We start from the raw sequence: 241,066 nt of genomic DNA, 5'->3' as shown, positions 1-241,066 counted from the left end.
AATTTAGAGTACTTCGAAAACGAAACTATTTAAATCTGTATAAAGGAAAGACAAAATAAACCACAACAAGAAAAAATCTGTATTTTTCTTGTAATCAAGAACATTTCTTTTGACAAAATTACCTAATTAATGCAGAATGATGTTTGACAGGGAACGCATCTCCACCGCATAGCCGCATATAATCGCTGTGTCAGTCGCATGTTGGGTCTAGCGCCGGCCCTGACTGAGAGGCAGAGGCGCTGGCGCCCTCCTAGCAATGGCGCTGGTCGCGCTAGCATCCTGGGGTGGCAGAGACAAATATATGTGCTTGGTGATGTAGGTCTCGGCTCTCTTCATCTCCTGGTTGCAGCGATGACTCCGAGACTGTACGTGCGCGTTTAAGGTACCTAAACAACGACTGTTGCAACAGGGCCAAGGGCTGGGTTGGAAAATATGTGACTTCATTATGTTTTTTAATTTAATCAATGTTGATTATGAAAGTAAGCATGCAGTGAGCATGCAGCATGAGAAAGATATGATACATCATGAGATGTGCAATATGTCTGGAGACATGGGTAAAACATTTTGACCACTTCATTAAGTTTTGTTTTGTAGTCTCTTTTTTAAAAGATTTTCGTTTTGTATAAATTGTATCTTAATTTTGATGTTTTATCAACCAATTGCCTGTGTTTAATAAATAACAAGCAAATATATAGCAGACAATGTAATAAGGCGCCGACACGATCAGTTGCATTGCGTGTGAACTGGAGGGCGCCGAAACTCAGCTTGTGCCTCACAGATTTGAGAAATATAGGCTATCTATTATAGAAAGTTTGAAATGTCTACTTTTAAACGAAAATATTCGAAACTAAAATAAATAGGCTAGCCTTCTCTCTGAATATGTAATCATATGAAATGTGCATTTCTCTCTGGCGTTCATGGCGAGACCACATCGTCAACTTCATCTTTGCTGCGACACAGAAAACACCAGTTTATTAATAAATAATTAAATGTCTCCTTGTGGTCTGCGATTGAGCGCGGCTGTATTACGTAAACGCTCTCATCTATCGGGTAGGCTATATAGCCTAAGTAATGAAATTAATATAAAGGGGCGATTTGTCCACGAATGGCTTAAATGAACAACTAGTTGACTTTAGTCGGAGGCAGCCCTTATTCCACATATTTGCAGGCCATTCTGGGTTGAGCCAGCGACCCTGAGTGGAATGAGCAAGCGGAATATTCAGAAATGCGCTCTCCGCTCACATGCTCTGATCGGAACAAAGACGAACCACTGTCTGCTGAACTTGCGCAGAAACAAAGACAGGTTAGACATAACCAGCTTTTTAAAACTAATTTTTTAAAACTAATATTTAGGCTATTTTAACACAAATTATGAGCTTGCTGCCTATTTTTTTAATAATTCTTGACAAAATTAGAATATATTAAAAAAAATAATTTTTGGATGGGCCTGTTAAAAAGTGGGTGGGCCAAGGTGGGGGTGGGGGGGCTCACACATAGATCAGCCTAGGGGCCCCTGACAACCTTAATCCGCCCCTGGTCTCCATCTATCCGACTTTGGATTTGTGGAGTCCAAACAACTCTTTTTCTGGAGTCCTCAGAGATCTCCTTTGTTCGTGCCATGATACACTTCCAGACTTTGATAGATCTGTTCTTTAAATAAAACCGGGCACGCACTGACACCTGATAAGCCATCCCATTGATTGAAAACACCCCTGAACAGATGGACTCTCTAATTTCACCTTCAAATTAACTGCAAATCCTAGAGACTCACATACATTTACCACTCACAGATATGTAATATTGTATTATTGTCCAGAAAAAAAATTACAAAGTATATATTTTTGGTCTCAATTGTTTGAGCTCTTTGTCAACTTGTGAAAATATTTCTGCATAAATCATATTTCTTCAGAAATATAGACAATTCTAAAGTGTTTTAAACTTTCAAGCAGCACTGTATTTATAACTCGAAATTGCAATGATTGAGGCTAGAGAACCCTAACTAATTTTCTGGAACTGGGCCTGTAAGAAACGCACACACACAAAAAAAGAAAATGGATTTTTCTACCAGCAGCAGTGAGGATGAGTTTGTTGTTTTATTAAAAAGGAACATAATATTTTTCTTCAGTGTTTACGCTGGTTTTCAAAACTGCATTCTGTGCTATAGTGCCACCAATCTCATCCTTTTGTGCAACAGCAGTGTCGTGCAAGTGATCTAAACTCAAATTTAATTGGACGGCTCACTTAATCACAGGGGGACAGGGGAAAAAATGGACACACAATCTCACTTTGTTGCACCCGGTGTGAATAGCTCCATAGGGAACTATTGTTTTGATTCAAAAGCGTCATCGTGTCATACATTCACATTGCATAATCACGCTCAGAGTGAAAATCTCTTTAGGGGTTAGTAAACTACCATCTACCAAACACTTAGAACATGCTAACAACCTGCTATCATCACTTTAGCAACCGCCCAGACCACCTTAGCAACCACGCCATGCAGCATATTGCAACATTATGCAGACATTTGACTTGAAATTACTTTCTGATGATATTGATGGTTGACAGGTGGAAGAGGCAGACGACTGGCTCCGCTATGGTAACCCATGGGAGAAAGCACGCCCAGAATATATGCGTCCTGTGCACTTTTACGGTAGAACAGAACATCACCCAGATGGAGTGAAATGGGTGGATACTCAGGTACAGCAGCGTCATTTATAAAGCTCTATGTTTGGGTGTTAATACTATATTCACATGCCTATTTCATATTATTTCCACAGGTTGTCTTAGCTCTGCCTTATGACACCCCTGTACCCGGATACAGAAACAACTATGTAAACACCATGAGGCTGTGGTCTGCCAAGGCCCCTTGCGAGTTCAGCCTGAAAGACTGTGAGTACCAGCAACAGTTACCATACATGCTTAGAAGACCAGGCTAGACTATACTAAAGGTGCGGTCACAGTTACTGTTGTCAAGTGAATTTCTGTACGAATTCCAGCCGATCTAATGAGAATCTATGGAAGCTTGTTTCTGGCACTGAATAAAAAATGTGATGTAACCCTTGACCACAAAACCAGTCTTAAGTAGCATGGGTAATATTTAAACCTCAGACCCACGTTTACCAAGCGGAAACAGTCCGATTGCCATCGGTTTCGACTCAGGTGTAGGGGAAGACAAGAATGTCTCCGATTAAGCGATTGGGGTGTTCTGTTGTTGGATGTAATAATGCACATCGCAGTTGTCATTTACTCCCGACATCTGAGCCACTGAAGACGCAGAGGATTAGCGTTACTTTTGTTTTTGAAAGGAAAGCGCAGATCCCGATCTACATATGGGTCTATGTTCATGCGAATCCCACAGCAGAAGTCAGTTTAAGGGGTTTTTATGCATTTTTGCAAATTTTTGCAGCTAAACGTGGCTAAAGTAAACATTACGGCTCGTCATCTCACTGCAGAGAGGGGCGGGGCGAGCAGAGCTCATTAGCATTTAAAGGAACATGAAACAGAATAGCTCGCTCTAAAAAGGGCTGATTTTGACAAGGTAAAAAGAGTGTTTTTTACACTACCATTGAGACATTTTAACCAAAGTATGTTAGAGATTTATCATGAAGACCCTAAAGAATCATATCAACTTGAGGAAAATGGGCATCCGATGACCCCTTTAAGTAAAGATCATGCTCCATGAAGATATTTATATACATTTCCTACAGTAAATATATCAAAACTTAATTTTTGATTAGTAATATGCATTGCTAAGAACTTAATTTGGAAAACTTTAAAGGTGATTTTCTCCATATTTAGTTTTTTTTTTTTTCAACCCTCAGATTCAAAATTTTCAAATAGTTGTATCTCTCCCAAATATTGATGGATATGACAAGCCATACACAAATGGAAAGCTTATTTATTCAGCTTTCAGATGATGTATAAAAATCAATTAAAAAAAAGACCCTTATGACTGGTTTTGTGGTGCAGGGTCACAAATAAAAAAGTTATTTGACTCTTTGCAGGGAGCTTGATTGACAGGCAATCTGACCAATTATATCACAGAATCTGCCATTTTGTCTGTCAAACATGTCAGACAGGAGAATAGATTAACTTCGGTGGACTTAAACTTGAATAATGGTGGATTGACGTCTTTCTACGTTTGAAATAAAATACATTCCAATGTCATTCATGTTTAATTCATGCTTTAACTATATGAAAAGATGATCAGTTCACGTGCCACTAGAACTGGGGCACTACAGTGATCTGTCACGACACATTAAAGAGCCACAAAATGGTATTTATTGTTTGAATGTTTTTAAAAAATGTCAAAATTTGAAGGCTGAGACTTTGTTTTATACCAGAAGTACCCTGCTCTGTCTTGTCTGTTGGTACGTTGTTAGTTTCATCTTTGTTCTGTGATGTATTTTTCACTGCAATGAGAGCGATATGGCTTGTTGGACTTAGCCATTGTTGGGAGTTGCTTTTAAATGTAATGCATTACAATATTGTGTTAATAAATGGGAAAACAAAGTAACTGGCATTACTTATTAGAAAAAGTAACTCAGATATTATTTAGTAAATTAAAAAGTAATGTGTTACTTTACTAGCTACTTGAAAAAGTAATCTGATTATGTAACTCGCATTACTTGTAATGCGTTACCCCCAACAGTAGATTTAGCAATAGTAACTAAGTCTTTGCGAAGGGTCAATTGTGTTTTTTTATCGCAGAATTCTGACTTTTTTCTTAGAATTGTGTAAATCAAGAAATCAAGTCAGAAGTCGCAATTTTTACATCTCACAATTTACCTTTTTTTCTCTGAATTTTAATATATAAATTCACAAGTGCAGGTTTTAAAGTCACTTGCAATTTATTCTTCACAAAGACCCACCACCCTAGCAGTTACTGCTGCTACGTCCGACAAGTCAAGGTGCTTTCACGCCACACATCATGCTCTCACGTAGTGAAAAATTCTTCTCTTTCACGTAGTGAAAAATACTTCTAACAACAGGCCAACAAGAAAGAGTAGGTTACTTTTGGTATAAAAAAGTGTCCGCTTTCATTTTTGTAATTTAAGAAATTAAAACAATAAATACCATATTGTGGCATTTTAATGTGTTGTGACAGATCGTTGTATCGCCTCCATTCAAGAGGTGTGTGAAACGATCATCTCTTCCTCTTTACTTGCTATAGCATGAAATAAACATGAATGAACAACAGAAGGTATCTTGTTTTTACTGCAGAAAGATGTCAATAATACACACCATTTTTCAAGTCCAGGTCTACTGACATTAATCTACCTTTCTGTCTGGTTTGTTTGTGGGACAAAATGGCAGATTTGGTATTATGATTGGTTGGATCACCTGTCAATCAAGCTTCCGGCAAAGGGTCAATTGCAAGTTATTAAGTCTTCAGGAAATCTTAGGAAAAAAGACTATTTTCTTACAATTGCGAGTTTATATCTCACAATTCTGACTTTGAAATTGTGTTATAAAGACAGAATTGCGAGATGTAAACTCATAATTCTAAGAATTTTTTTTTATATCTCATCATTCTGAATTCATAACACACAATTGAGACTAAATATCATGCGATTCTGAGAAAAAGGTCAAAATTGACAAACTGAAAAGAAGTCTTTTTATTCAGTGGCTGAAACAAGCTACCACAGGAATCTGGGTGTGAAATTGATCATTTTTATTTTGGTCACATAAATTTGCCACACTGACTTCTGTGTAAGCTGTGCTTCATACATCCCTTCATACATTTTTGCCTGCAAAATTTAACCATTCAAGCTGGTGTCTGACTCACATGTTCTCCTATTGTCCTCAGTTAATGTCGGTGGCTACATTCAGGCCGTCCTGGACAGGAACCTGGCAGAGAACATCTCTCGTGTGCTCTACCCCAATGACAACGTCAGTAAACACACAACCGATCCTTAATTTAAATGAATTAAAAATGCTCAAACACTCACTGATACTCCAGACAGAAAAAACCAGGGGGTGAAAACTTTTAAACAGAATGGAGATGTGTACCGTTTTCTTATTTTGCCTAAATATCACATTTTTTCATTTAGTACTGCCCTTTAGAGGCTACAGAAGATAGTTATGTGTTTCCCAGAAGACAAATTAAGTCAAATTGACCCTGATCTTCAAATTCAAAAGTTTTCACCCCCGGCTCTTAATGCATGTTTTTTTCTTCTGGAGCATCAGTGAGCGTTTGAACCTTCTGTAATAGTTGCATATGAGTCCCTCAATTGTCCTCAGTGTGAAAAGATGGATCTCAAAATCATATAGTCATTGTGGGAAAGGGTTCAAATACACAAAAATGCTGTAAAACCAAAGGTTTTGTGGGACCTTAAGGATTTTTCTGAAGAACAGCAGGCAGTTTACCTGTTCCTAGCAAACAAGGGACTCATGAACAACCATCACTAAACACAGCTGTGGATCATTCAGGTAACAACACAGTATTAAGACTTTTGAACGGGGTCATTTTTATATCTCTTGTGGACTATAAGTAAACATATTTTATGTCAAATATCTTATTCAGGTCAGTGCTAAATAAATAATAACATGCATTTCGTATAATCCCTCTTATTTTGGTAAAATAATTAACATTTTGCAGATTCTGAAAGGGGGATGTAAACGTATGACCTTGACTATACTTACCCTCATGTCATGAGTGGGAAATTTTGAGGAAATCCTAGCAAACCCCTATCTTTGCCTACCAACAACACAGAGCCCCTTAGAAACATCAGAACATCTTCACTCTATCAACCACCTATCATCACTCTAGCAACCACTCAGGACACCCTAGAAACCATCTATCATCGTTCTATCAACCACACAGCATAAATTAGTTGCTGGCTGCTCTTAGAGTGTATGAAAACTGAGGCCTTCAAGCTCTAAAAAAGGACACATCATGAAAGAATACCATTCAAAAAATCTCTGGGTCAACTATTCCTTTAAGGACAGCCATAGTTTCATCACATGGTTTGTACATACCTGCCTTAAGCTTTCCGTTCCTGTCGTCTTGTAGTTTTTTGAGGGTAAGGAGCTCAGATTGAAGCAGGAGTACTTTGTAGTGGCTGCGACTCTCCAAGACATCATCCGCCGCTTCAAGGCCTCCAAGTTCGGCTCCAGGGATATTGTGCGCACGGACTTCAGCTCGCTGCCTGACAAGGTCGGCATATCTAAATATCTTCTAAAGTCTCACTAAAAGATGCTTAAAAAGATGTAGGTGTCACAGCTCTGCTCTTTGACATCAGGTTTCTTGATCTCTTTTTTTTTTTTTTTTTTGTTTGGCTGCTCTCAGGTGGCCATTCAGCTGAATGACACTCACCCCGCCTTGGCCATCCCTGAGCTGATGAGAGTGTTGGTTGATGAAGAGAAACTTCCATGGGAGAAGGTTTGAGATTTTTACAGTGAACATTATAAATGAATCACTCCTTTGTTTAGTTTTATACAGTACTGAATGGCCACAGACTTGTAACACTAGAGGGCGACAGAGTATAGAGAAGCTCAGTCTTAAAAAAAGTTAAAAAACATAAATTGGTCTAAATATAAATTAAGTGTAATGGATTAGTTGTAAGCCAAACTGTGTTGATTCTCTTACTCTCTGCAGGCATGGGACATCTGCACTAAGACCTGCGCCTACACCAATCACACTGTGCTGCCTGAGGCTCTGGAACGCTGGCCTATCGACCTCTTCCAGACCCTGCTGCCACGGCACCTCGAGATCATCTACGAAATCAATCGCCGCCACATGGAGGTCTGATTTTAACACAACACAACACATTTTACATTGTTCCCAAAGCAACCATGGTTGCAAGACATTACCAATAGAGTTCAATAGTACTTATAAGCATAGTTAGCCAGCAATGCTTTTGGGAAACATTTATGATGCAGACAAAAGCATGTTTCTTCACTGACAGCCATTCAAAAGTATCCACTACCATTTAAAAGTTGCAGGTCATTAAGATTTTTTTAAATTTTTAAATCAATACTTTACACCATGAGGGTGTATTTGGGTCATTCCTGGGATTCAGCAATATTTCAATCCCCCAGAGTTTTTCACATTCATATTTTTGGAAAAATATTGGTTAGACAATTAAGAATTAAAGAATGTATTGCTGATTAGAACATGTTAAGAACTAAAACAATAAAACTGTGGTTTTCTAAATGAAAAATATTTTTACCATAGACGCAATTTGTTTATTTTTAGCTTCAGTCCTGTAAAAATGTGAAAAATATGATGAATATTAAATGTGAGCCTGGACCACAAAACCAGTCTTAAATAGCACAGATATATTTGTAGCAATAGCTAAAAATAAATTGTATGGGTCAAAATTTTCGACTTTTATGCTAAAATCTTTAGGATATTAGGTAAAGATGATGTTCCATGAAGATATTTTGTAAATTTCCTACAGTAAATATATCAAAACTTAATTTTTGATTAGTAATATACATTGCTAAGTACTTAATTTTTACAACTTTAAAGGCGATTTTCTTAATATTTAGATTTTTTTGCACTTTCAGATTTCAGATATTCAAATAGTTATATCTCACCCAGATATTGTCCTATCATAGGCTTATTTATTCAGCTTTCAGATGGATGTTAATCTTAATTTCGAAAAAATTGACAATTATGACTGTTTTTGTGGTCCAGGGTCACAAATTTGTTATCATTAAATTATCACTGACCCATGATCAGTAGGTAGATTTTTGTTTTATAACAAGTTCTATGTGAAATCCTTTTTTTAAACCAATCCCATCTAAAAAAAAAAAAATAAAAGTATTAAAAGGTCATGAAAGGTGGGGAAATTAGATTTTTTTTTGGAGGTTTAACATGTGCCTAATTATGTGGGTTTATTTAGAAAATGAATCATATGTAGTTGACAAAAAATTATTATATCCCAAGTTGAAACGTTACAGAATCTTAGAAATGACCCATTTATCAAAACTGACATTACAGACTTTTATAGTGTTTAAAAAAGTATTTCAAATAAATGCTGTTCTTTTGATCTTTCAATTATTGAAAGAATCCTGAAAAGTATATCAGTTTCCACAAAAACATTAAGAATTCAGCATTGACATTAAGAAATGTTTTTAAGTGTCAAATCAGCTTTTTACAGTGATATCTGAAGGCTCATATGATGGCTACTGAAAATTCAGCTTTATCATCACATGAATAAATTACATTTTAAAATATATTGAAATAGAAAATAGTTATTTTAAATTGTAATAATATTTAAAGCGCTAGTTCACCCAAAAATACAAATTATATCATTAGTTACTCACCCTCATGTCGTTCCGAACCCGAAAGAACACAAATGAAGATATTTTTGATGAAATCCGAGAGCTAACTAACCCTGCGTGGACAGCAACACAAGTACCATGTTTAGTGCGTCATGGTACTCTCGGTACAGACTGATACGAAAGAGAAGAAATTGTTGAATGAAGTAATTATTTTTGTTTTCTTTGTGCATAAAAAGTATTTTCTTAGCATCATACAATTACAGTTGAACAGTTGAACTATTTTAACGATATCCTTTCTGAGCACTGAGCGTGTCAGTTGTGTTGCTGTCTATGTCGGATAGCTCTCAGATTTCATCAAAAATATCTTCATTTGTGTTCTGAAGATAAACAAAGGTCTTGCAGGTTTAGAACCACATGAGGGTGAGTAATGAATGACAGAATTTTCATTTTTCAATAAACTATCTCTTTAATAATATCTTTTTACCATAAAAACATAAAACCTTTCCAACCAAAAGGTTTCGAATGATAGCAAATAAATCACAAAAAGGCTAAAAGATGCCATAACAGCAAAAAGTGTGTTTTGTGAGTGTGTTGTTTACAAAACCCAGTCTGTTTGTTGTTGTAGCGTGTGTCCTCTCTTTACCCCGGTGATATGGACCGCATGCGCCGCATGTCTCTCATTGAGGAGAGCGGACAGAAAAGAGTCAACATGGCTCATATGTGCATCGTCGGCTCTCATGCAGTCAACGGTGTGGCAAGAATCCACTCGGACATCCTTAAAGCAACCGTGTACGTATTCAAAGCACACATACAGAGACACCATGTTAACCAGAGATCTTTACATTCAGTTCCTTTACAGACTGAAATTGAAGTCATCAGATTTTGATCATTAAGTTGAATTAACAGTACGATTTGTTACTGAATTGTTCCTGCTGAATTAATCACCCGGTCACAGTCGTTCTTGGTAAATAATTTACTTAAAGGAGTAGTTCACTTTCAAACCAAAAATGTACAGATAATGTACTCACCCCCATGTCATCCAAGATGTTCATGTCTTTCTTTCTTCAGTTGTAAAGAAATGGTGTTTTTTGAGGAAAACATTTCAGGATTTCTCTCCATTTGTTCTCTCCATGAGTTTGAACTTCCAAAATGCAGCTTCAAAGGGCTCTAAATGACCCCAGACGAGGAAGAAGGGTCTTATCTAGAGAAACGATCGGTTATTTTCTAAAAACATTTACAACTTATATACTTTTTAATCTCAAACGCTTGTCTTGCCGAGCTAGACAAAACAAGCATTTGAGGTTAAAAGTATATAAATTGTAATTGTTTTTTTAGAAAATAGCCCATCGTTTTGCTAGATAAGACCCTTCTTTCCTCTGCTGTGATCGTTTAGAGGCATTTGAAGCTGCGTTTTGGAAGTTCAAACTCAGGGGCACCATACAAGTCCATTATATGGAGAGAAATCCTGAAATATTTTACTCAAAAAACATAGTTTCCTTACGACTGAAGAAAGAAAGATATAAACATCTTGGATGACAAGGGGGTGAGTACAGTATCTGCAATTTTTTGTTCTGAAAGTGAACTACTCCTTTAATTTCTAGTGGTTTTGAATGACATGAGTAGAGTTAATAATGACTACTATTTATTTACTAAATAGATTCAAAGACTTTTACGAGATGGACCCACACAAGTTCCAGAACAAAACCAATGGAATCACCCCTCGCCGTTGGTTGGTGATGTGCAACCCTGGTCTGGCTGAGGTCATTGCAGAGGTTGGTGCAGTCGTTCATAACTTCATTTGTTGCTTGTTAACATATCTGACGTTAAAGGAGTAAATCACTTTCAGAACAAAAAATGTACAGATAATCTACTCACCCGCTTGTCATCCAAGATGTTCATGCCTTTCATGCCTGTTTTTTGAGTAAAACATTTCAGGATTTCTCTCCATCTAATGGACTTCTATGGTGCCCCCGAGTTTGAACTTCCAAAATGCAGTAAAGAAGGGTTTTATCTAGCAAAACAATGGGTTATTTGCTAAAAAAGAAATTACAATTTATATACTTTTTAACCTCAAATGCTCATCTAGCTCGGCAAGACAAGCGTTTGAGATTAAAAAGTATATAAGTTGTAAATGTTTTTTTAGAAAATAACCGATCGTTTCGCTAGATAAGACCCTTCTTCCTCGGCTGGGATCATTTAGAGGTCTTTGAAGCTGCATTTAAACTGCATTTTAGAAGTTCAAACTCGGGGGCACCATAGAAGTCCATTATATGGAGAGAAATCCTGAAATGTTTTCCTCAAAAAACAGCATTTCTTTACGACTGAAGAAAGAAAGACATAAACATCTTGGATAGGGTTGGGCATCGTTTGAATTTTATCGATTCCGATTCCACTTATCGATTCCGATTCTTTTCGATTCCCAGTTTCGATTCCAGTTTAGTAAAACAACAACAACAACAACCACAAAAGTCAAACATTAATATACCACACATGTTTATTTTCAGTGCTTGCTTGCAACATATTATTTTATTACAGGGGTTCTCAAACTTTTATATACCAGGGCCCCCCCCCCCCCCCCCCCCCCCCCTCCCCCTTCTTTTCGGGTAAATTTTGCAAGGCCCCCCTATGCCTGACATTTCCTCTAAAGGTGTTTATTTTTTAAACTTTTTTATTAACCAAAACATTTGTTTTGCCTTTTTATTTTTCTCCTGCATGTTATTAAAAAAAAAATCAAACAAACTTTAAATTAAAGCTATACTTTTGAATTTAAAAGAAAACCCTCTGCTCTAACTTTTTAACATGTATATACATACACAGATTTAAAGCACTTAAATTATTTAATTCAGACATTCTTCACAACTTCAGAGTACTCTTTCTTAAGTGACTGAATATCTACTGTTTGTATTTATTATAAAATAAACATATAAATGAAAAATACAGTACATTCTAAATTTGTTTCTGCTGGTGCTCATGTGTGCATAAACACCACTGACCCTTACAAGATCCACTTCTATGGGTAAGCATTCATTATAAAACACTCACAGGACATTCATTTTGAAAACTATGCAAATATTTTGAAACTTCACGCAAAAATACGATGGATCAGAGCCCCGAAAGCATAGTTTGTGAATCAACAGCGGACTTATGCGTGCCTAATGCACGTCTCCGATATACAAGAATGAATACATTAGGCGCGTGCGAGTTCGTTACTATTACTCCGATCATCTTTGCCTTTACATTAGCGGGAGGGTTTGTTTCATGCAGCCAAGAGATGAAGTAGATACCTGTCTTCCCGCGGGGGTATAAGTTACTTTTATGTGGGCATTTGCGGGATGAAATAGCATATATTCCTTCTGGAGCGGGCGGGCGCAGGACTAAAACACCCGTCCCTTGCAGATCTCTAAGATGAAGTTTGCGTGCAGCGGTAGCTTTGTCTTCGGTTTTTACAAAGCGTAGCCACACTTTTAAACACTTACCGCATTCCAGAAGGTCCTGGCAGATTACTAGATGAAATAATGCACCCAGGAATCGAAACGAGGAATCGAAATTTTTAATTTTATAACAAGTATCCGATTCTTTATCTTAAGTATCCGATTCCAGGAATTGATTTTCGATTCCCAACCCTAATCTTGGATGACTAGGGGGTGAGTACATGATCTGTAAATTTTTGTTCTGAAAGTGAACTACTCCTTTAACATAACTATAGAAGTTTGTGTGGACTAATTGAAGTTTTATATAAGGTTAAGATTTATTCCTGCTCTGACTTTCTTTTATTAGAAAATTGGAGAGGACTTCATCCGCGACCTGGATCAGCTGCAAAAGCTTCGTGATTTTGTCAATGATGAGGGCTTCATTCGAGATATTGCCAAAGTTAAACAGGTTAGAAAGAAAGGATATGTCGCACATAACATTGGCCCAGAATTTGGAATTGAAAATTGATTATTGCTCTCTCCTCTTCTAGGAGAACAAGATGAAGTTCGCTGTGCACCTGGAAGAGCACTACAAAGTAAAGATCAACCCTAACTCAATGTTTGACATTCAAGTAAAGAGAATCCATGAGTATAAGAGGCAGCTGCTCAACTGTCTGCACATTATCACTTTCTACAACCGTGAGTCTTTTAACATTTTTAAACATTTTTCTTCAACTATAGCATAAAATAATAATACACTACCAGTCAAAAGTTTTTGAACAGTAAATTTTTTTTTAAGAAGTTCCTTCTGCTCTCCAAGTCTGCATTTATTTAATCTGAAGTATAGCAAAAACTGTAAAATTCTGATATATTTTAATTATTTAAAACAACTGTTTTCTATTTGAAAATATTGTAAAATGTAATAATTTCTGTTATTTCAAAAGCTGAATTTTTAGCATCAGTACTCCAGTTACATGATCCTTCGAAAATCATTCTAATATTCTGATTTGCTGCTCAAAAAAGATTGTTGAAAACAGCTGAGTAGATTTTTTTCAGGTTTCTATGATGAACAGAAGTTCAGAAGAACAGCATTTATCTGAAATAGAAATCTTTTGTAACATTATAAATGACTTTATCATCACTTTTAATCAATTTAAATCATCCTTGCTAAATAAAAGTATTATTTCTTTTCCAAAAAATATATATATATACTGGCTTTTGAATGGTATGGTACATAATGTTACAAAAGCTTTTTATTTGAGATAAATGCTGACCTTTGGAGCTTTCTATTCATCAAAGAATCCTGAAAAAGTACTCAACTGTTTTAAATACTGATAATAATAATAATAAAAATTTAAATAGCAAATCAGTGTTTTAGAATGATTTCATATCACGTGACACTAAAGACCAGAGTAATGATGCTGAAAATTTAGCTTTGATCACAGGAATAAATTACATTTAAAAAAATATATAAATCGAAAGCAGTTACTTTAAATAGTAAAACTATTTCAAAATTTTACTGTTGTTGCTGTACTTTGGGTCAAATAAATGCAGGATTTGTGAGCAGAAGAGAAAACATAAAAAAAAAACTTTAGAACTTAAGGTTTAGAAGTAGGTATTATGACATTTTTGGGTGTTACTTCTTGTTTGCAGGCATCAGGAAAGAGCCTAACAAGCAGTGGACCCCGAGAACAATTATGATTGGAGGAAAGGTCTGATCGATCGATCTTAACATTTCATATGACTTCAATGCCAGATTTTAATTTAATTCTTTGGTTGTATTTGAATTCTAAGTGTACGTTAATTATGTTCTGCTCAATACTTTCCAGGCTGCTCCAGGCTATCACACAGCTAAAATGATCATTCGTCTCATCACAGCTATTGGTGAGGTGGTCAACCACGACCCTGTGGTGGGCGACCGCCTCAAAGTCATTTTCCTGGAGAACTACAGAGTCACCCTTGCTGAAAAAGGTGACAAATTACAACATATGCAAACCACACATGCAACTAATGTTAAATGTTTAAGTCATTTGCTTTATATTTAATTAAATCTTAATATTTTAAAACGATAATTTAAGTTTTGATAATTACTGCGAAAGCCAACATGTTTGGTTAGTTATACCTGCTTGAGCCCTGTTGCAAATTTTACTATGTTGCCGCTTTATTAAATAACATAAGTTGATTAAAAATTGTGACTTGCCATCAGTTTGAGCAAGTAACTTTTATTACTCTGGAACTTTCATGGATTTACAGGCTGAATTGTTTGGGGTGTTATAGAAAAATAACTTAACTAGTAGTGTAACTAATTAATGTTGGCTGAGAGTAATAAGTAAAGTAATAATATTACTTTTGAAAGGAGTAACTAGTAATTAGTAATATATTACTTCTTTTGAGTAATGAGTAACACTAATAGTAACATCACTACTATCCATGTTCAGTTCCCCGCTTTAAAACCCTAAAAACATTTTAAATAAATCCACTTATACCCCTTATTTTTATCTGAAATATATGTGATCATAAAGATTATGCCTTTCAATGTTTTTTTTTTTTTTTCTTCTGTCTATCAGCGGTCCCTGCGGCTGACCTGTCCGAGCAGATCTCCACAGCCGGCACAGAAGCTTCTGGAACAGGCAACATGAAGTTCATGCTGAATGGAGCTCTGACCATTGGCACCATGGACGGAGCCAATGTGGAGATGGCAGAGGAAGCAGGAGAAGACAACATCTTCATCTTCGGCATGAGAGTAGAGGATGTTGAAGCCATGGATGCTAAAGGGTAGAATTAAAAGGATAGTTCACCCAAAAATACAAATTCTGTTATTAATTACTTGCGCTCATGTTGTTCCAAAATACTGTAAGACCTTTGTTCATCTTCGGAACACAAATGAAGATATTTTTGATGAAATCCGAGAGCTTTCTGACCCTGCATAGACTGCAACGCAACTGACATGTTCGAGGCCTAGAAAGGTAGTAAGGATATCATTAAAATAGTCCATGCAACATCAGTAGTTATGAAGTTACGAGAATACTTTTTGTGTCCTTACTACCTTTCTGGATCTTGAACGTGTCGGTTGCATTGCTCTCTATGCAGGGTCAGAAAGCTCTCAGGTTTCATCTAAAATTTTAATTTGTGCTCCAAAAATGAACGAAGGGCTTATGGGTTTGGAACAACAAGAGGATAAGTAATTATTTACTGAATTAGGTGAACTATCTCTTTAAATAAAAGTAAACACTCATGTAATATACGTACTATATTTGACATGACCTCCTTCCATTTGGCAGATACAATGCATCAGAGTACTACAACCGTATTCCAGAGCTGAAACAGGCCATTGATCAGATCGCAGGAGGCTTCTTTAGCCCAAAACAGCCAGACCTCTTCAAGGATATTGTCAATATGCTGATGCACCATGATAGGTAAAAAAACCCCAAAAGAACAAGAAACATTACCACAAACAATGATAGACAATAACAGACACCATTGTGTTTCCTGTTGTACAAAAAAAACATACAATGACCACAAATTGGAAATATTTTTATAGTAAGATCATACCAAATTTTACATTTAGTACTGATCTGAATAAGATATTTCACATAAAATAGATTTAGATAGAGTCGCTAAGATAAAACAATAGTTGAATTTATAAAAATGACCCTATTCAAAAGTTTACATACACTTGATTCCTAATACTGTGTTTTTTTTTTTTTAGTTTGGTGATAGTTGTTCATGAGTCCCTTGTTTGTCCTGAACAGTTAAACTGCCTGCTGTTCTTCAGAAAAATTCTTTAGGTCCCACAAATTCTTTGGTTTTTCAACATTTTTGTGTATTTGAACCCTTTCCAACAATGACTGAATAAGAGCAAATAAGAAAAATGTACACATCTTCATTCTGTTCAAAAGTTTTCACCCCTCTGCATCGTTTTTCCTTTTGGAGCAGGGGTCCCCAAACTAAGGCCCGCGGGCCGAATGCGGCCTGCCCCCACATTTGGGCCGGCCCTCTGAACAATGCGAGACATATTTTGTAAATGTAATTTTAAATATATGTTTTACTTATATCATGTCAGTATTTGACTAAAACTAAAAACCCTTAGTTATTAAGGCTGCGGTTCTCTCGGTTGGTTGTGCATTTTTCCTTCCACACTTTTTCCTTCCACTTAACTTTCTGTTAACATGCTTGGATGCAGCACTCTGAACAGCCAGCTTCTTTGGCAAAGAATGTTTGTGGCTTACCCTCCTTGTGAAGGCTCAGGAAACCTTTGCAGGTGTTTTGAGTTGATCAGCTGATTGGCATGTCACCATATTCTAATTTGTTGAGATAGTGAATTGGTGGGTTTTTGTTAAATGTGAGCCAAATCATCACAATTAAAAGAACCAAAGACTTAAACTACTTCAGTCTGTGTGCATTAAATTTATTTTAATACACAAGTTTCACAATTTGAGTTGAAGTACTGAAATAAATGAACTTTCCATTTTTTTGACATAATTTATTGAGATGCACCTGTATATCTTTTGAAAAGAAATGATCATTTATCTGTATGGTGCATAACAAAATAATAACTATTCTAGCATTAAAAGGTATAATAAATACAGGTAAAATCAAAATAAAATAATAATACTAGTAGTCAGTCTGGCCAACGGCATTTTCTTTTATAAACCGACCCGCCCCCCATTAAAGAAAAGAAAATTATGTGGCCCTCTCAGAAAAAAGTTTGGGGACCCCTGTTCTGGAGCGTCAGTGAGCGTTTGAACCTTCTGTAATAGTTGGATATGAGTCCCTCAGTTGTCCTCAGTGTGTAAATATGGATCTCAAAATCAAACAGTCATCACTGAAAGGGTTCAAAAACACAAAAATGCTGAAAAACCAAAGAATTTGTGGGACCTGAAGGATTTTTTTTAGAAGAACGGTGGGCAGTTTCAAATGTACAAGACAAACATTCTTTATTTTCCAAATACTAACTAATTATATAACCTATCTAGGTCTTTAAATTCATTAATAATATAAATAATATTCTACTTTAGAACAGATTTTAATCACATTCGTATATGAATCATTTATGTTTCTTGCTGCACAGGTTCAAGGTGTTTGCTGACTATGAAGACTACATCAAATGCCAAGAGAAAGTCAGCGCTTTGTATAAGGTGAGTGCGAACAGTTTGTTATATTGCCAAAAAAAAAGAAAAAATGAATAAGTATGATTATTATTTGGCGATTATCATTCCCTTTCCGTTTACAGAAACCTAAGGAATGGACCAAGAAGGTGATCCTCAACATTGCCGGTTCAGGCAAGTTCTCCAGCGACCGCACCATCTCCCAGTACGCCCGTGAGATCTGGGGTGTAGAGCCCACTTTGGAGAAGCTTGCTGCACCTGACGACCCTAAATAAACCTCCACCTGCCCATCGAGCAACCTGTATGATCGAGCATCACTAGATGATCCATCTTAAAAAATCCAGCTATGGCTTGCTCAGTGGCAACCAAAACGCAATCTGTCAATCTTCAATCTTTTAAAGCTCTGCCTCATTTACCTCACAATCAATCAATAACTTCAACAAACTTAATCAATGTTCAACAGGTAGCATCTGTATCAGCATTATTCAGCACAGGGCTGTTTCCTAAAAACATCAAAAGTCTAAGTAGACTGCCACCAATGGTCTCTATAGGGTCACTATGATTTTAGGAAACGCTCTGGAGCGTATAATCAGAATAAGAAGAGGAAACATCACATCCCAGAAGGTTCTTGATGTTATATTTGGGTTTTGACATTCAATAGAGTGTTTTTGCTCATCTGAACTGTTCAAGCATTACATATTTGGAAAATAAAAAATCCAATTAAATCCAATCGTAAATTCTGCATTTGGCTGCTAGTTCTTAAAGGATTAGGAACATGCTTAAAATGACAAGATTGTCAGTAATGTGTGCAAAACGGTTGATGTAGGGGGGGGTCACGGTTGCTTTTAAAGCGAGACAGTAAGCATTGCTCATATGTACGTGTGAATTTGTGTTTGCTGTTCTGAAACGTTTTTGGACTCTAATGTTAAAATCATGCACTTAAAAGTCTCATGAGCTGTTATTCAATATCCCAACCAGTTATCCCAGGCCTTTTTCCAATAGTTTTTGTTAAAGGACAACAAAATTATGTAATAAACTACAAATAAACCACTGCGTTTTGTCATTTCTCACCAGTTTGCGAAGAATGAGAAGAAGTGTTATGTAAGCACACACTCGATGACCCATTCATGCTTGACACTTGAGCACTTCAGTATTTACCCACGTGTGAGCAACATCTCACTCACTCTCTGAGACACACGAAAACTGTTTTAAAACGGGTCTGTTGGCTTTACGTTGCCAATATACAGCATACATGACATACACTATTATATAATGGCCAACCAGCAATGTCTAGAGCTTGGTTACTCTGACATGATTACGTGAGGAATGCTAAATCAATCCTGTTTGTACCTTCAACCTTGAGGTCATCTCACAAACTGGCAGGGGGATGCAAGAAACTGGCTCAATCTGTCACACTGTGTTTTGTGAGACAGTCTACGCTCTGTAATTTGCTCTGGCAGCTGGTGTTGCTCTTCACTGGAGCGATTTGGAGATAAACGGGTCTTGACTTTCCGTTCACACTGCAGAACGGGGGCATTGGATTATCGCAGTTGTCTGTTGCATCAGTTTAACAACATTCTGTGCCAAACTTATATGGCTAGAATGATTGTATAATCAAGTTAGTACAGGTGGAGCTTGTCACATCAACAGTGTATAATTTCTGTAAATTCAATCAATGTTCAACCGGTAGATTTTATGTCAGCCTTATTCAGCAGAAACTGTGATGATACAGGTTTCAGCATACATTCATTCACATTCTCTGTGGTGCTGTCCACATTATGGAACATATTCTTTTACATAAGGGGTTCTTAAACTGGGCATCCTAGCAGGAAAATGTACATATCTGTTTAAGATTATTTGTATTTATTTATTTTTTTTAATTTTCTCCCTTGCCACCTTTAGCTTTCTCACTAGTTACGGCATTATTGTATGCTGCTTTGGAGCAATATTTAAGTGCAAAATATGCAAAAAAAATTTTTGAAAAAACCCCAACATTTTTAATGTTTTTTCTAAAGAAGTATCTGCTCCCCAAGCTTGCATTTATTTGATCCAAAGTACAGCAAAAACAGTACAATTTTGAAATATTTTTATTATTTAAAATAACTGTTTTCTATTTGGATGTGTTTAAAATGTAATTTATTCCTGTGATTTTAAAACAGAAATTTTAGCATCATTACTCAAGTCACATGATCCTTCAGAAATCATTCTAATATTCTGATTTGCAGCTCAAAAAACTTTTATTATTATTATTATTATTAAGTTGAAAACAGCTGAGTAGAATTGTTTCTGGTTTCTCTGATGAATAGAAAGTTCAAAAGAATAAAGTTCATTTATCTGAAATAGAAAACTTGATAAATATCTTTATCTTTTATATCTTATATCTTTTATAAATGTCTTTATCATCACTTTTGATCAATTTGAAGCATCCCTGCTAAATAAAAGTATTAATTTTACTTAATATAGATCCCCCCCCCCAAAAAAAAAAAAAATAATAATGTACTGACTCAATCTTAAATCGTATTTTAAATGGTATAGTGTATAATGTTACATAAGCTTTTTTATTTCAGATAAATGCTTATCTTTGGATCTTTATATTCATCATAGAATCCTGAAAAAGAGAATTACTCAACTGTTTTAAATATTGATAATAATACAAATGTTTCTTGAACAGCAAATCAGCATATCAGAATAATTTCTGAAGGATCTTGTGACACTGAAGAACGAAGCTGAAAATTTAGCTTTGATCACTGGAATAATTTACATTTTAAAATATATAGAAAGCAGTTATTTTTAATAGTAAAAATATTTCAAAATATTACTGCTTTTGCTGTATTTTGGATCAAATAAATTCAGGCTTCTTTAAATAACATATTACTGTTCAAAAACTTTAGACTGGTAGTGTATACTTGTATAATAATTACTCCTAATAATTATTAAACATTACTGCTATTACTGTTCAAAACTTCATGGTTGTGTGTGTGTGTGTGTGTGTGTGTGTGTGTGTGTGTATGTGTGTACCTGGTATTCATCACGTTGTGGGGACCAAATGTCCCCACAAGGATAGTAATACCAGTAGATTTTGACCTTGTGGGGACATTTCTCAGGTCCCCATGAGGAAACAGGCTTATAAATCATGCACAATGAGTTTTTTTGAGGAAGTAAAAGTTTGCACAATCTCCTGTGAGGGCTAGGTTTAGGTGTAGGGTAGGTGTAGGGCGATAGAAAGTACGGTATGTACAGTATAAAAACCATTACGCCTATGGAATGTCCCCATAAAACATGTAAACCCAACATGTGTGTGTGTGTGTGTGTGTGTGTGTGTGTGTGTGTGTGTGTGTGTGTGTGTGTGTGTGTGTGTGTGTGTGTGTGTGTGTGTGTGTGTGTGTGTGTGTGTGTGTGTGTGTGAAATATATTTATATACATAAATGAAAATAATATAAAATGTACATTTTTATAATTACTCCTAATAATTATTAAATATTACTATTATTACTCTTCAAAGTTTGGGTTCAGTGGGAGTTCTTTATGGGGGTTTTTTCATAGTCTCTTACTAAGTCTGCATTTATTTGATTAAAAAACAGCAATAATTGTAATATTGTAAATAATTGCTTCGATTTGAAGCTCAAGTAACATTTCTTATAATTTATCTCTACAAAGTTCATAAGAACAGCTTTAAAAAAAGGAATCATTTGTAACATTATAAATGTCTTAAATGTCATTTTGATCACTTTAATGCAACCTTGTTGAATAAAAGTATTTCTTTCAAAAAAAAAAAAAAAAAAAAAAAAAAACTGACCCTAAACTTTTTAACAACACTGTATAAAATAAACATTTTTTAAATTATATAATTAATGATATAAATGTAAATATAAATACAAAAATGAATATTTCAAAAACATATTTAGTATGATTTGGCTTTTAGTATTTAGTATTTATGAAATAAATCTTATTTTGCATAGACGATGTCTTATCAAAATGGGTCTGAATAGATGAAAATATACTTTCGAGAGGTTAATCACAAGGGGGTCATAAAAGTTCATAAAAAGTGAAAGCATTAAAAGGTTTTTTTTTTTTTTGCATATGTGATTTACTCTTTCAAATCAGTCAAGTTTATAACCTTACAGTAGATTGAACATGTATAACCTGTGTATGTGTTTATGAGGTAAAAGGTTGAACTTTGCTTGTCAAAAGACATACAAGAACCCGTCTAGGGCTAAACATCTTTAGTTACTCTTCTACTTTGTGTTATCTGTTCTGCCCCCCTCATTATCGCTCAAGTACACAAAACGTTCTGCCTTTGCCCCACTCAACAACTTTGTCCCGCTCTATAATGCCTTTAAAATCATTAATTTACCCATAATCCCCTCCCCTTTTCACATCCATGAGACATAAACTCCCGCACACTAATCTACCCTGAGTTGAGCTCTGTTCCTCACAGTAACACCCCACCGGCCTGGACATTGGACCGGCTTCAGGACACAGCATGTACGAGCACAGAGGTTAGCCAAAGGATTCCAGACGGAGCACAACAACTTGAGTCAAACTGAGACATATTTTCTTGACTTCAAGGAAAAGTCTGTTTGTGCCACAAGAGGTTTAAATGTGGACCTTTTAATCCAGTGTGGATCTGAGGTTCATTTCCACCCAAAAGCCTGAGGAATTTCAGAGCTGATTATACAACAGTTTCTCTGCTTCTCCTATTGAAAATCACCTTCTAGTTTAATCTGATTTCTAGAGAGAAAACTCAGGACATCCTGCAAGCTAAAACAGGTGCGTGTGCTTATATGTGAATGTTTTTTATTTAGTTTTTGCTAGCATTTTCTAATTAATTACAAAGAAATTTTAAAGCAGAAACACTGAAATAGTACTTTGTTTTTCAAAACATATTCCAATAATCTGTATCATTTTTTACAGTGATTGCAAAGCATAATATTTTGCATCTGTATAATACCCTCTACACTTGTGCTATGCTATATTGTGCTCATTATGTTATATTGAAATTGATTGCAATGTAAATCCATTTTAATAACTGCACTGCATGACCTGGTTTTAGCATGGTTTTTCACTAACATACCTTATCTTTATGTTCCTATAGATACATTTTACAACCGACTTGCTCCTTAAGGCAGAACATTGGGTTATAAACTCTTCTTTATCACGTGAATTCTGATACCTGTGATATTCCCTGTTGTTGTTGGCATCTGAGCCATGGCTTTTTCTGACCTGCTGGAGCAGGTTGGCAGCACAGGACGCTTCCAGGTCCTGCATGTCACCCTGTTGAGTATGCCCATCCTGATGATGGCCAGCCATAACCTGCTGCAGAATTTTGTGGCCGCTGTGCCGCCGCACCACTGCATCCCCCACGCCAACCTCTCAATGTCCTCCATGGGTGCTGAGGACGTCCTGCGGGTCACTGTGCCCCTGGGCCAAAATGGCAAACCGGAACGCTGCAGACGCTACACACATCCTCAGTGGCAGCTTCTGAGCAGCAATATTTCAGAAAGCCTATGGAAAGAGGATGTGGAAGAAATAGAGACACAGAGTTGTGAGGATGGATGGTACTACAACATTACAGAGATGAGCTCAACTATCATTACTGAGGTAAATGGTTAATGTCTATGAAAAAGTATAGCATAATTTGTGCAATAGTTTAATGAAAATAATATATTTTTAGATGCAACTTGTGAATGAAAGAATTTGGGGTCATAGCAGAGTTTTGGCTCCAAACCTAATTAGACACAACTTCCAGGAGGGTGTGTTGAGGCAAGTTGGAGCTAAACTTTGCAGGACACCGGCCCTCCTGGACTGAGTTTAGGCACCTCTGCCTTAGAAGAACCATTTTTGGTTTCACAGAGAAATTTTCAGTGATTGATATTTGTGTCTATGCTGAAGAAAGTATCTGAAACCAGCCTAAGCTGGCTGGCTAGTCTTCCAGTCTGGTCTTTTTTTTTTTAATCTAAACAAGCTTTTTCTATTATAAAACATGGAAATGCCTTAAAACAGGGGTGCCCAAACTCAGTCCTGGAGGGCTGCTGTCCTGCAAAGTTTAGCTCCACAAAGGTTCCACGAAGCAATTTTCAGTGAGAAACCAGCCTAAGCTGCCTGGCTGGTCTTCCAGTGTGGTAATAGCTGGTTTAGCAAGATAGTTTTAGAGGGTTTTTGACCAATTTTTTAGCTAGTCAGACTGGGAGACCAACCAGCTAATACCAGCTGAACACCAGTTTAGTTGGGCTGGGAGACCAGCTTGACCAGCTTAAACCAGCTAAAACCATAAACTGGTTTTGGCTTTCTGTTTTCACATTTTAATAATCTAAAAAAAATGACACCCAACAAAGAATGTTTTATGCAATGCACTTTTTTATAAATAATGTTTTTTTTAGTAATATCCCTGCTGGAAAAAAGGTCCAGCCTGATCTTAGCTGGTAACTAGCCAGACTGGGAGACCAGCTTGAACAACTAGAAAAAAACAGCTTGACCAGCCTAGCCAGACTGGGAGTTTTTCTTAGTGTGAAGACCATTTTAATAATCTAAAGAAGCTATTTTCATTTTAAAACAAAATTTCTCCAATGGAAAGGTTAGATGGATGTTAAAAGTTCTTCATGAAACTATTAATGCCAAAGAAGAATTTTTATTTTTTAAGGGATAATTTATATGTTAACTGAAACCTGTAAGACCTTCGTTCATTTTCAGAACACAATTAAGATTTTTTTTAATGAAATCCGAGAGCTTGACCTGACACGTTCAAGGCCCAGAAAGGTAGTAAGATAATCATTAAAATAGTCCATGTGACATCAGTGGTTCAACCTTAATTTTATAAAGCTACAAGAATACTTTTTGTGCGCAAAGAAAACAAAAATAATGCCTATAGTTGCATTGCTATCTATGAAGGGTAAGAAATATAGTATTTCACCAAAAAATAATTTGTGTTTTGAAGATGAACAAATGTCTTACAGGTTTGGAACAACGTGAGGGTGAGTAATTAATGACAGAATTTTCATTTTGGGGGCAATATCCCTTAAAGAGTGTTTATCCTGTGTGTTCTTAACTGAATGTTTATTCTCTTTTAGTGGGATTTGGTTTGTGACCAGCGTGCACTGAAACAAATGGGTCAAACTACTTATATGGGAGGCGTCCTTGTTGGAGCAGTCATTTTTGGGGGACTTTCTGACAGGTTGCGCCAGGTTTTACTATTAACTACAACAGCAACAACAATAATATACTCTTGAACTTTATGCTATCACCCAGAAATGCAGTAGCACACTACTTAGATTTCCGTCTTCTGATGCAGGTTTGGTCGTCGTATATTACTGCTGATCTCTAACCTGATGATGGCAGTTGGAGGAACATGTGCCGCCTTCTCCACCTCCTTCACAATGTTTTGCATTTTCCGCGTTTGCTGCGGCATGGCCCTGTCTGGTCTGGTGCTCAACTCCTTCTCTCTAAGTGAGTACAGTGAATAGCACAGCTGTAAATGAGAGGTTGGCACAGTGTTGCCAGATTGGAAATGTTCAACTATCGTACCAGAAGCACAAAACTATCGTATTTTGAAGAAAATTATCGTACACGAGTCAAACATACAGAATACAGCTATTTATCTAGACCAACAATATTGACACGACCTGCAATTAACCACAATAAATAAATAAATAGCCGTACCTTAGTGTGAAGGTTCAAACTCCACCTCTGAGTCACTGTCATCGGAAGCCTGCGTGACGCCAGGGGGGTGTTCCATAAAACAAGTTTACCAAATAAGTCAGGCTTATTTCAGTTAGTCTGACTTATTTTGAGCCATATCAAGTGACAATAAGTTAGACTAACTGAAATAAGCCTGGCTTATTTGGTAAACTTGTTTTATGGAACACCCCCCAGATGTTGAGGAGGTCCTTTTGCGGTACATATTTGATGCCGTCATGGACCGCAACATAGTTCTTGTTGGCTTAAAAGCAGGGCACCCTCCCGCATTCTTAACACACTCTGAGGTGTGCATGAGCCCATTTAGAGTGTCTGTAATGAGCCGATTTCGTGGCTTTGTTTTGATGAGGTTGACTTTGGAAAAAACACGTTCACATGATGCATTTGAATGGGGAAATTCTTCACGGATCACAATGATTGGCAGAGAGGACTAACGTTACGTGAGCATACGTAATAGCACGTTAATCACAATCATGATGGCACGGCAGACGAAGGATCCACATAGCTAGATCAAAATTATGGTACAAATACGATAATTATCGTACGCCTGGCAACACTGGGTTGGCACCTATTCAACATGTATAGAAAAAACATTGCATTCGATTGACATTGTATTTGGCGACATATTGTGGCTTGAAGTGTCATTGTTGCTTCTCCTCAGTTGTTGAATGGATCCCCACACGTGTGCGGACAGTGGTGGGCACAGGAACCGGCTACTGCTACACCACAGGCCAGCTGATCCTGGCAGCCCTCGCTTACTGCATCAGAGACTGGCGCTGGCTCACACTGGCCGTCTCTCTGCCTTTCTATGTGTCCTTCCTCTACTCATGGTGCGTCTTTTTCTTACGAATGTTTCTATTAAAGAAAATCCACTTTTAAAACATGTTAAGTACATTACAAGTACTATCATTATAGCGAGTGGTCAGTCACCCGGATGCGCGGCCATATTGGCGATACTCGGATGTAAACATGTACTACTGAATATGTTCTGCTAATTTATTCTGTCTAAACCACGAATAAAAAGTGTGAAAGCTGCTAAAGCATATAGAGAATGACTTAGTAAGCAGCAAAGGGCGCAATATTTTGACAAACTAAAGTTAATAGGTGGTAAAGATATGCACAAGCAAATTTTAATTAAGATATCAGCCTAATATTTCACCTATGAATGTTGTCAAGATTCTTGCCCTGGAAATCCTGGTTCAGTTTGGCCAACCACAAATGCCTTTTGTTCCTCAGACGTTTTTTTGCACTCTTCTTCTTTATTTGTTTTAACTTTTGGCAGTCTATAGTACTCCAAATGTATTTCCCATTCCGACCAATTAGTACAGGCCAAAACATGACAATAGTTTACCATTTTCAACAGTAATAATCAGCAAAATATGCATGTTTTGTTTAGTTCAGTGGCATTGTGTCATGAAAACCCTATTTACCACTTCTTTGAAATAGGTTTGAGTCACTAATTAATGTTTTCTGTCTTAATTTTGTCTACGATACAGTAAAATAGTAGTATTTTGAAATATTATAAACTTTTTTTCCTGTATTGGCGAAGCTGAATTTTCAGCAGCCAATACTCCAGTCTTCAGTGTGACAGGATGCTTCAGAAATCATTCAAATATGCTTATTTTGTGCTCAAGAAACATTAATTGTTATTATTATTATCAGTGTTGAAAATGAATGTGTTGCTTAATATTTTTGTGGAAACAGTGATACTTTTTTTTTCTTCCAAAAGTCAAATTTTAATAATGTGTAAGTCTTTACTGACACTTTGGATCAATTTCATGTGTCCTTTCTGAATAATATATTAATTTCTTAAAAAAAAAAAAAAAAACTGTAAAAAAAAAAATGTATTAACTCCAAACATTTGAACGGTAATGTATATTAGCATTTAATCTTTTAAATAGTCAATAATATTAAGTACTAAATAATTTAAATAGTAATTAATTTAAATAATTATTGTAAATTATTCCCAATAAGTTAACTGAGCTACAAAGAAATCCTCAACAAATTACACCAAAAAAAATGGCTATTAAAAATTCTTTGGAAGAAGTAATTTACTAAAATGTCTGATATTGAAGATTCCAGTCATGTTATCATTTTCTGCAGGTGGTTCTTAGAGTCTGCTCGTTGGTTGGTCCTGACCAAGAAATCAGAGCAGGCAGTAAAAAACCTCAAAACGGTGGCTCGCTTAAATGGACGACACGCAGAAGCTGACAAAATCAACCTTGAGGTAGGATGTTATATGTTATGACGTATAAATTCAGCATTGTGCGGGTCATTCAGAATGCTTATTCTGTTGTGGTTGTGCATGCAGATGTTGCAAGAGTCCATGAAGAAGGAGATGGCCTGTTCAAAGGGGTCTTACAGCGCTCTAGACCTCGTACGCACACCCACAATGAGAACCATCACCGTGTGCCTCTGCGCAGTCTGGTCAGTCACTCAATCCTAGCATTTTATTCAGTACCAACCAGCATTTGAAAACTACCACAGTTGTGACCTTTGAACTGTACCATCTCAGGTTCTCAACCAGCTTCGCCTACTATGGTCTCTCCATGGATCTGCAGAAATTTGGGGTCAGCATTTACCTTATCCAGATCATCTTTGGAGCAGTGGATATACCAGCCAAAATTTTGGTTACGATATCCATGAGCATGTTAGGACGAAGGCCATCTCAGTGCGGAGCTCTTGTACTGGCTGGCGTAATGATACTCATTAATCTTCTGGTGCCTTATGGTGAGAATTTGAGCCTGGTTGGCAGTCGAGCACAGTAATAATAAAACTGCAGTCTCACTGTCACGTGGGGTCATTAGTTTTCAATAGCTGTAATTCCAGTGAGATCTGAAGGTTCGTCTGTACTTCAGTATCACAGAAATCGAGACCCTGGCATTTCAAGTTTGACATTCACATGGTTGATCGTGTGTACCTGTGTATACTGACTCTTGTTTTTGTACATGTGCAGACCTGCAAATGCTACGTACTAGTCTGGCAGTGATAGGGAAGGGCTGCCTTGCTGCATCCTTCAACTGCTGTTACCTGTACTCTGGAGAGCTGTATCCCACGGTCATCCGGTAATTAACCAGTGTTAGCGTCATCTAAAACAAAAAAAATAAAAATAACAATGATTCACAGTTCAATTGCACTTGTCTGCAAGGCCAAAACCATGTCTTGAGCATTGGGGGTAAGGGGAAGAAATAGTTTTTTAAAGACTTAAATAATTAATACATTTAAAGGTTGTATCAGCGATTTCTAGCCTAAAACATAAAGTGTCAATTTCAGCTGACCTTTCTTCACGATCCGCTCGCTGCCTGCCCCATAAATTGTCTGTGAAAAAACCGCATCCTGACGCTGATTGGTTGGAACACTGTTTGTTTATCTGTGGAATAGTTGATAGCGCCGATTGTTTTTTTGGCATATGTCGGACACTAGGCTGACCAGAGAGACGCGGTTTTTTCACAGACAATTTATGGGGCAGGCAGCGAGCGGATCGTGAAGAAAGGTCAGCTGAAATTGACACTTTATGTTTTAGGCTAGAAATTGCTGATACAACCTTTAAATGCATTTAAGAGGATAAAGTAATCAATTTGAACTATTGTAATATTTTTATTATACACATTCATACGTAAGAGTGATAGTGTGCAATTTTTTAAATAAAAATATTGCAAAATTCTTTGTAAAATGTTCAGATTGATTACTGTACCCTTCTTTATTTAACACCAATAAAAAACAACCATGTGTATTGTAATTGTCTTTTTAAATTAATTAAATAAAGGAGTTAAATGAAAAAGAAAGAAGAACAGTAAAAGAACAAGAATAATATTTTTAATGAGAATTGAAAGTTTGAAATTAAAGTTGTGACTTTTTATCTCACAGTTCTGACTTTTTTCTCACAATTGTGATATAAACTTACACTAATATAAAGTCACAATTCTGAGAAATAAAGTCAGAATTGCAAAATATAAATTACAATTGTGACTTTTTTTTATTTAGAATTGCAAGTTTATACCTTGTAATTCTGACTTTGCTATTAAGTTATCAAGTTAAGTCAGAATTTGTAACGATGGAGAACAACGGGATGAGGATCCAAACGCAGCTTTATGAAGTTCAATAATCAAAGTTGTACAGTCCAGGTCAATCGACAGTATACAGGGCAATACAGACAATCCAGAATCATGGTCAGAGTCCAGGCAGAAAGTCAGGGCGGGTGGCAGGCAAAACAGAGTAAATCCACAAAACAAGCGATGGGTCCCACCAGGGCGGAGCAGACGGGGCAGGAGCCCAACAGGGTTGCGTAGACAGAGCAGGAGGCCTCCAAGGCAGAGCAGAAGACCGCCAGACAGGAGCAGATGGGACTAGAGACCTCCAAGGCAGAGCAGAAGACCACCAGGCTGAAGCAGACAGGATAGGAGGCCTCCATGGCGGAGCAGGATACCACCAGGCCAGATCCGATGGGCCTGGAACACAGAACAGACAGAGACCTTGTGGCCCCAGGGGAAATATATATATAATAAGGTTCTAGAAGACCAATTTATGATTGGACGAGGCTCTGGTCAGTCAGCGGTATCGGGAATAAACCCTGGGCGCTCAGACAAGATGTAGCTTGGCTCTGGGCGTTCGGGCGAGACGTAACTTGGCTCTGGGCGCTCAGGCAAGACGTGACTTGGTTCTGGACGCTCGGGCGAGACGTGACTTGGTTGTGGACGCTCGGGCGAGACGTGACTTGGCTCTGGATGCTCGGGCGGAACGTGACTTGGCTCAGGACGCTCGGGTGAGACGTGACTTGGCTCTGGACGCTCGGGCGGAACGTGACTTGGCTCAGGACGCTCGGGCGAGACGTGACTTGGCTCTGGACGCTCGGGCGGGACGTGACTTGGCTCTGGACGCTCGGGCGAGACGTGACTTGGCTCTGGACGCTCGGGTGAGACGTGACTTGGCTCTGGACGCTCGGGCGGGACGTGACTTGGCTCTGGACGCTCGGGCGAGACGTGACTTGGCTCTGGACGCTCGGGTGAGACGTGACTTGGCCTTGAGGGGACTGCTGAGACTTGACTTCGACTTTGACTTGGTTTTGAGGGAACATCTGCAACTTGACTTGACTTGACTTTGAGCTGTGGCTTAATTTGGTTTTGCTGGAACAGCTGTGACTTGATTTGCTGGAGCATCTGTGGCTTGACTTGACCTCCCTGGAACAGCTGTGACTTGACTTGACTTGACTCGACTTTGCTGGAACAGCTGCGACTTGGCTTGACTTTGCTGGAGTAGCTGCGACCTGGCTTGACCTTTCTGGAGCTGCTGCGACTTGATGTGATTCAGGAGGTGCTGTTTGACTTGACTCTGGAAGTGCAGCTGTGTCTTGACTTGCCTCAGGAAATGCCACTGTGTCTTGGCTTGATTCTAGAGAAACAGCTGTGACTTGACTCAACTTGGAAGGAACAGCTGCTACTTGACTTGAAATTTGACTCAGGAGCCACAGCTTTGATGATACTTGACTCAGGAACTGCAGCTGTGACGAGGCCTGACTTTGCACGAAAAGCAGCTGTAGCATGACTTGACCTCGCAGGAACAGCAGCTGTAGCATGACTTGACTTTGCAGGAACAGCAGCTTTAGCGTGACTTGACTTTGCAGGAACAGCTGCTATTATGTGCCTTGACTTTGCAGGAACAGCAGCTGGAAGGGCAGCCATGACAGGTGCAGACGCAGGATCAGCAGACAAGACATGAGCAGGCTGTGACTTGGCTGACGTGACGCTAGCGGGCGCTGGTTAGGCTGATGTCATGCTAGCGGGCGCTGGTCTGGCAGACGTGTGTTTAGGGAGACCAGCTGCTCAAGCAGACAGCAGCGGTGGGTCCTCCACGCTAGACACCAACCCCATGAAACGGAGATGACTTGATAAAGTGCAGATGTAGCAGTCATTTTGTGTACATGGTCCAGTGCGCCCGCTATTTTGTTCATGCGCTCTGGCGTGGTGGCCATTTTGGTTGCAGACTCTGGCATGGCAACCATCTTGTGCAGTGGCTCTGGGTCGGCGGCTATTTTGTGAGCTAGTAACGGGTCGGCGTCCATTTTGTAATGTGGCTCTGGGCTGGGGGTTACTATGAAAAAAAAACGCTTGTTCTCGTCTGTGATTTCCACAGTAAAAGCCACTCATTTGCAATACAATGTCTATGTAGTATTGTAAAGTCCAATTTGGCTCATGGGGTGGCATTAAAGAGCTGAATGGCTCAGAAAGTCCGCCACGAAAAATATCATTAAGCATATATCGTCCAGAGAAGTTAAATTTGACAGTTCAATAAAGTCTGCAATGTAATCCTCAATAGGACGCTCACCTTGACGGAGATGCATGATCTGAACTATTGAATCCATGCTGGGACCGGGTAACTCCAATAGAGGCTGCTGGATCCGGCTATGGCGGAGTCTTATGTAACGATGGAGGACAACGGAATGAGGATCCAAATGAAGCTTTATTAAGTTCAGTAATCAAAGTTGTACAGTCCAGGTCAATCGACAGCATACAGGGCAATAGTCTTTTCCCCTTCAGAATTGCACTTTATAACTCGCAGAGTTTATCTCACAATTCTGAGAAAAAAAAATCAGAATTGTGAGTTTATATCCCGCAACTGTGAAACATTTTTTAAAATGGCAAGATAGGAGAATAAAGTCAGAATTTGTAGTTTATGTCTTGCATTTCAGACTTTATAATTCACAACTGCAAGTTTATATTTCACAATTCTGAGAAAAAGAGTCATAACTGAGAAAAGTCAGAATTTGAAATGTATACTTCACAATTCTGAGAAAAACACATAATTGCTAATTAATTTATCAGAATTGTGTTCATATCTCACAATTCTGAGAAAAAAATCATAATTGAGACTTTATTTCTCATAATTGCGAGTTTATATAGTATCTCACAATTCTGAGGAAAGAAGTCATAATTTGGAGTTTATATCTCGCAATTCTGACTTTATAATTCCCAATTGACTTTTAGACTTTTAGACTGCCTGTAAAAAAAGTTACTTTTTCAACCTTTTGTCATTCTAAAAACAAATAGAGCATTATCAAGTATATCAAATATTGGGAGAAATTATTTGCCCATTTTTAATTAGTGGGAGTGACTTGTCCCCTTAAATATCTATGGTTTTGGACCTGCATTGTCCATAATTTTGTTTCCTTATGACAAGCAATAAGAAGATCTGCAGAATCCCGTACTATTTTTCAGGGCAAAACTTTTCAATTGTTCAAATTGAAAATTTTTCACATTTTGCAATTTTTTGTTCTTTATCTTCTCAGTCAAAACGGAATGGGATGGGTGTCCATGATGGCTCGCTTTGGAGCGATGGTGGCCCCCATGGTGCTTCTTCTTGGAGAGGATTACCCATGGCTACCTGGTTTTATCTATGGAGGGGCTCCAATTCTCAGTGGGATCTTCGCCTTCTTTCTCCCAGAGACCCTTTCACAACCTTTGCCTGATACTCTGCAGGATGTGGATGACAGGTCAGACTGTGGTGGCCTGGTTCACATTAATGTTTTATGCTAGTTGGATCTGATTCACAAGACATGATACAATAGATGTCTCAAGAGAATGGTGTGTCAAAAGTTAAAGTGTAAATGACATGAGCAAAATGTCATGTGTAAATGGGTAACCATAACATGTTTTTTGACTCTTTCAAATAATTACAGAGGCTTCGGATGGAAAAAAAACAAAAGATTACCTGAAAAAGTGGATTTGGCAACGAAGGATCCCAGCTGTGAACACCTGAAAGAGTCTGTCTGAGATGGCTGCTTTACTTCATCTGAAGACAGTTCTGGAAGACACAAATAAAGATGATCACTAACATACAGAAGAGAACTTTAGTATTAATATGATGGAAACAACCAAAAGTTATGAAGGATAAATGGTGTGGTATATCTTCTTATTTTTCTGATTGTAATTGTAACTTATTATTTAAGCGAGAAATAGTGCCTTGAATTGAGCTTTCAGTTCTTTAGAAATCTTTTACTGTTTTATATGTATATACAGTGAGGTCAATAAGTATTTGATCACCATGTGATTTTGCAAGTTCTCTTACTTAGAAATCATGGAGGGGTCTACAATTTTCAGCATAGGTGCATTTCCACTGTGAGAGACAGAATCTAAAAATAAAAATCCGGAAATCACATTGTATGATTTTTTAACAGACCCCTCCATGATTTCTAAGTAAGAAAACTTGTAAAATCACAGGTAGGGTTGGGAATCGAAAATCAATTCCGATTCTGGAATCGGATACTTAAGATAAAGAATCGGATACTTGTTATAAAATTAAAATTTCGATTCCTCGTTTCGATTCCTGGGTGCATTATTTCATCTAGTAATCTGCCAGGACCTTCCGGAATGCGGTAAGTGTTTAAAAGTGTGGCTACGCTTTGTAAAAACCGAAGACAAAGCTACCGCTGCACGCAAACTTCATCTTAGAGATCTGCAAGGGACGGGTGTTTTAGTCCTGCGCCCGCCCGCTCCAGAAGGAATATATGCTATTTCATCCCGCAAATGCCCACATAAAAGTAACTTATACCCCCGCGGGAAGACAGGTATCTACTTCATCTCTTGGCTGCATGAAACAAACCCTCCCGCTAATGTAAAGGCAAAGATGATCGGAGTAATAGTAACGAACTCGCACGCGCCTAATGTATTCATTCTTGTATATCGGAGACGTGCATTAGGCACGCATAAGTCCGCTGTTGATTCACAAACTATGCTTTCGGGGCTCTGATCCATAGTATTTTTGCGTGAAGTTTCAAAATATTTGCATAGTTTTCAAAATGAATGTCCTGTGAGTGTTTTATAATGAATGCTTACCCATAGAGGTGGATCTTGTAAGGGTCAGTGGTGTTTATGCACACATGAGCACCGGCATAAACAAATTTAGAATGTATTTACTGTATTTTTCATTTATATGTTTATTTTATAATAAATACAAACAGTAGATATTCAGTCACTTAAGAAAGAGTACTCTGAAGTTGTGAAGAATGTCTGAATTAAATAATTTAAGTGCTTTAAATCTGTGTATGTATATACATGTTAAAAAGTTAGAGCAGAGGGTTTTCTTTTAAATTCAAAAGTATAGCTTTAATTTAAAGTTTGTTTGATTTTTTTAATAACATGCAGGAGAAAAATAAAAAGGCAAAACAAATGTTTTGGTTAATAAAAAAGGTTCAAAAATAAACACCTTTAGAGGAAATGTCAGGCATAGGGGGGCCTTGCAAAATTTACCCGAAAAGAAGGGGGGGGGGGGTGGGGGGGTATGCTGGTTTCAGGAGTTCAGAAAATTTTTAATAAGGACTAAATTTAATTAAAATAGGACCATAAATTCTATCCTTCAAACAAATATTCCAATGTAGAGCCTTGTCACAGACTATGATTGTCACGTTTCTGGTCTATCCTTTCATCATGAACTCTTGCACCACACTTCATGGACTTCATTCCCCACAAGCCACTGCACTAATCACTGCATTCACCTGCTCTCACTTTACTGATTACCGCTCACAGCTGCACCTCATCACACTGACTGCATTTAAGCCACTCACACACACAGCCACCTTGCGAAGTCTTATTGTTCCGTATGGTCTGTATTTCCGAGCGTTTCTTCCCGAGTTTGTTTTCCCTGTGTTTTGATTCCTGGACTCCCTCCCGTGTTTGATTCTTGCTGCCAGCCCCGACCTTCTGCCTGTGTTTGACTACTCTCTGGATTATCCTCGTTGTTATTGTTTGCTGGTGTTTGACCCTGTCTGCTTGACCACGTCTTCAAATAAATGCTGCAAATGGATCCGCACGTCTCTGACCCCTCTTTGTTACAATGATGATGCAGTTATTACCAATTTACCATTGTTATCTACCAAAGTTTTCATTAAAAACTATACATTTATAACACTATATTTTGTGTTAATTTAAGTACAATGGCATTAAATCGCAAAAAAATAAAATTGTAAAACTCTGCTGCAAAATTATATTTCTGTATTTCTACATTGGCTGAGGTAGAGATTATAAATTTGACTCTGTTTTTTGCCTCTGAAGTCACTGAAACACTATTGTGGATTATTTTTTCCTGTAGTCTGCCATTTACTACTATAGATATTTATCCATCTACAGTTGAGGTCAAAAGTTTACAACCCCTTTTAGAATCTGCAATATGTTTTTTTTTTTTTTTACCAAAATAAGAGGGATCATACAAAATGCATGTTTTTGTTTATTTAGTACTGACCTTATGTGAAAGATATTTCATAAAAGATGTTTACATATAGTCCAGAAGAGAAAATAATAGTTGAATACATAAAAATGACCCCGTTGAAAAGTTTACACACACTTGATTCTTAATACTGTGTTGTTACCTCAATGATCCACAGCTGTGTTTTTTTGTTTGGTGATAGTTGTTCACGAGTACCTTATTTGTCCTGAACAGTTAAACGGCCTGCTGTTCTTCAGAAAAACCCTTCATGTCCCACAAATTATTTAGTTTTTCAGCATTTATGTGTATATGAACCCTTTCCATGATGATTTTGAGATCCTTTTTTACACTGAGGACAACTCAGGCACTCATATTACAGAAGGTTCAAACGCTCACTAATGCTCTAGAAGGAAAAACTAAGCATAAGAGTTGGGGTTGAAAACTTTTGAACAGAATGGAGATGTGTACGTTTTTCTTATTTTGCCTAAATATCTTTTATTTTTTCATTAAGTACTGCCCTTCAGAGTCTACAAAAGATAGTTATATATTTCCCAGAACACAAAATAAGTTACCCTGATCTTCAAACTCAAAAAGTTTTTACCCTCCGGCTCTTAATGCATGTTTTTTTTCCCCTTCTGGAGCATCAGTAAGTGTTTCAACTTCTGTAATAGTTGCATATGAGTCCCTCAGTTGTCCTCAGTGTGAAAAGATGGATCTCAAAACCACACAGTGATTGTTGGAAAGGGTTCAAATACACAAAAATGCTGGAAAACCAAAGAATGTGTGGGACCTGAATGATTTTTCTGAAGAACAACAGGCAGTTTACCTGTTCAGGACAAACAAGGGACTCATGAACAACTATCACTAAACAAAAAACCACAGCTGTGGATCATTCAGATAAGAACATAGTATTAAGAATCGTATTCAGGTCAGTACTAAATAAACAATAACATGCATTTCGTATGAGCCCTCTTATTTTGGTAAAATAATTAACATTTTGAAGATTCCGAAAGGGGCGCGTAAACATTTGACCTCAACTGTATGACGACTGCAGCTGTGAAAAAGGGCCTACTTACAGATTTATAAAAGCCTTTGTCTTTTTTGAGTAAAGAAGGGCACACAATAAACACTTTCAGAACAAAAATTTACAGATAATGTACTCAGCCCCTTGTCATCCAAGATGCTCATGTCTTTCTTTCTTCAGTTGTAAGGAAATTATGTTTTTTGAGGAAAACATTTCAGGATTTCTCTCCATATAATAGACTTCTATGGTGCCCCCGACTCAGAGTTCGAACTTCCAAAATGCAGCTTCAAATGGCTTTAAACAATCACAGCTGAGGAAAGAAGGGTCTTATCTGGCAAAACGATTGGTTATTTAAAAAAAAATACAATTTATATACTTTTTAACCTCAAATTCTTGTCTTGTCTAGCTCTGTGTGTACTCTGTGTAGAGATGAAAAAGTATATAAATTGTATATGTTTTTAGAAAATAACCGATCATTTCACTAGATAAGACCCTTCTTCCTCGGATGGGATCATTTAGAGCCCTTTGAAGCTGCATTTAAACTGCATTTTGGAAGTTCAAACTCGGGGGCACCATAGAAGTCCATTATATGGAGAGAAATCCTGAAATGTTTTCCTCAAAAAAATCATTTCTTTACGACTTTAGAAAGAAAGACATGAACACCTTGGATGACAAGGGGATGAGTAAATTATCTGTAAATTGTTGTTCTGAAAGTGAATTACTCCTTTAAGAGATGTACTAAGAGTGCTAGTTTAACAGTAAATATCTTCTTATAGTATGCAGACAAGAAACTGAATGAATTGCTCTTTCAGGTCAGCTGGCACATGTTTTAAAAGACTCACCAGGTTTGATAAAGCCAGACGGTTTTGAAAGAAGTAAAAAAAAATATTGTTAAGTGACCATTTAACTTTGTAATGACAAAGAGACAGTGTCACTGTTACATAATAACAACAACACGAATGTAATTAACGTTAGTGGTCATAGTAATGTATAACTGGTGTGGTGTCGGTACAAGTTTATTTTTAACAGTTTAGTTTTGTGCAAAAAAACTACAAATCCCACACGCTTGCGGATGTTCACATTACCCATGAGCGCTTGCTGCAATCTTACCACACATTCCGGTGTCCTTTACCTCTTCCTGGTCATTACACACTCGACTTCAGAGCATAAAGATGTCTGGACTTCTGCGGGGAATCGCTCGTATGCGCACCGCTCCGGCTCTGCGGGGATCAACCATCACCCAGCGAGCCAACATCGCCACACGACCCGCCAAGGATAGCGTTGGGCCCGCTGTGAGTATCTGTAGAGAGCTGGGTTGTTTCCTCTGCAGCATTGTGAAGGGCAGGCCGTGATCTCCTTGGCATTCACCTTTAGAATCACTGTGACGATCGGAAACATACATAGTCATAAAATTCAGTTTAGTTTGAGTTTAACTCAAATCCAGGTCTGAATTATAAATAGGCCATATCTGTACTTCCGCATTTATTTTGAACTGATGTGATTTGGGGACGGGGTTGAAACAGTAATGTTAACGTTACCTAGAATCATCTTGGCGACCGCGGTTATACAGAAGGTCGTGGTGCTGATAGGCGATAGATTGTGAACTGAATCTACATTTTTAACTCATTTTCTTTTAAATAGAAACTAAAATGTAATGCATGCTCGTTTTATGAAACGGCATCACAGAAGGAAAACAGTCCATTAACGTAGTCTGTCAATAATGCTGCCTTCATGTGCTATCGTAATTATGGTAAATACCAAAATCCGACATCGAAATTGCACATGAACACCCACTCACGTTGTAATTTCCACTGGAAAGCTCGAAATTTTGATGATACCTGAGCTGCCGAGATGGGATAAACTTTGACCTTTCAACATGGCGGACAGCAACGAAACTATACTGAATGGTAGCATTGCATGATGTTAAAAGTTCTCTGCTGTTTAGTTGGTTAGTTAGTTGGTTAGTTTGTAGCCCCCATAATGCTGGGGCATAAATAATTTTAATAACGTCGCTATTTAAACGTAGTGTTGTCTTTAAAAATACCGTTAAGAGAAGATGCTAGCTCGTCGGGGCTCGACTCCAGTAGGGTGCAGTGCAATTCTGAAGGAGGTAATTTTCTCATGTTATTTTATTCGGTCTGTTTTACCAAAGTATCATGTGAGGACAAATTCCGAGTCCGCCATGTTTCTCTTCACTACGACAACAAAAGCACCTGAACACGACACACTGGTATTTTCCACTTCACAAGTGGAAAGCCTCATCTTTCCCATATCACATGAAGGCAGCATAAGACAATACGTTTCTCCAACTGCAACTGTTTATGCACAACATGTTAAAATTAATACCGAAGATCTCCAGGGTCATTTTTATTACAGTTTGTAGTCTCAGTAACCTGTTTGAGTCGTAAGATGGCACAAATTAGCTTCAAATGACAGACTGCAGTGATAGCAGATATATTAAAGGATAACTATTGCCAAAAATGCAACCTGGGCTGTCTTTTTACTGTAAACGAGACAAACATATATCTAAAAGCATAATTACGACAAACGATCCATTTTTGAGATTGACCGTGATGTCGTTTTGTGGTCAATGGCCAGTGAATGGGAGTACTAGGGGCCTAAATTTGAGCGCATCAAAATCAATATTTTTTCAACACTAAGAAGGCTCGACACACCATGAAACTTTGCTCGAAGTATCGCCTGGGTCTCTACACATGAACTCGAGCATTGAGAACATTGTTTGTGTACACAGAGTTTACTAAAAAGAAAGTTTTTGAACAACTCACTTTCACTGTTGGAGTTTCCGCTCGTGGCCGTCTTGCCAGTCAAGAGGTGTCGATCTCCGAATGTGAGGATGGATAGCTCCTAAAGCATATTTCCATATAAATGCACGGCTAATTTGTTGTTTTGTCATAAGTGAAAAACAATATTAACCTTCTAGTTGTAAAAAGAGCCTCATATAAGCCTAATATTTCGTCCTATGGAGTCCATTCATTCGCAATCCGAGATCGACACTTCTTGACTGACATGATGGCTGCGAGCGGAAACCAAAACAGTGTAAGTGAGTTGTTCAAAACCTTTCTTTTTAGTAAACTCTGTGTACGCAAACAATGTTCTCAATGCTCGAGTTCATGTGTAGAGACCCAGGCGATACTTCGAGCAAAGTTTCATGGTGTGTCGAGCCTTCTTAGTGTTGTAAAAATATTGATTTTTATGCACTCAAAGTTATGCCCCTAGTATTCCCATTCACTGTCCATTGAAAACAAAATGAAATCACGGTCAATCTCAAAAACGGCTCGTTTGTCGTAATTATGCTTTTAGATATATTTTTGTCTCGTTTACAGTATGTATATATATATATATAAAAAAAAACAGCCCAGGTTGCATTTTGGCAATAGTTATCCTTTAAAGGAATCGTTTACCAAAATAAAATTAAAATTCTGTCATTAATTACTCATCCTCTTGTTGTTTCAAACCTGTAAGACCTTCATTAATCTTCAGAACACAAGGATATTTTTGGTGAAATCCGAGAGCTTTCTGACCTGACATGGACTATTTTAACAATGTCCTTACTACCTTTCTGGGCCTTGAATGTGGTGGTTGCGTTACCGTCTATACAGGCTCAGAAGCTCTCAGATTTCATCAAAACTATCTTTATTTGTGTTCCAAAGATGAACAAAGGTCTTAAGAGTTTGGAAGGACATGAGGGTGTGTAATTAATGACAGAATTTTAATTTTTGGGTGAACTATCCCTTTAAAGTAGTAGCTGTATGCTGCCATGAACTGTAAATAAACTGGTCACAACAGTTTAACTCTAACAGCTGTTTGGTTCTTGTGTATGTTTTTACAGGAGACCGTAATTGGACTGGCCGTTTTCTCTCTCACCATCCTGGGACCGTCTGGGTGGGTTCTGGCCAACCTGGAAAGCTACAAAAATAAGAATGGTGCTCAGTCTGAGTGATCCACTTCTCATGGACTGAAAGCAGTTGTTCTGGTTTTATTGCTTTTAACACATTGGGACCACCATCTGACAGACCTCCAACCTTCCTAAACAACGGAACAGTTCCACTCATTTGAGCCACCCTACTACCTCTCCATGCGTTTACTTTCCTTCAAACACTCCTGTCTTTGTCACACTGAGCTGTTTGCTCCCTGTTACCAACTATGTAATCATGGGTGATTCAATTCTCCTTAACTGGAGCTGTTACATTTTAAATAAACAGTTATTTAAATCTTAAATTCTGCATGTCTATTATTTTCCATTACTTTTTCTGACAACACTGAAAAGATATATTGCTTCAGTAGCTTATGAGGCAAGGCAACAGTAACAAACTTTCATAGAAGATTAATTTTGTGATTAAGTGTCATCTTAAAACAAAATTATAATATCAAACAAAAATAAATACATTATACCATGAAATCATATTTAATATTTCTTAAGGCTAAATGGACCCTTTCACAAGACTGATGTGTTTCAATAGTCATCAGCATCATAATTCCTTCGTTTATATATATAAAAAATATAAAAAAACGGAGGGTGTTTCCAATGCCACGTCTATGGGAGGGATGATAAATTGACATCGTTCTCTTTTTTGACTACAGATATCAGTCTCAATTTTTTTCCTTTGATAGAAAATTGTGAAAACACTATAGTGGAGTTTTCCTTTTGCTATCTGAACAAATGGGAACGCAAAAATATATTTGTGGTACTCTCCCATTCACTGCTCTTGGATTTTACCCAACTGTGATGACTTCAGCTGCTGAAAAAACACAGAAATGTGAGAAAACTCCATAGTTGTGTGTGTGTGTGTGTGTGTGTGTTAGGCTATATAATAGGATTGGCATTTAAAATATTATATATTAACAATTCAATTAATTGAATTCACTCAATTACTCTGAAAGGCTTGTACATCAAATATAAGAATATAATTTGCATTTACCAAATACTTAAAATGTTGGATATGAATACACTAGTGTCAAAAGTTTTTGAAAATGATCTTCTGCTCACCAAGCCTGCATTTATTTGATCCAAAATGCAGCGAAAGCAGTAATATTGTGAAATATTTTTTACAATTAAAAATAACTGCTTTCTATTTCAATATATTTAGAAATGTAATTTATTCCTGTGGTTTTTTCATCTTCAGTGTCACATGATTCTTCAGAAATTATAATATGCTGATTTGCTGTTCAAGAAATATTTATTATTATCATCATCAATATTTATCACAGTTGAATATATATATTTTTCAGGATTATTTGATGAATAGAAAGATCCAAAGAAATTATAGAAATGTCTTCCCTATAGCAAAGATGCTTTAAATTGATTGAAAGTAATGATGAAGACAGTAATGTTACAAAAGATTTCTATTTCAGAAAAAATGCTGTTCTTCTGAACTTTCCATTCAGCAAAGAAACCAAAAAAAATTCTACTCTGCTGTTTACAACATAATAATAATAGTAAATCTGAATATTAGAATGATTTCTGAAGGGTCATGTGACTGGAGTAATGATGCTAAAAATTCAGCTTGAAGCACATGAATAAATTACATTTTAAAAATTTTCAAATAGAAAGAAGTTTCTTTACATAGTAAAAATATTTCAGAATGTTACAGTTTTTGTTGTATTTTAAATCAAATAAATGCAGGCTTGGTGAGCAGAAGACACTTCTTAAAAAAACAAAAATATTACTGTTCAAAAACTTTTGACTGGTAGTGTAGGTCTCAAAATAAGGTAACAAACATGAATTTTCAGTCACAAAAATATTTCAAATATTCAAAAAATATTAATTTTGCGGATGTTTGCAGTCCTGTGTCTAAAATCATTTTAATTATCTCCTTTTTTAACACACCTGATTCAGATCATTAACTCGTTTGGAGAAAAACCCAACTGAACTGAGTGTCACACACCATCATTATATAATTAACATTTTATTAAAAAAAGTATTATTCTGCACATACACATGCAAATATAACTAGCCTTTATTTCAGAAATATTTAACATAATGGCATGGTGTATTTATTTTAGTTTTATATATTACTTAATTTTACTATGATGCTTAAAATTAATTATCTATAAGAGTTTGTCACTGGTGCCTTGCCTAGTTCTTAATTGTTAGTAATTATGTCAAAATGTATACTTACCACCAGAAAACGGAGTAAACTGAACACAATGCAAAACATACACGTTCAGAAAGTATCATTTTTCACACCGATGTAGTCAGGTTAAAATCTCAACCGGAAGTGGGTTCATCTCCAGCGGTTCCAATCAATCAGGTGACCGGAAATGACTCTTCAGCAGGAACATGGCGGAGGAGCAACAGCAAGAGATCTCTCAAAAAGAGGCTGATGGTGAGAATTACTTTACCACAGTTGAGCCAGGACCAACTCCTGTCTGTATCAGTTTCCACATACCGACGTTACTTTGAGCTGTTTGATGCACAAGAGCTGAAGCGATCAGCAGCTAGCGCTTTGCTAACCTGCTAACAACAATAGCTGAGAGTTAATTGTTTATGTTTCAAAGCACTTGTTTCAGTGTCCAGATCTTTATAAAATGCCATATACGATCATTAGCGTTATATAAACATTCAATAAACGAAAATGTTGTGAAGTGTGACACACACGCGGTAAAAAAAACGCTTTGTGAAACGAGCACACTCGTGGTAACAGCAATAATAATGTTTATGACTGATTATGAGTTTTGCTAGTTTTTAAGTAATAGTCAAAATTGTCAGTGTTTTACATTTAATTGTGTTTGTTTTTTGAAAGGGCTGAATTGTCTTGCATATGATGAAGCCATTATTGCACAGCAAGATCAGATTCAACATGAGGTAATTGTTGAGTCATTCTCTCAATAGTTTGTATTTTCAAACAATCTATGTATGTTATGCTTTATACACACATTGGTTCTTAAATAAAAGGTCTTTCTACTAAATACTTTAAAAAATATTAATAAAACTAGTATATTAGTGATACTAAAATGTATTGAGGAACTAGGATTAACTTTTAAACAAATATCCACATTTACTATTTCTGGTATTTTAGCCTTGTATATCAGTCTTTAACCTATTCTGAATATCATTGTAGATAGCGACCAATATTTCATTGGTGTCAGAAAGACAGGATCTGTCGGTTCTTAAGCGGGAGTATGCTGACGATGACGCCATTTACCAGCAGAAGATAAAAGTAAGTGAATTGTTTCAATAATTAATGTTTATGGAATGTTATGCATATGTTATTATTATGCACTCATCTTTTATCTTAGTTATCCAGTCACACACCCTAGAGCGAAGAAAGCAATTAATGTTTATTTACACACAAATATATTCAAACAAAGAAATCCCCATCTCTGACTGTTATTGTTGTTTTAGCGAATAAAATTGTTTTGTCAACAGGACTTGCAGAAGAAGTACTCATCTATACGCAAAACACGGCCAGATGGGAACTGTTTCTACAGAGCTTTTGGTTTCTCACATCTGGAGTCCTTACTTGAAGACAGCAAAGAATTACATAGGTAACCACCTGCCAGTCTCCATTCAGCTGAAGTCAGTGAACGTTGTTTATTCAACATCGCACAGTGTTTTCATTTTCAGTGTGGAGAGATAATCTACTTGTTGTGTCATGCCTGTTAAGATCATTTACGTGAAAGTGTGAGGAGAAGATAATTGTCTGAGCTTCTGTAACCTTTAGTACATTACTCTAAGACTCTGTTGATTTGTTTTCCCTTGGCAGGTTTAAGGCTATTGCTGCCAAGAGTAAACTTGATCTGGTGAGCCAAGGTTTTACAGAATTCACCATTGAAGATTTTCATAACACAGTAAGTCTTTACATGAGTATGATGAACTAATACACCACCAGTCAAAATATTTTTTTTTTGTTTTTGTCTTGTTTTATAAAGAATCATCTTCTGCTCACCAACCCTGTTTGATTTAAAATACAGCAAAAGCAATAACATTGTGAAACATTTTTACAAGTTTTCTATTTGAATATATTTTAAATTGCTATTTATTCCTGTGGTCACAGCTAAATTTTCAGTATTCTCAAGGTTCATTGGGCTTAAACTCTGAAATACTGGTTCAGTGAGCTTGAAGAATAATTTTTACACATGAATTGTTCATCATTGAGTCTTAACCCCATTGAAAGTCTTTGGGCTGTGATGGAGTCAGCTTTAAAGAAGGGTTGACTCTCCCCATGTCAAAACAAGATCTCAGTTAAAAATTAATGCAACTCTTGATGGAAATAAAAGTTGTAATGTTGCATAATGTTTTCGAAACAATGCCACAATGAAAGCACAAGTGGTGTAAAGTACTTAAGCACATCCCAAAGACTTTAAATGGGGTTAAGCACTCTGTGGCAGCCAATCTTTCACAATAGATGGGTTTCCATCCAAAGTTGTGAATTTAACTTGTTGCGCAGAATTGGAAAATCGCATAAAACATTTGCGAATAAGCACTGCATCATAAAACTGGCACTAAATATCACTAGGAAGTAGGAGAAGCCACTGAATATCATAATTTTCATACATGTGACCCTGGACCACAAAATCAGTAATAAGGGTAATTTTTTTATATAAATTGAGATGTATACATCATCTGAAAGCTGAATAAATAAGCTTTGCATTGATATTAGGATAGGACAATATTTGGCTGAGAAACAGCTATTTTAAAATCTAGAATCTGAGAGTACAAAAAATCTAAATATTGAGAAAATCGCCTTTAAATTTGTCCAAATGAAGTTCTTAGCAGTGCATATTACTAATCAGAAATTAATTTTGATGTATTTACAGTAGGAAATTTAAAAAATATCATGGAACATGATCTTTACTTAATATCCTAATGACTTTTTGGCATAAAAGAAAAATTGATCATTTTGACCAATACAGTTTGTTGTTGGCTATTCCTACAAATATATAGGTGCTACTTACGACTGGTTTTGTGGTTCAGGGTCAGATATAAGAAATTGCTTGCGCCTCAAAGCTAACAGATGAATTACAATAAATGCTGTCGTTTTGGAGGTGGATGGGAATGCAGTCGTGTAAGATTCTGTTCTGGTTCTGTGAGGCAATTATACAGAAATACTTTGGCGACAGACTTTTCTGTGACATTTAAGAATGCCGATAACATTTTATTCAGCAATTGTGTTCATCTTCTTTTATTTGCGTTACCGTTATCCGCACAAGTCGAAAACCACCTCAAGTGAGCGTAAGATGTTTTTTTTTTGTTTTTTTCATCTCTCATTTCTGATTCATTCGCTACTTCAAAATGCGCTTAAAAACAGGATGATAGAAAAATAGCTAATTTGAGCCTCGTGAATCTTGGCATTGTCATCTTGAAATTTGTACATAGGTACATCTTCAAACATTGTTGTTTAGAAATAAAAAGCTATGAACTGCGAATTTGCTTAATTGAATCCAGACAACGACTTATTGCATTATTTGAAGTCATTTTGGTTAGATTGTTATTTTTTAAAATGCATATATATTTGTATATATACACTTGTATGTTACAATGATGAGGGTGAAAACGTAGAAGATCAGGGTAAATTTCACTTATTTTGTCTTCTGGGAAACATGTAGGTAACTTCTGAAAGCCAGCACTAAATGAAAAAATATGATATTTAGGCAAAATAAGAAAAATGTACACATCTTCATTCTGTTCAAAAGTTTACACCCCTGGCTCGTAATGCATCGTTTTTCCTTCTGGAGCATCAGCGAGCATTTGAACCTTCTGTAATAGTTCCATATGAGTCCCTCAGTTGTCCTCAGTGTGAAAAGATTTCAAAATCACAGCCATTGTTGGAAAGGGTTCAAATACTCAAAAATGCTTGAAAACTAAAGAATTTGTGGGACCTGAAGGATTGTAACCCGGGTCATTTTTATAAATCCATCTCTTTTTTTTTTTTCTCTTGTGGACTATATGTAAACATCTTTTATGTGAAATATCTTATTTAGGTCAGTACTAAATAAAAAATAACATGCATTTTCTATGATCCCCCTTATTTTGGTATAATAATAAACATTCTGTAAGGTGTATGTAAACTTTTGACTTCAACTGTACATTTATATGCCAAGGCAACATTGTCTAAAGAGACAGGCACATCACACTTTTCATTCCATTAAAAAAAATAAAAAATAAAAAAAAATTGAAGTCTGACCTGCGAATTTGTATTATGTACGATGTGTGGGCAACAGAAGATCAATACCTCTTAGCTCAATTAAAAGAACTTTAAAGCTGAAGGTTTCAAGCATATTTAGCAGTATTTAACTTAACTCAATTTTAATAGTTTTAGCTAACAATAACAAAACTGGAAATTAAATCATCCCTGCTTCTTTGTGGTGCCGTTGCAATTATGTACAAATATGAGTGCCACATCTGAGATCTCAAAACTCCTGTTTGCCCTTTTCTTTCTTTCCGGTCAGTAATACTCTTAAATAAGTTTCATGTATAATGAACTTCCCCCTGTCTTGTTCTCTACAGTTCATGGACCTGATTGAGGCTTGCGATAAGCAAACGTCTGTAGGTGAGCTGCTCGGCTCCTTTAATGAGCAGAGCGTGTCGGATTATCTTGTTGTCTATCTGCGCCTGGTGACCTCTGGGTACCTGCAGAGAGAGGAAGACTTCTTCCAGCACTTCATAGAGGGCGGCCGCACCGTTCGAGAATTCTGCCAACAGGTGACACTGAACAACACATTATTCTTTGTTGATTAATCATATTCTTTATGATTATTTTTCATTCAGTTTTGTAGAATAACCTGCTCTTCAATGACTTTGCAACATTTTAAACCAGCATGTCATTCTGTTTTGGCCAGGAGGTGGAGCCCATGTCCAAAGAGAGTGACCACATTCACATTATAGCTTTGGCTCAGGCTTTAAACGTGTGCATCCAGGTGGAGTACATGGATCGAGGAGAGGGGGGAACAGTTAATCACCACGTCTTCCCTGAAGATGGAGAACCCAGGATTTTCCTGCTCTACCGACCGGGCCACTACGACATCCTGTACAAATAACAGATCTGCATCTGTTGCTGCTAAGGCCTCGTCTGTTTCTGTGCTGTGGGTTTGACTCGACTCGAAAACCTGTGAAATGTGAACACGAGAGCCCAGCACTCAACGTTGCAATTTCCTGTCAAAACCCGCTAAAGACTCTTGGAGAATTCTCTGGAGATTCTGTTATAACAGGCACTGGACATTGTACAGTTTTCTTTGAATAACCTGCATTTTTTCAGTTGTATATACAGTATATGGTTATTTCATTCAGTTGTGTGTTTTTTTTTTGTTTTTTGTTTTTTGTTTGTTTCTTGTAGTTACAGACTGCCTGTCATTCATGATAGGAATGGAATTGCTTTACCAAGTTTGACTGTATTTGACTTTCATGAGAATAAAAAGAACTTGCAGTAGTCAGTTTGGATAGCCACATTATTGTTTAATGTGTGTAGGTTTGAAAAAACCCAAATGGTTCATTGAAATCAAAAATGATTGTCCATGCTGCAATTTTAGATGGACATGCACTGACATAAACCCACGTGGTTCCTCTCACAGAAGATCGATGAAGGATTTTGCCTCAACACCTTCTTTGGCTGGCAGCACTTCCACAGAATCGCAGAATGACGGAGGGATGAAGACTTCTGGGTTCTCGATTCCCTCCACTAGATCAAAGAAGCTATGGAAAAAAGAAATGGGTTAAATCATGCTTTACATGTTGGTCTTTAGATCCATTTGAACTTAGGATTTGCTTTAAGATGGTACTTTATTGATCCATAAGGGTGACCAAGGTGTTAAATATAAAATACATGGACAGGAACATTTGCGTGGTAGTAGGGCTGGGCGATATGGCCAAAAAAATCATATCAATTCGAGCAACAGACGGGGCAAGCCATTTTAGACACATTAGCTATTTTATGAGATATTTTAAAGCCCTTAATATAAACTTGTCACATGTTTAGGACAAATTGATTTATGCACTTTATACGCATTGGTTCACCATCTGCTGCTGTTTTACAGATGCATTCGTATCAAACAACTGGTAATAATAATAATAAAAAAAAATCTAAAATGGTGAGGAAAGAGTTCCAATGGGGTCTTTAGCTATTTGTCATTATACAGTTGAAGTCAAAAGTTTACATACACCTTGCAGAATCTGCAAAATGTTAAATATTTTACTAAAATAAGAGGGATCACACAATATGCATGTTATTTTTTTTTATTTAGTACGGCCTTAATGTTATATTTGACATAAAATATGTTTACATGTAGTCCACAAGAGAAAATAATAGTTGAATTTATAAAAATAACCCTTTTCAAAAGTTTACATACACTTAATTCTTAATACTGTGTTCTTAATAATCATCCACAGCTCTTTTTTTTTGGTTTAGTGATAGTTGTTAATAAGTCCCTTGTTTGTCCTGAACAGTTAAACTGCCTGCATGTTCAGAAAAGTCCTTCAGGTCCCCCAGATTCTTTGGTTTTTCAGCATTTTTGTGTATTTGAACCCTTTCCAACAATGACTGTATGATTTTGAGATCCATCTTTCCACACTAAGGACAACTGAGGGACGCATATGCAACTATTGCAGAAGGTTCAAACGCTCACTGATGATTCAGAAGGAAAAACAATCCATTGAGATCCAGCGTTGTAAACTTTTGAACGGAATGAGGATGTGTACACTTATTTTGCCTAAATATCGATTTTTTTTCCAGTTAGTACTGCCCTTCAAAAGCTACAGAAGATACTTACATGTTTCCCAGAAGACGAAATAAGTTTACCCTGATCTTCAAGTTTCAAAAGTTTTCATCCCCATCTCTTAATGGATTGTTTTTCCTTCTGGAGCATCAGTGAGCATTTGAACCTTTTGTAATAGTTGCATATGAGTCCCTCAGTTGTCCTCAATGTGAAAAGGGTTCAAATACACAAAAATGCTGAAAAACCAAAGAATCTGTGGGACCTGAAGGACTTTTCTGAAGAACAGCAGGCAGTTTAACTGTTCAGGACAAACAAGGCACTTGTGAACAACTATCACTAAACAAAAACAAACAAACAAACAAACAAAAAAAAAAACAGCTGTGGATCATTCAGGTAACAACACGGTATTAAGAATCTAGTGTATGTAAACTTTTGAACAGGGTCATTTTTATAAATTCAACTATTATTTTCCTATGTGGACTATGTGCAAACATCTATCTTATTCAGGTCAGAACTAAATAAAAAATAACATGCAATTTGTATGATCCCTCTTATTTAGTAAAATAATTAACATTTTGCAGATTCTGCAAGGTGTATGGTAACTTTTGACTTCAACTGTATATACACACTGAGAACCATTCAGCGTCCTACATTTGTCATTGTCACTGTTAACAAAATCAGTTGTTGTTGTTTTTTTCATGCTTGAGGAAATCTTGTCCAGAGCATTCATGGAGCACGCATTTTGTTTTATTTATGTGCATGCCTTGATCAGAGGAAGAGGAAAGGCAATGTAAACACATGTAATTGGTTAAGAAGGTCACTGTTAATAATTTCCTGTTGTTCTTCATCAGTATACTACAAATGTGGTCAGGTTAAGGACAAGATTGCAGACTTGATTACAGAAGTATTATCTATGGGTTTTAATGAAAAGCAGAGTTAAACACGGTTACAGTTTCTGTATGGGACAGTCTAGCATACTTTGTCTATCCAGTTTATTCGACTAACCTTGTCATGACGTCTAATTCTCCTTGCTCTGTGAATTCGAGGGTATAGAGAGGCACACAGCCAAACGCAGTGAAGGTCAGCAGGTAGGGTTCTGCGGAGAAATACAGAGAACATAAACCTACTAGTAAGAGACGTTAGAAAGCAAATTTTATATTGGTTTACTCAACCTAAAATGATAAGCAAGTTATGTAGTTGACCCAAAAATGAAAATTATGTCATTTATTACTCACCCTCATGTTGTTTCAAATCCATAAGACCTTTGTTCATCTTAGAAAGACAAATTAAGATATGCTTATTAAGATAGTCCTGACCCTGTGTAGACAGCAATGCAACTGACATGTTCAAGACCTAGAAAGGTTGCTCACAGAAAGCTCTAAACCACTGATGTTACATGGAGTTTTTTTTTACTATCTTGAACATGGTAGTTGTGTTGCTGTCTATGCAGGAAAGCTCAGAAAGCTCTTAGATTTCATCAAAAATTTCTTAATTTGTGTTTAGAAGATGAGCGAAGGTACAGTGCTTTGCAAAATTATTCATACCCCTTCATTTTTTTTCACATTTTGTTATGTTGCTGCCTTATGTTAAACTACTTTAAATTACTTTTTTCCCCCACATCAATCTACACTCCCTACTCCATAATGGCAAAGCAAAAAATAGTTTTTTAACATTTGTGCAAATTTATAAAAAATAAAAAACTGAAAATATCCCGTTGCATAAGTATTCATACCCTTTTCTGGGACACTCGAAATTTAACTCAGGAGCACTCATATTGCTTCTAGATGTGGCAAATTCATTTGAATGAGTATGATTTAGAAAGGCACACACCTCTCAGAAAAGGTCTAACAGAAAATGCATATCAGAGCAAAAACCAAGTCCTGAGGTCAAGATAACTGCCTGTAGAGCTCAGTGACAGACTTGCGTTAAGGCAATGATCTAGGGAAGAGTTCAGAAAAAAATCTGCTGCATTGAAGGTTCACAGAAGCATGTAGCCTCCATTATCCATAATGGAAGACGATTAAAACAACTAGGACTCTAGAAAATGTCTGGCAGCCCCCATCCAAGCTGACAGAGCTTGAGAGGTGAAAAGGTGAGGCAAAGAATGGCAGATAATTGCCAAATGCAGATTGTGCAAAGCTTGTCACATCATACCCAAAAAGACTTGAGGCTGTAAAGGTGCTTCAACTATGTACTGAGTTAAGGGTATGAATACTTATGCAATGTACTTATTTCAGTGTTTTATTTTTAATAAATTTGTAAAGTTTGCAAATCTGGGTTTTGCTTTGTCATTATTATGGTGTATGGAGTGTACATTGATGTGGGGAAAAACAGTTTAAAGCAGTTTAACCTAATGCTGCAACAAAACAAAATGTGAAAAAAACTAAGGGGTATGAATACTTTTCCAAGGCACTGTATTACAGGTTTGGAACAACATGAGGTTAAGGGTAATTAATGACAGATTTTTATTTTTTCTGTGGAAAAGTTGCCTTTTTAAGTTGAAAACAAGTGTTTAGAAAGTTCAAAAAGTGCTACGTTTTTATACACTTGTTTTATAGCAAGTGCTGAGTGTTAAAAACCTGACTGAGAACCATCATGCAGGCTAACGACGCACATTACCTTTTGTTTCCTGTGCTGTTCCATTCCAGTTATTGACCAGCAGTCCTTGTCCTTCTATAGAGCTGCTACCCAAGACAAATTGATGGAGGAAATGGGCATCATGGGGAACCCCAAGATGTCTGAAACTGTCCTTTAATGCTGTCTTAACACAAGTGCGGTTGTGATAATGGATCTCATAGTTGACTCCCTGTTGAGAGGACAGCAAACTAGCAAGTGTCAGCAACAAAAAGCCCAGTGATGAAGTTTATGTTTGCTATTTATCCTTAAACTGTGGTACTTCACCTCTCTAAAGAGCAGAAGCCTGTCAACAAAGAAAGTCGTGTTGCCTTCCTTTCCAGCTGCTAGAACTCGGATATTCTGTCCATAAGCATCATAGGAGAATTTCTCAAAAACACGCAAGTGGTGTCCAGGGATGAACTGTGTTGGAGAGAAAACGAGAGAACACTTTCACATAATTCACAGTTGGCATTTGCGTGAGGTAGTTTTCTGTAGAGATAAGCCAACTAGTAAAGGAAGTTAGAGAGGGAGTTTGATATGGTTCATTCAGACGAAAATAACAAGTTCCTCTGATAAGAAGTTTTTTAGTTTTCTTGGAGCTTAATATTCTCATCAAGACAGCCTACTTACCACGGTCAGTGCCCCTTCAAGCAAAGGTGGAGACTCTGGAAGTCAAAAGAGAGTGAAAAGGTTTATTTAGTCTTCTCAAATGATACAAAACAAGCATATATTCATTTTTCGTTCTTTTGACTTCTAAAGCTTTAAGTTTACACTATTGGCAAGCAAAAGACAAAAGGTCAGGAGGTCTTACTGCAAGGTTCAGGCTTCTGTGCATAGCTGCTGAGAATCAGGCTTAGGCAAACTGGGATCACAAACAGGATCTTCATTGTTACTGTGGAGTGTAATGCTAGCAAGCAAGAGTCAAAGCGACTAGCAGAAGTGTTTCCAAGTCCGGCCCTTCTTATATCGTCAGCTCCGGATCAGCGCTCCATGTTTTCAGTCTCACCCACACTGGGCCTTCTTGATATCTAGTTAGGGTTTCAGTTCAACAGAAAATGGTAAAACAACTTAATTGTATGTAATACTTAGTATATAAATCTTAATGTAAGTAATAGAATGAGGATTGGATATTTTTGAAGTTCCAATCATAGAAAATACATACAATGTCAAGTGTCTCAGGAGAATATGGGTGACAGGTAAAACCTGAACTGGAGTAAAATTCCACAGTCACATGATGAACACTCAGCATATTATATGATCTGATGTTTAGTTGACACAGGTCAATGTTCAAGTGCAGGTGCTATATAATAATTTACTGAGAAAAACAAGGTCATCTGATGAGAATAAACACTAAAACAAGTTGTTGCACTCTGCAAAAACTGGCACAGACTGATGAACTTTCCAAAAAGGATATACTTGGCTAAAAAACATCTTAACAGTTAAATATTCTTATATTTATTTAAAACCTGGTAAGGCGAGACACTGCAAGTGAATAGAGTAAAAAAATTAACTACCACCAAGAGGTAACATTTAAGTCTGTGAAAGTGATTTTGTGCCTCTTTGGGATGGCACAATAATGCGCTGTTCACTTGCAGAACGCAAGCTTCTAGAGGGCACATAAGTCTGAAGTATTGAATTAAGGTAAAGGAGTGCAGAGCCAGTGGTGGTTTTGTAAGCAAACATTAATGCCTTGAAATTGATGCGAGCAGCTATTGGTAGCCAGTGCAAATTGATGAAGAGAGGTGTGACGTGCATTCTTTTCGGCTAGTTAATAGTTAATAATAACTACTACTAATAATAACTAATAGTTAATTAGTTAATAGTTATCGCCTTGCTTACCCAGTTGATTACATTGATAATTGCAAACGTTTTTTTGTTTTCTAAAATGTTTAAAAAATGTCAAAAATGTTCTAAAAGGTGTAAATAATGCAATAAAGGCATTAATTAAATATTCACTAATTTACATACATTTCTAGCCTGGGTTTTCCCATGCTGCCTTGCGCACAGCGCAATTTTATTCACGCTGCTAGGCAGCCTGGAGTCCATGGACCAAATTTTCACCTCAGATAGGGAACCAATCAGAGAACGGGGAGGGAGCAGCAAGACGATGACACCTTCTATGCGACTCCCCGAAGCAGTTTGTTTATAACTATGGATCCAGCATGGCAGCAGACGCGAAGTTATCTTTCGATGCAGCCTTAGATAGTGTTCTAAGTAGTTTAGAACGCAAGTTTATTTTGAAAAAAGAGCAACTTTTGGCGTTAAACCATTTAATAACCAAGAAGGATGTTTTTGCCCTGCTACCAACAGGCTTTGGCAAAAGCCTCATATATCAACTAGCCCCGTTAGTGGCTAAGGCAATGGGGCTTAGCGAGACCCCAGTCGTTACGGTTATCTCGCCATTAATCGTCCTAATGGAGGACCAGGTACGTCATCCGGTATAATTGAAATGATTGGCTATGAGCTACGTTCAGGCGCATTTGATAGACATTCGTAGCGCCCAATAAACGGCACTGGGCATTCGTAAACCACACCTCAAATACGAGAAAATGAACATGTGGTTCCCAGACCACGAATCATGACGTGGTTTGGCGTTAGCCAGGCTAATACATTTCTTTAATCTGAACCCTAATCTAAAACCTTAAGGATATAAACAGGAATACAAATGTAAAGTTTGGTGTGCTTGAGTGCTAATAAAGTGGAAATTTATGGCTCAATGTAGGAGAAAGAACTCATTTTGAGAAAAGAGGATTTAAAAAATATGAATTGTAATGGAATTCAATTGACACAAATAGATAAAGTGCTATAAAAGAAACACTTAACAGTGACTTTTGGATGTTTACTTTCCGCTAGTCTGAAAAAACACTTTATGAAAAACCAAAAAGTCCAAAATCTCAAATTTGACAGATGCCTGAAAAAACAGTGTATTTTCAGTGTTCCCTTAAAGGGATAGTTCACCCAAAAATGAAAATTCTGTCATTAATTAATAAGTTTCATGTCGTTCCAAACCCATAAGACCTTTGTTAATCTTCAGAACACAAATTAAAATATTTTAATCCGAGAGCTTTCAGACCCTTTATAAACAGCAATGTAACTGAAATGTTCCCAGGCCCAGAAACACAGTAAGAACATCGGTAAAATAGTCTATATGTCATCAATGGTTCAACCGTAATTTTACAAAGGTACGAGAATACTTTTTGTGTGCAAAGAAAACAAAAATAGTGACTTTATTCAACATCCCAGATAGCACACATACGTCTGCAAGATGTCTGTTAAAGATCTCTTGATCTGGAAAGCATCTGCTGCATACAAACATCTGACAGATGTCTGTAAGATGTCAGTTTTACATTCTAAACCATAAACATCTTAAAGACGTCTTTTGGACATCTGATAGGAGATTAGCAACCACTCTAAAAAATACGTCTTGCAGAAGTAAATGCAGACGTCAAATAGAAGTCTCCGAGATGTACATGTGCTATCAGGGATCTCTTATCCTCCAAGTCAGCATCTGCCACCTATTATCGAGAGTGGATTTCTTCAGAAATATCTTAATTTGTGTTCTGAAGATATACAAAGGTCTTACAGGTTGTAACGACATTGAAGGTGAGTAATTAATGACAGAATTTTAATTTTTAGGTAAACTATGCCTTTAACAGTTTTATTTACCCACTTAATTTTGATGGGTCAATCACAGAATCCAGCCATCTGATATTTCCTAATATTCACTGCTATACAAAGAAACCAAAAGTAGTAAAGAAAACAAAAAAGCAACACTTCTTACATCCATGGCTTTCCATCTGAAGTTTACTAGGGTAAGTAAGGGTCAATCAAGCCTCAGCATGTTGAACACATTTTAGCGACTGTACAAGACACATCAAAGAAAACACTTAAGGGTTAAGTGCTTCTTTTACAGAGTTCTCGTGTTCTCATGCACACACCTTTCCCTTTGACATACAGATTTATACAGTCTGGATTTACTGTTTTGATTGCTTCTTTACTGCAGTCAAAGTACGACAAACACAGCTCGTCTGTCAGGAGATCCATGCAACTCATATGACCGACATTCGATGTGGCTTCTTTGATCACAAAAGCTGTAGACGGTTACTTATTGTTGGGTTCGAGAATAAACACGTAGTAAGTTGAACTTAGTTTAGTGTGATATTTTCTTTCATTCAATCTTTTGCATTAAATGGCCTGTAATTACAGTTTATCTGAATTCTTGGCAGGATCAAAGCATTATATTCAGGGTTTTGAGGCCAAACTGGTGATTTAGCACAGATGAATCCCACACATTTTATTTCACTGTTTTGTTATCGTGGACCTTTGAAGTTGCAATAAACACTGTTGACCCGTCAGTGCACTATTGTGCACTCAGTGAGTGAGATCATTGGCAGAGCGTCCACTTAGGAGTCATTAGTACGATCTGGACTTGTCCTCTTCGTGCTGATTCTTTTGATATTAAACATTTTGATTAGAAAAAGAAGCAGACAAGGAGGTTGTAAGTACAAATAAGAAGTTTGCATTGTTTTAAAGGGTAAATTCAACAATCTTCAACTAGTTTTCAATCACTGTACTGTTTAACCCTCTGGGCCTCTTCGGTCATTTTTGACCGAAAAATTTTATGTTTTGAATTTTTAAAAATCGTAGCTTCATCAGAATGAGATGACACTTGGTGACTTTTGTTGCATTAGCTATGTGAGTACAAAAAAAAATCAGTGACATGATTCGGATATGTTAAAGGGTCAAAAAAAAAATAGTCACACTTGGCTCCTTCGCGGTCAAAAATGACCGACATAGGAAATGAATGGGAAATACGAAAAAATGTGATAATTCAGATAATCTTTTGGTAATACAAGCTACAAATGAGCAACTGTGCTGAAAAGAAGTGTTCAGCAAGCAAGGACTGACACTCTAAAATAACAAAAGTACAGAACTGACACACACACGCACACACACGCGCACACACACACACACAGACACACACACAGACATAAAGAAATAAGCAGAAAAACGCAAAACCTGATATTTATCCAATCAAAAAAATATCTAAACCTTGCCAAAATGTATCTTTTAGAATGTCTGAATATATTTCTAAATGCAAAGCCTAATAAAATGAAGAAACAGTAAAAAGAAAAAAACAACAGGAATCCCAAAGCCCCTGTATATATGTATATAGGGAGATACAGGAGTTTACATGGCATTACACAAGTTTTTATTTTTTATGCCACTAGATGGTGCAATTTTCACTTTAAAAAAATGGATTTTAAATGCTTTTACTCTATTTTAATGTGAAATGTTGTATTTATTGAAAAATAATAAATACATAATTAATTAAAAAATACAATATAAAATATAATTCTACTGGGAAAAAATTGCTCATTAAAACTGTATAAATATTGTATAGATTCACAAAAAATGCTCAAAATTCTAAATAATAATTACAAAATATTATTGAACAAAAATGTATTTAATTGATTTTCCTGAAGAAAAAAAAAGTAACTTTTTAAGGCTTCGGTCACTTTTGACCGCGAGGGAGCCAAGTGTGACCCCTTAATGAGGAGGCCCAGAGGGTTAAATGTCGGTAGTGTAAGTAAATGCTTACATGATCTCATGTCCAAAACTCTCTCTGCAGACTGCCTGATGTTGTTGTTTAGAATTTTAAAGTATTGCTCCTTTTTCATGGTGCTGTTTACTGTGATTAGGTTCCCTGGTCCACCGGCTGAAAAACACCCCCAAAACATTAGGTGCCCGCCACTATGTTTGTCAGTGGGGATGGTGTTCTTAGAGTTGAAGGCTTCTCCTTTTTTACGCCAAATGAAGGCTGCATCATTGTGGCCAAACAATTCAATTTTTGTTTCATCTGACCAAAACAGAAGACCAGAAGTCTTCTTCTTTGTCCAGATGAGCATTTGCAAAGGCCAAGCGGGTGCCCTATTTTGTGTGCCCTATCTGGAGAAGTGGTGTCCTCCTTGGTCTACGTCCGTGGAACCCAGCGGTGTGCAGTGTCCGTTGGACGGTCTGCCTTGAGATGTTGCCACTAGGAGAGCCCAGATTCATCAGGATGGCCTTGGTGGTGATCCTTGGATTCTTTTTTTACCTCTCTCACTATCCTCCTGGCCAGCACAGGTGTCACTTTTGGCTTCTGACCAAGTCCTCTGAGATTTTTCACAGTGCAGAATGTCTTGTATTTTTTAATAATACGGCACTGTAGCCACTGGAACTTCAAAACATTTAGATATGGTCTTATAGCCCTTTCCTGACTTGTGAGCAGCCACAATGCACAGCCGCAGGTCCTCAGTGAGCTCCTTTGTCTTAGCCATGACTGTCCACAAACCAACAGCAGAGAGCTTCTGTTTTTCACCTGCTGAGTTGATTAAAACAGCTGTTCCCAATGAATCAGGGTAATTAGGATGCTTTAGAACAGCTCAGAGTATTTGTAATGGTATAGAACTTTGGATTTTCCCATAGACTGTGACAGTTTGCAAAGGGTATGATTAATTTTGGACATGCCACTTTTTGTTCAAATGTAAATAAAAGCAGAGAAATATTTTTTTTCCACAATGATGCCTCTTGTACATCATCCTATTATCTTTTGGGAGAAGCCTGTGTCATTTCAGGTAAAAAAAAAAAAAATAAAAAAATAAAAAAAAACTTGCTGGTTGAATAAAAGTAACTTTAAGTCAGAATTTGCCAGGGGTATGAATAATTTCGGGCTTGACTGTACGCACATCTATTCCGGGGAAAAAACTGAACACACTTTTAGCGCCACTCAGTGGTTGTAGCTAGAAGGTATACAGCTCTGACCGGAAACTAACAATGAAATTAATTTTCTACCTATTGTATGTATTTTATTAACGTCTACACCTACCCAGAGCTGTATCTCTTCTACTCTAAACCCCACTTAGTGGACATTTCACATAGAATATGTCACGAAACTTACATGGTGCTGCCTATATTTCACATCTTGCGAAAACGTTCCCACAGGTACGTTTTCATCATAAGCTCAGGTTGGTAAATAAATGTGTATTATTTTTTTCTGTATTGCCTGCAACAAAAGTTATGTTTACTTGTCAGTAAGATTCTGCCAGATGGCATACAATTTGTTATCTGGCAGACTTTTGACAGCTCCAAGCTTTTGTGAAAACTACAGATCGTATTTCTGCATTTTTGTATCCCCACTCACAGTGTAATTGAGCCCAGTGCATCGTTTTGTAATAGCCATTTTTCTATTTTCTCATGTCATGAGCTCCAGTTTAAAAAGTAAACAAATGAGTCTCTACATGGATAGCCAACTTTTATTAAAGGGACAGTTCATCCAAAAATGAAAATGACCCCATGAATTACTCACCCTCAAGCCATCCTAGGTGTATATGACTTTCTTCTTTTCAGACGAATACACTCAGAATTATATTAAACATTTTCTGGCTCTGCCAGGCTTTACAATGTTAGTAAATGGTTGTTGAGACTTAATACTCCAATAAAGTGCATCCATCCAGCTCCGGGAGGTTAATAAATGCCTACTAAAGTGAACTGAAGAAAAACATCCATATTAAAAACTTTATAAACCATAATCTTGTAATCTCAAGCATAAACTCCGGTGAGAATATGCTAGTCTTGTGAGAACCAAGTTTTGTTTACAGCAAAGGAAAACCAGTCTCCTCTTGGCTTTTATTGAAATCATCCAACATTTTTCTTTATAAATCCTTGTTTTGTACTTCTAATTCATGACCAGTGTTTTGTTTTGATCTCTCATCTGTGCTTCCGCATTCGTCACTTCTCACCAGAGCTTATGCTATGTCTACATCCTACGTCATTCCCTGGAACGTCACTCTCTTGTGAACACAAGTACGACAGTTAACGGAAGCTAGAGATTATGGTTTATACAGTTTTAAATATGGATATTTTACAAATACAAATGCATCGATTTACTTCAGAAGGCCTTTATTAATCCTCTGGAGCAATGTGGAGTACTTTTTATGATGGATAGATGCACTTTATTGGACTTCAAAATCTCAGCACCCATTCACTGCCATTATAAGACTTGAATAACTCTAATTGTATTCGTCTGAAAGAAGAAAGTCATATACATAGGATATATATAAGATGGCTTGTGGATGAGTAAATGAGATTTTTTTTTTTTTTTGGGTGAGCTATACCTTTAAAACCCCATTTTGAATTATCAAATGACTTTAAATGACTATAAGACTATAATATAAGTCAATGGTCATATGCTCAATTGTCAAAATTGTTTGGTTAACAACATTCTTCAATATATATAAAATATATTCTTTTGTGTTCCAGGGAAGAGAGGTTTGGAACCACGTGAGGTAAGTTATGACAGAAGTTTCATTTTTAGGTGAACTATCCCTTTAAAAGAGTTCTTTGGTAAAATGGCTATAAAACTGTCTAAATGGTTCTTTTGACGTACGACTCCTTTACAAGGTGGAGGATCGTAATTCCAGTTCGTGGAATGTGCAAAACGCAGCTCCATGTAAACGGAAAAGAGGTCTGTAATACCTGAATTAAGCTGCACTGCTATTTAATGGCTGTCAGTGAAAAAAAAGTCCACAAAATGTTGTTATGACATCAACCAGCAGGTAAAAAGTGATTTACAGATATTTATATATCACTTCCTGTCATCCTCCATAGAAATTCTAATGGAGTGAGTTTGAGGAGAGACTCAAATTTTTTCAGACCAATGGGTTATAAAGTGAGTTGTCAGGAAAACACCAATTATTACTGATGGTACAAAAATTACATGCTTCACCTATAAATAACCCAGCATATTCAGTATGCAGGATGATCCATTTGTGATTTGTGAACAGTTGTGTTGGATTTGACTTGGCCACCAGGCTTTTTGCTCATGTGTTGAAATAACCTGTTTATTGAGTGATTGATGTGTGCATTGCTTCATCACAGAGACATATGTGAACCATCAGATGCTGCACATCACATTTTCACATGCACCCTCCGCCACACTCCATCAGAGATCGCAGAACATTCATCATGTGCTGCTATGAATCAATAGAACACAATGGAGAAATGTTGACTTGTTGATCGTGCAGATCGTGTGAAGCTCAGGCTAACAATCCTGAAGATCAGTAGCAAAGATCATACCCCGCAACTACACAGAACAAAAAACATTTTTACTTTCATATGCAGCATCTGTGTTCTGTTTGGGGTGTAGACTCTATTCAGCCTTTGTGTCGTGATAAAGAGCAGCACAGGCAATTAAACATGTAGAGATAGTAAACCTCCTCTCACGTGTCGTCGTTCGCTAATGACCATTAGGGTTTTTTGAGTGAAAACATGCATCATCCTGTCATGTTTTCTTTGCCTTGCAATCAGAGAGCGTGATTATGACAGTTCATGTGTGGGAAAGAGTACGGTGTGTAATTAACACGCACATCTTGAAGTTGGTGGGAAAGCAGTGTTTTTAGAACGCTGGAAGTTTCCAGCTGTCTGAGCAGAAGATTGATCTGAGAGACACACCTGCTTCTCAGGATCTGATGGTCTTAGAAGTTAATGACTAATAAGAGTGTCCATGACAAAGAAAGGGAAAAGCTTTTGGAAACACATCTATGAGTTTTTAGTAATGTAATCGCTGTATTCAGGTTGGTATGGAAGCCCTTTTCTGCCACTGAATGAAAAATACAAAAAGGTAATTGCGATTTTTCATCCCACGACTTTTTTTCTTGGAACGTATAAACCTCAGAAATAAAACTCAGAAATGTGAGATTTAAACACACACATCTGAAAAATTTGCAATTCTGAGAAATAAAGTCAGAATTGTGAGATAATGGGCCTCATTTGTAAAGCATGCATACAAAAAAGTCAGAATTTTGAGTTTATATCTCGCAATTCTAACTTTATAACTTGCAATTGAGATTTTATATCTCACAATTCTAAAAAAAAAAAGTCAGAGTTGCAAGAAATAAAGTCAGAATAGTAAGATACAAATTTGCTTTTACAAGAAAAAAGTCAGAATTTCAAGTTTATATCTCGCAATTCTGACTAAATAACTAGCAATTGAGAGTTTATATCTCACAATTCTAAAAAAAAAAGTCAGAGTTGCAAGTCATAAAGTCAGAATTGCAACATACAAACTCGCTTTTGCAAGAAAAAAAGTCAGAATTTTAGTTTATATCTCACAATTCTGACTTTATAACTTGCAATTGTAGGTTAATATCTCACAATTCTGGCTTTATAACACAATTCTGAGAAAAAAGTCAGAGTTGCAAGAAATAAAGTCAGAATAGCAAGATACAAACTCTCTTTTGCAAGAAAAAAGTCAGAATTGTGAGTTTATATCTCATATAACTTGAAATTGCAAGTTTATATCTCACAATTCTAAGAAAAAAAAATTAAGAATTGCAAGAAAAAAGTCAGAATTGCGAGTTTATATCTCACAATTCTGAGAAAAAAGTCAGAGTTGCAAGAAATAAAGTCAGAATTGCAAGATACAAACTCGCTATGCAAGAAAAAAGTCAGAATTTTCAGTTTATATCTCATATAACTTGAAATTGCAAGTTTATATCTCACAATTCTAAGAAAAAAAATTAAGAATTGCAAGAAAAAGTCAGAATTGAAAGATACAAACTTGCATTTGTGAGAAAAGGAAGTCAGGATTGAGAGATAAAAGCTTGCATTAGCGAGTTTTTATCTTGCATTTCTGAGAAAAAAGTCAGAGTCGCAATAAATAAAGTCAGAATTGCAAATTACAAACTTGCTTTTGCAAGAAAAAAGTCAGAATTTGAGTTTATATCTTGCAATTCTGACTTTATAACTTGTAATTGCGAGTTTATATCTTACAATTCTGGCGTTATAACTCACAACTGCAAGTTTATATCTCACAATTCTGGGAAAAAAGTCAGAATTGCAAGAAATAAAGTCAGAATTGCAAGAAACAAACTCGCTTTTGCAAGAAAAAAAGTCAGAATTTTGAGTTTATATCTCGCAATTCTGACTAAATAACTTGCAATTGTGAGTTAGTATCTCACAATTCTAAAAAAAAGTCAGAGTTGCAAGAAATAAAGTCAGAATTGCAAGATGCAAACTCGCTTTCGTGAGAAAAAAGTCAGAATTTGAGTTTATATCTCGCAACTCTGACTTTATAACTTGTAATTCCGAGTTTATATCACACAATTAAAAAAAAAGTCAGAGATGCAAGAAATAAAGTCAGAATTGCAAGAAACAAACTCGCTTTTGCAAGAAAAAAAGTCAGAATTTTGAGTTTATATCTCGCAATTCTGACTAAATAACTTGCAATTGTGTGTTTATATCTCACAATTAAAAAAAAAAGTCAGAGTTGCAAGAAATAAAGTCAGAATTGCAAGATACAAACTTGCTTTCGTGAGAAAAAAGTCAGAATTTGAGTTTATATCTCGCAACTCTGACTTTATAACTTGTAATTCCGAGTTTATATCACACAATTCTGGCTTTATAACTCACAACTGCAAGTTTATATCTCACAATTCTGGGAAAAAAGTCAGAGTTGCAAGAAATAAAGTCAGAATTGCAAGAAACAAACTCGCTTTTGCAAGAAAAAAGTCAGAATTTTGAGTTTATATCTCGCAATTTTGACTAAATAACTTGCAATTGTGAGTTTATATCTCACAATTCTAAAAAAAAGTTAGAGTTGCAAGAAATAAAGTCAGAATTGCAAGATACAAACTCGCTTTTGCAAGAAAAAAGTCAGAATCTTGAGTTCATATCTCATATAACTTGAAATTGCAAGTTTATATCTTACAATTCTAAGAAAAAAATTAAGAATGGCAAGAAAAAAGTCAGAACCGCGAGTATTTATGTTGCAATTCTGACTTCATAACTCACAACTGCAAGTTTATATCTTACAATTCTGAGAATAAATCAGAATTGCAGGAAAAAAGTCAGAATTGCAAGATACAAACTTGCATTTGTGAGAAAAAAGTCAGAATCACAAGATTTGATCTTTTAGCTTGCAATTCTGACTTTATAACTTGCAATTGTGAGAACACAGTCAGAATTGTGAGAAAAAAGTCAGAATTGCAAGATACAAACTTGCATTTGCGAGAAAAAGAAGTCAGAATTGTGAGATAAAAGCTTGCATTAGTTAGAAAAAAGTCAAAATTCCGAGTTTTTAAATCACAGTTTATCTTGTGAACTTACAATTGCAATTGCAATCTTGCAATTTTAACTTTATAACTTGCAACCGTGAGAAAAAAAGTCAGAATTGCAAGCTTATATCTCACAATTCTGAGAAAAAAAGTCATAATTGCAAGTTTTTATCTCCCAATTCATCTTGTGAGTTTATATATTGCAATTCTGACTTTATAACTCACAATTGCAGGTTTATATCTCACAATTCTGAAAAAAAAGTCAGAACTGCGAGAAAAGTCTCTTTAATATGGTTTTGAAAAACACATCCTAATTATTATGTTCAAAAACGTTTCAAAATATTCTTTTGAAAGTAAAAAAGTTCTTAATATGAGTATCTTGAACTCTTAAATATCATTATAATTGGACATGGACTTCATTTTACAACCTGAACTTACTTACCTGGCCTCATAAAAGTCAATGTATCTGACATATTTTGTATTAAAATATTATTCCTAAACTATTTAACACAGTTTTATTTGAGACTTTCTTATTTTCAATATTTGAAGTTTTCATAGAAAACAAGCATCACCCAGATCCTGGTGTTCTTAAGAGAACCAACAAACTCAGTGTCAGCCCAGAGGAGTGGACAGGAGCACAGAATGTGTGTGGTCTTTGTGTTAAACTTTGCGAGCGATACCTAACTCTTCACATGCACTGAGGTGTGACTTGCTATTATTCTGAGTTCGGGTTAGAAAGAAGTTGGCAAGTCCGGTTCACAGACTTTGTTGACCTCAGTCTGTTTTGGAGGCATCATGCCTGTGCATGTTGCAACATTAACACGTTTAGATACCTTGTCAGATGATGGAATATTTATTTTCTTGTAGACTATTTCCTCATTTTATGTAATTGGATGTTATCTTCATCTCTTTTTCCATGTCAAGTCTAGTCACGTTAACTTCGTATTTCCAGTTCTGGATCGATACTATCAAGCTGTCAGGTTGAGAAAGCCTTGTCGAACTCATGGAAATATTTTCACACCTACGTAGTATCGATGCAAATTACATGCATGTATAACAGGATCTTGCATTCACAAGAAAAACTGGTCTTATCTAGTTAGGGTGGTCTAGTTAATGGCTTTTGAAGGTTTCTGGCCATGGATTATGCTGTTATTTATGTTATAGCAGATGAATGTTTGTGTATGCTTATTTAACAAGTCACCCGCAAGGAGCTCGCAATAACAGAATAGTTTGATTGTTTTAGTTATGTTGTTTGATTTAATTTTAGATTTCATTTAATTTCATAGTCTCTTACAACCTGATACATATTCTGCTAAACTACTGTGACACTGTAGTGTTGATTCAGTTTGTTCTTGTTATAAAGTCATGAATGAAATCTAAACACATTCCTCAACTCTACATCGCTTGCCATATTGTGAAGTAAATTTGCCAATTAATGTGTTTGAAATGTTTTGGTGCTGTATCCGAAATTAATGAGATCATGCTTTGGCTATCCGGCATTTGGCAATCAGTGGACGGGAGCAGACAATGATGCCAAATCCTCTGGGAAATGATTAGCACATTTTAAAGGTGAAGCAACATTTGGAAAGTTTGAGACTCGAACGCCTTTCCTATCAGGTTATCATCTGGAGACTAATATTCCCTTTTCCACACCTTAATCTTAAAATCAGAGCTCACCAGAGAGGAGAAAACCACAGCAGTGTCGTTCCAAACATGCACATGCTGTTCTTCCACTCCTTTGAATGATTAGACATCATATGAAACTTCTCTCTACTCGCTCCCTTAAATAAAACTCAGAGGCAATCCGTTTATCACTATGATTTATGCTTTTTCCCCTGACGTGAACGACTAAAGAATGGAGCTCATGCCAACACAGTCTCAGTGTTGCCGCTTCCATGACGGAGGAAAGACAGATATGTATAAAATTTGATAACTGCCTTTGGCTCTAAAAACAAGGTGATATATTTCCTCTAGTCAATATACATCATTCTGTTTTTCCGATGTTCACCTACCCAGAATGCACTAAAACCAAAGACTCTCATGACAATTCATGAACAGTATGCTACGCTGGTGGCTAAAATACGTTTTTGTATGATCTGCTTACATTCAGACCATATGAATTCCAAATCGCCGACACATACACTTTGCAGAATCTGCAAAATGTTACTTATTTTACCTAAATAAGAGGGATCATACAAAATACATGGTATTTTTTATTTAGTACTGACCTGAATAAGATATTTAACATAAAAGATGCTAACATATAGTCCACAAGAGAAAATAATAGTTGAATTTATAAAAATGGCCCCTTTCAAAAGTTTACATGCACTTGAAACAACCCGCTGTTCTTCATAAAAATCATTCAGGTTCCACAAATTCTTTGTTTGTTTGTTTTTTTAGCATTTTTGTGTATTTGAATCCTTTCCAACGATGACTGTATGATTTTGAGCTCCATCTTTTCACACTGAGGACAACTGAGGGACTCATATACAACTATTACAGAAGGTTCAAACGCTCACTGATGCTCCAGAAGGGAAAAACGATGCATTAAGAGCAGGGGTTGAAAACTTTTGAACCGAATAAAGATATGTACATTTTTCTTATTTTATTTTAGTACTGCCCTTCAGAAGCTACAGAAGACACATACATGTTTCCCAGAATACAAAATATGTTAAATTTACCCTGATCTTTGAAATCAAAAAGTTTTCACCCCCTGGCTCTTAATGCATTGTGCTTCCTTCTGAAGCATCAGTGAGCATTTGAACCTTCTGTAATAGTTGCAAAGTGCACAAAAATGCTGAAAAACCAAAGAATTTCTGAGACCTGAATGATTTTTCTGAAGAACAGCAGGTTTAAATGTTCAGAACAAACAAGAGACTCAACTATCACTAAAAAAAAAAAAAAACACAGCTGTGGAATATTCATGTAAAAACAGTATTAGGAATGAAGCGTATGTAAACTATTGAACAGGGTCATTTTTTTATATCATGGACTATATGTAAATGTATTTTATGTGAAATATCTTATTCAGGTCAGTAGCATGCATTTTGTAAGATCCCTTTTATTTGGCAAAATAATTAACATTTTGCCGATTCTGCAATGTGTATATAAACTTTTGACCTCAACTGTATACCTATAAATTCTTATGATGTCAGGTTTTACATCAACTAAAACGCCAGCCTGACCACTTCAGCCAGACTTGGAAACCACTGAACACCTTAAAAGTCAATGATCAATGTATATGATCAGATCAATCCTAAAAAAAGTGTCAGATTGTTTTAGTTTAAGGTCAAGTTATTGTTTTATATAACAGCACTGGCTCTGGGCATATAACTACAACCAAAAACTTACTGGTTGGCCAGTTTTCTTTCCAATACAACGGGAAAGAGTTTGAACCCTTCTCCATAAAAAATAGACGTCACATTGACGTCATAGAAAAATTTTAATTATATGCACTAACTAACTAAAATTTGTGAGGCCTTAAGGCTGGTTTAAGATGTTTTTTTAAAGCAGGGTCACCAGAAATGCTCAGGAACTACAGACATCATGTGCCAAATTCATTCAAACTGCGCAAAAATCCCTTGCAAGTTATCTGTAACATATCACTTTCTTGATACCTGCCAAATACTTGATGCACTGAGCTTTTAAATTCAGCACTTCGCAACAGAAAAGACGTGTCTGAGGCAAAATCTAGATTACAGTGCTTTTTTACCCTACAGTCTCAAGACATTAGCACTTTTATGAGTAACTGAGAATTCCCAGCTACAGAGGGGATCTCCACATACATGACGGTTAGAGATAACATACTCAGCCTATTTTACTGCATTTGCCGTGTAGAATCAAGCAAGTAATTACCTCTTAAAGTTGTAAGCGTGAAACTTAAAACAGGTAGGCTACAATTAAGTTACCATGGAATGGTGCGTTCAAGTTTACTTGGCAGCTCCTCAGCAATATAGTGAGGCATATGCTTCATGTTTAGGCATGTCAGGATTGACCAAAGAGTGCAGAAACACATAAAACTGAGAGCTGATCAGGGTCATCGGGTGGAAAGCGAAGTGTTGGCGATGATGGGCCCCAGATGAACGTCTTGGAAATGTCTCACAAGACACATAGAATCACCTCTTCCACACTAAAGCTCAGATGTGTGCAGCTGGAGGCACGAGCTGTTGTGAGAGAACCATTCTGACCTTGTTCCTCAGCCTCCTCCGCCTGTCCGTGCCGAAATGTCACATAGACGAGGTTATAATAATTTGAAAAGACATCATTTTCTAAGGTGAACATACATAAAATGTATCCTCTATGGACTTTGCTTTCTCCTGAAAGCCCACGAAAGCTGTAACTTTACACATAAATGCTAAACATGGCTGAATGCCTTTATCTGGCTATTATTTTTTCAACTCTTCTGTGAATATGCAAGCCTTTCCATTCATCAGCTGCATATGTAGCCTACATAAGAATAGCAAAGTGCAGTAAACGGTTAAAGTATTTGCTCAAACAAACTAGTTTACAACTACTAAGTTAAAATAAGATGAAAACAAACACCAGTCTGTAACTTTAGTATAACGAACTATTTTATAACCACTAACATACCTTGAAGCAGCTGACTGACACCGGAAGCCGCGTTCATTCATTCACGGTAAAAATAGCCGCGCCCACTTTTACGTTTTAAATAATAACCGATTTGTAAAAGCGTAGGAAACTTACATATTCTTTAAAATGAAACATTCGTGGAAGCACTAGAGGTCTACATGAGCACGTTAAACTTGTGCATGCTCACACTGCTGTAAATTACGGTTTTAAAACATATATAAACATTCCGCTCCTTCTTGTTACATTTAAATAGACTATTTAGTAGATAGTAAATACATAGTAAATAATATTTGTCAAATTGGGCAATATAGTGTGTTTTACCCATTTAGAAAAAAATAATTGACTAATAAACAAGTGTATCCAAACAATAGATAGGCTATCAGGCATCAGCTCACAAAGAATGGATCTGTTCCCAGCATTTTTGATTCTGTATCAGTTGGGAAGAGAGAAAAAAAAAAAAAAAAAAAAAACCTTTTGCCATTGAATTGTTCACTGAGCTAGCCACACAGACGAGACAGACAACAGGTCAGATATGGGCATGTGTCAAAATGATACCAAGAAAGATTTATTTTCTCATATGAACAGGTGTTTTCATTTTATTTTTACAATCTATGACAGTCGTGTGTGTTTGTCTCACTTTTTTAAATCCTCTAGCATTTTCCAGAAATGGACATGGTGGGGGAAAAGATTCCTTTTTTATTGCTGAATGTTAAAAAAAAATACACTTTCACTGACTTGAGGGGAAAAAAAATAATCTGCTGCTTGTACCATGCACCCATCTAACCTTGACCACAAGGACATGCAGAGGTGAGGTGTTTAGACGTTTCAAGCGGGGGAAATGAAATAGAAATAAACTGTCAGGACATAACCGTTGTTTAGCGATATCACATTTAAACTAACTAGAGCACTGTCTTTTTGGCATTTCTCAAACATACAAATAAGACCCAAAATGTTAGGAAGAAAGGTAGGGGGTTGAAAGAATCTCTGCTCAAACTTCAAACAAAACATCTCTTCATTTAAAATAAAAAACGATATTCCTTTGTGCTGTCATAACACAGCATTACACCCCTTTTTATCAGGACTTGTACATTGGTTATTCACCAAAATAACTCTCATCTCTTTTTTTTTTTTCCTTTATGGAAGAAGTGCATGAAAACATTTATCACATATCTTTCTAGTTCTAATCTTATTTGGTGTTGATTTTCTGTGCCAGAACCCTGGACTTCACCTCCCTCAATATATTATTCTTTACATCTTCACAACAAGGAGGCAAGCTGATGCTGACCGTGGACGCTCTTTGTAGAAGGTGAAGAGTTAAAACAGCTGATTTTAGTACACTTCATCTCAGGCTTATCCATACTGACTTTAGGAGTATTTTCATCCAAACAGAATCAGCCAGTGCAGCTGTTTCTGGTTTGGTTTGGGCCCAGTGAGTGCTTCAAAATGGACATGGAGTCACATATATATATATAAAAAAGATAAACTAATGGTATAGCATTCATTATAAAATAATAATAATGACCTGCACTATTTGGTGTCTTAGATTAACTGCGAATATATTAAATAATTATGAAATATGTGGACCTAATGAACAACATTGACTTGAAGTTAAACAACAAATAGTCTCAACATTACACACAGAAAAAAATGAAATGCATTGGAACACAAGTAGAATATAAAGTTTGCATATTTTGGTATTTTAATGACCCCTAATCATTTTCACAGCTATTTGTCTTGTCATTTGAGACTGTGTTTGTGTGTATGTGATTGCATGTTCAGGACCGTTCACACAGGGCATATTCGAACATTAAAACAGCTAAATACTGCACAGAATTGAAAAGAGTATCATAACCCAACCCATAAATTGCTGTTAAATATAAACATGCGTATCACACAGTCATATCCATTTGATTAGTCCATTATTTTTGGACTGATACTGAACCACTGGACTGCATGTCAGAACTGAACTTGACATGGCATCTGAAAATGTGACATTCATGGCACAAACAAAGAAATATATTGTAAATAATAGAATAAATAATATAACTACATATATTATGTGTGTACGTATATATGAACAATGCTATTTGTTTCTTTATACACCATATTCCAAAGGGTTGGGCCTTTATGATCACAAAATAACAATATCTCACTTTCGGCATTGAATGCATCAAGGAAAGCATCGATTAAAAGAACATGTCCTGTGTGAACGGCTCTTTCACTCTTTCTGTCCCAAAGTACCAGGACCAATTGGTGGAGCGGACACATCCATCAGCCTGATGTCAGTCTCTCTTCAGTCCTGCGCTAGAGGAAGATGTGCAGTGGAGTGAGGTCCTGAGACGCTGTGAGGCCTTCCATCCCTCTCGTCTATCTCTCCACTGGCCGCTCTAACCGGATGGATGTGCTGATAATGAGGGCGATTCGACTGAGTGACGGGAAAGTGGGTTGAGTGGGAGAGACTATATGTTCTTTATTTCTTTGTTATCTGTCAAAAGCTATTAGCACTGACAGCCCGGCCCACGGCCCCCTCACATTTAACCCACAATCCCCCTTTGGAAAGAGAAGGCTTCCGTGTGACAAACCCTAAGGTGCGGTCACATTAGCGAAAATTTGAGGGCAAAAAAAGTCCATTGTCAGTATGAAGTACCGCTCACTTCAATCCAAGCTTGAACCCTTTGGATGGGGAAATCTTTCATCCTCACTTGCAATTCACAATCGTGTGAATTGCGATTGAAATGACTGGATTTCGCCCACGAATATTCACCGAACAATGGTAAATGTGACCGCACCTTTACCCTGTAGGGATGCAAAGCAAGTCAAGGCGGTGCATCTGTAAGACGACATCAAGTGCCCACATGCGTAACTCTACACAACAGCAGCATATTTCTCAGAGCCACAGTCATTTCGAGGCCTCTCGCGTTTGGTCGTTCACACTCACACACGCACACTCGTACTTTTTTTTTTCCGAACCCCCCGATTGCATTTGTCATCGATTTCCTGTTGGCAAAGCAACATGATCATAAAACATCTCTGTGGATCAAATTCATGTAAACATACACCTTATGTTAGAGTGGTTTATATTGCATGACGGTGGGAAGGGGGGGATGTCACAGTTCAAATGGGGGTCAGCTCCCAAAAGAACACAGCCTGGAAAGTAAAGTAAGGAAAAAAGGCCAAAAAGAGACAACAAAAGAGTAAACGAGTATAAAAAATGAGGCGTCCGTATAAGAAAGGCTACAAAAAACTCCACTGGCCCTCTGGCCCTCAGCATACAGCAAAAGGCACCACAATATTACTCTATTTTTTTTTTTTTTTTTTTTTTTTAAGTTGTGAAAAAATTGGCACATCTTTTTTATGCTGTAAATCAAAATGTACATATAAATAGAGTTTTCCCTATAAAAAAAGTCTTTGCTGTTAACTAGTAGACAACTTTTGCTAAAATGAAAATAAATATTTCATTTGTTTATAATATCTGTCAGTTATATAAAATAAAAATATTTCTTATAGGTGCATGTCTATAGTAGATCGGTTTTTGTGGATAGGTGGCGGTCTCTCTAGTGGGGTGCATTGTCCAGTTTGGAGCGCGAGTGCGTCAGTCTGGTCTGTGTGTTGGCGCGAGGCCCGTGCCGCCCGCTCTGGGCGTGAGAAGTCTGCGTGTCGGGCACGGGCCTGTAGAGGGTGACGGGCTCGGCGGCGTTCATGTTCTGCATACTGAGGAAGGGCGTGCTCTCACCTTCCTCCACCTCCGAGTCACTGTCCGACAGGCAGCTGCGCGAGCCCAAGTCCCGGGAGGGCTGGTAGCCGCGCGGCGCCACGTGGCCGTTGAGTCTGGACCTGCGCCAGTGCCGACTGCTTCTCTTTGGTTGCTCCATTGAGGAGAGGTACTCCTGGGTGCTTTCGTACTCTTCCTCCTGAGCCAGCCGGTAGGGGCTGGAGGGAAGGCTGCCAGTGCTGTCTCGCAGGTAGCTGCCGCGCTGCTGCTGCCGGTAGGGCTCGTGGCCCCGCGCCTCGTGCAGGGGCACCTGGTAGCGCCGCAGCAGCGGCTGGTCCTCCTCCGGCGGGTAGGGGGCGTGGGCGGCGGGGGGCAGAGACATGGCGTGGCTGGCATTGGGAGACGTGATCTGGAAGGTAGGCACCTGCGGGGGCAGTGAGTAATGGAAGTCCACGGGAGACAGGCGAGCCGGAGTGGTCAGCGCCGACACGTACCTGTGCCGAGAGAAGGGCAGGGAGAGAGAGACAGCGGAGAGAGGAAGAAGAGCGAGCGAGAGCGGGAGAGAAGAAGGTTGTGTGGAACAGATACGCACGTCAGTCAAACGTTTAAAGTAAAATGGTGTAAAAAGGGAAGGGACCCACCACCGAAATAGAAGTCACATTCAGGGGTTCTCAACCTTTTTTGGTCACCCACATAAGAGAATTAAGACCTTCGAATCTGTAAGACCTTCATTCATCTTCAGAGCCCAAATTTTTGATTTGATTTTAAATAAATCTAAGAGCTTTCTGACTAAACAGCATGAACAGCAACAGAACTGACACGTTCAAGGTCCAGAAAGCTAGTAAGGACATTGTTAAAATAGTCCATGTGACATCAGTGGTTCAACCTTAATTTTATGATGCTACGAGAATACTTTTGTGCACAAAACCCCCCAAAATAACGACTTTATTCAACAATTTCATCGATGCACATTCATGAGAGGATCACAATGCATACGTATGGTTTTGCTGACACTGGTACTCTTGTGGACAAGTGGCGGAGACTGACAAATTGTTGAATAAAATAATTATTTTTGTTGTCTTTGCACTAGGGGTGGGCATAGATTAATTTTTTTAATCTAGATTAATCATTCAGAATATGTGTGCTACCCAAATAATGACTAAAAGTAAGTCTTCGAGAACGGGCCAGGTGGCGCATTAGATCAGGCGCTCATCTCCTGTTTCCAAAATGCATCACAAACTGCTTGACAATTGCATTTACAACATAATTACCTATACAAACTTGTGTAACCAAGTACTTCTGCGCAAAAGGCTGTGCGACGTGCGCGTTGCCGTTAAATACACAGACGCGCACGGGCATGGATTTCTGCGTGCATAGTCTTCCATTAAACTGCGTTGCTTTTAGAAGCGTCAATTCAGTTGTTGCATATAGTTTAATGTCTTTATTTCGGGATTATCAAAGTAAATTATAACTCACGTGCCCCAGTAAAAAGGGTCTAGCAACGCACCTGCCCCGAAGCGGCTTCATAACTGCATCCATGTTTGCACGTCTCATTTGATGTGGTAATTTCACAGAAGTTGAAGACTCGTTCTCGCCCCCTACAGTGCAATTCGACTAGGTATACGTCATCCGTGCTAAAATATCAACGTGAAAGTCATCATATCTTGCGTAGTTTAGACCCAGCTCCCAACCCAACTTTGAGAATAGATTAACGGCGATATTTTTTTTATCGCCCGATAAGAGTCTCACGTTAACGCAGCACGTTAACGCCGATAACGGCCCACCACTACTTTGCACACAAAAAGTATTTTCATAGCTTCATAAAATTATGGTTAAACCTCTGATGTCACATGAACTATTTTAATGATGTCTTTACTACCTTTCTGGGCCTTGAACATGTCGGTTGCATTGCTGTTGATGCAGGGTTAGAAAGCTTTTGGATTTCATCAAAAATATTTTAATTTGTGATCCAAAGATGAACAAAGGTCTTACTAGTGAGGTGAGTAATTAATGACAGAATTTTCATTTTTAGGTGAACTCACCCTTTGAGACTAACAGCACATTTGACTTTTCATTTGCATATATCTTTGTAGTATAAAAGCATTAATTTATTATTATTTAAGCACAAAATCAGCTGTTTTAAATATATAGGTCTGATGACTGATGACTATTAAACTTACACTAAAAAAAACTATCATAAATAAAAACAGTACAGTCCATCTACTTCTTCTGACCTTGGGAGACCATAGATGGGTTGAGAACCTCTACCTCAAGTTCCCCTATTCATGGAGAACCTGACATTTTAAAACTGTGATTTTTAAACCTGAAAAAGTCATGAAATTTATTTAGTCTTTAAAAAGTTTCTGTTGAGAAGATATATTTTTCCAGTTACACTCAACTGCTGACTTGGATGTTCTTCGAGTCTCTAAAATGATGTTAAAGGAGTAGTTCACTTCCAGAACAAAAATTTAAAGATAATGTACTCACCCCATTGTCATCCAAGATGTTCATGTCTTTCCTTATTTCAGTTGTAAAGAAATTATGTTTTTTTGGTCCATATAGTGGACTTCTATGGTGCCCGTGAGTTTCAGTGCAGTTTCAAAAGGTTCTAAATGATCCCAGTCATGAAATAAGGGTCTCATCTAGCGAAACGATCTGTCATTTTCTAAATATATATATATATATATATATATATATATATATATATATATATACTTTTTGATATACTTTTTAACCTCTAATGCTCGTCTTGTCTAGCTCTCCATGTGCTCTGTGCATTCCAATTCAAAAACTCCCATCTCATTTTCTTCTCCAACTTCAAAATCGTCCTACATTGCTGCAGAAGTACCGACCCAGTGTTTACAAAGTGAATGTGCAAACGTCAAACGCACTTTATAAAAAAAGGTAAAACAGCAATGTTTTTTGACATAACCTGTCTTGAACCGGAGTGCACAGAGTTTGCATGCGCATGGCAGAGCTAGACAAGACAAGCATTTGAGGTTTAAAGGTATATAATTATTTTTTTTTCACTAGATAAGACCTTCTTCCTTGGCTGGGGATCGTTTAAAGCCCTTTGAAAGTGCATTGAAACTGCATTTTGGAAGTTCAAACTCGTGGGCACCATAGAAGCCCACTATATGGGGATAATTCCTAAAAATGTTTTCCTCAAAAAACATATATATTTTTTTACGACTGAAGAAAGAAATACATGGACATCTTGGATGACAACAGGGTGAGTACATTATCTGTACATTTTTGCTCTGGAAGTGAACTACACCACAGTGAAAATCCACTAGTCTAAAGGTGTGGGATCCCTATTCTGTGTTTGCTTCCCATATGCAGTGTTCCTGCCTTGTACTTTTGCAGTACTGTATCAATTCATGCCCACCTTGCTATGGCCCTAGAAAAATGATAGTATGCACACTAAGACATGGCGGCTGAAAGCTCAATAGCAAACGACAGCAGACGTACACACTACAGGAACAAATGAGGCCACGTCAAACCTCCCAGTCTAGGCTTAGCATTGTTACTGCAGCACGCCACCAGATGGATGACAACGCTTGCCTTACGAGTTCCCTTCCATTAGCGTGCATCGTGCTATACTTAATCATGTACGCGGGTAATTTTCCTTGATGCCTTTGACAGAAAAAAAAAAAAAAATCCCTATCTGCGCTTGTTCCTTTGGCCTGTGCTGTGTGAGTTAATGTGAGCGTGCCCTGGGAGAGGAGGCCACAGTCAAACTGGAGCAGATAAATTAACACTGGCTGTTCTGTCACAGATTTGCAGAGCCTGAGGGCAGATAGCCGTATGCACAACAGCTCAGTCAGCTGCAGAGCAGGAGAGAAGGTAGAGAGGGAAATAGTGCAGAGCAGAACACCAGAGACCTGTTTCACCCCTGAGATAACGTGTTGTTCGGCTCTTGTTGACTTAATGAACCCCTCAAGGTATAAATTCTCCTGTTTTGGCCCTTGCATGGTGGCGTGGGTGTTTCGCAGGCGAGAGATAACTGTAAATACAGCTGGCCGTGGGCTAGATTTTCTCTCTGCCTTGATACAAATACTGCGTATCTGGAGCAGGGAAGCTTTGCTTGACCCTGACTCCCTCTCTGACACTCTCAGCTGGGCCAGAGCATCTGCATGATTTGCGCAATGAATTTTACTGCTATATTCTTCACGGTACGCAGTGTGCAATTTATACAAAGACTTTTGAGGGGTCAGCTTTCTTATTTCTTATGCTTGTGGCTGATGCAGCACATGTAACAAAATCTTAAATTGTAGTCCATTACTGATTACAAATTTCATGACAGATATTATTGTTGTATAATAATCCAACCTGGTCTCATGAAGTAAACGTACCTCTGTAAACTTTTTGTGAAATACGTATCGCCATGTACGTTTCGTGACATATACGATGGAAAATGTCCACTGGGTGGTGCTAAAAGAGAGTTCTTTTTTTCCCTGGAACAGATGAATGTATGTGTCGCCGCAGTGACTTCAAATGTACGTTGAGTGACGTTATAAATCTAATGCTCTATGTCGTTTTAAAATAAAGTACCATCTGCACTACACCTATACCTAACCGATAGTATAAATAAAAAGCAAGTGTGATGTAAAAACGCAATCGTAAGTATGCTGTTTTAGCTTGTTTTTTGATCTCTCATCTTTTAGCTCTTTCATAGTGAGTCTTTTTTTTTTTTGACGAGATTTGTACCCAAGGATTCTGCATCCTAAATCCAGTTCCATGCCATCTAGAGCTACCAAGCAAGCTTGTTACGTTTAGAAAGCAAAACATATGGAGTTGTAATCATAACTTTGTATGAAAACGATTACAAGTGCTGTTTTACTGCCTCTAGTGTTCATTTCTGTTGGAAACTGCAGTGATATGTGCTTATTGGTACACTGTAAAAAATTTGCTGTAGTTCTGCAGCTGGTTGCCAGTAACTTATGGAGATTTTTAATTTATGTTATTTACTGGCAACAGTTTGTTCAAAGTTAAATGAACATTAAACATTAACAAGTCTTTGTCTTTACAGAATAAAACTATAAAATAACAACCTACTGCAAAGCATTCTGGGAACCAGAAACCTTCATCAACCTTTTTCTGTTTTTTTCCTTCAGATTTTGGTTCCCAGAATGCTTTGCATGAGGCTGTTATTTTAGTTTTATTCTGTAAAGATAAAGACTTGTTAATGTTAATGTTCAATTAACTTTGAACAAACTGTTGCCAGTAAATAGCATCAATTTAAATCTACAGTAAGTTACTGGCAACCAGCTGCCAGTAATACTGTAATTTCTACAGATTTTGTTTACAGTGTATGTATTTCGCGTCTTGCGAAAAAGTTTCCAGAGGTACGTTTTTGTCATGGGACTAGGTAGGAATAATCTATTGGATTACACATTGACTACTTTTTGATTACTTTTACTTTTTTTTTTTTTTTTTAAACTTAAAATGCATTCAATTCTTTGTTATCAAATATTACATTATACCAGGGTTTCCCTAACTGGGGTTTGTGAATTTATGAAAAGCTGGAAGAGTTTCCAAATGTGTAAAAACAGTAGAACTTTATAAAGGAAAATTTAAGAGAGAGAAAAAAAGAGGAATTAGGGCAATAAATAATTTACTACCATATGTGAATAATTTAAATAATTGAAAACCACTGTGTGAACAATATGTAATCATGTAATCTATAAAAAGTAATGTGAAAAAGTAATCTGATTATGGGCATTTTAAAATGTAATCCAATTACAAGTATTTTTTTTTAAATCTGATTACGTAATACTGATTATGTAATCAGTTACTACTCAGCACTTATGTGTGCATATGTGTATTTATACAACAGTTCTTTCTGTTCCTTTCATCTGATTGGCTGAGAGGAGTGTGATATTCTAGTATTATCGGAACTCTAAACGATTCATTATTTGTATTACTCCGCTTCTGGTATTTGTCACACAGTATGTAGTTTTAAGAGTGTTTAGGCGAGAATTTACTTGTTTAGACTTTAAATATGCGGTTTGTTAATAGAGATATACTCAAATAATACTGCAGTGTATATAATACTTATAAAACGGTAAACTAATTTTATTTAGTGGCATGGGCTGTTGAACTGTGGGGTTTAGGTTTCAATTAGGAGGGTCGGACCAACTCCAACCCCCCCCTTTAATTTGCATCCTGATGGCACGTGCTGTAAATATTTGCTATTAAATCTTTCACGCCACACATGCCAGTCCCCAGGGGTAAAGGAGACTGCGCACTGAAATGTAGAGGAGTCTTAGTGCACACACTAAAACGGTTCTCAGTGCCATGGCTGCAGAGAGGGGGCGCTCCTGCGCACCTGTCGCTATGCGGAGAGTCCCCAAGGGAGTCGAAAGAGTCGCCGTACTGCAGGGCCGGCCGGTGGGGCTCAGTAAAGCCACAGTGTGCGGCACGCCTGGCCCGCGCCTCCATGCACGCAGGACTGTTGCATTTACTGGTCCCCACTGAGGACGACATCATGCCGGAAGGACAGTCGGAGAGGACGCTGTCTGTTCGCTCCAGACTCCACGTTCTCCCTTCATGTCTGAGAAGAACAGAAAGAAAGAAAGAAAGAAAGAAAGAAGGAGAATGAAAGAAAAGGGAAGAAAGCAGGATAGAAAAAGTGCACAAGATGCTTAACCCAGTGGTTCTCAAAGTGTCAGGAGGCTTCCCAAGTTCTTAGATTTCTTTTATTTCCTTTGAATTCACAAGAGTATGGTTTCACAAGAATATAGAGCATATGGAGTCATATGTACTACTTTTATGGTAGGGTTCGACGGGGCTAAAGGTGCCTTTGATATTATTTTCCTCTAAACCACTAGATGGCAGAAAAATTTGCTGTAGCACAACCAAAACGTCCGCTTTTCAAGATACACATGCTATTTTGTCTGATCCTTGAAACGATCGTGGGCAGCAGTGCAAAGTTGATTCTGTGCTGACCTGATCTAATATTTGATGTTTTTAAAAATGTTATAGATTTAAGTAGCAAAAGAGAATCGCTAAAATTGTTGAATATATCTTGAGACAAAGGTCTTCTTAATGATTTTCAGGTTTGTTTAAGATAATTAAAGCAACAGTTTTTAAATAACGAAAGAATATGTAAAAATATGGTATTTGGGATAAAAGGCACAAATATTAACATTTCTATTTCTATCTAGGCTGATTTTCTATTTGTTGACATGATATGGTTAGAGTCAGATGGTAAATATCATATATTATATGTGACCCTGGACCACAAAACCAGTCTTAAGTCGCTGGGGGTATATTTGTAGCAATAGCCAAAAATACATTGTATGGGTCAAAATTATAGATTTTTCTTTTATGCCAAAAATCATTAGGAAATTAAGTAAAGATCATGTTCCATTAAGATTTTTTGTAAAATGCCTACTATAAATATATCAAAATGTAATTTTTGATTAGTAATATGCATTGTTAAGAACTTAATTGGGACAACTTTAAAGGTGATTTTCTCAGTATTTAGATTTTTTTTGCACCCTCAGATTCCAGATTTTCAAATAGATGTATCTCAGCCAAATATTGTCCTATCCTAACAAACCATACATCAATAGAAAGCTTATTTATTGAGCTTTCATATGTTGTATACATCTCAGTTTTGTAAAATTTTACCTTATGACTGGTCTTGTGGTCCAGGGTCACATATGTTGGGTGTCCATCTTAAAGATAATCACCATGTTTAAAATGAAACCATATTTTAAAACATTCTATTAATCATATCGTATAATAAAATATCAATTGTTGTTACTATTGTAAATCTATATTAAATTACTATGGGATCTCCTTTAAGAATCTTTACATTTTAAAATGATTTTGAGTTTCTGTATTTTAAAGTATATGTTTTATTTTAACATATTTTAATGACAGTATATTTGTTGAACAGAAAATAATTATTTTATTTATCAAAATATGAAGAAAATAGTACAAACTTTGCTGAAGTGATTGTTTTGAACAAGTATTAACTCAGACATAGCTATAGTATTTGTATCAATACTGTGTGCCTTTTACCCTGTGTGTGAGGTAAAAGGCCCCCATTGCCACCTCATACATTTATAAGATTTTTAAACAAAATAACTTGTGATTTATTCAACTATCAACTATGATTTATTTTCACACAAAATCTGTTGCTCCATCAATGTTCAATACTCAATTTTTCTTCAATCATACACTTTGGGCACAGTGAAAAGCACAAATTTTTTTCTAAGGGTGTGCCTTTAGCCCCATTGTACCCTAATCCATCACTGAGACATGACATGAGGCTGAGTGTTAGTATTATTTCTTTATTTTCTTTCTTTATTTTTATAATTGCATTCAACAAGTACATGTGCTAACAAAATTCGCCAACAGTGCGGTTTGTTGATTACAGTGTAAGTGTTGAGGGTGTACCAACGTTGTTCCTGTTACAACGGAGTCATGACAGAACAAACTGAGAACCACTGGTTTAACCTCATATGTGTGTAAGAATCAGTTTGAGTGAAAAGCGTGAAGTCTTAACCCTGTGAGGTGATCATGGTGTATAACCTCTGAGTTTCTCTACACTCACTCACTCACTCACACCTGTGGCTTGATTCTTAAAGGAATGAATAATGGCCGTCTGACTCGGATTCCAGTGGGATAGTGAAAGGGGAAAGAATGCTGAATGAGATGAAAACAGACGTATGACTCGGGTAGGGGTCAACTAGAGCACGACCCCTGGTTCCTAATGAGTCCACACACAAATCCTCTACTCATTTGTGGCCAAACATGCCATGCAGTCTGGAATGTACCTGTGAGTGGAGGAATGAGCCCGGGTGGAGGAGTTGTGGGATCTGGAAGACTGCCGGCTGCCAGGAAAAGGTGCCTCTGCTCCATGTCTAATGACTCTTTCAGTTGCCGGTACATTTTTGGAGATATACTACAATTGAGAAAGAAAAGAAAGAGCCATTCGGTTACTGACAGAAGATATTACATCACAACCAATTCTAATTATTAAGAGGAGTGACGTACATCTACCATGGGTATCTCTTCAGGACCAGGTCCTGGGTGATTGGGTCCGTTGGCCAGGTTGCGGTTGGGGTGATCCACATAAATATTCTGCCTCAGATGATTGTGCATCTTCTTCCTTTGTTTCCTGGGGGGGAGGCTACAGTGAGGCAGTGTCACTCTCTCAGACACCGGCCAAGAGTCACAATCATGTCACATTAAAAAAAAAAAAAAAAAAACTTTCTACCTCTCTAAACTGCTGCTAACTCATTTTTCAACATTTAATTTTCTCTAAAAAAGCATTTCTGAAAAATATAGAGACTCTTGAAGGGATAGTTTACCCAAAAATGATAAAAAAGATATGATTTTCTTCTTTCAGATGAGTACATTTAGAGTTACAGTAGAGTTATCCTGGTTTGTCCAAGCTTTATAATGGCAGTGAATGGCTGTTAAGATTTTGATGTCCAATAAAGTGCATCCATCCATCATAAAAAGTGCTCCTCACCAGGCTTGTGCACAATTCAGAATTGAATTGAGAATGACTCCTAAATTCCAATTCAATTCTTGAATATGAATTGAATTTGAATTGATGTCAAAAACATGATCTAGAATTACAATTCGAATTTGAATTAAAGGAAGCAGAATTGCAATTCGATACAAATTCAAAGAAATTCATATACATAAGTGAAGTGTTTAACAATGAAGCTTTACAATATATGTCAGATATGATTTCATTACATATTCTATAAATGATATTAGTTTGAACTACTTGTACAGATTACATTGTGTTATTTGATTACTTTGAAATGAAAATAACATTTTGAACAAAACTAATCAAACATTGAGGGAGTAATTTATTTCAAGAATTTGATCATGATCTATATGTTGGAACAAAATGTATGCAGGGTTGAGGAGTGACTAGTTATGTGTAATGAAATTATGCTATTAAATTACAAAATTAGTGTAATTGTATGTTAGATTCAACACATTCTTTCTGTTGTATGACTGTGTGGAATGTCTTTGAATTGCCATGAAATTCAAATTCCAACTCATGAATTGAATGGCTGCCAATTCTGAAATTCTGAATTGTGCACAAGCCTGCTCCTCACAGCTCCAAGGGGTTAATAAAGGCCTTTTGAAGTGAATCAATCCACGTCATCTGCTGGAACGCCACTCTCTCATGAACCTCGCATACAACAGTTAGCGGAATCTGGAGATTATGGTTTATAAAGTTTTAAATATGGATATTTTTCTTCCAAAAATCCATCTATTTGCTTCAGAAAACCTTTATTAACTTTTTAGGAGCCACGTGGTGTACTTTTTATTATAGATGGACGCACTTTTATTGAACTTCAAATTCTCAACACCCATTCACTGTCATTATAAAGCTTGGAAGAGCCAGGACATTTTTAAATATAACTCTGATTGTATTCGTCTGAAAGAAAAAAGTCATATACACCTAGAATGGCTTGAGGGTGATTAAATCATTTTCATTTTTGGGTGAACTATCCCTTTAAGCCACACTTAAAAATGTAATTAGTGGCATCTGAAAACACAGATGTTTAAAAAGTGCTTTCTATGAAATATATACCACTTGGATTGATGTTTTATGTAATGTAAATCCACACTGTAAAACGTTTTCACCAGTTTCAACTTAAAACTTAAGTTTAGCAGCTGGCTTAATATTTTAAGTTAAATCAACTTAAGTCATTTCAACTCACAAGTTAAATCAACTAATTTTTATTGTAATATATTAAAATGACTTGTAGATTTAAGCTGATTTAACTTAAAATTTTAAGGCAGCTGCTGAATTTTTTAAGTTGAATCTGGTGAAAAGTTTTACAGTGCATGTATATATTACTTTAATCTGTAAGAGTTCCAATATACCCAAAAAACTTTCCAAAAGTAATAATATATAATAATAATAATAAAAAGGTTCAAAATACATGTACTTAATTCCAAATTAAGCAAACGCAAATGTAGCTTTACAATTGACCAAACTATATTGTTTAAAACATAATTTTGTTTTAATATACTATTGTTCAAAAGTTTGAAGTCAATAAGATTTAAATAATAATACTTTTGTTTAGCTAACTTTTATGCATTATGATGTTCTTTTGAAATTTCTATTTATCATAGAATCATAAAAACAAAATAGTGGTTTCTTCAATAATATTAGGTAGAATGACTGCTTTCAACACTGATAATAAGAAATCACATCAGCATATTAGAAGTATAATGTGACACTGAAGACTATAGTAATGGCTGCTTAAATTTGAGCTTTGCCATTATAGGAATTAATTATATTTTAATATATATTTAAATAGTTTTGAATTTTACTGATTTAGTAATAACATTTCACAATATTACTTTATAAATGCAGCCTTGTTGAGATCAAGAACCTAAATTTTGAACAGTAGTGTACTTTTAAAAGCTCATACTCGTATTTAATTTCATAATATGTCATTTCAGTTGTTATAATTTGTCATACAATTGAGGCTAGTTGACAAAAATGACTTAGGGCACCATTAAAGGGGATAGTTTACACAAGAATGAAAATTCTGTCGTTAATTACCCACCCTCGTGTCATTCCAAACCTGTAAGACCTTCGTTCATCTTCAAAACACAAATTAAGATATTTTTGATGAAATTTTTGATGTCTTATTGATGTTTTTGTACACAAAAAGTATTATTAAGTTACGGTTGAACCACTGATGTTACATGGACTATTTTAACAATGTCATTACTACCTTTCTGGGCCTTGAACATGTCAGTTGCGTTGATGTCGGGCTCAGAAAGCTCGGTTTTCGTCGAAAATATTTTCATTTGTGTTCCGAAGATGAATGATGGTCTTACAGTTTTGGAACGACATGAGGGTGAGTAACAGAATTTTCATTTTTGGGTGAACTATCCCTTTAAGAATTACTGCTTAGAATTCTAAGTAGTTTCACTGCCGATGTGCTTTATACTTACTTGGTTTTGCAGTAGGCCACCACACAGACTATGCCCACCACCAAAAGAGCCACACAGATGCCGGTGATTGTCAGGACTCTCTTCTGATAGAGCTCCTCTGCCTCTGCACATGACCACACAACAATTATCAGACTCATCTGCAACTAAAACTGGTTGTAAACTCACGTAAACAGTTCCCAATGCTGCGCCGATCCTCCTTCATGTCATCTCACAATGAAATCTGAGATATGAACATGTTCTTCCAAACGGGCATGACTCAGATCCCATAAGCTCTCATTAACAGCATGGATATGAGGATTCATCGTGGGATGGGAACAAGGCTCAGGCCTTAACAAGGGCCCGAATGGACCAGCTCAGCAGTGGAAACTGCTTGCGTGAGGAATAATGTGTATTATTATCGTGGACTTGAGGGAATCGGTCTATCCCGAAGGGCACTGATGATTTCTGTGAGTCCATGGATGCCTTCTTCCACTGGGGGGCGTCGCAATTCAGCTCAATTTACAAGATATTGAGGTACAACAGGATATTAAGATACAACAGGATATTAAGAGGACAAGTGAAATGTGGATGAATGTTTGGGACAAATTGGTTTAAGAAGTGATTACATGGAGGCACAGAAATAATCATCAGGGTCTTTGTTTGGCTTGGTCAGTTATAGTTTATTTACCACCAGTCAAAAGATTTGTAATGTTTTCAAAGAAGTCTCTTCTGCTCAACAAGTCTGCATTTATTTGATCCAAAGTACAGCAATTTTAAAAAGATTTTTACTATTTAAAATAATTGTTTTCTATTTGATTATATTTTGAAATGGAATTTATTCCTGTGGTTAAATCTAGATTTCAGTCTTCAGTGTCACATGATCCTTCAGAAATCATTCCAATATGCTTATTTGCTGTTCAACAAACATTATTATTCTCATCAATATTTAACACAGTTGAGTACATTGGATTTTCATCCAAAGATAAACATTTATCTGAAATAAAAAGCTTTTGTAAGAGTATAACAGGAGTCAGTAAAATGTAAAAATGTATAGAAATTTTTACTTTTATTTAGCAAGGATGTTTTAAATTGATCAAAAGTGATGATAAAGACATTTGTAATGTTACAAAAGATTTCTATTCCAGATAAATGCTGTTCTTCTGATCTTTCTATTCATCAAAGAAACCTGAAAAAATTATACTCAGCTCTTTTCAACATAATAATAATAATAATAATAAATGTTTTTTAAACAGCAAATCAGAATATTAGAATGATTTCTGAAGGATCATGTGACTGGAGTATTGATGCTAAAAATTCAGTTTTGAAATCACAGGAATAAATTACATTTTAAAATATATAATAATAATAAAAAATGTTTTTTAAACAGCAAATCAGAATATTAGAATGATTTCTGAATGATTCTGTTTTGATGGATTTTAGATCAAATAAATGCAGGCTTGGTGAGCAGAAGACACTTCTTTAAAAAAAAACATGAAAAATCTTACTGTTCAAAAACTTTTGACTGATAGTGTACGTATTCATATGCAATCAAATGGATGCATAACAATCTTTCAAGGAATATTCTGGATCCAGTTGATCAAACTAAGCTCATTTGACAGCATTTGTGGTATTGATTAGCACAAAAACAAAACAAAATAAAATAAAATAAAATAAAATAAAATAAAATAAAATAAAATAAAATAAAATAAAATAAAATAAAATAAAATAAAATAAAATAAAATAAAATAAAATAAAAAAGACATTTATTTATTTGGCTATACACTTGCCTTCTTGAAAAAACAAATAAAAAGCAAAAATTTAGATTAAAGTGAGGCTCTTACAATGGAAGTGAATGGGGCCAATTTGTAGATATTTAAATACTGTAAAAAAAAAACATACTAACCATTTCTTTGTAAAGTTTTATTATTTTTATTATTATTATTAATTTACTTTAAAACACCATTGCCAGAAACCGAAAACTGACTGTAAAAATCAGTTAATTTTAAAAAATTCTAAACTTCAAACTCAAAAAAGTTACCCTATTTACTTCCACAGTAAGTGCCTCGATTTAAAAAAACAAACAAACAAAAAAAAAAACATTATGCAACAAACTTTTTATTTTATTTTTATTTGTTGTGTATCAGGATTACGCCACTCATGCTGTAGATTGAGCCGAACTTGTCTGAACCCGGAACATCCCTTCAACACGCACACTGAATGTTGGGTACAATTCAAAAGGAAATGTTTTTTTTTTTTTTTAACTATCAAACCACAGAAACATCCAGCCTTCTGCCTTTTCCTTGGAAATGAGCCTTGGTTTGGTTTCACAGACCTTCCAAAAGGAAGAGAATGTGACTCTGCAAGGGTTAGGGGCTAGTTAGGGGAGAAATATTTCATAATCAATAATGAAATAATCCAGCTGTCGTTTGCTCAGTACTACAGAGCGAGTAGGAGAACATTATTTCTGAAGGGCCTCATCTGCGCTGCTAGGAACGGAGCTGAGTATGTGCTTTAAGCACACAACGTGACTTCATAGAAAGCCTAGTTTACATGTACCGTAAAATGGACCATTTTCAAGGGAAAACAGAGGCTGGTTTTGTAAGCAAAGAACAGACGATTGGGAGAGGTCATATAAACAACCTAATTATGGTACTAATGCAGTTTGGCATGCTAGGGCACTAGGATTCAGTTCGTTCAAGCCCAGTAAAATTAAGAACAGAAAACAAAAGAGAAACTGCGTTCAATTTAAACCATTATCAAATACAGCTGCAGAAATCACAGGGGTGAAGCAGAAGAATGGCAAAGTAGCGTGCAAAGATAGGGATGAAAAATAATGAGCGAAGAAACGGGAAAGCGGGGAGATGGAAGAAGGAGAAGAACTTAGTTTAGAATAAAGGGAGAAAATGAACTATTTTGTTTGAGGATAGAAAGGGGAACTCTTATCTGCAGCACTCATCCATTTTGCATTGAAAGTCAAAGCACCGTGATCAGCTGTACAATAAAAGACCATCTGGAAAAGGTACAGCTGGTCATGATCAGATTTTATGTAAACGTCCTGTGAACGCTTTGTACAGCTGTACAATCCCTGATGTCAAAAAATTATACGGCAGAAATAATTTATTGAGTATTTTTTTGTAAACATATATTTCAAATGCATAACATTTGACTAGTTTTAAGTTTTAACCCAACTAAATATTTTAAAAATACAAAACTGATAATTCTTTTTTTTTTTGGAGGGCAAAATCCTAAAAGTGCATGTGTAAGAGAACGAACACGTTGATCCAACGTGATCCGAGGCTTTCCAAGGTATAACATAATTAGATTGAATGTTAGTGCTTCTCCAGTATACATAAATTCACTTGAAGCTACACGCTTGTTATGTTTACCGTTCGGTAAATACCAGGTTGGTGTGTAAAACTGACGGAGGTTTACACAAATCACCCCCGCATAATGCTAACTCCTTGAGAGCCTGTGACTAGCTGCGTGCACTTGAAGAAATCTGTGTACATCTTCATGTTGATGACAAAAACCTGACTCATTTGCCGACTTTTTATGTCGTTCCAACCAATTCAACTAAATATATGGTTGTCAAAAGTCTTACGTAAAAGTCGAACTAACTACGCACGTTGTTAAATGCTCACAGTAAAACTGTTTCTGGCAACATTTCTGGGGCTGTGAGAAAATGTATGGATCATTTTAAAAAGGTAAAACATAGTGAGCTGACGGCAACTTTCTAGGGGTTGATGAAACTGCACGCAAATCCAATTTAGTTGTCAAAACTGATCTTTCGGACATTTTCAAGGGACACAATTTGATTTGTTTGTTCTGATAGTTAAGTGAATAAAAGGTGTATGTGCAAGCGTCGCTATAGACTATGCTGTAGGGATTTTGGGTAAAAGTAAAAGTCTGGTACATTAATGGCACAAAGGGGAGATTTTATACACCTTTTAAGGGTTGTTGGAATTGATTAATTTAATAAGAAATATATGAAATTCATACATATAATGACTTGACTAAAAGTCACTTTTTTATGTTAAGCCTCTTTTAATTTTTTCATAATAATATAATGAAATACAATGAGGAAAAAAAGTCATTTAAAACATAAAAAATAAACATTGTTTTTATTATTATTATTATTATTAAATACATTAATTAATATTAATAAATATATATTATTTTGATTTTTTCAAAGCTCCAGTGAATATTGTGCAATTTGTATGATATTACATAAAATCCATCTTACTGAATGACAGAAATAAATCAAATAAAATAAAACATTTGAAATGTCAAATTTCTGAATTAAAACTAATTTTGGTATTACCTTTAATAAAGTCAGAAATGTTCTGATTATGATATCATGGTATACTGTATAATGAGGAAAAAAGCCTAAACAAAAAAAATTAAACCTTATTTTTTAAAATATATTTTTATATAACTTTAATATATACTTTAATAAGCTCCAGTGAATATTGTGCAATTTGTAAGATGTTACATATGAGTCATGTTACTGAACACAGAAAAAATAAAATAAAAATAAAATAAGACATTTAAAAATTGATTTCTAATTTCTGAATTAAAAATAATTGTGACGTTGCCTTTATGTGAAATGTCCTGAAAATGATACAATAATATATATTAGGAAAAAAGCCTAAACAAAATAATAACATTTTTAAACTATTACTATGATTGTTTAAAAAAAAGTATATATATTTGAAATCTGATAAAATATATATATTACCTTTAATAAAGTCAGAAATATCCTGATTATGATATAATAATATATTGAGGGAAGAAACCTAAACAAAAGAACAAAATAAAAAAAAATCCAACCTTATTTTTTAAAATATATATGTAATGTTACTGGAATATTACTAAATGACAGAATAAAAAAAATAATAAATTTTTGAAATACAAATAAATAATTTAAATCTTTTAATAATTTCTAATTTCTAAACTGAAACTATTACATTTAATAAAGTCAGAAATGTTCTGATTATGATATAATGATATATAATGATGAAAAAGCCTTAATTAAAGATCATTTAAAAAATGAAACCTTATTTAAAAAATATATATTTTTAAATAACTTAAAATAAAATAAAATAAAATAAAATAAAACATTTGAAGTCTGATTTCTAATTCCTAAATTAAAACAAATTTTGATATTGTCTTTAATGAAGTCAGAAATGTCTTTATTATGGTATAATGATACATAATGATGGGAAAGCCTAAACAAAAGGACAACATTAAAAAAAAATAACCTTATTTAAAAAAAAAAAAATTATATATATTTTTTAATCTCCAGTAAATATTACATAATGACAGAAAAGTCATGTTACTGAATGACAGAAAAAATAAATAAAAAATAAATAAATAAAACATTTGAAATCTTATTTCTGAAATAAAACTAATTTTGATATTACCTAAAGTCAAAAAATGTCCTGAGAATGATATAATGATATATAATAAAGGAAAAAGCCTAAATGAAAGAACATTTGTAAAAAATAATTAAACCTAATTTTTTTCAATATATTTTTAAATAACCTAAAAATATATAGCATTTAGATTTTTTTTAGCTTCTGTCAATATTATGCAATTTGTATGATGTTACATTTGTGTCATGTTAACGAATGAAAAAAAATTGAAATTTGATTTCTAATTTCTGAATTAAAACTCATTTTTATATTACTTAATAAACTAAGAAATGTCCTGATAATGACATATAATATATATAATAATATATATATATATAATAAAATATACTTAAAAAAAAAAAAAAAAAAAAAAAATATATATATATATATATATATATATATATATATATATATATATATATATATATATATATGTATATTTTAAATTACATTTTAAATATATTTTATTTAGATTTTTTTTAAATGCTCCAATGAATTTTGTGCAATTTGTATGATGTTACATATGAGTCATGTTACAGGATGACAATTTTAACCTGATTTGATCATTCAGACTAAAACACATTCCATAAACAGATTTTAATCGGGTCTTTAGACCACATATGGATGTTTATAAACATCTGACTTCATGTTGTTTTTTTCCGAAACGAATTTGAGTTGGATCCGATTCTGTCTGCCTGTCTGAACAAAGCCTTAAAACCCCACTGTGCCGAGACGAGGGCTGCAGATAATGATTCCCATGCTGACTCTCAGAAAGAGGGGCTACCATACAGAGCTACGGCTGATTGACAGATTTATTTGTTAATCAATTGGTTCATTTGCTTTAGAGTCCATCAGAGAGAGGCTACGGAGGTGTGTCAAATGAAATGAGAGCTACACAGTTCAATCTGGAAATCGGAATGAAGGATCGGTCCATACCCATAAATTCAATCCCAAGAGACTCTGCCAGTGCAAAGAGTTGATAATGAAGAGCAAAACAAAAACAGAGAGAGAGAGAGAGAGAGAGAGAGAGAGAGAGAGAGAGGAAAACAAGATTTAAGAGACAGATATCCCACCATACACAGGAACACATTATGAAAGTCACATTGTGGACACGTCATGCAGATACTATATAATGTGAAAGAGAATACGTGGTTAGATCATGCAGGTTAAAGCATGTCTGAAATTCAGACAAACCTGGATTAATGGGTAAGAGATGATTATAATTGCGAGTGATAAAGAAGAATTATAATTAAAATCATCAAACTCGCATCTAACACCACACTAGTAGTTTATCTCGGTATTTATTGCATGGATTAGGATCTGAGATTTTAAAAACGAGCAGCTATGTTAGTAGATTTGATTTTATGAATTAATGCCATTGTGGGGCAAAGTTAATTCTATGGGAGTTATTTCAACTCTATCATTAATGTAATTATTGTTAAACTACAAACAAAACAGCAAGTATGCAAGAATGCAAGTCATTAAACTACACAGTTCAAATATCTCTGATGTGTCTTACCTGTGGGGCACACAGACAGCCGATATTATAATACATTTTGGTCCATTTTTATGTTAATTGTTAATGACAAGATGCTATTTACACTCTAGGGTGTGTATATTAGTATTAGTAAACATGCGCTATGTAACAAATATTATGGCTAGATGATGCAATTTAGGTATTGTTATATTTATATATGGTTTGAGTGTCCATTTGGATAAAACACGCAGTCTTTAAATGTGGAGCTGTGAGTGTCATAACTGGTGGTATGCTGTAGCTGATAATGCTATCAAAATATGTTCTTACATAAAGGGCCCTGGGATCAGGATAATTAGATTATTTGAATTAATGGATGAGCGACGAGCGCTTTTCTGGCCAGCTCACGTGCCTAATATTAGCTGGAGGAAATTCCCACTGTTGTCATGACAACGGAATTTCACAGGCCTGATAGAGGTGGAAGAGATGAGCAATCCTCAGGTAGAGATACTGCTTTTAAAAATACTTTAGTTCATTTGTTAAAGGGATAGTTCACCCAAAAATGAAAATGTTGTCAGAGGTTTGGTCAACCAAAATTTCATTAGTCGCTTAGGGTGTGTTCACACTTGTCATGTTTGGTTTGATTAAAGCAAACTCTGCTGCGATCCATCTTTTTAGAGGTCTTGTTCCGCTTGTTTGTTGCACACCAGGATTCGGATACCAGCGTTCACACTTCCAAACAAACTCTGGTGTGGTTCGAATGAAATATGAACACAACACGGACCAAATACTTCTAAACGAACCAAAAACAGGAAGTAATGACAAGGTGCGATGCTATGCGATATGATTTCACAAAGGGAACAAGCGGTGTATCCAAACCAAAATGAGCAGAGGGCAAACGTGGAGCAACGAGTAGGTAAAGTGCCTTTTATGAGCTTTTTGTGAGTTCACAGGTGGTGAAAATAAAATCATATACATGTAATAATAAGTGTGCTTAGTCCAGAAGACGGCATTTGGTGTATCTGACTTAAAATGGTGCTGAGCAGACCGATTATTGAATGGGTACTTTGATGTCATACACCCGCAGCACCACTTTAAGTCGAGCGCAACTTTTCAGTTTGTTTAGAGTGTTTGCTGAGTTCGGTCACGTAATATACGTCATTCAACCTCAGGTTGTGAACGTATCACTATGCCTTTAGATTTGGTATCTTTAGGGCAGACCAGGACCAAATGTATCATTTTCCTTTTTGGTCTGGACCAAATGAAGCAAACGAACCGAACTACACCCTTAGTCGCAGAAAAAAAAAATCCACAGGAAGTGGAACCATAACAGCTGGTCTATGTGGTAATATAGTACATCAGGCTCAGGCTCACCTATCATTCATCGACCTCAAATATTCCTTTTTTATCTGAAAGATGTATTTAGTGACAACTTTACTGTACAAGGCCATTCAATCTAATGGTAACCTAGAAAAATGTACGCTATTCAAGATTCTGTGCAGAGTGTGGAAGCTGAACAGTAGCGCGCTCACTGCATGACAGATGAAGGCGCCGATGTGGTCACTTGCTCTATTTTTCGTCATGAGGATAAGAGTAATACATATTTTAAATCTGTAAAGACTCTACGTTTATTTGTGTGCACTCAGAATAATAACGAAACGTTGCACAAAATTGTAAAATAATGAAAGCAATCAGGACGCGCTTTCTGCCCTCTCTGTCTCGTCTAGGAGCGTGAAACTTTAAAACTGTGTATACTTGCCATACAGACATGAAAAATATGTCTATAGAGAGTGAAATGTCTTATTTCAAATGAACCAATTCAAATAGAAAACAAATATTCTCAGATTATGTAAACACGCATATAGGCGCATCACTACTGCGGAGATGACGAGTCAGTGAAAAAAAGCACTTTTTTGATAAATTATTAAAACGTTAATACAGTCTCTTTGCTGTTTTTTTTTTTTTTTTTTTGCTGTTTTTGTGGCAAGCTTTTTTGCGTGCTCTTGAGTGGAATTAAAGGCTCATTATTGGTTTATTAATAAACATGCAAATAATAGTCGACTAATGCCTTAAAATGAACCAGAAAAATATTTAGTCGAGGACAGTCCTATTAATTACTCACCCACATGTTGTTCCAAACCCATAAGACCTTCATTCATCTTCAGAACACAAATGAAGATATTGTTTAAGAAAACCAAGAGCTTTCTGACCTTGCAACTGAAACGTTCAAGGCCCAGAAAGGTAGTAAGAACATTGTTAAAATAGTTCATGTGACATCAGCGGTTCAACCTCAATGTTATGAAGCTATCAGAATACTTTTAAGTGTGAAAAGAAAACAAAAATAGTGACTATCCTTTTAACAAAATGTCTTCAATGCATGTTCATGAAAATACCATGACGTATGCATGTGGCTTTGACATAGAGCGTCCATCTCTCTTAGTTCACCATCTGTATATTCTGGTTCAAAAGGCTGGGCAAAAAATTGCAAGTCATCCTCTCTGTCGAAATCTTCAGACATGTTTATGAAGACTGTTTTATGTACAGAGTACGTCTTCCTCTGCTTCAGTGTTGCCAAGTCTACGGTTTTCCAGTGGAATTGGGCTACCACGGTTTGTTTTTTATGTCCAGAGGTTGAAGCAACCCCAATAACAGATATTTAGCCCATGGAAAGGGAATTTTACTAGAACTACTTAGTAGTAACTGGGTGGGTTTTGTTGTAAAAACCTGGCAACCCTGTTCTGCAAGGTGCAGCGCATCCAGGTTCTACGTCGTGGTGCGTCATGGTACTTTCTTGAACGTGTGTCGAGGAGTGAAGAAATTGTTGAATAAAGGTTGTTTTTTTTTGCGCACAAATAGAATTCTTGGGGCTTCATAACATTACAGTTCAACCACTGATGTCACATGGACTATTTTAACAATGTCCTTACCACCGTTCTGGGTCTTGAACTTAGTAGTTGCGTTGCTGTCTATGCAGGGTCAGAAAGCTCTCGGATTTCATCAAAACTATCTTCATTTCTGTTCCGAAGATGAACAAAGGTCTTACGGGTTTGGAACGACATGACAGTGAATAATTAATAACAGAATTTTCATTTTTGGGTGAACTATCCCTTTAAAATAAATTAAACTTCTACAGCATTTAGTTATCTCAGTTAATGTTAATATCTACGATCTAAATGTTTTTAAGATCGAAAGTTGTATCTGTTAATGCACATTAATGCACTGTGAACTAACACGAATGTGAACATCATTAACTAACATCAACATCATTATTTTCGGAGCTCAGCTGCCAATGTCCAAATTCATGTTAGTATAGTAAAAAGCAGCTTTTTTCTTCAAAATTTCTCATTTTATGTTCAAAAGTACAATTTTTCCACAGTATCAGCACATTGAATTTATACAGATTTACAATAAAATAAGTAAATAAGATAAACGAATACATTTTTAAATAAATTTCTGTCAGTTTTTCTAGGGCCTGCAGTTTGAAAGCCCCTGGGCTGTTGCAGTTTTAGCTTTCTACTATGACTCTAATTGGTCGAGCGATTACAATTCTCTCAACAGCGAGTTGAACAGAAAGTGACAGAAAATCACTTTCTCTTGGAGACGACAGCTCTGAGGACACGTCTGTCCTCATGCGCAACCTGCACACTGGGAATTACAGCTGGGTTTTGCATGTAGAAATGACATCTCGTCAGATGTTCTTTGTTGCGTTGTAATATTCTAAAATGGGGGACACCTTCATTTCTCTCTTATTCACTCCAAAGCCATTTTTTCCTCAAGCTGCTTGTATCTACACGCACCTATTGTGCTACATTTCTAGTATTTACATTTCCTCAGGTCTAAAAGCCTCAGTACCTGCACTGTTTCAACGTCTTATGTTGACAGACACTTATTTCCAGACCTCCCAAAATGAACAGCGCTACAAATGCGGAAAGGAAGCCTGACTGTTGACAGTGGAAAAGCTAACAATCCACGCATGCAAAGACTTGATCCACTGTCCTGATATAGGTTCGGGTCGATAAATCATGACATAACATGACACAGGTTATAGCACATGTGTCGTATTATAATCTTTCTTGTTTTGCACCACTTTGAGTGTTTTTAAAAACACCTCATAAATTATTCCTTTTATACGGCGAGGAAATCTATTCCGGTCTACACGCAACCGAACGCGCCATTTCCGTCCACGGGTAGTTTTGTTAACATCAATCTTTCGTGTTCTACCTCCTGTCTTTTTATTAACTAATAAATATATGTTGAGATTAAGTCGATGGTAAAATGTAAACAGCAGCAGCATAGCAACGCTGTCTGGAGCACAAAGGCCTGATTATACGCACTATGCGGACACAAGCGGGAGCCAATAGCTCACAGGCATGAGCTGTCAGGTGTAGTGATCCCTGTGCCTCCCTCTAATCTAGGTGTTATTCTGCAGTTGATGGACATGTGCGCTGGAGACGCCGATCTGTAGCCTTATACGGTTAAAATGTGTCACCTCGGGGAAGTGGAGCTGTTTAATTTCACAGCATAATTAAGGGGTGGATTCTTGAACTGTGGGGTGTGCTGGGGATTTGCGAAAGGATTGTGCGAGGGAAACAATGGCTTGTTTTACACTGCACGCACTTGAGAAACTACAGAACAGTGCATTGTGTGTAAATTACTACAACTGATAAAACAAACAGGGTGAATATTTGGAAGCCCATTGCCGCCACTGAATAAAAAATAAAAAAGGTAATTGCGACTTTTTATCTCATAACAAAAACTGCGAGGTTAGATTTCAAAACTGACTTTTTTCCTCAGAATTGCATGATACATAATATTGAGTTTTTTTCTTACAATTGTGAGTTTATATCTCACAATTCTGACATTTGTCTGGCAGAACTGTAAGATATAAACTTGCAATTGCGAGTTATAAAGTCCAAATTGCATGATATAAACTTATAATTGTGACTTTTTTTTAATTGCATGATAGAAACTCGCAATTGTGAGTTATATAGTCAGAACTGCATAATATAAACTCATAATTGTCACTTTTTTTTAATTGCATGATAGAAACTCGCAATTGCGAGGTTAAATTTCACAACTGACTTTTTTCTCAGAATTGCGTGATACAAACTCATAATTTGTATCACAAAGAGTTTTTTTTTTCTCTTACAATTGTGAGATTATATCTCACAATTCTGACATTTTTTGCAGAACTGTAAGATATAAACTTGCAATTGGGAGTTATAAAGTCCGAATTGCATGATATAAACTTGTAATTCTGACTTTTTTTCAGAATTGCATGATAGAAACTTGCAATTACAAGTTATAAAATCAGAATTGCATGGTATAAACTTGCAATTGTGAGTTATAAAGTCCCAGTTTTGAGAAATTAAGTTAGAATTGCAAGATGTAAACTCACAATTGTGACTTTTTTTTTCTCAGAACTTCATAAGACGTAATTGCGATTTAATAAGTCAGAATTATGAAATATAAATTCGCAATTCTGAGAACATACTGGCCTTTCTTCCCCTCAAAATTGGACGTAATGGACAATTGCAAGATATAATTGTCAGAATTTTGAGGAAAAAGTCAGTATTGCACAATTTTATCTTGCAATTCTGACTTTATAACTCACAGTTGCGAGTTTATATTTGACAGTTCTGAGAAAAGAAAAGTACAAATTGTGAGATACAAACTCACATTTGTGAGAAAAAAGGCAGAATGGCAAGGTAAAAATCAGAATTGCTAGATACAAACTTGCATTTGCGAGAAAAAAGTCAGAATTTCAATTCTGTGATTTTTATCTCGCAATTCTGACTTTATAACTTGCAATTCTGAGTTTATATCTCACAAATCTGAGCAAAAAAGTCAAATTTTTGTGATACAAACTTGCATTTGCGAGAAAAAAAGTTAGAATCGCAATTCTGCAATTTTAACTCGCAATTGGGAGTTTATTTAAGAAATCGCAATAACCTTTTTTTTTACGTATTTGTGTATTTTATGATTTTTTTATGTATGTCGAACTCTTAATCAAATAGGCTGTAAAAGTTTGAAACTAATTACAAAATGACAGAAATCAGTCATTTGCATTACGTAGAAAATGATTTGAATATAGTTTGGTAGAAAAATGATTTACATAATTATTTGGAAGATGCTTTTATGCAAAGCAACTTTGCATTCAGGAATACAGTTTTACAGGTCATATACTTCCTGAAAAATCGAACCCAGGACCTTGGTGTTGCTATTGTTAAGCTCCACTGGTTGAACTAGCATGAATATTTAAAGTCAGGCTGATAACTATTTTTTACATTTTGGCTGATAACTGCAAAAAGCAACTTCATTTAGCATTTTCATGTATAAAGACTGATTTAAACAGTGATTTTTTATATATATATTATTATTATTCGTATTGTTTTTGGAGCTCAGCTGCCGATGTCCACATTCATGCTAATATGGTACAAAGCAGCTTGGACATTCCTCAAAATTTCTCATTTAAAGTAAGCGAACTATTCCACACAACAGCTTCAAAATCCAAAAATGACAAAAACATTGCAAATTACATTTAAAATAAAATAAGTAAATAAATAAACAAATAAATAGTTTTTAGTTTTGGACGATAACTATTGAAGCCAGTTTCCGCCACTGAATAAAAAAAAAAAAAAAGGTTATTCTGACTGATTCTGTACAGTTTTGACTTTTCATCTCGGAATTGCGAGTTTATATCTCACAATTCTGACATTATAACTCGCAATTATAACTCGATGTAATATAATATAATATAACTCGCAGTTGCGAGAAAAAAGAGATAACTGATAAATGGCTGACATTCAAATTCTAAAATACACTAAATGGACATTTTTTTGGACATTTGTAATAAAAATGAAAAATTAGTTCACATTTTGTGATCACTACTTGGCAGTTTTTATATTTTAATAATTATTAGTTCACCATTCACTTGTTTGTAGCATTATTTTCTAGTTCTATAGCATGTGTTTAATGTTAAATGTTAATAATATTTCTGTTGTATATGTTAAAGTACGATGCAGCATTGAATTAGGGTTTTTTACTGTCATTATGATTATAACTAAATTACGGTTAAATTTATTAAAGAACATGCATACATACTTGAAAACATGCATCACTGATCATGTTACGAAATAATGTAATGAATCGATCAACCAATGATGCAGGGAGTAAATAACACATTAGACCAAATAAAATTCATTAATTGTTAAAAAACTGATTTTGTTAGAACAATAAGTAGATTATTAACCATTCCACATCTTCAGTTTCAGCATGCAAACAAGACAGACAGACAGATAGACAGAAGAAGAAATGGACATACGGTAGAAACTGGCCATAACGTAGGTTTGACAGCGATCACCAGTAAAGTCATTTGGACACCTGATGGAAGGAGACAAAACCATAGAAAGAAGAGAGAGGGAGAGAGGAAGAGAGTGTCGAGCAGAGAGAAAAGATGCAAGAGAAAGAGAAGAGGGTGAAAGCAAAAGAGAGAGAGAGGGGAAAAAGAAAGCAGAGAGAACATTAGGACAACAGCACAATTATGTACAGCAGAAGCAGAGGATCCCACTGGAGGCACCACTGTGTCTATTTCAGGACAGACTTAAGCCAGCAAGCCTTGGGAGGTGGAAGGAGGTAAGGGAGAGACAACAGTGGTAACCCAGTGACAGACGGTCCTCTGTTTGCGGCTGTGCATTTCAAGTCAACATACTTTTATTAGGTTTGGGCATGTATAACTTCAGGGGCTCTGTCTGCAAGCACCGCTGGCCGAAGTATCCGTCCGGACATCTGGGGGAAGGAGAGGTGGAAAAGATGACAAACAGATAAACACCAAACACACACACACACACACACACACACACACACACACACACACACACACACACACACACACACACACACACACACACACACACACACACACACACACACACACACACACACACACACACACACACACACTCATCATACACAGAGGATATTATGCACAGCGAGCTCAGAAACACAGCCACACAATCATTCGAATGTCCATCCAATAGTCATATTGCTCCAGCCCCGTCCACGACTGCAGACGGACTGTCCCGTATTTGCATATTTCCACCCTCAGCCAGTTGTACACTGTCTGACATTTTCTCCACGCTCGAGCAACTGTAGCGACAACAATGTCTCGTAAGCAATGCTGGTGTTTTGTAGTTGGATGTAAAAGTGAACATGAGAGCCTTCATTTTCTCCCGACATCAGAGCCACTGAAGTTGATTAGTATTGTTTTTGATGGTAACATGCCACTAAATACACAAAAAAGCAGAGCTACATTTGACAATGTAAAAGTTTTGTTTTATACAACCATTGAGGGATTTGAAGTATCTTGCAGAGATTTAATGAAGATCCTAAAGAATCATACCAACTTGGAAAATGGCCATTTGATGTCACCTTTAAAACACTACTTTGATGTTGCCTTTAAACCGCTACTACCATAGTTTAGAGTCTCTCATTCTAACTGTCATTCAAAACTGCATTTATTTGATCAAAAATACAATAAAAACTAAAAATAAAAATATTGTTGCAATTAAAAAACGTTTTCTTTTTGAATATATTTTAAAATGTAAAGTATTCCTGTGATGGCAAAGCTGATTTTTTTATTTTTTAGAATTATTAGCAAAGTTAAAAACAGTTGCTTGAGTTTTTTTTAGGATTCTTTGACAAAATTTCTTGAACTGCCCACTGTTCTTCAGAAAAATCCTTCAGGTCCCAAAAAATTCTTTGGTTTTTCAGCATTTTTTTGTATTTGAACCTTTTCCAACAATGGCTGTATGATTTTGACATTCATCTTTTCACACTGAGGACAACTGAGGGACTCATATGCAACTATTACAGAAGGTTCAAACACGTACTAATGCTTCAAAAGGAAACAAGATGCATTAAGAGATGGGGGAGAAAACTTTTGAAAACTTTAGAATTTGAAGATCAGGGTAAATTTAACTTATTTTGTCTTCTGGGAAACATGTAAGTATCTTCTTTAGCTTCTGAAGAGCAGTACTAAATGAAAAAAAAAATATATATATATATATATATATATATATTTAGGCAAAATATGAAAAATTTAGGCTACACATCTCCATTCTGTTCAAAAGTTTTCACCCCCCATGCATCAGTGAGTGTTTAAACCTTCTGTAACAGTTGTATATGAGACCCGCAGTTGTCCCTTCGTGTAAAAAAATATCACTGTTGGAAAAAGTTCAAATACATAAATATAAAGATTTTTCTGAAGAACAGCAGGCAGTTTAACTTTTCAGGACAAACAAGGGATTCAAGCGTATGTAAACTTTTGAACAGGGTCATTTATTTTTATTTAACTATTATTTTCTCTTATGGACCATATGTAAATGTCTTTTATGTTAAATATCTTATTCAGGTCAGTATTAAATAAAAAAATAACATGCATTTTGCAGATTCTGCAAGGCTTATGCAAACTTTTGACTTCAACTGTGTGTGAAAACTGAAACTGAAAATTATTTTCCATTTAGTCCAGTGTACAGGCCAGAATGAACCAACCATATTTTCTGCAAACCCAAACAGCTGAAGCTGTATCTCAGCCTATAAGCAGCACATCTCTAATATGGTCGCCTGATTATGACATGGCTCTCATTCATGGATTTGATTGGCCAATTATGCTTATTCATGTTACTCCAGTAAACAAATTACGGCTCATCAGTGCGTAATGAGCGATACGGCGGTAATGTTTTCACAGCGTTAATTCCTCTAACTCGGTAACTGCTCTAGTCAGCTATCACTGATGAATGGCCACCTTCAATTTCCAGGACAAACAGAAAGCGTTATCTTCTGTCACCAGCTCATCTGCTGAACGCCATATTCCTGCGCTTCCCCGCCAGAGTTAGACAGCCAGAGTGAATCGTAGCTCAAATTTATTTCGTTTTCCAGTAAAAAGACCAATTACTTAATCAGCAAAACTGTGTATAAAACTTTGTTTTCAAAGACCACATCTAGCTTCAGTCTTGCTTCACAACATTTAGTGAGATTTATGTTTAAAGCAGTACATAGCGAATGCGCATGCATACAAGGCCCCTGTAAAAGTCTAAAAAAGCTCTTATGCTTGGCTTTTGAAGTAGGATGTGAGGCATTATGCATGACACAATACATGCAGCACACACACGAAGCCATCGCTGAGTTTATAGACTGTAAAATGAGCCAAGGTTCAGGCCGTAACCTCTTCACTGCACTGGCACATGGTAAAACACGCCAGTGTTAACTACACAGACCCTGGGAATTACAGAGAGACGGTGAGAGACCGCAAGCTGTTGTAGTCTTCAGGGGAACACAGGAGGGAGAAAAGCTGGGGTACGTTACCCCTGCACTGGAGCGCAGACATGCTTTAAGTAACATGTACGCCGCTGAGGGGGTCAGAGGTCATGGAAACAATGTTATCCTGCTGGAGAGCGCCAGAGGGATGGAGAGACGTGTGCGCACACGTGTGTCTCTCAAGTTAGGTCCTCTGGGATTTCAACTCCTTAACTTCATTCATTCCTTTCTCCAAATGAAGAACAGATCCTGTTATGTCTGTCTATGTTCATTGTTTGCCTAAAGCGTACAGTTTCAGACTTGTCCTTGTGTCTTTACCTTGAAGAAACGCACTGTGATGTAGTGATTTTTTCAGGTTGGTTGAAGTGTAGCTTCCCTAGTTAAAAAAAAACTATGCTATTATTTATTTAAAATACATTTATTTAATACTAGGTATACTTTAAATCCATAATTATATGTATTAACATATTACTTAAGACTTACTGATATACAATTATAATTTAACTTTATTTAGAGTATTTCAGCTTATCTGCCGTTTCAGCTTATTTTTCAATCTTTGAGCGCTTTCATTGTGAGTAATATTTTTCATGGGATTCGTACCCAAGCATTCCGCATCCTAAGTCCAATTCTGTGCCGGCTGAGCTAATGAGCAAGCTTGTTATGTCTGAAAGGCGAAACATATAGAGCAGTAATCATAACTTTGTACGTAAACACAGTGTTAATTTCTGTCCGAAACTGTAGTGATATGTACCTACTGGTACGTATTTTACATCTTGCAAAAGTTCCAACAGGTACGATTTTATCATGAGATCAGATAGGGTGGTGCAGTTCAAGTGCATTAATTATATATTAATATTTACAGTCATAGACACCTGCTCCGTTCTCCCAGATACTTTATTTCTCATGCATATTTGCATCATTCTCTTTTCTTCACATGCTGTCTGTTTCCTCCAGTCTTTCCCCTTTCCCAACCCCTGAGTGCATCCTCCTCAGCTCTGGACATGCATTTTTCATTCACTCTCTTTCCCTGTCTCTCTCTTTCTCTGTCTCTCTCACTGGCAGCAGAAGCCGATAGACTCTGTTTAATGAAAATCTACAAAGGCAGTGAGAGAGAAATAGAAAGAGCTCATTTTTGCCAGAACTGGGCTGTAGAAGTAAACCTGAAGAAGATAAACATCATGATATTCCAAACAAGCAAAGACGTCAGAAACACAGATACCAGTTCCAAGAATCCAGCTCCAGGTGGCCAAACCGTATATATATATCACACAACACAGCACAAGCACTGAAGCAGAACCATTACCACACTGGAAAGATTCAACATGGCAAAGAGCCACACAGTGCAGAAACGACCAGAAAATACATGGCTTTGTACATCTTTGTAGTTAAAAGACAGCAATGTATCATTATCATCATTATCAAAATACAAGATGAAATTACTTAAAGGAGTAGTTCACTTTCAGAACAAAAATTTACAGATAATTTACTCCTAACCCCTTGTCATCCAAGATGTTTTCTTTCTTCAGTCATAAAGAAATGCTGTTTTTTGAGGAAAACATTTCAGGATTTCTCTCCATATAATGAACTTCTATGGTGCCCCCGAGTTTGAACTTCCAAAATGCAGTTTAAATGCAGGACTCTAAACGATCCCACCTGAGGAAGAAGGGTCCTTTCTAGCGAAATGATCGGTTATTTTCTAAAAACATTTACAACTTATATACTCTTTTCATCTTGCCTAGCTCTGCGTGTATTCCAGTTCATAACAGTTAGGGTATGTCGAAAAAATCCAATCTTATTTTCTCCTCCAACTTCAAAATCACCCTACATCGCTGCAGAAGTACCAACTCAGTGTTTAAAAAAGGAAATGTGCAAATAAGATCAAACACCCTTTACCAAAAAAAAAAAAAAAACAGCGATGTAGGGCAATTTTGAAGTTGGAGGCATTTTTGAACCAGAATACATAGAGTACACACAGAGCTAGACAAGAACACCATTTGAGGTTAAAAAGTATATAAATTATAATATTTTTTAGAAAATAACCGACAGTTTTGCTAGACAAGTCCCTTCTTTCCTCGGCTGTGATTATTTAGAGCCCTTTGAAGCTGCATTTTGGAAGTTCAAATTCGGGGGCACCATAGAAGTCTATTATATGGAGAGAAATCCTAAAATGTTTTCCTCAAAAAACATAATTTCCTTACGACTGAAAAAAGAAAGACATGAACATCTTGGATGACAAGGGGGTGAGTACATTATCTGTAAAGTTTTGTTCAGAAAGTGAACTACTTCTTTAAGAAGCAAAATTGTGTAAAATGCTAGCGGATCTCATGACAAAAAAGTACCTGTGGGAACTTACGAAATACATACCAATAAGTATATATCACTCCAGTTTTGGAAACATTTGAGGTGGTAAAACAACGAGCACTTGTAATCGTTTTGAACACCCTTTTAGAGCCACTGTAGACATTTTACATCAAATATGTCACAAAACATACATGGCGCTACGTATTTCGCGTCTTGCAAAAAAGTTCCCACAGATACGTTTTCGCCATGAGATCAGGTTGGTAAAATAATATGATAATATATCTTGAATATCTTAGTTTAAAATTAAGAATAATGTCTTAGTTTTGCTTCTCAAGTACATTAATCTTGTTTTAAGCAACATTTTCATTGGGAAACCTTTTTTAAACAATGGTTCACACATTATATACAGTAAATGTTCTGTCTAATTTTTAAGACTAAGACTTGGTAGAAAAATCAAGTTAACAACAGCCATTTGCATTTACAACGCAACACACTGTGTATTAGATAGCATTGCAAATGCAAGCGCAAACTAAAAATAGCTCCCTCAGTCTGCTATTATAACATCTAATCCTGTTTAAAACACACATCAGTCTCTAACCAGCACCACTGGCAAATCATACACAAATATTAAACAGATCCTCAAACGGCTAAATCCATCTGTACTATATTTGCTGAACCTTCATGCTTTGTCATTCTGCTAATCTATTTCCTTTATTTAACAATTCAGCCAATTCTTTAAAGCTTTACCGTAAAGCTGTAGCTGACGTTTCACTGGGTAAAGCCATAAGTCAAGTGAAGGGCTTTGAGAAAGAAAAAGTGCAAGAAAACAAAACAGGGCTTTTCTTCCGCGCCCTGTTGCCCTCGATCAGGTCACTGTAACTCTGTAAAATGAGAGGCTGAAAGAGTCCATTCTGACCCAGAAGGCTTTGCATCACTTCTGTCCTGCCTGTGAATCTGTCCAAGTGAATCAAAGAATGTAGAATTCATCCAGCACACACACGTCATACCTAAATGACATTCTCATGGAAATAAAGTCCAATCGCTTGATCTTCATTGTGTTGCATAATGAAGGGTGCATCTGGTCTGAAGAAAAAGTACTGCCGTCATGAAAAAAAAGAGAACACTTTCGAAGCAGCTGTTTTACATGCACTAATATTTGGAAAGTTTAATGGTGCTTTCCACGAACGGAGTACACAAAAGTGCCTGAAGCTCTTAGAAATTGAAGTTTTGGGTTTTTCAACAAATGGTCAGTGAAAGGAGGCACTTCACTTGTTGATCGTCAACCTCAGGAGGTCAAACTAAACATTATATGAGCGGTTTTATTTTATGTTCATTTCATAAGAGATTTGGCATTTTTGCAGCTCCATGAGTAGAATACAGTTTAAAATCCAGATTTCTAGCAATTAATGTCCAAGATGTTTGTCTTTTATTCTTTAGGCGAAAAGAAATTACATTTTTTAAAGGGAAAACACTCAAGGATATATATTTTCTCCATATAGTGGACTTCAATGGGGATCAATGGGTTGAAGGTCCAAATTTCAATGCAGCTTCAAAGGACTCTACATGATCCCAGCCAAAACGAACGTGCAAAGAAAGTCAAACGCGGTTTACAAAAAAAGGGTCAAACAACAATGTTGGACATTATTTAGGTTGGAGAAGGAAATTTTTCGCCCAACCCTACCTTTCTGAACCAAAATACACAGATTAATAACTAACTGTGCATGACCTTTCTAATGTGATTAAGCAATATGCAAAATCATGGACTCACAGAGCTAGTGCAAGATGAGTATTTGTGGTTAAAAAATACAATCACTTTGCTAGATAAGACCGTTATTCCTCAGTTGGGATTGTGTAGAGAAACTTGAAACTGCATTAAAAACTGCAATTTGAACCTTCAACCCATTCATCCCCATTGAAGTTCACTATATGGACAAACATCCTGGAATGTTTTTCTCAAAAACCTTAATTTCTTTTCATTTGAAGAAAGACATGAACATCTTGGATGACACATGGGGTGAGTAAATTATCAGGAAGTTTTTATTCTCCAAGTGAACTAATCCTTTAAAAGTTGAGCTTGATGAATGCAAATAATTATGTTCTTAAAATTCACTTTCAGAACTAAAATTTACAGATAGTTTACTCATCCCCTTGTCATCCAAGATGTTCATGTCTTTCTTTCTTCAGTCGTAAAGAAACTATCTTTTTTTAAGAAAACATTTCAGGATTTCTCTGTATATAGTGGACTTCTATGGTGCCCCCGAGTTTGAACTTCCAAAATGCAGTTTAAATGCAGATTCAAAGGGCTCTAAAGAAATTCCAGCTGAGGAAAAGGGGTATTATTCAGCGAAAAAAAAAAAAAAGACAATTTATATACTTTTTAACCTCAAATACTCGTCTTGTCTAGCTCTGCGTCAACTCTGTGTATTCCGGTTCATGACAGTTAGGGTAGGTTGAAAAACCCCCATCTCATTTTCTTCTCTAACTTCAGAATTGTCCTGCATCGTTGTTTTACCTTGTTTTGTAAAGGCGTTTGATCTTCTTTGCATGTTTACTTTGTAAACACTGGGACGGTACTTCTGCAGCGATGTAGGACGATTTTGAAGTTGGAGAAGATAATGAGATAGGAGTATTTTGACTTACCCTAACTGTCTTGAACCGGAATACACAGAGTTGACGCAGAGCTAGACAAGATGAGTATTTGAGGTTAAAAAGTGGATAATTTTTTTTTAGAAAATAACCCATTGTTTCACTAAATAAGACCCTTCTTCCTCAGCTGGGATTTCTTTAGAGCCCTTTGAACCTCTTTAGAGCCCTTTGAGATGACACAGAGCTAGACAAGATAAGCATTTAAGGTTAAAAAGTATATAAATTGTCAGTTCTTTTAGAAAATAACCAATCGTTGCACTAGATAAGACCCTTCTTCCTCATCTGGGATCATTTAGAGCCCTCTGAAGCTGCATTTAAACTGCATTTTGGAAGTTCAAACTCGGGGACATCATAGAAGTCCATTGTATTGATAGAAATCCTGAAATGTTTCTCAAACATAATTACTGAAGAAAGAAAGATAAGAACATCTTGGATGATAAGGGGGTGAGTAAATTATCTGTAAATTTTTGTTCTGTAACTTTAATTAGGTTCAAAATAATGATTGTCCTAGGTTCCAAAAAGTTAAGGAATTATTCTTCAGATCAGAACTTGTCCTTGATGTTCAGCACAAGAAGGAGTCAGGGGCTGTGAAAAAGCAGTGTCGGATACCAGTCTGGGGCCCCCTCAGAGGCGGGCCATGAATCTCCTCTGGCATTTCTCTCTCCTCTTCAGTTTTGTCATCTGTCCCAGTCTTATGTAAACATGACAGGGGTGTCGATGTGGAGCTGCTGTAACTTGACAGGCTGTAAAATACCCCCCTCCACCATCATCCCAGCAAGAAAATAATTATGGCCTGGGTCATTTATTACCTCTTCCTTCACTCCATATGTGTGTGCGGAACTTTGTATTTCAAAGAAAAAGAGGCAGGCATAAATATGAGGTAGCTTGTACGGCTGGACTTGTTCAGCCGGTGAGTAATTCCTATGGAAGCCTATGGAAGCCTGGCCTATATTGAATGAGATAGCTTTGGGGCAACAATTCCCAGCGGGCCTTGACTGCATTATCTGACTTTTCTGGACCTGTGCCTTACCCATGAGTGAATTAGCTGCAGCAATTGAGTTATTGCTCCTTCCAATTTGTACACAACTTATTGAATGGCTGTTACAGCCATGTCCTGGCCGTTTGCTTGCTGAGCAGGATTCCAGGGGCGCACTCGCGCAGACACGCACACCGCGCAGCTGGGCTGAAACTACCAGCAGGTGCACTCATAACATGGCGCAACATGCGGTCTGAAATTGATTTAAAAAAAGAAGAGGAAAACCAGCACCTTATGGTTCATTGCTACAAGACCCCTTGCATAAAAATCTCCATTTATACACACAAACTCATTTCCATGTGCATCCTTGTTTGTTATCTCACCCTTCGCAGCTACTTAATCGCCCTGGTCTTGTTTTGATAATGCGGGCGAAAATATTTTTTCGGCCCATAACAAGACGTCCCGAGCATCCCTGATTTAAAAGCATCTGTGTAAATCGGTGTCCTTTTCCCCTTTGATTGAAATGTAAGCAAACTGACTTATTTACCTTGTGGGAGGCCTCTGACTCTCGTAAATATTTGTTCCAGCACTAAACCGGCATGACATGGCATTTCACAATGGTTTGATGCACACTGCTCCAGCACACTAAACGTGGGCCACCGGAGCAGGACGAGAGGCCTGTTTTTTTTTTTCAATTCCCCAAGCACATCACAGTCATATCACACTCATCAACATCTGCACCAGTGAGTCAACCCCGTGGTGCCCTCGACACAAGAGGGACTCGACCGAAAATGAAAAGATGGAAAAATGGAGAGAAAAAGAGAGAGAGAGAGTTTAAATAGAAAAGGATGGGTGACTTGATGGATACCATTTGGCCTTTGCTGTAAAGACACAAGGAACTCCACAAACTAGAGATTCTTACTTCACTTAGCGTGCAGTTCTTAATCTCTCACTTAGAAACATTATGAAGAACAGACAGAAGGCAAATTGTAGAAGAATGTCATTGAATGTATGGCTGTTTCTTTAATTATGGGCATCATTATGTCTCAGTGGGTTGATTTTTATTTAAAAAGAACAGATTTCAACATTTCTTTTTTTAAATATTGTGGTCATATGTGACCCTGGACCACAAAGCCAGTCTTATAGCAGGGGTATATTTGTAGCAATAGCCAAAAATTCATTGAATGGGTCAAAATTACAGATTTCTCTTTTATGCCAAAAATCATTAGGTTAGTAAATAAAAATCATGTTCCATGAAAATATTTAGTAAATTTGCACCCGTAAATATATTAAAACTTAATTTTTGATTGGTAAAATGCATTGTTAAGAACTTCATTTGGACAACTTTAAAGGCAATTTTCTTGCGATATTCAACAAACCATACATTAATAGAAAGCTTATTTATTCATGATGTATAAATGCCAATTTCCAAAAACTGACCATCATATATCAAAAAAAGAAGTGCATATATTATATAACTTCAATAATTTTTAAAAGTGTGATTTCAATAGTTTTAACTTTGACTTTCCATCTAATATGCAAATAGTCAACATGAAATATATATCATAAAGAAATAATAATATACAAAACTGAAATCTAAATGATACATAATGATATATATTTTTTAAATATGTCCCTTCATTGTGCTGCCATTTCCACCACAACCAAATTTAATTTTTTTTATTGTGTATCATTTCCAAGCTGTAATTTTGTTTAATTATGGAAGTATGATATGATTATTTCCCTGAGTTTATTTATGAAACATAAAATGCTGACTCTGAAAATAGCTAGATAAAGAAGTCAGCCTTTTAATTCCAAAATTTTATCAAAGATATAGTGCTATCAAATTGATTAATCACGATTAATTGTGATTAATCGTGATTAATCGCGATTAATCGTATCCAAAATCACATTTTTATGTAAACTCAAACATTTTGGATGTGATTGCGATTAATCGATTTGATGGCAGTACAATAGATAATTTCAACAGCGGTTATTTATTTTATTTATTTGTTTGTTTGTTTGTTGGTTTGACCCTGGACCACAAAACAAGTCTTAAAGGTCCCATATTGTCAAAATCGAAATTTCCTGGCTTTTTTCATGATAACTGAGGTCTAGGGGCTATGTAACTACCATTTGAGTTTCAAAACAGTCAATCTACAGTAAACTGCACACAGCCTGCTTAAAGTAGCTGTTCATTTTCACGAGCCGCTGTGACTTCCGTAACGATGTGACGTCTGATCTACTCAGTCACCGCCTTCAGTCACCACCCCAGCACCAACCACCGTCCCACCCTCCTTTTGTCAAACCCAGACAACAATGCGTCCATAACATTGCTAAGCAACAACAACATGGAAACTAATCTAGAAAACCCTGTTCAGTCTATAGATGTCGAAACTACATCATTGCACAGGCTCAGGGCCGGAGTGGGACTCCTTTTCAGCCCTGGAGTTTCAAGCCTTAAACCGGCCCACTTTAGTTCACGACTGACTATATTAAAATGACGTCATTTCCAATTCAGTGCAAATACAGTAGCCTAATTGTTGCTTCACAGTGAAGATTTATTTGAACAGTTAACACAATGTAATGTTTAACAGTATCAGTATCTATTTTCTGTTAGAATTAGTGCACATAAATATCCAAACCTTGAAATGAAAAAATATCAAATAAATACAAATATATATTAAGCTATATGTATAAAATAAAGATTAAAATAAAATGTATTAAACTTTCTAATGACACTATCATGTCTTTTTCAAGTAAACAGCTGCTTTATAAGTTCAAATATTTTTCATAAATGAGAACATTAAAGGGTAAATCTCCAACACTATTCTTTTAAACATCACAATGTCCTTCTCTGCAATATCTGAATATATATTCTGTGCAAAATTGTTCACATATCCAGTCCTTAAACACAAATAAAGAATAGAACAAGTATTGCACTGTCCTACCTGCCCATTCTAGTGTTTGGGTTCATGACTGGTGCTTGGTAACGTTACGGGGCCTGGCTCTTCACTGTTAGCAGCAAACTGGACTAGAGGCTGCTGCTGCTGAAGAGCAACCGTACAAGAAAAAGTTTGATACATAAACATGAACGATGATTTGCAGACATCGTTGTTTTGCACTGCTCCTAACTAGCTTGACGTTAACCAGGGGTGGACTGGGACAAAATTTCAGGCCGGGAAATCTCACACTTATCCAGGCCATCCCACACCAAATTTGAAATTTGAAACCCTGGACAACAATATTTTTCATCATCACATAAAGAAAAGTTGAAATCAACTGGGTAAAATAATTAAATCTCTTGAACTTCCAATTTGCCTTTTAATCTCTTTTAATCTCTCTGTCTCTCATGTGTGTTTACTTTTTAAACTAATTTTCTTGTATCTGTCACTTTTGTCATAAACACATCTCCACCTTTACAACCACCTATACAGTACAGATCTAAGGTTGGTCTTTTTTAAAGAAGACAATCAGCAGATTATTGCAGAAATACTGAGACCTTTTTAAAGACATGTTTTTGTCAAGATTGTAAAAAGTTGTGATTTTGTAAAATGACACTTGACATTGCTGCTAAGGGGGAGGAGACAGCCACCAGGATGGTTCTTGAGCTTCTAAGCTTTCAAAATTATATATAATTTATGATTAGTACTAAAACATTTGATAGAGAAAAGGGCAACAGAAAAAAGAGGGCCACTACATTAGGACCATGTGTTATTTATTGTCGTAATGTTAAAATTAAAACAACAAAAATTAGCTACATCTTGAATATATCTTTATTAAAAAATCTTAAAACTAAACTTGTTTTGCATTATCATGGGTCATGTTTGGCCCAAAGGAAAATTAACCATGATATTATTGAGCCTATGGTAAACATTGTAACCATGTTTTTTTTTTATTTTTTTTTTTAGGATTGATTCCCATTAGTATAATCACAATTTTATACCATGGTGAAACTATAGTGTAGCAAAACCATTGTATATTGTATAATTATTGTATAACTATAGTAAACATGTTTTGTAAAACCACAGTTAATTTTTAATAAGGGTAGCTCCCTAAACCTGTTTTAAAACGATATTTTTTATAGATTAACATTTGTTAGCAGTTCAATACTTAAGTAAACGAAGACAAAACTACAATAGTCTGTTTACAGATGTAACTGACCTGCACTTTAGGTCCTAAACAGGACAGATTTGTCTCTCTGCTCCACCTGGGCACTTCTACTTCAGTCTCGCGTCGTTTTGGCGGATGCGCGGAGCGCGCGCGAGATGAAACGCGTGCCAGTCAAGACTAACCGATTTATGATTTATTAGAGTTTTATTATTGAATGGCTAATTCTGAAATAACCACTTTAGTACATTAGGCCGGCAACAAAAACAATAACAACAACAATATTAAATAATAATAATAAAAATTGGAGGGTAGCGGGCCAAAAATTCTCCCGATGGACAGTCCGCCCCTGGCGACTGCTGTGAGTGCAGGCAGCTAGGGACACCGGCCCTCGCGGCCAAAAAAACGGACCGGCCCACCGGGAACTCTCCCGGTCCTCCCGATTAGCCAATCCGGGCCTGCACAGGCTTCAGAACAACGTGAATATAAGAGACCAGTGGCACGTCAACTTCAGCCTCTTTCACACAGCGATTCTGGTAAATACACGGATAATGTTTCCCATGATTTGTTCTGGAATTGTTTAATTTGGTTCATTCACAGTTGTTTTCCGGAATCTGTGCGTGCTTTACACACAACCCATAAAAACATGTGACGTTTAGATGTGAGATGTAATGCGACGCGTACGTTTCACCAAACTGAAACTAACCTGAACAAACTGTGCTTCAGCGCTGATAGTGAGGAGCTGGCTCTGCCCGATCGCCGTTTCGTTCCACTTTGCACGTATTTTTTTGTCGTGAAGAGTCGCAGGGTAACGTGCATCATCACTACAACACTGCCTTTATGGTTCTGGCTTTTGTTCACACAATGCTCGTTCCTGTAATTTTCCAGAATCAGCGCGCATTGTGAAAGGGGCTTTACTAAAGCAACAGTTATGTAGCTTACTGCATTCGGTGTTTGAAAAAGAAAAAAACATTAATGATCATTCTGAAATATCTTGTTGAGTATCAGCAGGCTAGGCTCTCTCTATGGCTCTGGGTTCAGCTACAACGATACATGACCGTATAGTTACCTATGAATTGGCCTGGCTGTGCGTCACTCAGAAAACAACAGGCCAATCAGAAGAGAGGCTCATGAATATTAATTAGATGGGCCAAAATCGACCTGTTTTTGACAGAGCTCCTAAAAAAGGAGCTGTAAAAATATATTGAGATGGATTTTGGCACTTATACCGCAAATATATATTCTTAAGGACATCAACAACTAAAATAAACCTCCAGAAATGTGTACAATATGGGACCTTTAAGTAGCACAGCTATATTTGTACCAATAACCAAAAAATACATTGTATGGGTCAAAATTATCGATTTTTATTTTATGCCAAAAATCATTAGGATATTAAGTAAAGATGATGTTCCATGAAGATATTTAGTAAATTTCCTCCCGTAAATATATCAATACTTAATACTTGATTAGTAATTGCTTTGCTAAGAACTTCATTTGGAAAACTTTTCTCACTATTTAGATTATTATTATTTTTTTGCACCCTCAGATTGCAGATTTTCAAATAGTTGTATCTCAGCCAAATATTCTCCTATCCTAACAAACCATACATCAATGGAAAGCTTATTTATTCAACTTCCATTGACACATATGACTGTGTTTTGTGGTCCATGGTCACTTTTATTTTTCCATGTGCACAGAACCTAAAGTGCCCATAGTTTAAGAAAGAGCAAATATGTAGAATCCCTTTAATCTGAATAAAGTTGGGATTTGTATAATTAACAACAGAGTGAACTGAGAGAAAGAAAGAAGGTGAAGAGCAATGTGATCCACCAGAAGAATAAACAGACTGACATAAGAGACACTCACTTGCAGGATAGCCGATTTATACCATGTATGTAGTAACAGTCGCCGCCATTCACGCAGTATGCCTTCTCTGACTCGTTGCATCTTCTGGCGTGGCCCGAACCCGGAGATAACGTTGTGGTTACTGCAGGAAACAAAGACACAAACATCTTAAGACATCAGCATGCCACCCAAAAAAAAAGACAGAGCTTTCAGTGAGTGTTTAGTAAACAATGAAGAGAACAACCACGTGGTTGCGCAAGAACCGACAACACACATGCCAGCTTCTCAGATAACATTCATTACATGTTACTGATAATTTATCACATTTCAGCTCATGTCCCATTTCCTACAATAAGTCATTCACTAGAACAATGACTCCTTGGTTTTCAGCGCAAATCTCTCTGTACATCTTTGCTGCTGCTTCGAGACGTTCGATAGGCAAAGATAAATATTTCAGTGAGTGCAGGATCCCCCCCACACCACCTGCTCTGTCTGATTCACAGGTCTGGAATGGATCCGTAATCCCGCCGTGTTATCGGAGCAACGTTCAACATGTTTCGGGAATACTGCACCTCATGGGTAGGCTACAAAAAAATGAGAGGTCTGGAGAAAACGGTACATGTGCGGCCATACTGACAGCAGTTTTTTTACATTTGGTACCAGTTCAAGGGGTGTAAACTAAGGCGCATGAATATGTTTATTGAATTTGTAATCAAAAGCAGAAACGTGAAGACTGACAGGGCAAACTGCTTCCCGCAGCCACATTATGCACATACCTATGCCGTTTCTCACCGCTCACTCACTGAACATGTCTACAAACACTCGTGTCATCACCATCCAATTGATGCTTTTTCAAACACGCAATAGTTTCTGTTTAGCACAGCACATTGGAGCATCTTTGTCATGCTGAAACAGTGTTCAAAGCAAATGTTTAGAAGGAACATGCTTATTTAATCTCCCTAATCACAACGAAAAAGACAAATGTGTCTCCTCTAGTTAAATTTACGGCATCTCTTTACCACATCAAGCCCGCCGTTATTTATGTAATTAAAGAAATATTGAAATATCCAAACTAATGTTAGTTTTGCCATGGCTCAGTTCGCCCCTGCTGTCAGATTCCGTTATTACACTATTAGGTAACAAAAAAGCTTTCTGCATTGACAGCTATTCAAAAGTAACTGTGTATTCTGGCTTTTTTGGTGTATTTAATGTTTTTTCAAGCAAGATATTATATATATATGATCAAAAAGTTCAATTTATGCTTCAAAACGTTTAAAGTTTGGGGTTAGTACTTTTCTATTTTTTCTATTCTTAAAAAATTATAACAAAAATATTAAGCAATTAATATTAATCAGCATATTAGACTGATTTCTGAAGGATCATGTGACACTGAAGACTGGAATAATTCAGCTTTGCCATCACAGGAATAAAATACTTTTTAAAATATATTGAAATGGAAAACAATCTTAAATTGTAATAATACTACACAATATTAATGTATTTTAACTGTATTTTTAAACAAATATATGCAGCCTCAGTGAGAACAAGAAACTTCTTTTAAAAAGAGAAATTTCTTCACGTACTGTAGACCGCATATGAGCCATTCTGATCTTACTCACTATTCCCTTTACAGTTATATTTACTGTATTTGTGTTTCCTATTCATTTATACACACTGAGGGACAAGTTGAAATTATGGTCTGAGGTAACTGACAGCATGCCACACATACGGTACATCAATCTAAGGTTGAAAACAACCAGGAATATTGGTTTTACTCAAGTCCGGATTCACGTTTGAGACCCTCCACTGCAGACCACCAACCAAAAGTTTATTCTTCGCGGAGATTACACGAACTTGAACTCATGAAGATGTCAGTTAACATGTACTGTATGTTGAATCAATTGGCTAAACATGAGGGTGGAGAACCTTAAACATTTCTTAATCCTGTTTTAACATAACATTTATTTGTGTAAAATGTCACATAATTCCAAAAACGTCCTTCTTTGGGTTGAAAGTAGATTGTGAAGGCCAGATTTTCAGTTCAACGTCAGACTTCTCAACATTCTAAATGATACAGAACAACAATGTACAGTAAGAAGAGCAGCTCATCGTAGGACCCCGGCAACCCCACACATACACGTGTTGAACCCCCGGCTGTAGTCAGGCCAAGAAAAGAGAAACGTTAGCAGATGTGGAAGTGCACCCTATGCGTATCGGGGCCCTCCCTAATATCAAACATGTTCTAGAGGTACTAATGTTACCACATCGAATCACATAAACGGAATCAGAACACCGTCAAGGTTTGAATTTCAGGGGCAGAGAGTTTCTGAACTTTCCTTTCAACTTTCATGTTCGTGAAGGTGCATGTCTCGTCAGGCTGTGTATTTATGTATAGGTAATAATCACATTGTGGGCTCTGGAACCCTAGACAGCTTACAGAACATCTCGTGCCAGTTTGTTGAAGTGAATACAGCAGGCGGTGAGGGAAAATCATAACATTTGGTTGTGGTGGTCTTGCATAAGAGTGTACGTCAGTTGTTTACTGAACTAAGTTTATTTACTTGTTTTTATTTATAGTTTTTTTTACTCAGAAACTTAAAGGGAACCCTGGGTATAAACAGTTGTATAGCTTAATAAAACTTAAATGATGTCTCTTACTGAAATATGTAGTAGAAGACCCATGAAGACCCTTTATTTAAAAAATCCACACCGTTTTATACATATTTTACATTATGGTGACGCCATTATGACGTGAAATGGTTGCACTTGGTAAACTACTGGCGCTACCTGTTGCTATTTTTTTCCGCAACACAACTTGGAAAATAAAGTACTGATACAGATCCATACATCCACAGATTCTCAATTGGATTTAAGTCAGGACTCTGGCTAGGACACTTCAAAACGTTAATGTTTTTGTCTGCTAACCATTTCTTCACCACTTTTGCTGTGTGTTTTGGGTCGTTGTCATGCTGAAGTGTCGACTGGTGCCCAAGGCCAAGTTTCTCTGCAGACTGCCTGATGTTGTTGTTGAGAATTTTGATGTATTGCTCCTTTTTATGGTGCCATTTACTGTGATTAGATTCCCTAGCCCACTGGTTGAAAAACACTCCCAAAACATTAGATTCCCACCACCATGTTTGACAGTGGGTATGGTGTTCTTAGGGTTGAAGGCTTCTCCTTTTTTACACCAAATGAAGGCTACATTATTGTGGCCAAACAATTAAATTTTTGTTTCATCTGACCATAAAACAGAAGACCAGAAGTCTTCTTCTTTGTTCAGATGAGCATTTGTAAAGGCCAAGCGGGCTTTTGTGTGCCTTATCTAGAGAAGTGGTGTCCTCCTTGGTCTGCGTCTGTGGTACCCAGCAGTGTGCAGTGTACAGCTTGGACTATTTGGAATGGTATAGAACTTTGGATTTTCCCATAGACTGTGACAGTTTGCAAAGGGTATGAATTTTTTGGACATGCCACTTTTTGTTCAAATGTAAATAAAAGCTAAGAAATATTTTTTTTCCACAATGATGCCTCTTGTACATTGTCTTATTATCTTTTAGGAGAAGCCTGTGTCATTTCCGGTCAAAAAAAAACCTTGCTGGTTGAATAAACGTAACTTTAAGTCAGAATTTGCCAGGGGTATGAATAATTTCGGGCTTGACTGTATGTGTGTATGTATATATATATATATATATATATATATATATATATATATATATATATATACACATATAAAAAATACAGACTATTTTTAAACAGGTTTCTGGAACAAATCTGCCATTATTCAGGCAAATAGACAGTCCCGCCCCCAAACACATGCCATTTTACAGAACATCTTGTGCAAGTTTGTTAAAGTAACAGCAGAGGTTTGCAAGTTTATCTACAAGTTTTTAATCATGGTTGTTTTTCACTGTGACTGTGCTCAAATGTTTGTTATAAAATACATGTTTTTTTCCACTTAACTTTATATATTCATTCATTATTTTTACATTTTGCCTTTAATAATGTGCAATTTCTTCACTACAAGCATCAATAAATAGAACTGTAACAACATTGACTGTTTCTAAACAGGTTTCAAGAACAAGTCTGTCACTGGCCGAACAAACAGACAGTCCTGACCCCAAACACAGGGGTTTTCCTTCTGTTTGGATAGCACAGATCTGAATACCACATCTCTAGGAAAACTCAGCCATCCTGCAACATTTTTAAATGTTTATACTTCGAAATCCACTCAGCCGTATGGCATTCAAGTGGAAAAGCGGAAACAACAGTAATATACAACTATAATAACACTCCTTTCAACAACATGGATACAGGCTGGCCGGGATCCAGCCGGTTGCTGGGAGGCGCACGTTCCATGCCACCCCCGTTCCGCCCCTCCATGCCCGCTGAGAATTTTAGCATGTCTCAGTGGCTGTTTACCCCACTACAGCAATAATGACACTGCACACTCAACAAGACTCAGATGAAGCCCGTAGACATTAAATCAGCGTTCCTGCCCTCAGAGTCACATAAAGACCACATCCAGAGGCTCGAACATCCAGCTCGGCCTTTAAAACATGTGCATACTCTCCTAGTTCCCTTCCGGAGGGAACTCTACGCTGCGTCCTGGCGGACACTTTGGGAACTGCCTCCAGCACGACCGGTTTTGAAGCAAGCTATAGAACAACGACAGTGAACTGACACTGGCCGGCGCTAGCCGATGACATCATCAACATACTAGTATAAAACAGGCGCCTGTGGATACATCAACCATCTTTTTGTCTTCAGAGTCTTTGTTCTAAGCGAGTAAGTACAAACGATGCCTAGAGAGAAACTGTTCAGGAAGTGTGCGGATCCGTGTCAGAGAAATCTGACACCTGATGACGCACACGACCTGTGTGTGTTTTGTTTGGGTGAAGAGCACGCGCGCTCCGCTTTTGAGGAAGCGGGGTGCGTGCATTGTGAGAGTTTCTCCATGAAGAAACTCCGTTCTCGTTTGTCCCTTTTCTCGAGGGAATTGGGACATTCATCTGCCCCACGTGGCTCTGGTCCCGCGGCGGCTGAGGCTGCCCGGGGATCGTGGGGATCGCAGGTGGAGCTGGCTGACGAGTTCGAGAGAGGTGTTAATCTCTCGCACTCGTCAGCTAGAAACGAGGACGCGCTGCTGGCGCTGATGTGCTTTCTCTCACATCGTCCGATCCAGCAGCGAGTGCTCTTTTGGCTTCAAGCCAGGGCGAGCAGGATGTGGTTGGGATGGAAGAAGATGAGCTCTCTGAGTCCGTCCAACCCGCCTGCCCCGCGTATGACGAGTTGATGTCTGTTATGGACCGTGCGGCTGCCCGACTGGACCTCCAGTGGAAGCGTGCAAGGGAAGAGGCCGCTCACGGTAGACTAGATGAGCGGTTTCTTCCTGGCCATAACAGACCAACTCCCGTGAGCCTCCCATTCCTTCCCGATCTACATAAAGAGATCGAGAAGGCATGGGACAGACCATTTTCGGCCCGCATTCACCGATATCAGCAGGTGAACTATGCTGATGTCGAGGGAATGCGCGAGCACGGATATGCGTCGATGCCTCCCATTGAGCAGATGTTCGTGAACTATCTCTCAGCGGGAGGCACATCGATGCTGAAGGCTCCGACCCTGCCATCCAAGCCGTTGAAAGAAACATCTCGGCTGAATGGCAGGGCATACGCGGCAGTGGGTCAGGCTGGTGCTGCTCTGCACACGGTGGCAGTGTTGCAGGCGTACCAGGCTGATCTACTGAAAGATCTGGACCGAGGTCTGGGGCTTTCCCCGGAGGAGGTGGCTGAGCTGCGCCACACCACAGATCTGTCTCTGAGGGCCACCAAACAGACAGCGACCGCTGTGGGCAGGTCCATGTCAGCTTTGGTGGCCACAGAGAGACATCTGTGGGTGAACCTGGCGGACATCGAGGAGCAAGAAAAGCGCTTTCTCCTCGATGCCCCGGTTTCACCTTCCGAACTGTTCGGCACATCCGTCGAGGCGGTGGTCGACAGATTCAGGGAGGCGAAGGCGCGCTCCGCGGCTTTCAGGTCATGTATACCTCGTCGGTCCACGCCCCCACCCGAACACAGGGGAAAGCCTGGCCCGTCCTGGTCTGCGGGCCAGAGACAGGTCCAGGTTACTAGCGTGGCCACTCGAGGCCCTCCCCCCGTGAGGAGTCGGTCTCAGAGGAGGCGTGATGCGTGGAATAGGAGGCAGGATCTAAGGGAAACGATCCAGCGCAGGCGTGGCGGCAGGCCTGGGTCGGGTACCTAAGGTCCCCTCCTGTTTTCCCCTCACGTTCGTTCGGCTGCCTACCCCTTTCCCCTCGCTAAGACTCTGGGGCTGGGCCGATGATGAGATTGATACTCAGTCTGATGGCGGTATGTGAACTATACATGTTTTTAATAAAACTTTGTGTATGTGTATGTACTGTTTGTCTACCAGCTCCACTTGGGTGAGACTTATTGCAGTATTTGAGCCCCTATTGGGCTCTACTGCCCCCAAGTGACGAGTGTAGCCAGGTCTCCCCTCGTGTTTATCCAGTGTGTCGAGACCTCCACTTGTATACTCCCATATGGGGTGAAGCGTTGTTAGGCTTCCTCGGTTTTCGAGTTTCCAGAAGCCTCCTCTGTGTTGAGCTCGGCTTAGACATTAGTTATACATAGGTTCTGTCTAGCCTCTGCTCCCCAGAGATACAGGCCGCATACAGCTAGTAGGCACTTCCATGCCTCGCTAATTAATTTAGTAGAGTGCTATCTACCACTCACCAAGACCAGGTGTTGTAGGCTCGTTTCCTTAGAAACAATTAAGAAGCCTCCACTGTACACAGCTCTGCTTCTAGCATGGAGCTTTCTGTGAGACTTGTCACTTTCAAGCGTGGGGTGTAGTTAGGTCTCCCTTCCTTATAGGGTATGAACGAGACCTCCACTCTAAGAGGTTTCTGTAGGATTGAGCGTCGTAGGCTTCCTCTCGCTCGAAAGAGCCTTTTTGCCGAAGCCTCTCCTCTCCAAAAAGCTCCGCTTTCAGGCCCTGCTACCGCCTAGAGATTGCAAGATGGTGATTTCCCTCGCTATGCCTGGGCACCTCCTCAAACCCACAAGAGTGGTGATTGCTCACGCATGTCTCTGAGCACTCTCTAAAATCCACATGAGTGGTAAGTGCACTACTTAGGCACTTTTCTGAAATCCATACTTATGGTAAAGGCCCCCCCTGTGTGCCGGGACCTTTTCTGAAATCCTATACGGTGTGGGTTACGCAGAGAAATCCTTCGTTCCCATCTTTTGAGTTGGTTCCAAAACCTCTAAGTTTTCCAACTCCAATCCAGGTAGCACTGCTAGCAGGATCGAGTGTAGTAGGCTCCCGCTTGCCTCCACTCTCCAGAGACTCCACTCAGGTAGTTTCTTTGGCTAGGCTTTTGAGCCTCACTGATTACCTCCAGTGTTGAGTGTAGCTAGGTCATGAGACCTCCACTCTTAGAGTCGTCCTCTGCTAAGCACAGAGTGTCGCCAGGCTCCCTCTCGTTTGAGAGTGTTCTTGCTAAAGCCTCCACTCTCCAGAAACGCCACTCAGGTAATCCTGTGGCATAGGATGCTGAGCCCCACTGATTACTTCCAGTGTTGAGTGTAGCTAGGTCATGAGACCTCCACTCTTAGAATTGTTTCCTGTTAGCACAGGGTGTTGTTAGGCTTCCTCTCGTCGAAGCCTCCACTCTCCATAGACTCCACTTAGGTAGTCTGTTGTATAGGCTATTCAGCCTCACTGATTACCCCAGTGTTCGAGTACAGTTAGGTCACAGACCTGCACTCTTAAACTTAATTTCCTGTAATGGCACAGAACGTTGTCAGGCTTCCTCTCGTTTCTAGAGTCTTTCTGCTGAAGCCTCCGTTCCTTCGAACTCCGCTTAGTATGAAGGTTTCTTTGTTAAACTACTCTACTGTAGCGTTGAGCGTAGCAGGTCTTCTCTCTAGGGCCTCCACTCTGAGAGTTCTGTGTTGGGGTAGCCGAGCTAGCTGTGACACCCTGAGCTGACCCACGAGGTCGAGCTCAGGCTCGGGCCCAAGCGAATTTCGCTTATGCAGGGGTGATGTTCCTTCTTGACTCTTCATTCAGTCAGCTGGTCACTCATCCCTCAGCATGGCAGCGTTGGTATAAACGTTCCCAAAGTGTCCGCCAGGACGCAGCGTAGAGTTCCCTCCGGAAGGGAACGTCTAGGTTACGTATGTAACCCCTGTTCCCTGAGGACAGGGAACGAGACACTGCGTCTCGTAGCCATGCCTCGGGCCCTGCTGATGTATTGGTTTGTATTCCTTACAGTTGACTGTTTATATCCCCTTGAGGGTAAACAGGGGTGCACTGCAAAGCTGGTTATATTAAGATGATATTCACTTCATAAACTTCGTTGCGCATGATGCAAAAGCAAGCAAGCAAGCATTCCGGCGCATACAAAACATGCTGAAATTGGACAGCTGCATGTTATTCATTTAAATTTCCTCCTTTGTTTTATGCATCACATAAATTTGGACTTTTCCAAGCTGAAAGTTTCCAAGCGCTCTCTGACAGTCAGATTAAAAAGAGAGCTACTCCGATGTTTCTTCCAAAGACTTGCGTGTCAGCAGCCAGTGGGGTAATTCTGCCAATGTCTGTCATGTTTATGCCTCTGGTCTAGTGATACACTTCAAAAATCTCCCTCCATCAGTAATTGAGCTCTGACAGCTACACGCCTGTACAATATTCCCTCATGTTTCTGAGGCTCCCATCAGCTGTCTGCTGGAGATCTGGGAAAACTCAACAAATACCTGCTGAGGCAGCATATGCCAGGAAACTGAGGTGGAGGGAGAACGTGTGAAGCAGAGAAAGCAAGAGAGAGAAAATAGGTGGGGGCTTGACCAGGAAGGTGGTTTGAGAAAATCACCTGGACAAAACTATACAGCTCTTTCTTCAATGCAAAAGTAAGCCTATGGGTAAGACTTGCGGTTCATTATCTGCTATACAGAAATAACGAGAAAAATAACAATGTGCAGTAAATGGTAAAACTGCAATACAAACCAGTGTGCTCGTAATTAAGAAAATACATTAAAATAATGGCAAGACACACCAATTTGCAATATCAAGCAGCAAAACGAGCTGTTTTGTACAGCTAAAAATAGCCGGATGCAGATTGAGACGAGAAGTAAGACCCTTAAAATTTACAAATGTCAGTTGGCTGGTAAAACTAAATATAACAATACAATGTAGTGAAAACAACAGCCAGTTTTTAAAGAGATTTGCTATTTAAGCAAATAAAATATTTTTTCTGCAAAAAAAATATTTTCTGAAGACAAGATCATTCTGTGGATAAAGCCTCTATTAATTGCATAAATGTAAATGACTAAATAGCTAATAATGCTGCTAAATACAAATGCTAATTAGCAAAACCTTGACCGCTTAGTATAAACCAAATGCACACACTACCCTACTGAAAAAACCCCAACTGAAACCAGACTAAGCTTGTTAACGATTTTGGCTGATCTTCACACCTGGTCATAGCTGGTTTACCAGTCAGATTTTAGAGAAGTTTTGACAGATTGCAAATAAACCCTTAAAAAATAAGTTAAAAAAGAGCTGCTGAATAAAAACAAGTCGGTTTCCTTGGAGTATTGTTGCTAAACTAAACCAGACTTGGGCTAGCCATGACACAGTTCACGCTAAATGATCAACAAAGCATTCCTAGCTAACAAGGTCGGTTTCACTACAGTCCTTGACAATTGCTGTTTATCCAATCTCACACTCACCATCTTTTTGTATTCAGCTACAATGCCAGGCCACTTTCCAAGCCTCATGCGCACTAGCCAGGTTACATTTCTATTCCTGATATGCTAAAGGCCTTAATGGCATGCACTAAGGAACTTTTACTACAGCTCCCATGAGAGGTCACTTTCTCCTGCCTGAAAACCCAAGGGTTTGGCCAGCGAGCTTAGCCCTGAGTTTGATTAATCCTTCATGGCCAAGGAACTGAAAAGAGGGCCTGGGTGGGGGCAAAACGGGGCCATCTGGAAGACTTCATAAACATGTCTATCTTTCTGCACTCTCCAAAGAGTTCTAGGAAAGTCATAAAAATGAAAGGAGAGGTCCCTTTGCTGAGAGTGTTCTATTTTTTCTGCTGGAGACACATTTACCAAGTCCAAAACAAGTAATTTCATAAGTGCAGGGACGTCCGACAGGTGACCGTGGCATCTTGTTGCCTTTCTATTAATTGGCCGGCTTAAGTCTTATGTTCTGTTTGGGGTCTCAGAGACTTAATAGTTTAATAATTAAAAAAAATATATATATACTTAGTAGTGGAATATCAGGTTGAGTTAATTCCAAAATTTATATTATTATTTTACACATAAATCACCGGGGTCTCTGGGACCCCAAGCATAAAACAACCAGGTCAACTCAACAGAACATGAGGGTTATTTGAGGGGTGCAAACAAATAATATCCGCTAGTCCAAATTCCATCCACATTCTTGTATGCCCTGTGGTAGCTTCAGAGCCAATAGAAAAGTTCAAAAAGCTCCAGCGGCTGACAAATGATGCTTGAGAGATCATGATAGTGAAGCCATGGTCAACCCCCTATGCCAGCACATTGTCTCACCCCCCTCTTGCTGGAGATGTCTCTTGTTACAGCTGGGAGCAGAATCCCACCACTGCACAAGAGGTCAATTTATACAGCATGCAATCTTACAGCTTTTGAGTGCTTTCCATTATGCGAAACCATTATGTGCATCCCTTTTGTTTAAAGGGGTTGCCAAAGCCTTTCAGAGAGGTCTTCTAACTTCACATTTACATGTGCACCGCTGCATTTATTAAAAGCCTCTAAACAAAATCATATGGCCCTGAGCAAGTACAGAAAAAACTGCTATCACACCACCAGTTCTGTAGCAACAGCTTTGGTGCACTGCAGGGCACAAGAGTTCAGATGTCAGTGGTGTTTTGATTGTGTCGCGGACTGGCGCTCAACTGTGGAACTGATGTTGTTTTATCTGCAGGCAAGTATGCATGCTTGTGTGCTCAAGAGCAAGAGTGCAAATTCACAAAAATAAAAATAAAAATAAATAAAATGCCAAACCCAGAGTTTCAGGGCAGCATAAAAGAGCTCTACATGATCCCAGCCAAGGAATAAGGGTCTTATCTAGTGAAACGATTGGTCATTTTCTAAAAAAAATAATAAAATTGATGTACTTTTTAACCACAAATGCACATCTTGCATTAGCTCAACGTCACACATTGCATATTTACGGAATGCAGAAGTACTGACCCAGTGTTTACAAAGTGAACATGCAAAGAAAGTCAAAAAAAGGTAAAACAACGATGTTGGATGATTCTGAAGTTAGAAGGGAAAATGAATTTTTATTTTTTGAAAAAATTACAGATTATTTAGCTAGATAAGACCCTTATTCCTTGGCTGGGATTGTGTGGAGCCCCTTGAAGCTGCATTGAAACTGCAATTTGGATTTGATCCTCATTGAAGTCCACTATATGGAGAAAAATCCTGGAAAGCTTTCCTCAAAAATCTCTTTTCGACTGAAGAAAGCAAGACATGAAAATCTTGCATGACATGGGGGTGAGTAAATTATCAGGATTTTTTTATTCCTGAAGTGAACTAATCCTTTAAGCAAATTGAACAAGTTAACCTGTAGGTACAGCCATTTCATATTAAGCTTCATACAAGCTAACATCCCTATAATAATCCCTATAGGTAACATATAATCCTATGTCCTCTTTTATGTAATTCCCTTTCAAGTGTGTTCTTGCAGAAATGTGTAGTAAAACAAATGCATATGTGCGGTGAATGTCGAATACAGCTGTGGTGTGGGTGCATTCTTCAGTGCTGTAAAGGCCTTGTGTAATCTATTATGTCTTTAAGACCTTTAGTGCAGACTTGAGACTCTTCATGTTTGCATTAACGACGACGCACACAAGCAACAAAAGACAAGCCTGTTAGGAAGCACAGCTTTCCCTGAAGCGTGATTGCAATAGTGATCTGCTATTTGGATGTTTACATTTGCATACTGTATTTGCATACAAGACAATTTGGAGTACACAGGGAGTTTACTGGAAGTATGAGTCACGTGTCAAAGTCTTTCCAGTCGCTGTTTAGGCAGGAGGCCAAATCTAAAATGCATTTCATTCAAAGAAATTCTATGAATCTAATTGTGATTCTCAAAAAACCTGTTTAAGAATCGTGAACCCTTTCAGAAAAAGTCATTGAGGGTATTCCTAAACCTCAGTCCACCATAAGACAAAAAAGAACGAATAAAAGCAAGAATAACAGAAGCCTAGAGTGAACTCTGTCCTGTATTTTTTCCTTTTCATTAACAGGTCTTTATTTTTCTCCTCTATTGCCTGCTTCCTGCTGCATAGCTGATGTGTCTGGTCTTGTCCTCCACAATCATTTCACAGACGACTCTGAGAAATCAAAGAGTGCTATTGCGCGCGATTGCACAACAGGACGCGTGTGTAAACAAGCAAGACTCGGGGCACTTACCCAGAGGGGGTGGGGCGCTGCTGGGCGACGTGAGGGCAAGGGTGCTCGTCGGGCTGGAGGTAGGCTCAGAGGAGGCCGTGCCCAGGGCAAGTGTGGGAAGAGACTCAGGGAACCATCGGAAGGAGGACACGGGAGTGCCGTTTGTCCACACAGCATCATCCGAGCCGAGCCCCTCCACCTTATCCTCTCCCCTGAGGACATCTAGCCAGTCTGGTTCCCGGCTGCGGCTGGCTCCTTGAATCAGAGCCCGGCGGAGAAGCAGCAAACATGCTCCAAGTCCCAGAAGCAGGAGCAGCAATGCAGGCACAAGAAGCAGGGCTCTTCCTCCGCATGCACCTCTGCAGCAAGGCCTCAGAGAGCGGCGTGTGGTTGTCTGCGTTGGAGGGAAACGCTCCACTCCGGCCCCAGACACAAGCCCAACACTCTGCCCCTGACAAAGAGACACCAGAAGGACCGGCAGCGGATAGACAGACACATCTGGGTCCATCGGAGTCTTGTCCAAATCCTGCTCGATATCTCCCGGCTTGCACTTACTTTGCAAGCGCTCATAGGGCTAACGTGTCCGGTGTGAAATCTTTATTACACACTTTTCAAACTACCCTGCGCACACACATTCCTCAAGGCCAGTTGTCAGTGGTCCTCGGACACTACCGGGCATGAAATTGCGGCATCGTGGTCCTTACGGCGAGCTGGCAGACAGAAAGCAAATTGCTAGATGTGGGGTTTCAGATCTGGGATGACCCCTCCCAGAAACAGCAGCACCAGCCTACTGCCCACAGCTCTGATGGTCACAGCCAGCTGCAGCAAATCCACCCCGCTGGAGCACACATTCACACACCCACATATATAGCAGCATCCGGTCTGATGGGGAAAACAGAGGGGCTCTCCACACCCAAACACACTTAATGAAGTAATGAATACTGTGGGCAAGACCACCAGCAACATGTGGCATGGGGGGAGTGGGAGGGACAGCTGCGGTGGATGACTACAAAGGGCAGCACCTTTTAAAGAAGCAAGCAGGAATGGGAAATATATGTATTCCTTATGTGACCAGAGAAAGTGCATCAAACACAGTGCATGGGCCTAAAGAATCTGACCCCTGAGTTAAAGGTCACACACGGCTCCTAATGGCCAATGCTTCATAATCCGAAACACGCTCCCTGGTGCACAAACTCACCTACAGTACACACATGGTCATTATGGCTGTACATCAAAGGGGATACATATGTCCTACTAATCAAATTAGGGGTTGTAGATTTACTCCCCAATCTTGGATATTTGATAACATACTTGCAGATGAATTCCACAAATAAATATATTCCAAACACACACACACACACACACACACACACACACACACACACACACACACACACACACACACACACACACACACACACACACACACACATATATATATATATGAATTAAATTACCTAGCCTTATAACCCTAACCCTAACTCTTATAAAGCCTAATTTAAGAATATAAACTGTTTGCATTATTTTCATAATTAAGACATTCAAATTAGATTTCTCCTAAATTCTGGTCATGCAATTATATGGTTCAGTTAAAGAAAAAGTTTAAAAATTTTTATTACACTTTATTTATTATGCCATTTGTTACAGTGTAATTACACAATGAATTACTGAGTAATATGAATTAACAACATTGTAGTTACTACAGGGTTAGATTTAGGATTAAGATTTGGTTTGTTATTACTATTGTAAGTGGATGCACTTTAAGGTGTAACAAGGAAGTTAGAATTAGGGTTTGGTTTAGGGTTAGCTGCTTATAATTATGCATAATTTATTGTTATCACTTTTGTAAGTGGATGTAACATGTAAAAGGTGGTTAGAGTCAGGATTATGGTTCGTTTTAGGGTTAGTTGCTTATAATTATGCATAATTTATTGTTACTACTATTGTTAGTAGATGTAACAAGGATGTTAGACTTAGAATTAGGGTTTGGTTTAGGGTTAGTTGCTTATAATTATGCACAATTTACTGTTACTACTATTGCTAGTAGATGTAATAAGGATGTTAGACTTAGAAGTAGGGTTTGGTTTAAGGTTAGTTGCTTATAATTATGCACAAGTTATTGTTACTACTATTGTTAGTAAATGTAACAAGGATGTTAGACTTAGAATTAGGGTTTAGTTTAGGGTTAGTTGTTTATAATTATGCATAATTTGTTATTATTGTAAGTTGATGTAACGTGTAACAAGGACATTCTGTCACGGTAAACACGAAGTCTGGGTCCAAAATGCAGGGGAAGATATATTTAATTAAATAAACACAAATAAACAGAACAAAACAAAACCAAAAGGCCAACACGGCACAACACAACTAGAACTGGGCAAGATACACAAAACAGGGAACACGATCAAGAGCAGGGATCCGGCACACAGAGACACACATACCAATACAGCATACAGGAAAACAATGCAGACTCAACAGGGTAGTGGGAGAGTGGAGATTATAAAGACAATGGTGATTGTGAACAGCTGTGGATGTGATGAGTGCTGATGACAAAGACAGGTGATAACAATTAGGAAGTGCAGTGCAGGGAACAGCGACCTCAGGTGGCTGAGGGAAAACCCCACAGCCCAGATCGTGACACATTAGAGTTAGAATTAGGGCTTGTTCTAGGGTTAGTTGCTTATAATTATGCACAATTTACTGTTACTACTATTGTTAGTAGATGTAACGATGTTAGACCTAGAATTAGGGTTTAGTTTAGGGTTAGTTGCTTATAATTATACATAATTTTTGTATTACTATTGTAAATAGATGTAATGTAACAAGGATGTTAGACTTAGAATTAGGGTTTGGTTTAGGGTTAGTTGCTTATAATTATGCACAATTTATTATTACTACTATTTTAAAATGTAACATGTAACAAGGATGTCAGAGTTAGGATTAAGGTTTGGTTTAGGAATTAGTTGCTTGTAAATATGCATACTTTTTTGTCATTACTATTCTAAACTGATGTAACGTAACAATTGTAACAATGGTTAGAATTAGGATTTGGTTTAGGGTTATAGTTGCTTATAATTATGCATAATCTATTGTTATTACTATTTTAAGGGCTAGGGTTAGTTATCCATAATTACAGTATACATAATCTATTGTTATTACTGTTGCAAGTAGAGGACTTTAGAGTTAGGATAAGTTGCTTATAATTATGCATAACTTATTGTATTTACTATTGTAAGTGGATGTAATGTGTAACACAGACATTAGAGTTTGGTTTAGGGTTTGTTGCTTATAATTATGCATGATTTATTGTTATTACTATTGTAAGTTGATGTGGCATGTAACAAGGATGTTAGACTTAGAATTAGGGTTTGTTTTAGGGTTAGTTTCTTATAGGTATGCATAATGTATTGCTATTACTATTGCAAGTGGATATAACATGTAAGGACACCGCAAAAAAGGGTTACGGAAATGTTATAATAAAGGGGAAATACTAAAGGGGTAGCTATATGCATAATTATCATAAAATAATATCAAAATGCAAAAATAAAAAAATGCAGTCAAATCAGGATATGCACAATATATTATGACCATGTTAACTAACGCATCTTGAAATAATGTTGCCTGAAAAAAGTCATAAATCAGTAATGAAAATAATGACCATCTTACTTTTACTGCCCAGAATTATTAATCAGTAAATCCCTAAGCAAAAAATGTTCTTATTTATTTCACATTTCAGATCAAATATAACCTGGACATATTCCTAAACAGGTTTCGTGTGATTTGTTCCCTCACACGCACACACGCACGCACGCACGCACGCACGCACGCACGCACGCACGCACGCACGCACGCAGGCACACACACACACACACACACACACACACACACACACACACACACACACACATGTTGGGTTTACATGTTTTATGGGGACATTCCATAGGCGTAATGGTTTTTATACTGTACAAACCATACTTTCTATCGCCCTACACCTACCCTACACCTAAACCTAGCCCTCACAGGAGATTGTGCACACTTTTACTTCCTCAAAAAAACTCATTGTGCATGATTTATAAGCCTGTTTCCTCATGGGGACCTGAGAAATGTCCCCACAAGGTCAAAATCTACTGGTATTCCTATCCTTGTGGGGACATTTGGTCCCCATAACGTGATGAATACCAGGTGCACACACACACACACACACACACACACACACACACACACACACACACACACACACACACACACACACACACACACACACACACACATGTTTGTTTTTGTGAATTGTGGGGACATTCCATAGACGTAATGGTTTTTATACTGTACAAACGATATTTGCTATCACCCTACACCTTCCCTACACCTAAACCTAGCCCTCACAGGAGACTGTGCATATCTTTACATTCTCAAAAAAACGTATTCTGTATGATTTATAAGCCTTTTGAAAAGTGGGGACATGGGCAATGTCCTCATAAGTCACCCTCTCCTTGTAATACCTATGTCATACCCATGTTATTACACAAATTTGTGTCCTGATATGTCACAAAAACAAACACACACACACACACACACACACACACAAACACACACACACACACACACACACACACACACACACACACACACACACACACACACACACACACACACACACACACACACACACACACACACACACACGTTGGGTTTACATGTTTTATGGGGACATTCCATAGGCGTAATGGTTTTTATACTGTACAAACCGTATTTTCTATGGCCCTACACCTACCCTACACCTAAACCTAGCCCTCACAGGAGATTGTGCAAACTTTTACTTCCTCAAAAAAACTCATTGTGCATGATTTATAAACCTGTTTCCTCATGGGGACCTGAGAAATGTCCCCACAAGGTCAAAATTTACTGGTATTCCTATCCTTGTGGGGACATTTGGTCCCCACAACGTGATGAATACCAGGTACACACACACACACACACACACACACACACACACACACACACACACACACACACACACACACACACACACCCTAACTCAGCTGCCTCCATAAAGATATATTGCAGAAATCAAAACAACAGGGCTATTTGGGCTCTTGGCAGTCTTTTGTTTGTTGATGTGTTATGTAAAGCTGCCCTATTTGTGCTGAATTAGGGCTGCTGTCACCAGTTGTTCTTGTTGGACTGTAAATACAGTTGGCTTGCCATGAATCTCCCTGACTGAGGGCCGACACCGATCGTACCGCTCACCCGCACCGATCAATGTCTTCAGTTCCCTTACAGGTACTTGACATTCTAGCGCAGTCACTGCCAATGCCCCAAAAAGATTTCTAGCATCCTTTAAGCCCAGTTAATCTCGTCGTTTGGGCTGTCTGAGAAAACGAATAGCCTGTTTTTTGCAACAGAAATAGAAAGAGACAAGGAGGAAAGAAAGAAATCTGAATCAGCGGGGTCAACATGGTTGACGTCGGCGTTTAGCCAATGCCTGGAGTTAATATCTTACATTAAAGATAAGCGATGGTTTATATTAGTCAAGTTAAGCAGAAATTGATTGGCTTTCATCACAGAGGCAGGTGTTGTGTGTATGAAGTTTTGTGAGGAGCTTCACAGTGGTTTGTGAGAGCAGGGAAAGCGGCTAAGAGAAAGGGAGAGAGAGATTGCTGCTGGTGGGCCCCAGCATGACTGATGAGTTTGGAACAATCGGCCGCCCAGCTGCGTTTTCCATCAAACACATTCCTCTCACCTCACGCTTTCCCTCTGTCCCACTCGTTCGCTCTGCAGCTGTAAGCAGCGCCCCCTAGGGACGTGAATTTTATGTGATGGACAGAAAGACTTGAGCCATCTGTGGCGGGAATATCCCCATATCTGTTCTACCACAGCCTGGATTTCGCATCATCCTATTTTTCCACTGAAAAAGATATCTTTGCTTCTGACAAGATTGAATGTGATCTGATTGTGTGCAATTGAATATCGCTCTGTTTTCATTTGATCCAATCGGAACCAAGGTCAACGTTGAAAATACGATCCATGTGTGCAACTGCCCCGAGGTATTATGCAAATAAAGTCCCAGTTGTGAACTTTTCTACAAATGTGACACACATGCAGCGTGTGTGTGCTGAAGCATGAAGACCGCACCAAACCCTCCTCAAATGGGCTGCAGCCTGAGAATTCCCGATCCGGCCGTCAGCACAGAGGAGATCTAAGGGAGGAATCACCTCGACTCGTCTCTGGCCTGGAGTTCTGGAATAACAGAGAATCCGATTTCAGAATATGTGATTCTGAAATCCTAAAGCACTTACAGCACTTTATGTTTAGGGTTTGTAGGGTTCGCAAGAGGGTTTTAAACCTGGTATAAATACAGTGTGATGACCAAAATCATTATGAACTTAAAACTTTCCTTTACATGGAAAAATGAATAAGTCAAAATGGATTCTAATATATTGCCTTTTTACATTTACATTGATTTATTTAGCGGCATTTTTTACAACAATATGATATCAATTATTTTTAATGCATATAGTAGGTTTTCGATAACGGATATGTCAAACTTATTTATTAAAATTGTTCTTGTATTACTGATTTTTGACAATATACAACAATAAAAATATAACAAGCATAATGGATATTAATAATGTTTTCATTATTTTATTCTTTGGATATACTATATATACGGGATATGACTATTTAATTAATAAGAATAAGAACTAATATATAATAAATGTTGTTATTGTTATTGCTGTAATACCTTGCAATTTTATGTATTTTAAAAGCAGTACCAGTAATTATTATTATTATTGTTGTTGTTAATAATAATAATAATAATAATAATAATAATAATATATTATTATTATTATTATTATTATTATTAATTCCAGTGAGTTACATAACGATAATATAATATTATTAATTGTATTATTATTGTATATATTATATTACTATTATTATTATTATTATTATTATTATTTATTAATTAAATTATTATCTTATTATTAATATTGATGAGTTATATAATGAGTTATATAACATACATAACATATATACCCATATATTATTATTTTTCTATTATTAATACCAGTGAGTTACATAACAATAATATAATATTACTAATAATACATATATTTTATTACTAATTCTTATTAATTATTAAATTATTATCTTATTATTAGTAGTAATGAGTTACATAATGAGTTATATAACATACATAAAATATATACACACATATATTATTATTATTATTATTGTTATTGCTGTTGTTGTTGTTGTTGTAATACCTTGCAATTTTATATATTTTAAAAGCAGTACCATGAATTATCATTAATAATAAATATTATTATTTATTAATATAATTTACTATAATACTATTATTAATTATTATCTAAATTATTTTTGTTTTATTATTAATCCGCAATTATTATTATTATTATTATTATTATTATTATTATTATTATTATTATACTATGCCATTTCATTTACATACAAATGAGAATAAGAAAAAATATTATTATTATTATTATTATTATTATTATTATTATTATTATTATTATTATTATTATTATTGTTGTTGTTGTTGTTGTTGTTGTTGTATCCCTTGTTGTGATGGTACATATTTTACATGTTAACATGTTAAACATAACATATACACATATATTATTATAATTATTATTACTACTATTATTATTGTTGTTGTTTTTGTTAATACCTTGCAATTTAACATATTTTAAAAGCAGTACCGGGAATTATCATTAATAATCAATATTATTATTTATTGATATCATTTACTATAATACTATTATTAACTATTAATTATTTTCAAAACATTTTTTATTATCCATTTTATAATCCATATTATGATATATCCATATATGATTAGTATTATTAATATTATAGCATGCCATTTTTATTTACATGCAAATAAGAATAAGAAATATTATTATTATTATTATTATTATTATTCAATTGAAATTATTATTATTGTTGTTGTTGTATCCCTTGTTGTGATTTCACAAGCAGTACCTCAAAACATTTTGTTAATAAATTATTATCATAGTATTAGTAGCAATGAGTTCTACAATGAGTTATATTATTATTATTATTATTATTATTATTATCATCATCATCATCATTATTGTTGTTGTTACTGTTGTAAAACCTTGCAATTTTACATATTTTAAAAGCAGTTCCAGGAATTATCATTATTATTAATAATTATTATTATTTCTTAATATAATGAACTATAATACTATTATTGATTATTCTTAATATTAATATAAATATTATAGCATGCCATTTACATACAAATACCACCCTGCATTTTTTCTCATTTGATATCCTGTTTTATTTCTAAAATGTATTAGATTATGCAAATAAAAGCCGTTTGAAGGTCAAACTGTTAGCGATTCTGCAAACGAAAAATAAAGCGGTTCATATGTTCACCTTATGAACATTAATCTACACGCTATTGTTAAATATGAGATAAAATAACAGTTGAGGACATGAGCATGTTTAGTCCGACAGCACATTTGTAACACTAATACTGCTGTCTGCATGGGCTGATTGTTTGCCCACTAAGTATTCCTCCACAACATAACCTCCTGACCTTTTCATGTCCCGCTTCACCCGACCGGTGACCTGTGACACCAGAATGCTTTGATAAACCAGAGCCACCTTCAACACGGACACGTACACAAACACACAGGAGCAGCAGGCAGTGAAGGGTGACAGCGCTGAGAGACGGCTATCACAGGCCTGCTGCGCAGACAGAAGAAGCAGTGTTTCGCAGGCAACCGCGCAGCCGAGCCACCCCCGGGGGAAAGGGGTGGACTCTAAAATAGTCTGTTGTTTGTCTTCATTAATTGTAGTCCCAAGGTCACAGGGTCTCTGGACACCCTCAGTTCACCTCCCCTGAACAGCCATAACTTCAAGCCTGATCAGCTATAATTAATGAGTCCAATTACTCAGCTCACTTATCTTGTTAAACGTCCTGCTGGAAGAGCCAAAATATGCATGTGTGTGTTTACTGGAGTTGTTTAAAAGGGAGGTGTGTGATGAAAAACAGCCTTTATGAAGAGAGAGATTAATTTCCTGTGTCATACCACCAGTGCAGTGACAAAAATCAGCCAGCGATCTGATTGGCCGCCGGGGTGAGAGGCAGCACGCGATTGGCCGAGTGCCTGGACCGAGCCGACGATCTACAACTGCATTACAAAATGGGTTTGAAAAAGCTGCCTCTGCAAAGCATCTGGCTCTCCTCCTCTTTATCGCTCTGTCTTCTGCTCTCCCTCCATCTTTCTCTCCCCCAACGCAATGCCTCTTTTCCCTATCGACCTCTACATCTCTCGTTCTTCTTCTCAAGCAGATTCACAGATAGCACTGGTGTGTACAGCTGCCGCAGGCCCCTAAAACAGCGTAGACTTTCTCAACAGTAGCCGCTCAACTGATGACCTCAGGAAGAAATCAATCTTGTCAGCGACTGGAATAAATTAAAAGCCTGTGTCCTCCTCAACACGAGCATCACGCAAGTATGAGCACTTCCCATGATTTGCACCATAGAAATTGCAAAAACTGATTTGGGCTATTTTCCAATCATTCTAGATAGAATGAAATAGCCAAAAATACTGATAAAAATCTGCCTCCAACTCACAATAAATTGTGGCTTTGAGATATTAAAGGGGTAAAATTATTTCACCCAAGCCTGTATGAGTTTTTTTTTCTCATGTTGAACATAAAAGAAGATATTTTGAAGAATACTGGTAATCAAACAGTCGATGGTCCCCATTGACTTCAACAGTATTTCTTTCTCTACTATGAAAGTCAATGGGGACCAACAACTGTTTGGTTCTTCAAAATTCTTCAAAATATCTTCTTTTGTGTTGAACATAAGAAAGGAATGTTTACAGGTTTGGGAGGACATGAGGGTGAGTAAATGATGACAACATTTTTATTGTTTTAACTATTACTTTAAGTCAGATACCTAAAAAGTCACGATGTGAGTCAGTCGTGACTTTGTTTCTCGTAATTGCAACATTAAATCTTACAATGTGACATCTTGCAATTGCAGCTTTGTTTCTTGTAATGGCGACTTTATTTCTTACAAAAATGGCTTTATGTTTTGCAAACCAGCTTTATATCTTACCATAAATTTTTTTCTTGCGATTGCAAGACTTGTTTCTTATAGCTTCAATCTCACAATGTAACCTCAAATCTCATAATTGCAACATTATATATTGCAACTGTGACTTTATATCTCAAAATGTAGATTTGTCTTGCAATTCAACGTTATGTCACACCTTCGGGCATTTGATGTTGAATTTGGGACACTGTTTCTCACTAACTGCAACTTTTTATCTCACAATGTGACTGTATATTTCATACTTATGTAGAACTTTACAGTAGATTTAAAAAATTAGATAACTATATTAGTTAACACGGACGATTGAAAATATATAATGCATTTATATTTATCTTGCTGATAATTTCAATGTTAAGTAATACATTATCAAATGTTTCTGTTAATATTACTAAATGGAAATGAGCTACACTCTTAAAAATAAAGGTTCCAAAAGGGTGTTTTTGTGCAGTGATGCCATAAAAGAATCATTTTTGATTCCCCAAAGAACCTTTAAGTGAACAGTTCCTAAAAGAACCATTTTTTAACTATAAAGAACCTTTTCTGCATTTGAAAGGTTCCATGGATGTTCAAGGTTCTTCATACCATTCTTCAACATTAATGCCAATAAAAAACCTTGACATGTACACATACTAACAATAAACAATAATCTGTTTTTATTAACTAATGTTAGCAAACATTAATCACCTTAACTTAAGGGTTGTAAGGTGTCACTCATAACAAATCTCACAACTGTATCACTCGTAATTGTGACTTTATATTTCACCATTGCAACTTTGCGTCTTATAACTGTAAATTTATTTCTCACAACCAGTGTTGGGGAATGTTACTTTTAAAAGTAATGCAACACAATATTGTGACATATTCAATGTAAAATGTCCACTGAGTGGCGCTAAAAGAGTGTTTGTTTGTTTTTTCCCCCCAGGAACAGATGAACTTACATATGGTACATTTTATGTGACCTTGGTTTTGTATGTGTCACCACAGTTCTGACTTGAAATGTCTGTGAGTGACGCTATAACTCTAATGCTTTGTGACGTTTTAAAATAACGTACCATCGGCACTACACCTAAATCTACCCGATAGTATGAATAAAAGTGAATGAGATGTAAAAACGCAATGCAAGCATGTCGTTTTAGCTTGTTTTTCAATCTCTCATCTTTCAGCTCTTTCATCGTGAGTCATGTTTTTCATAGGATTTGTACCCAAAGATTCTGCATCCTAAGTCCAATTCTGTGCCGGCTGAGCTACCGAGCAAGCTTGTTATATTCAGAAAGCAAAACATATGGAGCTGTAATCATAACTGTTTATGAAAACGATTACAAGTGCTTGCTGTTCATTTCTGTTGGAAACTGCAATATATTTCACCATTGCAACTTTGCTTCTCGTAATTGTATATCTCACAACCAGTGTTAGGACAAGCTACTTTTAAAAGTAACGCAATACAATATTGTGTTACACCATAAAAAGTAACTAATTACATTGCTTAGTTACTTTTTTATAAAAAGTAATGCAGTACGCTTCTTTTGCATTACTTTTTGTCACCTGAGCTTGGCTTGCTTATTTATTTTCAATAACCCAAATAACCCAAAAGTTATATTTTTGCCAACTGTAAAGGACCTTTCACACCAAAAATGAAATAAATAAGCCTGAGGCTGAAGGAAATGCCTCTGGTCTGCACTCCCAATTTCTCTCAACATTGAGATAGGAAAGATACCAGTGAATAAATAAGAAAATAAAGTGACTTGTGCAATTTGCAAAAATAACTAATATTATATAACTAATATTTTCTTGTAAATTTAAAAGTAATGCATTACTTTACCAGTTATTTGAAAAAAGTAATCTGAATACATAACTTGCAATACCCAAAACCCCAATTCAGCATTATATCTCACTATCAGGCTTTTTATTATACAGTTAACTGCAACTTAGGAGACTTTATATATACTTACTTACTTTTAACTTTATCTCACAATTAAAGTTTTACTGTTTACTCTAAGGCAGAGAAAGGGTTCAACAGCAAGAGTTGAACTTGTGACCTTTCAGACTTAAGCAAAAATATTCCTCTGAGTCACATTAGCTCCCGCTCAGGTGGGGCCTGATCCCCCTGAGACTGAAATCCTAGAATCGCCCTAGGATTTCTGCACCGTCAGAGGGTAGAAGGCTGGGAAAACAGCGTATCGTACAATCAGTTGAAGGTATTTCCTAAGCTGTTAGATTTATGTTTCTCCGCTGAGCTCCTGAGCGCTTCATTGCTGGTGGCCTCATTCAAGTTGTTGATCTACATTGCATGCTCTTTTTTTCCCCTTACTTCATGAGGACTGTATTGGGGGCGGGCCCCTCCCCGAGCCTGGGGCCACACCACCTCCGATGGGCTTGGTCTTGCCTCCACCTTCCTTGTACCTGTGTGTGTGTGTGTGTGTGTGTGTGTGTGTGTGTGTGTGTGTGTGTGTGTGTGTGTGTGTGTGTGTGTGTGTGTGTGTGTGTGTGTGTGTGTGTGTGTGTGTGTGTGTGTGTGTGTGTGCAAGTTGGCTGCCGTGACACTGTGAGACTTGTTCTGGGGCGCCTGACATGCCGACAAACAATCAGAGTGAAACATACACAAACACACATATGCACGCACCTCTCCCAACCCTCCTGCTGCTGCAAACCTCCACACGCAACTACAAAATGCACAACCTAACAGTCATTCCTTCTGGAAAATCCATCTCAATTGAGTTATGGAACTTACTCTTGAACGCCTTAGAATAGTTGGTTTTTGCCTATTAAATAAATAGATTAGACAAATCAGATACCAACTGTTTACACCAGTTTAAGAGGGTCAAGCTGGTTTTGAGAACATTGTGGGTGGTCAACCAGCTACAGATCAGCTAATAACCATTTTAGACTAGCTAGAAGCTAGCTTCCATTTTACAAAACCCAGGTACCAGCTTGAACTAGATTTTCTATCAGGGGTGAGATACCTGGAGTAATCTCAACTTGGAAGAGCAGCCAACTATGCACTTACAGATATGTGCAAAACCTTGACATAAACACACACACACTTGTTTTTGAGTATTCTGTCCATGTTGTGATCTTGTGCACGTCTTCATCTCTCACCACAATACATTATCAGCTATAAAGAATGTATATATTTGACTCTGAACCACAAAACCAGTTTTAAGTAGCATGGGTATATTTGCAGCAATAGTCAAAAATACATTGTATGGGTCAAAATGAATTTTTTTTTTAATGCCAAAAATCATTAGGATATTAAGATCAATTTCCTACCATAAATATATTAAAACTTAATTTTTGATTAGTAATTGAATTCATAGATTGCCAAGAACTTCATTTGGACAACTTTAAAGGCAATTTTCTCAAGATTTAGATTTTTTTGCACCCTCAGATTCAAGATTTTCAAATAGTTGTATCTCAGCCAAATATCGTCCTATCCTAACAAACCATACATCAATCAAAGCTTATTTATTCAGCTTTCAGATGATGTATAAATCTCAATTTCAAACAAAATGGACCCTTATGACTGGTTTTGTGGTCCAGGGTCACATATTTGGCATTCACCAAAAATGATCAGCAGCCAGCCATCAGCAAAGAAAGTTATACACCATGCTGAGCCATTACTTTAAAGAAAAGTTCTCACTTACTGCTTTGTACGTGCACTGTACTGGTGCCGTTGTCCTTCCCCAGAATATTCTCTGCCACACATGTGTAATTCCCAGAATCCTCCAGCTTTGCACTGCTTATCTGAACTTTGGAAGTTTTCCTTCAAGAAGAAGACAGACAGAAATAGGAGAAAGAGTCAAGGATTCCGCTATAAAAATGGAAGAGGGAGAAACTCTCCAGAGAAAACCTCTGCATAAATTCTATAAACAGAGATAGAACAGAGACATATGACACTCTGAGAATCCCAGTGTTCTGGTTTGCAATAAGTGAGCTTCACATTGCTGTAACCCTTCCACAAATGGTTCATTTTGGGGAAGAATCAGTTTGACAAAAATCCTCTTTACATTTAGATCATTTTTTCATGTAATTTTCGAGGCAAATTACTCTTTATTATTGTTCCATTTACGGAACTAACCATGGAAGCATAAAGAATCACAATCATAATTCTGTGACATATTTCATGTCTTCTGAAGTCACTTTGTGTTTGCGTTGAGGAACAGACCAAAATTGAAATCACTATTTATTGAAAATCGTTGTGTTCCCGAATACAACTTTGATGCATGTGTATACATATTTTGTGCCATTATCTAATTTTGCAACAACATAAGCTTAGGTAGTTAAATAATAATAATAATTTCTAGAGAATATTTGCACCCACAGGTTGGTAAACCAGCTTTCCCACCAGAAGTTAAACCGAGTGAGATCATTTTAAACTAATAATGCTGTTTTGAGTGAGTTTGCATTTTTGATGACCTATTTCTTTAATCGTGTCATTAACATCATAAAAGACATGCAAGCTGAAACACTTCACTTTAATTACAAGGGCACAGGCAGTCTTTAGCACACTGCCCACAGTCTGAAGCTCTTGACTTATGTGAAGGTCACAATCTACTCTTAGAACGTCTAGAACTGGAGGTTGGGTTCTGCTGGTGTGTGCTAGTGGAGATGCTGACTCACTTGCCGTTCCTGGAAATTTTGATCTCTTTGCTCTTCTTCAGTTCAGCGCCATCTTTGTACCACTTGTACTGCGGGGTGGGGTTGCCGGAGGCCTCACACCTCACAATCAGCCTGCTTCCTTCGTCCACCAGCACAGGATTTTTCATGCGCTTCAGTGAGGGAGCAGCAGCTGAACAACAGAAAGAAAGAAAGAATATTATATATGATGTTTTTAACACCAACATGTAGTAGGGTTGATGCAGTGATGGAGCATAAAAGAAGGGAGGGACGCAGAGAGAGAAAAATCCAGAAAAGTCTCTTAGCTGGCCAGATGATGTCACCAGAGACACTGGCAGTGTGAGGCAGTTCTCCTTTCCCTTCAGTCCAGCGCTGAGCTCTCTCCGCTCTCAGGGATCAATGCAGCACATTTACAACACTGAAAGACCTGCATTGTGTTGATCTTCACTTTCATGGATTTGATAACACATGAACATGCTAAAAAAAAAACCCCCACGATTCAAATCTGATTATCCGATTCAATTGAATCAGTTCAGGCTAAATGGCTCTCTCTCTTTGAAAGGAAGTGTTGGAGTGTTCAGTTTGTTTTAGTGAAGTAGTTCATACTAAGCTGTCCTTTCTGTCAAAGCATCTATATGTCTGATTCATTCAAGGGAATCAGTTTAAGCTAAATGTCTCTCTCACTGACATGAAGCATTCGAACGCCTGATTTATTTTAGTGAATTGGTTCATACTAAGTGGTTCTCTCTGTCAAAGTGTTGATAGGTCTGATTCAAATCTGATTCAAATGAATTAGTTCAGGCTAAACGACTCTCTCTCTTTCTCTCTCTCTTTGTAAGCACTGGAGTGTTTAGTTCATACTAAGCAGTCCTCTCTGTCGAAATCATTTATGTCTGATTCATTTGTGAATCAGTTTGCTCTAACCATCATTCTGACATAAAGCATTAGAATTTCTGATTCATTTTAGTGAATTGGTTAATACTAAGCGGTTCTCGCTGTCAAAGTATTGATATGTCTCATTCAAATCTGATAATCTGATTCAAATGAATCTCTTTCAGACTAAACGACTCTCTCTCTTTGGAAGCGTTGGAGTGTTTGCTTCGTTTTAGTGAATTGGTTCATACTAAGTGGACTTCTCTGTCAAATGATTGATCGAAATGAATAAGTTCAGGCTAAACGACTCTCTCTCTTTGGAAACGTTTGAGTGTTCAGTTCATTTCAGTGAATCAGTTCATACTAAGCAATCCTCTCTGTCAAATGTTTAATTCAAATGAATCAGTTCAGACCAAACATCTCTCTCACCTTTTTGCGTTGGAGTGTCATTGGTTTTAGTGAAACGGTTCAGACTAAGTAATTCTCTCTGTCAAAGTGTTGATATGTCTGATTCAAATCTGCTTCTCTGATTTAAATGAATCGGTTCAGACTAAACGACTCTCTCTTTTTGGAAGCGCTGGAGTGTTTAGTTCATTTTAGTGAATCAGTTCATACTAATTGGCCTTCTCTATCAAATGTTTGATTCAAATGAATCACTTGAGACTAAACAGCTCTCATTTTCTTTGATAGGAAGCTTTGGAGTGTTCAGTTCGTTTTAGTGAATTGCTTCATAATAAGTGGTTCTCTCTATGTCAAAGTGTTGACAAGTCTGATTCAAATCTGACTATCTGATTTAAATTAATCGGTTCAGGCTAAACGTCTCTCTCTCTTTGGAAGCATTGGAGTGTTTAGGTGGTTTTAGTGAATTCAAAAGTTCTTTTGTGAAATGGTTATCCGTCTGATATGAAGTGTTAGTACGTTGGATTCATTTTACTGAATCAGTTTGTGCTAAACGGCTTTCTCTCTGTACAGTATTGGAATGTCTGATTCATTTTTCTGAATTGGTTTGCTCATTTATATAAATTACTGCGTATTCCAGTTTATAGTTGTTTTGTTAGATTAGTCAAACATTGTTTTGTACCAAAAACACTGCTCTAATTAAACATCAATTAGTTATAAATGTAAAAAGATAATGACCCTTTTAGTAGCTTAAGCTAACTGCTTTGTTTCAAATTTGTCTTACTATTCAGTTCTTTTCTTGTATAATAAGAAGGAAACCCTGGAAATTCTAATTGTTATTATTAATGATTTGGTGACTTATATAATTTATTAATAAGCTGAACTTATTACAAAGAACGAAATTCATCCAATCAGAGACTTTAATCCCAGAATGAGATAATGTCCTTAAATAAATTTATTTTGAAAAAGCATGTTGTCAAAACACCAACGTTCGAGATAAAAGCAGACAGACTTAACACATATTTCAAAATTGTGCAAGAACAGGAACTGATGACAGTTCCTCTATAAATCCTAAAGAGACACTCAATCTCAGACAACAGTCAAAACACAACAAAATGGAGGACAACAGTGCTGAAAGGAGGTGAGGTTGCTACATGTGGGCTGCCACATGTCCAGACGCTGCCATGCATAGTCACTCAGGAAATGCATTATGGGATTAATGCAGACTCAGACAGCAATCACAAGGCTTCAAAGAGTTGCGGTTCCACAACCGAAGGGCAGAACTGGGCGATGGTGTTTGGCTGTACCCTACTGTCCTGGATGAGAGAAGGGCGCATGCTGCCCCAAGGCTGGGGCAGGAGTTGGTGTAGTTCTTTGGGCCTTCCCAAAGCAAATCCATGGAGGCAATTACACTTTTACAACGGCTGCCTCATCATTACTAGACAACACGCATGATCAATACCCAATTAAAAGCCTTTAGCTATTATCGCAAAGCATCAAAAAATAAACAGACGAGAATACAAAAGCATCAACATCAATTAAAATCTTAACAGAGGTTGCTAAAATAATCAGCAGCCATACTAATTTTGGAACTACTGTCCCACTTTCCAGTCCCAGTAAAGGCAGCTGTTTTATCCAAACGTCTGCTTTCATGGCTGAATGATGCAGTCTGTTCTGATGCTGCGTAGCTCAAAGTAACATGACAGTCTCTGGCACAATGTTTGAATTGTACTGTCAGTCGAATAACGTCTCATGGTTTCCCATGACAGCCTCTAGTGATGCGCATTCTCTCAGAAAACCGCCAAGTGTCCGATGTAGTTCTGCTCCACACCATTTAACGCTCACTGCTGCCATTACCCCTCAGAGGCCATTAGACTGATGGGATACAGTGCGCCAGCAACGCGATTCTTTATACAAATATTTAAAGACACTGTAATCTCCCTGTATATTTGTGCTGAATGAAACCGAGCTGATTTATCGCCCCCAAACCTCTTGAATAAAATAAGCACGGTTTTCTTTTAATTAAACTGGAAAGTTAAAGTCGTTTAATAAAGAAGCAAACATCAACACCGTCTGAGGAAAAATAAAAATCGCTGGAATTTGATTTCATGATACCCAACAGAAACTCTCACACTGTTGTCTGAGCCTTTATGAGAACCAAACCGATTTTATCATCTGTCTAGAAGCTGGATGAGTAAGCAAAGCCTTTTCCTTTTTTTTTGTCCACAATGTTAAATTGTAGCTTTTTCTCACCACAAACTCAGGGCACCTGCATCATTACTCAGCATGCCTTCAGTGTGACTGCATTGTGCAACACAGCTTATGATAAATTCAAGCGGAGTAACTGTGTGTTTCACATTACACGCTGCACAACGTCCGTTATGCCAACATTACTGAAGAACGTGTTAGTGGCAGACGTGTACTTGAGTATACTGCCTAAGCAAGGTTCACCAGGGCTGAATCGGTGGTCGAGAAGGTCGCGGTTTAGCACATGACGTGTATGTGAGGGTTCTGTGGAGAATGACTGACATGAGGCATCTTGTTTCGAGTTGCTTTTGTACATGCAGGGTGATACTTGCCCGTGTTCAGATAAGAAGGGTGGGGTGTCTGATTTGTACGCTTCATTTTTTCCCGACTCCAGAGTAATACTCTGAGCTTTATACAGTCATAGTCCATGACAGAGTCATTCTAGACTATTCAAACCCATAAAGAAGATCAAACAGAAGTATGTGGTTTATTAAACTAGGCGCTGAAAACTGTCAAATCACACTTAAATGGCAAGTCATAACTAATGCCACATGTACGTGATGTATCAGGCATTATCATGTCTCAATTTAAGAAAGAATAAAGCACTACACAGACTGAATAATAACCAGCAGAGATAGAAAACCATTATTCTTAGAGTTTATTGCTCATTTAATGGCAATGCGGCTTCTGCTACCATGGTGGGAATGTTTGTTTGCGCTTCCTGCGCATGTAGATTATTTCTCCATACCACCCCTCAGGTAGCGTATTTCATCAGAGCTTTAACTGTCACACTTTTATGAGACGCATGACACCGTCTCAGTGGCCCTGCCTGTAATTCAGAAATGGCTTGGAAATGCATAACCCGAGGGACAGTGCCAAAGCTCAGTTTAAGCTGGCGAAATCAGTCTGTGGTTAGAAGAAAAGGAAGGATTATGGAAAAATGTATAAACCGCACAATCTTCGCTATCAAGCCATGGCACAAAACGCAGTTCTTTCGCCTTCCCGCTGTTTCCAAGGAACCAAACGTTTATTTTCACTTTCGTGTTATGACACATATCTTGTTTGGATACATAGTTTCAGAAAATTCCTCACGCAATAGCTGTCAGAATAAGGTGCAGCGTTGTTAGGTTTATGTTTTACACACGGGAGTGTGGCATGTGTGTGTTCTTTAAGAATACATCTCAGGTTTTGTCTCTGGTTGGTGCGTTCACTGTGCTTGAATTCAATTCATTTTTGACAGTTAAATTACACTACATAATTTAATAGTGATTTAAAAAAAATCTACTAAAAAAATGTCCTTACTGCAAGTTGATTTAAGTTTTGTAAAATAACAATTCCTTTTCATTCATACTAATTATACTTAAGCCTAAATAACACAACTGAACATTGTAAGTTTTTTTTTTTGGCAAAGTGAGTGCATGAAACAATACCAAAACGGGTTTACGTAACATTACGAAACAGCATTTAAAGTAGCGATGCAACCTTAATTGCAATTGAGCAAGTATGTGCTTGGTATAAAATAGCCAGATAAATCCTAGTTCATCAAGAAATATTTCACAACCAAGAAAATATGCTTGTGCAATGGCATATGGCTGCTTATTCTTTTCTTTTCTTTTCTTTTCTTTTCTTTTCTTTTCTTTTCTTTTCTTTTCTTTTCTTTTCTTTTCATATGACAATGCAAAATTAATCACTAACATACTGTATAAATAATCTGGGGGAATTCACTAAGAAGGAACTGCTTGCAATGTCTATTGGTTAAGCACCTGGTTCACTCAAGGAATGCAAATATGTTATGCAAATGCAAAAAATTCTGTGGTAAACATATATTGCATGGCACAAGGTCTTTTCCGCTGTGGAGGATGCAGCACACCAGTGCAATTTGGCATAGTTTACCGGTAGTGTACCTGTGCATCCCTGCACAACTGTGATCCGCATATAGAAATATGTGCTTTGAAATGCAAACACCACAATCGTGTCTGTTCTCCATCATTTGATCATTATTTAAAAATCCTCTGCCAAAATCAACAAAGTAATAAAATTTTATTTTCCATCTGTTTTCTGTGGACAGTAATAGCGTGACATCACACTAAACAAATAGTTTAGAGCTTAATCGTACTATACACAGAATTTGGTGTGTAAGGATCAGTGTTGGGGAAAAGTTATTTTTAAAAGTGATGCATTACAAAGTTCAGTAAGTTACGTAAATGTAAGTTACGTAATCAGATTGCTTCTTTCAAGTAATGTAAAATAACACATTACTTTTTAATTTTCAAATAACTTTTTCAAATATGACCCTGGACCACAAAACCCAACAATAAGTAGCATGGGTATATTTGTAGCAATAGCAAACAATACATTGTATGGGACAAAGTTATCATTCTTTTTTTCTTTTATGCCAAAAATCATTAGGATATTAAGTAAAGTTTATGTTCCATGAAGATATTTTGCAAATTTCCTGTTAAACTGAATTTTTTAGTCATTTTTAGTAATCGGTATTGCTAAAAACTTTATTTGGACAACTTTTGGAAAACTTTTCTCAAGATTTTCAAATAGCTGTATCTTGGTCAAATATTGTCTTAAATAAATAATATCTTAACAAACCATACATCAATGGAAAGGTTATTAAGCAAGCCCTCTCCAGATTTTAAAAGTAATACAAAACTAATGCAAAAGTAGCACTACTGTAATTAGTTACTTTTTTAGGGAGTAACACAATATTGTAATGCATTACTTTTAAGTAACTGATTACAAATTTGCAACATTGCAACATTGCATTACATAGTTACTTTTTATGGCTTATATCACATTACATTACTTTCATATTACTTTTTCTCACCTGGGTTGAGCTTATGTACTATTTTTATGATAAAAAAAGGTTCTATTTTGCCAAATGTAAAAGTCCTTTCACACCAAAAGTGTATGAGTAAAGGACGCAGCTCAAACAAACTGTTACTTTAGCAATATTACAAATGTAATGTGAATTCAATTAATGTGATGTTTAACTAAAGTAATTTTTGCTTATTCGTATTGTTGAATTGGATCATCGAAGGTCAGCAGCAAAGACACGGGTTAATAAATTGAGATTAAATACTTTTAGAATATTTGTTTTATTTAACATCTAATTTTTGCAAGTTTGCATCATATTCTGAGCTACTGTTTTTGCAGAGGTGAAATTAGTAAATGCATGTTCACATTTAGTCTCATCATTTTTACATTGCGCACACAACACCTCTACAATACCTCCTGATTTCTCTCAACATGAGAACAGGAGAGTTGTCAGTCAATAAATTAAAAATCTGGTGTTACTTATTTAAAAAATATTTTTCAAATAAACACATTAAATGCTGTTTCCACTTAAACAGGCAACTGAATTAGTTGCTTTAAATACAATTTAACAATTAGATTTTATGTGGTTCTTAAATAAAATTGTATATCCACACAAAAAAGTGACAGAATCATGTAATGCTACTGAAACCTAATTCAAACCTAATTCAAAGAAGGTACTTTTATGCCAGAGACACTTTAATATCCACATCAATTCTAGAAGCAGAAACACTTCTGAATGCTAAAAGTGATACAAAAATAAATGTCCTGTCATTGGGATTCCTAACATGTTCACTATAGTGTCCACCTTTTGTACAATTAGGGTGTTTCAGCTCTCAACCACAACCACAAGATTCACACGTATGCATTGTTTCAGAAAGCAAAGCCTGTTTTTGAGGAACAGTAAATATCTATAGCCTGAGGAGATGCTGTGTTCTCTCTTGCGGCTTGACAAGATGTGTGATTCAACCGTCGCGAACAGCCATGGCCAACGTATGTTGCCAATCAGATAGGATTCACCACAGTTATAATAATATCCAAAATAAGTATCATATGTAAATATATGATTCATCACATAAAACCCCCTTGATAGTTTCCTCTTCCCTCTTTGAACAAGTAATATACACAAGACTTCAAAATTATCACTGAAAACTGAAAAGACTTTCAAAATCGGAGACGAAAATGTGAAACATGTTCAGGTCTCAGCGGTGCATATCTAGCCACAGTTATTCAAAAGACTAAATAAAACCAACTGCCATGTAGAGCAAATGATCACGAAAACCGAACAGGATATCTGTGTCGACATATCCAGAAACATTGAACAATTTCCAGATATAAACTAAAAGTGTGGTTTATCACTCAAAGAGAAACGATTCGGACACATTGACAGAAAGCTATATGCATGTGTGGTCTTGGCAATCAGTTTTGTTGCGCATACGCCAAATATAGCCGCATGTTAACACAATCAATCACTTCAAAAATGTGTATATAGTTTGAAATCCTTTTGGTTGTTTTGTTTTAAATAGATCACAGTCTAAAGCATGCCATGCTATTTTGTCTTCTCCGCGTCAGTAAGTGCTTTGTTAAGTCACTCATGATTCCTGCTTTTCTTTCATGTCATTTCAAAATCAGAACTAAAGAGCTAAATCAGGACCTGGTTAAATTTAGCAAGAAGGTGTAGTGTAAACTAAACTGAAGGGTTAACACAAATGTCTTCTCTCCCAGGAGACACTGTATAAAACTTCTCCTGGGCGCTTTTTTTTATTCACAGCTGTGCTTTGTTTCCGTAGACACAGCACAGGTGATTAGCATCGCTCTAAGAAACTGTTCTTCTCTACCACATCACACACACACTTTGACGTATATCTGCGACCACAGACGGGCAAGGAAACCACAGTCTTTACAATGTTATGTCTTACACAAGCGCAAGCACAATATATGTTAAATTACACCTGTGTTAGTAATGGGAGGTCAAGCGTGTTATACGACAGAAATGAGGACCACATAAAAGCTGGGGAACACAATACTCTCTCTTTCAGAGTCCCCCTCAAATCAAGCCTCGGGGAACACAGGGTATGAAACACCAACCTCAAGAGATCGGACACTGAAAGACTGAAAGAAATAGACATGTCTGTAAATGAATAAGAGGTGGGGGGGAAGGTATGAGAGATAGAAAGACAGAACAAAACTACGCCCTCTTGTCTTCAGCCGCTAATGTAATTGAAGCGTTTCATATCAGAGAGAATCTCACAAGCATTTAGATTAAAAAAACTTTTTAAACACTCAGCAGTTCTTGACATAAGTACACGATGTGCTAGTCTAGTGGTATAACTTTTGTTTAACATGCAAGGAGACACAGGTTTGAATCCCAATGTAATACACCATCTTTTTTTTAATGCAGCAGATTTGACAATTTCAAAATAGCTCCACTAGTTAACTCGCATTGGTGACTTCAGTCAACACTTTTTTACAATAATCACAAAACTTCAAAACGTTTTTGAATGGCATTCAATACATTTTACTCAAAACTTGATTAAGAATGAGTGCATGACGCTCCTGGGAACAGGGAAAGATGGGAGTCTTCTATGCAAAGTGTGAATCATCCCGCATAAACTAAAGTAGTGGGGTATGTGAGCAGCCTAAAAAGGGATTTGCCTCTTTCCCGCTATGTCTCCCTCCTTGACCTCAGGGTCAGACTGCAGTGACAAGCCGTGACTTGCAGCAGTGTCGAGTGAAAGAGTAAGAGCTTGTGCTCCTCAGCCCCCATTCAAGAAAATCTAAGCCATGACGTTTGAAAGGTTTCACAGCAACAACCGTCTCCCTGAAGTGCAATCCAGTGGAGAAACAGTGTGGCAGCCACTTGCAGAAGTGTACACCGGTGCAGAAACACGAACAAGTCCTTTAAAAGTACTTGAGGAATGAGAGCCTATGGGAGGCAGCCGACAATTTGGCTGAAGCTCGGCAACAATGCAACTCATTAGCTGACAATATGCAGAAATCAGGTGAGAGTGCTGGGGAAAAGCCGCTGCCTCTTGTGACATAAGAAACCGGAGTAGGAGTTTATCAAGGACTTTAGGTTGCACGCCAAACTGAATGAGGATCTGGCTTGCACGCAAAACACACATTAATGCAACAATTGTGTACCTACGTCACAAGGGCTAGATATGCTGCTACACGTTGACTGCTTTAGGAGGTCCACCTGTGTGACAAACATATGCAGCAAGCTTTGACAAGACGGGGAAAGAGATTCTTTCACATGTCTCACACCCCAGAACCCCCTCTTGCCACAGGCACACACACTACTCACACACACCTTGCGTATGTTTTCTATTTACCTTCTGTGGGATCTTTGCTCTCCTTGCGTCCTTTCTTGCCTCCTCTTTTTCTCCCATTCCGTTCCCTCTTCTTACCCTCTGACATTGTGTCAGTGCCAAAACAAGAGTGAAAAATGTAAATCCACAATGGAAAGAAAACCCAAGTAGTCCTATGGGGAGTGTGACTGGCGCACTTGAGACTCTGAACTTGTCAGAGCGTTTGGGCTCCTATATACACTCACTCTCTCACATCACGCAGGAAACACCTACTTGCAGCACGGTGAGAGAGAGAAAAAATAGTGGAGCGAAGACAGTGGAAAAGAGAGAGAGGGAGAGAGACAGAAGGGGAGGGGAAGAAAGGGAGGGAGCATTGGGAGGCATTTCCCATCGCTGTCAAGCAATTAACTGTTCCTTGCCTGGATCTTTTAAGATCTTTGTCTTCCAGGCCCTGGAGTTGGTGCTTGGAGACACCACAGCGCTCACACTGCACCTCTTGGCCTCTGAGAGGTTGCTTTCTTCACCTCTCTCCCTGAGTCTCAAGGCAGCATCCGCATCTCAGCTGATCTGTAAAACTGACCCATGGTTGATCTCTCCCCCTCACACACTGCTTTAGCACCCTTGGAGTTATACAAAAACTCTTCAATCAGCCAAAAGCATTTAGTGACACAGCAACAAAAACCTCAAAATTTCTGATAATGCCGTTCTTGTAAAGTTATGCATGTGCAACATGACACAAAACAGTCCTACTGTTCTTTCTCTCTCTTTCCTTTTATACTCCCCACTGTCCCCCTCTACCCTCTTCTGCTCTCTCTGTCTTTCCTCTTTGCTCCCAGTTTCCCATCCTCTACTGTAAACGAGTCGCAACACGTTCTTGATAGTGTCGCTCCCTGCTAGTGTCGTCAGGAATCCCAGCAGTGAGCACGCAATCACAGACTGGGAACCTAGTGAGAGCACAGAAAACATAATGCTACACAGTTACACTTCCAATACAATGTGCAGCAGGTACAAAAGAGGGAGATAACTGAATAAGAAAAAGAGAAATAAAAGAAAAAGACAGGTAGAAATAAAGGAAGGAAGAAGGCTGAAAGATATAAAGGGTAGTAGAATTAAATAAAGAAGCAACCACAGCAAGAAGACATACAAACAGGATGGAAAAAGAAAGAACTATAGTAAGGTTAGTAGTAAGGACAAAATGCAGTAAGCTTAGAGGACAGAAGAAAGGAAGCTAGGAAGACGGATATACAGTATAGGCTGGAAGATGAAAAGAATACAATAAGATTTTAAAAAGAGGAAAGGAAGGAAGGAAGACATGTAGGAAGTTTGAAAAAGAAAGAAAAAGAAAGGAAGGAAAGAAAGAATAAATAAATAAAAGATGGAAGAAAAAAGAATAAGAAGAAAATGAAAAATAAAAAAGATGAAGACAAACTGACAGACAGAGAGGAAATTAGGAAGGAAGGTAAACAAACAGGAAGAAAGAGTGAAAAACACAGGAGGAAAGGAAGGAAAGAAGGTGAAGATATGAAGGACAAGAGAAGGAAGGAAGGAAGGAAGGAAGGAAGTGAAGATACGAAGGACAAGAGAAAGAAAGAAAGAAAGAAAGAAAGAAAGAAAGAAAGAAAGAAAGAAAGAAAGAAAGAAAGAAAGAAAGAAAGAAAAACAGAAATAAGAAATAAGAAATAATGACAGGAAAGAAGGAAAGACTGAAGAAAGGAAGGAAGGAAGGAAGGTAGGAAGGAAAGCCTGAAGGAAGGAAGGAAAGAAAGAAAGAAAGAAAGAAAGAAAGAAAGAAAGAAAGAAAGAAAGAAAGAAAGAAAGAAAGAAAGAAAGAAGGAATGAGAGAGGGAAGACAGACATGTAGAAAGGAAGAATTAAAATATATAGTAAGGCTAGGAAATAAGAAAGGAAGGAAAAAAGAGAATGAATGAACAAAAGAATGTAGAAAAAAGGATAATAAGAAAGAACAAACTGACAGACAGAGTAAAGGCAGAAAGGAAGTGAAAGATATTAAGGATACAAGAAGGAAAGAAAGAAAGAAAGAAAAAAAGAAAGAAAGAAAGAAAGAAAGAAAGAAAGAAAGAAAGAAAGAAAGAAAGAAAGAAAGAAAGAAAGAAAGAAAGAAAGAAAGAAAGAAGACAAACTGACAGACAAAGGAAATTATGAAAGGAAGTAAAAGATATGAAGGATACAAGAAAGGAAGGAAGGAAGGAAGGAAGGAAGGAAGGAAGGTAGGAAGGAAGGAAAGACTGAAGGAAGGAAGAAAGAAAGAAAGAAAGAAAGAAAGAAAGAAAGAAAGAAAGAAAGAAAGAAAGAAAGAAAGAAAGGAGAGAGGGAAAACACATGTAGGAAGGAAGAATGTAAAATATATAGTAAGGTTAGGAAGTAAGAAAGGAAGGGAAAAAAAGAATGAATGAACAAAAGAATGTAGAAAAAAGGATAATAAGAAAGAACAAACTGACAGACAGAGTAAAGGCAGAAAGGAAGTGAAAGATATTAAGGATACAAGAAAGAAAGAAAGAAAGAAAGAAAGAAAGAAAGAAAGAAAGAAAGAAAGAAAGAAAGAAAGAAAGAAAGAAAGAAAGAAATACAAGATGCTATAATGAGAATAAATCTGGAATAAATCTAGCAGCCCCACATGGACAATTTTAGAGGGTCCATCCGAAAGCTTAGGACACTGGTTGGCTGGAAGCCAGTCACATGATTCTTGAGATGAAAATATCAGAGGCCATAATAAATAAAACACAGTGTCAACATCACTCTACTTCCATCTTCTTCCCCCCTCCAAAAATATGACTATGGAGGAATATAGAGCTAAACTGGAAAAACTGACATTTATATGACACCGGCACTGGAATAAAAGATGACGGTAACACTGAGAGGAACACTGCTGGAATCTAAAATGTGCAGCAAACTAAATATGCATACAGTACAATTAATTAAATTTCACTGTCTCTTATCCCTTATGACTAATGCTGACAAGTTTCCTATGAATTTTGAGCTTTATAACATACAGGTTATGTCATGTCAGGGAACCCTGCTGAAAAAAACAGCTAAAACCAGCCTAGGCTGGTTGGCTGGTATTAGCTGGTTTAAGCTGGAAGTAGCTGGTTTTAGCTGGTCTCCCAGCCTAGCCAGGCTGGTCAGGCTGGTTTTAGCTGGTGGTTTTCCAGCCTGACCAGCTAAGACCAGCCTGACCAGCCTGGCCAGGTTGGAAAAATGGCCAAAACCCCTCTAAAACCAGCCTGGCGACCAGCTATGACCAGCTAAAACCAGGCTGGTTGACCAGCTAAAACCAGCCAACCAGCCTAGGCTGGTTTTAGCTGGTTTTTTCACCAGAGAATTCAATAAAGTTTTGAAAAAAAAAAAAAAAAAACAACAACAACAACAAAAAAAACAATAACGATACACTTCAAGAATTGATATTTTAGAAGACTGTCATGTTTCACTTCAATCAAAGAGTGAGTTCTAAGCCCCGATAACATGGCGGCAGTTTTACGGGTTCAAATCCATATGATTCAATGTGGCATTGTTGTGCATCTATACAAGGCACCAAAGCTCAGATAAGAGACGTGAGATATAGTATCATAAGTGTCTTCATAAGGGTTTCCTCAAAACAACCTTTTATCACCATCTTAATCGAGCAAGATGCACCAAGACCAAAATCTATCTGACATGATGTCATTGTGTAAACAAACCTCTCCTCATAATAATGCAACAACGTATCACATCATCTGTAAAAAAACAAAAAAAAACAAAAAAAAAACAAACATCAAGGAACCAGCATCTTGATCCCAAAAATAGAGGCATTTCGTACTTCCGTCAGCACAGAGGAATGTTTCATCAATACAACTAGAAGGTAAACAGTTGGGTGTTATGCCAGCACCCATGCAAGAAACTGGAATGATCGAAAGATGGTGACAAGAACGAAAGCATGACGGGGGAAGTGGAAGATTACGTGCCGTACGAGGTGAGTCACAAAACGCGCCGTGGTATCGGGACTTTGCCATGGGGCCTCTCATGACTCTAACCTCCTTGGAGCCATATCATCATTTAGCTGGCAGGAGTGCGTGTGTGTATGTGACCAAGGGGGCGGGAACTGGCATGTCCCAACACATGCAGTGTAGCCTCCACTTTAGAGAAGATCAAAGCGCCACGTTGTAGGCATAAACAGTGTGTGTGTGCATGTGTGGAAGTGCTTCCCTCACGACAGCTCTTTGCGGTGAGTGAATCTGTCAACGGTAATGACACTGAGCGGGATGTGTGGGTCACCCTCCCCTCGTTGCCAGGCGTGACGGGACATGTTACCCGACCTGCGCTCTCTTCTCTAGCAGCTATATGTGTGCATGTACACATGCAGAACTGTGGGACTACAGGTATCCGAATACAGGTGCCGTTCATTCAGAGGGGAACTCCCTTAAAAGATTATTTGCTCCTTGAAATGCAGTAAGGCTCCCGTATTAGATTTGCCCTGCCATACTGCAGAAGTGAATGCATTACATTTACTACACAGGTATTGAGCGTTTCTGGTGGGCGGGGCTGACATCACGGCATACAATACCACCAGTGCTATGTTGCAATATGCTGTTACAAGGAGTTGCGAACAAAAGAAGACGAAAGAGAAAAAATTGGGTGTATCAGCAACTTGTTCTGCTTTATTTTTGCTGTGAACCACCCACCTGGCAAGAAGCACGAAGCCCTCCAGCTCAAGGTGAAATAAAAGACTGCGGTGTGACACGCATTTGTATGGACGGGTTGCTCGCCGTAATGACAGCCATTCAAACAAAAACAATAGATATAGGAGACAATTGTCAAAAATGGGGCGCTTTCTCATTTCTAGTCTATCTTCCCGCTCTCTCTCTCTTGAAGTATTTGTCTTTTCATCCATTAAATAGCATCTGCTGTTTCTCAACATTGGTTGCCCCCAGGCGTTCGCTGCTCTGATCGGGTGGGTGGGGATGCCTGACATTAAGAGTAAATAAAGAGAACGTGGAGCCACCCGCTTAAAAGTCCTGGATTGGACTCTCCTGGATCTCTCCCCCTCCCGTGCCCTCACCAGGCCCCATCTATGCAATTTGCTGCACCCCCTTCCGTCACTTCCTTAGAGATCACAGCAGATAAGTGTAGCCCACCTCCCCCTCTACCAGCCTCCCGCTGTACCTGCACACCATCACACATATACACCGCCCCGAGACACTGCTGGCATTTCACGAGCTCGGTGAGCTTATCTTTGGAGACCTAATGGTTTTAAACACCCATCTGGTTGTTTAAATCTGCGTGTTTCTCCTTTGGGCATGGTGTGTGTGTGGGGAGATGGTGGATCTGAGTGGGAGGTAAGGGGATGCAGATCCCTGCATTTAACACTCGCTTGTTGACTTGACTGAGAGGTGAAGCAAGGGCATCTGTGAGGTGGAGAGGCACTGCAGAGGCAAGGATAGAGTGAAGAAAACGGATGTACTGCCGATTTCCACAAGCTGCTCAAATGCCCAAGTTTGGTGGTACCTTAATGGGCAGAGCCGTTGGGATCGTAATCTTGAGGAGGTGCTGACTAAAATGAGACCTGTGTGCAAAATCATTGGATGCAGATGTGAACAATCAGGCCCAAGCCTGTGCCCTCCCTAAGTTTTAAAGACAGCTTGAACTAGTGCTAGATCATCTGCGAACGATCAGGGTGCCCAGTCCCAGTGCCTGGGAGCAGGGCATGTTTCTAATGCAGATCTCCTTAAGGGTCGGAAAAGGGTCGAATCTTAATCTCTTTGAAGGTATATCTCTGAAAAAAATCACACACATCCGTAACGGTAAAGGAAGGATCTGTGGTTCCAGGTGCCCTCATCTACGCAAAGGCAAAGTGTGGGGTCTGAGACATCCGCCCCATCAGACGGGATGTCTCCAGGCGCTCACAAAACCTTGACCAATCCATGTCAGGAGGACCCTGTTGTACCACCGCAGTGGTCAGATTTTGGGCAGATGAGCTATTTGAACTTCTAACCGAGCTGCCATGTGTGTTGTAGTAAACAACCATCTGTGTTTGTGACCACAAGCAATAAGACGTGTGAATGAAAAGGCAGAGTGAGCGTGAGTGATTGCATGCATTGCGTGCTAAGGAGACTGAGGAAGAAATTATTCACAGGCAACCTGCATATGTTCGAGTACGAACTGATAAGTGCATAAGCTTTTGACACTGCATGTATTGCCCCTGTGTCCATTCGTATACGTTCAGGTGGTTAACGGTGAGATGGTGTGAATTCAGCCCTGCGCCGTTTCTGCTGTGCACAGCTATTACCATGGAAACCATTCAGAACAAGGCAGGAGATAGAGATAGAGAGAGAGACACGTTGCACCACATGAAAACAGAGACGTCCATGAGGTAGCCTCTGCTCAATCCGGAGGGAAACACTGCAGAGAGAAACAGGCAGCCGTTAGACCGTGCTTCAGAGGCAGAGTGACATTTCAAATGCATGCTCGCTTTCTAAGCTGTCAGGTTGTCCCATCACACAGCTGTCAATCATGTTTAGCCCCACCCCTACTGTATACCCTGCCTTTAGACTGCAACAGCAAATCCAGCCAGCCAGTGTTTGAATGATTTATGAATGAAAGGATGCCAGAAGATGCGTCCCCATCACAGTGTATCCCTGATGAGTGCGCAACGTATCAAAGATTCATCTCACCAGACAGAACAGGACATATAGTGATACGCATAGCAACACGGCAGCCAATAGGGTACAATTTAGCCCTGGCAAGTGCTGTGAGATGCCTTTTCACAGCTTACGCTAACCAAGGTGCATTGGATCACAGAGGCATTCACATGTCTGCCAAGAGATATGACAGAACAAACAAGCACAGGTAAAGCCAAATGGAATGAAGACAAAGACAAGGCAACAAGTTGCACATCTTGTGTTAAGGTTTACTTGCCTAATCCAAGATCCTCACAGGTGCATGTCATAATAGTATGGCTCATCCTGTTTATACCATCAGGGATGATCGGGATCATAATCCACGGTGTAGACCTTAAGCAGGGTATTTTCAATATTTAATTTGATGCAGTCAAAAACAAGGCTGGTGACTGGTTGAATGACTGGTCTTGTGGTCCAGGGTCAGAAATCTCTTTAAAATCTTCTGTCTCCTACACAATTATGACATTAAGGGCCAGATTTACTAAACAGGGAAAATTAGCGTTATAGCGCAGTTCCATAAAAACGCTGATGCAAGGGGAAAATTTTGCATATGATTTACTGACAATGTGCACATTAAAGACCACAGACGCAGCCGGATCATTTACATAATGACCAGCCCAATCTACCAAGGGCAGCGGAAATTACACTTATGCTTTTTTGGGGCGTTAAATAATGGTGCAAATACTAGTCATTTGAAGCATAATGTGATTAATTTTAATACTCTCCTCCCATACATTTTGCTCCTGAAAGGGAAACTCCTACAAATGCATATTCAATAAGGTCAGGCGCAAAAATAACTGTGTAAATAATCTTCGCTGTGCGTCTTTAGTAAATCCTGACAGTACTATTTTAACTCCAAAAGATGGTTTGCGCTGGAGCAAGCTATTAGTAGATCTTTCCCTAAGTGGAGGGCAAAAAACTCCTGCTTCTCAGAAAATACCCTGCAGGTCATTTTTGAAAGTTCTGTCTCATTTTTTTTCAATATACCTATAACAATGTCTCAAACTACGCCCTGATCTGCCAAGACAGTCTGCATTCAAACCAAATTATCGGAGTTACAGCTACAGCATGCTAATCCATTACCTTTTCTAGCTCTATACTATGTGACCCTGGACCACAAAACCAGTCTTAAGCAGCACAGCACATATGTAGCAATAGCCAAAAATACACTGTATGGGTCAAAATTATCAATTCTTTTATGCCAAAAATCATTTGGATATTAGTAAAGATCATGTTCCATGAAGATATTGTGTACTTTTCTTACCATAAATATATTAAAACTTACTTTTTGATTAGTAATATGCGATTTCCTCAATATTTCGATTTTTTTGCACCATTAGATTCTAGATTTTCAAATTGTTGTATCTACCCTAACAAACCATACATCAATAGAAAGCTTATTTATTTAGCTTTCAGATGTACAGATTTCAGAGAATTTACCCATATGGCTTTGTGGACCAGGGTCACATATATTTCTCTTTCTTCTATATATTCTAGTGTTATTTCTAGCATTCCAGCCACATATGATCTCATTAATCAGCAATAAGCCTGCGAGAGCAACTTCAGTGACAATGTATTGCTTTCCTACTGTATGATGTCATAAGTACAGCAACTTCGGCTGAAGTTTAATAACCCGACAACATCCACCAAACAGTCTTTTGTGCAGATCACCATGCCCTGTTTTGTCAGTGACGATCAAACAGGACTGACGAGTGCAATTACTCTACAAGGATGAAAGGGCAACGTTATAACAGGTAAACACACAAACCTCTGCCTCCATAAAACAGCAGCGTTATGCAGTATGCTTTTGTCTCCTCCCTATATGACAGTTATTCAAGTCTGTTATTCAACAAGTGGCACTCAGATATACCGCAGTCTTCGGATCATACATTAGAGTCTCACCCGAATGTGCGACAGATTGTTTTTGAGATAGTGTCAGGGAGAGATCTACTCCATCCATGTTTTTGCTCTCTTTCTCTCTATCGGTTTTAGTAGAACAGACAAACACACTCCCACACACTCTCACGCAGTTTAACAAACAAGCGCCCACATCTCCGTTGCAGCGTTAACACAAACATACGCATGCTGTTCGGCATTCAAAAACAGGCCAACGCGCGACCAGCCAATTGACACAAATGTATACATGCCCTTTCGGCAAAACGTAAACATGCAAGCGTGCAAACGCACGCATGGTTTCTTTTGGTTTAGTTTGTAAAAAAGGCAACTGGCGTAATGACATTTTACTAGGAAAGAGCGAAGAAACGGAGGCTCATGGGAAAGGGTCCAGTTCTTATCAATACCCCTCCGCACACAAAGACACACAAGTCCGCTCCCAGCTCCGAATTCTTCAAATCAAATCAAATTCCTTGCGTGCTCTCAGCTCGTCCTTTATCTGGAGAATGTACTTGAAGCAGAGCACAAACATGTCACAGTGAGGAAGCCAAAAGGCCCTATGCTCACCAAAAAAAAACGCATGTGCACCACACAAACCAGTCATTTGCATTTCTGTTTTCGCTTCTATGAGAAGAGCTGCGTCTTATCATAGGCCCAGCTTATCTCTTAATTTCTCTTCCAGTGTAGCAGGGCCTTCCTGAAAAACACAGAGCTGTGCTAGCGGCGAGCGTTCTCTGGGGTCAGTGGCTCTGCTGGTCGAAAATCAACGGCTTGAGTTTTTCTTTCAAAGGGGCCTAAGATAATTTGAGGGGAGAGCTGGTGAGAGATCAAGTGCGTGGCCCCCGGGTACGAGTGGCAGGACGGCCCCTTCGTGCTCAAGCTCCTTTGGGGGGAGGAAGGATTACAGGAAACCTGGAGCACAACTGGGCCGTCTCAGTGCGACAGGCAGACGGCCCGGTCACAGATATACGCTCCCTGCCATTCCAGTGACAGCATGATAGAAGAGCATGGATTCATTCGGACTGCTGTCCAGGCAGAATAAAAAAAAAAAAGAGGAAATAAATAAATAAATAAAAATGCAAGAGAAAATTGAATTAGACATGAAAGATGTACAACATACCAAGCTCTGGATAAAAGCTGATGCCCAGAAACTGAGCTGCGGCCTAGAAAAGATGAAAAAGCATAATTCATGGAAATATGACAGACTGCGAGGGAAGGTTTGGGAATGCTAGGCCAATGGAGGTTGCAGACCACAGAGAAGTTTTGTTTGCGGGATATGGAGCGTTCAGTCCTAACGCTCCCTTGCACCATGTCCCTGACCTTGGCTCACTTCTCCTCGCTGACGGACCACGCGGGGGAGAGGATTTGCATTCCACAGCATCCAGAGAATAAAAATAATGGCAAAATATGGTCACACATAGAAGTTGAATTCACAAAGTGCAAATTACAAAGCTGCTTCTGTGTTTAAATGAGTTTGCACACCAAGTTTTTCTGCAAGAGCCATATTAAAAATATCTCATAAAAATATCAGAGAAAAGTTTATTTTTCTTACTCGTTTCTTACTTGTTTTTAAGCATTACTTTTAAGGGTTAGTTCACTTCCAGAATAAAAAATTTCTGGTAATTTACCCCTATGTCATCCAAGATGTTTGTCTTTCTTTCTTCAGTCGAAAACAAATTAAGGTTTGAGAAAAGCATTTTTCTCCATAAAGTGGACTTCAATGGGAGCCACCAGGTTGAAGGTCTAAATTGCAGTTTCAATGCAGTTTCCAATCACAATCCCAGCTGAGGAATAAGCTCTTGTCTAGTTAAACAATTGGCAATTTTCTAAAAAATAAAAATAAAAATGTAAATCCTTTTTACCACAAATGCTCATCTTGCACTAGCTCTGGGTCCATGTCTTAATCGGAAAGGAAAGGCGAAAAGGCAGGAAGGTCATGCGCAGTTAGTTCTTCGTCATGTACTTTGGTTCAGAAAGGTAGGGATGAGAGAAAATCTCAAAATTTAAAGTTGTCCGACATCATTGTTTTACCTTTTTTTGTAAAGGCGTTTGACTTTCTTTCCATATTTGCTTTGTAAACACTGGGTTGTCACGCATGACCTTTCCAATGTGACTACGTAATATGTGAAGTTGAGGTAGTGCAAGACGAGCATTTGTGGTTAAAAAGTATCTTTTTTTTTTCTTTTTCTTTTTTTTAGCAAATTATTGCTAGATAAGACCCTTATTTCTCATGTAGAGCTTTTTGAAGTTCCATTGAAACTGCAGTTTGGACCTTTAAACCATTGGCTCCCATTAAAACCCACTATAAAAGTCCTGGAATGTTTTCCTCAAAAACCTTCATTTGTTTTCAACTGAAGAAAGAAAGACATGAACATCTTGGATGACATGGGGGTGAGTAAATTATCAGGAATTCTTTATTCTGGAAGTGAACTAATCCTTTAAATAAATATTGTTAGATTTATGCTCAACACAGAAGCAAAAAATGTTCCAATCGGTCAAGAAAAGAGAAAAATCAAATACCCTAAAAATTCTTACGTAATGTAGAGTCAATAAATTTATCTTGTTTTAAGGATGTTTAGATATTTGTACTGGAATACGAGACAAAAATACTGATTAAGAAAATGATTTTTTGCAGTGCTAACTATCTTTCAACAACAATATGAGAGAGTCCAGACGGAAGAGTGTGTGTTTTCATGGCGAGATAGACACGCTCCTGAACTCCTGAGTCTGGGCCACTCAACATGACATCAACAACATGGCCAGAGATTAATATAAGACAGGAATGAAAGCAAGACTTACGGTAAGCTGTATCTCCGCTGACACTCTGAACATGTACAACCATTGCCCAGATACTCGGCTCAAGCCAGTGCTCAAGATCTACAACTGGAGGTAAATCAATACAGAGGCAATATCTCAATCGAGTCTGTTTCAGTCAATGGAATTTTTCTTTTTCCACCTAAGATAAATCTAGCATTGCATTAGAAAGCGAAACGGCTTTCCATACATCAATAATACCAGAGAGCATCTCGAAACAAGACGAGAAGAAAATCATCCTGCATGCATACTTTCTTCCTGGCAACTTATCCGATGACAACTTGTTCTGGGAACGGGACCAGCCAACCGCATCGAGTTCACCTCTTGCTCCATGCAGTGGCATACAGGTGACTCTCACCTCACAAATCCAGAGGAAAGGGTGCAAAAGAAGAGACTATGAATATGAAAAAAAGTGAAAGGCAAGGGGGAAAAAAGCTGAAATGAGAGCTACAGAGCCAAAACAACACATGATAAAAACCACTAGGGAATATGAGTGTTGTTGACATGCTGTGACTAGTGTGGAAGGAAAAGCATCCATGTCACATTTCCTCCCAAAGCTCTCATAATAACTGGATTAATTATTCCACGTAAACAACAGATTCTACAAACACGTCGCTGAAGAGATTTCGCATTGGTAAACCCTGTGACCTGGCAGGCCCTTATGAAAAAAATTGCCAGGCAACCATAGTTTCCACCAAAATACAGGGGTAGCCTACTATAGTTATTGTTACTACAAGTTTCTACAATTATGCCGTCAGCAACACAATAATTTAAAGGGAGAGTTCACCCAAAAATTTAAATTTATGGTACTGTTGTATGCGTCAAAGACTGACACGGAAGAGAAATTGTTATTTTTGTTTTCTTTGTGCACAAAATGTATTCTCATAGCTTCATAAAATTATGGTTGATGTCACATGGACATGTCACTTTAATGTGTCTGTTGTGTTACTATGCAGGGTCAGAAAGCTCTCGGATTTCATCAAAAATATCCTAATTTGTGTTTTGAAGATTAACAAAGGTCTTACAGGTCTGGAACAACATGAGGGTGAGTAATTAAAGACAGAATTAAAATTTTTGGGTGAACTTTCACTTTAAGAGTGTTTCTTCAGCTCTGGCTGTCTGCCATCAGACCATGGATACAGGCAGTTATAGGCAATCAGTGCATAAGGGGGCATGCACAGTAATTTAATGCTAACTGTTACAACAGGAAAGAGCTGAAGAAGAGACAATCTACACACCAACTCAAAACAAGAACGGAAAGTTCAGGTGGCATTCAAGAGCTCAAAGAACCGCCTGCTTGTTTTAAATGATCAGTGTGGGAAAGGTTTGGGTTCTAGAGATGCACTATTTTATAAACTCTGTAAATAGAAGAAAATACTGTACCAGGCAGATCAAGCTCACTATGATGTTCGAAATATGGGAAGACAAATACAGTTGAGGTCAAAAGTTTACATACACCGTGCAGAATCTGCAAAATGGTAATTCTTTTACCAAAATAAGAGGGATCATGCAAACTGCATTTTATTTTTTATTTAGTACTAACCTGAATAAGACATTTCACTTAAAGAGATGTTTACTTATAGTCCACAAGATAAAATAATAGGTGAATTTATAAAAATGACCCTGTTCAAAATTTTACATACACTTGATTCTTAATACTGTGTTGTTATATGAATTATCCACAGCTGATTTTTTTTTTTTTTTTTTTTTAAGTGATAGATGTTCATGAGTCCCTGCCCACTGTTCATCAGAAAAAATTCTTCAGGTCCCTCAAATTCTTTGGTTTTTCAGCATTTTTGTGTATTTCCAACAATAACTGTATGTTTTTAAAATCCACCTTTTTACACTTGGGACAACTGAGAGACTCATATGCAACTAGTACAAAAGGTTCAAATGCTCACTGATGCTTCAGAAGGAAACCCAGTGCATTAGGAACCAGGGGTGAAAACTTTTTGAATATAAAGATCAGGGTAAATTTAACTTATTCTGTCTTCTGGGAAACATGCAAGTATCTTCTGTAGCTTCTGAAGGGCAGTACTACATGTAAAAAATAATTATATGTGTATATATATATATATATATATATATATTAGTGGTGGGCCGTTATCGGTGTTAACGTGCTGCGTTAACGTGAGACTCTTATCGGGCGATAAAAAAAAATATCACCGTTAATCTATTCTCAAAGTTGGGTTGGGAGCTGGGTCTATACTACGCAAGCTATGATGACTTTCACCTTGATATTTTAGCGCAGATGTATACCTAGCCGAATTGCACTGTAGGGGGCGAGAACGAGTCTTCGAAACTGTGTGTATGCCCAGTGGTGTAGTGGAGGGTATACGCAGGTATACCCACTTCTTTATCAGACGGATTTGCGTATACCCACTTCTAAATCCCCTCTAATGCGCACCATTAGTGCCCCCCCCCCCCCCCATTTTGTAGATTCTGCAAGTTGTATGTAAACTTTTGACTTCCACTGTATGTGGGGTTTAAGTGAATGTCTCTCTGAGAGGAACTGACCATCTTCAGAAATGTTTTGATGGCATTTTCTTTTTCCTTTTATATCAATACAATACATATTAAAGTAGAAGGTCTGTCCAAACTTTTGGTCTGTACTGTATATTTTTCTGTTTATTAAAGTTTTTACTCTACATTTGTGCAGTTTTCAGTGGGTTAGTGATTTTTTAAAATATATATAAATTAAAAAATAAATATTTTTTAAATGGGTTTTTATACAAAAACTGCTTTTTTATGTAAAATTCACTTTATAAAAAACCCACATTTCTAACTTAAATTCATGGGGATAACATGGATAATTTCACATGGTTTAGTTTAAGATTTTTGCCCATCTTTTGGAAAATCCAGTTTTAAAGGTAAAATAACTTTTACCAGTAGGTGGCTTCAGGGCTCCACTATCTGCTCTTTGCAATTTGACCACCTGAAAGATATTTTTTCACAAGTTTTTTTCAGTTGAATTCATATCTACAGTACAGACCAAAAGTTTGGACACACCTTCTATATATATATATATATATATATATATATATATAAAGAAAAGGTTGAAATCTGATGCACATAAACATGTCCAAGTTGAAGAAACTTTGTCCTGGTTGGAAGAGGCAACACATGAAAACACAACATCAGCAAACCAATTAAATTCATCTTAGGCAGGTGTTCGTGCAAACTGATCAGATGCAGTCCATTGCAACACATTACAAAAGTCAAATCTGCGTAATGATATCAAAGGCAACAATTCATCATCATTTCAAATAAAAGCTTTTCCAAACAAACATTCTGGTCATTGTCGCTTACTGTACTGCTACAACGTTTGCTGTAATGTGAAATGTGTCATTGCATGGGCTGGGCTTTAAAATAAATGAGGCCTGATAAATAGTACTGTGATCTGGTTTCAATCACATACAGGTCCCTGCATTCATCAAACTCTCTCCTTATGGACAGCTAACTGCCCCATCACACACAGCAAAATCCTTCTCTGTCCACCTCTTAACACAAGCAAAGAAACAACTATTCATTCTTTTTTAAGCCCTTTCATGTTAAGACACACATCAATCCACTCCTACGACATACCTGAGGAAGCAAACACTGGCGGTCGATGTGCATGGAGTGTGCAGCAAACATGGCCGGACATGTCCCTCGAGTGGAGCGCAAGGCTCGCAACGGGAGTGTAGGCAGACCCCCTTTTCAACAATCTGGCACTCCGAACACAAACATACGGATGCCCTTCCCATGCTGCTTTGTTCCCAAACTTTACGATTTGTCAGGTTCCTGTCACAAGCACTGTCTGCATTATTCCCGACACATATTATGACGGACTGCTGAACACATATGTATACAGAAGCAAGCAAACGGAAACACAATACAACATGTATGTTATGGAGCTATTGGTCAGACATGTTCAGTTTTATGAGCAAATAACTACTGAGCTCATAACCCAAAGCTTGCAGGTTCAAACCCTATAGACCCTGATGACTTTTTTTCAAGGATACTGGAGGAAAATCTGCAGAAATCTGTTGATGCAAACATGGTGTTAAAAGTATATATGCTGCAATCTCCTGCTGCTTCCACCATTTCCTTTGCATATCACATAATAGGTGCCAACATCATAACATATTTTTGTATCTGTGACAATGTGACAAATATAAATATTGACAAATCTAACATCCTCTTCAATAAATTAATTAACTGAGACAACAGTATGGAAACTCATTTTCTGCTCAATCTCAAAGGGATAGTTTACCCAAAAATGAAAATTCTGTCATTAATTACTCACCCTCATGTCTTTCCAAACCTGCAAGACCTGTAAGTTCATTTTCAGGAACACAAATTAAGATATTTTTTATGAAATCTGAGAGCTTTCTGACCCTGCATAGACAGCAATGCAACTGACACATTCAAGGCCTTGAAATTCAGTACGGACATTGCTAAAATAGTCTATGTGACAATAGAGGTTCAGGTGAACGTGATTTCACCAAGTACAACATGTTCCTGGATCAACATCTTTGTTGATCCTGGAACAACATTTCAATCAACCAATTATAATTGAGGAATAACTTTTCAGGAAATGTTAGTTTTAGACTTACAATCAGAGTTAGATGCTTCTACACCCTTGTTAATTAGCTATCATGTCCCTCTGATTTTAGGAATAAATTATGGTTAGGGTTAGGTTTAGGGGTTGGAATTGGGTTAAGTCTATATTTTTGGACACTAATGTTGATCCAGGATCAGCAAAAGATGTTGATCCTGGAACATGTCTTACTTGGCAAAATCATGGTGACCAGAGGTTCAACAGGTTCAGAATATATTTTTTATAAATTTGAATATAATATATAGTTGTAAGTCTGAATATATAAATGTAAATTGTGAATATATAGTTATAATTCTGAATGTATAAATATAAATTCCAAAATGTAGATATAAGTCTGAAAATATAAATGTAAATTGTTAACATATACTAAAGTTAATCATGAATGTATAGTTATAATTTAAAAAAATATAATTGTAAATCAAATTATAAATTAAAATATTTTTGATGAAATTCAAGAGCTTTCTGACCCTGCATAGACAGCAATGCAACTGACACGTTCAAGGCCTAGAAAGTCAGTATGGACATTGTTAAAATAGTCCATGTGACACTAGTGGTTCAACTGTAAAGTTATCAGAATATATATTTTTTTAAATATATAAATGTAAATCAAAATATATAGTTGTAAGTCTGAATATACAGAATTAAATCAGAATATATTTTTATAAATCAGAATATATAATATAAATCAGAATATACTTTTATAAATCTGAATATCTGAAAATCTGAAATATATACATGTAAATCAAAATATAAAGTTGTAAAGTTGTATAAATCTGAATATATAAATGTAAATCAGAATATATAGTTGTAAGTCTAAATATACAGAATTAAATCTGAAGATATTTTTATAAATCTGAATATATAAATGTAAATCAAAATATAAAGTTGTAAGTCTGAATGTATAGCATTAAATCTGAAGATATTTTTATAAATCTGAATATGTAAATGTAAATCAGAATATATAGTTGTAAGTCTGAATGTATAGCATTAAATCTGAAGATATTTTTATAAATCTGAATATATAAATGTAAATCAAAATATAAAGTTGTATAAATCTAAATATATATATGTAAATCAAAATATAAAGTTGTAAAGTTGCATAATTCTGAACATATAAATATAAATTCTGATATGTTGATATAAGTCTGAAAATATAAATGTAAATGGTTAAAATATTTTTTTTAAGTTAATCATAAATGTATAGTTATAATTAATAACTATACATTATAAGTTATAATAAATGAAAATAAGAATTGAAAATCAGAATATAAATTAAGATATTTTTTGATGAAATCCAAGAGCTTTCTGACCCTGCATAGACAGCAATGGAACTGACATGTTCAAGACCCAGAAAGTCAGTATGGACATCATTAAAATAGTCCATGTGACACTAGTGGTTCAACTGTAATGTTAAGAAGCTACGAGAATACTTTTTGTGCAAAGAAAATGAAAATAATGACTATATTCAACAATTTCTTCTCTTCTGTGTCACCCTTCGACGCATGTTCAAGAGACAACTCGGAAAAGTTAATTTTTTGATGAACTATCCTTTTAAGGTGTTGACAAAATAACCACATATGATATGTTTTTAGTTATTTTAAAGTAATTGTGTATGTCGCAATCGTGATACGTCTCTGTCAGATGTGAAATATGGAAACTGGAGCATCTGGAAGAAGAATGACTTTGATTTTGAAAATATATCTATACATATCTGACAGTATTGACAAAAAGTAGCAGCAGTGAAAGACGCATGCAAAATAACAAAAAGGGTTTAGTCTAATAATTATTTAAAGGTGCCATAGAATGGAAAACTGTGTTTAGCTTGGCATAGTTAAATAATAACAGTTCAGTACATGAACATGACATACCATGAGTCTCAAACACCATCGTTTCCTCCTTCTTATATAAATCTAGTGTTTGCAAAAGACCACCGAAAAATAGGTCAATTCCAACATAACACCGACTGTTACGAAACATCCCCGGGATCGTTAATAGTTACGCCCCCAACATTTGCATCGCCCAATCATCAGTAACGTCAGTACATCAGTAAAATAAGGCAAGCCACTGAAGGGACACGGTTAGCTTAATGCTAGCGCTAGCCTGTTACATTGCAGTACAAAAGATTTCACTTACCACATTAACAGAGAGATGACTGCGCTGATGATGGTGAATGATGGAGAAATAACTGCGCTGATGATGGCGAATGATTTACAGATCCTGAGTATCATTGTCAAGCAGCTGAACTTGTGTGGTAAGTAAGCACTCCCTCTGCATTATAACGTTACACAGAGCACATACGCACCTTTAATCAACGTGAGATATTGAGTTATGGCTCTGCTCATGACTAAATTTGTTCCTGGACTTAACAATTTGACAATGCAGTTTGACTTTTTTTTTTTTTTTTTTTTTGTGGTGGTGGAGAATGCGGGCACATATTATGCAATAAGATACAAAATCGCAACCCACATGGACCAAATGTTAACTGCACCATGGTATCCACAAAACAAGACATATGTAATGTAAATATCCAGCTACATAGCTAATGTCATGATTATTTCATATGTCAAATGTAAGGCCATGCACACTACATTATGCAAAAGCATACAAATATTCCTGATAGTTTGCATGCAATACAATGAGAGCTTTTCAAGCACCAGCTATTCAAGGAATTGTTTACAGAAACACAGCCCGTGTCTTTAGCAACCATGGCATCATATTAATAGGCCTCGGGAAATGACAAGTTAGACGTTTGCTGATCACGCTACAGATGCTGCAATGTCCTGCAGACATGTGCATAGCAGCATGTATGCGGTTTGAGACCGGGGACAGAAGACGTGCAGGTGTAGTAGGAGGTCACCTCCCGGGTGTCCTTTAGCCGCACACTATGCGTGAGTCCTGAGTGGCAGGATTGTACACATGCCATACTGCAGTGGGAAAGCGCAGAGACTTACTGATGAATAGTTGATGAGAAGCTTCTAGGCAGAAAGCAGAGGGGCAAATCTTTCCATTCAGCTACAATCTCTCCCTCTCTCTTTCAGTCTTATTTACATCACATACACTCCTCTGCTTCTACATCTCCACTCCTTTTTCTGCTTGCCGGCAAGGCTGTAAACTACTGGGCTTTATTGGAAGGCTCTGTGTTTGGATAATGACAGAGGAGAAAAACCATACTGAATGTTCTTCACCCTCAGATCAGAGAAGAGGCTGTGTTTGTAGCCAGGGTCAATGACATAAAAGAGTGTCCATGATAAAGGAAAGGAAATCTTTAAATGGGAAGGAAAGTTTAGAACCAGGGTTATTATAGTTAACTAAAATTAAAACCATAAAAGAAGAAAAATAGTATAAAGTGCCAAAAAGGAAAAAAATATAAAATCTGAATATATAAATGTAAATTGTGAATTTATAGAAGTAAATCAGAATATATATATATATATATATATTTATTTATTTATTTATTTTAATAAATCTGCATATATAAATGTAAATCAAAATATATAGAGGTCTTAATATATATGATTAAATCAAAATGTATTGTTATAAATCAGAATATATAAATGTAAACCAAAATATATATTGTACATTTGTATAAATCTGAATATATAAATGTAAATCAGAATATATATATAGTTATAAGTCTGAATAAATATAGAATATATAGAATTAAATCAGAATATATTTCATAAATCAGAATATATAAATGCAAATGAAAATATATAGTTGTACATTTTTATAAATCTGAATATATACATGTAAATCAACATATATAGTTGTAAATTTGTATAAATCTGAATTAAATCTAAATATATTTGTATAAATGAGAATAGAATGAGGTGTGTCCAAACTTTTGGTCTGTACTGTAAATGTAACAGAATATATAGTTGTACGTCTGAATATATAGAATTAAATCAGAATATATTTTTTATAAATCAGAATATATAAATGTAAATAAAATATATAGTTGTACATTTTTATTAATCTGAATATACAGTAGTCAACATTCGAAGTGGATCAAAACCTTTCATCAAATTTGTCCTGAAACCAAAAAGAATACCCGTTCTTATCTTAGAACAACTTTTGATAAACTTTTTTGATCCACTTCGAATGTTGACTACTGTATATATAAATGTAAATCAGAATATATAGTTGTAAGTCTGAATATATAGACATAAATCTGAATATGTATTTATGAATCAATAAATAAATATAAATAAAAATATAAAGTTGTAAATTTTTGTAAAGCTGAATATATACATGTAACTCAGAATATATAGTTGTGAATTTGAATATATATAATAAATCAGAATATATTTTTATAAATCAGAATATATAAATGTAAATCAAAATATATAGTTGTAAATTTGTATAAATCAGAATATATAAATGTAAATCAGAATATATATAATTGTAATTCTGAATATATATAATTAAATCTGAATATATTTTTATAAATTAAAATATATAAATGTAAATTAAAATATACAGTTGTACATTTTTATAAATCTGAATATATAGAATTAAATCTGATTTTTTTTATAAATAAGAATATATAAATGTAACTCAAAATATACAGTTGCAAATTTTTGAAATCTGAACATATAGTTGTAAGTCTGAATATACAGAATTAAATCTGAATATATTTTCTTAAATCAGAATATATACTGTAGATGTAAATGAAAATATATAGTTGTAAATTTTTATAAATCTGAATATATACATGTAAATCAAAATATATAGTTGTAAGTCTGAATATATAGAAGTAAATCTGAATATTTATTTATGAATCAGAATATATAAATGTAAATCAGAATATGAATATAAAAATCTTAATATATAAATGTAAATTATGAATACATAGAAGTAAATCTGAATATATAATATATAATATAACTCATGATTTTAATTTTATAAAACGTTGTAATTTTGTAGACAAAATACATATTAACAAGCAGTGAATCAGCTTTGTTAAAACTGTATTTTACGAGGAAAATCAAAATGGTTTTAATACGTAGTTTTGGGTCACTGACCTGTGCTCATACAGCATGAAAACATGAAGTTCATTCACTGTTCAATGCCTCACCTGTCATGACATCCTTCACCTGTCACATATGTTTCTATGTTACATCTGCACCAGATACATTATTTACTACGGGGGAAAATGCACTCAAGGCAGGGATCAAGCAAACATTACTTTTAGTGAAGATGACATGGAGAGAATGAGCACTCGAACATATGGGACCCTGAGATCTGAGAGCCCAGTTTGCATTTAGTCCAATAAACAGCCAAGTAGATAGACAGCTGGGTTTATTCTACACTTAAGAGCAAATTTCACCTCCAGAATAATTCTAAACACCATCACAGTGATAAACAAGCATGACAACCTAAAAGGGATAATACAGGGAATTTCCCACAAGAGAAAATAAGGAAAGAAACATTGCAACAGGGCAGGAAATTACTAAATAATGCTTCGAGGAATCTATAGCTTTCAAGGCAGACTGCTGGATATGAGTGCAGCGATACCAGTGATACTTTCCAAGAGGATTAGTTTATCCAAAAGCGAATGCCAATGTAATTCTATAGGCTGAAAGTTTCATTCTTGAACTGATTCCATTTTGGAATTTTTTAAGAAGGCAACAGAAAACATTTTAATAGCAAACAGCAAAGACTAACACAAAAAAGTCGACTCCCGACGCCCCTCCACCCAAATACTCCCAGCTAAACATTCAAGCAGCCCCTCGGTTTATTTTCCCTGTGAAGGTCTTGTGAAAAAAAGGGGCCACGAGTTCAGTTAAAACTAATATTTGCCAGATCGCCTCCGAAGATCGCCGCTTCCTCTAATAGTGATGTAAGTTTTCATGCCAGCTGCAGCTAAGTAATTGTCATAAAAGTGCACGTCTCTTTCTGTCATCAACCTGAAAGCTTAAGTGATTATGCTGAAAGAATTTAAACAAGCGTTTAGAATATTAAAGCCAAGAGCAAATAAAACCACAAGCAATTGAAAAATTAGATTAAATGACCACAATTGCCAAGTTCGCATAAATAGATCCTGTGGATACAGTTGTTTTGGTGGCAAACTTCAACAGCACTTTGACTCACAATACAGGTCAATTAGTCATTATAAACCACACCTGAAACATATCCGATTCGATGAATGAAAATTCTTCTACCTGATTTTCTGTCAGGTGTGTCTCTAAATGAAACAAATGTCATGCATGACCGACCTAGGAGTATGAAAACTGGTTTGCCAATAAAATTAGACAAACAAAAATAAATGAAATCCAAATATGAAAATCTGTCTGTGTGTGTGTGTGTGTGTGTGTGTGTGTGTGTGTGTGTGTGTGTGTGTGTACCTGGTATTCATCACGTTGTGGGGACCAAATGTCCCCACAAGGATAGGAATACCAGTAAATTTTGACTTTGTGGGGACATTTCTCAGGTCCCCATGAGGAAACAGGCTTATAAATCATGCACAATGAGTTTTTTTGAGGAAGTAAAAGTTTGCACAATCTCCTGTGAGGGCTAGGTTTAGGTGTAGGGTAGGTGTAGGGCGATAGAAAATACGGTTTGTACAGTATAAAAACCATTACGCCTATGGAATGTCCCCATAAAACATGTAAACCCAACATGTGTGTGTGTGTGTGTGTGTGTGTGTGTGTGTGTGTGTGTGTGTGTGTGTGTGTGTGTGTGTGTGTGTGTGTGTAAAAATAAATACTTTTATTGACCAAGTACTGATCAAAAGCAACAGAAATAGACTGCTGTTTAAAAGTTTGGGATTAATAAGATTTGCAATGTTTTTTAAAGATCATCAAGACTCATTACTGAAAAAAACAGTAATATTGTGAAATATTATTGCCATTTAAAATAATGGCTTCCTAGTTTAATATACTTTAAAATATAATTTATTTCTGTGCAGCAAAGCTGAATTTTCTTCTTCTTTACTCCAGTCTTCAATGACACATGATCCTTCGGACATCATTCTAATGTGATAATTTATTATCAATGTTATATTTTTTGGAACTTGTGAAACGTTTTTCAAGATTTTTTTATTAATAAAATGTTAAAAAGAACAGCATTCGTTTGAAATAGAAATCTTTTTAACAATATATACTACTGTTCAAAAGTTTGGGGTCAGTAAGATTTGTAATGTTTTTTAAAGGTCATCAAGACTCATTTATTTGATCAAAAATACTGAAAAAACAGTAATATTGTAAAATATTATTGCAATTTAAAATAATGGCTTTCTATTTTATTATACTTTAAAATATAATTTATTTCTGTGATGCAAAGCTGAATTTTCCTCAGTCTTTACTCCAGTCTTCAGTGACACATGATCCTTCAGAAATCTTTCTAATGTGATCATTTATTATTAATGTTATACATTTTTTGAACCTATGAAACTTTTTTAAGGTTTCTTTTATGAATAAAATGTTAAAAAGAACAGCATTTATTCAAAACAGAAACGTTCCCTTCCGTGGGAACTCGAACTGCGTCCTCTAGTGGACACTAGAGGATGCAGTGTCTCATTCCCCTTCTCAGGCAACCATGGTTACATACATAACCTGAGACGTTCCCTTCCGAGGGAACTCAAACTGCATCCTCTAGTGTCCTCTAGAGGACGCAGTGTCTCGTTCCCCTTCTCAGGGAACCATGGTTACATACGTAACCTGAGATGTTTTTTAACAATATACACTACTGTTCAAAAGTTTGGGGTCAAGCAAGAATGTGTTAAATTGATAGAAAAGTGATAGTAAAGACTTATATTGTTAGAAAAGATGCCTATTTAAAATAAATGCTGTACTTTTAAACTTTTTAATTAAAGAATCTTGAAAAAAGTATCACAGGTTGTTGACACTGAAGACTTTGCATCATAGAAATAAATTATATTTTAAAGTATATTAAAATACAAAACTAAATAAATAAATACAGCCTTGGTGAGCAGAAGAGATTAAAAAACATTTAAAAACATTAAACATTTTAAGAACATTACAAAACTTTTACTATTTCAAATAAATGTTTTAATCCTGTGAATTCTACTAAGCAGCAAAAACTGCTTTCAACATTGATTATAATAATAAAAGCTTCATGTGCACCACATCAGCATATTAGAATGATTTCTGGAGGATCATGTGACAGTAAAGACTAGGAATAAATTACATTTTAAAATACATTCAAATAGAAAATAGTTGTTTTAATATTATTGTTTACAATATTACTGTTTTACTATATTTATTTAATCAAATAAATTCAGCCATTATGAGTACAAGAGACTTAGATCAAAGACTTGAATATCTGTGCATTTAGACAGTCTAAGGTAAAAAAAAACCCCACAAAAAAACAGGCATTTTAAAATTGCAGAAAAAATAAATGTATATATATACAGAAAAGGTACTGATTTGTTTATTACAGTATCATCTATCTTTTTTAACAACATGCACTATTGTTCAAAAGTTTGGGGTTAGTAATTTTTTTTCCTTCTTTTCTTAATAGAAATTCATATTTTTATTCATCAAGGATGTGTTAAATTGATCAAAAAAAGTGATCGTAAAGACTTACATTGTTAGAAAAAATTCCTATTTAAAATAAATGCTGTGCTTTTAAACTCTTTATTCAAAGAATCCTGAAAAAAGTATCACAGGTTCCAAAAAAATATTAAGCAGCACAACTGTTTCCAACATTGATGATAAGTCAATATATTAGAATGATTTCTAAAAGATAATGTGACACTGATGCTGAAAATTCAGCATTGCATCACAGAAATGAAATTATATTTTATAAAGTTTATTAAATACAAAACTGTTATTTTAAATTGTAATAATATTTCACAAAATTACAATATTGACTGAAGACTGGAGTAATGATGCTGAAAATTCAGCGTTAAATCACAGAAATAAATACTAAGCAGCAAAAACTGCTTTCAACATTGATAATAGTAATAAAATCTTCATGTGCACCACATCAGCATATTAGAATGATTTCTGAAAGAGCATGTGACACTGAAGACTGGAGTAATGATGCTGAAAATTCAGCTTTGCATCACAGAAATAAATTTTATTTTAAAGTATATTAAAATGCAAAACTGTTATTTTAAATCATAATTATATTTCACAAAATTACAATATTATTAACAACATTAAAAATCTTACTGTTCACAAACTTTTGAGCAGCAGTGTATTTTGTTAACATTACAAAACCTTTACTATTTCAAATAAATGTTTTAATTCTGAGAATTCTGGGGGGGAAAGTTCACAAATACTAAGCAGCAAAAACTGTTTTCAACATTGATAATAATAATAGAAGCTTCATGTGCACCACATCAGCATATTAGAATGATTTCTGAAAAATTATGTAACACTGAAGATTCTGTTTTACTATATTTTTATTTTTAAAAAAAGGCATTTAAAAATTGCAGAAAAAATAAATGTATATATATACATACAGCAACTGGTACTGATTTGTTTATTATAGCATCATCTATTGCCAGAACAATTGCCTGAAATGCAATTGTTAAGTATTGGGTGGGAATTGAGAACATCTTACCCCAGGCCTGATGTCTCTACGGTTTATACGAAATAATGAAGAAGACTTTCAGAGCAAACAATACAGGCTTCCAGGAGCTTCACCACTTAGACCTCTAATGACTTACAGACGTGCCTTTTCACATATGACACATGCCAAATGTTTCAGAGGAGTTTAAATGTTGTTCTCTGTGGCAAGACAATGAGGCGCAAGATTCATTTGTGCATTAGAGCAGTTTAAACATTGGTGATTAGCCACGATTACCCAGAGTGTTAATGTCAGACCTGATGAGAGTAACACCGTAGTTGCACCATGTCTGCAGGGTGCAAACTCTTGGGCCTGTTTGTAATATTTTTGGGGCTGTCAGAATCCTGTTCATATACTGCCTCTAAGTGGTGAATGTGATGCCTTCTTCTGTGGAAAAATCCCAGACAGCTGAAAAGAGACTATTCTACTTCAAATATAGCATAAATCAAATAGCATTTGAATATTGCTAGATCCAGTAAATAATTTATTATTTCCTTTAAATATTTTCTTTATGCAACAACTTCTTAGAGAATGCTAAAAAATGCTAAACACATTCATCCTACACCTGACTTTGTCCACGTGTGACATCTTGCCTGTATTTATTACCCATATGGGTAAAGAAGCATGTAGTAGATTGTTAAAAGCAATTTGCAGAACATGTTCTCGTTGCCTATATAAATATGCAGTTAACTCATAAACGGTGTACAGTTTCTCTCAAATGGCCAGAATGCAGCAGTACTTTGAGTTCCAATAAAAACACAAGGCTCACAGTCAACTGCCTTTACTGCTGGAGCCTAAAACACCCTGACTCAGATTTACAGCTTGTCAATTACAAGGTATTACGCAGGCTTGTCTCTGCCGCCTCTTTCCCTTCGTAACACTCTGCAGACAATCCAATCCCTGTGGGCCTATTTCCAGAGCTCTTTAAATTTATCACACGATGGACAGCTCTGCCACTACTGTAACCCAGCAAGGTCACTTTTGTCACAGATACTGTGTTTAAAGCCAGAAATGATCACCTTTGTGGGTTAGGAGCGCAGAGGAGTTAACCCTCGCGCAAGTCAGCATTTTCAGCAAAATGACGCATTACTTGCGCTAATGGAGGTCGTTCTTTATTATGGGATTCATTTATTCCCAGCGCATTAAAGACTTTAATTATAACAGGGTAGCCCTTGTTAAAGAAAGATTGAAAGATTGACAACAGTATGTAATATATAACCAACCTCACGCTTGTTTGTAGTGCGATCACTTTTCATTGTCATGTTTATTTTTAACAGGTAAGCCATCATTATGAACAATGGATATTGTAATCCATGGCTGCAATGTGAGAAAATGTAGAGTATTCACTGAAATTTGATTAAAAACACTCAAACTTTAACCATGCAAAACTACTAAATGTTGAAAACTAAAGTTTAGGTAAATACAAAGAAATAAAGCCCACAGTAGAAATAAATGGCATTCAGATTACTTCGATTTACTTTTTTATCCTAATATATGTAAAGATAATCCATTTAAAGTTAAGGTGTCCCCCAAACACTTAAAAAAGAAATAAAGAATCAAACAAGCAAAAATCATTGTGTTAGAAGAAGAAAAAAATCCAAGTATTTTTTAACAACTATTTATATACACAACATATTTTTAATGATAAAGTCTCTTTTAGATTTAAAACATAGTAAAAATGTTATTTTGATATTATAACAATAATATTGTTCATATAATAACAATTATTGTGATTAAAGATTATAAATATAATTAAATATAACATTATTATTATTATTATTATTATTATTATTACAATTCAAAATAATTGTTTTCTGTTTGAATATATCATAAAATGTAATTTATTCCTGTGATGACAATGCTGATGCTATGGAAGCCATTTCTGCCACTGAATACTAATTTTAAAAAGGTTATTGCAAATTTTTATCTCACAATTTTGACTTTGTCCTCAGAATTGTGTGATATAAATTCACAAATGCAAGAAATAGTCAGAATTTGTATCTAACAATTGCGAGTTGACTTTTTCTCAGAATTGTGAGATATAAACTCGTAATTTTGAGTTATAAAGTTAGAATTGCATGATATAAACTCGCAATTATGAGTTATAAAGACTTTTTTTTCAGAATTGTGTGACATAAACTAAATTGCAAGAAATAAAGTCAGAATTACGGGTCTTCTTACAAATGTGAGTTTGTATCTTGCAATTCTGACTTTTTTCTCGTAATTCTGACTTTTTTTCTCAGAATTGCATGATATAAACGCACAATTGCGAGAAATAGTCCGAATTGCGAATATTCATGCAAATGCAAGTTTGTATCAATTTGTAACAATTGCGAGTTGACTTTTTCTCATAATTGTGAGATATAAACTCGTAATTATGAGTTATAAAGCTAGAACTGCATGTTATAAAGTTCGAATTGTGAGATATAAACTCACAATTCTGACTTTTTTTCTCAGAATTGCAAGATATAAACTCACAATTGCAAGAAATAAAGTCAGAATTGCGTATTTTCTCACAAATCCGAGTTTATATCTCACAATTCTGACTTTTTTCTTGCAATTCTGAGAACTGTGAGAAACTCGTAATTGTGAGTTATAAAGCCAGAATTGCATGATATATTGTACATTTTATCTCAAATACGAGTTTGTATCCCAAAAAGCCAAGTTTATATCTCACAATTCTGACTTTTTTCTTGCAATTCTGACTTTTTTCTCACAATTCTGACTTTTTTTCTCAGAATTGTGAAATATAAACTCGTAATTGCAAGTTATAAAGTCAGAATTTCATGATATATTGCGAATTTTCTCACAAATGCAAGTTTGTATTTTGCAATTGCGAGTTTATATCTCACAATTCTGACTTTTTGAGAAAAAAAGTCAGAATTGTGAGATAAAAACTTGTAATTGCTTGTTATAAAATTATAAATGTATTGTTCAGTTATAAATTTTATGATATAAACTCATAATTTCTCACAATTCTGACATTTGTTCTAAGAATTTGCGTGATATCAACTCACAGTTGCAAGAAATCAAATCAGAATTGCACATTTTCTCTCAAATGCGAGTTTTATCTCACAATTCTGAAAAATTTTCTTGCAATTCTGACTTTTTTCTCAGAATTGTGAGATAAAAACTCGAAATTATGAGTTGTAAAGTCAGAATTGCATGACATAAACTTGCAATTGCAAGTTATAAAATCAGAATTGCACATTTTCTTGCAAATGAGAGTTTGTATGTCACAATTGCAAATTTATCAGACAGTTCTGACTTTTTTCTTGCAAATTCTGACTTTTTTCTCAGAATTATAAAATATGAATGTAATTGCGAGTTTTAAAGTCAGAATTGCATGATAGAAACTCGCAATTCTGAGAAAAATATTTAGTAAAAGTTATCTCACAAATCTGACTTTATAACTTGCAATTGTGTGTTTATATCACACAATTCTGACTTAATTTTCCAGAACTGCGAGTTTATATCTCACAGTTCAGAGAAAAAAAAAGTCAGAATTGCGAGTTTGATAATGTATACTCGCAATTGCAGAAAAAAATATCTGAATTGTGAGATTAAAAAGTTGCAGTTACCTTTTTTAATTTTTTATTTAGCAGTGGAAATGGGCTTCCATATGATGCTGATTTGCAGCCATTATTTATACACATATATATATATATATATATATATATATATATATATATTTTTTTTTTTTTTTTTTTTTTTTTTTTTTTAAATAACAGAGTTTACCACTTGGAATAAAAGTATTAATTTTCTTACTGACCCTAAACTTTTGAAAAAGTCTCAAGAGGTGAACAAATATCAAATAACTTAGTTGAGTGATTTAGTTATATAATGTAAAAGCTTTCAGATATTTTGAGTGTCTGAATAGGGACAGTCCACCCTTAAAAAATGAAAACTGTTGTACATCTGTTGACCACATAAAAATATATTTTAAAGAATGTAAGCAACCAATAGCTGGTAGCCACTGATATTGAGCATTGGGTATTTTGTCCCTACTATGGAAGTCAATGGCTGCCAGCAACTGTTTGGTTACCAAAACTCCTCACAAACACATACACACACAAAAGAAAGTCATACAGGTTCGGAACAACTTGAGGGTGAGTACATAATGCCAGAATTTTCATTGAAACTATATGTGTCACAAAAAATTTAAAGCCACTGTATGTAAAAGTAAACTCCACAAAGAACATTCAGAACTCCCGCATTCTGTAGCTGGTGTGTTTGTTCACATAGCGAAGCTCTGATCTCTCTACTGCTCTGTTTGGATGTTCATATCACATTGTGAGAGCTTGTGAAGACAGAAGGTGGATTGTTAGTGCAGCAGAGGGAGAAGGAATGAGAGTGCTCTTGGGGGCTTTATGAGGAGACATGAGCTGGCAAAAGGTTGAAGAGGAAAACAGACAGAACGCACACGGGCCAAACAGTCAAGATTACTCTTTCACTATACACTGAGTCCATTCTATGTAATTGGTTGTCTCAGTAGCACTCAAGCAAGGAGGTCTGACTCTGGAATATCTGGGGTAAACTAATTGTTACCAGTCCTGTTCTTTTCAATGGCGCTTGCTTGGCTGGAGCAGGACCGTAGAGAATACATGACTGCCATCTTTCCTCATAGAGGCTTGGTACTGCACGGTTGTTTTGAATCAATCACCTCAGCAAAAACTAATGACAAATGACCCTGGAGCTGCAGGTAAACTATGTTATGATAATACTAATTGCCTGATGACAGTACATGAACTCGCAACATCGCAATTTCTTTAAGAGCAACTTTCCTTTGATTTCTCACTTTTGAGGTCAGCATAAAACAGAAATTCCGTTGTCATTTGTAATTTGGTGTAATTTGGATTTGTCTGTGCATGTTTTTTTTTTTTACTTTCAAAAGTTTGGTGCCCATCCACTGCCATGATATGACTGACAGACTGCAACGCTTTGAGTTAAAAATCTTCGTTTGTGTTCTACTGAAGAAACAAAGTCACCTACATCTTGGACGCCCTGGGAGTAAGCAGATAAACATCAAACTTTCATTTTTGGCTGAACTATCCCTTTAACTAATGGAACCTTATTGTAAAGTGAAAATAAAATAAAATAAAATGATGAACTATGAACAACTGTATTTTCATTAACTAATATTAACAAAGATTAATAAATAAAATAATGAATGTTAGTTAATACATTAACTAACATTAACTAATGGAACCTCATTGTAAAGTGAAAATAAAATAAAATTAAATTAAATTAAATAAAATGAATAACTCAGAACAACTGTATTTCCATTAACTAACATTAACAAAGATTAATAAATAAAATAAAATAATGAACAACTATTTTCATTAACTAATATTAACAAAGATTAATAAATACTGTAATAAATGTATTGTTCATTAACTAACATTAACTAATAGAACCTTATTGTAAAGTTTCATATTATAACATTAATATTGAAGTGAAATAAAATAAAATAATGAACAACTATTTTTATTAACAAAAATTAAAAAATATTAATAAATACATGAATGTATTGTTCATTGTTTGTTCCTGTTAGTTAATACATTAACTAACATTACCTTATGGAACATTATTGTAAAATGAAAAAATAAAATAAAATAAAATAAAATAAAATAAAATAAAATAAAATAAAATAAAATAAAATAAAATAAAATAAAATAAAATAAAATAAAATAAAAGATAAGATAAAATAAAATAAAATAAAATAAAATAAAATAAAATAAAATAAAATAATGAACAACTGTATTTTTATTATCCAACATTAACTAATGGAACCTTATTGTAAAGTGAAAAAAAAAAAAATAATAATAATAATAATAATAATAATAATAATAATAAATAAAATAAAATAAAATAAAAAAAATAAAATAAGCAACTGTATTTTTTATTAACTAACATTAACAAAGGTTAATAAATACTATAATAAATGTATTGTTCATTGTTTGTTCATGTTAGTTAATATATTAACTAACATTAACTAATGGAACCTTATTGCAAAATAAAATAAAATAAAATAAAATAAAATAAAATTAAATTAAATTAAATTAAATTAAATTAAATTAAATTAAATTAAATTAAATTAAATTAAACAAAATAAAATAAAATAAAATAAAATAAAATAAAATAAAATAAAATAAAATAAAATAAAATAAAATAAAATAAAATAAAATAATGAACAACTGTATTTTTATTAACCTACATTAACTAATGGAACCTTATTGTAAAGTGAAAATAAAATAAAATAAAATAAAATAAAATAAAATAAAATAATAAAATAAAATAAAATAACGAACAAATGTATTTTTATTAACCAACATTAACTAATGGAACCTTACTGTAAAGTGAAAAAATAAATAAATAAAAATAATAATAATAAAAAAATAAAATAATTAACAACTGTATTTTTTTATTAACTTACATTAACAAAGGATAATAAATAATATAATAAATTTATTGTTCATTGTTTGTTCATGTTAGTTAATATATTAACTAACATTAACTAATTGAACCTTATTGCAAAATAAATAAAACAAAACAAAACAAAATAAAATAAAATAATGAACAACTGTATTTTTATTAACAACATTAACTAATGGAACCTTATTGTAAAGTGAAAATAAAATAAAATAAAATAAAATAAAATAAAATAAAATAAAATAAAATAAAATAAAATAAAATAAAATAAAATAAAATAAAATAAAATAATGAACAACTGTATTTTTATTAACAACATTAACTAATGGAACCTTATTGTAAAGTGAAATAAAATAAAATAAAATAAAATAAAATAAAATAAAATAAAATAAAATAAAATAAAATAAAATAATGAACTGTATTTTTATTAACCAACATTAACAAATATTAATAAATACTGTAATAAATGTATTGTTCATTGTTTGTTCCTGTTAGTTAATACATTAACTAACATTACCTAATGGAACCTTATTGTAAAATGAAAATAAATAAATAAAATAAAATATAAAATAAAATAAAATAAAATAAAATAAAATAAAATAAAATAAAATAATGAACAACTGCATTTTTATTAACCAACATTAACTAATGGAACCTTATTGTAAAGTGAAAAAATAAATAAATAAAAATAATAATAATAAAAAATAAAATTAAATAATTAGCAACTGTATTTTTTAATTAACTAACATTAACAAAGGTTAATAAATACTATAATAAATGTATTGTTCATTGTTTGTTCATGTTAGTTAATATATTAACTAACATTAACTAATGGAACCTTATTGCAAAATAAAACATAAATAAAATAAAATAAAATAATGAACAACTGTATTTTTATTAACCAACATTAACTAATGGAACCTTACTGTAAAGTGAAAATAAATAAAATAAAATAAAATAAAATAAAATAAAATAAAATAAAATAAAATAAAATAAAATAATGAACAACTGTATTTTTATTAACAACATTAACTAATGGAACCTTATTGTAAAGTGAAAATAAAATAAAATAAAATAAAATAAATTAAATTAAATAATGAACAACTGTATTTTTTATAAACTAACATTAACAAAGGTTAATAAATACTATAATAAATGTATTGTTCATTGTTTGTTCATGTTACTTAATATATTAACTAACATTAACTAATGGAACCTTATTGCAAAATAAAACATAAATAAAATAAAATAAAATAAAATAATGAACAACTGTATTTTTATTAACAACATTAACTAATGGAACCTTATTGTAAAGTGAAAATAAAATAAAATAAAATAAAATAAAATAAATTAAATAATGAACAACTGTATTTTTTATAAACTAACATTAACAAAGGTTAATAAATACTATAATAAATGTATTGTTCATTGTTAATACATTAACTAACATTGACTAATGGAACCTTATTGTAAAGTGAAAATAAAATAAAATAAAAAATAAAATAAAATAAAATAAAATAAAATAAAATGATGATCTATGAACAACTGTATTTTTATTAACAAAGATTAGTAAATAAAATAAATAAAATAATGAACTATTTTCATTAACTAACATTAACAAATATTAATAAATACTGTAATAAATGTATTGTTCATTGTTTGTTCATGTTAGTTAATACATTAACTAACATTACCTAATGGAGCCTTATTGTAAAGTGAATAAAATAAAATAAAATACTTGTTTCTGATTTAAATATCTTTTTTGTACATCCGTGGATGGAGAATGAGGCTTTTTGCCTCAAAAAGTGTAATTGCAATATTTACCAGCAGGGGTTATCGTGGCCATGAAAATCTGCAAAAATATTGATCCCTTGTCCACAACAGTTTCCAAGCAGATAGAGGTCCAAAAAAAATCAATATTGTGTGCTTTCAAAATATTAAAAATTGATATTCCGCAAATTTTATAATCAGAGAGATCTGCATTATAAATCAAGCAATCAAACATATCCTGCATCAGAATAATCAGGTTTCCTGCCAGCTAAACGTGCCAAAATGAAACCAAACTGCTGAGATACACAGACACAGACAGCAGGACTGAAAGCTGACAGCAGTTATCATGCAGTAATTAAGTCTAGGTAACAACACGTGTCCCAGAGCACAGCTGACACACTAAAGACCACTGGAGGCCTGCTTTGTATGTCTCCTGTCAGCCCTATGCACTTTACAACAGCGATGAAGAGGGCCACAGTGTATAATCTATCTCAAGAGGGAGGATGCAGAGCAACCTACACAAACATTCATCATCATGCGTGACCAGGATCGATGAGAAGCCCATCTTCGGTATTCCACCTTCAGTCAGTCGATCCACACCGTTGCTTTCACCCGAGAGTCACTCACAGCAGTCATTCAACAGCCGGCGCTCAAAGGGACACACTGTACAGCTACTGTGAATTGATGTTGTAGAAACACAACTATGAATTATAGTACTCTTATTGCTTTGTTTTCTAAGAATGTGAACATAAACCTACAGTGGGTAGGGCCTGAAAATCTATTTTACAACTGTAAATATACAAGACGTGATACTAATTGCTGAAATCTCCAGTTTGCATTTGTAATTGCATTACAGAAGCAAAATATGTGTGGCTCATATTGTATCGTTCCAGGAAGTTGTTATTACTGTGCTTGACGGAAAACAAAACCTGGCTATCAGGGGACAAACTATCCAGCAGAGACCAGGCTGCTTTAAATACGAGATACATGGAACATAGTATATAAGAGGCACATGGTAATAAAGCCTTGTGATATAAATCATGGCACATGTTTTAAATTAAGACATTAACCTAGAGAGAAATTCTTAATGAGACCCCAGTGACCCCAAATAGCTTCAAAATATCTTTGTTTAAGATATAAATAAATATATAAATAAGATATAAATAAATAAATTACTAAACTGTATGACCCTTTCTTCTGTGGAATATAATATAATATAATATAATATAATATAATATAATATAATATAATATAATATAATATAATATAATATAATATAATATAATATAATATAATATAATATAATATAATATATAAGAAATGTAGATCAATGGTAACTGTCTTCAAAATATCTCCTTTTCAGATAAAATAAAAAATTTACTAAACCCCAGACTTCCATCTGTGGGATAAATACAATATATTCATAATTAATAATATAATATAATATAATATAATATAATATAATATAATGTAATGTAATGTAATGTAATGTAATGTAATGTAATGTAATGTAATTTAATATAATATAATATAATATAATATAATATAATATAATATAATATAATAATAATGTACGAGAAACAGAAATCAATGGTATCCAACTATCTTTACATTATCTTCTTTTCAGAATAAATAAATAAATAAATATTTACTAACCCACAAACTATATATCTCTTTCTTCTGTGTTACATAATATAATATATTTAGAATATAATATAATATGTATAAGAAATGGAAATCAATGATCAATACAAATGTTTGGTATCCAACTATCTTCAAATTATCTTCTTTTCAGAAAGAATAAATAAATAAATACAATTTACTAAACTCCAAACTATATAACCCTTTCTTCTGTGGGACATAAAACAATATATTTATAATATTATATGTATGAGAAATAGAAATCAATGACCACCAAAAATGTCTTCAAGTTATCTTCTCTTCAGATTCTTTTCAGTTTCATTTTTGGGTGAACTATCTTTTTTTTTTTTTTTAAACACAAAAAATTATTTTTTAAATTATGTTTAAACTCAGTGGGGACCAAAACACCAAGATATAAATGATAACTTTTCATTTTTGGGTGAACTATCCCTTTAAGAACACTAAAGAAGATTATTTAAAGACTGTCTTTGTCCATACTTGTAACTTCATTAGATCCCACTGACTTTCATTGCATTGACAAAAAAATGCTGAGATATTAAATTATGACTAACTTTTTTTTTTTGATGAACTGTCCCTTTAAGCCAAAATGATGCTGTATTGATGCTGCATTTCAGCCAAACCTGCACTTTTCCCAACAATTTCTCACTAAAGCATATTAATAATGGTTTGTTTTACAATACGAATGCAACAAAACTGGCTGGTTTTCACCGATTGCTTGTGTCCAGCTCATGAAACAAATTCTAAGCTAAGGCCTGTTTGTCTGAAGGGAATATGAGTGGGCGAGCTGCAGAGAGAGATTTTCTTTTCTTGGAGCTATGGAAAAGTGGGCCATGCTGGAGAGAGTGCATAATCCCGCTTTAGTATCCTAAATATGACCAAGTTTATAAAACTAGTGTTTTAACATGGCCATTACCCCCTTTTAGAAAGACCACAACCCACCCTGAACGTCCAACAATAAGACGGCAGTCATCAATTTCCTTCTCAGAGCCGAATCCAGTTTATAGCTGAGAAATGTAGCCAATCATCACTAAATCTCCTCAGGCAGTTCTCTTGTTACAGTCTTTTGAATAATGCGCTATTTTACTGAGGTAAATTATCCATGTCAGTCAGGAATCCGCAGGGATTTCGTTACGACAGGATTTATGTGTTCGGTCTGGCCAAAAATCCTTCACGTTTTAGATTTGACCTTATATTATATGTTATTAAAAAAGACTTATGCATCTACGAAATAAGTCCTTCCCTCTGTGCATGTCAATCAACAGCTGTTATTCTTGTCCTGTGTCATGCAGTTTTGCCCGAGAGCTCTTTCGGATCAATGATATTGAGCCACCGGCATATTCTGGACTGCCACCTCGATGCAGCTGTGACCTCCACACAGGGGGAAGGGAAAAATCAGCATCACGCATGAAGAGGAGCATCAAATACTACAAACTTTCCTGTCATCATTTTCAAATCTTAATTAACTATTGCAAAACACATTTTGGAGGAGAAACACACCTCACAATGGCACCCACCCACCCACCTGTCACTCTTTATTGGTGATATGTAGGTCTCCCTCTACAAAAAGACTAGAAGAACTGTGAGGGGGGAAAAAAGCAGTCTTCAAAATACCTGCATTTACAGGCTTTCAATCTAGGCTGAGCCATTAGGGACAGAAGAAGAAACATATTTTTATCTACAAAACTTGAGACACCCGTCAGACCTGACATATTTGAAAAGCTTGTGCCTTCCTGTCTGAATTGCACTCTGTCCAGAGAGACAGTCATGCCAGTGGAGGTCAGATCGGGACTATTATATTTTGCAGCAACTGCTTGAATTCATTACAGACTCCTTTCACCTCAAACATGTAAGCAAAAATTTCTGTAAGTCAACGGCAGACTGCGGTCTCGTCGCAAAGCAAATGATGTAAATCATTTTGTTGCATCACACAAGTTAGTTCAATGCAGAGGTTAGATTCACTTGAGACAAGAAACTGCAAAGTCATCTAGCGAGCACTCGTTGATCTTTGAAAAGAAGCCATGGGACAACGTTCTCAACTTATTGATGAGGTTCGAAAAATCAAAAGGATAGTTGTGATTCAAGGCCTCTGCTGCTACAATGCGCTTTCATAAGCTGCATTGTATATCTCAGCTCTACACTTTCAAATCATTTCAGAAGTTACTAGTACCTATTCTAATCTTTTGCACTGTAAAGGTGGCACAAAAGCACCTCTGAAGTGGCATTTAGGTGTCTTTGCACAGACTGTTTATTGCTGCTCAGAGGTGGCATGAATGTATTTACATGACACCAGGTGTGTTAGAACAGGCTTAATTTAGTATGGCTTTCATGCAGCATTAAGTCTTTACACATTATTTCGAGCTGCACAGAGCAGCTGTAACCCAACTGTGTAAAGATCCCTTAAAAGATTAAAAAAACAAAACAAAAAAAAACTTATTAGATACTTAGATAAATAAAACACGTTAGATTCATTAGCTCTCTAGTGGCAAATTTACACTGCAAAAGTGGTCCTCTAAAGTGGCATTTAGGTGATTTGCACAGACTGTTTATTGCTGCTAAGAGGTGGCATGAATGCATTTACACCAAATATACAACTGTATGCTTTGACAAGTGGATCAGTACATGCTTAATTTAGTCTGGCTTCATGCAGCATTAAGTTTTCTCACACAGAGCAGCCTTAACTTAACCATGTAAAGATGGCTAAAAAGTTTTTTTTCTTATTTATTAGATACACATTAGATTCATTAGCTCTCAAGTGCCAACTTTACACTGTAAATGTGGTACAGAAGTGCTTCTGAAGTGGCATTTAGGTGTCTTTACACATCTGTTCAATGCTGCTCAGATGTGGCAGGAATGCATTTACATTACTTTGACATTAGGGGCTGGGGTGTGTTAGAACAGGATTAATTTAGTGTGGCTTTTATGCAACATTAAGGCCTGGTTTCACAGACAGGGCTTAAACTAAGCCAGGATTAACTCATAGTTCAATTAGGACAATTAAGTAATTTTTATAAACATGCTTAGAAAAAAACATTACTGGTATGCATCTTAAGACCAAACAAAGGAACTAATATATTTTTAGATCAGTCAGTGCAAGTTTCTTTCAGTTGAAACAGCTCAGACTTCAATTTTAGTCTAGGACTAGGCTTAGGCCTTGTCTGTGAAACCGGGGGTAAGTCTTTAAGCACGATTTAAAGTAGTCACAGAGCAGCCTTAACTCAAATGTGTAAAGATCCCCAAGAAGTGTTTTTTTTTTTCTTTCTTAATTATTAGATACTAATGGCAATAAATAAGATATGTTAGGTTCATTAGCTCTCTAGTGATAAATTCACACTGCAAAGGTGGCACAGAACCGCTTCAGAAGTGGCATTCAAGGTGTCTTTACACATAGTGTTTAATGCTGCTCAGAGGTGGCATGAATGCATTTCCATCGCTTTGACACTAGGGTCTAAAGTGGCTTTACAAAAAACTGCAAGGAGGTGGCATAAATGCATTTGCACAGCAAATACAACTGCATGCTTTGACACTAGGTTCTGAGGTAGATCACAACAGGATTAACTTAGTCTGGCTTTATGCAGCATTAAGTCTTTACATATAATTTCGAGCAGGCAAAGAGCAGCCTTAACTCAACTGTGTATTTTTTTTCTTATTTATTAGATACTAGTGCAAATTGATAAGACACATTCGATTCATTAGCTGCAAAGGTGGCACAGAAGTGCCTCTGAAGTAGCATTTAGAAGTCTGTTTAATGCTGCTATGATATGGCATAAATGCATTTACACAGCAAACACAACTGTATGCTTTGACACTAGGGCATGAGGTGGGTCAGAACATGTTTAATTTAGTCTGGCTTTTATGCAGCATTAAGTTTTTTATGCACAATTTCAAGTATTGTTTCATACTAGGGCTTGAGGTGCTTCATTTTAAAGCATTTTCACATATAAGTTCAAGCAGGCACAAAGCAGCCATAACTGTGTAAAATTATGGCTAAAAAGTTGGTTTTTTTTTGTTATTTATTAGATACTAGTGCCAATTAATAAGACATGTTAGATTCATTAGCTCTCTAGTGCCAAATTTACACTGCAAATGCTGTTTAGTACTGGCATAAATGCATTTACCACACCAGTTAACACCTATATATTTTGATAATAATGGTTGAGCTGGGTCTGAAAAGGCATTATTTATTTTGGCTGTATGTTGAATTTTGAGCAGGCACAGAGCTGTCTTAAAAAGGTGTGTAAAAAGTCAGTAGTTACAGTTCCTGTTTCAGTATAGATATTGTATATTTAACTACAAAGTAGACATTCAAACTAGTCATTTAGATACCTTATTAGCACCAGTAATAATGGAACAGACAACAGAGTAAAATAAATAGGTGCTCAAAATGTACCAGTTAAAACTGGATTATAAAGTAAATGTTTGAATAGATAGTATCCATTATGAATTAATAGTAAAACTAGAATAGATTCCAGCAACAGCTAGAAAACATATTTGAAAGTGAACAGTTGGTATTTTATTTACCATAGACAACATTTTTCAAATATTTAACAATGGAATAGTTAAGCTACTTGCACTAGGGTTGTGACTAGCAAAGAATAAGAAATATTACCTAATTAAAAAGTTGCTCATGGAAATGAAAAATACAGTAATTAACATATGCACTAGTTACATAAACATCATATTTAGATTCTCATTTTTAGACGTTTAGAAGTGTTTCTGGCTAATCGTTGATAAAAAGAGGGGAGGACGGAACAGCACCCTGGACAGCGACAATCTAAACGCGTTACAAGTAGAAGCCCTCTGACAGTAGGCCTGTGGAAAACACGGTGTTCTGAAACTCATTCACTGACAGAATGGTAGCACCTTCTAGTTATATCACATAACTGAGAAAAGATGCAGTGTCATTTTTTTTTTTCTTGCAAGTGTGAAGAATGAGATTTGAGTTGCCGCTTTGAATCAAAAGTAGCCTATAACATAACTGAAGGTTAAAATGTGCTTTCGAGGAATACGCCGTCATGAAGAAAAACGATGGGATCAATCCAATGTCTTTTTATAACTAACATGCAGCGTGCAAACAGGTGACACATAACTGTTGGCTGGAAGATATTCCCTGCGTCCTGAGTGGAGTTTTAAGGCTCCACTCCCAGTGCAGTTGTTCTGAAGGCCCATTGCACAAGCGCAGAGCAGCAACTTTCTATTCCCAAAAGAGCAATGAGCTTTTAGTCCTGACGGTTACGTTTGAAGATATTCATTCTGACCTTCTACACCTTTTCATATCTGAACATACAAGCTGTGGGGCCTGTCTAACGGTTACGCCATGAACACTGCTAGATCAGTTTATTACAATTTTGTCTTGAGGAAAGCATTCGGTAGCCTATCCTACAAATGAGCAGCGAGCGCGCGTGTGCCTACAGCATATGTCTTTGCATATGTCTGACGATACCACGAAAAACCTTTAAGCGTTTTATTCCTGCCCAATATTGCTGCAGAGACGCCCCCACAAGCCCCCATCTGTTACTTACACCAAACATTTGGATGTCATCCGCACCACACATAAGCACACAACCGAAGCTGACGGCCAATGTCAATTTGCAAGCCCCTGCACTAACATTTTGTGGGCATAAACTTACCGCAGTCTTCACACAAGATCCTCCCAACATCTTTTTTCAGGTTCTTCCCACTTGTGTCTAAGGGCGCAAACGACGCTTTAAAAACCAAGGGTTCATCAGTTGGGTCCATGAAAAATATATACTTGTGATTCTTCTTCACTTTGGCGCACGGAGCCTCCGAGCCAAATTCCCCCACGGTGACGAGCTGCTCCCGCTCCAGACCCCCGCTGTTCCGCGGCCACACGTCCAGGACTTTGACATTCACACTGTACGGCTCCGCTGAGACGTTCTGAGGCGCGGACTGCACCTTGCCCTCAATCACCACAGCGGATCTGTAAGCCTGATCCTGCAGGGAATTCAGACTCGGGGAGTAGCAGGCGAAGGAGACCCCGATGAGCAGCATGGATAAGTGTACCGAATCAAGCCTCCTCATGCCGCCTGCTTTGGCTCGATGGTCGGTGGTCGCGTTGCGGCAGGGCTGCGGGGCGATGGCGGTGGAGCTGGGTTGAAGGCTGAAGAGACTGCGAATAGGCTCCAGTAGCACGGCGGCGCGGCAGACCTTGCGTAAGTGTCCATGCCATCGGGATCCGCTGCTTTTTTCCGATAGATTTGCAATCGGGAAACACCAGCTGGGAACCGGAAACGGCGTAATGCTGCTGGGTTAGTACAGATCCCTCAACTGCATTCTTCCGAAGCGCATCGTAAAATGCAGGGAAAGTCGTGGACGCTGCCTCCTCCGAAGACACGAGCAGGTATCCGCAAGACGCCGCCAGTCAATCTTTGCCCCGAAATTGCAGTAGTGAGAGCGCCCTGCTCGCCACTGGCTGCTGTGTACCTTCCACTGCAGTCCAATGTGAAATGCTGCAGTAAACTATTAGGGCTACTTTCGATATCCCCTCAGCACAAACGTTGTATGAATCCAGTCTCGTGTAGCGACAAAACGCTGTTGCCGTATCCCTCGCGCCCCGTCTCTATCCGCCACCCCGATCTATCAGGGCAAGGTTCCCCGCACAAACGGCAGATTCACGACTGGGGTGCTGAAACGAACGCCCATGCGCCGGCGTGTGCGTCTTTAGTCTCCGACACCCCGAGAAAAATGGTCAATCCATGATCTCTCCCATCGCCAATCCTCATCGAATTAAAAAAAAAAAAAAAAGAAAAGGAAAAAACAAAAAAAACAAAATGTATGGTGCAAAGAAGCGCCCGCCTCAATCTCCTGTAAATCGTTAGAGCACCGCAGAGGTTTGCGTTGCTTTTGAGTGCGATGGCTGACAGTGCGAATGAATGAGCGTTGAATGAGTTTTGCGTCTCATTCCATTACTAAATCATGCCCTGCATTCAGGTCACATTCGCCGTTTTGCCTCAGAGAGAGAGAGAGAGGGAGAGAAAAATGATAGTGAGGCGTTGCATCAAATCCATAGGCTACGTCTGGTATCCGTTGCATTGCTGATGCCTGGACGAATGAGAACATTTTTAACAAATGAAATGAAGGAACATCACGAATGTAGAAGCAGACTGCATCAAACGCAAAAAAGGTGCACAAGATGGCAAAGCATTTATAGACATACACAGAATGTTTTAAAGGAGATGATCAATATCAATATTAGACTTTAACCGCTTAAGAACGATATTAAAATATTCTAAATACTGAACTAAAAGGCTGAACCTGTGGATCTGAAAAGGAGCGTAGCTACAACTTCACTAAGAGCGACATCTGCTGTTCTGTGAGCACAGGACTTGAGAGCCACAACACCTTTATAACATGTTAAGAAGACTGTGAGGAATCATGGGTAATAAATGCGCAAGTTGTAGCCCCTCAAACTTTCCAATTTATTCAACTTTAAATTAACAAATAGTACACAATACACAACAATAGTCCAGTGTCGCTTAATTGGAGTAACTTGGAGTTAGGGTTTTGCACAAGGCACATTGGTTATAGTTCATAAATTGGTCCTTGCTGAGTTTTTACCACTTAGGCCTATTTGTAGAATGCTGAATGCTTTCCTTAAGAAAAAATAAATAAATAAATAAATAAATAAACCGAGATATAGTGATTATGGCCTAACCGAAAGGACCTAAATAAAAAGCGATTTCATAGATTCATGGAATCCAAATATATTTTATACATTTTATCAGACAAAGAATGTCTTTATAAGTTTAAGTGTTATAAGTAAAATTATTATAAAGTTGTGGTATAGATAGGCCTTAAATAAAATAAATAAAAGGGTTAACAGCTCATTTAGCATGTGCAAGTTTAAAAAAGGAGTTTAATGCCAATATACATCTGCTTTTTAATAATCAGATAATTACTATAAATCATTGTAACAGGACTGTCTATTTCCGCATACTTTGAACATGAAAAAGGATGAAGGAATGTAAAAGAGGAGACACTTGCTTGTCCTTCAAGGGTAATCTTGAAAGCAAGCATTTAATTATTAAATATGTCTGAGGGTGAGTTGAAATAACATGGGGATTTTAAATATTTTAACAAAACGTAATAATATATAAAACACATAATAAATAAATATAAAAATATCTAAAATATTAAAATAAATATAAAAATACCTTTATTGCTAGATATAATGTTTAAATCTACTACAAAAATAGCGATAAATTATGAAAATTGTATTTTAGTTGATATGTTAAGAAAATACCTATAATAACGCATGGTAAAAGCTCAACATAATAAAAGTTTGACCTAAACGCACCCTTTTCGTGGAATGAAATCAATACCTAAACTTGATCTTCACGTTACTGCTTCCGAAATGTGGAGGTGGAATTACAAGTTTCTTTACTACTTGTAAGTTACACAGGCAAACTCCACCAACTCGCCAAAGACCTAATTAAAAACTGATCGATCATTAGAAACGCAGTGTCGGGACTCGGCGGTTACTGTCCATGGTTCTGAAACAGCGCTTCCCTTGACCTCCCACCGACCAAACTACGCTAAAACTACAACGTAAAATATGAGTTTAACGAAATTATGCTTACAACTCTTTACACGGTACAAGAGCTTAAAATGAATCCGAAAATTAAGACAGGACATAGTGCACATGCACACGTGATAGCATCGTATCTCTATAAACAACTTGATCAACTTAATCATAATCACGCTTTTCTAAACACTAAAACGTATTAATTTGATTAAGTTAGCCTCCACTGCTTTTTGCTACACCCTTGAAAATAAAAGAGTCTTTAATGCTTCCAAACAAATCAGGCTTATCTTGTTTTCCCCCAAATCCTGAGTTGCTTTTGAAGATTTAAAATCTTAATCAGGTTATATTGATACATTTTTCAGCAAATAAAAATGGTAACATTGATTACCAAGACAAGTGAAGTCCTTCTGGGTTATTTGAAACAACCTACTTTGGTAGAACTCACATGATAAAACCTGTATTTATTTTTATTACAACTAAAGGAAACCAATGTGACATACATTTAAGATAATACAACACAAGAGCATATTACTTTTGGACACTTAATCCAGCAAAAACGTTATCGTGAGACACTAGTTTTCGATTTTAGGACGTTTTCAGCTTCAAGCAGGCCGAATCTACCAAGGATAAATTTGAAGTGAAATGTATGTGAAGTATTTTCCAATACCAAGCAGCTAAAACCGCATGTCCAGCTGCAATACCGCTAAAGTACAGTGTGAGGCGCAAGAGCTATTTAATTTTTTTCCCAGCTGAGCGTGCTGACATCAGACTCCACGCGCACAGCGTTGAGCCTGTGCGTGCGTCCGTCTCCATGCCACGACTCGCTCTTTCGTTCCATCTTGTGAACGGCGCATCGGTGAAGCGGCACCGCGACAGTGTTTACAGTAGGCCTTCGGGGCTTACAGGTTTTCATCTTTGTTTTTGACAGTGTTCAACTGCGAAGGGCTTGCACAGGGGCTAACGCTCTGCCTGCAGACTGAGCGGGGTAAGATATGCCGAACCACGTCGCTCGTTATGAGGTCTGCGACTTTGGCAACAGCACTGCACTTTACGATCATATGTCATGGTATTCCGCGGTATACTTGTTTTTTGTCAGCATAACAACCACGGAATTAATGTTCGCAGCCGTGGGCAGATATCACAGACTGCTTGCTCAAACTCGTTAACTGTTTACAGTGCTGACAGACAGCAAGGCTGTCAGACTCTGTCTGTTGCGGCAAATCCAGTGTGCCATTTAAGTGTGACTGTGACATACCGTTATGAGTTTAATCTTACAGAGTTCACCTTAGACAAAAAAACAAAACAAAAAAACAAGCACACCTTTAAGTGACGTTCCTGAGTTGGAGTCGACGGTCCCTCTTTTCTTCACTCAGTGTCTTTTTTTTACGCACTGTCACTTGTTTTAGGCCCTTGTCAAGTAGTTTATACGTGCATTAGAAGTTTCAAATGACCAAATGTTATTTATCGATTAAGAATAACCAATTAAGACCTTCTTCATTTTAGCAAGCAACAGGCCAAACAAAGTTAGGAAGCACTAACTTCTGTTTAACCCGAGGTAATATAATTATTATTAATATCATTTCAATCTGAGGGGAAAAACACATATCTAAGACACTTGTCTGAAATGCAAACATTGTTTATTTATTATATATTACTGATATTAAAATCTCTTCGAATGACAAGAATGAAAGAAATGCACTTTATTTATTAAACCATATGCTAGAATTGCCATGCATATGTGTAAGCAAATGAATACATTTCATTACTTTTTTTCTTCAAGTATAAATATATAAGTATATATATAGATATAAATATATATGTAAGTAACTATACAGGCCTGATGTTTATGAATGCTGTTTTTATACGTGTGCTCGGTCTTTAGAGAAACATTAAACACTGGAAAAATAACTGGTCTTGTATCTGGTAATGTACATGTTCATTATTGCATTTCTGAATTTCAGTCATTTTTAGTATTCTAATGTGTCTTTTTCCAGGCGTGCATAAACGTTGCATGTTCATTATTGCTTTATATGAGGGCTGAGGAAATTTTTTTTTTGTGTGTTTATTACCTCTGGCACAGACACACTAAAATGCCTGAATGAAACAGGTCGAAGCTCTATCAACTCTTATTAACTGAACATGTATTATTATAGTACTGTTGGAATAATATGGATGTTGAAAGTATATATATATATATATATATATATATATATATATATATATATATATATATATATATATATATATGAAAGTATATATATATCTAAAAGTTGAAAGTATTGATAGTGAACATTTCATATATATATATGAAATGTTCACTATATTCAGTTTTTTCAAGGCATGAATCACTGAGCAAACTTCTCTAAATTATACGTATTTAAAGGTAAAGGAGATAAATTCTATATATCTCATTTTAATCTGTTATTACATTGCAAACATTTGAGTTGTATATTTTATATTTTAACTCTTTGTTCTTCCTTATCTTTTATAGCTTGCATTGGTATTATAGTTGTAAGTTTATCATTAAAATAACATTAATATGAAAGAAAATTGTTTGTTAATGACAATGTGATATTTTTAAGTCCACAGCTCATGTGTGAAAGTAAAAAGATATGATTAGACGCATCAGAATATTTCAATATACAATCCCGCTTGTGAAAAAAAATGCGTTTTGCTTGTCAAATCCGATACGTCTATCACAATTGTTTTAATTGTTAACGAACACGCTGCTGAATTATTTAAATGTTTTTTTATACTAAATTTTATAAAGAATAATTTATTGGATACGTGAAAAAATTGTAAACGTTTATTTAAAACAAAGCTTCTCACTTTCCAGGGTTAATACTTCAAATTTCAATTAAATTACAAAGGAGTTCAAATAGGTTGAAGAAAACTAATTCAAATCATTAGAGTAATCATCCAATCGATTTTTGTTTGATGTTTTTGTAAAATACCTGAGAGTTTTAATGTGGGCAATATTTGGACAACACGAACACACAAATAATCTAAAAAGTAAAAAAATCGAAATCAAAGTGAGGGATTTAAACATTTATAAAACAGTTTGTTTTAAAATCATGTTTATAAACGAATAAATCATTTTTAAAAATGTTTGTATTACATTGGCAAACATATTTAAATAAACCATATGCATGGGTTTTGTGCGGATTGACACAGAAAATATTAAGAAACAAAACATTCAGAGTTGATTAACATTATGGCTATGCATTTAAGATATTTTAGTAAATTATATTAATTTACTGGTTTAATTTAGTATATTTTTAAAATAAATAAACACATCTGAAACCTATTACTCGTTTACCTATGCGTACAAAATAAATATTTTTTAATAGACTATATACTAATATCTGAGAAACGCTACAGCTGTATTTAAAGGAATTGTATGAATTGTGATAGTGTTCTTATAATATTCACGCTACGTTTAGTTTTAGTAGGTCGAGATATATTCTCCTGCTTAGAGGTAACGGTCATACAACATATAGGCTGCCTATTCCTCTTAACCGCTTTGGTAAGAAAGCATCTATCACAACTGTATCAATTTAAATTCAAAAACATACATATAAATCCTAAAATTCAACTGTTAGGCCTACATATTTTTTTTCAAACAGGCCTTGAAAACAATAACCACAAAAGCCTTTTCAGACTTGCAAACTTTCTTAATTCTTATATGCAGGGGACGCTGAGGATTGATTTAATTAGAAACCTCGCTTTATTGCTTAAATTGCTTGACAAGGAGCCTTTTTCGATAATAAAATAAAAGGTGAGCAACTACAAAACAACAAATATTTAGGTAAGTTATCTAGCTGGTTGTAATGAATGATTTGTATCTGGTATAAATGGATAGAGCCATGTATGATAAATAATAGGCTACATTGGAAAAAAAATAACTCGTATTGTAGCCTAGGTAAGTGCGTAACACAAACCTACAGAAAATGTAATAGCTTATGATATATATAACTCAAGCCTTTACCCGAATAAAATTCAACCAGCTTAAAAGCTGAAGAAATCAAACACTGAATTCAGCTATTTATTAGTTCAAAAGCATAGCCATTTAATGCATTTTGCATTAATACGAATGCATCTGAAAAAATATTTCCAATAATCTGTTTTATTTTTGGGCACGAAAAAAGCCAAAGTGACTGATTTAAGGAAGGATGAACTAAATGAAAGCCTGTTCAAACACAATCGGTCTGCTTCGAAACCATGTTAGCCAATTTATATTTATCAAAAAATTCTCATTAAATATTCGTAAATACCAGCGGGATGCGTGAGCGATTTCATTAAGAATTATATCGATTTCTATCACTTAGCATAGAGAAAACTTTTTTTCTTTTTCGGCAAGATTTTATCTCCTGTGCCATTTTATATGCAGTTTAATAATTAGTTTTATAAGCTTCATATATTAATAAAAACCTAGAGGTCAACGAAACTTAAGCAAATGGCTTCTGCATGGACTATATATAGATTAAAATAGATTGACGGCAGTGAAATATCTTCTATATTGAGATACGCGGCAAAGGCAGCTCACGCTCAGGACGCAATGAATTGCATTTTCACTTTCGCTTTGAACTGAATTTATCAAGATTTTTTAGGACAGGCGTACTATGTGATTCGAGAGTGCGGCTGCAGTGTTAGACCTTCTGTAGGGTGAATTTATTCGGATTCTGCACAGGTCTGAACAGCGCTCGTCTTCTCTCCTCACACAGATCTCGCGAGAGTGGTGGCGTGGCTGCTTGGCAGTAGGCTTGCAGTAAGACAGAGGGAGAAGGCAGGCAGAATCATGGCGGACAGAGACAGTGGTAGTGAGCAGGGAGGAGCAGCCACGGGCCCGGGTGTCGGTTCCATGCACCCAGTGACAGGAGGGGCGGGCTCGGCCTCCGGGCTGCAGCACGAGACGCAGGAGCTCGCCTCGAAGCGGGTTGACATCCAGAACAAACGTTTCTATCTAGACGTAAAGCAGAACGCGAAAGGCCGCTTCTTGAAGATAGCAGAAGTCGGGGCCGGGGGAAACAAGAGCCGCCTCACTCTCTCCATGTCTGTGGCTGTCGAGTTCCGCGACTACCTGGGGGACTTCATCGAGCACTATGCCCAGCTGGGGCCGAGCAATCCGGACATAGCGCAGGACGAGCCGCGGCGGGCGCTGAAGAGTGAGTTTCTGGTCCGGGAAAATCGGAAGTACTACATGGATCTGAAGGAGAACCAGAGGGGCCGCTTTCTGAGGATCCGGCAGACCGTCAACCGGGGGCCCGGCTTGGGATCCACGCAAGGCCAGACCATCGCTCTTCCAGCCCAGGGACTTATCGAGTTTCGCGACGCGCTCGCCAAGCTCATCGACGACTACGGAGTGGAGGACGAGCCGGCGGAACTGCCCGAGGGAACCTCGTTAACTGTGGACAACAAGCGATTTTTCTTTGACGTGGGCTCCAATAAGTACGGGGTGTTCATGAGGGTAAGCGAGGTCAAGCCCACCTATCGCAACTCTATCACAGTGCCCTACAAAGTGTGGTCGAAATTCGGCAGCACTTTCTGTAAATACGCAGACGAAATGAAAAAGATTCAAGAGAAACAGCGGGAAAAAAGGGCATGCGAGCTTCAGCAGCAGCAACAAGAGGAGATGCAAGGAGACGACGGGGACGAGGATTGATAGTGGAGGGAAACATGCAAAAAATAATCCGAATAACCTAAAGAGAAATTCTACGTACTTTGCTGTAAAATAAAAAAATAAATAAAATAAAAAAAATAAAAAAGAGCGAGAGAGAGATACATAAAAGATAAGTAACTGTTTAACTCCAAGGGAGCACTACCCACACAAAAAAAAACCTCCACAGACTGACAGTACACCCATCGCTGGATATCATCCACTTACCCACATTAATACAGTAAGCGGCTGCTAAACCAAGTAATAACATTATATATGAACTGTGTTTCCTACTTGACGACAACAGAACTGAGTGTTTCTTTTTCCCTTATTAACCGAGAACTTTTTTACACGTTCCAAGATATTATAAAAGTGTTTGCAATGGAGTTATTGCCGAGATTACGAGGAAGCGGTTCCTTTACGTGTGAGCTAATGACTTCAGCACAAATCAGATGTTTTAGTTTTTTTAACCAAATTTTCGAATCATCTGAAGAGGTTGTCATGGTAGCCATGCCACTAGATATTCCAAGCATCACCTGAGGGCTAGATAGGAACCCTGATGGGGTGGGGGGTGGGGGAAAAATATCAACCTGTTGATTGCCAGAGGTACAGAGGTCAGCAGAGGCGAGTGGTGTCCAGAAATGTGGTGGCCGACCTCTTCGCAAACATTCTGAGGAGTATTACCAGTGTATTTTTTTAATTGAAGTTCTTGTCATGCAGATGATATGCTATGTATTTGTGTCTCGTTGTCATGCACAGTGTATAAAAAAAAAAAGGTACTTAATAAGTAAGAGCAATGACAACATAAGAGAACGAGCTCTCCAAAACCTTTTTCTAACGAAACCGGACCCCTCGATACAAACATACAAAGAAGCGTATGAAAATGCTCATGTAGAAAAACATACAAAGTATGATTTTGTGAATCAGATGTATTTCAGTGGAGAAGAAAACAACCCACGTTTTTAGTGGGGAATTTGACAAACAATCTGTTAAAGGGATTAAAAAGAAATATATAGAATTATATATAGAAATATATATTATCAGTCTACCAATGAGAGGATGAGTGGCGCCAAGGAATGCTGTAGTTGCATGTTAACCTGTACACAGCCACATTGAGGTGGATTTCTCAATGTTCGTCCTCAAGGACTCATCTCTGTAATGGTTTCAATGTCCATAATGTCAGTAACGTTTGGTCAGGTAGTTGAATTAATACTTGTTTTTTCTTTCAAGGAATGAGTTGTCCGAAAAGTACCTGTACATAAGATAATATATCAACACTTTGACTGTTTGATCAGACATCAATGACAAGTCTATTGAAACGAAAGCCCTTTTCCACGGGGGCCCTTGAGGACCTGTGTTGGGAGACCCTGACTTTAATGAAACTTGTTGGGGAGCATACTCTTCAGCATTAAACAACCTGGTGCCTTACAGACTCCGCATGCTTATACACTGGCTGGTGCTTTGGATCTAAGTTTGGGTTCTTGTTGATTTCTTTTTTTTGTTCTCTTCCCCTTTCTTTTTCTCCTCTGGTTTTGTTTGGCCCTGGCCCTCCTGTACGCTATTGCATAACTCGTGGTCTGTTTGGTCGAGAAGCAAATCATTCTGATCACAACGAGTGACTCAGAAAGCACCTAGGCATCTTTCCCCACCTTGATGAAAATCTATCAAACGCTACATGCCAGACAAAAGGATGCTTAGCGGTTCACAACAAACTTCTTTGTTGTGAGGTAAACTTCCATACTGAAGCCTCTCTGTAGTTTGGCAGTACTGTGCCATTGTCACAGACCAAAAGCTTAGTAGTTGAGGGGTGTGGCCAGGATTTTTTTCCCCCTTTCCTCTTAACTTTTCAGTGTTGCTTCACGTAATTTGTCATTTTGGAAACTTTGCTTCACAAAGTTTTTTTTTTCCCCTTTCTTTTTTTTTTTCTCTTCCCAGTGCTATATTTCATTACTGTGTGCAATATTGAACGTGCCAATGTTGGCAATATATGTATATCAATTAAATATATGATTAATATTTGAAAAGCATGTGGCTGAATTCCACGTTTATTTCTTTAAAGCCTTTGTCTGCACTTAAAAAAAGGTCTGTATCTGGAAAAGAAACAAGTTTCACCCAGGTGAAGCGAACACATAGCAGTTATCTATTCTGTCTGCACTTTTTGTGAACGTTCATGTCATAAACGTGCCCCGTTTCGTCTCTGTTCCTCTTGGGAGGGTTGGGGGTTACTGGAATGAAACGATGGGGGTGTGAAGGCCTTTGGGTAAGGGGCAATGAATATCCTTAATTTCCCTGCAAATACATACATGGGATGATTCTAATGATGAAGGTGTGTGATGACCTCTTCTGTCTTCAGTGGCACATTGCTTTCCCAGCTGCAGAAAAATGTCTGACCAATGTTTGTTTGAAAATTATCTCAACAAGGAATGCCTTGTGCCGATATTTTTTTTCTTTCTTTCTTTATCTCTTAACTTATGTTCCTTCCCTTTGCAAAGAGGTTCACTGAATTACTCATTCGGCGGTTATGCGTCAAATATAATTTATGTACATTTTACAAATTAAAAAACAAAAAAATAAAAAGAAATGTTAATTTACCCACCTCTCACGAAAAGAATGTTCAATATCAATGTTTCTGTGTTTCTTTTCTCGTGTGCAACAGTTCAGATAGTTGACATATTGTGGCTCTGACTTCAATGAAGTTTTCTCTGTGTACACACAGTTGATGTAGCACTTTTGAAGGAACAGAATTATGACCTGAAGCATGCAGACTAACTAATCTGTTATAACACATGTCATAATGTCATTTTGATGCAGTCTCCTTTTCATGTATGGGTACTGTTGATTGGTTCCAGTGGTTAACCAATGTAATAACGTGCACTAACAATACCACTACATTTTCTAAGGAATGTGTGATCGTATTTAAGTCTTTTATCATCTTATATTTTTCAGAACAAACTGTTAAGAATATAAGGTAATATACTACAGTATGACTGAAGAGGTCTTTCTCCGAATAACCACCATAACAACACTAGATTCTTTTTGAGATTCGTTTGAGCTGCAGTTCAACGGTCATTCTGTTGAATGTATCATGAAAAATCATATACATTGTCAACTCAAGAATGAGTCTTATTTTATGTCTTAACTGTGTCTTATACTAAATCGTCATACATGTTCACAAAATACTGCTGCCTTGATTCTCGAGATTTCATTTGAACCCTCTTCATGTGTCATATTTTGTAAAGAAAAAAGAAAACTGTCTGATCTCTGTTTGGTATAACAGATTTCTGATGTTCTTGCTGCAAAACAAACAAATGATTTAGTTTGATTTATGTTTCGTTATTATTATTATTATTATTATTATTAAATAGCATGTAACGTCTTTTAAAACTTGAATTAATTTGACTTAAAATATTTGACATGAAATAGAGCTGCTTATGATCATGCTACAGATTCAATGGCATTAAATTCAGACTTTCATGACAAGATTGAATTATGAACACATTTTCATTTTCCTTGTGTTGAAATGGAAGTCAAATTGTAATCTGATGTACATTTTCCGTAAACGATGATTCTAAAATGTAACATTTTTAAATGTGATAGATTTCTAATTAAGTTATTTTGCAAATCACTTCTCATTGCATTCCCCCACATTAAGCATTACGTTTCAAGGCCAATAACATTACAAATACAAAAACAACTGCTTCTGTTGATTAAAAAAACTAAAATCTTGTTTGGGAATAATCAGTAATCATGACAGGTCTGGATGGGCAATTATAAATCAAATATTACGAAATACAACTTACAAACGACAAAATGCAATTATGGGACACTTTATAAGATCAAATAGATTGTTTTGGTCACAGCCCAGCAGTTAATTAGAAAAAAAGGAAATGCTAATTAACTTATTCAAAACTATGAACATTTTAATCAATTGTATTTCATATTCTCAGGGCACCATGACACACGATGATACACAAAAAAGATTTTCAGTTTACAAAAGCTTCCCAAGCCTCACTGCTTGTTTGGCATCTTCACCAGCAGATTTGTTAGGAAGAGATTTGTTTTTCATAGGTGAAGCCATTTAATGTAAGTGAACATATGAAGACTGGATTTAAAATAAGGTGAAGCTTGAAAAATGAACAATCTCTTAGAAATGTAATAGACAATTACTTGGGACAAGTGTTTTTACTAGGGGTGGGCATAGATTATTTTTTTTAATCTAGATTAATCTAGATTAAAATGGCTAATTTGAATTCTGCTGAAGGCATTCAGAATATGTGTGCTACCCAAATAATGACTAAAAGTAAGTCTTTGAGAATGGATCATAAAGCTCATAAAGCTGTTCTATGATAATTTGTTGATGAAAATAAATTATGTTCAATTAGATGTACTTGTGTTTACTAACTAACTAACAATGAAATTATTTTTTCTACCTATTAGATTGTGTTTTTTTTTAACGTCAACACCTACCCAGCCCATTAGATGTTACACCGTACTTTTATTTTGACAGGTTGCCGTGACGTTTCTGTGTCATACAGTATGATATGATGCTAGTTTTCTCAAATGAAACGGTAAAAGTGACACTCACAGCAGTTTGGGAGATTAAGTTTATCTGTTCATGTGAGATTAAAAAAAAGCCAAAAATTACCGGGAGCGTCACGTGTGTTTCAGTATGCGTGTGTAGTAAAAGCTCGTCTCCGCCATGCATACATACAGCTAGGCAAACGGAACATTTCAGATTCATATTAAAACGGTCTTTTTGCATTTCAGTTTTCACATACACTAGTCCATATCGCGATTTGAATTAAGTGACTGACCAACATTAGATTTATGAATCCAAAAAACGAATTTACGTGGCATTTCGCGCTATAGTAGATTCGGTTTTCATGAATGGAGTCGACGCGATCCTGTCTGTGTTTTGGTGGAGGAGACTTAAACGCGTGACCATATTCGGTATACATTAGCGTTAAACTATCAGTAGTTTAGACCCAGCTCCCAACCCAAATATGAGAATAGATTAACGGCGATATTTTTTTTATCGCACGATAAGAGTTTCGCGTTAACGCAGCACGTTAACGCCGATAACGGCCCACCACTAGTTTTTACCAATAGGTGGTGCTTTCATCGACTGATAATGTACAACCAAGGCATGATGGCAATGGCCTAAACTGCAAATGTCAAAACTTAAACAATGCACTAAAAGTGCACTTTTTGGGAAACTACATACTTTTAATGTCCTGCAAGAGTATGCAAGTAATAGGACATGTCGTATAATTGTCTTGATGCCACAGACGTATTTGTTTTTTGCATCTTGTCACTATAAACTGGTTTGTCACACATCCTGTTACAGTTAACATCTTGACATTTCTTTTTTATACCCTTCATTTATAATTCATCATTTCATTTTTCCTACTCAACAATGCTTTCTACCGTACTAGATAGACAAGAAACAGCAACACATCACTGAGGATCTAAAAGACACATTATTGTCATGACACTTGTATGACATCTGGGATTCCCATATTGTCAGACTGATATCTCGGAAGCCTGAACAGTAGGCTACTCATCTTGTTTCTTATTGGAGAATGTTACGTGGAATAGCTATTTTCCCATTTTCAATGAATTGCACACTTTTCCTTGAAGATTTCCAAGGAACATAAAGCTCACAAGCCATATAAATGCAGAAGATGTGCATAAAGCTCCTAGTAAAGATTGTTAATCATTTAAATGGTAGCATTCCTGTTCTCTCTGAAAAAGGAGCAGCTGGCGATCACCACTTAATGAACCAATCAGTGTCTTCCAATGACCTTGCAAGAACAAAGTATTTTTTTTCTTTTTTATAGCATTGATCTATTAAAAGTGAAATGTGTGATTTCTGCACAACTAAGGACAATGAATGGAACTTGTTTCCTGAAAATGCTGTCCATTTCTACCCTGGAAATCCAGAGGTCTCGCGAGAGCACAATATGAATTGTCTCTGCAAGACACTCTGGCATCGAGCAATGATGCACGTTACTGCATTACGTAAGCAGTTTTGGGAACCAATCAAATCGGTGCATCTGATGTAGGCGGGCCAGAGGCGAGCTAAGCTGATGACGACAGCGCTGTGACGTCCGGAAATTATCATTTAGTAAACATTGAAAGATGGCTACAGATGAACACCAGTTGTTTGAAACGGCTTTGGCCGCTACAATGAACGAGTTAGACTTGGCTTTTCATATAAAAGAGGAACAGAAAACCGCGCTCGAATCGTTCCTTTGCAAGAAGGACGTTTTTGCTGTTTTGCCGACTGGATACGGCAAGAGTTTAATCTATCAGTTAGCTCCGCTGTGTCTGTATTGTTGTGATTGGTCGTGGCGTTATCCAATTGCGTGCAGTGAGAGTTTCAAATGCATGCTTGGTGCCGCACCTCGAGTTAGGCCCTTTTCATTGCTCGATGCCAGACCCTTAATCATAATAGATTACGGTCTGGATTTTTTCCAGGCTAGTCCATTTCCATTCCTCTGCCAAACTAAAAATTACAGATATCTCACCTTTACACATAGCTTTTTTTTTTAATTTAAGAGTAAAATAAGTTCTGTGGTTGAAATTACTTGAAAAGCATTTATAGTTTTGTACTATAACAGGTTACAGTTATGAAAGTGACTTCTGAACATCTGAGTTATCCAAGTAGTGACATTATTAACTTAAGTTAACTTGATTAAAATGAAATAAAATACAAAATAATGGAATAAATTTGAGTCGTATTGGTGAAAAGAGTTTACTGAAGTTAATCAAAATCCAAGCTGAATGCTGTCAACCTAAGGGAAAGCCTCTTAGTTCTTTTTGTAATAATACATTTTTACTGCAAAACCCTCTGGATTACTTGATTATGATCGGTTAATCACACTTTTGAAAATGATACACTCTTAAAAATAAAGGTTCCAAATAAAGGTTTTTACAGCAATGCCATAGAAGAAGCAGTTTTGGTTCCCCAAAGAACCTTTCACAGTGAACATTTCCTAAAAGAACCATTTTTCTTGGTGTCCAGAACATTTTAATAATGTAAAGAACATTTTCTCCACTGTAAAGAACCTTTTGTGGAGTAAAAAGGTTCCATGGATGGTAAAATTTTTTTTTTTTTTTTTTGTGGAACCATTGATGCCAATAAAGAACCTTTATTTTTTTTAAAGGATAACTATTGCCAAAATGCAACCTGGGCTGTTTTTTTTATTTTTTACTGTAAACAAGAGACAAACTTATATCTAAAAGCATAATTATGACAAACGAGCCGTTTTTGAGATTGACCGTGATTTAGTTTTGTGGTCAATGGCCAGTGAATGGGAATACTAGGGGCATAACTTTGAGTGCATCAAAATCGATATTTTTACAACACTAAGAAGGCTCGACACACCATGAAACTTTGCTCAAAGTATCGCCTGGGTCTCTACACATGAACTCGAGCATTGACAACATTGTTTGTGTACACAGAGTTTACTAAAAAGAAAGTTTTTGAACAACTCACTTTCACTGTTTGAGTTTCCGCTCGTGGCCGTCTTGCCAGTCAAGAGGTGTCGATCTCCGAATGCGAGGATAGATAGCTCCTAAATCATATTTCCATATAAATGCACGGCTAATTCGTTGTTTTGTCGCAAGTGAACAACAATATTAACCTTCTAGTTGTAAAAAGAGCCTCATATAAGCCTAATATTTCATCCTATGGAGTCCATTCATTGGCATTCGGAGATCGACACCTCTTGACTGACATGACGGCTGTGAGCGGAAACCCAAACAGTGAAAGTGAGTTGTTCAAAAACTTTCTTTTTAGTAAACTCTGTGTACACAAACAATGTTCTCAATGCTCGGGTTCATATGTAGAGACTCAGGCGATACTTCGAGCAAAGTTTCATGCTGTGTCGAGCCTTCTTAGTGTTGTAAAAATATTGATTTACATCTTCTTACATCTTTTTTTATATACTACATATGAACGCTGTAGTAAGAAAAAAACTGAAGAAACTTTTTATTGAATTTTTTTATAAAGAATTTTATGAATGGGCCAGTGAATCACTGGTTCAAGGTGTTTAAAAAAGCATTGCCTGTGCTTTTTCATTTCATTCTGTAATGAAACACTGCTGTGTGCAGAGATATTAAGATATTAAAATCACTTAATATTACATTCTTGTTTATTTAATTTTGTTGCCCTGACACTTAGTGAAGTCTGCCACAGACCATGCTAAATGCTAAGCAATCTGTTCATATAAACATTCTAAACGTGTGTGTGTTTCCTAGAAAGTCTGTGCATATACAGTAATAAGCCTACTATGATTAAAAATCTTTATTTGTTGCTTTACAGTAACAATAATCTAAATTGACAGACGGTAAGATTGCTATTATGATTTTAAAGGTTACAGTAAGTTAAAGATACCTGAAGCAGCTGCATTTTGCTGTTTAAATGCTGGTTTAATAGAAATTATTTTAATGTGCATGCAAACTCAATCTTGATGTGACAAGACATGGTAATAAAAAACATTCCCAGGAAATAAATACCTTACAAATGTGTACTTTAAATACAATATAACTTGCTTAGGATAAAAGCATCTGAAAAATGCATGAATGTAAATGCAATGTAAAACAAAATGTGTTTTGGGTTACCTGATTCTGCATGTCTGTGAAATGGACAGCTGGCTGATGATTCTGCCCTGAAGGTCAGCATGCAGTTAGTGCTTTGAGAAATCTCCCGTAACAGACAGTGTCACAACACACTTTTAGTGTTACCATAGTTTATAATCAGAAAAGACAACTACTGTACAGTAATAAAATAAACATTTATAATATTTATTAGCAAAACTTGCTATATTAATACATTGCTAGCCCGTTACTCTCTTTAAAAAGTTAACCCGTTCTGCGAGTTAGTGGAGAACAGCAGCCTGTGGCTAATTTGGCTAATTTAGTAACATTAGTTAAGTTGATGAAAGGGGAAGCTCACCGGTTTACTGCACCGCGACAACGGCAATCACCAGAAAAGACTCTAATACACCTCCGATGCAGACGACATGACCACGAGACCACAAACTTGAAAATAAAACACAAAAGATGCACTTAACCGCGGTGTTTCAGTTTTACCTCAGTGTTTCATGTTAGCGCGCTGTTTATGTCACATCTGTCACTGAATTTAGGGACCGTCTATAAAGTTAAATACGACATTGATACACACATTTCTTACTTAAACATCATTTGAAGAGAATTACCTTGCTAGGTATGAAGAGGCAGCGTTGAAAAGACATTATGCTGCTCTGTGACTAACGTTAAGTTTGTCAACTTCGGCTTACTGACATCATTAGCTTAGTTCATGTTATCATCGATACTATGGCAGTCATTCACAAGAAAAGGATCCAAAATACACCTCCGACGTTACAGAGACAACCAGATCAGAAACTTGAAAATAACAAAAGAAGGGCTTGAAAATACTATTTTTCTAATTTCCTCAGAAACCGTGGTGTTGCTAAGGCTCTTTACCTCAGTATTTCACCTCATTTCGCCCTTATAAGCTTGAGTAAGGGCTGGTCAGGCCAGCTAACTTGCATTTAAGGGCAGCAGAACATACAAACGTGTTTCTCAGCTTAAATAAAGTTTATTTCGACTAATATAGGTCACCTTAACCCTCCTGTTATCCTTGGGGTCAATTTGACCCCATTCAATGTTTAACGTATGTACATATATAATTGACTTTTTTTTTTTTTTGCTTCAGATTGAATGACTTTTCCTAATTTAATGGGGAAAACTTGGTAAACATAAAAGTAACATGATATTATTTGTTCAATGCCCTGTACACATTTTGTCACATCGGTGTTCTTTGGGGTCAATTTGACCCCAGGTTCTTTTAGCTGTATAAAACATAAGAAATATAAAAAATTTACACACATTTGTTTTGGGTGATATTGAGGTCACTATAACATGCTATGATTTTATAATATGCACTATAATTATATGTTAAGTATAATAAAAATAAAAATAAAAACTAACACAACCATACCTGTAGTATTGCGAGAACTGTCAATTGAATTGCTCTCTCAATCGAAAATGGCCTCTACGCAAAGGTTTTCTGTCAGTGAGATTTTGTCACAGGTGTTTGACAGTGAAAGTGGGGGTGTGTTTGAGAGTGTTGTTAAGTAGTCAACAAAGACATCAATTACCTGACACTAACCTTTTAGCAAAAAAATATCATATTCTAGAGGTTTTAAATTTGGGTTTTAAAAATGGGAAAAAGGTGTTAGCGGATTTTAGGGTAACAGGAGGGTTAAGTTACTCACCAGTCCAGGTTTTCACCGTTATGGCGGCGCCCCGGCCATCAGTCAGGAAAAAAAAAGGCTACTGACATGAAAAACACGATGAATATTGTTAGTTTGCTGTTAACAAGTGAAAACATCTTAAAATTGTTCAGTTTTTCATAAAACAGACATAATATACTAACCTTTTTGTCAAGTTATTGGTGCAACATTTCTTTTTTGTCCTTTTACCGCCACTTCCTCTTAACAGGAGAAAATAAATCTCCCTTGCCATTGGTCAGTTTTTCGCGGGCAAGTTCACTACTGTAAATTTACAGTAGTTTACTGTAAACTGATTTACAGTAGTGGAGAATTACAGTAGTGATCAAATATTTTCCCATAACCCTTTGCAGCTTACAGTAAAATACTGTATGTACATTTTACAGTATCTTACTGTAGATATTACAGTAAAATACTGTTCAAATTACAAGAATCGGTTACAGTGTAGTCTTCTTCTAAAACTTTATACCATGTTTACACTATTTTTTACTGTTGATTGGTTTCACTTTGATCAAAAATGATTTAGACTATTTAAAGGATTAGTTCTCTCCGGAATTAAAATTTCCTGATAATTTACTCACCCCCATGTCACCCAAGATGTTCATGTCTTTCTTTCTTTCTTCAGTTGAAAATAAATGAAGGTTTTTAAGGAAAGCATTCCAGGATTTTTCTCCATATAGTGGACTTCAATGGGGAACAACGGGTTGAAGGTCCACATTGCAGTTTCAATGTAGCTTCAAAGGTCTCAACACGATCCCAGCCAAGGAACAAGGGTCTTATATAGCGAAACGATCTATAATAAAAAAAAAAAAATGACCCTACGTATTACTTAGTCAAGTTGGAAAGGTATTTACAAAGAGAGCGTGCAAAAACTAAGTCAAATGCCCTTTACAAACAAAACAAAAAAAAAGGTAAAACAACAATGTCAGACAATTTTGAAGTTGGAGTAGAAAATATGAACAGGAGTACACAGATGAAGCACTAACCACGCATGACCTTTCTGTGATTACACAGCTAGAGCTAGCGCAAGACGAGCATTTGTGGATAAAAAGTATGTAATTATTATTTTTATTTTTTTAGAAAATGACCGATCGTTTTACTATATAAGATCCTTAGGCTATTCCTTGGCTGGGAACGTGTAGAGCTGCACTGAAACTGCAATTTGGTCCTTTAACCCATTGGTCCCCATTGAAGTCCACTATATGGAGAAAATCTTGTAATGCTTTCCTAAAAAAAGTGAACTAATTCTTAAACCCCCTTATCTTTTTTTGTAGTGTTATTTCTCATCTAAATACTTCATTACTGCCTCTTTTTGCTCTTAGACAAATCACGACTAAAAAAAGCTAAATATGTAATGCTGTAAAATTAAACTTACCTGAAGCAAAGAAGTAACTTCCAGATGAAATTTTTTTTTTGTTATATTTTATCTTGAAGAAAAGTACCGATACATTTAAAATGTGAAGCAGTTTAAAAAACAGTTCATTCTGCATTGTGCATTTTTAGCTATTGGGGTTTGTGCGCTGTCATGTCGTTAGTCACATGGCATTTCGGTTCAGGTGATTGGTTCAAAAAACCCGGCTGCAGAACTCAGCGTTTACATCGCGTGATTTGCCTCCTGCACTTGCTGAGCAAACAAGGATGAAATAAATGGGAATGTCCAAGGTATCATCCAATACTGTATGAGCCATTTTGGTAGGGCTGCACAAATGTCAGACAATTTTGAAGTTGGAGAAGAAAATGAGATGAACCGGAGTACACAGATGAAGCATTAACCACGCATTACCATTCCTACATGACTACACAATGCATGAAGTCATAGATGCGCATTGCAGAGCTAGTGCAAGACGAGTATTTGTGGTTAAAAAATATCTAAATTTTTTATTTTTTTAATTGACCGATCGTTTCACTAGATAAGATCCTTAGGCTATTCCTCGGCTGGGATCGTGCAGAGCTGCACTGAAACTGCAATTTGGACCTTTAACCCATTGGTCCCCATTGAAGTCCACTATATTGAGAAAATCCTGTAATGCTTTTCTAAAAAAACGTAATTTGTTTTCGACTGAGGAAAGAAAGACATGAACATCTTGGAAGACAAGGGGTGAGTAAATTTTATTTAAGAGTGAACTAATCCTTTAATCACTTCATCTTTTGTTTTTTGTAGTGTTATTTCTCATCTAAATACTTTATTACAGAGACACTGCCTTTTTTCGCTCCTAGACAAATCACCACTACAAGAAAAATTACCTGAAGTTTTACTTGACTTCTCTTATAAAGCAGTGATTTTTGATGCAAACTCCAAATATAGTTAACTTCCAGATTAATATTTTAAACACCTCGAAGAAAAGTACCAATACATTTAAAATGTGAAGCAATTTAAAAACACAGTTCATTCTGCATTGTGCAATTTTAGCTAACCTTCGGGGTTTGCGCGCTGTCGTGGTGCCATCAGCCAATCAGCGTTGTGTTGACGTCATCACGGCGAACAAGTCATTAGTCACATGGCACTTCGGTTCAGATGAGTTCTTCAAAAAAACCCGACTGCAGAACTCAGTGTTTGGATCTCGTTATTTGCGTCCTGCACTTGCTGAGCAAACAAGGATGAAATAAATGGGAATGTCAAAGGTATCAACCAAGGTACTGTATGAGCCATTTTGGTAGGGCTGCACGATTAATCGAATAAGGCAAAAACTGTTACCGTGATTAATCGCAAAAAGTGTCAGTTAAAGTATACCGTCAAATGTTTATTTACAAGGCCTAGTCTGGGATGTATTTTAAGTTTAACATCTTTTTAAGAATGCGGTTTTGTTTTTAACGCTGCACAAACGAACACTCTTAAGTTGATGATAAGGTGCTGTCTTGTAGCTATTGATGTAATGTTAACTACATAAAATCGACTGTTTTGTCATAGTCGTGCAACCCTATTCTGTTGGAATATCGAATTGGCATCATCTTGCACTTGCTCTGCGTCCATGACCCTCCGTATTATGTAGTCAAGTTGGAAAGGTATTTACAAAGAGAATTTGCAAAAAATAAATCAAATTCCCTTTACAAATTAAATAAATAAATAAAAAAGGTAAAACAACAATGTCAGACAATTTTGAAGTTGGAGGAGAAAATGAGATGAACCGGAGTACACAGATGAAGCATTAACCACGCATTACCTTTCCTACGTGAATACATAACGCATTAAGTCATAGATGCCCATCGCAGAGCTAGTGCAAGACGAGCATTTGTGGTTAAAAAGTATATATATATATATTTATTTTTTTTTTACAAAATGACTGATTGTTTCACTAGATAAGTTCCTTATTCCTCGGCTGGGATCGCGTAGAGCTGCACTGAAACTGCAATTTGGACCTTTAACCCATTGGTCCCCATTGAAAACCACTATATAGAGAAAATCATGTAATGCTTTCCTAAAGAAAACTTAATTTGTTTACGACTGAGGAAAGAAAGACATGAACATCTTGGAAGACAAGAAGGTGAGTAAATTATCTGCAAATTTTTATTTAGGAGTGAACTAATCCTTTAATCACTTCATCTTTTTTTTTTTTTTTTGTAGTGTTATTTCTTATCTAAATACTTTATTACAGAGACACTGCCTCTTTTTGAACTTAGATAGATCACCACTAAAAAAAAAGCTAAATATGCAATGCTGTAAATGAAACTTAGGCCTACCTGCAAAGTTGTCCCTGACTTCTCTTATAAAGCAGCGATTTTTGACGCAAACTCCAAATATAGTTAACTTCCAGATATATTTTTTTAAACATCTTCAAGAAAACTAATACATTTAAAATGTAAAGCAGTTAAAAAAAAAAGCTCATTCCATCTTAGGGGTTTGCGCGCTGTTTTGGTGCCATCAGCCAATCAGCGTTGTGTTGACGTCATCACGGCGAACGAGTCATTAGTCACATGTCATTTGGTTCAGGTGATTTGTTCAAAAAACCCAGCTGCAGAACTCAGCGTTTACGTCGCGTAATTTGCGTCCTACACTTGCTGAGCAAACAAGGATGAAATAAATGGGAATGTGCAAGGTATTGTATGAGCCATTTTGGTAGGGCTGCACAATTAATCGAAAAAGGTCGAAACTGTTGCTGCGATTAATCGCGAAAAAAGTGTCAGTTAAAGTATACCTTCAAATGTTTATTCACAAGGCCTAGTCTGCGATGTATTTTAAGTTTGACATCTTTTCAAGAACGCGGTTTTGTTTTTAAAGCTGCACAAACGAACACTCTGAAGTTGATAAGGTGCTGTCTTGTAGCTATTGATGCTAGCTACATAAACACAACTGTTTTGTCATAGTCGTGCAACCCTATTCTGTTGGAATATCTAACGTTAATTGGCGCCATTTTACGATTTAAAATGGATACCGCAGCTGCAGATCAATTTAATTTATATAGTGAACGTATAACGTTTGAGAAATTGCTATGGCTCAGGAGTGTTTACTTAAAGCCAGAAAATTAAAAAAAAAAACATCCTGTAAAAGAACAAGCAATCGGTAAGAGACACAAATAACTGAATGAGACACGTTAAAAAAGGAATATGTTACATGTAGACGTCTGATAGCCTAAGTAGTAAATAAATGTGTTATTGGTAACTAAACTGTCAAATAATTTTCAATAACTGAAACAAAGCTAAATAAAATCAAAATAGAGAAGCTTAAACTTTAAATTGGAAAATGTAACTAGAAAATTAGAAATGTTGCATTGGCAACTACCTGGAAAAAAAGCTGAAGTACTAAAATCACAACTGAAATAAATTAAAGCTAGAAATAAATACAGCTCTTTTTTTACTAAAACTGATATTAACTTAAATTTAATTGGAAAATGAAAATTTAAAAATGAATTAATAATCCTTAATACTTACTATAGTTGTGTCAATGAAACTAAAATAACAAAGGAAGTTCTGTCTGATTTATTCATTCCAAAGTGTCCAGGGCCCGTATCCCTAAAGAATTTTTGTGCAAAAAGTGGCTCCTAGCGGCCAAATTCTAAGAAAATTCTCAGAGTCATGACGTTTTCTTAGAATTTCCCCTAAAAGTGACACGAAAATCCCAGTTAATATAAAAGCTATTCCTCAAGATTCCTAGCGCTTAAAAGGGCTCCTAAGGCGAGATCTGCTAAGAGCAGGGAAGAGGACTTTTAGTGGCTTAGGAGTTCCCCTAAGCAGCTGCACAAAATGGCCATTTTCTGTGTTTGTAGGATAGGTTGTAGGTTGTAGAAAAGCTGAGCCGTGTTACCCTCGTTAAGACCTCACTGAGTTGTAACGTTGCAATTTCTACTTCATTAAGGACTGCCCCTTGAGATATGGACATCTTGTTTTCAATGGGGTCCATATGGGAGTGAAAGTACAAAATATGCCAGCTAGGATATTAATATGAGCAAATAAGACACAAATCATTATTTGAACAGGGTGTAATGAGCTTAAGTTTTCACATATTTTAGATTCTAATGTTAGGCTATAACCCCTACAGCTTACTATTCATTTTCCAGATATTTTCTTGAATGTGAAATATTATTTACAATTACAGTCTGCATAAGATTAGAGTGTATAATTATGTTTATTGATTTGAGGGTACATCCTTTGCTCATTATCACCAAAAGTTCATTTTCATCAAACTTGTAGGATCAACCAATCACGGCTTTTGAAATGATGACTCATACCTAGCAACGGGGTCAACCACACCTCCTCACTAAGATAGGATTTTCCATCCATTCCTTGCTCAGAGTTCACTGAAAATGTTCTGGAATCACTTCTAAGCTAAAACTCCTGGCAAAGAAATTTTTAGGTTAAGTTAGGAGCTCTCTGAGAGGATTCTCAGAATCTTTATGGATACGGGCCCAGATGTTTAGCACTAGTCTAAGATCCTCATATGAGTCAGTAGCAGGGGAGTTGCTAGACCTGAAGCTGGGACCTACTGGGACATGTGCCACAGTAAAAAGGGTCTCGCAACGCCCCTGGTCAGTAGTGATCTATTTCTGCGTTAAAGCGCAGGTGTGGTGCTTTCATCAAGAAGCCAGTTTTTGGTTATCTATCCTAAGCACAAACCTTGTCTGGTTTAGTTTAGTTCAGTTCATTTATCAGCCAGTTGCTCCTTCAATTTGAGCCACACTGTGGTCTCTGTTTGGTCTCTTAAGTTTGTATTTAGCCTACATACCAATTATGTGTAAACTACTTTAAGCAGTAGACCTATATTTTAACCTTGAGCTGGCAGATTAGGCTTTTTTTTCCTGAACATCTGTACTCATTGGACATAGCAGATAGTGTCTGTGCTTTAGTCTTATGTGTCTTAAGGAGCGGATCAACAATGTGAACAAGCCTGAATTATAGCTGCCACGCTGGATGGATTGAAGGTTTGAATGCACTGCCTGAATGTCTCTTTTAGACATTCAATAAAGTCCCTTTGACAGTCATTCAGTTTGCTCATATGCTTTGTAGAGTGGTGTGCCATCTGGTGGCTGAATATTGTCAAGAATTGTAAGTGGCTAGTATTTGACCAAAAGTTTATTAATAGTAAGTAAATAAGAAATACAATTTAGAGTAATAATATTTAAGCCATTTTAAATTACTTTTTTAAACTTTATCCCAAGCACTAGAAAGTAATATTATTTACTGAATATATCTATAAAGAATTTACTAGTCTTGCTAAACACAACCCGTAGTCGGTATGTTTTAAGTAGCTATTCAATATATTAATTTAGTTATTCTTGTGATATGAGTAATTTGCTCATGAATATATGGCAATTCTTTACTATCCACCTTTTTTCTCAATGCAGAAGTAAGTTTATTTCAAAACAACAAAAAAGAATAACAATGTGCAGAAAATGGTAAAACTGTTTGCACTACAAACTCATAGTTAAGCTCATAGTGTGTTCATAGGTAAGATAATACATTAAAATAATATGGTAAGACACACCAATTTGCAATATCAAGCAGCAAAACATACAGCTACAGCTAAAAATATCTGGATGTGGATGAGACATGACACCATACCCATAAAATTTACAAATGGCTGTGCCCACTCTCACTGTAAAAAGAATAAAAAAGAAAAAAGGTGGATACAAATGTACTCCACATAAATTTCAGATAATTTTTTTCCATTCAATGTGAAACACTTGATTTTATTCTCTCGTCTGACCCTAGCTGTGAGCAAAAGAATGGGTGATTGACCTTGAAAATAACAGTCCAACAGTCCGAAACGTTTATATCTAAGCTGAAACATAAGTGTGGCGATTTTTAAATGCTGTTAAAGATTGAGACCATTTCAAAGAACGCCGGAAACACACACAAGCACACAAATAGGTGCTGACATTTTGGCTAAAATATAAAAAATTGCGAAAGTATTCATTTTTTTCACTTTGTTACTGCCTTATGTTAAACTGCTTTAAATCACTTTTTTCCACATCAGTCTACACTCCATACACCATAATGAAAAAGCAAAAACAGAATTGGGTAAATTATAAAAAAAAAAAAAACTGAAATAAGTACATTGCATAAGTATTCATACCCTTAACTCAGTACTTAGCTGAAGCCCCTTTACAGTCGCAAGTCTTTTTGGTATGGATGCGCATTTTCAGGTTTCTCCATAAATATTTGATTGGGTTCAAGCCCAGCTTTTGCTGGGCCACTCAAGGACATTCACAGAGTTGTCTATAAGCCACTCTTGCTGTGTGCTTAAGGGTCATTGTCCTGTTGTAAGGTGAACCTTCTGCCCAGTCTGAGATTCTGAATGCTCTGGACTGGGTTTTCATTAAGGCTATCTCTCTATTTTGCTGTGCTGAGCTTTCCTTTTACTCTGGTGAGTCCCTCAGTCCCTGCCACTGAAAAACAGCCCCACAGCATGAGGCTGCTATACCACCACACTTTACTTTTGGGAGGGTACTCTTAAGGTGAAACTTGATGCTTGGAGTTGAGGTTCATCAGACCAGAGAATCTTGTTTCTCATTGTCTGAGGGCCCTTTAGGTGCTTGTTTTTTTTTTTTTTTTGCAAATTCATTGCAAATGTTTTCCTGTCTCTTCACTGAGGAGAGAATTGAGTCTTGTCACACTACCATAAAGGTGGAGTGTTGCAGTGATGTTTGTCCTTCTGTAGGTTTCTCCCATCTGCATATATGATCATGGAGCTCAACTAGAGTGACCATCAGGTTCTTGATCACCACTCTAACCAAAGCCCTTTTCCATCAATTGCGCAGTTTGGCCAAGAGGCCAGCTCTAGGAAGAGTCGTGGTTGTTTCAGACTTCTTTCATTAAGAGTAATGGAGACAACATGCTTCTGTGAACCTTCAATGCAGCAGAATATTTTTCTGAACTCTTCCCCAGATGTGGACTTGATGCAATCCTGTTTCTGAGCTCTACAGGCAGTTCATTTGACATTAGGGCTTGGTTTTTGCTCGGATATGCATTTTAAGCCGTTAGAAGTTTTATTAAGTCGTCTGTGCCTTTGCAAATCATACGTATTCAATCGAATTTGCCACAGGTTAACTTCACTCAAATTGTAGTAACATCTGCAAGCAATATGAATGCTCCTGAGCTAAATTTCAACTGTCCCAAATAAGGGTATAAATACTTATGCAATGAAATCCTTTAAGTTTTTTATTTTTAATACATTTGCAAAGAAGTTACAAACCTGTTTTTCTTTCTATGCCATTATGGTGTATGGAGTGTAGATTGATGTGAACAAATTTTAAAGCAGTTTAACGTGGCAGCAACATAACAACACATAAAAGATGAGTATGAATACTTTCGCAAGGCACTGTAAATGGAAGATGGTTAATAATGTTACAGTAATAAACAACGATGCAGTAGGGTAAGTGTACCCATTAAGCCCACTTTCAACTTTGAAGCCATTTTTTTAATGGAAATATGAGTTTTATTGGCTTGATGTGTTTCAATAAGGAATCCCTCTATTTACAAACTTTAACAAATTTTCTGAGTGAAAGTCTTTAATGATGCATTCTTTTTGTGCTTTTACCTTACTAACCCTTTGCCTTACCTTGCTTACTACCTTAATTTACAACTATATTTAGGCCTACAAAGTACACACTGTGTAGCACCATTATATAATGGGTGTGTGCTGATGTTTGATAATAAATATCTGTCTCACTGAATACATATATTAATGTTTTACTTTTTTAAAATCAATGTAATTTTTAAAATATTTTGTGAATAAATCATGATGTGGGCTCATTTGGACCACATGCAGGCTTAAATGGTGTCAATGTATCATTTAAGCCTGTGCAGGACTTTTGACTTTGTTTATAAAATATCTTAATTTTATATTCTAAAGTGTACATAGATTTTTCTAAACCATGTCAATATCTATGAAAAACACTTAAACTTAGATTTTGGTTGGCTTAATGGGTACACTTACTATATATATATATATATATATATATATATATATATTTATATATTGGAAGTTTTGAGCCGCCATTCAGTCTGTATTTAACTACGTCGAGTCCGAAGCAATCTATCACAGAACACGAGAGCGGCCGTGCTTTGATCGTTCTTTATTTAGCTATAATATAATTAAATTAAACAATTATAGGATAATATTTAAATTAATTTTAAGATATCTCGCAGCCCCCCTGGAGGATCACTGAGGCCCCCTGGTGGGCTGCGGCCCACAGGTTGGGAACCACTGCTTTAAAATGTTCATGTTTTGAAAAGAGCTGTGTAATGATTCCTCAGAATTTAAATTTGTACCCAAAAGTGAGCAAACCTGACAAATCCTCCAAACACCTCTCTTTGGGGATATCCTCGTTTGTAAAACTGGTACATAAATTAAAGTAAAATGCAGAACGTTTTCTGTGAGGGGAATGGGGTAGGTTTAGGTTAGAAAATGTATAACTGTCAGTATATAAAAGCAATAGTCTATGTAATGTCCCCATTTACATAGCTAAGTAAACGTGTGCATGTGTTATTGACATCAAATTTGGTGCTACACACCAAGGCATTTTTGGATCTTAATATGATTGCTAATTTAAGATTGCACTTCAGTAGTGAGAAAATTTAAGTGGGAAATGTGAGTGTTTACTAATTAAGCTGAACAGCACGGTCCCTTTAAAACGTTCATGCTTTTGAAAAGAGCTGTGTGATGATTCCTCAGAATCCCAAAAGTGAGCAAAACCTGACAGAATCTCCAAACACCTCTCTTTGGGGATATCCTCGTTTGTAAAACTGGTACAGAAATTAAAGTAAAATGCAGAATGTTTTCTGTGAGGGGAAGGGGGTAGGGTTAGAAAATCAGTATATAAAAACAGTAGTCTATGTAATGTCCCCATTTACATAGATAAGTAAATGTGTGCATGTTATTGACATTAAATTTGGTGCTAGACACCAAGGCACTTTTGGATCTGAATATGATTGCTAATTTAGGTTTGCACTTCAGTAGTGGGAAATGTGAGTGAGTGTTCACTCATTTAGCTAAACAGCATGGTCCCTTTAAAACGTTCATGTTTTTGAAAAGAGCTGTGGGATGATTCCTCAGAATTTAAATTTGTACCCAAAAGTGAGCAAAGCCTGACAAATTCTCCAAAAACCTCTCTTTGGGGATATCCTCGTTTGTAAAACTGGTATAGAAATTAAACTAAAATGCAGAATGTTTTCTGTGAGAGGAATGGGGTTTAGGTTAGAAAATGTATAACTGTCAGTATATAAAAACAGTAGTCTATGTAATATCCTCATTTACATGGATAAGTAAATGTGTGCATGTGTTATTGACATCAAATTTGGTGCTACACACCAAGACATTTTTGGATCTGAATATGATTGCTAATTTAGGTTTGCACTTCAGTAGTGGGAAAATTTAAGTGGGAAATGTGAGTGAGTGTTCACTCATTTAGCTAAACAGCATGGTCCCTTTAAAACGTTCATGTTTTGAAAAGAGCTATGATGATTCCTCAGAATTTAAATGTGTACCCAAAAGTGAGCAAAGCCTGACAAATTCTCCAAAGACCTCTCTTTAGGGATATTCTCGGATATTCTTAGGGAAAGGGGGAAGGTTTAGGTTAGAAAATGTATGTGAGTGTTTACTCATTTAGCTAAACAGCATGGTCCCTTTGAAACGTTCTTGTTTTAAAAAGAGCTAATGATTCCTCAGAATTCCCCCTTTTGTGTTCCACAGAAGTAAGTCATAGCAGTTTAGAACAACACGAGGGAGAGTAAATTATGACAGAATTCCCCTTTTTTGCGAATAATCCTTTCAAATCAACGTTATTAGTCTATTCAGAACAGACCGGTCCTCGAAACCCGGTAGATGGCGCTGTTGATTAAACTTAAGCATTTACGAACGGTTACGAAGCAAATGCGGCCTATATTTCCATATACAAATTTCACCGAAGGAATAAGAATCGTTCTATTTCAGAACACATTTGCTGATTTAATATTGTACGATATCTGCAAGATATCCTATAGAAACTCAGAGAGAGGAATAAGGTTGAAAACAAGGAAAGCTAGATTTCAGAGTGGCTGGATGCATGTCAGATATGACTGGAAATGTTTACCCAAAACAAAGGATCACTGATTTCATAATTAACCTAGACTAGAGTAACACTGCTCTCATTACAGCAGTAAAACTATTTCTGATAGGTAGAGATAACAAAGACAGTTTCTTGCACTCGTGCGTCCTCTGGTGTGTAACTAGAGTAAAGCATCTACAGCGTATTTAAAAACGGAAAGTCGTTGACAGCGTCTTTTTTTTTTTTTTTTTTTTACAAGAAGCCTTAAACTTGTATCAGTGTGCTTCCTGTGTGTCAGTTTACACTAAACTAAGATTTATAAGGAAAGAACAAAGGGGAGTTTTGCTGCAGTATATGTATGTGATCATTGGGAACATTTCAGTCAGAGAGGAAGTCCCTTACTTGCCAAATAACGTAGTTGTGTTTTATTTTTGCCACTGAAAGTACGCTGACTAATGTCAAGACCGACTCATCCTCTCAAGTGTTTTTCTGTAAATTCCTTTGCTTCAGTGATGAAGTTGTGTGTCATTTTTTTTTCTTCTTCTTCTCCTTCAGCCGCCCCTCCTCCTCTCTCCCAAACTCTCTCCCGCCTGTCTCTCTTAAACAGGATGCTGCTACTTCGTTTGCAGTGCCAACAGCTGAGGTCTGCTTCCTGAGTTTCCCTCCAGCCTAAGAGAGTTACAGGAACAGAAAGGAAGTGTGTGTTTGTGCGAAGGCAAGGGACAGTGTGTAATGTACGTTTGTTAAAGAGAAAGGAGAAAAAGCAAAAAGAGAGAGAGGCGAGAAAGAGAGAGAGACTATGGAATGCTGTGATGTCACCAGCTAAGTCATACACAAAGGCAAGAAGGACACACAAGCACTCACTCTCCCTCTTACTAAAGTCTGTCGTGGAGCGTCCGCACCCAGCTGTGAGTACATTTCTACTTTACACAGGCTTTTTTTCTTCTCTTTCCAACTTTCTTTCTGTTTGCCACCATTTCTAGACATTAACTGCAGTCTGTTAAATGTGTAGACAGGCAGGCAGACATCTACTTTTCTTGTCTCAGTCACAGTTGTTTTGATAGTTTTTTTGTGTATGATGTTATCTCAGGATTTTTGAGTTGTTAATGCCTGCCTTTTCTCTTGAAGAAGCCACAGCATGCTAGCTCAGTTGTGGCCAAAACAAGACCATTTTTAAAATAGAGCAAAAGTGTCTTGTGAAAAGAACGGGGGGGGATTTTCTGACGACAGAAGTGAACCCCGTTCCTGTGGAATCCCCTCATTCAGGCCTAAAACAGCTGGGAGACCATGTGTTTGAGTGAAAATATGCTCTTTAGCAGAGGTTTCTTAACTTTTTGATGCACAGGACCTCTAAATATAATGACCGGGGGGTCTTGCTTACTAAAATACAGGCATATTTGCATATTTTGATGTGTAAACAGTGTTTATACTGTGTGAGGAAGTAAGTGTGGTATTATAAAGACAGTATATGTAATAAAGTCCTTTTATAATGTCTCTAAACTAAAGGTGATCATTGATTAAATATTGAAAATGTTATTTATTGTTTGAAAATTACTTTGTACTAAGTTGTCAGTGTAACTTTTATTAATGAATTATTTGTTTTGTGTTTTTAGAAGCTATGACCAAATAATACAAATACATTTATAAAATGGAAATGATAAAGGAGTGTGTACACACGCACGCACACACACACACACACACACACACACACACACACACACACACACACACACACACACATGTTGGGTTTACATGTTTTATGGGGACATTCCATAGGCGTAATGGTTTTTATACTGTACAAACCGTACTTTCTATGGCCCTACACCTACCCTACACCTAAACCTAGCCCTCACAGGAGATTGTGCACACTTTTACTTCATCAAAAAAACTCATTGTGCATGATTTATAAGCCTGTTTCCTCATGGGGACCTGAGAAATGTCCCCACAAGGTCAAAATCTACTGGTATTCCTATCCTTGTGGGGACATTTGGTCCCCACAACGTGATGAATACCAGGTACACACACACACACACACACACACACACACGTATATTAAAGTTTTGAATCAAAAAGATTTTTAATGCTTTTCTGGGAGTTTTCTACTCATCAAGGCTCCGTTTATTTGATTAAAAATACTGAAAAAACTGTAATATTCTGAAATATTATTGAAATTTAAAATAGTGATTTTTCTCTTTCATTATAGTTAAAAAAATATATATATATTTCCATGATGCAAAGCTGAATTTTTAGCATCATTACCAGTCTTCAGTGTCACATGATCCTTCAGAAGTTATTTTAATATGCTGATTTATTATTAATGTTGGAAACAATTGTTGTGCTTAATATTTTTTTGGAACCTGTGATTTTTTATTTTATTTTATTTTTTTAGGATTCTTTAATGAATAAAACATTAAAAAGAACAGCATTTATTTTAAACATAAGTCTTTTGTAACAATATACACTACCTTTCAAAGTTTTTTCTTTTTTGTTTGAAATAAATAAATACTTTTATTCAGCAAGTTTGTGTTAAATTGATAAAAAGTGATAGTAAAGACTTGTATTGTATACCTGTTTGGAAAAAAGCATCTGCAGAATGACTAAAATGTAAATATTGTTAGAAAAGGTTTATATTTTGAATAAATGCTGTTCTTTTTAATTTGTATTCATCAAAGAATCCTGAAAAAAGTATCACAGGACCCCCCAAAAATATTAAGCAGCACAGCTGTTTCCAACATTGATAATAAAAGTAATAAATCAGTATATTAGAATGATTTCTGAAGGATTATGTGACACTGAAGACTGGAGTAATGGCTAATGAAAATTCTGCTTTACATCACAGAAATAAATAATATTTTAAAGTATAGTAAAAAAAAAAAAAAAAACTTACTTTGAATTGCAATAATTCATTATATAACTTTTTTATTTGTGTATTTTTGATCAAATAAATGGAAGTTTAATGAACATAAGAGATAAATGTTAAAAGAACATTAAAAATCTTACTGATCCCAAACTTTTGAGCGGCAGTGTGTTTCTAGTTATGTATTCATTTATTTTTTGTACATAAATCATTCCAAATTGCACCCATTTAGAAAACTGTAGCTCTGGAGACTCTATAAACAAATAATTGAACCAAGGGGAACAAAAAAAGAGAGAGAAAAAGATCAGGACTTTTTTGGACTTTTAACATAACACACCAAAAATCCAAAGCTGCACAGGAAGAGAAAGAGCAAACAAACTATTAAAGAGATCAAATTGCTTCCAGATGTTGTAATCTGTTATTTCTTTTCTGACAGCGTGTCCAGTTTATGGCTGCTAATTAGTGATGAGAGCTTGTGTGTGGTGAACGGACCGAGCTGGGCTTCATCGTCGTCTTTACCACCGTCATCCTCGTTCTGAAGGACTGTTGTCGAATCTCAGGAGACATTTGGGTGCACCACACACACGGCCATGCTGCAGCAGATCTTGAACGATATGTACATCGACCCGGATGTGCTGGACGCTCTGAACGACGAGCAGAAGAAGACGCTTTTTCTGAAGATGCGCGAGGAGCAGGTGCGGCGCTGGAAGGAGCGAGAGGAGAAGTTGGAGAGGGAACCACTCAGACCCAAACCAAAGACAGGTGGGCATTAGGTTTATTATTGTGTTGAGTAAATCTAAAGCAGATATGTCATGTGATCTGCGCATCTTATTGAAGCGAGTTCTCTGAGAACTTTAAATACATAAAATCTTAATTTTATCTACTGTTTTATCTTACTGTTTCAACTTAGTTTAACCACAATATTGGTACAATATTTCCTCTGTACATTTACTCCTGGATGAGATCATTTGTGACCCAGGACCACAAAACCAGTCATAAGGTTAAATTTTACAAAACTGAGATGTATATATCATATGAAAGCTCAATAAATAAGCTTTCTATTGATGTATTGTTTGTTGGGATAGGACAATATTTGGCCAAGATACATCTATTTGAATATCTGGAATCTGAGGGTGCAAAAAATCAAAATACTGAGAAAATCGCCTTTAAAGTTGTCCAAATTAAGTTCTTAACAATGCATATTACTAATCAAAAATTACATTTTGATATATTTAAAGTAGGAATTTTACAAAAAATCTTCATGGAACATGATCTTTACTTAATTTCCTAATGATTTTTGGCATAAAAGAAAAATCAATCATTTTGACCCATACAATGTGTTTTTGGCTAATGCTACAAATATACCCCAGCGACTTAAGACTGGTTTTGTGGCCCAGGGTCAAATTTTACTTATTTAGAAGTCTTTTATTATTATTATTATTATTATTATTATTACTATTATTACTACTATTATTATTATTATTGTTGTTCAGTTTATACACACACACACACACACACACACATATATATATATATTTAAAATTGTTGTTTATAGTTGTTTTTACTTTTATTTTGATTAGTTGCAATTGTAGTTTATTAATAATTTGAATAATAATAACAACAACAACATTATTATTCAATTTTTCCAATTTTAACATTTGTATTTTTAGATTTTTATTTTATTTTAACCTTTACAATAATGCTTCATTTGTTTACATGAATTAACCGTATTAGTTAATATGCACAATATTTATATGGAATTCATTAATCTTAGTTAATATTACGTAAAAAATGTACCAATACATTATTAAAGTTTGCAGTTTAACGTACTGTGAACTAACATGAGCATGAATATGTTTATTAACTAATCTTACCAAAGATTAATAAATGCTGTCAAAATATATTGTTCATTATTATTTCATGTTGGTTAATGCGTTAATCAGTGTTAACAAATGAGACTGTATTGTAAAGTGTTACCACTTTATTTTTTATTATTTTTATTTTATTGGTGACACTTTACAATAAGGTTTCATTTGTTTACATGAATTAACTATACTAATATGAAAAATATTTATATAGCATTTATTAATCTTAGTTACTAAGAATTAGTTACATAGTTAATTTACTAATGTATAACAGTATTTAATGTACTGTGAACAAACTAACATGATTTTTTTTTAAATTAATATTACCAAAGATTAATAAATGCTTTAAAAATAATATTGTTCATTGTAAGTTCATGTTAATGCATTAACTAATGTTAACAAATTGTTGTTTTTTTATTTTATTTGTTACACTTGTATACATAAACTATATTGATTAATTCTAACAATATTTATATAGAATTTATTTAAAAAAATTATTTAAAAAATTTCCTCTTAGTTATTACATTAATTAAAAATGTAAATTATTATTGTTATTATTATTATTATTATTATTATTATGTTCTATTTTATTTCATTTTATTTTATTGGTAACACTTTACAATAAGGTTTCATTTGTTTACATTAACTATATTAGTTATTAATAATATTTTTATATAAATTATTCTTAGTTAATATTAAGTTAATATTTAATACATTAACTTTTAAAGTTGTACCTGTTAACAGTAGTTAATGTACAGTCAACTAACATAAACATGAATAGTTTTATTAACTAATATTACCAAATATTAATTAATGCTGTAAAAATATATTGTTCGTTATTATTTCATGTTAGTTAATGCATTAACAAATAAGACCTTATTTTATTTTATTTTCTGGTTTTAGAAGAACTTTGATTAAATGTTTTGATCCACTTTAAATGTTGACTACTGTATAATTTATTTTATCATTTTTTTATTTTTATTTTTTATTTTATTGGCAACACTATACAATAAGGTTTCAACTGTTTACATGAATTCACTATATTAGTAATTATTCTTATCAACTATTTATATATCATTTATTAATCTTAGTTAATATTAAGTTCAACATTTACTAATATATTATTAAAATTTAAAGTTGTATCTGTTAACAGTAGTTAATGTACTGTGAACTAACATGAACATTTTTATTAACTAATATTACCAACAGTTAATACATGTTGTAAAAATATATTGTTCATTGTTAGTTCATTACATGCTAGTTAATGCATTAGTGTTAACAAATTAGACCTTATTGTAAGTTTATTTTATTTTTATTTTGTTATTTGTAACACTTTACAATAAGATTTTATTTGTTTACATGCATTAACTGTATTAGTTAATATAATATAACCAATATTTATGTAAAACTTAGGTAATATTAAGTTCAATTTACTAATACATTATTAAAATTTTGGTAACACTTTACAATAAGGTTCATTAGTTAAACATTAGTTAATGTACTAACTAACATGAACTAACCATGAGCAATACATTTGTTACTGTATTTACTAACCTTTATTAACGTTAGTTAACGGAAATATAGTTGTTCATGTTAGTTCACACTGCTTTAACTAATGTTAACAAGATTTTAATAATGTATTATTAAATGTTGAAATTAACATTAACAAAGATTAATAAATGCTGTATAAGTGCAGTTCATTATTAGTTCATGTTAACTAATGTGGTTAACTAATGTTAACTAATGAACCTTATTGTAAAGTGTTACCCAAATTTTTAAGTTGTGTCTGTTAACAGTAGTTAATGCACTGTGAATTAACATGAACATGAACATTTTTATTAGCTAACCAAAGATTAATAAATGCTGTAAATATATATTATTTCATGTTAGTTAATGCGTTAATGTTAACAAATGAGACCTTATTGTAAAGTGTTACTATTTTATTTTATTTATTTATTTATTTATTTTAATAACCAAACTTGATTAACCAGAGGTCAACATGCATTTTTTTTAATTGCAAAAAAAAAAAAAAATAAACAGCAGACATTTTGTTTCACAGTGAAAAATGTCACGAGTTTAGATTGACATTGGTATGCGTAGATCATTAAAACAACTTGTTGTAAAACAATTTAAGCAAGTCATACATTTAGACAAGATCCTTTTTGACTGTATGCCACTTTTACAAAAGACATACAGTTGACATTTTTAGAAGGACACTCATCATGCAATTAAAGTCAACATCTTGAGGTTTAAATGTGGGACCTTTGAATTGCTAATGCGACTCTTTAATCATTGCGTTTCCTGTCCCCACATCTGTAAGCCACAGAAAACTCTTGCTTTTTATGGCTGGCTTTAAATGACTTAATATGGTCAGAATCTTAATGTGGCACATGACTCAGTCAGAGCCGAATAGCTGAGCCGATAGCACCCAGTTCTCCACTGTGGTACTGCAGACATCATGGTAAAACGTCTTGTGATGTCAGAATTGGTGGACACAGATGTTTGAATGACAGAAAGAAACATAAAAGTAATTATATTGTATGAGATGAAAGCTATTGTAATTGATGCTACGACTGGGAATGTCTACATGACAGACAAAACACAAGACCAGACAAGTTTAGAGTCTTCACGAGATGTTGAGACGTCATCAGGCAATTGTCATGACCAATATCAACAGAATCTGATTTTAGTTAAAAGGATCTCCTCAGTGTGACACTGACTGAAACACTGTAAACATCCAGTCAAGAACTATCTACAACATGAGGGTTTTTCCCTCAATTTGACCAGTTTTTATCAATAAAGGTCACAAATACGAGACTTTAGTGAGGAGGACAGCTGTCTAAAAGCTGGTAAAAGGGAGGAGTAATCAGCTGAGATATGAGAGGAATGCATCTGAAAGATAGAGGGTATCTCTAAAACAGCAAAAGAGACAGAGCTGTGGAAAAAAAGCAAACAAAAGAATGAAAAATGAAACGTTACGTTGCTAAAGTTACACCCGTATAAACAGGTTAGACATACAGAGGGCCTATGGAATCTGGCATATCAGCTTTGTTACTGGAAGAGCCAGAACTTTGACAGATCATCCTCAGCTGGATTAGTCAATAAGGTAAAAATATTGCACAGCAATGAAAGCTTTAAAGGGATAGTTCACCTTAAAATGAAAATTCTGGCATTAATTACTCACCCTCATGTTGTTTCAAACTTGTAAGACCTTTGTTCATGTTAACACAAATTAAGATATTTTTGATCAAATCCGAGAGGTTTTTGATCCTGCATTAGTGTTGGGCGATATGCTCAATTTTCATATCTTCCTATCGTCAGCCTTTGAGATCGCCGATACACGATACTATCGTGCTAATTTATTTAATATGTAAATGTGTCAATATGTAATAAATTCCTTATTCGTTTTGTAAGGGTAGTGCATGTGACCTGTGACACAGCTGTGCGTGTACAGAGAGCTGACTGTAGTTCTGTCGGAGAGGTTTAAGTTTACTTTCGGTTTCATTCTCTGCAATCTTCTAAATGTGCGTGCTTGAATGTAAATGTATCTTTCTATACCCGTCATATTGCGATAATATTACCGCTGTATGCCTGATCTTTGCCATCAGTTCATGTTGTAGTTCAGTTCATATAGATTGTGGGGAAGCGATGTGCGTGTAATTCACGTGCATATGTTTAGCGCCATTTTATCGCATCATAATTCTAGTTAACGCATAGATGTTACTGAGGTGAATGTTTATGTTTACTATATACAGACGGATTCTCATATATCATATTTAATTCAGCCTAAACCACATTTTACTACCTTTATCCTAATGACTGTCTACACTTAAGTCTACACTTAATCTAAGTACACTGTTTGATGAATAAATCTCTTACCCATTTTCACTGCACACATCTGCGGCACGACGCAGCCACTCTATCCTGTTTACACCGCGGCAAGTTTCTGAGGCATCCTAGAACAGACTCTCCGCGCCGCATCGCTAAAGTGAGGTGCCTTTTTGACGCATTATAATAATAATAATAATAATAATAATCATCTTACTATCGTCAAGCGTCAGCAACAGGCAATATCTCTGACTATCGTCGATACAAAATACTATCGTCTATCGGTACAACCCTACCCTGCATAGACAGCAATGCAACTGATACGTTTAAGGCCCAGAAAGGTAGTAAGGACATTGTTAAAATAGTTCATCAGTGGTTCAGTTGTAATGTTATGAAGCTACGAGAATACTTTTGTGCACAGGATTGCGTGTGCAACATTTTGTTCTAAAATATCTTAATTTGAGTTCTAAAGATGACCAAAGGTCTTACAGGTTTGGAACGACATGAGGTTGAGTAATTAATGACTTTCATTTTTGGATGAACTATCCCTTTAAGTGTCCAGAAACTTTTTGGGGCCAGTGTACAACCGTCCCCTTGGGTTCATACAGAAGTTCACTGCAATAATTTAGGTTGACGTGCGTAACTCCAAGAGGAAGTTGTCTTTGCTTAGTAACAAAGCAGTTATTATCAGGTCTCTGAGTTTCAGACCTCAGAGGAGAACAGTGAGTCTTCTATCTCCTTGAGACGACGCCAGCTGCTCTTGCAGGTCAATCGTTTCCCCAAGACATACTGATACAACATCTTGACTGCCTCTGTCTTATAGACCATGGTGTCTATTAGCGAAGTGGATAAAATGGCGGATAAAATGTCAAATAAAGTCATTCAAGGTTCTGTCACACAATAGCACAATGGCATAACAAAAAAACTAACACAATAAAGAGAGTCTCTGGAGACATCCTGACCCTAGCGTTGAGTGAGCAGGCTACACGAGGCAGAGGAAACACTTCTGTGACTGACCCAGTTTTAGAGCAAGAAAGGAAATGTCAGCCAGGCCAAGTTCCATTCCCTCACACAGATGACTGCCAATAAAACAGGAAGTGTGCAGGAAGCGCAGGCGTTCAAAACGCACCGAGGAGGAAGAAAAAGGGAGAGCGTTGAGATTGTAGATTTGATTATCAGCTGTTGTGAATGGATGATGTGGATGTGTTTTGTCTTGTGATTATTTTGTGATTTTGTTTTTTTTTTACTATTGATTTGTTACGTGTCCTACATATTGCACTGCATATTTGCCTGCTTTTATTTACCAAGGATTTACTGATTTAAACAAAAGTAACTAAGAAGGATTCATCAATTCTGAACATAACTCACAAAATATTAAGTAACTGCTTTCAACATGAATGAACATGAAAAATGTTTCTTCAGCAGAAAATCATCATATACAGTTGAGGTCAAAAGTTTACATACACCTTGCAGAATCTAAAAAATGTTAATTATTTTACCCAAATATGAGGGATTATACAAAATGCATGTCATTTTATTTAGTACTGACCTAAATAAGATATTTCACATAAAAGACGTAAACATATAGTCCACAAGAGAAAATAATGCTTGAATTTATAAAAATTGACCCTTTTCAAAAGTTTACATACACTTGATTCTTAGTACTGTTACCTGAATGATCCACAGCTGTTTTTTTTTTTTTTTTTTTTTTGTTAAGTGATAGTTGTTCTTGAGTCCCTTGTTTGTCCTGAACAGTTAAACTGCCCTATGTTCTTCAGAAAAAAAATCAGGCCCCACAGATTATTAGTTTTAAGCATTTTTGTGTATTTGAACTCTTTCTAACAATGACTGTATGATTTTACTGACTTAGGGCTTGACTTGACTTGGGGACTATTACAGAAGTTTCAATTGATCACTGATGCTTCAGAAGAAAAACTGATGCATTAAGAGCCGGAGGGTATAAACTTTTGAACAGATTGAAGATGTGTACATTTTTCTTATTTTGACTAAATATCATATTTTTTAATTTAGTACTGCCCTTCAGAAGCTACAGAAGATACTTCTTTCCCAGAAGACAAAATAAGTAAATTTAGTAAATTTACCCTGATTCGAAAAGTTTTCACCCCCGGCTCTTAAAGGAACACTCCACTTTTTTTGGAAATAGGCTCATTCTCCAACTCCCCCTGAGTTAATAAGTTGATTTTTACCGTTTTGAAATCCATTCAGCCGTTCTCCTGTTCTGGCAATATCACTTTTAGCATAGCTTAGCATAGATCATTGAATCCTATTAGACCAATAGCATCGCGTTCAAAAATGACCAACGAGTTTCCATATTTGTTGTATTTAAAACTTGACTCTTCTGTAGTTATATCGTGTACTAAGACCAGTGGAAATGCAAAGCTGCGAGTTTCTAGGCTGATAAGATTAGGAACTACACTCCCATTCCGGCGTAATAGTCAAGGAAGTTTGCTGCCGTAATATGGCCGAAGCAGGCGGAGTATTATCAGAAATGAGTTCCCAGCTAGTTTAGCATTTGCACATGTGCTGCGTGGTATTACTGCTCCTGCTTCGGCCTTATTACGGCAGCAAACTTCCTTGACTATTACGCCGGAATGGGAGTGTAGTTCCTAATCTTATCAGCCTAGAAAATTGAAGCTTTGCATTTCCACCGGTCTTAGTACACGATACAACTGCAGAAGAGTCAAGTTTTAAATAGGACAAATACCGAAACTCGTTGGTCATTTTTGAACGCGATGCTATTGGTCTCATAGGATTCAATGATCTATGCTAAGCTATGCTAAAAGTGATATCGCCAGAACAGGAGAACGGCTGAATGGATTTCAAAACGGTAAAACTCAACTCATTAACTTGGGGGGAGTTGGAGAATGAGCCTATTTCCAAAAAAAGTGGAGTGTTCCTTTAATGCATTGTGTTTCATTCTGAAGCGTTAGTGAGCATTTGAACCTTCTGTAATAGTTGCAAGTGAGTCCCTCAGTTGTCCTCAGTATGAAAAGATGGATGTCAAAATTATACAGTCATTGTTGGAAAGGGTTCAAATGCACAAAAATGCTGAAAAACGAAGAATTTATGGGACCTGAAAGAATTTTCTGAAGAACAGCGGGCAGTATATAGCTGTTCAGGACAAACAAGAGACTCATGAACAACTATCACTAAACAAATAAAAACAGCTGTAGATCTTTCAGGTAACAACACAGTATTAAGAATCAAGTGAATGTAAACTTTTGAGTCATTTTTATTAGTTCAATTATTTAATTTTTTTTCTTGTGGACTATATGTAAACATCTTTTATGTGAGAAATCTTATTCAGGTCAGTACTAAATAAAAATAACATGCATTTTGTATGATCCCTCTTATTTTGCTAAAATAATTAACATTATTGCTAGGTGTATGTTAACTTTTGACATCTGTATTTCTGAAGGGTCATGTGATACTAAAGACTGGAGTAATGGCTGATTAAAAATGCAGTTTTGCATCACAGTAATGAATTACATTTTAAAATATATTGAAATAGAAATGGTTATTTTAAGTTGTGATAATATTACCATTTTTTCTGTTTTTGATTCATTAAATGCTGCTTTGAAAAGAATAAGAAAGTTCCTTTAAAAACATTTACCAAATCTTACTGTCCCCAAACTGAGTGATAGTGTATGTTTAAAGAGAGACCAGGGCTAATGGCACATCTAAGGGTGAGGTTTTGAGTAAAAAGCTTTTAGCCTTAAACTGCTGCAAAGACTTCATCTTTATTATTAGATGTTGTTTTGTTGTCATCACCTCTTTAAGGCCCAATATGGATGTAAAAAAAAGAAGTAAAAAAGTTTTCTATGACTCAAATGGGCGTGTCTCAGTTACAGAGAGTCCTGGCTGAGTCCAAATTCTCCTGAAAATACAGATTCAGACCTAAGATGGACTTGAATCTAAGTCTTGTCTTGTTTGAACTTAAATAGTACAACACTGACTACTACTACTATAAAAAAAAAAAGAAGTTTGTTGAGGAAAACACCTTTTAAGCATCAGTGGATTTTTTTAAGCTAATGTTAGCTTTAACTTATCCCCAAAGTCCTTGAGTCACTGGCAGAAGTGATGAGTCAGACAATATTATATATGTAATAAAGCAAGCAAACTATTTTATCTTATACTGTTATGTTAGTCAGTCAACATTTGAAAAACACAAACAACTGTTCTGTTTTTGCTCACTTGCTCATTTCACATGGTCCTTGTAGCTATTATGGCAGTTCGGCCTGTTTGGTCTGACATGATCGTTTTGTCTTGACTGGGATCACGAGTGTGTCAGTCGGGCTGTTCTTGTTGGAATCTTGTTTTGCCACAAGGCCTGCAAGAAGAACCAGTTCATCATGGGAGGGTTTCCTTATATGCTGTCAAATGTTTTTCTTTCTGTTATATACAGTACAAGTCACCTTTCTTTGTTTTTTAAATTGTATCATTGTATGTTTAATTTGGTTACATCATTTGTTCTTAAGAAAAGACTTGTCAAGTAGTTAATAAGCTTCTCATAAAGGAATGTAGTGATAAAATCATGTTTAGCTTTGATTCAATTAGCAGCCTTAAACTGTTTGTCTATATTACTTCTGTTTAACATACTTAATCTTGTTATGGTTAAGTACGTTCGTAAGAACAGGAAATGTAATGCATAAATTATGAAGTATGATAATGTGTCTGAATATGTAAATGATATTAATCTAGGCGTATTGTGTTTGAAGAAGGCTAAATGTTACGAACCACTAAGACTGTTTCTGTTTGTTTTTTCTTCCTTTGTAGCTAATAGCAAGAGTGTCAGTTGGCTGCTGGGACGAGATGGAGACGTGCAGGTCTTTGTCATTGGAGAGATGGATGAACTCAAATCCAAGATCATCTATTCAGGGTTTGGAGAAAGAAAAACAGCCAGCGTCCTCAACAATTCACAGTATGGAAACCACTCACTTCACATAAAGATATTGTGGTACTCCTGAATAACAACAAATATATTTAATGCTATAAACCACCTCTGATTTTTATAAAAAAAAAAAATTGTTGTGATAGTATCAGAAAAATTATTGCATTTTGATTTTTTTTTTTTTTTTTAAAGAGGTTGTACTAGTATAATTGAACTATAATTTAGACTACTGTAGACTACTACTATCTGGGGTCAGTAAGGTATTTTATGTTTTTTTTTTTTTTTTTTTTTTTTTTTTTTTTTTTTTTTTTAATGTTCAAGGGTAAAAAATACAGTAACAGAAATTGGTGAAATGGATAAAATTCTATTTTAAAATATTTAAAAAAGTAATTTATTCCTGTGGTGGAAAACTTGAATTTTAAGATTTTTAAAGTCGATTTGATTTAAATACAGTAAATAATATTATATTGAAATATTATTGTGATTGTGAGTTGTTTTCTATTTTAATATACTTTAAAATGGAATTAATTTCTGTAATGCGAAGCTGGATTTTCAGCATCATTACTCAAGTCTTCAGTGTCACATGATCCTTCAGAAATCATTAAAATATGCTGATTTATTATCAGTGATGGCAACCGTTGTGCTGCCAACTATTTTTTTTTTTTTTTTTGGAACCTGTGATACTTGTTTTCAGGATTCTGATGAATAAAAAGTTAAAAAGAACAGCATTCATTTAAAATAGAAAGCTTTTCTAACAAGATACACTACAATTCAAATGTTTGGGATCAGTAAGGTTTTATTTATTTATTTTTTGCTTTTAGACAGCAAGGATGTGTTAAATTGATAGAAAGTGATAGCAAAGAATTTTTTATTGTTGGAAAAGATTTCTATTTTAAACAAATACTTTTTTCAGGATTCTTTGATGAATAAAAAGTTTAAAAGTACAGTATCACAGGTCAAAAATTTTTTTTGGCAGCGCGTTTGTTAACATACACAACATAATTCTAATAATCAGAATATTAGAATGATTTCTGAAGGATCATGTGACACTGAATATTTGAGGAATGATGCTGAAAATTCAGCTCTGATCACAGAAATAAATTCGATTTTAATGCATATTAAAATGGGAAAAACTTATTTTACACATTTGAGTTTTCTGTTATTTTGATCAAATAAACTCAGCCTTGATGAGCATAAAAAAACTTCTTTAAAAATCATTAAAAATCTTGATCCCAAACTTTTGAATGGAAGTTTTGATCTTATTTGTTTATTTTTTGAATAGTTTGAGCTTTTTTTCAGGATAACAGCATTTATTTAAAATATAAATATTTTTAACAATATACACTATAATTCAAAAGTTTAGGGTCAGTAAATTTCTTCTTTAAAAAAAAAAAAAAGTTAAAACTTTTTGTCAGCAAGGATGTGTTAAATTGCTAAAAAGTGATAGCAAAGGATTATATTGTTAGAAAAGATTTATATTTTTGATAAATACTGTACTTTTAAACTTTTTATTCATCAAAGAATCCTGAAAAATCACAGGTTCCAAAAAATAATTTGGCAGCACATCTGTTAACATACACAACATAATTCTAATAATAAATCAGAATATTAGAATGGTTTCTGAAGGATGATGTGACACTGAATACTTGAGGAATTATGCTGAAAATTCAGCTCTGATCACAGGAATAAATTAGATTTTAATGCAGAGACTAGTTTTTATTCTTTCTTTTTTGAAAGACTTGTATTGTTAGAAAAGATTTTTATTTTGAATAAATACTGTACTTTTTAACTTTTTATTCATCAAAGAATCCTAATAAAAGTGTCACAGGTTCTAAAAAAAATATTAAGCAGCATAACTGTTTTCAGCAGTATTTTATTTTTATTTTTTAAATGTATTTTTTGTTTTTTGGAAAGTTTTAGCTTTTTTCAGGATAACAACATTTATTTAAAATAGAAATCTTTTCTAACAATATACACTACAATTCAAAAGTTTGGGGTCAGTACATTTGTGTTCTTTCTTCTTTTGAAAGAAATTAAAACTTTTAGTCAGTAAGGATGTGTTAAATTGATAGAAAGTGATAGCAAAGACTATTGTTAGAGAGATATTGTTATAAAAGATTTCTATTTTGAATTAATACTGTACTTTTTATTAATCAAAGAATCCTAATAAAAGTATCACAGGTTCTAAAAAAAAAAATTAAGCAGCACAACTGTTTTCAGCAGTATTTTATTTTTATTTTTTAAATGTATTTTTTGTTTTTTGGAAAGTTTTAGCTTTTTTCAGGATAACAACATTTATTTAAAATGGAAATCTTTTCTAACAATATACACTACAATTCAAAAGTTTGGGGTCAGTACATTTGTGTTCTTTCTTCTTTTGAAAGAAATTAAAACTTTTAGTCAGTAAGGATGTGTTAAATTGATAGAAAGTGATAGCAAAGACTATTGTTAGAGAGATATTGTTATAAAAGATTTCTATTTTGAATTAATACTGTACTTTTTATTAATCAAAGAATCCTAATAAAAGTATCACAGGTTCTAAAAAACTGTTAAGCAGCATAACTGTTTTCAACATTAAATAGTAAATCAGCATATTAGAATGATTTCTGAAGGATCATGTGACACTGAAGACTAGAGTAATGATTTATAAATTTATTCCTTATCACAGAAATAAATTAGATTTTAATGCATATTAAAATAGAAAAACGTTATTTTACATCATAATATTTCACAATATATATTTTTTTCTGTATTTTTGACCAAATAAACTCGATGAGCTTAAGAAACTTACTTAAAAAACATTAATAATCTTACTGATCCCAAACTTTTGAACGTCAGTATTTTATTTTTAATTTAATTTTTTAATTTTTCTATTATTAATTTATTTATTTTTGGAAAATTGTAGCTTTTTTTTTTTTTTTTTTATAGGATAAAAGCATTTTTTAAAAACAGTTTAAAAGTTTGGGGTCAGTACTTTTTTTTTTTTTTTTTTTTTTATTTTTTGTATTCAAATTTTTTTTTAGAAATTAAAACTTTTAGTCAGCAAGGATGTGTTAAATTGCTAAAAAGTGATAGCAAAGGCCTATATTCTTAGAAAAGATTTCTCTTTTATTATTTTTGATAAATATTTTTGATAAGTTTTTGGAAACTGTTAGCTTTTTTTCAGGATACTTTGAATAGAAAGTCGATCAATTTAATCCATCCCTCATAGGGGTTTTATTTATTTATTTATTTTTACTGACCCTGAAAAATTTTGATGGGACTATAAATAAAAGTATGTAATTTAACCATTTTTATATTTTCATCTTTTTTCCTCCTCTGGTGGGGTGTGTAAACACATAGAAATAAAGCACAGTAAATGAATATCCCAAAGAAATTCTGTGTCATAATAAAAACTTGTTTGACTGTGAAGGGCGTATTTTAGTTAGCCGTGTTTTCACATGTCTTGTCATGTATTTCAGCAACCAGCCCAGCACTTTAAAGAGCAACCTGATAAACCGAACATCAGCAGAACCTGTACGATCAGGGCGAGAAAACCTTCCTCCCAAAGCACATTCAGGAGTTCAGCTGAACTTTAAGGTGTGTTTCTCACGTGTGTGTGTTTTGTTTACTTCCACATTTGCTCTACTCTTAAATTGGTGCCGCTGTGTATCCACGCGGCGGTGTGTGCGAGCGTGTGTAGGTGACCTTCCTGTTGCCGCCATTAATCTCGGACACAGCCGAGGGGCAGCGAGACGGACTTTCTCCACAGGGAGAGTCATCGTTCAACAGCCAAATAAATCACAACCTCCATCTCTCCCTCTTTTTGCGCCTTCCTTTCCCCTTTCCTCCTTTTTTCATTCCCTTCTCCTCCATTATTCCTTTTCATCCTTTAAAAAAATAAAAAATACCTCCCACACCCACCCACCTACCTCTCCATCTCAGGCACAACAACTCTTTCATTGCGCAGCTCTTTACGGCTCCATCTCTCTGCTCATGTATCAATATGTCTGTCTGTGTGTGGCTAGTTGGCATCCATCCGATTTTATATACTGACAGACAGCCCAACTTATGCAGTAACACCGTGTCCTTAACAGGAATGATGCGACAACTTTGCCATGTGAAAAGCAATTTAAAGCAGTGTGAGGTGATTAAAAAAAAAAACACTTTTGAATTTATATCTAATGCACTGTTTTGAAAAGCAGGATTTCAACCAATTAGATTTCAGAGTGGGCGGGGCCACCAATAACAGTACACTAAAAAATAGGTTGAAGTGGGTTTGGACACATTGTGAAAGTGCAGTGATGTCATCTTTAATTAATGCATGGGAGTTACTCATCTCGGTCAGGATCTCCAACACAAAGTGTTCGCTTCAAAACTGTCTGTCCGAGGTTTTCACTTAATATGTGGAGATGTCACCACGTTCTCTTTCCTGTTATACTAAGGTGGGTGGGTGGGGGGTTTCGCACTAGGGTTTCCATGGCAACACCGTGCGCAGCGAACGCACTCCTGGGAGGAGATGATGTGCTGGCCAGTATCGCCACACTATGATCCTCCACTTGCTAAACGCAAACATCTGTCCCTGTACATCTGCACATGTGGCTCATGGTTGCCAATTAGTGAAGAGTCACTGAAACGCTAGTCTAAAAACATCTGAATGCCTTTGGATTTTTAAGTGTTCTTAAAGTATATGGGCTAATGTGGTTATTTGCATCAGCTTTTTGCTATGGTGGTGATAAAATGTCAAATGTAAAGAAGTGCCGAAGAGTTTTGCTCAGTCTGAAGTCTGTTTGTTTTCACAGGACAACAGTGATAAAGAGTTGAGGACTCTGGCGCCTCCACAGGTGTGTTTTGGTGTTGCAGAAAATATAAGTATTCAACAATGAGTGAGATGTTGTGTCATAATAGGGTACTTTAAAAAGTGTCTATTTTATAAATGCATTGTCTTAATATTCCACAGATGCATGTAAATGAAGAAAAGCCATCAGCACCTTTAGAAAATGTAAGTACCTTGTGTTATGTTTATTAGAGCATATAGTTTAGTAGAGTTGTTTTCAAAGACATACCTTTCAACATTTCTACACACACATAACACAATTTATATTTTATGTAATTTTTTCAAATTTAAATGCATTTATAAATTTAAACTTGTATGTTTTTTCATCACCTTCAGGCTACTATATATTGTAGGCTATTTAATTTTTTAGGCTCTTTTTTTAAACTAGGCTACTAAGTTGTATGTAGCCTTAGACTTTGTATTTTAGGCTTTAGGATATGCTTATTTTGTTTAGGCTTTATGTTTTATGATATTTTTGGGCTATTTTATTTTAGGCTTTTTTATTATTTGTGTGTATACATTATAAAAATGTTAAGCACTGTAAATATTTATACATTTAAAGTTATATATATTATGTTATTTTTTTCGTCATTACAATGTTTCAAAAATAAATAGCTTTGTTACTCTACTATATTTTACTAAGCTATTTTATTTTTTAAGCTGTTTTTATTTTAGATAATTTTTTTAGGATACTATGTTTTATTTTAGGCTATTTAAATTTTTAGGCTGATTTATTTATGTTTATTTATATTTATTTATTATTTATGTGTTTGTTTAGGATAATGTGTGTATTTATTTATTACTTTTTTTGTATTTTGGTCTGGGTTTAGGTAATTTTTGTTTTTAGGCTGCTGTTTTTTTTTCAGGCTGTTTTATTTTTGTTTAGGTTATTATGTTTTATTTTAGGCCATTTTGTTAATTTTTTAGTGTGGTTTATTTCAGGTCACCTTTTAGGGTATAGGGGATTTTTTTATTTTATGCTATTTTAGGCAATTTTTTTTTTGGCTCTTTTAAATTTAGGCTACTATGTTTTATTTGGTCTCCAAATGTTTTGTATTTTGTTTTAGGCTTTTATTTTGTATTTTAGGTTATTTTTAGGGTAGTTTATATATTTTTATCGGCTTTTTTGTTGTGTGTGTGTAAAGAAAGACCTAAAGTAGCCTAAAAATTATGTAAAATTAGAGTAAATATAAAAAAAAAAAAAAT

At 36.2% G+C, this 241,066-nt stretch overlaps 8 protein-coding genes and 1 long non-coding RNA gene across 12 annotated transcripts in view; 7 read left to right on the top strand and 2 right to left on the bottom strand.

Annotated features, from left to right (window-relative positions):
• The window catches only part of pygma (phosphorylase, glycogen, muscle A), a 25,926-nt gene extending 7,123 nt beyond the window's left edge, over positions 1-18,803 (top strand). The window contains exons 5-20 of the mRNA XM_073825103.1: positions 2,566-2,697; positions 2,778-2,889; positions 5,810-5,892; positions 7,016-7,159; positions 7,292-7,384; positions 7,601-7,747; positions 9,860-10,023; positions 10,892-11,006; positions 13,012-13,113; positions 13,196-13,343; positions 14,298-14,356; positions 14,474-14,615; positions 15,212-15,419; positions 15,926-16,060; positions 17,716-17,782; positions 17,878-18,803. Of these exons, the coding sequence (XP_073681204.1) occupies positions 2,566-2,697; positions 2,778-2,889; positions 5,810-5,892; positions 7,016-7,159; positions 7,292-7,384; positions 7,601-7,747; positions 9,860-10,023; positions 10,892-11,006; positions 13,012-13,113; positions 13,196-13,343; positions 14,298-14,356; positions 14,474-14,615; positions 15,212-15,419; positions 15,926-16,060; positions 17,716-17,782; positions 17,878-18,027 (2,001 nt within the window). The 3' untranslated portion in view covers positions 18,028-18,803. The remainder of the gene's footprint in view (positions 1-2,565; positions 2,698-2,777; positions 2,890-5,809; positions 5,893-7,015; positions 7,160-7,291; positions 7,385-7,600; positions 7,748-9,859; positions 10,024-10,891; positions 11,007-13,011; positions 13,114-13,195; positions 13,344-14,297; positions 14,357-14,473; positions 14,616-15,211; positions 15,420-15,925; positions 16,061-17,715; positions 17,783-17,877) is intronic.
• A 3,385-nt stretch (positions 18,804-22,188) lies between these two features.
• On the top strand, positions 22,189-33,760 carry slc22a6l (solute carrier family 22 member 6, like). The gene is made up of 11 exons (XM_073825104.1): positions 22,189-22,522; positions 22,848-23,353; positions 24,820-24,923; positions 25,041-25,195; positions 26,106-26,274; positions 27,548-27,671; positions 27,756-27,871; positions 27,960-28,174; positions 28,401-28,509; positions 32,727-32,930; positions 33,117-33,760. Exons 2-11 carry the CDS (start codon positions 22,961-22,963, stop codon positions 33,208-33,210), a joined length of 1,683 nt encoding a protein of 560 aa, XP_073681205.1. The 5' UTR covers positions 22,189-22,522; positions 22,848-22,960; the 3' UTR covers positions 33,211-33,760.
• A 664-nt stretch (positions 33,761-34,424) lies between these two features.
• On the top strand, positions 34,425-34,606 carry LOC141293063 (uncharacterized). The gene is made up of 2 exons (XR_012340628.1): positions 34,425-34,493; positions 34,541-34,606. It is a non-coding gene; the product is annotated as an uncharacterized lncRNA (long non-coding RNA).
• A 3,182-nt stretch (positions 34,607-37,788) lies between these two features.
• Positions 37,789-40,901, top strand: cox8a (cytochrome c oxidase subunit 8A). Its single transcript, XM_073824745.1, has 2 exons — positions 37,789-37,954; positions 40,513-40,901. The coding sequence occupies exons 1-2, from the start codon at positions 37,835-37,837 to the stop codon at positions 40,621-40,623; spliced, it is 231 nt and encodes a 76-aa protein (XP_073680846.1). The 5' UTR covers positions 37,789-37,834; the 3' UTR covers positions 40,624-40,901.
• Positions 40,902-42,924: 2,023 nt separating this feature from the next.
• otub1a (OTU deubiquitinase, ubiquitin aldehyde binding 1a) lies at positions 42,925-48,052 on the top strand. Its single transcript, XM_073824399.1, has 7 exons — positions 42,925-43,009; positions 43,427-43,488; positions 43,745-43,843; positions 44,053-44,171; positions 44,390-44,474; positions 47,134-47,328; positions 47,466-48,052. Exons 1-7 carry the CDS (start codon positions 42,964-42,966, stop codon positions 47,661-47,663), a joined length of 804 nt encoding a protein of 267 aa, XP_073680500.1. The 5' UTR covers positions 42,925-42,963; the 3' UTR covers positions 47,664-48,052.
• A 5-nt stretch (positions 48,053-48,057) lies between these two features.
• On the bottom strand, positions 48,058-52,911 carry epdl2 (ependymin-like 2). The gene is made up of 6 exons (XM_073824400.1): positions 52,762-52,911; positions 52,581-52,615; positions 52,236-52,370; positions 51,954-52,140; positions 50,340-50,430; positions 48,058-48,315 (listed from the first exon to the last, which is right to left on the bottom strand). Exons 1-6 carry the CDS (start codon positions 52,835-52,837, stop codon positions 48,189-48,191), a joined length of 651 nt encoding a protein of 216 aa, XP_073680501.1. The 5' UTR covers positions 52,838-52,911; the 3' UTR covers positions 48,058-48,188.
• A 17,403-nt stretch (positions 52,912-70,314) lies between these two features.
• Positions 70,315-192,347, bottom strand: nrg2a (neuregulin 2a). 4 transcript variants are annotated; one of them, XM_073824298.1, is made up of 11 exons: positions 191,252-192,347; positions 140,590-140,758; positions 139,614-139,732; positions 113,395-113,515; positions 98,500-98,558; positions 90,638-90,661; positions 84,309-84,411; positions 81,360-81,495; positions 81,140-81,267; positions 78,679-78,903; positions 70,315-72,841 (listed from the first exon to the last, which is right to left on the bottom strand). In XM_073824298.1, the coding sequence occupies exons 1-11, from the start codon at positions 191,661-191,663 to the stop codon at positions 72,190-72,192; spliced, it is 2,148 nt and encodes a 715-aa protein (XP_073680399.1). In that variant the 5' UTR covers positions 191,664-192,347; the 3' UTR covers positions 70,315-72,189. The 4 variants fall into 4 exon arrangements, with proteins under 4 accessions (XP_073680399.1, XP_073680400.1, XP_073680402.1 ...); XM_073824299.1 differs by having other exon boundaries at positions 81,360-81,483; XM_073824301.1 differs by lacking the exon at positions 191,252-192,347 and adding an exon at positions 150,264-150,484.
• Positions 192,348-195,011: 2,664 nt separating this feature from the next.
• Positions 195,012-202,413, top strand: puraa (purine-rich element binding protein Aa). Its single transcript, XM_073824231.1, has 2 exons — positions 195,012-195,151; positions 198,891-202,413. The coding sequence occupies exon 2, from the start codon at positions 198,965-198,967 to the stop codon at positions 199,826-199,828; it is 864 nt and encodes a 287-aa protein (XP_073680332.1). The 5' UTR covers positions 195,012-195,151; positions 198,891-198,964; the 3' UTR covers positions 199,829-202,413.
• Positions 202,414-222,225: 19,812 nt separating this feature from the next.
• LOC141293014 (uncharacterized) overlaps positions 222,226-241,066 on the top strand; it is a 31,822-nt gene continuing 12,981 nt past the window's right edge. The window contains exons 1-6 of the mRNA XM_073825061.1: positions 222,226-222,490; positions 224,876-225,201; positions 234,930-235,074; positions 238,506-238,623; positions 239,826-239,867; positions 239,984-240,025. Coding sequence (XP_073681162.1) covers positions 225,030-225,201; positions 234,930-235,074; positions 238,506-238,623; positions 239,826-239,867; positions 239,984-240,025 — 519 coding nt within the window. The 5' untranslated portion in view covers positions 222,226-222,490; positions 224,876-225,029. The remainder of the gene's footprint in view (positions 222,491-224,875; positions 225,202-234,929; positions 235,075-238,505; positions 238,624-239,825; positions 239,868-239,983; positions 240,026-241,066) is intronic.

This window comes from Garra rufa, chromosome 19 (genome assembly GCF_049309525.1).
Source record: "Garra rufa chromosome 19, GarRuf1.0, whole genome shotgun sequence".
Taxonomy (NCBI): Eukaryota; Metazoa; Chordata; class Actinopteri; order Cypriniformes; family Cyprinidae; genus Garra; species Garra rufa.
Note: the sequence above shows the minus strand (reverse complement) of the source record. Positions and strands in the feature narration are given on the sequence as shown.

Excerpts from the sequence above, each read along its gene's own strand:
- cox8a (XM_073824745.1), top strand. The coding sequence starts at position 37,835 with ATGTCTGGACTTCTGCGGGGAATCGCTCGTATGCGCACCGCTCCGGCT. Across the intron at positions 37,955-40,512 it reads AGGATAGCGTTGGGCCCGCT|GAGACCGTAATTGGACTGGC; the intron begins GTGAGTATCTGT and ends ATGTTTTTACAG.
- slc22a6l (XM_073825104.1), top strand. The coding sequence starts at position 22,961 with ATGGCTTTTTCTGACCTGCTGGAGCAGGTTGGCAGCACAGGACGCTTC. Across the intron at positions 27,872-27,959 it reads GTGTGCCTCTGCGCAGTCTG|GTTCTCAACCAGCTTCGCCT; the intron begins GTCAGTCACTCA and ends GTACCATCTCAG. Across the intron at positions 28,175-28,400 it reads TAATCTTCTGGTGCCTTATG|ACCTGCAAATGCTACGTACT; the intron begins GTGAGAATTTGA and ends GTACATGTGCAG.
- nrg2a (XM_073824298.1), bottom strand. The coding sequence starts at position 191,663 with ATGAGGAGGCTTGATTCGGTACACTTATCCATGCTGCTCATCGGGGTC. Across the intron at positions 98,559-113,394 it reads ATAAATCGGCTATCCTGCAA|GTGTCCAAATGACTTTACTG; the intron begins GTGAGTGTCTCT and ends TCCTTCCATCAG. Across the intron at positions 84,412-90,637 it reads TCTTGGGATTGAATTTATGG|AGGCAGAGGAGCTCTATCAG; the intron begins GTATGGACCGAT and ends GGTCATGTGCAG.
- otub1a (XM_073824399.1), top strand. The coding sequence starts at position 42,964 with ATGGCGGAGGAGCAACAGCAAGAGATCTCTCAAAAAGAGGCTGATG. Across the intron at positions 43,489-43,744 it reads AAGATCAGATTCAACATGAG|ATAGCGACCAATATTTCATT; the intron begins GTAATTGTTGAG and ends ATATCATTGTAG. Across the intron at positions 43,844-44,052 it reads TTTACCAGCAGAAGATAAAA|GACTTGCAGAAGAAGTACTC; the intron begins GTAAGTGAATTG and ends TTTTGTCAACAG.
- epdl2 (XM_073824400.1), bottom strand. The coding sequence starts at position 52,837 with ATGAAGATCCTGTTTGTGATCCCAGTTTGCCTAAGCCTGATTCTCAGC. Across the intron at positions 52,141-52,235 it reads GGCTTCTGCTCTTTAGAGAG|GGAGTCAACTATGAGATCCA; the intron begins GTGAAGTACCAC and ends TCCTCTCAACAG. Across the intron at positions 50,431-51,953 it reads AACAGCACAGGAAACAAAAG|AACCCTACCTGCTGACCTTC; the intron begins GTAATGTGCGTC and ends ATTTCTCCGCAG.
- puraa (XM_073824231.1), top strand. The coding sequence starts at position 198,965 with ATGGCGGACAGAGACAGTGGTAGTGAGCAGGGAGGAGCAGCCACGGGC.